General features: G+C 35.1%; 1 protein-coding gene and 1 long non-coding RNA gene across 9 annotated transcripts; one reads left to right on the forward strand and one right to left on the reverse strand.

The window, feature by feature from the left end:
• The first annotated feature begins 64,222 nt into the window (after positions 1-64,222).
• Positions 64,223-191,156, forward strand: LOC309844088 (uncharacterized protein). Of its 6 annotated transcripts, XM_082690262.1 has the most exons (8): positions 64,241-64,433; positions 93,844-93,969; positions 149,393-149,538; positions 152,918-153,092; positions 175,673-175,752; positions 187,174-187,272; positions 187,912-188,817; positions 191,028-191,156. In XM_082690262.1, exons 6-8 carry the CDS (start codon positions 187,248-187,250, stop codon positions 191,063-191,065), a joined length of 969 nt encoding a protein of 322 aa, XP_082546388.1. In that variant the 5' UTR covers positions 64,241-64,433; positions 93,844-93,969; positions 149,393-149,538; positions 152,918-153,092; positions 175,673-175,752; positions 187,174-187,247; the 3' UTR covers positions 191,066-191,156. The 6 variants fall into 6 exon arrangements, 4 of the variants coding, with proteins under 4 accessions (XP_082546387.1, XP_082546389.1, XP_082546388.1 ...); XM_082690261.1 differs by lacking the exon at positions 149,393-149,538 and having other exon boundaries at positions 64,223-64,433; XR_014300492.1 differs by lacking the exon at positions 149,393-149,538 and having other exon boundaries at positions 64,235-64,433; positions 187,943-188,101; positions 191,028-191,114.
• Positions 134,824-151,680, reverse strand: LOC309844090. 3 transcript variants are annotated; one of them, XR_014300495.1, is made up of 5 exons: positions 151,596-151,680; positions 146,312-146,510; positions 145,034-145,071; positions 143,618-143,700; positions 134,824-135,341 (listed from the first exon to the last, which is right to left on the reverse strand). It is a non-coding gene; the product is annotated as an uncharacterized lncRNA (long non-coding RNA). The 3 variants fall into 3 exon arrangements; XR_014300494.1 differs by lacking the exon at positions 145,034-145,071; XR_014300496.1 differs by lacking the exon at positions 146,312-146,510 and having other exon boundaries at positions 151,596-151,676.
• Positions 191,157-288,358: the final 97,202 nt, after the last annotated feature.

Raw genomic sequence — 288,358 nt, forward strand, 5'->3', positions numbered from 1 at the left:
GAGATACAGTAACTTTTCAATAGTGTTACTTGAATAAAAGTTTTCAAATTACTCTAGGGAGCCCTCTACTCAATTGAACAGCAAATTCACAAGTGTGAGTTTGTTTTTGATCAATCTGATCATCTGTGGTGTAATTTTTGTGAAGCTTTGTTCTTTCTACTAAGTTTAAGGCCAGGTACTTATAGTATTCTTTCACTTGAGTACAACAGATTGAGGCAATAGACTGCTTTGTGACTCTAGGATTATGGTGGGCTTTTGTTTTGCTTTTAACGAGGAAATCTTATTTGAGAAGAGTTAAAGTAAATGGCAGATGATCAAAAGTTTTATTTACTTTTATAATAAAATTTGAAAATAACAAATTTGGAAGTCGAAGCCATATACTTTAAGGTTTTATAAATATATATGAAATAGCAAGCAGACGGCATTAAGGATAAAATGAAAGAATGATAAAAAATAAAGAAGCCAGCTATGTTTTAATATCATGAAATTACTTTGAATCAAACTAGAGCTATGTAAAATGTGTATTTGGATAGGTGCACTGGAAGTCTTTTGAGGGTACATAAGGTCATGTGTAGCTAATGAGCCTGGAGAATGTTTAGTTTACATTGGAAGGGATCTCCACTATTATTTATTCTAAAGCCATTATTTTTCCATTAAGGACCTGAGACTCAGAAATGATAAGCTATTTGCCCAAGTCAAAAAGCTTTTTAAAAGCAGTATCTATGACGTGAATGCAGGCATCTGATTCCCAAGTTTGAGAAATAGTGCAATATCTAATGCACAAAAAAAAAAAAAGAAAGAAAAAGAAAAAAGGAAAAAGAAAAAGAAAAACTTTATAAGGATTTTTCTGCAAAGAAAGAGCTAATAATATATTACACGTAACCCCCAACATAAAAATTCCCTTGGAAATTTGTAGATATTTACTTTCTTAGACATAAAAAAAAAATTTGAAAACTGTGGCAGAGACCCTTTAACCTAATAACATACATAAATCTAATGCTCAGATAAAGTATTATGACTGGTAAGGACTTTGAAGAATAGAAAAGTAACCTTGAATCTTAAGAAAGAGGAAAGAAATTACTAAACATACTCAGTTACATGAACAGCTATTTTTCAAGGTGGATCAGCTCTATAAAAATTATGACCTTTTTCTGTACCTTATTTTATTTTCTAGACCTAAAAATATTGCCAGTGCCTGAGGCGTAAGTCAGAGTGAACGTTCATTATCCCTCCAGAGACTTGGCACTTTCCTCATTAGGCTCCATAGTATCTGACTGAGTGACCTTGTTTGGTGAGAAGACACAGATGGAGTCTGTCAGTAAATCTTGTTAATGTAACAAGTATTCCTACTGTTAGATGAGTGTTGCACCTGATACTGGCATTTCTTCCCTTAGTAAACAACCCCTATTCTCTTTCCAACATGGGTCTCTTCCCTCATGCCATCAGGTTTTTCAGCTTTAGCTTGTTCTAAGGATTATCTAAAAGAATGTCTCTTGCTGTGAGGGGGAGATGCTCTCTCTTTCCTACTAACAAACACTTGCTGGCTTTTGAAAGATAGAAAGATGACAATAAATGTGGCAAACATAAACTTAAACCAAGTAGACTATCTCCATGCTAGAAAGCCCTTCAGGTGAAAAATAAAGCCTACAATCAGGTAACCACTGCTCTAATTTCTCCTTATTATCTTATTTTGCAATATGAAAGAAAAGACTAGAAGAAAGTAGGTATTCTCAGTACTGGGGAAGAAAGAATGGGATATGCTTTGGTGCATATGATTATAAGGGAGTGTTACAGTGGCAGGGTGTATCACAAACTTTGGAAAAAGCACTTAACGATTTCAATATCCTTTTTTATAAAATTCATTAAAAATACTAAAAATAAGAGCTGGCTCTGTCCTTTTGGGCTGCCATAACCAACACCACAAACTGAGAAGCTTATAAAAAACAAAAATTTATTTCTCATAGTTCTGGAGGCTGGAAGTCCAAGATCAAGCTCCCAGCATGGTCAGGTGAGAGCTCTACTCCAGACTGTGGAGTTCTTATTTTCTCTTAATCCCTTTCAAGAGAGTTCTACATTCACGACTTCAATACCTCCCAAGGGCCTTACCTACTAACACTTTCATCATGGAGGGGGGGGGGTGAGAATTTAAACATACGGATTTTGGGAAGACACGAACATTTAGACCATAGCAATAATCTCTCAGGTCTAGGAAGACCCAGTGAAAGGATTTGAAATAAACGTATTTATAAAGTATAAAGCCATGTACTTAGCTATACTTATACATATAAAAATTTGAAACAAAAACACTCACAGGTGCAGTTAGGAACATACTTTGAAACTTTGTGGATATTTAATATAAAATTTTTTACTTAAAAAATTTTTAAACAAAATTAGAAGACATCTGCAAAACATTGCAGACTATAATAATTTTGCAAATAATGGTAATAACCCATAAGAGAAAAGTCTAAACTTAGCTAAACTTTTATTTGTATTTTCATTTAAGGTAACTGAAGAAAATAATTATGTTTCCCTAATTTTTAGTAAATGCCTAGTCTCCTGTAATCAATGAAAAGTACTCTACTAAAATAAACATTGAAGGTGATGAGAGACTGCATATTGATGCGTCTGGTAAGCAAAGAGAGTCAATTATCATAGGGTTTCACTTATTTGTGGAGCATAACAAATAGCATGGAGGACATGGGGAGACAGAGAGGAGAAGGGAGTTGGGGGAAATTGGAAGGGGAGGTGAACCATGAGAGACTATGGATGCTGAAAAACAATGTGAGGGGTTTGAAGGGGTGGGGGATGGGAGGTTGGGGTACCAGGTGGTGGGTGTTATAGAGGGCACGGATTGCATGGAGCACTGGGTGTGGTGCAAAAACAATGAATACTGTTATGCTGAAAATAAATAAAAAATAAATTAAAAAAAAAATAAGCACTTTTTTTTTTTGAACCCAGAATGTCCCAAACAATGAAGTCAAAGGAAGAGTTATAAAATATAAAGTTGGGATATTAAAATGTTCTTGACCATATTCTTACAATGAGGCAGAAAATAAATCAAAGGTTTTGATAAACTGTGAGAAGGTTAGCATTCTCAGTGAACTCTAAATGCCTAAAATTAAGTCTTGAACAAGGCATTTCAAATATAGAAGGATATTACAGTTGTAAGTAGCTAATACTTTGACATAAAGGGCTTTAATGAGGTCTTATTACAAATCTGACTTTTTTTCTTCAAATTCATCAACACATTAAGTGTAAAAGAAGATACATGCTGGATATTGGGAATACTTAATTTGACATCCCAGAAAAGAAACGGGCTTGCGGCAAAATTCCAAAGATTGACCTCCAGATTTATACAAATTTATGCTGAATGTATAGGGCATGTTGTTTGCTTAACTGTGTCACATACATTCAATTCCTGTGACTTTTCAGAATGGCCATATAGATGCATTTGCAATACATCCTCAGTGAAGTACTGAGAGAATTCAAGTGTCCTTGGTTATTAATTAACTTCAGTTGAATAGGTTTATTTTTTATGCTTTAATTTTCTTAAAAAATATTTTATTTATTTATTTGTGAGAGAGAGAGAGAGCAAGTGAGAGAGCAGAGGGGGAAGGAGAGGGAGTTATAAGCAGACCCCCTGCTGAGCAGGGAGCCAGTGCAGGGCTCAATCCCAGGATGCAGGGATCATGGCCCGAGCCGAACGTTAACTGACTGAGCCACCCAGGTGCCCCCCTGGTTGAATATAGTCTAAATGTGGGATATAGATTAAATACAAAGAAACGCATTATAAGAAGACGTATTTCTATGTTAATCTTCAAAATATATTATAAGCTCTGAAATCCTCTTGTTTCTCTCCAATGATAACTCAATCCTAGCCACCTTGCTGGTTTTAATTAAAATTTACATCCACCATGTCTTTCTGCTCGAACTTTCTTCATTTTTTTAATGTGTTCCCTCAAGCCATGGCTGCGTATGGCACCCCATATTTTAAAAACAGGTTTTTAGAGCTATAATTCATATACCATAAATTTTACCCATCTAAACTGTACAATTCAGTGGTTTTTAGTGTATTCTGAACTGTGCAAGCATCAACACCATCTAATTTTAGACCACTTTTGGTCATTCTCAGAGGAATGTACACGTTAGCGATCACTTATCTTTTAAATAGAAATATCCATTTATTCCAGCACCATTTCTTGAAAAGATTATTCTTTTACTATTTAATTCTGTGGGCACTCTTGCCAAAAATTTATTGAACATAAATTAAAATGTTTATTCCTGGATTCTCAATTCTGTTCTATAGATCTGTATGTCTATGTTTATGCAAGTAGTACACTACTTTGATTACTATAGTATTGAAATATTTAAATTAAGTATGAGTTCAGTTTTATTCTTGTTTTCAAGACTGTTTTGGCTAATCTTGGTAGTGGACATATTCACAGATAACTTTTTTAAGTTTTTGTTTAAATTCCAATTAGTTAACATACTGTGGTACATTGGTTTCAGGTACACAGTATAGTGAGTCCATGCTTTCATACGACATCTGGTGCTCATCCCAAGTCCCTTCTTTAATCCGCATCACCTATTTCACCCATCCTGCAGCCCACTCCCTCTGGGTAACCATCAGTTTGTTCTCTATAGTTAAGCATGTATTTCTTTGCTTGTCTCTCTCTCTTTTTATTCTCTTTGCTCATTTGCTTCATTTATTAAATTCCACATATGAGGGAAATCATATGGTACTGGTCTTTCTCTTATCATAACACTCTCTTCATCCATCCATGTTTCAAATGGTAAGATTTCATTCTTGTTTGTGGCTGAGTAATATTTTATTGTGTGTATATACACTATCTTTTTTATCCATTCATCAGTTGATGGACACTTGAGTTGTTTCCATAGTTTGGCTATTTTATATAATACTATTATAAATTGGGGTGCATGATCACCTTGAATGAGTATTTTTGTATTCTATGGGTAAATCCCCAGTGATATAATTGCTGGACCATCTGGTGATACTCTTTTTAACAGGAAACTCCATACTGTTTTCTAGAGTGGCTGAACCCAGTTTGCATTTCCACAACAGTGCAAGAGGGTTCCTTTTTCTTTACATCCTTACCAACAGGTCTTTGTTGTGGTTTTTTAATTTTTTTTTTTTTTAGGATTAGGTTGTCAATGTCTTTGACAGATATTATGTTAAATTTATAGATCATTTGGGGGATTATTGCTCTCTTGATAACATTAAGTCTTCCTATCCATGGACATGCGATATTATTTGATATATTTAAGCATTTAATTTCTTTCGATAATTTTTTGTAGTTTTGAGTACAAAATTTGTACTTTTTCTTGCTAAGTGTGTTTCTAATTATTATTGTTATTATTATTATTATTTTGTCAGTAAGGATGTGAAAAATAATACTACAAATTTGTTTATTTTACAATAATAATAGTCTACAATGTAACTGCTATTTGATATAAAACTGGTGCTTACTAATTAATTAGTGAGATTTTAATTTAATTGATTGTAACAAATCCCATGATAATGCCGTATTGATAATCAAATGCTCTGAGAATTTATGTCGAAACCACTACTGGTGTTTTTCTAAAGTGGTTAATTGTCCAGAAGAAGAGGTAGCCTTAATTAATAATTGACTTATTGTTGAAATAAAACTAACTATTGACACTAAATGCGAGGTTAAGGCATGACACTTGAGGGAGGTGAAATAATTAGCTTTTTGCATGATGACAACTAAATCTGTGTTTAATTACTTGGTAGATCAAAATATTTCCTTAAAACAGTAACTAACCCTCATGAACGTTGTTGGAATCTTATACTTATCCTCCCTTTTTTTCTGCTTAATGCAGGATATATACAATGTAAGAAGAGAAAGGATGATGAACTATCTGTGAATAAGACTTGGCCAGGGGTCAGAAAGGTCAGTAGAATGTATAAGTATAATGTTAACCTCCAAATTTTATGAAATTCACTAGGTCAGCACATGAAACTCTGTTGTTTTGGGGTTCTTTTGTTCTACATTATTCCATTGCATATATTTATCACAATTTACATTCACCCAATGTTATGTTGAAGTATGTGGAACTAGTGTCCAAATTTGTTTGTTTAAGGCAGTTTAACATGAGTTCTGAATCCAGAGAGTGAGGTTTTGGTATTTACTAGGTAAATGGTCTTGAGTAAATTAATTAATCTTCCTTAACTTAAAATGTCCTTGTCTGTTAAAAACGTACATAGAGTATCACTCCTAAGAGTATGTTGAGGATTCAAGGACAAGGAGCTCCAGCTATTTCACAGTGCTCAATAAGTCATAGCTGATATTATTGGCATTTTGTGATTAAGGGCAGTAAAACTATGTACATTCCTGTACATGTCACCTGTGGAATAGTCTAAGATACATACCTAAGAATGGAACTCCTAGATCCCAGAATATGTGAATCTATTATTTCCTGATGAGTTATTTTGTTTAAGTGTCCCTATTTTTATTCCTAACAGTAACAATGTATAAGAAAGCTAATTCCTTTATTAATACTTGACATCATTATCTTTCACAGCAGGTGTTTTAGTTTTATTGATTCAATTGAGAAACATTAACTGAATACTTACTTTACACTATGCAATAGGCAGTAGAGATGCAAGATTGAATGGGCGGGACATCTGCCCTCAAGTTACTCATGAAACGGTGTGGGAGTGGGGCACACAGATATAAACTATGTATAAAGCAAGTAATAATATAATAATGGAGAATTGCATAGTCTTAACCTTTTCCTCAGCGTCCTTGCTAAAAGTTATCCAGAATGTTAACATTTAATGACTACTAGTTCTACATTCATAGGAATTATAATAAGCTCTTTATTTGTTTTAGTAGGTTGTTAGTTTTTTATGATGGCAAATAATTTGGGGAATAATATTTGTACATAAAAGTATGATTTTAGGAAACATTTCCTCATTTATTCATTTAATTAAAATATAATAACTATTTAATATATATACCAATAAATACTAGGGTATAATTTAGGCCCTGTTGTGGGAGCACTGAATTCTGATGATAAAAAATATAGACTAGAAAGAACAAAAACAGTTAGGAACCTTAAAATATTTTGCAAATTTTATTTATTTTATATATTTTATCTAATCAAAACATATATTCATAATTAACCTGATGTTAGCTTTTTCGCTTTATAAATAAAATTATACTTGAGAAAGTTTGTGTAGTCATGGCCATGCCATCCTCTTGTGACCCTGAATAAACTGTAAATTTTCATCAAAGTGATCCTCTGGTTCCCATGGCAACTTGTCCCTCCTCTCTTATTGTCCTCCAAATTGTGGTGACATTGGGCCTTCTTACAAACATATTTTGAAAATGGAAAAGAATGAGATTTTATGTTGAGCTTTATATGATTCTTTCAACCAGAACACTAAGGTCTTCTGGGAGTTGGAAATTGAGAAGTTGATGTTAAGTAAGTGAAAATAAGCTTGACAGGGAAATAAAAAGACAAGTGAATTCATGTTTGAAATACTTCAGACAAGCAAAAATTTCAATCAACAATTTTTCTTGAGCTAGTTTCTCTGTTATAAAAGGTAATCTACATTTTATTTATTTTTAACTCACATTTAACACATGTAGATATTCTGCTTTTCTACGCTAAGCAACAGGAGAGGATGATGGTGGACCAGAGCTCCTTCAATAAAAGGAAGTCATGAATCCAGTTTTTTATTCTTTTGCAGTTCCTCTGGCAGAAGACATTCAGTTTTATAGTGTGCTATTTTAAATTAATTCCTAATTTTAGCAGAATGATATTGTTTTTTTCCGGTCACCTAGGAGTAGGAGTTATTATAGATAAACATAACATTATAAAGCAAAGTGATTTAATGTGAGAGACAAGTTTACCTTGAGATATAAAAGCTTAGTACCATGGATTATATTCGTTTGATAAGTTAAAATGTGTGAATAGTCTGATGGTCCTTTGTAAGGATTTTCATGCATCAGTTTATTGACACTCCTCTATAAAAAAATGGGGATTTCACTTTTTCAGATAAGCAAGGATCCTTCTACTTGTAAAGACAATATCCTTAAATTGCATTACACTGAATCTTCTGTCTATAGTGCTGGATAACTTTGAGATCAAGAGCATCAACCACGTAATGTGTCTCATTCAATGTTTGAAATCACTCTGCTTCTCTCCATAGCAACTTCTGCTTTTCAGTCTGCCTGTCTTCAGCCTTCTCTGATACATGCAGTGTCTCTGTGAAAGGCAACTTGTAATTTCTTTCCCTACTCTTTTCTGTATAATTCCTTTGACTAAGGCTCTGCTATGACTCTTGGGGCCTTGCTGGATGTCTCCATCTCTGGAAATATCAGATTTATGTTGAACAGATTCAGGGCACCCAAATAACAAAAAAAAAAATTTTGATAATTTAGCAAAGATGCCTCCTTTCCCTGAGTGACATAGTCCTAAAAGTGAATTGCTCTCCTACGATGACTGAGTAACCTGCAAACGTTAAATGTTTATTACCAGAACTCTGATTATGTGCTTAATTAAGTTCATTCTTATATAATTTTTCTAACCCCTATTTAATAATAACGATGATGGTCATTATGGCCACTGATATTTATTGAATGCTTTCAATGTCCTATTTAGCAATCAAAATATTTTATTTTATTTTAATTTTTAAAAAGATTTTATTTATTTATTTGACAGAGAGATAGAGAGCATAAGCAGGTGGAGCTGCAGGTAGAGGGAGACAGAGGAACAGCTTCCCCACGGAGTAGAGAGCCTGACATGGCAATACATCCCAGGACTCTGGGATCGTGACCTGAGCGGAAAGCGGATGCTTAACTGACTGAGCCACCCAGGCGCCCCAATCAAAATATTGTACATGTAGCAAAGTATGATTCCTAAACTATCCATATTTCAAATGAGGAAATTAAAATATAGTTAAATTAAGAACTTTTACAAGGTTCTTAAGTCAGGAACCAGGATGAAAACCCAAGACATCAAGTTCAGAGTACATAGTCAGAATATGCTAGATATAGCATATTTTGTAGGTCCCGAGTCCTAAGAAATACATGTTAGTTGTTTTATTGCCCCCATGGAATAGAGGACGGCACACTCATAGACTAACCAGATATGTATCAGTGTGTACACACTCATACATTTATATTTGAGTGAATGTGAGCATTGTTGTTAAGACTGTGACTTTGGAAGGCAATCGAGACAGATAATTTGGAAAGAGAAAAGTAGGTTTGTGGCAACACAATTTCTATTTAAAGCATCTATTTATGTTCTGATATAAGTGATAATGATTTTTAAATGAAATAAATTGTAGGTGTTTGTTATGCCAATGAAGATAAAGAAATAACACAAAATTGCCTAGAGATGCTTAGAAAAATGACAAGTTCATAAATTCAAATGTAAAGATATGACCTCCTAAAAACTGAAAACAGAAGATACTGGGAGTAAAAGGGGGGAAAGTTGCACAACAAAAACAGGGAAAATAATTTAAAGGACAAAATTCATAGATGTATATGGGTGTGTGTCTAGTTTTGAATGATTATATTGAAATTAGTGTCAGCCATTAGTTTTTACATTACTCATTTTGAGAGAGATTTATGAAAGAATATCAGAGTAATAGTCCAAAAAATGATTACACATAAAACCTGTTGAATGTTTCAAACTGGTAATTTTTAAAAATCAAGTTATAGAGATAAGCTAGGCAGAGTTGTTTTTTAATACCAAAATTTATTTGGGGGGGAATTATTTGTCAGATAATTAATTACCCACAGAACTAGCTGAATCATCATTATGCTGCATAGATGGGGGGAAAAGGGACAAATTTCTGTAACATTTTTATGAAGAAAAAAATGAGGTCTCCATCTTTTGTGAAAAGTAAGAATGTCAATTTCTTAACAATTCCACAATAACATATTTACCAGCCCTCTTCTTCCACTGAGAAAATCTTTTTCTTTCTTTCTTAGAGCATATAATCAAACCACTTAGCTATTACCACTGTTTCCCTGAATCTATTCTTTTTTTTCACTCTTTTTATTTTTTTTTCCCTATAAAACCATATGTCTAATAATTTTCTTTAAACAAGTTCCAAAAGTTTTTTGGGAGCATTTCATTCATAACAATAGGCCAACTACAGTTCCCATTTGAAGACAGAAAAATTCATGCATGTATGAAGCTCTATGATTACAGAGAAGAGGTGATCACTGCAGAGCAGACCAGAGGGAAATTGGTGTGTGGGCTCCAGGGGTTCTCAGCAGGGGCAGCTCAGCTCTGAGGAAGTCACTATCTTAGTCTTTTTGAAGACTTGTTTTCTAAATCACTATATTCACTGTAATTGAACTGGCATCTCTGAAATGCTGAATCAAATATTGCTTATGACTTAATGTGAGTGTCTTCTTGTGAATTTTTAACCTTTATCTATGTATTTATTTTTAGTAAACTTTATTTTTAGAGAAGTTTTTAAGTTCACAGCAAAATTGAACAGAAATACCGAGTCCTCATATATCCTTTGTCTTCAAGCATGTACTACCTCCCCCATTATCAGTAGCCCTCACCAAAGCTGTACATTTGTTACAATCAATGAGCCTATATTGACACATTTCATCACATAAAGTGCACAGTTTACCCTGGAGCTCGCTCTCGATGTTCATTCTGTAGGTTTGACAAGTGTACAGTGACGTTATCTGTCATTACAGTATGATAACAGAATAATTTCATGGTCCTAAAATCCCCTGGTTCTGCCTCGTTATCCCTTCTTCCTTCCTAACACCCGGAAACTACTGATCTTTTTACTATCTGAATAGTTATGCTTTTCCCAGAGTGTCATATAGTTGAAATCATACACTACGTACATTTTTCAGATTGTCTTCTTTTGCTTAGTAATAAGCATTTAAATTTCTTCCACATCTTTTTGTGCCTTGATAGTAAATTTCTTTTTAGGGCTGAATAATATTCCTTTGTTCAGATGCATGCACCTACTGAAAGATATCTTGGCTGTTTCTAAGTTTTGGCAATTATGAATAAAGCTGATATTACATCCATGTGAAGGTTTATTTGTGAACTTAAGTTTTCAGTGCATTTGAGTAGATACCACCGAGTGCAGTTACCAAGTCATATAGTAAGAGTGTGTTTAATTTTGTAAGAAACTGCGTGTCTTCCAGAGTAGCTATGCCATTTTGTATACTCACCAGCAACAAATGAAAGTTCCTGGGGCTCCACAGTTGAGGCAGCATTTGATGTCATCTATGTTTTGAACTTGGCAATTCCAATCTTTCTGTATTGGTATCTTGCTATTTTAATTTGAAATTGCTTAATGACATACGATGTTGAACATCTTTTCATGTTTACTCCATTTATCTTCTTTTGTGAGATAGGTGAACATTTAAATCTTTTGCATTATTTTTTAAATGGTGGGTTATGAAGGAAAGTGACATGGTAAGGTCAGGCAGCTGCCCAAAGGGAGTCTGCTGACCATTTACCAACATGGCTTACATGTTGATTTTTGTTATGAGGAATTCATAGTGGTTTGTGTGTGATTCACAGATTCTTCTTCCAAGGAACAGTATATGATAGATATGATGTGTGTGTGTGTGTGTGTGTGTGTGTGTGTGTGTGTGTGTATGTTCATGTGTATGTCTCAGAATGACAATTTCAGTGGCATATCTATCATGTATAGAAAGGATATTTTAATATTTTAACATTCTCTATATAGTAAACCAGAAATAATCCTATAAGATTAAAGATATTTTCTCTGAAAAGAAATTTTAAAAAAATTTAAAAAATTAAATGAATAGAAAAAAATAAAAATTACTTCTAAATCTGAGCAATCAAAAAAGAAATAAATATTTTCTTGATTCATTTTTTTAATTAAATTTTTTATTATTATAAACGTATAATATATTTTTATCCCCCGGGGTACAGGTATGTGAATCACCAGGTTTACATACTTCACAGCACTCACCATTGCACATACCCTCCCCAATGTCCATAACCCCACCCCCTTTCCCCCAACCCCTCTCTCCCCAGCAACCCTCAGTTTGTTTTGTGAGATTAAGAGTCACTTATGGTTTGTCTCCCTCCCAATCACATCTTGTTTCATTTATTCTTGATTCATTTTTTTAAAGTTTTATTTATTCTTTGAGTAATCTCTACACCCATGTTGGGGCTTGAACTCATGGCCCCAAGATCAGGAGTTGTGTGCTCTTCTGACTGAGAGAGCCCGGCACTCCTTGAATCACTATTTTTAAAAAGATTATTAAAAATAAATTTCGCTTTTAAAGCTATTGCTTAATATTCATTCACAGACTAAAAATTTGCACATACCAAAAGCAAAAATTAAAACTTATAGTTCACATACTGTTTCACAGGTTTTTTTAATTTAAATTCAATCAGCCAACATATAGTGCATCATTAGTTTCACATGTAGGGTTGAGTAGTTCATAAGTTGCCTGTAACATCCAGTGCCCATCACAGCGGGAGCCTTCCTTAATACCAGCCACCCGTTTCCCCTTCTCGTCCTCCTCCCTTTCAGCAATCCTCATTTGTTTTCCTGTGGTTAAGAGTCTCTCATGGTTTGTTGCCCTCCCTGATTTTCTCTTTCCCTATGATTTCCTTCCCTTTCCCTATGATTCTCTGTGCTATTTTTTATATTCCAAATAAAAAACTCAAGAGCCACATACTATAACAGCACTTAAGTAAGTCCTTTTCTTCATATTTACATTCATTGTGCTATCATTGTTTATTTGAGGTTACTTCTTAACATTGAGACTATGAAGAGCCATAAGAGCCCAGAGACCCAAATTTTTCTAAAAGTAAGCTCAACAAATCTCCACCAATTTGAACTTTAATCTTAAAATAAATGCACATACTGAGTTCGTATATGTTGGGTGTTAGCCGTTATTGACAGTTATTAGAATTAAACTCCAAGTAGAATACAATATTTATGGAAGGGAAAGTAATAAAATATGCCAGTTTGATACTTATATATGTTATAAAAACTAGCAGTAACCACAAAGATTGTTTAGAACTCAGAACAATAAAAAAATATTTTCTGAGGTAAGTATTTTATGACCGACATTGTTTAGAATTGCTGATACATACTGATAATAAAAAGCAAGCTATCGGGCGCCTGGGTGGCTCAGGGGCTTAAAGCCTCTGCCTTCAGCTCAGTTCATGATCTCAGGGTCCTGGGATCGAGCCCTGCGTCAGGCTCTCTGCTCAGCAGGGAGCCTGCTTCCTCCTCTTTCTCTGCCTGCCTCTCTGCCTACTTCTGATCTGTCAAATAAATAAATAAAAATATTTTTTTAAAAAAAGGAAGTAAACTTACTTTATTAAAAAAAAAAGCCAGCTATTTTTTAGTTAGTTTGTCATTATTTTAAAATTCTATACAGACTGTATAACCCTACTTTTCTTGCTCTCAGGACAGACTACTCCTCACCAGATCATTTAGATTGAGGGTTTTTAGTGGCTCAAAATTATTATTTCATATATTAACCTCTTGGCTTAGTCCCACTGCTGCCTAATTATATGTTTGTGGGGCACTGATTTACCATTGATACAGCAATATTGTTCCCCTCATGTCCATAGAGCACCACTGGAAATTTCATCATTTTATAATGCGGTATGTTGAGTGGATGCTTTAAAATGGTCTTTTATTTGTTGTGCTTTTTTATGGCCAGCAGTTATTACATCAGTAATAATAATGGTGAAAAGACCACAACAAGAATATAATTTTAAATAAAGAACTTTAGACTTAAGAAGAAATGTAATTTTAAATCTAGAATTTTTCATTTTTTTTTAAAGGAGTGGTGAAGTAAACACCAAGATCAATAATCTACCAATATAGAAATTAAGTGAAATAAATGCCATAGAATATTCACCATCAAGAAGTCTGCCTAGAAGTGTAAGATGCAGTTGTACCAAAAAAAAAAATACTAGACTAGTGTGCAGATTTAACTATTAATAGTATGAAATAGTAATAGTAGTAATAATTGCTACTTTCATTTTGCTTACACAGTGAATTAAAATTTTGTTTTTATTTAATTTTATTTATTTATTTTATTTTTAAAGTTATCGCTAGACCCAACATAGTGCTTGAACTCATGACCCCAAGAACAAGAGTGTCATACTCTACTGACTGAGGCAGCCAGGTGTCCTTAAAATGAATTAAAATTTTAGATAACAAAACATGAGGGGAGGAAATATTTTGGAAGATGAACATAGTGAATAGGATAGTGTTTTATAGGAAATATAAAAACTTTATATATAGATTTGATATTTAAAATGAACTAAAATACAATATAAACAAAAGCTATTAATTCAAAACTAGTGGAGAAAGATAAATGGTGAAATTTATTATCACACCAGAGGGCAAGAATGAGACAGAAAAGAGACATAGAAGCATGCTAAAAAATGGAACATTAAAAAAATTTAGAAGGAATAATTTGAATAAGTAAGAAAGCATCAAATTAGCACCCTTCATTTATTTATTTTTTATTGTGTTATGTTAGTCACCATAAATGCATAATTAGTTTTTGATGCAGTGTTCCAAGATTCATGGTTTACACACAACACCCAGTTGCACACATTTAAGCCAGAAAACAACTCTGTGATATCCATGCTTTCCTCACTTGTCTCTCATAACTTGTTGTCTTATTGTCTTCAGAATTGCTCATAGCAAACGGGTGTTTACCAGACTTCCTAACTTGCTGTCTAGGTTGCTCCAAGACATTAGGGCTGTGTATCCAATAAGACTGGCAGTATTTTGCTTTATGAAGGCAGATTTTCACTGTAAACTTTAGAGTCGGTTACTGAATCATTGCTTTGGGTCCCTGAAAATAACCTTGTAAGAGAACGATTGCCTTGTTAAAGGGCTCTGTGTCAGTTTCTTTGCTTGTTTCACCTGAGAATATCATTTAATTCCTTGTAATACGTCTGTTTGGTTGTCAAGCTCAATGCAGTGTGGTCCTAACTCCATAGTGGGAGAGAAACCAACATATATTTAGACTTATTCCCTAATATAGCACTTACATTCCCAATTTGTTCTGATCATAATGCATTTTCTTTTGCATCTGTCATGGGTTTACCCACTTCTAAGCCACAATCTCCTAAGAGAATTCCCGCCTTTCATGTGTTTCCTCACTATAATCTAAACATATGTGCCTATTTTTCTAACTGACAAAACTCTACAAAGGATGACTTAGAATTGCAATAGTCTCTATAGAGATTGTGTAATACTCCCCAGACATTGTATAATACTACAAATTTGGTGTGTTTAAGTGAGCTGTGATTGCTAATTTTACGTTTAAACTTGACAAGCATATGGTGCCCATTTGTTTGGTCATACACCAGTATAGATATTGCTGCATATTTATGTTTTAGATGAAGGGTACATGTGTGTGTGTGCTTCTATACAGTAATGACAAACTATCTGAAAGATAAATTAATAAACCAATATTATACATAATAGCATCAAAAATAATAAATACCTGGGGGGGGGTGCCTGGGTGGCTTAGTTGGTTAATTGTCTGACTCTTGATTTTAGCTCAGGTCATGGTCTCGGGGTTGTGGGATGGAGCCCCAGCCAGGCTCTGGGCTCAGCAAGGAGTCTCCTTGTCTCTCTCCCTCTGTTCGTCCTCCTGTTCTGTCTTTCTCTCACTCTCTCTCTCTCGCTCTTTCTCTACTAAATAAATAAAATCCTAAAAAAAAAACATTAAATACCTTGGAATAAATTTAACGAAAGAGGTGAAATATCTTTACAGTGAAAACTAGAAGACATTGATAAAAGAAATTGAAGAAGGGGCACTGGCTGGCTCAGTTGTTTAAGCCTCCTAATCTTGGTTTAGGCTCAGGTTGTTATCTCATGGATCATGGGACTGGGGACCAGCACCAGGCTCTACAATCAGTGGAGAGTGTTTTTGAGGATTCTCTCCCACTGGCCCTCCTCCCACTCTTGCGTACTCTCTCTCTTTCTAAAGTGAATGGATAAATCATAAGAAAAGAAAGGAAAGAAAGAAAGAAAGAAAGAAAGAAAGAAAGAAAGAAAGAAAGAAAGAAAGAGAAATTGAAGAAAATGTAAATAAATGGAAAGATATCTCGTGTTCTCGGATTGAAAGAATTAGTATTTGAAAATGTCTATATCATTCAGACCTATACTTTAGACTTAATTTAATCTCTAGAAAAATTCCAGTGGCTTTAGTAAAGCAGATTATCCTCCATAACATAGGTGGGTCTCATCCAAACTGTGGAAGGCTGTAAGAGCAAAGACTGACATTTCCTGAAGAAGGAAGTCCACCTCTAGACTAAAACATACAAATTCTACTCCAGTTTCCAACTTCTGGAGTCAAGACTGCAACATCAACTCTTACCTGAATCTCCAACCAGTTTGTTGTATGACTTTTGGAGGTAGCCCCCATAATCCCATGAACCAATTATTTTTGTCTCTTTTTCTTTTTCTTATATCTATTATCTTTCTATCTTTCTATCTATCTATATCTATCACCTATCTAGCTCTATCATCTATCATCATCTATCATCTGCCACTCTATTTCTGTTACCTCGATTTCCATGCTGTTTCTATTGGTTCTGTTTCTCTAGAGAATGCTAACTAATACAAGATCCTTACAAAATACTGGAGGACAAATTCCAAATAGTTCATGATCTGCTTCCCATGATTGATACAATGAAAACTCCAAGAAAAAAATACTTACTCAAATTTGGCCTTCTTGGGCACCTGGGTAGCTCAGTGGGTTAAGCCACTGCCTTCGGCTCAGGTCATGATCTCAGGGGCCTGGGATTGAGTCCCACATCGGGCTCTCTGCTCAGCGAAGGGCCTGCTTCCCTTCCTCTCTCTCTGCCTGCCTCTCTGCCTACTTGTGATCTCTCTATGTCAAATAAATAAATAAAAATCTTTAAAAAAATTTGGCCTTCTTAAATATCTTGACTATAGCAATAAAAAGAGAATTTCTCTTAATCCGTTTGAAGCTTTGCCTCTCCATCCTTATCTCCACATACTCCCAATACATATTCCACCACAGATATTACTTGGAATAACTATCGCTCTACTCACCCTGAGAAAGTGTTAGAATTTCTAGATGCATGAATGTCCCATGCAAGAATTGGTATAGTTTAGGACTTCCCAACACTTAAGGAACACCAGCTGGAATTCACTGAATATTTAGAAATTTATTTGAAATCAATCAAACCTCTACAAATTCATTTTCATACTGGTCAGTCCATCAGAAAATGATACATGGATAAAGGCTGCCAAAATGGAATGGCTCAATGATTCTAGGGACTCTATAATATATAATACTGAAAAAGGGCTTTGAATAGCCAAGCATGTAGGTGAGAGTAATATGCTACTCCTGAGCCAGTTTAAGATCAATGTCTATGGGCTGCCTGGGAGCTCAAGTCAGTTAAGTATTTGATCTCTGGGTCATGAGTTCAAGCCCCACTTTAGGCTCTGTGCTGGGTGTGTAGCCTATTAAAAAAAAATCAATGTCTCTACTGAGAGGTCAGTCAGATAATGTTTGCTTCCTTCTTTTGCTGCTGTACATTTTCCATTAGCTCCCTAGAAAGAGTGCACAGAGTTAAATTTTTCTTTTTCAAAATTTGCATGTCTGAAAATATCATTTTTGAACTCACACTCAATTGAAACTTTGCTTCAGTAGAGTGTTCTATTTTTGAAATATTTTTCTATGTATTTTGAAATTTGCCCCATTATATCTATTTTTTTTAAATATTGCAATTTAAAATCATTCTTTCTCTCAACTCTTTTCCTTTGGAGCTTTATAGAAACTAGTATCTTCTTTTTCTGTGTTCTGCAATTTCAAAATGTGAGGGTATCTTTTGCTATAGGGCATTGTTGGTACTTGGTATGTTTATATCTGAAAATTTATGACCTTGAGTACTGGAGAATATTCCTGGATATCTTTTTCATAATTCCCTTTGCTACATTCTCTCCTTCCTTTTACCCCTTTTCTCTCTCTTTTGTCCTTAATCTCATGCTCATTTTCTTTTTTGGAACTCTTACATTATATTTCACCTCCTGAACGAATGTTCTGATGTGCATCTTATTTCTTTCTGATTTCCGTCTCTATTCTTTTTTTTTCCCCATCAAAATCTTGGAAAAACGCCCCACCTTATAATTCCAGTAGTTAAATTGAGATTTTTATTTTAACTATCATTGTTTTAATTTTTAAAGGATATTTTTTGTTTTCTGAACATTCTTTTAACCATTTTTGTTTCATAGAGATGATGCATATTTTTATATCTTTCAGGATAGCAATAAATTATGTTTGGAAATTTGTTCTTTCCTGTTTTGTCTCTGTTTTCTCCCAATTTATTTTGTCTGTTCCCTCTCTTCATCTCTTTCTCCATCCACCACCCTCATTCCTTCTTACCTTTCTTTCTCCCTTCATTCCTTTTTGATTCTCTTTTAATTAATTATTATTATTAATTATTATTATTAATTATTATTATTAATTATTATTTTATTTTTAGAGAGAGAGTGCTCGTGGAGGGAGAGGGGCAAAAGGAGATGGAGAGAGAATTCTAAGCAGGTTCCATGCCCAGCATGGAGCCCCGTGCAGGGCTTGATCTCATGAACATGAGATCATGACCCTAAGACTATGACCTGAGCTAAAACCAAGAGTCAGATATTTAATTGACTGAAGCCACCCAGGTGCCCCTGACTCTTTTTAATTTGTTTAAAGCTTTCCTCAAATATTTGTTTGAAATATACCTTGGACCTATCCATTGTCTCTCAATTCATACATAAAGGGGTAGCACTAAAATGCCAATTGGAAGCACCATATTTAAATGTGATTATTGGCTGCTGACTTCCAGTAAGAATGACATGACATTGTCCTTTAATTGGAAAGACTCAAATTATATTCTCCTCTTAGCTTCCTGTCTTAGGCATATCAGAATCTTCAGAGAAGTTTAATGGTCTTTTATTTCCCCAATATGATATAACTTATATTTTTCAAAAATAAACAATTTTATGATTATTTATGGATCTATATGTACATATCTGTGTTCATAGTATATATGCAAATATATATTCATAAATATATTTGTCTATCGATACATAAGACACATATAAATGTCTCCATAAACTATATGCCTGTGTGTATAACTATAGATATATTCATGTATGAGACCATAAAAGCTGAAATCAGAAATTTACAACAAATATGCAGGAACCTCCTATGAAAAGGAAGTTGTACTGAGGAAGAAAACCAAATAGACCTCACATTTATCTGCAGAAATGTTTTGCTTTTAAAAAATGTTCTTATGAAAAAATCAGTTAACATTGATTACTGTAAAGTGGTAGCCGCACAGGGTTCTTTTTAATATTATTTGCTCTACTCTTCTTTAAAATAATGATCAACTCTTTACAAGAACAGCTAATGTAGTAGGAAAAGGGGACCACTGGATGTGGTTATTCAGCACACAGAGTCCTCTAAGATAGGTGGGCAGTTCTGGGCTGAAATCCAATCAACAGCACAGGATTGAATCAGCCCTGAAAAACTTATTCCCCTCCTCAAAAAAACAAAACAGAACAAAACAAAAAGGTTTTTTTTTTTGTTTTTTTTTTTTTTCACTCAGAGAAGGTAAACAGAAATTTTATTTTAAAAAGTTGTCCTACAGGTAGGCGGCAGCCCTGTCAAACAACATAGGCAAATTCAGTTCTAAATCCATACTCAACTATTCAGTATCAGAAGTGGGGAAAATGACTTAACATGTATATACTTACAGATTTTCCCCCCCTTATCTAGGTATAATAGCATATTCTTCTTAGACTGTCACAAGGTTAACCTTACTATTGCCAGGTTTTCTTTAAAACTTTGAAAATGGACACCCAGGTGGCTCAGTGGATTGTCTGACTTCAGCTCAGGTCATGCTATCAGGGTCCTGGAATCAAGACTGACCTGGGGATCCCCCTCAGCAGGGAGTGTGCTGCTCCCTCTCCCTCTGCCCCTCCTCCTGCTCATGTTTGCACTCTCTCAAATAAATAAATAAAGTCCTTAAAAAAATAAAACAATCTTTGAAAATGATTTTCTTGTTGCAAGCTAATCATCTTTCAGCACATTATGAAATATGAAAAATTGTGTTTACTTGATTGATTTTTCTGATTATACTCCACTAATGGAATTTTCATGAGAAATATGGCATAAATTAAATTTTTAACCTAGTCAAAGGAAATTAAAACTTTTAATTTCATTGGTATCAAATTAAATATAAGTCCAAAGATTTTAGAATATGTAGTAAGAAAAAATGCCACTGACAATTAATAGTGATTTCATTACTTCATTATTTTTATTTACTGTTCCTTCATATTTACCTTATTTTAAAATTGTACCTCTTTATAAGGAAACAGGTGAACTTCCTCAATTTAGCTCTCTTCAAGATCCATGTTTCCTAGCTGCTAGATGTTTCCCTAGGATAAAAAGCAGAAGGAATATTGGACCCATTTGGTCAACCAATTAACTCAGGAAGTTGGAGTCTTATAAAACCAACAATATGCTCTGATTCTTCAGTAGAACTTTGAAATACCTAAGTCATAAATCTTAAATGCATTCAGTAAATTAATGCATTGGTTTGGATGATTTTTTTAGAAATTCTGTGAAAATAGAAAAAAAAAATAATTTCTCTGTTTTTCTAAGGAATGTGATAATTGTGATAATGCCAAATTTCCCTGCATTTAAACTTTGAGATTTTTTTCTAACATATTTTATGTTACTAGTTAGGAAGCTATCTGATGTTTTGTTCAAATTTATTTTCAAGTCAGTACCATGAACTACCAAAACCAGGCACTTGGAGTAGTGCCTTCCTATTTATGTGCTGTATCACAAAATCTCTTTGAGTCCATTTTGATGTAGTTAAATGAATACATATAATTTAACACAATGACTATCTCCCAAATGACTTGCTTCAGCAGTTTTATATTTTCATAAAATATATCAGATAATTCCTATCTATTCTTTATATTTTGAATTCATGCAGCTTATTATATGTGCTTTTTGACATACATCAGGGTAAAAACAAGGCAATCTTAATTCTAAATACTTTATTTATTTATTTACTTATTTATATGAAAGAGAGAGGGAGAGGGAAAGAGAACACAGGCATGTTGCACGTTGCACATATTCAAGTGGGAGAGGGGCCCAATGGGAGGGAGAAGGTCAGGCAGACTCTGTACTGAGTGCAGAGCCTGACACGAGGCTTGATCTCAGAACCCCGAGGTCATGAACTGAGCCAAAATCAAGAGTCAGAGGCTTATCTGACTGAGCCAGCCAGGTGCCCCCCAGGACCCCAGGACAAACTTAATTAAAAGTGACAGTTTTATATGTTACATTTTTTTGCAAGCCCCACTAAGGTTTAACTTTGATGATTTTTTTTTTTAAAGATTTTATTTATTTGACAGACAGAGATCACAAGTAGGCGGAGAGGAAGGCAGAGAGGGGGAGGAAGCAGGATCTCCGCTGAGCAGAGAGCCTGATGCGGGGCTTGATCCCAGGACCTTGGGATCAAGACCTGAGCCAAAGACAGAGGCTTTAACCCACTGAGCCACCCAAGCACTCCTAACTTTGATGATTTTTTAATCAATTTTATTTCCTAAGGTTATAGACTTTCCCCAAAAAATATCTTTCTTGTTATGTATGTATGCCTTCTCTGTCTTTTAAAAGAATTATAATCAGTTACTTGTCCATCAATATGTTTTAAGTTGTTAGGTGGTCATAATCAAATAATTAAATCATATGGCAAAATGATTACTGGATCAAGAACAAACAAAAATATATAGACTTGGAAATAGTCAACGAAGAGACATAAAAAAGGTCCATTTTATAAATGTATAGGGATACATTTTACCATATTATCAATGTTCCCTCTAACCCTAAGATACTTCATTCCTATCAATAATAACATTTCTAATACAGTGAATTATTGTTTGAATTAGAAATAGCCATGTAGTGGGACACTTCTATTACATGCATGAGGAAATCCATTATTGCCTTAATGGCTAATCAAATGTTACTTCTTCTGTGGTAATCTGTATCTGTATAAACTTGTTTGAGTGAACAAGCTATTTTGGAAATAACTCGTATACTGGTTAGAATATTTGTCTAAATATTTCAAATTATTTGCATATCATTCAGATTATAGTAAAAATTCAGTTTTATTTTTTTAGTATTTTGTATTCTTGTGGTTTATGCTCACATGCTCAGACTATTCCTAATAGCCAGTTTTTTTCTAAGGTAGCTGGGATTGGGGAGGCTCCAAGCTTGAGCCACCTGCCATGTAGTATTAGTCATTGACAAAACCCTGGACCATGACTTAACTCCCATCTTCCCTCATGATGACTCACCTTTTGTTGGTCATGAGCTTTCCTGTTAGTGATTCTTTATTCCAGTACTGATCCATCAGTAAATTTCTATTAACAGTGAGTGTATCTGAAGCAAATTTCAGAAACTGGCCCATTTCCCTAAAAAGGAGCTCTTTAACTCTTATGCAGATTTACTCACCTCTACCAGAATTACTGACTCATCTTGAGTTAGTTAGGACTCTTTATCAAGCCACTGGTCTAATGACATTGGGCTCCTGGCTTAACAAAAGAAATGCATTAAAAGGATGTTGTCCCATAATAGTAAAAATTTGCTCCAAAGTGATTTATGTCCTCCAACCTTTATATAGAAGTGGCTGGAAACTTTATTTTTTATATGACTTCATGGGTACCATCTTACACACGTTGCTTAATTACAACGTTCTAATTTTTCAGAAGAAACTGAATGTGATAAGCTAATAATCATGTTCAACTTCCCTTGTGATTGTTGAGTGAATAAACAACTGGGTAAGTGATTTGATTTTCATGTGTTTTTTAACATTTCATATCTGAAACCATAGCTTCAAAATGTAGTCCTAGACCTTGACTATGTATTTATTTAAAGAAAAAATGTCCACGTTATTCAAATTTCTATGTAGTAAAAACAAACGGTCCATACATTATTATTTGACAAAATAATATGCATGTAACCTTGGCACAATCCAGGGAGACACTTGTAAAATATTTAATTCTATAAAATTACATAATTCTTATTCATAATAATGTCATTATCTTATTAAATTCATTCACCTCAGATCTGTAGACATTAAATACTATTTTTTAGGTAAATATCTTCAGAAATGAATTTAAAGGATAACCATGACACAGTATGTTTCTGAAACTTGGGTGAAAATGTATTGATTTTATTTGTGAATGCATTGTTCAGCTGTTCGTCCCAGCTTTGAAGGTTTTATTTTATTTTGCTTTAATTTTTTTAAAATTTATTCATTTGAGAGGAAGAGAGAGAATATACAAGAGCACAAGCAGCGGGGAGGGTCAGAGGAAGAAGCAGACTCCCCGCTGAGCAGGGTGCCAGACAAGGGGCTGGATCCCAGGACCACAGGATCATGACCTGGGCTGAAAGCAGAAGCTTAACTGACTGAGCCACCCAGGCACCCCGCTTTGTTTTAAACTATATTCTAACTATCGGAGTTTTAAGCACTGCTGAGTTGAGTGTATGGGAGTTCTTTAGATTTTTTTTTTTTGAGTGACAGTGTTATATTGTACCAAACTAAATAAGTAGACAGTGATGAATCAGGGAGGGCATCAACCATGGACTAGAAGTTACTGTTCTTCTTATGGTCATTGGCTGGTTTATAGTTGAAGGCTCTGGTACAAATGGTGCAGATACCCATTATAAAAAGTGGAAAATTCACTGACCAAGCCCCAGATGCAGGCGATTTGGGATCACCAAGCTTGACAGAGCTCAGATTCTACACATTTTCTGGGCACTTGATCAGTGTTCTTTTTTGTTGTATGTCTCTTGTCATAGTTTTGTTTCAGAACCATCACAATACTTTCCCAGATCAGATCTTTTGGTGTCTATATTCCTCCATCACCAACTATGTTGTTACATTTCTCTTTATATATATGCCTTTGTCATGATGACAGTGACAGAGTTGGTGTTTTGTGTGTCATTGCAGTTGCAGGACTTAACACAGAGATTGAAACCTAAAATAGTATAGAAAATTATGGCTAATAATGAGTAAATGGAGGGAGGATTTAAAGCTTCATGGTTGAAAAGTGATTGAGGAGTTAAGAAAGTGGACTTGCAGAATGTTTAATGATGATGATGATGATAGTGGTGGTAGTGATGATGTATTATTGCCTATGAACAGAATGCAAAGATTTGGGTTATTTAATGGTTGATCTTTGGAAAAAACTGAATCTGTTTGTGAATGATCAGATGCCAGTATTGTATTTGGAATCTGTTGCTTTTTTTCCGTTATATGAAAGATTAGAATCTGGCAATACAAGGGATTTGGAGATTAGTAAAAAGTTATTATTACAATTTTGATAAAATATACTAAGAAATTCAAAGGGAGTAAAAGAAGTAAGAACTGGCTGGGGAATGAGAGAGCGATGTTTCACTAGCTGAATCAAGGAACCATGATGACTGATTGAATGTGATCAGGGAGTAATCAAGTATGATTCAAGGTTTATGAAGAAAAATAAACACCATACATAAAAGTCTTCTGTGTTCCCAAAATATCCCTTGTGGAATGTGGAGGGAGATGTGAATTTTATCTCCTTTCTACATTTTTAATAGTACTTCAGGGACAAGGTAACCATGTACCAAAGTTCTTTCCATTATGGAAGATATTTTTATAAGCAGATTTCTTTTTCTTGACTCTCTTATTTAGCCCCTTAGATATTTTAATGAAGAGAGTCACTTGTTTCATTTTATTAGTACTCATTTAAGTGACTGTTTCTTTCAAGAGGTGATTTTTGCTTGATGTCTTTTTTCTAATGTTTTGAAGAAAGGGTTTAAATATAATCACCCACTTAGACCTAGCATGGAAACCAGTATTCTTCTCAACATGAAATTTCAATATCTATAGAAATACATACATGAACAAGAAAAATTAAAAATAAAAAGTAGGAAGTTAAAACATTAAAGTTAAAAGGATTTTGATTTCAGTAGATGTGTTTGTGCTACCAGTCATATTTCAAATAAAGAAAAATATCACATATAGGCATAGTAGAAGAGAAAAGTAGCCCAAACTCTCTTATTACAATTTTGTAAAAAAGAAACTTGGAAGGAGAAGTTGCATTTCAATATATTTTGAGCCATCATGTACATTTATAAATACATAATTATAAAAATATATAAATTATAATTTATATTTTTGTTCAAATGTGAGCTAGTAAAAATACCAGTTAAAATAGAAAACAAAGGTCAAGAGAGTAAATGTGTAAAATACTGAAGCTGAATATATGAATATTTAATAATAGCTGGAAATATACTGTAGAACATTTGAGGGTGTAGTTGATACCTTCAATCCACATGAAACAAATCTTCCACACTTTGAATAATTTTTATTATCCAGAAATATGCCTCATGTTACCATGTTATAACTTTGTTAAGTCTCATAAAATATTCCTTCCAATTCTAACGGAGTTTATTCAATCAGTCAGAATTTTCCTTTTTATTCAAAGGTACTTCTGTTCTGTTACCACATGGACTGCTGCCTATTTCCTCACCATCACCTACTTTCAGTTCCTGTGTCCACCATTTTCTCTTTTTGACCCACTTCACATTGTACCACATCTGTTCTTTTTATTAGCTTACAATAGAACCCCAAGAATTATTGTTCTTATTAGACGCTTATTGAAAAGGCATTAATAAAACTAATATATTACCAAAAAAGTTTGTATTTCATTATTAGATAAAACTGGTTGTTGCACAGCGTAGTTAAAATTCCACTGACTCAGTCTTCCTTGTAATTTTGTTTTCTCCCTTTCTCTTCTTTCCTCTCTTTTGATCCCCCACATCATTCATATGTGTGTGTGTGTGTGTGTGTGTATTTATAATATATTGTGTCATTCTGTATATATAATGTGTATATATATTTTTTCAAATCTGTTTTATTTTTTATTTTGTCTCAGAAACTCAATATTTATTTTATCTATTAAATAAAGTGATTCAGCTCATTTTTTGTTTCACATTTTCCTTGAAGAACATTATCTGAAGAAGGCAATAGTCTACTCACATTTATCACCCCAGATCAATTGACTCCTCCTAAATTACCATCTTCAATACTTCGAAGTTTATCGCTCTTTCATAACATTCAAGAGATGGCAGCAAGTTATTCTTTAAATGGCCTTTTTCATAAATGGATTTTATGAAGTTGAGGAATATTCCCTCTATCCCTATACTTTGAAGAGTTTTAATCAGTAAAGGATGCTGTATTTTTTCAAATGCTTTTCCTGCATCAATTCAGAGGACCATGTGGTTCTTCTCTCTTCTCTTATTCATTTGCTCCATCACATTGATTTGCATATGCTGAAAAACCTTGCATCCCAGGGATAAACTCCCTCTGATCATGGTAGAAAATCTTTTTAATGTACTATTGGATCCTATTAGCTGCAATCTTGTTGAGAATCTTGGCATTCATATTCAGCAGGGATATTGGTCTGAAACTCCTTTTTGATGGGGTCCTTGCCTGGTTTGGGGATCAAGGTAATGCTGGCTTTGTAAAAAGAGTATGGAAGTTTTCCTTCTGTTTCTATTTTTTGAAACAGCTTCAAGAGAATAGGTATTATTTCTTCTTTGAATGTTTGGTAGAAATCCCCAGGAAATCCGTCAGGTCCTGGGCTTTTTGATCACTGTTTCAATCTCGTTGTCTGTTCAGGTTGTCAATTTCTTCCTGTTTCAGTCTTGGAACTTTATAGTTTCCAGGGTTGCACCCATGTCTTCTAGGTTGCTTAACTTATTGGCATATAGCTGTTGATAATATTTTCTGATGGTTGTTTTTATTTCCTTAGTGTTAATAGTGACCTCTCCCCTTTCATTCATAATTTTATTAATTTGGGTTCTTTCTCTTTTCTTTTGGATTAGTCTGGCCAGTGGTTTATTGATCTTACTCATTCTTTCAAGAACCACCTTCTAGTTTTATTGATGTGTTCTACTGTTTCTCCGGTTTCTAATTCATTGATCTATGCTTTAATCTTAATTATTTCCCTTCTCATGTATGGGGTAGGCTCAATTCATTGTTGATTTTCTCCAGTTCTTTAAGGTGTAAAGACAGTTTATATATTTGGGATTTTTCCAATTTTTTGAGTGAAGCTTAGACAGTTATGTATTCGTCCTTAGGACCACCATTGCTGTATCCCATAGGTTCATTCTCATTGGTTTCCATGAATTGTTTAAGTTCTTCTTTGATTTCCTCATTGATTCAAACATTCTTGAGAGGATGATCTTTAGCTTCCAAGTGTTTGAATTTCTTCCAAACTTTTTCTTGTGATTGAATTGTGGTTTTAAATCATTGTGATCTAAGAATATGCAGGGAATAATCTCATCAATTCTAACCTGATTTGTGACCCAATATGTGGTCTATTCTGGAGAAAGTTTCATGTGCACTTGAGAAGAATGAGTGTTCTGTTGTTTGAAGGTAGAGTGTTCTACATATATCTGAGATACATCTGGTCCAAAGTGTCATTAAAAGCTCTTGTTTCTTTATTGATTTTCTGCTTAGATGATCTGTCCATTGCTGAAAGTGGCATGTTAAGATCCTGTACAATCATTGTGTTCTTATTAATATGTCTCTTTACTTTGATTAACAGTTGTCTTATGCAGTTGGCTTCTCCCATGCTGGTGACATGAATATGTGCAATTGTTAGATCTTCTTTTTGGATAGACCCTTTAAGAATGATGTAGTTCCATTCAGTATCTATGACTACAGTCTTTATTTTAAAATCTAATTCATCTGATATGAGAATCATTATCTCCGCTTTCTTTTGAGGTTCGTTGGCATGAAAGATGGTTCTCCATCTCTTCACTTTCAGTCTGGATGTATCTTTAGGTTCAAAATGCATGTCTTGTAGGGGCGCCTGAGTGGCTCAGTGGGTTAAGGCCTCTACCTTTGGTTCGAGTCATGATCTCAGGATCCTGGGATCGAGCCCTGCATCGGGCTTTCTGCTCAGCAGAGAGCCTGCTTCCTCCTCTCTCTCTGCCTGGCTCTCTGCATACTTGTGATCTCTGTCTGTCAAATAAATAAATAAATAAATAATCTTAAAAACAAACAAACAAACAAACAAACAAACAAAATTCATGTCTTGCAGACAGCATATGACTGGGTGCTCTCTTATTATCCATTCTGCAACCCTGTGCCATTTTATGGGAACATTGAGGCCATTCATGTTGAGAATGATTATTGAAATATATGTTTTTATTGTCATCATGTTGCCTGTGAGGACCTTGTTTCTAAGATTGTCTCTGTAAATTTATGTTCTATATCACTCTTGGGGTCTTTCTTCTTTTATAGAACCCCCCCCTTAATATTTATTGTAGAACCAGCTTGACGGTCACATAATTTTTTACTCTTTGCTAGTCTTGAAAGTTCTTTATCTCTCCATCCATTCTGAATGTCAGCCTTGCTGGATAAAGTATTCTTGGCTGCATGTTCTTCTCATTTAGTGCCCTGAATATGTCTTGCCAGCCCTTTCTGGCTTGCCAGATTTTTGTGGACAGGTCTGACATTATTCTGATGCTCCCCCCTCGGTACATAGGAATCTCTTTCCCATAGCTGCAGTGAATATCATCCCCAATGGGGAAAAGCTGAGAGCCTTCCCGTTGAGATCAGAAATATGACAAAGATGCCCACTCTTGCCACTATTGTTCAACATAATAGAAGTCCTAGCAATAACAATCAGACAACAAAAAGAAATAAAATGTATTCAAATTGGTAAAGAAGAAGTCAAGCTCTCTCTTGGCAGATGACATGATACTTAATCTGGAAACCAAAAATCTCCACCCTCAAATTACCTGAACTCATACAGCAATTCAGTAATGTGACAGGATACAAAATCAATGCACAGAAATCAATTGCTTTCTTACACACACACAATGAAATTGTAGAAAGGGATATTAGAGAATTGATTCAATTTACAATAGTACCAAAAAACATAAGATACCTTGGAATAAACCTAACAAAAGAGGTAAAGGATTTATACTCAAGGAACTATAGAGCCCTCAAGAAATAAATTGAAGAAGACACAAAAAGATGGGAAAACAGTCCATGCTCATGGATTGGAAAAATAAACATTGTTAAAATGTCTATGCTGCCCAGAGCAATCTATACTTTCAACACCATTCTGATCAAAATACCATTGATATTTTTCAAAGGGCTGGAACAAACAATCCTAAAATTTATATGGAACTAGAAAAGACCCCAAGTCACCAAAGAAATGTTGAAAAACAAAGCTAGGGACATCATGTTGCCTGATTTCAAGCTTTATTGCAAAGCTGTGATCACTGAGACAGCATGGTACTGGCACAAAAACAGAACATAAACCAATGGAACAGAGTAGAGAGCTCAGATATGGATTCTCAACTCTAAGGTTAAATAATCTTTGACAGAGCATGAAAAAAATAACCAGTGTAAAAAAGACAGTCTCTTTAATAAATGGTGCTGGGAAAATTGGACAGCTGCATACAGAAGAATGAAACTTGACCATTCTCTTACACCAAAGAAAAAGATAAACTCTAAATGGATGAAAGACCTCAGTGAGACAGGAATACATCAAAATGCTAGAGGAGAACAAATGCTTTGACATCAGTCATAGCAACTTCTTTCAAGACACGTCTCCAAAAGCAAAGGAAGCAAAAGCAAAAATGAACCTTTGGGACTTCATCAAAATCAAAAGCATCTGCACAGCAACAGAAACAGTCAACAAAACAAAAAGGCAAACCACAGAATGGGAGAGGATATTCACAAATGACACTACAGACAAAGGGCTAACAGCCAAGATCTATAAAGAACTTGTCAAACTCAACACCTAAAAAATAGGTCATCAAATCAAAAAATGGGCAGAAGATATGAATAGACACTTCCGCAAAGAAGATGTGCAAATGGCTTAAAGACACATGAAAAAATGTTCATCTTCATTAGCCATCAGGGAAATATAAATCAAAAACCACATTGAGATACCACCTTACACCAGTTAGAATGGCAAAAATTTTACAAGGCAAGAAGCAACAAATATTGGAGAGGATGTGGAGAAAGGGGAACCCTCTTACACTGTTGGTGGGAATGCAAGTTGTTGCAGTCACTTCAGAATACAGTGTGAAGATTCCTGAAAAAATTAAAAATAGAGCAACCTATAACCTGGCAATTGCACTACTGTGTATTTACCCCAAAGATACAGATGTAGCAAAAAGAAGGTCCATACTTACCCCAATGTTAATCGCAGCAGTGTCTACAAAAGCCAAACTGTGAAAAGAGCTGAGATGCCCTTCAGCGTATCCATTCATCTGGTGGTGAATCACCATATCCATAGGGTCCATAATTCCACCAGAAAGGATGAATACCCAACTTTTGCATCAACATGGATGGGACTGGAGGAGATTATGCTGAGTGAAATACGTCAAGCACAGAAAGTCAATTTCAATTATCATATGGTTTCACTTACTTGTGGAACATAAGGAATAGCATGGAGGACATTAGGAGTAGGAAAGGAAAAATGAAGTGGGGGAAATGGGAAGGGGAGATGAACCGTAAGAGACTGTGGATTTCAAGAAACAAACAGAATTTTAGAGGGGAAAGGAGTGGGAGGATGGGTGAACCCGGTGGTGGGTATTACAGAGGGCATGTGTTGCATGGAGTAGTGGCTGTGGTGCATACAATGAGTCTAGGAACACTACATCAAAAACTAATGTTGTATTATATGGTGACTGACATAACACAATCAAGATAAATAAATAAAAATAAGTGACCTTTTTCTCATTCTAAAAATATAATTGTCATAAAGTGGTTAAGATAAAACTAGCCAAAAACTCTAGAGAAACAACTTTTCTATTCATAAGAATTGTTGGCTGATCTTTGTTGTGTGATTGCTTGTGAGAAGAACTGAATGAAGGATCTGAACAGACACCTCAACAAGGAAGATATAAAGAGGGTAAATAAACGTGAAAATATGTTCAACATTACATACTATTAGGGAATTTCAAGTCAAAACAAGGTACCACTACACACCTTTAAAAATGGTAACAACTCAGAGCACCTGGGTGGCTCAGTCATTAAGCGACCGCCTTCAGCTCAGGTCATGGTCCCAGGGTCCTAGGATCTAGCCCCGCATCATCTCCCTGCTCAGCAGGAAGCCTGTTTCTCCTTCTCCCCTCCTCCTGCTTGTGTTCCCTCTTTCACTGTGTCTCTTCTATGTCAAATAAATAAATAAAATCTTTTTTTAAAAAATGGTAACAACTGAAAACATTGACAACTCCAAATGCTACTGAAGATGTGGATAAACAGCAACTCTCATTCATTGCTGATGGGAATGCAAAATGATACATGCACTTGGAAGATAGTTTGGCTTTCTTTTTCTTTTTTCTTTTTTATTTATTTTTTTAGCAAAACTAAAGAAAATTTTACCATATCACCCTGCAAGCATGCTCCTTGGTATCTACCAAAGTCAGTAGAAAACTTATATTCACACAAAACCTTCACACACAACATTGAAATCCCTCAAAATGTTACAATTAGAATTACCATATGACCCAGCAATTTTGCCTCATAATATTTATCCAAAAGAATTAAAGTCAGGATCTCAAAGAGACATGCATTCCTGTGTTCATTACAGCAGTAATCACAATAGTCAAAATGTGGATACAACCTAAATGTTTGTCATTGGATACAATGAGACATTATTTATCCATAAAAAAGAAGGAAATCCTGCCATATGTGTCAATGTAGATGGGCCTTGGAAATGCTATGTAACATGAAATAAGCCAATCTCAGGACAGATACTACAGGATTCCATTTAGATGAGGTATCTAAAATCATCTAACTCAGAAAGTATATTGGTGTTAACAAGGGCTGGTGGGAGGACTGAATGGGACTTGCTGTGCATCTGGCATAAAGTTCCAATTGTACAATATAAATATATTCTGCAGATCTGCTGTACACTGTTGTGTCTATTGTTAACTGTAGTGTATTGTACACGTAAAACTTTGTTAAGAGGGTAGATCTCATGTAATCTCTTCTTATTATAATAATGAAAACCAAAAGCAAAACAAAACAAAACAAACAACAAAAAAAGCACTGCACAAGGATGTTTATAGCAACTTTGTTTATAATTTCTAAAACTTGGAACCAAGAAGTCCTTTGATAGGTGAGTGGATAAGTAAGCTGTGGTATATAAAGATGATGGGATATGATTCAGTGTTAAGAAGAAATAAACTATCAAGCCAAAAAGGGTATGAAGGAAACTTAAATGCAGACTACCTAGGGAAAGAAGCTAATATGAAAAGGCATACTGTATGAGTCCAACTCTGATATCCTGGTAAAAGCAAGACTACGGAGACAGTAAAAGGATCAGTGGTTGCCAGAGGTTTGCGGTGAGGAAAGCACGAGTAGGTATGGTATGTAAGATAGTATGTAGGTTAGTGTAACTGTTCTGTATCATACTGTAATGGTGGGCACATGTCATTATACATTTGTCAGACTCATAGAATGTGCACCAATGTAAACAGCAGACTTTGGGTGGTAAAGATGCATTGGTATAAGTTCACTGATTGTAACAAGCATGCTGCTCTGGTGAGGAATGTGGAGTAGACTGTGCATGGGAAGGCAGAGCAGGGGGTATATGAAAATTCTCTTTAACTTTCTGCTCAATTTTATTGTGAACTTAAAACGGCTCTAAATGTCTATTTTAGGAGTGCCTGGGTGGCTCAGTCCATTAAGCATCTGCCTTCACCTCCAGTCATGAGCCCCAGGGTCCTGGGATGGAGCCCCACGCCAGGCTCCCCACTCAGCAGGGAGTCTGCTTCTCCCTCTCCCTCTCCCCGTTGCTTGTGCTCGCTCTCTCATGCTCTCTCTCTTAAATAAATAAATAAATATTTTTTAAAAGATCTATTAAAAAATTAAAAAATAAATGTCTGCTTTAGATAAGTACATTGAATGGCCTAGAGATAATATCATTAATGTAAATTTTATCAAAACGAAAGAAGGCTTTATGAAGTCATATTTTGTGAAACATGAAAAAGGGTAATGATTACTTAGATTAGACATTAAAGGAAAGATAGATACTATACAACCATCATTTCAGTATATAATCTTGGGAAATGTTCGTTTGTTCTAGTGATTGTTGAGGACGGAATGAAAACACATCTCTTTTTCTTTTGCCACAATCTACTCTTGAAGTTTTTGTCACTGTAATAGGGCCATATTGGGGGACACCCAGAAGCCTTCTATTTTAAAAAGTGATTGAAACAAGTTTGAGGAATGAGGAAACTGATACCCTAAAAAAAAAAAACCCTGAATATGCCCTAAATATACAAAAATAAAACGAGCAGAAACAGAAATATTTCAGAACTGGGTCCAATGATTTAAACTCCTGCTTTCATAGTGAGGAAAACGAAATTAAAACATTAAAACTGTTCCCATCACCACACAAAAGCACATGCACACACAGGAACATAGACACAACTTGCACACTCACACACACTTTGATTACATGTCCAGTATGATTCCAACAACATTGTTTATTCTTGAAATAAACAGAACAGAACCAAAGGGCAGATCAGTCAATCATGTTGGACAGTTTGGTATTGGTTCTCCAGGCAATCTCTTATTTCTAAGAAATGAGGTCTGGAAGCATGATGCTTTGTGAGATGCTAATATTAAGCAGAGCAACTTTGATGCCTGGTGACAAAGTGTGTCCGTAGTTATGGGAGTGATTATTTTGGCTGCTTTTTATAGAGCCGAGTTCTTTATTGTCCCCCTCATGGTTCCATGAACATCTGGATTGCAATTCTTACACGTACTTTGCATTTTTCATGATGATAGCCTTTGAAAGTTCAGTAACAATGTCTTCAAAGAGATTTATCAACAAGAATTATTAGCATATGACAGTCAGAGGAGGATAAAAAACATTATGGACTGATTGTTATAAATGACAGCCTGTTTTCTGGGGATTACACACACACATGAATAAAACCTATAGAGCAGTTGAGGGAAAAACATGTACCTGCTTGGGGCTGGAGAGAGTGGAAGAGCTAAAGTTTATTGAAATGTGGTCATTTTGTCAGAATATTTTCATAACAAAATATTTCACTTATTTTTAAGTCAAGTTGGTGAAGTTTGCCTACATACATTTTTATTGACTTTGAAATAAAAACACAGCAGGGGCGCCTGGGTGGCTCAGTGGGTTGAAGCCTCTGCCTTCAGCTTGGGTCATGACACTAGAGTCCTGGCATCCTCTGCTCTGCGGGGAGCCTGCTTCCTCCTCTCTCTCTCTCTCTCTCTCTCTCTGCCTGCCTCTCTGCCTACTTATGATCTCTCTCTGTCATATAAATAAATAAAATCTTCAAAAAAAAAAAACAAACAAACACAGCAGTACAAATCTCTGATATGATCTTTGACATAACATATGGTTTCAGCCATTTAACCTCCTTATATTTGTATTTATTCATATTTAATACAGATAATAGTACTGACCCACTTCAGATACAAATTGTAAGGAATAACTCATAACTCATATGACAATTTATTAGACTTTGTAATAGATGTATAGATCATTTTAACAAGCTCATATAAGTTTTTCATTATGATATATATTTTATCATCTTATATTTTGAATGGATAAGATATATTAAAAACAGTAGTAAATGTGTGGTAAATTGTAACTATAAATTTCAAAACAAAATGCTACTTCTTTTTCATATTTATGTAAGAGTATAATAAACCTACATTTTAGCAATGTTTTTCTAGGAAATAAAGAAATTTTAGGAATTTAGGAAATCTAGTGCCAGTAACTATATTCACAAGATGTATCTCATTCGATCCATGGACATCAGAAATAGCATGACAATATTTTTACCGTTTTATAAATGAGGAAATTAGGGCTCCATGAACATAATAGAACATTAATGGTGGAAGGTTTATTCAACATTTTCTAGTTTTATCCAACACACAAATTCTAGATTTGGTCCAGGAGGCGGTTTGTGGTATTTAAAAAGCACTCATTGCTGCCTTGTGGGAGAATGTGCGTCCTCTCGGCTTCGACACTGCCTGTTCCTCACACGTCTCCATCTGAGCTTCTTCAGGGAATTGCTTTGCCAAAGGGACTTCCTGCCAGTACCTCTGATCACTTCTGGTCAGAAATTTGCAGAAGTATTGAGTTGTTCTGCCATGTTTCCTTTTCTTTTTTTCTTTAATTTTAAAGATTTTATTTATCTATTTGACAATGACCCAGTCAGAGGTTAACACAAGCAGGGCAGTGGGAGAGGGAGAAGCAGGCTTCCCACTAAGCGGGGAGCCCAGTGCGGTCCAGATCCAGGACCCTGGGATCATGTCTCCAGCTGAAGGCAGACACTTAATGACTGAGCCACCCAGGCACCCCTACCATGTTTTATCTAATTTGCCATAGAGGCTGTCCATTCACTGGACCTAAGAATGAGGATAAGGGAACAGAACTGTAGTTCATTCATGACTGACATGTTGCTGTAAGGGAATACTGAAGGGAATTGGGGGTAGGGATAAGTTTGGGAAGGAGCACATATTTTCTTTTGAAAACCGCAAAGATTTAGGATTGTTTGATGTAGGCTAAGATGATACGTAATTGGATGGAATGCTTTTAAATAGTTCTGGAAACTTCTTACCTCATGAGAAATACCATATTTTAGATAACTCTAAAACATATCCTATTTTATCAACTAAAATCCTCCACCATCTCATTTCCATTCCTTCATCCAACTTCCTTATTTGAGAACTTTAAACAGTAATATCTTCTATATGGCTACCGTTTAAATACTTGATTATCATCGCATCCCATCTAAGGGTCACCGTCTATCACCGTCATGGTTTGCTAACCCTCATAGTGAGAGCCAATACCACCTGCATTATTGTCCATATTCATATGTTAGTCCCTTGTCTTCATCAAGAGGACTTTACTCTGCTAGGAGTCTCTTGACCCGGAAGATAAAAGTTGCAAATATAATTTTAATGTTGATTCTAGTAACTTCATGAGACCTAGCTACTCTTTAATATAAACCTCTTGAATGACTGTTTACACAGGAGACTATTACCCTCATCTCAAAATGCGAATTTCTTTCTGCTCCTAATCATAAATTATCATAATGATTTCTATCTGATTCTGATCAAATTCTGTTTAAACCATCTGAGGTTGGACTTCAACATATTGATTGATTGATTAATTAATTAATTTTTTAGGGGAAGAGAGGCAGAGGGAGAGTGAAAAAGAGAATCTTTTTTTTTTTTTTTTAATATTTTATTTATTTATTTGACAGAGAGAGATCACAAGTAGTCAGAGAGGCAGGCAGAGAGAGAGAGAGGAAAGCAGGCTCCCTGCCGAGCAGAGAGCCCGATACGGGACTCGATCCCAGGACCCTGAGATCATGACCTGAGCCGAAGGCAGCGGCTTAACCCACTGAGCCACCCAGGTGCCCATGAAAAAGAGAATCTTAACCAGGCTCCATGCCCATGTGGAGCAGAACTTGGGCTCGATCTCATGACCCTTAGATTTTGACGTGAGCCAAAATCAATAGTCAGACCCTTACCCAACTGAACAACCGAGGCACCCCTCAATGTATTTTTTGACATGGCCCTTCTCTCTGTGAGGATGCTCCTAAGACTATCATCATAGAACAACAGCCTATTTATCAACAGATTGTTTTGGTGATGTTTTGGAAACCAAACATTTGGCATTCAGATTAAAAAAAAAAAAATTTTACATTGTGGGATGTCTGGGTGGCTCAGTGAGTTAAGCAACTACCTTCAGGTCAGGTCATGATCCCCACCAATGTCCTTTGATCGAGTCCTTCATAGGCTCCTTGCTCAGCCAGGACCCCACTTCTCCCTCTGCCTGCTTCTCCTCCTGCTTGTGTTCTCTCTCTCTGTGACAAACAAATACATAAAATCTTAAAAAGAAAAAAAAAGAATATGGAAAAATTACGTTGTGTCTCTCTAGTTGTTTGTGCTCTATTTCTTGCCTATCCTGTGTCTCTCTAGTTGTTTGAGCCTTTTCCCTGTCCCTCAACTACCAAGAGAGAAGAATAATTTAGATGAAAGTTATTCAAATTATAACCCACAAATCATGTAAGTAAGAGAAAATGAAATCATATTAAAATTGTTCCTTTCAAGAACTTTGTCAATTAAAAAATAAATGAACTTAGCCTCTCCTCCCTTAAGTAGTGTGTTGGGAGACTGTAGCTGGGGTAAATGATCAAAAGTAGGATTACAAAGAAAGGAATAAAAAGAGGAATATAGACAAACAAAAGGGTAGAAACAGGGTGTCTTTAGCTTAGGTCATGATCCCAGTGTCCTGGGATCAAGCCCTGCATGGGCTCTCTGCTCAGCAGGGAGCCTGCTTCCCACCCCACCCCCAAACCCCTGCCTACCTCTCTGCCTGCTTGTGATCTCTCTGTCAAATAAATAAATTCTTTAAAAAAAAAGGGTAGAAACAAAGCGGTTATGTATCATAAATGATTTGTAAGGAATGTGAGGTTAAAAATGGGGGTATAGTGAGTACAGACTTTACCTGTATTAAAACTCAGATGTGAAGAAAATTGTTATTAAAAACAAAAGTTTTCATGGCTTATTTGGCCTTCCTCTTATATTCTCATTATGCATTCGTCTACAGGAAAAAAAATCATATTGGATTGCATGTTATGAAATATCTTTAATAATTAAGTTAGTCTTCTTTGCAAACTATCTCTAATTAGAATAAACAATTTTCAGTCATTTGGATAGGTTTTCCTTATGCTGACTTGGTGTCACCTTGGTTCTGTTAAAGAACAAATATTCAACTAAGTAAATGTAAAGATCTAATTTGTTTCATTCAGTGATTCATGAACCAAGCAGCAACCTATCCAACAAACTGGAGGGCTCCAAGGAGTTATAACAGATGGAAGGGTTTTATAGGTAGAAACAAGAGTGGGACAAGGAAGTTATTAGCAAAAAAGAAAGGATTGTTTCAGGTAAGGTCACCTTTCCTTAGTGGAAAGAGCAAGGAGTCTTATCAACATATTACCTCACTGGTACTGAACAAGAATTTCCAGACTGATTGGTTTAAGATTACACGCCTAGGAGAGTCTGAAACTGCAGTTAGGTTAGGTATTATGTCTTGGTGGGGCTTAAAACAAGAGACTAATGTTGAACCTGTTGTTTGCAGAGAACCCCTCTGACTCTCAGAGACATATGCAATCTCTCTGTATTACTGAAGAAATGAGAAGCAGTTCAGACTGCTAAACCTTAGAGTCTCTCTCTCTGCCTGACCGTACTGTGGGGCAAAACTGCTGTGACTATACCATAGGTAGCTGTTGGTTGTGAATGGGCGGGTCTCTTTGGGTCCTACTTGGAGATCAGTGGAATGGTTCTTTGCCCTCTTTTACTCATTGAAGGCATTGCTATTTTTTCAAACAAAAACAAAAAAGAGTGAAATTAGGACCTAGATAGTCATTTCTCTCTCTTCTTTTCCCTCAAAACTTTCAAGCTGAGAATGTAGTTGAATTAGCTTCCACTCTTCTGTCCTTTTTGCTTAGTTCATACAGGTGACTCCTACATCCCTGCCTCACTGGAAGAACTTCAGTATTTGAGCTGTCTGAAGTACAGCTGTTGATATGGTAAAGAGGAATAAAAGACTTTAGAAAATCTTTTCTCAAGTAAAAGCCTGACTTACAAAGACCCATTGTCTTGTGCATAATCCAATTTGAATGTAAAAAAAAAAAATTAATACTGTTGGAGCCTTTCTCCTTTCATTCCATATGTAATAAATTTTAATTTTCTTTTAAGTAGATGGATGCCTAGGGAAGTCCAGGGCAAAGGCCAGATACTTGAGAAAGCAAAAGGATGAAAAAATAAAAATTTAAAATCAATTATTCCTTTTAGAGTGGTTTATGTAAAAGCTCACCACATCTATTTACAAAATTCATCTCAATTTACTTTGATACTATACATTTTACATGTGTCTTAATCTTCTTATATAATTAAAAATAGTAAATATTAAAAAATAAAAGTAATACAAGATTTCTAATAAAAAGCATCACTTCTCTAACCCATCCCAAAAGCACTTTTCAGATTAGTACTACTTTTTCTGTTTTTAATAATTAAGGTAAATATATGGACCTTAAGTTCATTTGAGTGAGTTTTGACGACTCCACACTCATTAAACTCACTCTTCAGTCATATATAGGACATTTCCATCAAACTCAGAGAATTCTCTTATTCTTATGTCTATTCATAGCTGAAGGGGTGCAGAATTTGCCACCCCAAAATATGGCTTTTTAACATAAGGGTTATTTTAGACTGATTATTTTTAAGAAATTGCAGACCTGGGAAAAGATAAAAAGTCTGAGTAGAAATTACATTTTGGTAAAAGACTTACATTTACAAGGGAAATCTTTTGTAGGGGTATCCTTTTACCAGGAAGAGAAAGATGATCAAATGTCTAGAAACTTTTATGGAGAAGGCTAGGAACTAAATCTGCATAGTAACAACCTATCTTTCTTTATTGTGCTTTTTCTTCTAGCCTCCCATTACTGTTTAACTTGCCTTTCAACAACTGCTTTTGTCTTCAGCAGAAGGTGGGGTTTAAGGTGGTGGCTTAGGCCATTTTGAGGAGTAACTCAGTTTTTCAGTCTATTTCCTATGTATAAGAAGGTATACTTGTTATTAAAGTTATATTTCTTTTTCTCCTATTAATCTGTCTTTCATTATAGAGGGATCCGAACCAAGAACCTAGAAAGGTAAAGGGAAAATCATTTTTCCTCCCCTACACAATCACCTACATTCCAGAAGGGAGACACTACTCATTTATATCACAACATATTACTTCTGCCTGTGTTCTTAAATTATTCACAATACAATCATAAATTATGTTTATGCCTGATTCCTTTCACCCAATGTAATTCTTTTGAGATTAATCCATGTTGCTATATGTGTTAACGTTTCACTTCTTTTTAATGTTGTGTAATATTTTATTTATTGTAATTATGTAATTTGCCTAGTTTCTAATATGTGACTGCTATGAACATTTTTTACCTCATTTTGAGGAACATATATTTATGAGGCAAATACCTTGGTATGGAATTGTTGGTTGTACGGTAGGTATCGCATTACAGTTCAAAAGTTGTGGGTTTTTTGGCTATTGTTCTTAAATAATACTGAAAATATTATCATGTATACATGTTGACCATTATACATCTTCTTATACTATTCATTTTTTATTGGTTTGTTTGTAATTTCTATTATTGAGTTATAGGAGTATTTTTATGCTCTGAACAGTAATTTATTATTTTGCATGTTTGGAAGTCAGAAGGACTAATTTAGAGGCAGATATGTTTACATAATGGAGGCTCTAGGGGGAGATCCTAGCCCTTAACTTTGTCAGCTTCCTCTAGAGGTTACTGGCATTAGATGAGGCACGGTTCCTTCCTTGAATCACTCTGGCCTCTCCTTTGTCACATCTACTCTGGCTCAGACCATCCTTGTGATTACTTTGGGTCCAGCCAGATAATCCAGCATAATTTTCTCATTTTGAGATTCTTAATCACATTTCCAAAATCCCTTTTTCCATAAAGGTAACATATTAACAGATTCCAGAGATTAGGGCATGTATATCTTTGAGGGGCCATTATTCCATCTACCAGAATACTTATTCTGTCATAAGAAATAATTGCTTTCCCCCATGGTCATGATGATAATATACTTTATTTTTATCCTATAAATTATATATATATATATATATATATATATATATATATATATATATATAATATCCAACCATCTTGTCAAATTCATTTATTAGAATTAGTTGGTTTTTTCATTTGTTTTAATTTTTTTGAATTTCACAAATGATGTCATTCATAAGAAGAGTGAAGTTTCTGAATTTTTATCCATCTATTTTTCTTATCATACTATACAAATGCTTCAGTAAAACATTGACTCTTAGATGTGAAAGTGGGTATCTTTGCCTATTTTCTGATGTGAGGTGAAAAGGATACCTCATTTAGCTTTAGATTTATGTTAGCTATAGATTTTTCAAATAATCTTTTCAAATATCATTTTATTTTATGACTTTTATTACAATATACTCTATTACTAAATCATCTTTCACATTTTTATGATTTTATTTTTTGTTCTTTTAATTGATAAATTACATTTGTTCTTAACAATTTTTAGAAGTTTTGGGGTCTTTTTTTTTTTGTCCCCATAAATGATATGAAGATAATACAGAGTTTCCCTGCACTCTTTTGGGAAGAAAACAAATTTATTCTTCCAAGTTCCTTCTGTGATCTAAGAATTAAATTGACATGAGACAGATTAACAGGAGAAAATCAAATTTAATTTCCCCAGATACATGAGAGATTAAAAGACAGAAAGGTAAAATGAGGTATATATACATCCTGAGCTAAGGAAAGGGAGAGGGGTCTGGGGCTTCAGAAGGGAGGAGGGTAGTTCACAGGGCAGTAAGTTCAGATATTTGGTAATTAGATATTTGCCCCACTATATAGAACCCATATATGGGATACTCAGGTAAAATTTATATCTGGTAATAACTCTAAGTGTTGGAAAGTTCCAAATTTACATTTTTCTAGATAGATAAGGGAGGGACAAAAGTCTCTCTCGAGCCTGCAGGGTCTTCTGTACCTTCAGCTCAAAATGGTCCACATGCCAAGTGGTGTATTTTGGGAAGACTTGCTGTGAACTCCTTCAAGCCCCTGATCAGTTTCCCATATTATTGATATCTTAAACTATTACTTTGCAATTTTTTTATAATTAGTAAGCATGTTGATACAATATTTTTAGTTAAAAAACATACTTCATTCAGATTTCCTTAGTTTATACCTAACATTGCTTTCTTTTCCAGAATTCCTTCCAAGACATCACAGTACATTTAGTTGTCATATCTTCTCTTCTTTCCTTGAGTGTTTTCTCAGACTTCCTTTGTTTATGACCTTGAACAATTTTGAGGCCTAATTGCAAGGTATTTTGTAAAATGATGCTAATTGGAATTTGTCCTATGTTTTTCCCATCATTAGACAAGGTTTGGGTTTTGGGGAGGAGGAGTACACAGGTAAAGTGCCATTTACATTGCCTATTGCCAGAAGAACATAGTGTCTACATGGCATATTACTTTGGATGTTGACTTTGATCACCTGGCTAAGGTAGTTTTCATATTTCTCCACTGAAAAGTTACCTATTTGTCCCCTTTCCATATTGCATTCCTGGAAAGAAACTACTATGTGCGACAACACTTAAGGAGTGAGGCATTTGCTCCGCTTGAGGACAGATCTACTTGGAACCTTTTCTGCAAAGGAGACTTTTCTTTTATCACTGTTCTTGAATATTAAAGCAACCTTGTATTGTCAGGATAAACCACATTTGTTTATGTATTACTGGTTTTGCTTTGTTTTTATTTTGTTAAAGAATTTTGAGACACTCTTAATGAGAGATATTGCTTAATTCTTTTTTTTTTTTCTTGTGTTGTTTTTATCTGGTTTAGTATCAGGGATATGCTATATTAAAAATGATAAGTTGAAAGAATATATGTACAATTTGTGTCATTTCATCTTTAGATGTTTGATACAGTTCACCAATTAAGCCAACTAAGACTGGCATTTCTTTGGGGGAAATTTTGATTGTATTTTTAATCTATTGAATTCATAAAGGAGGTTTTTTTGTTTGTTTTTTGTTTTAATGTTGTCTGTTCTAATTTGTTAAATATATTGGCCTGAAAGTCCTAAATACATTCTCATTGAATGGAATCTCCATGGCGTCCTGCAAAGATATCCTCTTCCTGGTGTTTATGCTTTTGTGTAAATGCCTCCCTTTGTTTGCAGGATCAATTTGGTGACTCTTCTAGCATGTGAAGCATAGCTGTTGGTTCTTTATGCTTAATAAAAATTCCACATTTCTCTAACTTCAACCTCTAAATTTTACTATTGAATTTCTAACCAATTTTTGAATAATCCTACTTTCAACCAGAATGTTACATAGCAAAAAATTGAGAGCCTCAAATTTTAGGATATAAAATAAATTGAGAAAGAATATTATATAATTATAGTTATATAATTTTATATATAAATGATTTAATTCAGTTTTATGCATGTTATTTTAAAAAACAATTCTTTTCTTTTTTTTTAATCTTTTTTTTCCTTCGTTTTTGGTAGCAAATTCATTTGCGAAGAACAAATGTGTGACCTTCTGTAGCATTCTCAATTTAGCCTTAATGAAAAGCACTGTCAGATAACAAAACACTTTGATTATGTTATTAAATAAAACCTCATGTTTTTCTTGATGTTTTAACACACTTAGTTATCTTGTATCTCCAAAGTTATACTCCACTTTCTAAGATAGGAAGGCAAGTAGCAGCCTCACCTGTTGCCAGTATAGTTAAATAAATATCATTAAGCAAAACTTTTTATATCAAATATTATTTATTTTAAAATAAAATTCTGAAGTTATTTCGAGGAAATTTTTATTTGAGATATTTAATTCTTTTAAAATTATAGATTCTATAAATGCAAGCTATAAAAGGAAATAAAATAAATGTCTACAAAATAACTTAATAGGATAGGACACTAGTATATTTGAACTCCACCATCAGATAAGTACTTTACCACTACCATTCCCCCCGCCCCAAAACTCCATGGTTTTACACATAAGAATTCTATCCTAGACATTTTACTTTTCGATATTGGAAATCTTTGGAATGTATTTAAACTCTAATATGTTCTATGTATTTATTTATTTTTTTACACATCGCTTTTTGTTTTGTTTTATTTGGCACAGTATATATTTTGAAGGAACTCACCCATGTCAATGCATGCAGCTATAGTTTCTTAATTTCAGTTCTGCAGAGTATTTTATTATATGATTATACCATAAGATTTTAAAACAGTCGGGATTTCTAGTTCTTACTCTTACAAATAATGCTGCTATGAACATAGGTGAACTTGTCCATGGAGCTAATGTATAAGAGGTTTCTGGGGTAAATACCTAGGAATAAGATTGCTGCATTATTGTAGTAGTTTAAACTCCATCTAGACTTTTGTAAAAACAAAAACAAAAGCAAAAACTTTTACTTTATGTCTTCATCAACACCTAACAATATGACTTTCAAAACTTTTGGAAAATTCATTAAGATTAAATAATATATTTTTATTTTCTCTTTTGGTGATTATTAATAAGGCTGGTTACCTTTATGGAGAGTTTATTGCTGGGTTTTCCTTCTTTCCCAGAAATTCTTGGATATGCTTTTTACTTTGTCACATGGATTTGTATATATTTTAATTATTTTTTAGGAGTTCTTTATAATTTCAAGATATTAACCATTAATTAACTATAAGCATTCTATGTTTTCCCAAGTTGCAGCTTTTCTATTTACTTCATTTTGGTGTTTTTGATTCACTAACATTCTGACATTTAGTTTGGGTAAAAATTTGTTTATTAAAAAAATGGGGTTATGGGTTTTGCATTGTGTTGAGAAACCCTTCATCACTCCAAGAGTTTGATGTCAATATTCAAGCCTTTCTGTCAACTAGAAAAGATTTTCTATAGGGTATAAAATAATGACTGAATATTACCTTTGAGTTATTAATAGAACCAAAATTTTTCTAAATTTATTAAGTGTATCTTCATTTACCTAGTGTTCTAACTCCATTTTTCTCATATGTCTAATTTTCACTGCTCTGTATGTTTGTATTTTTTTTTTTTCTCAAGGTGGTAGAATATGCAATCCCCAAATATACCATTTTGACAGAAGGGTTATTTTGAGCTAAACGCTATTGAAAAATAGCACTTGCAAGAGGGGGATTTCATACATCTTTTTCTCTAACTTATCACACACACATTTCTTAATTGTTCCTTGATGTGATAAGTGGTTTCTACCTTAGGTATTTTACATATGCTGTTCCCTCTGTCTGGGAGACCTTTCACAGTTATCCTCATGTATCCTTCCTTCATTTGTTTCAATTGTTTGCTCACATGCCATTTACCTAGTGAGTAATTCATTGATAAAATTGTATTAGATTTTATGTTTATCTCATTGATTACCTTGGAGAATATAGCATTAGTACAGTGAAAAGCATGGAAGTTATATTATTTATCTCTTCTTAGGTAATTTTCTTTTCAAATTTAATTTGGCTCTTCCATTTAACATTTTATAGCAAAAGACTAGATGCCATCTAGAATTAATTAAGAACATTTAATTTTATCATACATTTTTTTATGTTTACCAAACATTGGGTCTGATATTACATAAATACAGATCTGGAGTATATAAAAATTTTAAGCAAATAAAATCATGCTTAAGTGGTGAAAAAAATTGGCATGCACATACAGGAGCAATATTAACAGGAAAATTACATTACATGTGGTACATTCAATTTGATTTGTAATTTTTCATTTACATTCTATCCACGACTCCAATTGAAAGTAATTCAGAACCAAATTGGGAAATTAGTAACTTTAATAACTAAATGTAGCTGAGATTCTGTGGTCGAATCATTACTACCACACTCTTATAAAGCCCCTCAGCTCCCTGACTGGGTACCTGTGCCTTCCTTTCCAAAATTTCTTTGTGTGGCTTCTCAAGCCTGACATATTCTGACCCATGTCTTATCGCGGTCATTTCTTCCACTGTCTTCTCTCCCTCCTCATCTGTCTAGACTTCTTCAGATTCTGAGGAGGGTCTGTGGGTGTTGGCGTTACTGAGTCCATAGACAATGAACGTTCTTCCATATGAATCAGTCATTGTTGACACTATATAATCATCTAGAGAAGAGTTAAACTATCTCTTACCCTAAGAGGGCTTTTCTCATTATCCAGTCAGTTTCTAACATTTTACAATATTTTCTTTCTCTGAGCACAAAACACTTTTCGACAGCACTGTTTGAGAAGGTGAATTTACGTTGAAAGTAATTAACTTAATTTTTATTTACCTTCTTTTACTTATTTTTGTGTTCCACACCAGTCCTTTCAATGACTTGGGACCTAAAAATGTTTCCACGTCTTCATGTATTTTTTCTAAGTTTTTATTGAAATTCCAGTTAGTGAACATAGTGTAATATTAGTTTCAGGTGTACAGTATCGTGATTCAATGTCCCGTATCACACCCAGTGCTCATTAAGTGCCCTCCTTATCCCCACCACCTATTGAATCCAACCCTCACCCCTCTTCCTTCTGGTAACTGTCAGAATTTTCTCTATAGTTAAGAGTCTGTTTCTTGATTTGGTTCTTGCTCTCTCTTTCTCCCCTTTGTTCATTCATTCCACATCTGCTGTGGGAGCTAAAGAGTATAATGCTAAGCAAAACAAGTCAGAGAAAGATATGTTCATGTATTTTTGTAAAATTAACCAAGTGTTTTGGTTAGACTATTATCCTGTCACTTTCTGACTTCTGTCACAGTTACTTTTTGTGTCAGGTATGATTGAAGTGGCGCCTTCACTTGGTATTGGGATTAAGTGGAATTGGGATTTTGCATATGTATGGTTTGATTCAATGAGAGATATTAGTGTGGTTCCCAATACTTTGCATGTATATTTGGTTTACTTGTAGGCATCCTGATATATGAATAACTTCTACAAATACTTTACACGCAATACAGACTCACCCAGACTCCTGGCAAAAATATGCAGGGCAGGTTAGGCTGTTTTCCTAATATTACTTGTCTTATGAGATAAAATATGGAAAAGATGTGGGTGGTGGAGGAGAAAAAAAATCCTACTTTGTGGAAAGTCCTTTTTGTCATCAGACATATAAAACTGTAAGCAGAAGTTACAAGTTTAGTTAAAATGGAGTTTTTCTTCTCATAGGAATGTATTTATTAATATAATATATAGCATAATGTCAAAAAAATCTCTAAAATTTTGGTGGAATCATGCAGAAGAAAACACCAATATTCTGGTGCTTATAATAGAATAATGCACAGCAGTATACAACTAGGTATACAACTAATAGAATAATGCACAGAAGTATACAACTAGGTATACAACTAATAGAATAATGCACAGCAGTATACAACTAGGTATACAACTAATAGAATAATGCACAGCAGTATACAACTAGGTATACAACTAATAGAATAATGCACAGCAGTATACAACTAGGTATACAACTAATAGAATAATGCACAGCAGTATACAACTAGGCATTAAGTCTGTCATTGAAAATTCATGGTTTATGTATCTTAGCATACTTAATTGGTCTTTAATATCTGATGAATTATTTTAAAATTATCTAGGGTTCTACATGGAGCAACTAACAAAATTATTATTCTTTTTAAGATTTTATTTATTTATTTATTTATTTATTCGAGAGCATGAGTGGGGCTGAGGCAAAGGGAGAAGCAGACTCCCTGCTGAGTACGGTGCCAGACACGGAGCTACATCCCAGGACCCAAGGATCATAACCAAAGCCAACGGCAGATGCTTAACTGACTGAGCCACCCAGGCACCCAACACACAAAATTATAATAAACATAGTAAAAATCACTTGAAGGAGCAATTCTCACAGTTTAAAAAAATCCTACACATATTAATTAGTAAGCTGTTGTACATACATTCTTAGTGTCAACTTTTTATTCATTTTTAAAAAGTTTTTAAAGGGTTTTATTTTTTTATTTGACATAGAGAGAAAGAGAGTACAAGTAGGCAGAGGCGGAGGGAGAAGCAGGCTCCCCGCTGAGCAGAGAGCCGGATGTGGAGCTGGATCCCTGGACCCTGAGATCATGACCTGAGCCCAAGGCAGACATTTAACCAACTGAGCCACCCAGACACCCTGACTTTTTATTCACTTGATTGCTTATATGTATCACTGAAATTTAATCTAATTTTATTTATTTTATTTTATTTGAGAGAGAGAATATACAAGCAAAGGATTATGAGCAGAGGGAGAGAAAGAGGGGGAATCTTAGGCAGCCTCCTTGCCTAGTGCAGAGCCTAATGCAAGGCTTGATCTCAGGATCCTAAGACCATGATCTGAGCAAAACCAAGAGTCAGAAGCTTCGCTGACTGCCTCACCCAGGCTACTTTTTAATATGAAAGAAGAACGGATTCAATAGATGACATAGAATATAACCTTGAGGAAAGAAGACTGACGGGCCCTGAAAGTGGCAAAAATTCCTATTTAACACAAGTGACTATAAAGACTAAATACATGAGAATGAAAAAAACACAAAGAAATATACACACTGTACACAATAATAGAATATTTTTTAAAATTTTGTATGCAGATACTAAGACTAAACAAAAAAAATAAAAAGCTCACTTTATAATTAATAGAGAATGTAAAAATGTTAGCAGTAGCTTCATTTTGAAAAATGTATTGACTTTGAAAAGTAGCATATTCTTTCATTATGGCCTGTTATGAAGAATAATAATTTATATCAACAGTATATCTAATGAAAGATCCCTTGTTTGTTAAAATCAGTGATTATAATTTGACCTCCAACAGGATATACAGTGAATGAGAGATGTATCTCAAAAACATAAATAATAATAAAATAAACATATACTTCCAAAATGAGTTTGTAAACGCCTTCTTTAAAAATTTTTTGAATAATTTAAAATTTTTTGGAATAAATTTTGTTCCTTTTCTTTTTCAAATTTTTATTTAAATTCTAGTTAATTAATTTATCCTGTAATATTAGTTTTAGGACTAGAATTTAGTGATTCATCAACACCAAAATTCCCTCCTTAATAGCCATCACCCATTTATTCCATCACCTGGCCACCTCCCCTCTAGTGACCCTGTTTGTTCTCTACAGTTAAGAGTCTCTTATGGTTTGCTTCTCCCTCTCTCTCTTTTTTTTTTCTTTTTCCCCTCTTCCCCTGTGTTCATGTTTTGTTTCTTAGATTCCACATATGAGTGAAATCCTATATTTGTCTTTCCTTGACTGACATATTTCACTTAGGCTTATACACTCTAGCTCCATCCATGTCATTGCAAATGGCAAGATTTCATTCTTTTGATGCCTGTGAAATATTGTATTTATATATATATATACATGTATATATATGTGTATATATGTTTGTACATATATGTATGTATGTATATATGTATACATATACATGTATATATATATGTATATATATATATATATAATTATATCTGTATCCATTTCTCAGTGGATGAACACTTGGGCTCTTTCCATAATTTGGTTATTGTTGATAATGCTGCTATAAACATCAAGGTACATGTGTCCCTTCAAATTCATATTTTTGTATTCTTTGGGTAAATATCTAATAAAGAAATTCCCGGATCATAGGGTAGTTCTATTTTTAACTTTTTGAGGAATCTTCATACTGTTTTCTAGAGTGGCTGCTCTATATTTTGTTTTCCCACTAACAGTATACGAGGCTCCCCCTTTCTCCACATCCTTGCCAACATCTGTTGTCTTCTCTGTTGTTAATTTTAGCCGTTCTGACAAATGTGAGATTATATCTCACTGTAGTTTGGGTTTGTATGACCCTGAAGATGAGTGATGTTGAGAATCTTGTCTTGTTAACCATCTTTTCATACATCTCTTTGGAAAAATTTCTATTCATGTTTTCTGCCCATTTCTTAGTTGGATTATTTGTTTTTTGGGTATTGAGTTTGATATGGTCTTTATAGATTTCAGATATTAACCCTTTATTATATATGTCATTTGCAAATATCTTCTCCCATTCGGTAGTTTGCCTTTTAGTTTTGTTCCCTTCACTGTGTAGAAGCTTTTTATCTTGGTGAAATCTGATATTTTATTTTTGCTTTTGTTTCCCTTGCCTCTAGCAACATGTCTAGTAAGATGTTACTACAGCCAAGGTTAAAGAGGTTGCTGCCTCTTTTCCCTTCTAGGATTTTTATGGTTTTCTGTCACACATTTAGGACTTTCCTCCGTTTTGAATTTATTTTTTGTCTATGGTGTAAGAGAGTAGTCCATTTTCATTCTTCTGCATGTTCTGTCCAGTTTTCCCAAAGCCTCTTCCCATTGAAGAGGCTGTCTTTTTACCATTGGAAATTGTAAACTGATTTTAACAAGGCAGGCAGTATTTCAGGTGATTTTTCAGACCAAATGAGTATAGAAAGAACTGTCAAAAGATAGGAAGACTCCTTAGAGTATGGAAGATTGTACTTATTTGGATTATACATTAATCAAGCATAATTCACTAGACCAAAATCTTTAAGAATGAATAAAAGAAAGCATTCAATATTATTTTGAAAGTCTAAAAAATAGTTACTGCTGTAATTACTGTTATTTTGATAGCAAAATAACAGTATTTATTTTTTTCCAAAAAAGTGATTTTTCCAAAAGTGATAGTTTTCAGATAACAAAAATTTAAATAAATGCTGAATCTGATAAATTGTTGCATGAACATTTGGAAAACTATTAAATTAGAAAAAGGGATTTATTTGTCCCTAAGAATTAATAAAAAATATGTAAAAATGCAAAATTAATTTATATAGCAAAAAAAAATCAGCAATAAAATGACTTTGTGCACAAAATTCTGACCAGTTGGAGACCTATTATCTAACAGAAGACTCTATGAGTGGTTTTTAAAATTTCATTAAAGAAAACTATCTGTGACCGATTCACCCAAGTTCTGGTGCTTTTGAACAATATTCTCTGCCAATCAAGTGTCAAAAAAACTGTTTTGAAAGGTGATTAGAAAGGGCTGATGCACTTTTTAAAACTTTAATAATCATGCATAATATGTGTTGTGCACAGCTCATTGCTTAAATCTTGTTGAAGAAAATGCACAGCTCCTAAAGTTGTTGACTACTTTGGTATTTTGAAATAATTATGTATAATTTTCAGTTCAGCGATAGAAGAAGTATTTTAAACACACTTGAAGTTGAATTTTTAATGGGTAAATGTAATGATACAGTTTGCATGTTATAAAGTTCTTCAAATCTTGCAATATGCATAAGGCAGCATTTTAGAGACTTAAAGTTATATTTTTAAAGATTTGGAAGAGAAACACATATTCAAATGAGATGCAAAATGTTTATTCAAGTTGTGGATAAAGCTAAAATATTTTTAAGATCAACTTGGCAAGAATTTGGTATTTTGATAAAATAAATGAGAAATTGAAGAATTATAATTTATATATACATAAATGGTAGCGTTTTGTTTCATTGTTTCATTTATTTGTCATAGAACTGACAGAAATTTTCATATAAAAATATAATGGGAAAATATAAAGCAGAAGTGATAAAATCAACAATAAAAGAAATGGGAATTATTTTGAAGTTGAGAAGCAAACCACTTTTATATTATAAAAAAACTCAATAATTCATTGAAGACAAGAGATACATTTGAATAATGAATGTTGGATCATATGTAAACAATAGAAAATATTTAAATTTGTTACTGATTTGACACAAAACACATCAATGAACATGATATACAGTCATAATAATCCACTCTATAATGAATCATCAAAAACAAACTGGTGTAAGAGAATCGTCAATTCCAAGAAGATTTAAGTTTTTAGGCACAAAAATTTTGAGACAAGAGTGTAATTAATCTATGAAAAATAACTAGATCATCCCTACAGACTGCTGTAACAAAATATCACAGACTATGTGGCTTTTGAACAACACAAATTTTTTTCACACAGTTCTGGGCACTGAGAAACCCAAGAGCGAGGTGCCAGCATGGTTGGGTTCTGTTGAGAGCCCTCTTTTTTTGCGGTGCCACAGCTTCACTGTGTCCTTACGTGGTGGAAGGGGTGAGAGAGATAGATATCTCTCAGGCTTTTATAAGGGCATGGAATTAATTCATGAGGCCTCTGCCCTCATGACCTATGCACCTCCCAAAGACTCTGCCCCTTAATGCATTACATGGGGCCTTAGAATTTTAACATAGAAATTTTGAGAAATACAAATATTGAGATTATAACACCTATTCTAAAATTTTCCCACAATCATACCCTAACATTTACAATAATAAGTTCTAAAATTGAAATAAACTTTTCTAAAGTATAAGTACTACTGCTATTATTATTACTACTAATAATAATACTTTTTAATTGGGTATACAAGGAAAAGGCTGATTATTTTGTGCCCTCTATTTTGAAAATAATATTGGAAAAATTTTGGCATAGACAGAGACATTCCAAGAATATATGAAGCCTCTCTCCACATCTTTGCTAACACCTGTTGTTTCTTGTGTTGTTGATTTTAACCATTCTGACAGGTGTAAGGTGATATCTCACTTTAGTTTTGATTTGTATTTCCCTGATGATCAGTGATGTTGAGCATCTTTTCATGTTCTCTTTGCTATCTACATGTTTTCTTTTTAAAAATGTCTATTCATGTCTTCTCATTTTAAAATTGGATTATTCATTTTTTTGGTGTTGAGCTTTATAACTTCTTTCCTTATATATTTGGGATACTAACCCTTTATTAGATATGTCCATTTGTAAGTATCTTCTCCCATTCCAAAGGTTCCCTTTTAGTTTCATTGATTGTTTCCTCTGCTGTGTAGAAGTTTTAATTTTGAATAAGGGGAACCCTCTTGCACTGTTGGTTGGAACTGGTGCAGACACTAGAAAACAATATGGAGGTTCCTCAGAAAGTTAAAAGTAGAGGTACCTGGGTAGCTCAGTTGGTTAAATGTCAGGCTCTTGATTCCACCTCAGGTCTGACCTGATGACATCTGTGACCCCCACGCTGGGCTCTGTACTGTGAATGGAGCCTGCGTGGGATTCCCTCTCTCCCTCTCCCTTTGCCTTTCCCTCATCTAAAAAAAAAAAAAAAAAAAAAAAAAAAAAAAAAGTTAAAGAGAACACTGCTATGATCAGCAATTGCACTACTAGGTATTTACCCAAAGAATACAAAGATACTAATTTGAAGGGACACATTGACCCTGATGTTTATAATAGCATTATCAACAATGGACAATTTATGGAAAGAACCCAGATGTCCATCAACTGATGAATAGATCACTTCATATGATGGAATTATAATCGGCCATCAAAAAAATGAAATCCTGTCATTTGCAATTACATGAATGGAGCTGGAGAGTATAATGCTAAGCAAAATAAGTCAGAGAAAGACAAATGCCATGTGATTTCAGTCATGTGTGGAATGCAAGAAACAGAACAAATGAACAAAGGGGAAAACAAAGAGAAAGGCAGAGGCAAACCAAGATACAGACTCTTAACTACAGAGAACAAACTGTTAGTCACCATCAGAGAATGGATGGGGGGATGGGTGAAATAGGTGATGGGGATTAAGGACTGCACTTGCTGGGATGAGCACTGGGTGATGTATGGAATTGTGGAATCAGTATATTGTACCCTGAAACTAATATAACACTGTTAACTATCTAGAATTTAAATAAAAACTTAAAAAAATAAATATGACTAATAGGAATAAGAAATATAAAAACATGGTTGTTACAGTTAATGATGATGCTAATGATGTTGATGTTATTTATCTTGCATTTTCTGTGGCCAAAAAATTGAAACTGACTAACTCATCTGAAATAGATTAGAAATAATTTTTGATTTCAGAACTGTGTATCCTTTTAATACTTTCAATAATACTTCTTTTAATCCTTTTAATACTTTCAAGTACTTTTCTTTTTAAGATTTTATTTATTTATTTGAGAGGGACAAAGTGAGAGAAAAAGCACGATCAGGGGGAGGGACAGGGGGAGAAGCAGACTCCCCTCTGAGCAGGGAGAACGATGTGGAGCTGGATCACTGGACTCCAGGACCATGACCTGAGATGAAGGCAGACACTTAACCAACTGAGCCACCCAGGTGCCCCTCAAGTAATATTCTGAAATGAAGTATTCTCTAACAGAAGAAGAAGAAGAAGAAGAAGAAGAAGAAGAAGAAGAAGGAGAAGGAGAAGGAGAAGGAGAAGGAGAAGGAGAAGGAGAAGGAGAAGGAGAAGGAGAAGGAGAAGGAGAAGGAGAAGAAGAGGAAGAAGAAGGAGAAGAAGAAGGAGGAGGAGGAGGAGGGGAAGAAGAAGAAGAGGAGCAAGAAGAAGAGGAAGAAGAAGAGGAAGAAGAAGAGGAAGAAGAAGGAGAAGAAGAAGGAGAATATGTCCACCTGGATAAATATCTATATTCTTTATCTTAAATCACAAACATGTTAGAATAAAAAGCACTGTGATAGAAATGGTCAGACAGATCGGTAGAAAAGTGGTCACCTGGGTGGCCTAGTCAGATAAGCATCCAATTCTTGATCTCAGCTCAGGTTATGATCTCAGGGTTGTGAGATGGAACCCTGGGTCTGGCTCCACACTGGATATGGAGCTTGCTTAAGATTTTCTCTCTCACTCTCCCTTTGCCCCTCCTCCTGCCCCTCTCTTAAAAAAAAAAACAAATGGTAGAGAAATAAAGAGGTTTAATGAATAAAGAACATTTTACTTTGAGTGGATATGTGAAAAATTATTTGGTGATTGAACATTTGAACCTAGATGATAAGTAAAACCTTAACAAAACAAAATGAAATTGGAATCATTGTTTAATTCCTCAATGAAACTAATATTACAATCTAGTTTAATTCATAAAATGGCAAAACTTTTATTTTCATTTTTGATAAATGTTATGGATTTAATTGTGTCCCCCTATAGTTCATATATTGATGTCCTGATCCCAGTGTGACGGTATCTAGAGGTCAGCTATCTGCAAGCCAAGGTAAGTGATCTCGAGAAAAACCAGACCTGTTGACACCTCCATTTTGGATTTCTCTAGAATGGTGAGAAAATAAATTTCTGTTGTGTAAGCTACCCAGTTTGTGATATTTTGTTATGACAGCTTTAGAAAACTAATACAATAGTGATAAATTTTGTTAATTAAATTTTGTTCTGCTCTCTGTGATATCTTCTGTTGTAAATGAAATGTGCACACTGAAATGTGTTATTTGTGCCTTGAGAACTAAAAGTTGCTTCTGTTAGCCTCCATGAAGCTAGTTGAATAATTGCAGAATGCTAATAACTATCTGGAAAGTGTCCTGATTGCTCATAAAATGTATTATGGTGTGTTTTAGAAAGAAGATATGCCCTATGGATTTTATATGCAAGTGAAACAAACAAAAAAATCATACTATATTTGTACCTTTGGATAAAAGCACTTTATACCTTTACATTATATGTGGAAGGACTGAAAATTATTTTTAGCTATTTTTAAAGCCTCCTTCTTTATTCTTTCTGCAAATCATATTTTAATTACAGATCGTAACTTTAACATAGTATTAAATAAAATTTTATTGTTAATTTCTTTTTAATTAACTTTCAGTAACAGCTCTGAATGCTAAGCTTGCCTGCAACGCTGATTAATGTTTTAGTCTAATAATTATACAGGCTTGTGGGGTAAAGGTGATTAGATATAGAATGTGAAATACATACCAATTCCTTAAGAATTAACCATATTAGTAGTAACCAACCAATGGAAAAAAAAAAAACAAACCTTGATAAATATTTCAGTCTGTTAAATAAAAAGGCTTTTTAATATCTAATACATGCATCATTTTAAAAAAGATTTATTTATTTAAATGAGAGAGAGAGTGAGAGAAGGAGAGAGTGAGCATGTGGGGGAAGGAGCATAGGAAGAGAATCTCCAAGCAGACTCCCCACTGAGCATGATTCCTACAGGGGGCTTCATCTCAAGACCCTGAGATCATGAGCTGAGCCAAACCAAAAGTCAGATGCTTAACTGACTAAGCCACCCAGGTGCCCCTACATGTATCATTTTTAAAAAAATTAATTTATTTTATTGTTTTTTCAGTGTTCCAAAATTCATTGTTTATGCACCACACCCAGTGCTCCATGCAATACGTGTCCTCCTTAATACCCACCACCAGGCCCACCCAACCCCTAAACCCCCCAGCTCCCTCCCCTTTAAAACCCTCAGTTTATTTCTCAGAGGCCACAGTCTCTCATGGTTTGTTTCCCCCTCCGAATTTCCCCCATCTCACTTCTCCTCTCCATCTCCCCATGTCCTCCATGTTATTCCTATGCTCCACAAATAAGTGAAACCATATGATAATTGACTTTCTCTACTTGACTTATTTCACTCAGCGTAATCTCTTCCAGTCCCGTCCATGTTGCTACAAAAGTTGGGTATTCATCCTTTCTGATGGAGGCATAATACTCCATAGTGTATATGGACCACATCTCCTTATCCATTCGTCCGTTGAAGGGCATCTTGGTTCTGGCGACCGTGGCCATTGCTGCTATAAACATCGGGGAAGAGATGGCCCTTCTTTTCACGACATCTGTATCTTTGGGGTAAATACCCAGGAGTGCAGTTGCAGGGTCATAGAGTAGCTCTATTTCTAATTTCTTAAGGAATCTCCACACTGTTTTCCAAAGTGGCTGCACCAACTTGCACTCCCACCGACAGTGTACGAGGGGTCCCCTTTCTCCACATTCTCTCCAACACTTGTTATTTACTGCCTTGTGAATTTGGGCCATTCTAACTGGTGTAAAGTGATATCTCAATGTGGTTTTGATTTGAATCTCCCTGATGGTTAATGATGATGAACATTTTTTCATGTGTCTATTAGCCATTTGTATGTCTTCTTTGGAGAAGTGTCTCAGGTATCATGTATCATTTTAAAATTCACTAGTTTTTTTATGTTGATTATGTTGATTCAATATTACTTAAAAGTAACCAGTTAATCCCATGCTGTTTTTATTATTAGAAAAACTGAGCAGATAGTTCAGTAATTCCCATTATGCCTGCAATCATTGTGCCCTATTATTAACATTATGTATTTTAGTGTGGTATACTTACTACAACTAATGAAGCCAACTAATATATTATTACAGAAAGTCCATAGCTTATTCATATTGCCTTAGTTTTGTTCTATTCCAGCATCTCACTCAGGATGCCATGTTATATTTAGTTATCATGTCTTTTTTAGGCTCCATATGGCTGCAATAGTTTCTCGGACTTTTCTGATTTATGATGACTTTGACAGTTTGGAGGAGTGGTAGTCTGGTATATCGTAGGACTACTTTTTATTGGAATTATCTGGTGTTTTTCTCACAGATAGACTCAGGTATGGATTTTAAGGAGGAAATCACACATTTTAAAGTTCTGTTTCCTTACATTGTACCAGGGGTGCATATTATGAAGATGACTTTTGATTGTTAATTTTGGTTCTGAATATTGGCTGAAATAGTGTTTGTCAGATTTCTCTACCTGAAGGTACTCTTGTTTGTTCCCCTTTTCATACTGTACTCTTTAAGAGGAAGTCACTACATTTCTACACTTGAAACACAGGGAGTTATACCCTCACTCTTCAGCATGGAGTATCTGCATGATTTATTTGGAATTCTTTATTTGGAAAATTTGTCTCTTACCCCGTTTATTAATTTATTCAATTATTTAATTATATAAATAATCATTCACAAGTATTTATTTTATAATTTGGGTTATAATCTAATACTGTTTATTTTGTTTGCTCTAATCTTTCTACCTCTGGGTCTTGGAAACTCTTTTAATTGGCTCTAGTGTCCCACCACATAGCCAACAATATTTGTTTGTTTGATTTTTAGTATTTCCTTTTTTTCTGTCAGTAAAAGATGCTCTATGCTCTATATATTTCTTGCCACATACCTACAATCATCAATTTCTCCAAGGATCCCTAATTCCTTTTAGTGGATAATGGAATTAGGAACAAAGATCTGGGAACCAGTTGTACTTTTTTGGTAATGGAGTATCATTTTTTAACCCTCTAGAGGAAAGAAATACATGTGAATACACTAATCTTGGTGTATTTTATACACACACACACACACACACACACATAACTATTTGTGTATGTAGTCATCAATAAAGATGTTAAGATAAACATGAGTTCTTACTAATGTTTCCAGTTCAGGTCTGTTACCACGTGGATTGTTCTAGACTTCTCCCCTTGCTGAACTGTAAATTTCCACTCCAACAGTGAGAAACAGTAAAAAAGCTGATCTACTTTCCATTTGGTCCATGATTCAATTCCAGTATACATGTATAGCAGCATCAGAATGGCTGGCACAAAACCCTGTACACTATTTATACAGAGTTCCTTTTAACTTCAGTTTTAAAACTCCAGACTCCACTCATTTCCTAAGTTATTTAGGTCAGTACATTTTCTCCTAGCACCTTGAGTGAGATTATTCTTCCACCCCTTTTAGTGAGATTATTTCATACAGTTTTGGTACAGTTAGATTGTCTTGATACACTCTGCATTCTTTCCTGGACACCAGGGATCTGAAGTGACTTCTTTGTTAATGATTTTATTTATTTATTTGACGCAGAGAGAGAGAGAGAGAGATCACAAGTAGGCAGAGAGGCAGGCAGAGAGAGAGAGGGAAGCAGGCTCCCCACGGATCAGAGAGCCCGATGCGGGGCTCCATCCCAGGACCCTGAGATCATGACCTAAGCCGAAGGCAGAGGCTTAACCCTCTGAGCCACCCAGATGCCCCCAATTTTTTTTTTTTAAGTTGCAAACTTAGTTGTAATTTCTGTCAGTTTTGACAAAGATATGATGTCGGAAAGAGAAAACACCAGGTCCACATGTTTTCCCTGGTGAAATCTACCAGATTGTATTGTTAAAGGGGGAACAATACAAATTTTGCACAGTCTTTTCCACAAAAGAGAAACACCTCCTAACTCATTTTATGACAGTACTACCCTAATACTAAAACCAGTGGCATCTGGGTGGCTTAGTCGGTTAAGCACTGACTTGATTTCGGCTCAGGTTATGATCTCAGGGTTTTGAGATGAAGCCCTGCATAGGGCTCTGCCCTCAGCATGGAGTCGGCTTGGGAGTTTCTCCCCTTCATTCTCTCTCGGCCTTTCTCTCTTTCTAATGCATAAATAAATCTTTAAAAGTTTAAAAAAATAATAAAACCAGATTAAGGTATTATAAGAAAACCAACAAAGTAATATTCTTTATGAACACAGATGGAAACCCTCAACACAATATTAGCAAATAGAGCACCAGCACATATAAACAGAATTATACATGAGACCAAGTAGGATTTATTTGAAACTCACATTAAGAAATGAATCACTGTAATCCAACATCTGAACCAGCCAATCAAATATGATCACATCACTTGATGCAGAAAAACAATTTGACCAAATCCAATGCTCATTCATGATTAAAAACTCTCACAAAACTCCTCAAGTTGGTAAAGAACATCTATAAAATACTTACCACATATGTCATATGATGAAAGACAGAATGCGTTTCTCCTAAGATTATGAGAAGGCAAGCATGTTTTCTTCCTCATGTCTCTTCATCATTGTCCTGGAAGTTTTAGCAAGAAAAGGAAATGTGGAACATCAGAGTGCTTATACTAAACATCAAAAGCACATCTATAACATTAAAATAAATTTAAAAAAGAGAAATTCAAGTTTACTAAATTAAAAATTAAAATCTCTGAAAAATAGACAATTATATGCAGAATATGAAAAGAGATCTTATATCTCAACATTAGGTTGGCAAAATAATTTAAAAGACAATTCACAAAGATGATGTATGAACTTATAACAATTCAATTAAGCTTGACATTATTAGTCATCAGTGATTGCAGGTTAAAGACACTGTAGGATACCACGACCCACTCACTCGAAAGGCGAAATTAAAAAGACTGCTGGTCACAAATATGGAGTGAGATGCGAAACAACTGGGATTCTCACATATTTCTAGTCAGCAGGTTAAATGATAAAATCACTTTGGAAAACAGTGTCAGCTTTTATAATGTTAAATGTATCTCTGAGTGGTATTGATCTACCAGTTCCAGTCCTAGCTATTGACCCAAAATAAATGAAAATATATATATATCTACACTAAGACTTGGAAAGAGATCATAACCGCTTCACTCTAGTTGGCTATTTTGTCATTTAACAGATGAATGGATGAACACGTTAGAGTATACACACGCAACGGAGTACTTCTCCATGTTGAAAGGAAAGGATGCTGATGCACGTATCTACATATATGGCTTTCGAAAACACACTGAACAAAACACAAAGGTACCCAACAGTGCATATTATATGAGTCCATTTAAATGAAATTTTAAATAAGGAAAACAATATATAGTAACAAATAATTTCAGTGTTTTTCTGGTGTCAGAGGATTGGGAGTATATGCATACGTGACTCTTGGTGTGATAGAAATACATTAAATCTTATGTATGGTGATGGTCACACACTCATTTATATATATTTGTCAAAACGCATAGAACTCTACTCTTAAAATTGGTCTTCATATTCCATGAAAATTATGACTCAATAAAGGTAAGTTAAAAAAAAAAAAACAAAACTGTATTACATGGCTGTTCTAAAGAAAAGACTCACAACTGCTGTGTTTTTGGTTTTGAAGGGGGAAAAGCACTTTATTGGTATGATAGAGTAAAAACCTAGTGGAAACAGAAAGAATAGAAGGGAAATCTGCACACAGCTGAGGGCAATGGTAAGCACTAAAAAGGAGAAAAAGACAGAGTTATGTCAAATCGGGCACTTTCAACATCAGCCTCATTAGCCGGGAAAGCCCCGTGGACAGAGCCAGGCTGGGGTCCTGACTGAGGGGCCTGGGCAGAGCACCCTCTCCTCTCCTCTGGTGAGACTTCCAGCTGACCATTTCCCATAAGGGCCATATTTTTTTTTTTAAGGTTTTATTTATTTATTTGACAGACACAGCTTAGAGAAGGAACACAAACAAGGGTGGGGGAGGGAGAAGCAGCTTCTTACAGAGCAGGAAGCCCAGTGCTGGGCTCCATCCCAGAACCCTGGGATCATGACCTGAGCTACAGGTAAACACTAAACGGCTGAGCCACCTAGTCAACACCCCCCCCCCCCCCCGAAGGGCTATATTTATTGGGCAAATGATGGGGTCTGAAATTAAACATTGATTTTCCTGGATGTGAGCTGTGTTCCTATGTTACCTTGACTTTACATCTTCAAGGAGCCTGGGATAGGTGTGCTCGTCTCCCCTCCCAGATTCCACCCTGGGGGGCCGGCTCAGCCTCGAACCAGAGGGGATGTGAGGCAAAATTTAGAGCTCTTAGCATAGAAGGGCAGTTCGGACCTGGAGGCCAGCCAATGTCGACGAAGCAGGCTCCTGAGGTCACTCATACGGCACAACATTCTTTAGGTCAGGGATGGTCAGTTACGTAGGACGAATCACTGAGACCTCCATCCTTATAGCACAATGGTTTAAGATACCACGGCTTTAAAAACAATGGAGTTAAAAAGATAAAAGCTTAGCTCAATTCTGGACACTATCATCTATGAATTTCTGATAGATGTGTCCTGCAGAGAGTTAGGACTTCTTATCTCTACCACATAGGAAATGATTAGGGTATGAATATAGATTTGGTAGAGTTCAAAATGGTATGTTATTTGAGCCCAAGGGAAAATATAATACTGTTTATAGAGAATGATTTTAATGTGATGCCTGGCCCTCCTACGGTCCTCTGACAACAGTGTGTTCACGATTGAGCAGCCTAATTCCCAGAGCTACCCCCTACTCAGGAGAGGCACCTGAGTGCCATAATTTCAAAATAGTCACAACATGTGCACAGCTGACCACCTCCAACAAGCACAGCGCCTATTTAACTGTCAAACTTGGGTTTCACCAGCTAATAAACCACGTTCAGGGTAATTCCAGGTCTTTAGGTTTAAAGGGACTATCCCATTTTTTCTCCTTTGAAATTTATACCGGAGCCTCCTTGGACTTTTTTCACTCTGTATTGGAGCTCTAGCCTCTAGGAGTGTGTTTGTAGGTATATGTGTATATATGTATATACATGTATTTAGACAACGAAACGAGGGTGGGACTCGAGCACATTTAAGGGGTAAAGCACAGAGTATAAAGGAACAAGGAAATCAGACATATGGATAAGAAAATGAGAACCATGGCAAAAATCGTTTTCAGGGATGGAGTAGTTCCATATTAAATATGAAAATCCTGAAAATCTTTCAGTGTATTTGGTACTTAGATGCTAATTACTGAAGCTGTTTAATATTGAATTGGATTAAATAATGAGCATGAAGCCATGAAATAATGACAATTGGTGTCAGTAATTATTTGAGAATATTAGAAAACGTAGATAACTAGAAGAGCTTGAGAAAGAAAGATTGCTTGAAAACAAGTGAAGGACAGCCCGAGAAGGACTGTAAGGGCATGTGTCAGAAGCATGTCATGGTGACAATAGGAAGTGAAATCCCAGCACTAAGGGCTGAGCGACTCAGTGCTGGCTGACTGGGTGACCAGCGTCTGACTATGATAGGTATCTCTGATATCCTTGAAAAATAGGAATTTCTCATAGGATCTTCAGTTTTCAGTTGGAAAATGTTACTTTACATGAGGTATTTAATTAAAGGGAAGATACTAGTTTAACATCATTGATTCTAATCCCTACGTTGTTCTAAAAGTGACTTTACTCATCTTTTTTTTTTAATAAATTCAAATTCAGTTAATTAACAGATAGTGAATTATTAGTTTCAGAGGTAAAGGTCAGTGATTCATCAGCTCATATAATGCCCAGTGCTAATGTGACATCATGTGCCCACCTTAATGTCCGTCCCTCAGTTACCCCATCCACCTACCCTTCCAGCAACCCTCATTTTGTTTCCTATGCTTAAGAGCCTCTTATGGTTTGCCTCTTTCTCTGACTTCATATTGTTTTATTTTTTCCTCTCCTCTTTATATCTGGTTTTTTCCTAAACGTGGACAAAAACAAAAACGAGCAAGCAGGCAAAAAGATACACATGAACCTTACTTTTCTTCGGAGAGTAGTCCCATCTGATTTTATTGTTTTTCAGAAGGAAAATATTTTTTCTCTCTCAATCTTAGCTCTGCATTTTTAGAATTCATGTGTTTGTTTTTATTCAAAGTTTGCTACGAATGTCCTCCAAATATCTATAATGCCCAAGGCCTTCAAAAACAGTTTTGCTTCTGACCAAGTCTGAAGTTTTGCAAAATCTTAGCTCCAGAAATGAAACTTTAAAGAGCAATCAATAAATATAAAAAATAAATACAAATCATTTATATGGTGCAGAGTAAAAAAATTTTTTTTTGGTATGTAAAGTGATTTTGTCCTAAAGTTAATGGCATAAACAAGAGGGGAATTATTCAGATAAATGTGTAAGAAAGCCCCCCTCTGACCAAAAATAATTCCAAGCAAGACCAGTCAGATTCATCAAAGAGGAGTTTCTTATAGGTTGCAATTCCTACCAGATAGAACCTGCACTTGGGGAAAATGATGAATGTTATTTTTCTTTTCTCTGCTGAGCTACAGGGAACTACATGTTTGCTGTTGAACGGATGAGGAAGGATTTACGGTTGAACACTGTGACTGTCCTAAGATAAAGTGCTCTGTTAGACGACGTGTACACCATCTTGCCATTTTCCCTCTTAGTAAAGACAAGTCTGACAGTCCAGTCAGGACTTTCTGAGGTTTGGAGCACTGAAAAATGCCCCTCACCTTGTCTTCCCTTGCAGAGGGCATAGACATTCAGGCAGCACGTTAACATCAGTCCAAATACAGCCTCAGGAGTGCCAACTTTCTATAGCAAAAACTGGCAGCTACTTTCTTAATATGCAATTGAGGTTTTTCAGAGAGTTAAAGTGTGTGGGCTTTTCATGTGCACATATATTAAAATTTAAATCAATGTGTGTTCAGAGAGATTCCTTAAATGGTCTCTTTTAGTTATCATTTAGGATCAAAACAAGCATGCAATGAGCATTTATATCAGTCACCGTGCTAAGCATTTGACATACATTATCTCACCTAATGCAGCAACCATATAAGGAATTAATTCAGAATTACAGATGAAAACATGCCAAATTATGTAGTTTATCTGTTGGAATCATTATTTAGAATTGAGACCAAACATACTTCAAAACACCAAAGCAATACACATTTCAGGCGAGTGTAATCATGAGAAGTTTAAAAATCTTTAGTTTTGAATATCCTATTGAGTTCAGAAAACAGATTTTTAAAATGGTCATTATAGGTTTTCAGTCTTTGGTTTGTTACTAGTAAGGTAATATAAAGCAGTCGTGATCCAAAATCTTCCCTTGCTTAAAGTGAGTCAGGCTTCTGTCTAAAAACACTGGTCAAGAGTGAGTCAGTGTTTCCTCCCTTTCCTGCCCGAGATAATCTGAAAGAAGGCCATTTCTGAGGGTAGAAGGTTAGACAGTCTAGGCAGAAAAGCAGGGACCACAATTACATTCTTCTTATCCAATAATGTCGTGAGACCTCATTCAGCTTGCTTTCCTCTTGAAATGAGCTGTAGAGACGGAGTCCAAGAAAAGCCCGAGCTTGAACTGAGACCTGCCACTCACATCGCTACTCCAGCCAGCCACCAACCCCCTCCTGAGGATCTCCAGAATGTGAGTGCCTCTCTAAGACCAACATGGTCTTTGTTCCTAGAAGGATGTAGATAATTAGCGCCACTACCTCCTGTCACATCCCTACTAATAGCTTCCTGCTTTCAAGGCTGACTGGGTGGTTGTTTAATTTGTGTATTCTCCTTTGTTTTATTTTTGTTTGTTTTAATTAATTTGTATTTTCTGGGCTGCATGACTGAAGGTACCCATGCCAGTTAGGGGAGAACATGCTGCTAACAATTGGGCACAACACTTCCCACAAGCTTACTGGGTCAGGCAGGAAAGGTGTGGGCCAGTGCCCTACCTGTAGAAACCAAGGTCAGAGTCTTGAAACCACTGTGAGAACTCTTGAGATCCTAGGCTTCACGTCGGTGCTTAAGACTGAGAACAGAGCAGGCTATGTCTCGGAGAAGAGGAGAAGACAGCCCTGGTTGCTTAGGGTCCCATGTGACTAGTCTCCAGATTTGGGATGTGTCATAGGTCAAAAACAATCTTTTTTTTTTTTTTTTTAAAGATTTTATTCATTTATTTGACAGAGGTCACAAGTAGGCAGAGAGGCAGGAAGAGAGAGAGGGGAGGAAGCAGGCTCCCTGCTGAGCAGAGAGCCCGATGCGGGCCTCGATCCCAGAACCCTGAGATCATGACCTGAGCTGAAGGCAGAGGCCTCAACCCACTGAGCCACCCAGGTGCCCCAGTCAAAAATAATCTTGATTGGCTCCTTATGTCAAACACTAAGCCTGCAAACACTTTTATTCTTCCAGTCAGTTTCAGACAACACAGAATGAAAGGAAGCACTTGCTAAATGCTGCTGGGTAACTGCAAATTGCTGAATGAATAAGTCAACCAGGGTATTTTTATCACGTCTCTTCTGATCCAATTTTTAAAGTATTCAAATAACAGGAAGCATGTCGTACTCATGAAACAACTGAAAATATGCAATATTTTATAAATTCTGCTTTATAAGTTTCTCTTTTCATCTTACATTGCTATTTCTTGTCTTCCTAAATTATTGCATTATGTCTGATAAAGTTTCAGAAAGAGAAAGAAAATGTTTCTGTGTATGGTTACGTTATATATAAAAATTTTATCTTCTAAAATGTCATCTACTTACTTGCTTTCTTATATTAGTAACTGAAATATGCAACTTAAACCTCAAACTAGGGAAAAAAGACTATTCTCAAGTTGAGTACTTTATCAAAAACTATATAAAGGACACACTCCCAAGAAATAGACCCAATACTAATAATTTTCAGATACACAGATAATTTATACAGTGCTGAGGTCTGGGCAAAATTTGCTGAATAAGGGCCTTATCTCTGAATATACTGTCAGCCTGTGTGATATATGAGTCGTAATAGTAGCACATGATGGTTTCTTCATGGAAGACACATATTTGAAAGCTTTTGCCAAAAAGAGAAGTAATTTTGTTATGTAGGAAGTGCATAGCCCTGGTAGAAGTAACGTGATTTTTAAGCCAGCCACATCGATACCTGAGAGCCATTAATAAATTGTCTCCGGCCTCATTTTTCTTCTCTATTTCAAGTTTACCTCTTGACCTTATAGTCCTTCTATTCCCTGATTACTGCAACATGTAGAATATCGTCGGCATGCTAACCTTATATAAGACTACATCTATTAGAATTCTAAATGCAGTTAGAATTCTCTTTCAGGGCCATGAATGTGTGCAAACCTTGTAAACTTCAAAGTCTGTATTGAATATTATGTTTCCCTACGGATATTTAAAACATGTTAATTCTAATGATGTGCTATGGGTAATTAGATAGGAAGAGAATAAATTGTGAAATAGTTTCCATGAGAAATGACTAAAGATTTGGGAGTTTTGAGTTTTATAAGAAAATACATACTTGTGAGAATTTTGCTTTTTGTATAAAATAAAATGTTTTTGTATAAAAACATTAAGTTAAAAAATGGAAAAATCAACATGTGAAATTCAGAAAATAAAATTTCTCTCACAGAAATAGAGTTAGATGCTTTCTGAAAGGGGCATTTAAAAATCAATGTTAGAATCAACCATTATTTCAGGGTATATTTTTGGATAAAACACAACTTTAAAATGGGATGGAGGTTGTTTCATAAATAACATTTTTGCAATCTTGCTCTCAAGAACTTCACATTCTTCTTCATTTGAAGGTAACTGTGCCTAAAACTAAGCATAAAATCCTTTCTAATTCCAATGATTACTTTTGTGCAATCATAGACAAAATAATATTTTCCCTATCCATGACTTTAGTCAGTATATTTTCACCATCTCAAAAGTAATTTTTAACTAATATTTAGATTTCTGGTTTAGAGCATATTTTCTCCTTTAAAAAACGTTTCTGTTTTTAATATAAAAATTCCCCAGAAAGTTACATCAATTTCTTTGTCAATTAAACTGAAAAACTATAAAAATTATCAAACTGCTTCTTCACATAATCAGTCAACAAACAGTATTACACCCACTTATTTTTTCATGACTTTATATACTTTGTTGTCAAATTGACTGACAGTAACAATAATAAAACAACAAAGCATAGATAAATATGAGAGTAGAGAAATTGAAACAGGAAACCCGTATTTTCCTGGGGCTCTCACAGGCCGTTGACTAACAATAAGAATGATGAATATGATAACATGCATATCAATGAATTTTCAACAACACTTTACGTTTTGTTCACACTCATATTTATCCAGTTGATTAAGGCAATTTGCATAATTTAGAGGTAATTTCTTTCTGAAAGCCATGATAAAACGCTCTGATTGCACTATGTCGCACTCTTCACACGTGCAGATTTTTTCAAGGAAGCCTAGAAATGAGCAGGAAAAAAAAAGGTAAAAATATTTCTAGACCCCCAAAGCAGTTTTTTTCTTCAAAAATCCATATTTGTTGTTCACTTCCTTTAGTCTTTAAGACATAAAAGCCCATGGAACAAAGGTATGATTATGATTTTAATGATAAAGCGCCTGGATGGCTTAGCCTGTTAAGTCTCTAACTCTTGATTCCAGCTCAGGTCATGATTTCAGGGTCCTGAAATCAAGCCCTGTGTTGGCCGCAATGCTCAGTAGAGAGTCCGCTTGGGATTCTCTCTCTCCCTCTCCTTCTGCACCGCCCCCCCTGCAAAATAAATAAATGAATCTTTTAAAAAAAATGAATTTGCATATGTGTGTGTGTGTGTTCTAAAATACATTGCTTATGCACCACACCCTGTGCTCCGTGCAATACGTGCCCTCCTTAATACCCACCACCAGGCTCACCCAACCCCCCACACTCTTCCCCTCCAAAACCCACAATTTGTTTCTCAGAGGCCACAGTCTCTCATGGTTCATCTTCCCCTCTGATTTCCCCCAATTCACTTCTCCTCTCCATCTCCCCATGTCCTCCATGCTATTTGTTATGCTCCACAAGGAAGTGAAACCATATGATAATTTACTCTCTCTGCTTGACTTATTTCACTCAACATAATGTCTTCCAGTCCCATCCATGTTGATACAAAAGTTGGGTATTCATCCTTTCTGATGGAGGCATCATACTCCATTGTATATATGGACTGTATCTTCCTCATCCATTTGTCCATTGAAGGGCATCTTGGTTCTTTCCACAGTTGGTGACCATGACCATTGCTGCTATGAACATTGGGGTACAGGTGGCCCTTCTTTTCACTACGTGTGTATCTTTGGGGTAAATACCCAGTGCAATTGCAGGGTCATAGGGTATCTCTTTTTCTAATTTCTTAAGGAATCTCCACACTGTTTTCCAAAGTGGCTGTACCAACTTGCATTCCCACCGACAGTGTAAGAGGGTTCCCCTTTCTCCACATCCCCTCCAACACTTGTTGTTTCCTGTCTTATTGATTTTGGCCATTCTAACTGATATAAGTTGGTATCTCAGCGTGGTTTTGATTTGAATTTCCCTGATGGCTAATGATGATGAACCTTTTTTCAAGTTTCTGTTAGCCAATTAAATGACCCTTTTAAAAAATAAAATAAATAATAGTCCAATAGTTCATTTTATGCTATTATGTGTGAATATGGCAAGGAGTATCTCCATTTCCTGATATTTATGCCCTTGTATTAGCCCTTTCTTTTGACCATGGGCTGCATGTGGTTTTATTAACTCATTTCTAAAGAACAGAATATTGTAGATGCTATGGAATGTTAATTCTCAGATTAGGTAATACAAAAGACTCTTGTTTCTGCCTTGAGAGACTCATTTCTCAATCTTTCCTGAATTCCAAATTCTTGGGGAAGTAAACTGCCAGGTTACATGCAACCCTACAGAGAGACCAGTATGGCAAAGAATTGATGTCTACAGCCAGTAGCCAGAGAGGACCTAAGAACCACCAGTTGTCATGTGTGTGAGTTTATTGCTGGGTGGTAAGGAGACCTCAAACCCTGAGGCCTTCACCCAGCCCATGTAAAAGATGTTTCTTTTTATGAGAAATAATTCAAAGACAGATACAACACAGCAGATAGGCAGTATAAGCAAGAAAGTTTATGAAAGTGAAAGTACACTCTTGAGATGTGAGAGAGGATCACTCAAGAGAGAGCTCCATGTTTGGGTCTGGGTTTTTATCTTTTATTGAGAGTTTTTCACTAAGAGGTAGTATCACTTGAGACAGGGATCTCTTGGAAGCAGTGTTTCATGCCTTTTCTTTCTTTTATTTGGTCAGGGGTTTCCTGTCATCGTATTCACCATTTTAGGCTTGTCCGGTTTGATTTGGCTTCTTGCGGTTTTGAAAGTCAGGACAGGCCTCTGACTTTCCCAGGAGCTGGCTATGACTTCCCCTTTGCTGTCCTCCAGGCATTCGAACTAACTGCCTCTAACAAATTTAGAAGTGGACCCTCCCGGATTGAGCTTTCACATAAGACTGCAGCTTGTCTGTCAGTTTTATGGGTTCTTGAACTAGAAGTACTTGTTTAATTTGTGCCTTGTGAGAATTCTTGACTCATAGAAATTGTGATATAATAAATGCTTATTGTTTTCAACTGCTAAGTTTGGGGGTAGTTTGTTGCTCAGCAATAGGTAGTTAGATTATGTGTTATCTATACAGATATAGATAAATGGATGATAGATACAGTGATTTTATTGTTTTTTTTAAAAAAAATCCTTTATTCTTTTATTTTTTGCCTTATTTTTATTGCCATTTGCGAGGCTGTAAAGTGATAAGGCCAATAGATTACCTCAAAATCTTTTATGGCTAACTTTGGAGAAGGCACTTCAAATAGTTGTGCCTATAAGGTATACAGAATACCCTTGAACTTCCACTCTGGGCCTACATATATTCCTTACCTTAGAAATTACCAGAAATGATTATTCCAGACATATTTCGTTAGATAGAATATATGCAGAGGCCTGCCTTGCAGTGGTACTCCTCAAATCCTCCATTTTCACAATCTGTCAAATTACTTTTCTATGAATTTGCCTGAAATTTAGGTACTGAGCTGGAATTGGGGGATTTTTTTTTTAATAGAATGCAGTCTACAAACACTTATGGATGGCAAATATTAATTTAAGTTAAAATTTTGAATTTATCTTCGTACTAATCTATTGGTTTTTAAACCCCTTTCTTGACTTTTGAAAATATGAACCTTTTCATTGATGCTGCAGGTTTGACAACTCCCTGGTCCCTTCAAGATTTTGGTGTTTCAGTCTCTTTAATCTACTTGCCTCCACCCAGACATTCGTGATCGTCTGATATACACTTTCTTCTCATAGGTACCTGATGAAAACTCTTGAATTGAGCTAATAATCGAGAGTATAGAAATGTTTTACCTTGTGTAATATTTGCTTAATTCATTCACCTAATACTTGATGACAAGCCACTAGACATCTGTGCTAGTTATGAATCTAAATAAATCCTTATGAATTTCAGGGATAGAAAAACCTTCAGGAGAAATCTTTTGTGGGATATGGAAATATTCCTTAAATTACTCAAATTGTATGTCCTGGCCTCAGTAACTGCTGGGACTAAGGCAAGAACACCATCATGGGCATTGTAAAAAGCTTCAGTAGATAGACTCAACTGACATACTTTCACATATTGAAATTTTTCCTTAAATAGCCTGCCCTATGAAAAGTTACATTTCTGTAATTCTTGTTACTATAATAAATGAAACAGCATAGAGAAAGTTATCTAAATTGAGATAAAAGATCATAACATATTTTAGAGTACATTATTATTCTAAGTCAAAACTGTAGTTTCGTAGGTGAACTTCCTTAATCTGGTTTTTAGAGAGGTATTTGTTTATGCATTTTTTATGTAGCTGCTTTTATCCAAGAGAATCTTGTTTAGAGAAAAAATTGATAAATGCAGCCCATGAATCTGAATGAATGTTGTTCCAGAGTCTTTAATTTAATGGCCTAAAATCCTCACTTCTAGTTCATAGTGGATTAAGGAGAACTTGAGCTTCTTGGAGTTTAACTAGTACTCTCGATTGAGCCATTTGTATCTATAATCACTGTAGCTGCAAATACCAAACGGGCACAAGGAAATAACTTGCATGTCAAAGAAAATTAAAGAAAACAACCCAGTCTGATGGACTGCAATTTTGTCTGAGTTCTCTTGATATGGCTCCTTATTTTTTTTCAAAACCTCACATTTCCTTAAAAGATTCAGTGGTCTAATAACACACCCTTTTCTATCACACGTCTTCACCCTGTGCCTGGTCTTGAATAACTCTGGTAGAAGTGAAACTGAATTTGAAATTCTTTTGTATGTCTTCTTTTTTATTCCTGGTATAAGTTTGGAGTTTAAACTTAACAAAGAAAAAACTTCAGCTGCATTATATAAGAAATTAAATTTCAGGAACATATTTTGATAAAAAGGACAAGTGTAATGTGAAAACTGATATTAATAAGAATAAAATAGCTGATAGTTTTTCTCATCTGAACTACACTTTGCATCATTTTAAAGAGTGATATAATAGTCAAACAGATATTACATTAGACACTCATAGACAATAGACACTAGAATATCTATAACTCCTGACCTAACTAGAGGCAGTGTGCACTGTTATCAAGAATTAAAACATACACCAAATTCATTGGCCCTTTGTAAGTAAAAGTTAAAAACCCTAAAGCCCTATTATAGATTTATAGTCTGGTAGCAGTTAAACCATTAATTAAGAAGGTAGTGTGTCACTGAAGGAGATACTTAAGTCACTGTGGAAATACAAAATAATGACACCTAGTTAAATCTACTGTAAACTCTTTCAAGAACAGTAAAAATTTATTCTGGCCCTTGAATGTTAATTTTTTCCTCCTCATAATGTAGTTATACAATTCTTAAAGACAGTGTAGAATCTCATCTAATAATGTTATATATTAACTCTTTAGTATATATCATATATTAGTTCTCTAATGTTTCTATAGGCAGAAAAGGGAACTGCTTCATAATAAAAAGAATACTTCTTGCTAAATAAATCAAAATTGAATTTCTTTTAGATTCTGTTCTTTTAAAAAAGGAGTTCAGATTTTACCTTGTGTCTTAATAGTTTTTCATCACTGCAGCACTTCTTCAAATTATCAATGATATTGTCTTAATATTCAGAAAAAGTTTATTTTGAGTTTCATGTTTTTTGTATCTAAAGGTTAATTGGAAATTTCTTTGACCCCTGCTCCTTAAGAAATCTCTCCCATGAAGAAGAGTAGTGTGTGCATACAAATCAGTTTTTTGCATACAAATGGGTACTTGAGATTGTATTATTTCATTTATAGTGTCCATTTAATACAAACAGAAAGAGAACATTGACTGATCTCCTTTATTTCAAAAGACCTTTTATTATTTCCTTTTAAATTTTATATTTTAAGTACTAACAAGTAATTATTGTGTGTGACATTATATGTAATTTGAATTTGTTATTTAGAAGTAGAAATAACTTAAGTGTGCTCATAATTCAACTCTGTTACCAAGAAATAACAACCATATCTGAGACATTTGACTGAGAAAGATTCAATAATATGTTTTACTCAGAATGGATAGATATAATTAGACTTTCTGCATATAGACATTAAAACAGAATTCACAGGGCATGTTTTCCTACTTCAAAATATTTCTAAGACTTATATGGAAAAATATCTTAGCTGGAAAAGAATCATTATAGAAATATGAAGGAAAATAAAAAAAAAGAACCAAATCAGGAAAGAAAAAATAATCAGGTACAGAAAAAAAAAATCATGAGTTCCAATATAAAGACATTTGCTTTCTAAAGCATGGTGGTGTTTAAATTTTTTAATATATTATTATATAGATATGCAAGTAAATATCTGAGTTACCTATACTTCTATATTTACTCCTAACTTCCATAAAATATAGCCTTTAAAAAAAAATGATCTACTTATTTATTTGAGAGAGAGAGTGCACATGCATGCAAGGTGGGGAGAAGGGGAGGGTGAGGAAGAGGGAGAGAATCTCAAGCAGACTTTCTGCTGAACATGGGGGACCATGTGGGGCTCCATCCCATGACCAGATCATGACCTGAGTGGAAATCAAGAGTCGGCCATTTAACCAACTGAACCACCTAGACATCCCACATGCTTGTGTTTTGAGTGACTTTAACCTCATCTTTTCCCCTGGACTCCAAATACTGTATTATCTAACTGAAGTTTATGTTTCCTAAATTTAGAAACTTTATCAGAGGAGAACTAGGAAGAAAGGAGTGTGGGAAGACATAAGTAATAGTTTTGTGGGAGGCATAGCTTTTGAAATTTAATTGCCAGGTATTGAAACAAAGATAAGAGGTAGAGATACCAGCAATTTCCTCTGTGATTTGGCCAAGTTGCTCTACAGGAAGGCATGGTAATAATAGAAATTAGGTTGGAAAATATAAATAACCTCTAATCATTCAGATATGGGAGATTTTACCAGCACAAATTAGACTTAATGTGGGGACAGGTTAAATGCAGAAATTAAGTCTTAACAATGATGAAAAATGACTATGTCTTAGTTTGAATTAACATTCAAAATGTTAATGTTAGGTGAACTAATTTTATTAGATCTAGATGAAAAAAAATAGGCAGCACAAAATAAACATGAATATGATTCTTAAAGATAAATAGCATTTCTAAAATACATATTTGCTACAGAACCTAAAGACATGGACAAAATTAAATTTTACATTGAGACTCTGAGAAAGAATTAAAAGGATAAAAGAGAGGAGGCACAGATGAGATAGAATAACATGAAGAATATGCAAGGCAATAGCATGATGCAAAGAGAATAGGCTGAGAAAGGAAACAGTTAAGAAAAATGTTTAGGAATTGGGTGAGTCTGGTGGTGGGTATTATAGAGGGCACATATTACATGGAGGACTGAGTGTGGTGCATAAAGAATGAATTCTGGAACACTGAAAAGAAATAAAATAAAATAAAGAAAAATGTTTATGAAAATTCAAATGGCAGCAGTATGTTGGTCAAGAAAAGCCAGATACAATACAGAACTAACTGCATGAATTGTTGTGTGAGGTTCCAGAGTAGGCAGAACTAATTCATAGTGACAGAAACATAGAAATGACCACTATGGCCTCGGTTAGCAGGCATCTATTGCAAATAAGTATGAGGGAACTTTTGGGTGGAGAAAAATATCCTGTGTTTTGACTGTGTAATGTTTACACAGGTATACCCATTTGGCATAACTCTTTGAACTCTTTGAAGAAATATTTTAAATTGTATATAAATTATTTATTAATAAATTTGTTGAAAAGTGACAAGATAAAACATATGTACAGATAAATGTAAAATGTGTAGGGAAATAAAACAGAAATAAAGACATGGTTAAAGTGGAGGGAAATATTTAGGTGCTAAAATAATGTGGATATATGTCAGTTAGATTTTACCACATTTTAAAATGAGATCAATCTTATGCAAAATTTCATCCTAGTTAAATGGTAAAAATAAAAACATAAAATATTAAAATTTAAGCATCAGGGAGGAGTGTTTAATATCTTATTACTTCAAAAGAAACCACTCTGACTTCCTGTAGTCAATGCATAATGACAATAGAATAATATTTTTGTTTTGAATAGAAGCAACTAAGGTCTCATCTGATTACCACAAAAACAGATTTTTTTTTGTCTAGTAAGGAATCAGAAAATAACCAGTTTTAATGTCTTCTGAAAACATTTTTTGAGTATATAAAAATGGATTGTAATTTATGAATCATGAAATTGCAGAAGAGAAAATCTGATGGTGAATATTAAAATCAGTTAAGTTTATATGTAATTACAAAAATCAATGCAAATATTGAAATTAATTCTTAAAATTAAAAGTTTGAAATACTATATAAATTACTATAATCTGGTTTAAATTCCAGATTGAAATAAACTATAATTTTTATCAGATGATCATATTCATGATTTAATACTTAAAACCACAGCTACAAGCCAAATATATGTTATTGTTAAGATACAACTAAGAAAAAGTTCTAATTACAAATATGGCAGATATAGCTGAAAAATCAGGAAAGTTGGTAGGTGAAAGGAACCTGTTTGACTGCTTTCTATCAACCATAAAAAGGAGCAATCAGAAGTAATCAGTAACTAGTTGTTAAACAATGGCAAAATCTCAGTCTGTTTTGATGCATGGCCAGAAGTAACAATAGAGTCAATAGCCGGGGTGGGCAACTTTTCTTTGTGGAACAGTATGTGAGGAATGATCAAATTCATAGCTGCTTTAGGGGGGGGTGATGGAATGAGATGGATTGAATCCCACAAAGCATGAGGAAGATTCTCCCATAACCTTGCAACACACTAATCCTGATGACATTGGAAAATAATTGTATTCCCCTTTGGGGAAGCTGACAGAGCATGGCCTTTCTCAATTATACATAGAGTCCATAGACAAGGAACTCATTATTCTGTAATTTCCAGCACATATACATGTTAAATTCTAGTCAGAGGGGAAAGAAAGATCACCTTTCTCACTTCCTGCTGAACTACAACTACCTAGAAAAATCCAGTAGCTTGAATCGATCACCATTTTATGTGATGATAGTTTTCAGTATGATTGAATACATAGACATGTAGTCAAAGAAAGGTTATTTATTATTTAGAACAGGAGCTCTCTATTGAGCAATGGATCATCTGGTGGAATTAAAGAAATATCAGTGCCAGGACCCACACCCAGAGATTCTAATTTAATTGCTTATAGCATAGCAAGTCTGTGAATTGTTAAAAATCCTTCGCTTGATTCCAATAAACAATTAATGCTGCAAACTGCACTGGTTTAAAGTGACAGAAAGATACTAAAGCAAATTATGAAACTGTATCATATGAAGGTAAATTTCATGGAAAAATAAACAGCACCCATATATAATGATTTTCAATGCTTTTTGAGATGTTACTCATATGAAATGTATGGAATACAGGATCAAGTTCTTCGAAAAAAAAGATATTTTGAAATTAAAAATACAATTAAGAAAATAAGGAATAGAATGGACACTATTTAAAATGGGGATTGTGGTCTTGAAAAATCCCATAACGCCACAAAGCCAAAGTGGAAACTACGGAATACTAGACACTGATGTTAGATTAGCAGATCAAATTCTTAGATGGCACTGATCCCATTTGAGTAAAAAAGAGAAAAAAATATCAAAGAAATATCAAAGAGATATTAACATACTAAATTCTAAATTTTCTGTTGATTTCAAGATAACTATAGCAGCAATACCCTTTATACCTCCAGATTTATGTCATGTGATTAGAATATACATTTCCAAATAGCTTTTTTAAAAGTATAAAATTGGGATTACTTTGCTTTTCATGACTAATCAGATATTCTCTGACAAATCATTGTGTCTAGAAAAATAATACAAGCTGAGTATCTTCCACTGGATTACATGATCATGCGTTGTGCTGTTTTACCAAAGTAGATAGTATCGGTATGAGAAATCGGTGGTTCCTAAAAGCAAAACCATGGTACAATAAATTTTCATCATTGAGAACCCAAAGTTGTTAATGGAGATGTTATGTAACAGACAGCATGGTATTAAACTATACAGAGAAAAAGAACATAAGCAATTTTTGTAGATATGGATAGAAACGGCCTATGGAAAACATACTTGTCTCCTGAAATTGTGGTGGGTTGTGGAAAAGAGTCATATTAGTCTGTACCCCAAAGGAGGGTATTTAAATTAGTTAAGGGAAGGTTGGAAAATGCAGAGGGAACTGGTTGTTAGGATGACTGTGAAGAGGACAAGGATGAACTGTGCATCCTTGTGAACATGAAAGATATTTAGAGAGACATAGTATCACCTTGTTGCTGGAAATAAGTATCTTAGGATGGACATTGAAAGTTGGCTCATCTAACAAAACTGGATGGACCCGATATCCAGGCTCATTTCATCTACCAAATTTCAGCTAATTACACCTGCAGAGAACCTATTTCCAAAGAAGAATCACATTTTCAGTTTCTGGGTGGATGTGGATTTTGGGAGGGTCAATATTATTTAACCCACAACAGTAATAGGTTGTTAAAAACTTTAAAACTGGTATCTTCTCTGACAACAACAACAAAAACCCATTTTTTTTAATTTTTAAAATTTTAATATTTTAAAGTTTTAATACTTACATTCAGAACATGTCATAAGTAAAAATCTTTTTATGTTTTGGGTATTTTAGTAAACATTTATTTAGGTGATATTGCAAAAATAAGTAGATATTGCAAAAATGAGTAGAAGGATCTAAATGTTTTGCAGAAATGAGTAGAAGAATCTAATTTTTTTTTTTTACTATAAAGACAGGAGTCCATGAATATTTGAGTTATATTTTTGAAATATAACTTACTTCTAAAATATTGAATGATTTTCTTTTTCTTGTCAATGCTTGTAAATTCTAAGTTTAGCAACACTTGAAATAAAAATGATATAAAAGGTTATTTTTTTCTCAATATGTATCTCCTGAAGATTAAAATTACTGATTAAATCATATATATTTATAATAAATTAATCAAAGTCAGTATAACCAGTTGAGTTCACATATTTTCAAAACACAGCATTACTAATTAGCAAATTAATGTGAAATGCATTGTCGCTTAAACTTTAAATTATCCCATTGCATTGATTCTCAAATTTAGATGACTGTTTGTATAATTTACATTTTGTCCTTAAAATATAGGAGCACACTATATATGATTAGACTGAATGGACTGTAAATCTCCAAATGTATAAAGTTTTGGGGAGTGCCTGGATGGCTCAGTTGATTAAGCAATCTGCCTTTAGCTCAGGTCATGATTCCAGGTTCCTGAGACTGAGCCCCATGTCCGGCTCCCTAGTCAATGATGAGCTTGTTTATCCCTCTCTTCCCCACTGGTGTGCTCTGTTACTATCCTTGTCTCTCTCTCAAATAAATAAATAAAAATTGTTAAAAAATAAAAGCAAAAATTAACTTTTGGGATGCCATCAATATAAAAAGCTTTTGTGCAATGAAGGAAACAGTCAACAAAACTAAGAGGCAACCCATGGAATGGGAGAAGATATTTGCAAATGACAAGCCTGGTATCCAAGATCTATAAAGAATGTCTCAAACTCAACACCCAAAAAACAAGTAATCCAGTCAATAAATGGGCAGAAGATATGAGCACACACTTCTCCAAAGAAGACATATAAGTGGCTAACAGATACATGAAAAAATGTTCAACATCACTGGCCATCAGGGAAATACAAATCAAAACTGTAATGAGGTGTCACCTTATACCAGTGAGAATGGCAAAAACTAACAAGACAGGAAACAACAATTGTTGGTGAGGATGTGGAGAAAGGGGAACCCTCTTATACTGTTGGTGGGAATGCAACTGGCTGTAGCCACTCTAGAAAACAGTATGGAGTTTCCTCAGGACATTAAAAATAGAACTACCGTACAACCCAGCAGTTGCACTACTAGGTATTTACCCCAAAGATATAGATGTAGTGAAAAGAAGGGGCACCTGCACCCCAGTGTTCACAGCAACAATGTCCACAATAGCTAAACTGTGGAAGAGTCGAGATGTCCTTCAACAGATGAATTGATACAAAAGATGTGGTTCACATATACAGTGTAATAAGTATTCTGTTGTTTTAGGATGGAGTGTTCTGTATAGATCTGTGAGGTCCATCTAGTTCAATGTGTCATTCAAAGCTCTTGTTTCTTTACGATTTTCTGCTTAGATGATCTATTACTGAGAGTGGCATGTTAGGATTCCCTACAATTAATGTATTCTTGTCAATATGACTCTTTATTTTGATTAACATTTGGCTTATGTGGTTGGGTGCTCCCATATTGGGGGCATAAGTATTTATAATTGTTAGATCTTCTTGGTGGATAGACACTTTAAGAATGATGTAGTGTCCTTCTGTATCTCTGACTACAGTCTTTAGCTTAAAATCTAATTTGTCTGATATGAGACTCGATACCCCAGCTTTCTTTTGAGGCCCATTGGCATGAAAGATAGTTCTCCATTCCTTCACTTTCAATCTGGATGTATCTTTAGGTTCCAAATGTTTCTCTTGAACACAGCATATGGATGGGTCCTGTCATTTTATCCAATCTGCAACCCGTTGCCATTTTATGGGAGCATTTAGGCTGTTCATGTTGAGAGTGATTATTGAAAGATATATTTTTATTGACATCCTGTTGGTTGTGAAGTCATTATTTCTATAGATTGTCTCTGTAAATTTCTGTTCTGTGTCACTCTTGGGTTCTTTCTTCTTTTATAGAACCTGCCTTAATATTTTGTGTAGTATCGGCTTGGTGATAACATACTCATTTAAACCTTGCTGGTCTTGGAAGCTCTTTATCTCTCCATCCATTTTGAATGTCAACCTTACTGGATTAAGTATTCTTGGCTACGTGTTCATCTCATTAATGCCTTGAATATGTCTTTCCAGCTCTTTCGGGCTTGCCAGGTTTCTGTGGACAGGTCTGAAGTTATACTGATGGACCTTCCTCTGTACATAAGGAATCTCTTCCTCCTAACTGCCTCTAAGACCTATCTGAAATTTGTGATTTTTCACAATTTCACAATCACTGATTTGTGATTTTCACAATTAAGTGTCTGGAATTCTTTCTAGACTTGTTGATCTTGGGGAGTATCCTTTCTGCCTCTAGGACAGGAACACTTGTTCTATTCCCCAGATTAGGGGAATTTTCATCGAGTATTTGTTCAGCTATATCTTCTAGTCTTCTCACTTTTTCCACCCCCTCAGGGATCCCAATAATTCTGATGTTAGAACATTTCATGGTGTCATTTATTTTCCTAATTCTGTTTTCATGGCTTCTAAACTGTTTGTTCCAAGTGTCCTCCTAATCCTTCTTTTCTATCACTTTGTGTTCTAGATCACTAATCCAGTCTTGGTTATTCTAGCTGTTAGAGAATTTAGATTGGATTGGATCTTCTTAATAGCATTTTTTAGGACTGCCAAGTAAGCCCTCACTTCTGCCCTCAAAGATTCTATGTTGTCACAAATGGTCTTCTCCAACCTAGCCATTGCCTGGATAATTATTACCCTGGATTTCCTTTCTGACATACTGTTTATGTCCATATCCAATAATTCTGTGGCAAAGGGCACAGTCTCTGAATTATTCCTCTGTTGGGCATTCCTCCTCCTAGTCATTTTGATGAAAGGTGGTTGAGGGGATGTATAGCTGAATATATCAACCACGATCCAGGCAAGGTGTGCCCGCAGTAGTGACTCTGGCAGAAACCACCGCTGAAGGGGAAGTAGGGTAGGAAAATCTGAAGTGTCGTTGCTGAGTTCCTAGAGGCTCAGCCCAAACAACTCTGAGAGTTAAAAACTTTTGGGGAGGAACACCAGCTTGAGCATCCAGGCTGTCTCCCTGGCTGACAAGATGAACAGTGCCACGGAGGAGTGGGATAGTGCCAAATGCTGCGCTCGAACCCGGGGATGTCAAGAGCAATACCGGCAGTTAATTTCCGTTTATTCTGTTATGTACACCCATGCACGGCCTCACCAATACTACCAAAGTTTGGTTTGCTTTTACTGACCAAACTAGTGATCTCCAAAAATTTTATTATTCATGTACAAGTAAAATAAAGTGTTAGCACACATGTGTAGTATAAATGCATTTATACATGAATTACATGTGATTATCTACTAAGATAAAGGCATTATAAGACATTCAAATACTTATTTAATACATTCAAAAGAGAACATGTAATGAGAAACACACACACACACACAAACACAAGAAAAGTTTTATTATCCTCTCCTGCCTTTTAGAGCACGGCATTCAATATATGTACCTCATTGCTCACTGTTAGAGTGATGTTTATAATTACTGATGAGGTTGCTTTTCTGCATTGCATATAGCTGTTAAGTTTCAAAAGTTATGAACAAATCATATAAAGATGTGAACAATCGGTTACTGGAAAACGTAGGCCAAGAAAGAAAGTGAAGTAAAGACCTCTCATGTGTCAATCATATAATTGTGGGCTCACATCATTTAATCCTTACAAATTTCTATCAAGATACTGTATTTATTCATATTTTACAGATAAAAAAAAGAACCTTAGAAATTTTCCCAAAGAAATAGAAGAGTTATAAAGCTAGGTTCTTGATGATAAAGCCTACTACCTTAACCTTCGCTGTTTGAAACGTCAGGTAAATGAAGCCTTCATCCCATATGGAAAAAATGTTCATACATGGACTGCTGAGGATATTTTCCAAATGGCCATCTACATATGTGCCTCTTCCTGATGTTCCTCCACAGCTCTGCTGTTGGATACTTTGTACTTTGAATAAGAGAAGGGGATACATGATTAACCCAGGTTAAACTCTTAAGACAACGCTACGTTCATTTATGTGTACTTGGATGACTTTAACTGTCATCTCTTTCTGGGTGATGAAATGCTGGTCCCTTCATAGTGTTTTCCAATCTCCCTTAGGCAAGAGAGAGCTGTCTCAGAAAGAGGTGAATTAAAATTGATAGTTCGATGTTGGCATTCGTCAGCCTTCCCTTTCAGGGGCACAAATTGACTGATTTACTAGGATCAGATCACAGCTGTTTAATTGAAGTAATAATCACTTGTTGGGAATTAACAAATGTTCAAATTGTACGAACACTTAAATGAGTGCTATTCCTCATTTTTCTCCAAAATAATTTTCCAGGAAAAAAATACCCCAAAAACTCAATTGTTAATTTTCTTTAAATAAAAATGGATTATGTATAGGGGCACCTGGGTGGCTCAGTGGGTTAAAGCCTCTGCCTTTGGCTTGGGTCATTGTCCTGGGGTCCTGGGATCGAGCCCTGTGTTGGACTTTTTGCTCAGTGGGGAGCCTGCTTCCTCCTCTCTCTCTCTCTCTCTCTCTGCCTGCCTCTCTGCCTACTTGTGATCTCTGTCAAATAGATTTAAAAAAAAAATCTTTAAAAAAATGGATTATGTATATTTTTAGAAAGTTTTAAATTAATGAAAGATAAAGATTAATCTAGGATATCAGTCTTTAACAACTTCCAATCATCAATTTGGGTATTTTTCTTCCTACTTGAAATTTTTTTTCTTAAAAACAATATTAAGTACTTTATAAAGGAAATATATTCAGTTTATCATATGACTTCCTCAAAGCCATGTTCCAAATTGGACAGCAGAGGAAAAACATTTTTAGGAAGCCTAAAAGTGTAAACCAAATATTTATTTTCAGCCAATCTGACTTTCAAGGATCAGGCTTTTAGAAAAACTGTTTTAAACATGCAAGATCTACAGAAATAATTTCCTTATCAATCTTTTCTTAGAACATATTAGGGAACAAACTTTATCAAATAAAGATTGCCTAGTAAAAATATGGCAAATGCTGATGATTATTAGATAATGATTGATTATTAGCCTATAAGAGTAAAAAATGTAGATTCTATATGCACTGGTAAAGTATAATAACCTAATATTAAAAAAGTGAAGAGAAATTACTTTTTAATATTAATAGATGGAGGTCAAAGTAAAGCAAAAAGTAGTACAAATATATTAAAAAAGACAAAGGAAAGAAAACAAGGCAACCAAACTACGTACCCTAAATTCAAATTAAAAAAGAGCAAGTGAACAAAACTATAATAACCAGTTATCCTGCTAATGGCATACATTTGTAATAATGTAACCATATTGAATATCTATTCACCGTCTAATCCCAAAGAGCCTTTGTAAATTATAAACTACATGATATGGAAGATAAACAAAAAACGAATTAATATTAATAGATTTTGGATTTCATTCGCATTCTAAAGCAGATCAGTGAATAGCCATCAAAGAGACAGAAAATTTACAGAACATGAAAATTATGGTAACTCTAGAAAGATAGGCTTGGATGTCAGTAATCCACTCGTGAAAATTTTAATGCTCACTGAAATCCTAATTCCCACTATTCTTGATATAAATGAATAATTTATTAATTTATCCTCAAAATTATCTTTTGATTCTTTTTCTAAACTTTTTTATTGCATATTTCATTAACTGGCCTATTTATACTAAGATTGTACATTTTCATTATAGTAGTTTTAAGAAATGCCATAATGGGGGTTCCTGGATGACTCAGTCAGTTAAGCCTCTGACTTTTGGTTTCTGCTCTGGTCCTGATCCCAGGGTAATCAAATGCAGCCCCTTGTCTGGTCTGTGCTCAGCAGGGAGTCTGCTTGAGATTCTCTTCTCCCTTTCCCTCTGTTCCTCCCCTGGCTTCCATATATGTGCATACTGTCTCTCTCTCAAATAAGTAAATATTCATTTAAAAAAAAAAAAAAAGAAAAAAGAAAGAAAGGCCATAATTGTATTTCAATTCTCCCTTTGAAACAAAGTTTGCTTAATAGAATTGATTGTTTTTAAGTCCCCATTAGAAGGGTTTACTCTATTCCTGTTATTTTTAAGGTGGGATGAACAAACAATATTAACAAATTTTCTGTGATTTTTTTCCCTCCTATGTCAGGGAAGCCAGCAGTGCTGACCTCAATCAGATCTTTTGAACAATTTTATGGGATTTACTAGCCAGGACTTAATGGAGAGACTGTTTAGTTAGAAGAGTTTTAGTAGTTTATGCCTAATCTTCAAAGGGCTTTTTGTAAATAAACTTAAACTGTATGGATTTGTAGATTTGGCTGGCTGGAAAATGAAGATTAGTCATGTCGCTCTTTACCTACATGAATAACAAAGTATAAACTCTAAGAAAGCTGACATGTTTTACAAGTTTGTGTTCCCCCCAAAATTTCTATGTTGAACTACTAATCCCAGTGTGATGGTTTTGGGAGGCGAGGCATTTGGAAAATAAGAAGTCATGAGGATGGCAACCTCATGAGTCAAACAAATGATGATCCCTATGAAAAGAGGTTAAGGTAGCTAGCTCTCTTTCCACAATATGACGATAGAATGAGAAGGCTTCCCTCTGGAACCGGAAAGAGAGCTCCTGTAGAACCCAGCCATGATCTCAGACTTTTGGCATCCTGAGCTATAAGAAATAAATCTCTTTTGTTTAAAAGCTACCTAGTCTATTGCTTTGTAGCATACTAGACGGACAAAGACAAGGACCAAATTCAATCTTTTTCTCTGAGTTAACATATTTATTATACAATATAGAGGTTTTTAATATTTGAACTTCATAGACTATTTACTGTATCTATTTTCAATACTTATAAGTGAAAATTGTTAAGCTTTTTAATTAAAATTGTTGGAAAGAATAGAATAGTATGTTGATGTTTTAAAACTTGCAAATATTATGGGACACCTGGGTGCCTCAGTGGGTTAAGCCTCTGCCTTTGGGTCCGGTCGTGATCTCAGGGTCCTGGGATCGAGTCCCACATCAGGCTCTCTGCTCAGCGGGGAAACTGCTTCCCCCATCCTGCCTCCCTCTCTGCCCACTTGTGCTCTCTCTCTGTGAAGTGAATAAATAAAAAATTCTTTTAAAAATTTGCAAATATTGATCACCAAGGGAATGCATATTTTGGATGTTGTTAAAGGAGATATCAGAGCATTATAGCATACCACTATGTTCTAACTAACATGAGAGTTTGGTGAAAGAAAGCTGTATTGTGTTATACTTCCTAAAATGAACATTTGTGAAACACACATTTATTTAAATATCTATGTTTATCTATCTATCATCTGTCATCTATCTATCTATCATCTATCTATCATCTGTCTGTGTGTGTTTGTGTGACTACTTCATTTTGTTTATATTTTAGGTAATTAACTGGAAGATTTATATTGATGTAAAATAAATTTTAATTTTATTAAATTAATGATCTAATTATTCTTAAAACTACTATAATGAAAATGTACAATATTAGTATAAATAGGTCAATTAAATCCAAAAACTAAGGGAACATGTAGTTTTAAATAACTAGAAAAATGATAATGAAAGTGCAAAATAAGTACATACATGAAATATGCAATAAAAAAAAGTTTAGAAAAAGAACCAAAAGATAATTTTAAGGAACATATAAGACAGGAAATGATAACCTTAAAATATAACTTAGTAATTTAAAAAACAAAACAGATGTAGATCTAATGAATATGCAACATAGAAAAATCATTAGTTCTCCTAAGGGGGTGGGAAGGAGAAATTTACAAAACGAACAATGAAAGGGGGAAAAGCTAGGAAAATAGAAGGTATTTTGAATAAAATAAAAGAGATTCTTCATACAAGTCTAGAAAAAAAAAGCAAAACAGAATATAGGTTAAGTGGGGACATCTGAGTGGCTCAGGTGGCTAAGCAGTAGACTCTTGATTTAGGCTCAGTTCATGATTTCAGGGTCCTGAGATTAAGCCCCACATCGGGCTCTGTGCTCGGCGGGGAGTCGGCCTGAGATTCTCTCTCTCTCCTGTTTTCCTCCCCTTGGATCTCTCTCTCTCTCTCTTTCTCCCTCTCTAAAATGAATAAATTTTGAATAAAAAGGAATATAGGTTAAATGGATATTTTCTAGCAAAATGCAATTTATCAAACCAGACCCCAGTAGAAATAGAAAGTTTAAACCTATCATTTGTGTAGAAGACATAGAAAAAGTTTTAAGAAACTGGGCTTTGAAAATTTTGTAGGAATCATCTATCAAACCTTCAAATACCATGTAATTCCATTGCCACTTAGCCTATACCAATGTATAAAAAAAAATAAGAAAACTAACCACTTTTTATATAGAGTACACCATTAATACTAAGATTTAAGAAAGACTATTTAGGGCACCTGGGTGGCTCAGTGGGTTAAGCCGCTGCCTTCGGCTCAGGTCATGATCCCAGTGTCCTGGGATCGAGTCCCACATTGGGCTCCTTGCTCAGCAGGGGCCTGCTTCTCTCTCTGCCTCTCCCTGCCACGTCACCTGCTTATGCACTCTCTCTCTCTCTGACAAATAATTAAATAAAATCTTTAAAAAAAGAAATTAAAAAAAAGAAAGACTATTTGAATGAAAAATTAAAAAAAGAAAGAATAAGAAATAAAAGTACAGTTAAATCTAAGTTATAAATAATAATTCATAACTTAAAGTAAAAAAATCACAATTATCTTTGTAGATGATAAAAAGACTGTTAACTAAATTTAAAACACATTTTTGATAAAATTATGTAATGACTTTTATAACATGATAAACCACCTAAACATCAAATCAATACCCAGAACTATAAAACAAAACAAAACATTAAAGAATCCCTGTTAATGTCAAGAATAAGGTGAGAATGTCCATTCTCACCACAAAGACCAGGACTGAGAAAAAAAAAAAATCTCGTATCTTCTCTATCACTCAACATGGGCTTATTTCTAGGTTTTCTTTTTCTTTTCTTTACTTTTGTTTCTTTTCTTTTTCTTTTTTCTTCTTTTTGCTATTCTTCTCCCTTTTTTTTTTCCTAGCACATTCTTATATTTACCTTTAGTTTATCAATCATGCTATTACAGTAGTACAATACCTAGTTAATATATGATAATTCAGCACATTAATGTCAAGTGTATCAGCTCAGTTAACAAAACGGATCTTGCAGAGAGCAGAACATCTCATGTGCTGACCCCAATAATGACGACAGTACGAACAGCTCACATGATTATGGACATTTCCTTACCAGATGCCAAGTGCTTTATACATTGCAATTATTCCTCCCAACATTCCTGTTAATATTATGTGGCTTTTATCACAATATTACATTATTATCATATTGTTATAGAAGAGTACATTGAAGTTTTGAGAAGTAATTTGCCAAAAGTCGCACAGCATCTTAATAATGGCTAATAATTTTTGAATATTTACTGTTGACTTAACACCATTCTAAGCACTAAGTGTATTTTTTAATTGTTATGAAAAAATTTATTTAAATTCAGTTAATTAACATATAATGTATTATTAGTTACAGAGGTAGAGGCCAGTGATTCATCAGTGGTTATATAATACCCAGTGCTCATTATATCACATCCTCCTTAGTGTCTCATACCCAGTTACCCCATCCCCCTTCCCTCCTCCCCTCCAGCAACCCTCAGTTTGTTTCCAATGATTAAGTCTCTTATGGTTTTTCTCTATCTCTGATTTCATCTTGTTTTATTTTTTCTCTCTTCCCCTATGATTCTCTGTATTGTTTCTTAAATTCCACATATGAGTGAGATCATAAAATTATCTTTCTCTGATTGACTTATTTCACTTAGCATAATACCTTCTACTTCCATCTACATTGTTACAAATAGCAAAATTCCTTTTCTTTTCTTTCTTTCTTTCTTTCTTTCTTTCTTTCTTTCTTTTTTTCTTTCTTCTTTTCATCACTGAGCCATATCTATCTATCATCTCTCTCTATATGTACAGATTATATATATACAGATAGATATCGATATAAATATCGATATCTATCTATCTTTCTCTCTATATATGTCTCACATCTTTTTTATCCATTCATCTATAAATGGACATCTGGGCTTTTTCCATAGTTTGGCTTCTGTGGACATTGTTGTTATAAACATTGGGGTGCAGGTGCCCCTTTGAATCACTACATTTGTATCTTTGGGGTAAATACCTAGTAGGGCAATTGCTGGGACATAGAGTAGCTCTATTTTCAACTTTTTGAGCAACCTCCATACTGTTTTCCAGATTGGCTACACCAGTTTGCATTCCCACCAATAGTGTAAGAGTGTTCTTTGAATCCTCGCCAGCATCTTTCATTTCCTGACTTGTTAATTTTAACTATTCTGACTGGTGTGAGATGGTATGTCTTTGTTGTTTTAATTTGTTTTTCCCTGATGCCAAGTGATGTTGAGCATTTTTCTTGTGTCTGTTAGCCATCCGTATGTCTTTGGAAAAGTATCTATTCATGTCTTCTGCCCATTACTTAACTGGTTTGTTTGATTTTTTTTAACTGATGATTGGATTTGGTTTGCTAATTTGTTGACAATATTTTTGCACTTATATTCTATAGAGATATTGGCCTGTAGTTCTCCTTTTTAAGATTGTCTTTATCTGATTTTGGCATCAGGTTAATGTTAGCCTCATAATATGAATGTGGGAGATGGCCTTCCTCTCTTATTTTCTTAAATAGTTTGAGAAAAATAGGTATTTACTCTTGTTTAAATTTTTGGTAAATTCACTATGAAACCAGCTGGCCCTGGACTTTAGTTTGTTAGTTTTTTTTATTGCTGATTTAATTTCACTGCTAGTGACTGGTCTGTTCAAATTTCTTTTCTTCCTGATTCAGTTTTGGAAGCTTATATGTTTCTAAGAATTTATTGACTTGTTCTAGATTGTAGAATTTCTTGGAACATAATTTTTCATAATATTCATTTATAGTCTTTTGTATTTCTGTGATGTCAGTTATTTCTCTCCTTTCATTTATTTTTTTAAAGATTTTATTTTTTAAGTAATCTATACACTGAACATAAGCTTGAACTTACAACCACAAGACCAAGAGTCACATGCTTTACCACCAAGATACTCCCAGTTTTATCCATCTTTTCTATTGTGTTTTGTTTGTTTAGTTTCCATTTTGTTTATCTTTGCCCTAATCTTTATTTTTTTTTCCCCTTCTATTTGTTTTCAGTTTTGTTTTTTCTTCCTTTTCTAGTGCTTGTATTTGTAAGGTTCTGGAGATATGTCAACTTAAATTGTCCAAAAAAGTGTATAGTATTTGTTAAAGTAAAAATTATTCCTCTGTATAATATAGTTGTTTCTGGACTTCAACATCATAACTTGTATAAAATTTCTTGCTGTATTTTAAGATAAATATTTAATAAAACCTTAAATGCTAGAAATATTTAAACAGGAAGTTAAACTACTCATTCCGGCAGATATGGTGTATTGGTCAGCTTGAGCTGTTATAGCAAAACACCACAGACTGGGTGGCTGAAACAACACATATTTATTTCTCAGAGACTGGAAACTGACAAGTTTAAGATCAATGTACCAGCAAAGTACATTTCTTAGGCATTTTTTGTGGCTTGCAGGTGGCTGCAAGCTTGCTTTATTTTCCCATGACTTCTTTGTGCACATTGGAGAAAGAGCTTTCTGATGCATCTTCTTATAAGGACACTAATCCTATGGGATTGGGGACCCACCCATACAAACTCAGTTAAACTTAATTATTTCTTATTTTTTTTCCTTTAAAGATTTAATTAATTTATTTGAGGAAGAGAGAGAGGATGAGCAGTCGTAGGGGCAGAGAGAGAGATAGAGAGAGAAGCAGACTTTCCACGGAGCAGGAAGCCTGATGTGGGGCTTGATCCTAGGACCCTAAGATTATGACCTGAGCTGGAGTCCAAGGTGGATGCTCAATCAGCCAAGCCACCTACGTACCCCTAACCTTAATTACTTCTTTAGTTTAAATGCAACCACTCTGGGATTAGGAGTTCCATATATGAATTAGGGGAAGAGGACATAAAATTCTGGTTCATGACATACAGCAGTACTTTATACTATCCTTCCACAAGAAAATATGTTTATCTTATTATGACATTTGATTCTTATAAAAAATTTTAGTCTGGTAAGAGATAGAATTTTATAATGAATGTCAACAGCAAGATTATAATATGTTCTTGGGAATCTGAATTGTAGCCAAATATAATTGGTTCATGAAACTAGTAGCTTATTTTTATCCCAGTATTTTAACATTATATTAGCATTATTATTATACATTATTAACATTATTATTCTCAATATAATAACATTATTATTTTTCCAAATACTAAATCTTGCCACAATGCAGTTTTAAGAACTTTATTCTACTTTTTAAAAAATTTTCTGAAATTTTACTTTTCTTCATTGACCCTGTAACTATCAACACTCATCTGAGTATACAACAGCAGAAATAGCCAAAGCCAAACACTTAAATATTAACAAATGAAATTGTAACAAATGAAATTGTAACTACATTAGCATAGTGCAGACTGAAACTCCATAGAATTCAAATAATATCCCAGGATTAGCTTTGAGATGCTGAATAAAAGATAAATGTGTCCTTATATTTTTTACTAAGTTATTGTACATTTGTTTCATCTGCTGAGAAGTTGAATTTTATGCAGGTTTGTTGAATAAACCCTGAAGTCTTTTAGGTAAGAGCTTTAAGGATTGATATATTTCTATTTCTTACTTGTATCAAAAGTACAATAAAGACACATCTCCATAGTATGGCAGATACACACTGGACAGATAATGGCTACTGGGAATCTTTATTTTTACAGTGAGTACATAAAAGATTTATACTTAAGCTGTGGATCATTCATAGTGTATTTTAAAATATATATATAAAATGGCTAGACGTGTAATACTTGATATTGAAAATATATACTTGCCAGCCAGTTATTTATTGGGTATGTTTAGATATTTCTTCCCATAAGATAAAAGAGAATGGTAGTTAAATCATTACTAGTGAAATTTAACAATCTTGGGTATGATTATTTTAGAACTCAGCTAATCTTTCAAAATTATACCAGTATACTATAGTTATAAACATATAGAAGTAGATATAGATTGAACTTAAGATATAAATTTAGGCATAGATACATCTTATATAGACATAGTATTTTATGATTATGTATTCTATTAGTGCATTCTGATTATATTTCTAAATACATACATTATAATAGTGTAACATGTACACATATGAGAGAGAAGAGTTTGCACAGGTTTTATGAGCATAATAGGAATATTAAAAGAGATAATGCTTGTAGAGTTCTTATCCCTGAACTTCTAGGTATTAATGATCAACATAGGACAAGTACTCTCAGAAATTTTTTTCACAAATGCCTCATTTTATATAAAAATATATGTATTAACAACTTTTAATCTAGACAATGGTTATTGCTTACTTTCTTGGAGATGTAGAAAAAAGGAGTAAATGAATATTACAAAATAACTGGGCATGTCTGCACTGAGGATCAGCATGCAGCACTAGGAGCTCTGCTGTGCCCTTAAGGGCCATCCTGCTTCTGCAGTTACGAATGTTCCTCTGTAGAGATTGTTATAGCCAGAATTGCTATTTGGACAATCTTTATTTTGACCTTCCCATCACCATATTCAAAATGGAGAGTGAATTTAGGCATAACTTCATTTGTAAGCAGTCTACACCTGGTCTTATTTTCTTTAAGCAGCAGTGTCACTTTGTATCTACGTCCTACCTGGAGATGTATACCCATACCTCTCACTGCCATCCTCTCTTCTTTCCAATAGGAAAAAGAAAAAAATAAAAGCATTTTGAAGCATTATACTATGTATATTCTCAAGCCTAAGAATCACTGCTCAGTCTTTCTGAAATGTACAGGGGTTAACTTGTGAGATTATGGACAGCCACACAAAATCTTGGGTCTGTGACACAGCTAAGTAAATATGCCAATAGTTTAGTATTAAAATCCTAATCTCTCAAATTCCAGTATACAGCCTCAAAGAAATTGTTCTACATTTCTGCAGAAAATTTTGATTGATATTAATATATATTTAATAAAGGTATAAAATTATTTTTCATAGGCCTTATTTTAAATACAGCATTAATCCACAATTTTTTATACAAAATTTGGGCCATGGGATTTTAATGAAACGTTGGTGTAATTCATGCACTTTAGAGTAAATTTCTCAAATAATTTTTGGTTTAGGAATTTTTTTGTGTGTATTTCTAATGTACTGTGATCTGATATTTTTGCAAAACAATAAAATTATTAGGCAAAGTGAAGTGAAAAATACAATTCGGTTTTAATTTTTCGACAACAGATATATGAGTATATACATATAGACATGTACATATAATTTCACATTATAGAAATATCATTAGAGAAACATAATATAGGTAAATAAAAAACCTAAACCTTGTTCATAATGTGCACATAAGCACTTAGTAAAAAGTATTGTCATTACACTCATAAATGTCATTTTGCAATTAGAACTAAACAAAATATTATGAGAGAAGTAGAAATTCCCCACGTAAGTACCTACATGTAAACGTTATACAAATATTGAGGATATCTGAATATAAAGTATTGATTGTGACAAATGTGCTTATTGCTTTCTTGTTAACTATCCAATTTACCTTGGATTGGTAACATTAATTATAAGAAATAATATGTATCTATATTCTTTGTAAGTATTGTTCTAATAATATTCATGTAAGATATTTAAAGAATTTCAGCAATCACTGGTTTATTATCCTTTTTCCAAATTAAAAAAAGTACTAATTTTTGTAATGCATCTTTAATCATTTACTGGTAATATATTCCAAAAAATCATTCTGTGAAATTATAGTTAGACAACTTTAAGGGAGAGAAATAAATAAATATTGGAACCATTACAGTTCTGTATGTTGATCTTCCCTTGAAGAAAATTAAAATTCAATGTGTTTAAGGAGTTCAGTAATAATTATTTTATAAGTGTGGAAGATCAAGAATATTCATGGGGGCACTATGGTGGCTCAGTATGGAATCAAGTCCCGAGTTGAGCTCTGCATTCAACGTGGCATCTGCTCGTCCTTCTCCTACATCTCCTCCCCCTACTTGGGCTCACTCTTTCTCTCTTTCTCTCTCTCTATATATATTTATCTATCTCTAAAATAAATAAAGAAAATCTTAAAAAAAAGAATATACACTACTTCACTGATAAACTTTGTTTAATTATGGAACATGACAATATTCTGCAGAAACTCTGTTCTTTACATAGAAGTTTCCCAACAAAATCATCAATGATCAAACAGGATACTCCCATTCAAAGAGAGGGTCTGTGATTTTTCAATGGTAGATAAAAAGAAACGTTAGAATATTAGAAGAACAGAGTTTCTATAGATGAAAATAATGAATCAGTTGTGTTCCAAGACTTAAGGTGCATCTGTAGATTCAATAAACTGCAAGGAAACACACTTTGTTAGCTATATTTCTTCCATGGATTGGACTCTCATATTGTTAGTTCTTGTATATTTTGGGCATCGGTGTCCTTGGGAAAACAGTTGAGTTTCATATTTTGTCACAGTATTACCAAACATTTCAAGTAAACATTTGGGTACAGCCTTCCACTAATATTTTCACAAGCCAGTAGAGTACTTTGGATGTATGCTACTGTAGCATTTAAAAATTTTATGTATTTATTTGGGAGAAAAAGAGAGAGCATGAGGAGGAGGAGAGGCAGAAGGAGTAGAAGACTCCCCACAGAGCAGGGAGCCTATTGGAATCATGACCTGAGCCAAAGACAGATGTTTAACTGACTGTGCCACCTGGGCACCGCTTATTATAGCATTTAATTCAAAAAGGATTTCAAAGTTTTTTTTTTAATTGTTTTGAGCTTAATTCTTTATGATTTGTCTCAAAATGCTGCTAAAGTTTGATGTTTTTGCTACTTCATTGGCTAGTCTGTAAGAAGACATATGGTATTGATTTTAGTACTTCATTTATGGTTACAAACCCAAACAATATATAGGGGAATCACATTCTGGATAAGAACAGTGCATTTTGATCTTTAAATTTTCAAAATTACTCCCATCATCATCCTCTGGTTTACTACAATATCACACTCAGAAATGCATGTCTTTCTTTTTTCTTTTTTTCTGACAATACCAGTGGATTGCAGTTTGCTTTATTAAAGACAGAATTTAAATTAAATTGTAATTATTTTGCTTACCGGGTTATCTCTAAAAATCTTTGAAAAATTTTAAAATTTTAACTAAATTTACTTTATTTTTTTTCTTTTTCTTTTTTCTCCCAACTCCAGTGTAGTTAACATATAGTGCTATATAGTGTTGTATTAGTTTCCAGCATACAATATAGTGCTTCAGCCGGGCCAGATATTACTCTGTGCTCATTAAGATAAATATACTCAATCCTCTTCCCCTTTCACCAGTTCCACCCCCAGTCTCTTCTTTGGTAACCATCTGCTTGTTCTTTACACTTAAAAGTCTGCTTTTTGGTTTATCTTTCTTTTTTTCCCCCTTTGTTCATTTGTTTTTTTTCTTAAATTTCACATATGAATGAAATCATATGGTATTTTACTTTTTCCGACTTATTTTGCTTACCCTTGTACTTTCCAGCTCCACCGTGTCATTGCAAATGGCCAGATTTCGTTCTGAATAATATTCCGTTATGTATATACACACCACTTCTACTTGATCCATTCTGTTGATGGGCGCTTGGACTGTTTCCATAACTCAGCTATCGTAAGTAATGCTGCAATAAACATAAAGGTGCATGTATATCTTTTCAAATTAATGTTGTCATATTCTCTGGGTAAATATCCAATAGTGTGATTACTGAATCATAGGGTAGTTCTATTTTTAATTTTTGAGGAACCTCTGTACTGTTTTCCACAGTGGCTGCACCAGTTTGCATTCTCATCAGCAGAGCACAAGGATTCCTTTTTCTCTACATCCTCATCAACTCTTGTTGTTTCTTGTGTGGGTTTTTTTGTTTTTGTTTTTTGTTTTTTTTTTTTTTGCTGATCTGACAGGTATGAGGGGATATCTCATTATGGTTTTGATTTGCATTTTCCCCAAGGATCAGTGATGTTGAGCATCTTTTCATATGTCTGTTGGCTGTCTGAATATTTTCATTGGAGAAATGTATTTTAATATCTTCTGCCCATTTTTAACAGAATTATTTTTCTTTTTTTGGTGTTAAGTTTTTTAAGTTCTTTATGTCTTTTAGATTCTAGCCCCGTATTGGATATATCATTTGCAAATATCTTCTCTTATTCAGTTGTCTGTTCTTTGATTTTGTTGATTGTTTCCTTTGCTGCACAGAAGATTTTTATTTTGATGTCCCAATAGATTATTTTTGGTTTTGTTTCCCTTGCCTCAAGAGACATATCTAGGAAGATGTTGTTAAGACCAATGTCAGAGAAACTGCTGCCTGTGCTCTACTCCAGGACTTATATGTTTTCAAGTCTCAGATTTAGATATTTAATCCATTTTGAATTGGCTTTTGTGTATGGTGTGAGAACGTGGTCTAGTTTCCTTTTGCGTATTATTGTCCTGTTTTTCAGCACCATTATTGAAGAAACTTTTTCCCATTACATATTCTTGCCTCCTTCATCAAAGATTAATTGTCCACATAATTATGGGCTTATTTCTGGGCTTTCTGTTCTGTTCTGTTAATCAGTATGTCTGTTTTTTGTTAGCATCAGGGTTTTTTGTGGTTCCATACAAATTTTAGAGTGTTCTAGTTCTGTGAAAATTCTGTTGATATTTTGATAGGGATTGCATTAAAGCTCTGGATTGTTTTGGGTTGTATGGACTTTTTCACAATATTTATCTTTTTTATATATGAAGAATCCATATCTAACATCATACTCAATGGTGAAAATCAGTTTTCCCCTAAGATCAGGAATAAGACAAGGGTGTTTAATCACTTTAAATCAACATAGTACTAGAAATCCTAGCCATAGCAATTAGACTAGAAAAAGAAGGAATAGAAGGCATCCAAATTGTTAAGAAAGAAATAAAGTTTCACTATTTGCAGATGACATTATACTATATAGAGACTCCTAAAGATTACATCAAAAAACTTCTAGAACTGATAAGTGAATTCAGGAAGGTCACAGGATACAAAATCAATGCACAGAAATATGTTACATTTCTATGCACTATTTATGAAGTGGCAGAAAAAGAAATTAAGAAAACAATTGTATTTACAATCAAGCTGAAAAAAATACCAAAGAGCTGAAATACTTGTACCCTGAACTATAAAACATTGATAAAATAAATTAAAGACAACAAAATGGAAAGATATTCCACATCGTCGATTCTAAACAAATATTATACCTTAATTTTCATCGATAAATAAAGTTTCTGAAGTTAGAATGATTATAAAATGACCATTTTATCACTTTTCACATACTTTTGGGATACAAGTAATGGACTATCCTCAAAGTAACCAATGTTGTAATGTAAAATTAAATTACTGCTTTGAATTAGTATGCTGGTTGTCCCCCATTTTACTCCCCATCCATATTCAAAACCTGACCTTGTCTGTGCATCAGTCAATGTCCTGGCAATGCCAAGTTGCTGTCAATTTATAACATTTACTTTCAATGTCTAGGGTTATATTGTCATGAAGAAGTTAAAAAAAAAAGTTAATTAATCAGCACCAATCCCTAGGTTGATTGATTGATTGATTGATTATTTATTTTATTTATTTATTTTAGTACTGTTTTAGAAGATTCTGGGATAATTTCCTGGCAACACCCAGGAAAGTCTTCAAGGAGAATCTTGGATGATATCCTGACAATGTCATATTGCTATAGAAATTTCAGTACACTTATTCTTACTTTTTGTACTTATTTTGTCATAGATATTAAAGCAGTTTATAAAAGAGTGCCAGTACACAGTTATATTTTAGTAGCTCTAGAAAATCTTTGATTAATTTTAACTTTATAAGCCTTAATTCCTTAATACTATATGCTCAATGAAATATTGTATACCTTTTATCTTTCTTTTTTTTTCCCTTTTCTTTATATTCTGTATGAATGTATCTTGCAAGTTTAGATCTATGATCCACTTTAAATTAATTTTTTGAATATGGTATGAGATAAAATCAAGGTTATTTTTTTCCTATGGTTATCTAGTTATTCCAGAAAACCTTTGGAAAAAGTTTCCTTCCTCTATTAGATACTTTTGACATCATTATCCAAATATCAAGGGCCTTATAAATGTGGGTTTATTTCTAGTCCTTCTTTATACTTGTATAAAGTATATAAAGTATACTTTACACTCTGACATGACTATGTCAGAGTCATGCTATCTTGATTATTATAGTTTTATTATAGTCCTTAAAATAAGACAATATAAGCAGCACAGTATTCTTCTTCATTTTTGAGATTGTTCTAGATGTTAAAATATTTTCATTTTCATATAATCATTTAAGGAATACATTGAGCTCTAGTCATTTGGTGAAGAATTAACATTTTAACAATATTGAATATTTCAGAACACAAACATGAGGTATCTCTCTGGTAACACAGGTATTTTCACATTTTCATAGCAATACACCTCAGGTAAATGTTTAGTGTTGAGCTCTTGTCAGAATGTTTCTACTTATTTGTAAGCATAGCTTTATGGATGCTTTAAAATTTAAATCAAAAGTCAGGCACCCCTTTTTGGACACTTAACCAACTGAGTCACCCCTTTTGGGTGCCTGGGTGGCTCAGTAGGTTAAGTATCCGACTTTTGGTTTTGGATCAGGCATGAACTCGGTATGTTGAGACGGAGTCCACCTCTGGCTCCACACACAGCACAGAGTTTGCTTCAGATTCTCTCCCTCTGCCCCACCCCCACCGCGACCCCACTCGTGCTCTCTTTCTCTCTCCCTTTCTCTAAAATAAATAAATAAATCTTAAAAACCTGTTTTGTTTATTCATTAAAGCATATGTGTCATCTTGAGACTCATTGTCTCTTTGAGAATTGAAACATGTAAAGAAATTTTTGTGGGACTACTTCTGGATTTTATCAGGGATATCTGAAGAGTTTTATTGGGGAGACTATGGATTTGTTATGCACTATTTTTTGGAGTGTTGATTATTTATTTTTAAATAGACAATTAATTTGACTCAAACTGCAAATTCTGTGCCTTAGTGGGTAGCTAAAATCTCAGTTAACTTTTTGCATATTTAGCTGGATTCTGTCCCACACACGCATGGGTTGATGATGATCAAAGTTTTGGGCAGAATTTAAATACAAAATATAAGCCTCCTTTTCTTAGTATCCCCTCTCTGTCCATCAGGTATGATGCCCAACTCTGTGCACTACTTCTTCAGAGCAGGGAGAATTCAGATTTTCTATTAAAATTTTAATTTCCTTATGTATTACTAACTTGGCCTTCCTTCAAGAAGTGTTTTTTTCTGTTCTAATTAATAATTCTCAAAAAAATTTATGCTCCTCCATATCTTTTTTAAATTTTTTTTATTTTATTTTTTAAAGATTTTATTTATTTATTTGACAGAGAGAGATCACAAGCAGGCAGAGAGACAGGTAGAGAGAGAGGAGGAAGCAGGCTCCCAGCTGAGCAGAGAGCCCAATGTAGGGCTGGATCCCAGGACCCTGGGATCATGACCTGAGCCGAAGGCAGAGGCTTAACCCACTGAGCCACCCAGGCGCCCCAATGCTCCTCCATATCTTTCTCCTATTTTTGTTCATTCTCCAATGACTTCAAGTGTTTTATTGTTGTTGTTTGTTTTTCTTTAAAAATAATACTGTGCAGAATTTGGAGTTGTTAGCTAAGGAAAGGTAATATCAATAAAAAACGTACTTAGACATGCTGAAAATTAACAGTTAGATTAAAATCAACCTAAAAGTTAATGTGACAAAAATAATTACTCATATACTTAATTTTGTGGTAATATATAGGAAGGTCTTGAAGACTTTTTGAATACTTTTAATATTTTCCCCTCTATTAAATTAGTAGAACAGATACTGAGAAAACAAAAATCAGTTGTAGAAAGAACAAATACAATTTTATATAAAATAAAATTTAATTTTTCAGGTTTTATCTTGTGAGATACTTGCATATAAAATGTACACCTATCCTCAGTTTATAATCTTTTGGAGAATACAAATTAATTTTTCCCCTCATCTATGGTGCTTTTAGTTGCCACAGAATTTAATGTTAATGACAATTTGTTTTCAAAGTATGTGTAACCCAGTTTTTAGTTCAGTTTTTGTTTTTTCTGTAAATTCTACAAAAACAGTTAGGAAATTCAGTCAATTATTTTTATTGGAAATAATGTGACTCAGAGCTCCATTGACAGATAAGAAAAATGGGGAATGCAAATGATGATGAACATCTTTAATTTTTTTTTCAAAATATCTCCTATTAGGGTAGAATTTATTAGACATTTGGAAGTAATTAAATGGGTTACAAAGATTTTAATATCCAATGTATAAATATATACAAGGTATAAGCAAAAGTATGTGTTTGTCTCCCATAAAAGCAAAGTAAACTATTCCTCTCTCTTTTCCTAAAACCAAAAATATTGAAGGTTCTAGAAGGAAAACTTATTAAATTAAAGTTTAAGAAATGCTTAAAGTATCTTTTTATAAAACAGTATTTTGGGGTTTATGGATGTTGGTATTATAAATATGCAAGAAACTATCTATATACAGAGATAAAAATTTATGTTCAGAGTTTATCTAAAATGAAGCATTTATCCCTCTTGGACTTATATTTTAGTTGTCTTGAAATAACAGTTTATTGTGGATAGCATATCAGACTTTTAACTATAATACAGCATGTTAACAAGTATTGTGGGTAATGAAAACCAAATTAGTGTAAGTAGTTTTATTAAATTGTCATGTGTTTGTTTTCCTTAAATATTTAGACTTCAGAGAAACTAGTCTATTTATTCGCTTGAGGTAGTGTAAGTAGTTTTATTAAATTGTCATGTATTTGTTTTCCTTAAATATTTAGACTTCAGAGAAACTAGTCTATTTAGTTGCTTGAGGTAATAATGCCAAATATAATTAAAACTACTCTCTAATAAGTGTACTGATGCCTACTGTTTGGAGTTTAATTTAACCAATTATGCCTTTGGTTAGCAGCCTCCTACTCATTTAGCTAAAAAACACATTATGCTGTAATACTTGTAATGTAGATCAAGTGCTACAATGAATGGCTGTTTTTGTTGGGTTAGCAGAATCGAAAGCTTTTGCCTTCTAAACAATTAAGAAAATATAAAAAGTGACTAATGAAAATTTATCCAGAGGTCCGCAACAAAATGGCAACGAATTTTTACACAATTTTTATTTTTCTTTCAGACAATACAATATTATTATTTCTGTGTAAAATTATCTTCACAGAACATTAAATAATTAAATGAAAGGAAAACACTAAGAAACAGGGAGTAAAGACTTGGTGCTATGATTAGCATTCATAAATACCAACAAAGGTCCAGCAACCACATGCCAGTATGTTAGAATATTACATACTGTGTTCATTAACACATAGGTTTGTCTAATATTTTTGGCCACTGAATAAAGGTAGATACTTTTTAAGTAAATGTAAAAATTATTATAAATGAGTTCTGAAAAATTCATTACACATTTTCACAATAAGTCAATAATAAAGGATATAACATACTAATTTATATTTATGAAAAACAGCTCAAACATCAGCCAGATGGTTCTGTGAGTTACTGTGTTTCCAGATCACTATCTAGTATTTTTTCCTTCCATATTGCTTTGCAAAATAAAAAGTATACTTCCCATTAGTTATATCATGCATCTATGTAGAAGCTACATTAAAGATCAAGCCATACAATTTGGAATATTGAGAATTAATTAGATTTGAATTTTTAATAGTGTTGTATTTGAAGAGAAGAAATTTGATGTTTTTTCTAATTCTCCCATAAATACCATGACCAAGTCATGAAAAATTACATAAAATAAGACATTGTTCCACAAGAATATAATTTTTTACATTTATTTTTCTAACTGATAATTATTATATATTAGGTGCCACATCCTGGGCTAAACATTTGAGATAAAAATCTGAATAAATAATTGTTCCTATCTAAATATTTCAATAGTCAAAAAACAGAGACAAACCTGTAATCAAACCATGTAATTAAGGATGGACTATAAGAGCGGTTTCAGAAAGGCATCATGAATACCTTTTAAAGAATCAGGTCCTTGATCAAGACCCAGTAATTGCATGATTAATTTTATAAAAAATTGTCAGAGTGTTTTCAACCAACAATGTATAAGTGATCTCATTGTCTACATCATTTTTTATTACTATTTCTTGTTTTTTTGTTTTGTTTTGTTTTCTTAAGGTTTAATTTATTATTCAACTGAGAAAGACAGAGAGAGGGAACACAAACAGCAGGAGTGGGAAAGGGAGAAGCAGGCTTCCCGCTGAGCAGGGAGACCAGTGTGATGTGGGGTTCCATTCCAGGCCCTGGGGTCACGACCTGAGCTGAAGGCAGACGCTTCATGACTGAGCCACCCAGGCGCCCTGGTTTCTTGTTTTAAATTTTAGACATACTGATAAGTTTGTAGTGTTATCTTACGGTGGTTTTAATTTGTATTTCCCTAATGGCTAGTGATCTTGAACAACTTTTCATGTGCTTATCTCCCTATATACATCCTTTTAGGTAAAATGTTTATTCATAACTTTTGCCTTTTTTTAATTAGATTTTTTTTTTGTTGTTGGTTTGATGGTTATATTCTGGGACTTCTTTATATATTCTAGATACTAATCCTTTGTCATATGTGTGGTTTATAAACAATTTGTTCCCAATCTGCATCTTGTGTTCATTCTCTTCACATGGCTCTTTACAGAGCAAATGTTTTTAATTTTCATGAGGTCCAACTTATCAATGTTTTCTTTTATTGATCATGATTTTGGTGTTAAATCTAATAGCTATCTGTCTTAAAATTTCTTTTTCTAAAGTTTGTGTTTTTTTTTTTTTAGGGTAAATACCCAGTAGTGCAATTGCTGGGTCATAGGGCAGTTCTATTTTCAACATTTTGAGGAACCTCCATGCTGTTTTCCAGAGTGGCTGTACCAGCTTGCATTCCCACCAGCAGTGTAGGAGGGTTCCCCTTTCTCCGCATCCTCGCCAGCATCTGTCATTTCCTGACTTGTTGATTTTAGCCATTCTGACTGGTGTGAGGTGATATCTCATTGTGGTTTTGATTTGTATTTCCCTGATGCTGAGTGATATGGAGCACTTTTTCATGTGTCTGTTGGCCATCTGGATGTCTTCTTTGCAGAAATGTCTGTTCATGTCCTCTGCCCATTTCTTGATTGGATTATTTGTTCTTTGGGTGTTGAGTTTGCTAAGTTCTTTATAGATTTTGGACACTAGTCCTTTATCTGATTATGTCGTTTGCAAATATCTTCTCCCATTCTGTCAGTTGTCTTTTGGTTTTGTTAACTGTTTCCTTTGCTGTGCAAAAGCTGGCGATTCACAGACCTGTACCCCGGGGGATAAAAATATATGTTTATAAAAAATAAAAAATTAAAGTTTTGTGTTTTTTTTGCCTAAGGTTTATATTTCTACATTTCCCATTTATTTAATTCCATAACTAACAATTGAGTCCATTTTGTATAAGAGGGGAGGGTTATGTGTCCCTGCTTTTGTTTGCTATTGTTATTTACCCATGAATGCCCATCTGTTCGAGTGCCGTTTATTGAAAACAAAAAGCAAAAAATACCCCATTCTATCTCCATTGAATTATTTATATAACTTTGTTAAAAATCAGTTGAGCATATTTATAAGGTTCTGTTTTTATGTCCTCCCTGTGGTTATATTTTTCTGTGTTTCTATCACTCTGCCAATACCACACTGTTACATGACTATAGCTATATAGGAAGCCCTAATATTCAATACAGTGATATTTTTCACATTTGTTGTTACTAAGACTGTTTTAGATATTATAGGGCCCATTTTCCCCCATATAAGTTTTAGACTAAACTTGACTATGTTGACAGAAACATAAAACTTTCAGGAATTTTGATAGCAGGTGCTTTAAACTTATAGATCATTTTATGATAATTAATATCTTTCTTATATGGAGACTTCCAGGACATAAATAAAACACATTTTTAAAAATTACTTAGATATTCTTTGTTATCTTTCATCAGCATTTTATAGTTTCCAATACACAAAACCTGTACATGTTTTGCTAAATTTATAACTAAGTATTTTGTGATCATAAGAGTCCCTATAAGAGGGAGCAACATATTTCCTTCTCTTCTATCTTCTGGAATAGACTATATAAAATTCATGTTAGTTGTTCTTTAAACATTTTGTAGAATTACTAGAAAACTATCTGGAACTGGAGATTTCTTTTTTGAGAGCTTTCGTTTTTGAGAGCTTTTGAAATTTTAAAATAAATTATTTTAGTAATTGTAGATGTATCCATTGGTCCCTTTAGAATTGTTTGAGTTTTACTTGTTTGTGGTTTTTTCAGGAATTTGTCCATTTTATGTGTTGTTTAACTTATAAGATTGCTTATATATTCCTTTGTCTTCTTTTTTGACTGTTGTCATTTTTGCTAGAGACTCAATGTTATTGGTTTTTCAAATAATCATTTTTTATTTCATTGATTTCCTCTATTTTTTCCCCCTAGTTTCAATCAAAGTGGTTTTTGCTAGTGTCTTTATTATTTTCCTACTTCCAATTGCTTTGACTATATTTTAGTCTTTGGTTTCTAATTTCTTGAGGTAGGATACGGCAGTATTTTGAAAGAAACTTCTTTTTGAGAGTTTACTTAGATTGTGTTATTCATGGAGTTCAATTAAGAAATAACAACTTATAACATAAGAGTAAAATGGCCAATGGAATGAAAAGATGTACACCTAATTTTTAAACACTAATGCTAGATTAATAATTGTCTAGCGGATACGTGGGTGCCTCAGTCAGTTAAACATCTGCCTTTCGTTCAGGTCATGATCTGGGCTTCTGGGATCCAGCCCCACGTCTGGCTCCCTGGTCAGCAGGGGGTCTGCTCTCCCCTTCCCTCTGCCTGCCCCCTCTGCACTCCCTCTCCCCCCGCCCCTGCACTACTTACTCTAGCTTGTTCGCTCTCTGAAATAAATAAATAAAATATTTAAAAAATTGTTGTCTAGAGTTGTGAATTTAGAAATTAGTATGTGTAAGTATTTACATGGATTTAATTATGCAAGTATCAGAACACGTTGAGCTTATAAAATATTTCATTTATTTTACATTAAGTTTTTAAACCAGTGACAAATTCAAAGTGAAGTATTAGTTTGTAAACTATCTGTATAGAATAAAATGTGCTGAAAATGATTTTCATATAAACATAGGTAAGTATGATCACCCTAAAGTCAGTGAGAAAATGGCATGGAGTTGAAATAAGTCTAGGTAGTCTAAAATGGAATCAAATATAAATGATACCATCATTTGTCAGGTAGATGGTAAAATTTGAAGAATGGGGGATTAGATGGATAACATCAAGAAATATGTCAGAATCAAATTATTTACCAAAACACAGTAGTGTGTTTAAACACCAGGAACCTGATGGTAACATTTAAATGTATATATTCAGGATAGACATAGAACATAAAATCCAGATTTATTTAACTATTTTTAAAAAATATTTTACTAATTTATTTGACAGACAGAGATCACAAGCAGGCAGAGAGATAGGCAGAGAGAGAGAGAGAGAGAGGAGGAGCAGGCCCCCTGCTTGAGCAGAGAGCCCGATGCAGAGCTTGATCCCAGGACCCCAGGATCGTGACCTGAGCCGAAAGCCTAGGCTTTAACTCACTGAGCCACCCAGGTGCCCCTTATTTAACTATTTTATCTGTACTTTTAAAAAACTTCCTTTCTCTCTGTACAGAGGGTTGAAGACAGACAATAAATAGTCCTTATTTTTATTTTATTGTTTTTTAAAGAATTTTGCCCCATACCAGTATTAATGATTTAGACCTACAGAAACAAGACTAACTCTGCAAAGCAAGGAAGACAATCAAGATGAATATTTTTCCTGTTGTCAGTTATACAAATCCAAGGAAACATTAATTTCTAAACTTGAACCTTCTCATTCTCTGGTGACATATGAACAGATTATCAATTCAATCAATATGACAGCTGCCTTCTTAATTGGAGGATGTGCTATGGAAGTGTCAGGCAGAATTTGCTGCCTTAGCAATAACACACAAATTTTTCTTCTGTTGTGTACATCCTTAACCATTAATTACCCCAAAATAAGATTCTAACAAGCATACTTGTTGCGTTTCATAAACCAATATGTACCTTTTTATGTGAAGACCAAAAAAAGCTTTTTTAATTTCTTATTAAAAGAAAAAATGTAGTAAATTAAACATAAATTACTATTGCTTGTATTTACAATTTTTCTCAAATTCCAGTGGCGTCATTATGTATTTGCTGTTGGAAATGTGATCTAAATCTTATATAAACATACAAGGCAGGTTTCTTCACTCCCTCATTTTTTCTTTGTTGGGTAACATGCCAGCTCATGGAGTAATGACTTAAAATGTGTTTGGTTTTTTTTTGGACAAAGCAGAATTTTGCAATTTTTCAAAAATGTTAATCATGATTTAAGCAAATAATTTTCTGTAAAATGATTCATTTTTATCATGGGAAGTAGACATCTTGGGTGAGAATGAAAATATTAACTTTTGTTATTATTATTGTGGACATAAGATCAGTTTGTTAATCTAAGAAATTATGTATGGAATATTAGGAAGGAACAAACTAAAGTAGAAATAATTGTCATCATGACACCCCCAAAATGTTGGGCTCCAATATTCTTTTAAATAGTAGAAAGTAAAATAATAGAAAATAAAACATAATTGGTTTAATTATATTTATGAATGTGACATAAGTAAAAACAATTGACAGTAAGAAGAGACAGCAAGGTCTTACTTTTTCCATTAAAGGATGGTTTCAATATTTATAAGATTATTTCACTTTTTACAATTTATAAGATTATTTCATGGCTTTAGGCATGTTTCTATATTTGTAAAATAGTTTCCTTTATCATCTCTATATGCAAAGGCTGAGAATAATCCCCATAGAGTAAACTTTTTGGCTTACTTTAACATCTTTGCAGCCTCTACACTTCTCCGGTATGCTGAATAGCACCGTACATTGTGTCATTTTAGACAGCCTGGCTGTATATTCCAGTGGCGGTCAAATCTGCAAAGATGGCTGGAATTTGAGGATCTTTTTCATGATGAATTAAATACATATTTCTCAAGATTCTACAAGCTTTACCCTTTGTTCAACCGATCAGCAAAAGTCTGAGACAAAGCTAACAATTCTAACCCCTAAATCCCATTTTTAAAAGTATATTTTAAGAAAATTACATGATCAGATTTCATTAAGGTTGAAATACGATGCAGCCCTAAGGCGGGGTTTTGTCTCCTGCTGAGAATGTTATCCCTACCTGGGCTCTCTTTTTCTCTTTCTGTCAAATAAATAAATAAAATCTTAAAAAAAATAAATCTCAAATACATAGTTTGTTCTCATTCGCTGCTATATTGTTAAATGTTGTATCATTATATTACTCAATGTGTAATTGAGTAACATTACTCAATATTGAAGTAAGTAAAGAAATTTATTTACTTGAAGAAATAAGAAATTTAAATCCGGAAAACAACAAAACAAAACATAATTTCCTATTGATTTTGAAAGATCACTAGAATAGATAAATGTTGTTATACATTTGTCAAACCTATAGAATATACAGTACCGATGAGTAACTCTAATGTAAACTAGGGACTTTGGGTGCTGATGATATGTAGTTGTATCGAAAGTTTACTCTGGTGGGGGTGTTGATAATGAAAGCGATTGTGTATGTGGGGGTAGGGAGTATAGGGACTGTCTTTATATCTTCCCCTCAATTTGCTGCTAAAACTACTCTAAAAAAAGTTAACAATAAAGGCCACCAAGTTATTTGGTCCTGTTTCCAATTTTAAATTTCAGATAAAAATTTTGTCCTCCTTTGATACAGTTTTACTCAACCAGTATTTTAAAATATTTTATTGTGAAATATCTCAAATATATAGAAAACTTTAGAAGCATATTGTAAGTATCCACATACCAATGACCAAGTATTTTAAAATTAATATTTGACTTTTAAGCTCAAGCCTTACTCATTTTAGAAAAAAAATTACACATTTAGTTCATCCCCTATATTATGCCTCTGTAGAGACATCTTTGTCACACAGGAGTGACTATTTGTCTGAAATGATACTGTATATTAACATATCTGATAGAACTGTAGAATTTTTTGCATTTCTAGATTAATTTCTAGGTAAATTTATTTATAGACGTAGATTGAAAAAATTCTCATAATTTAAAGTTTGAATATTAGTATTCATGCATATCCATTCATGTATGTCTCATTTTTATTCCTCAAAATAGTTTATGATTTTCTCCAGGGAGATTTTGTGTATCTTTTTTATGGATTCATTCCTAGATAATTTACACATTACACTAGGAATGGTATGTATGTTTTTTCCCTATTGTGTTTTCTAAATGTGTAATTCTGTGTCGTTCATAGGATCACTGACACATAGCTAACTCCACAGAGTTTAAATGTAAAATAAGCTTTATTACATAAATTTCCAGGCAGAGGGGCTGCCTGGGTGGCTCAGTGGGTTAAAGCCGCTGCCTTCGGCTCAGGTCATGATCCTGGCGTCCTGGGATCGAGCCCTGCTTGGCAGGGAGCCTGCTTCCCGCCCTCTCTCTGCCTGCTTCTTTGCCTCTTGTGATCTCTGTCTGTAAAATAAATAAATAAAATCTTAAAAAAAAAAAAAAATTCCAGGCAGAGAACTAGCAAAGCACTCACCATTTCACAAGTTCTCATTTCCGCAAAAGAATTGTGCTTAGGCCATCATATCAGGATGTCCCATAAAGAAAAACTCCAGGAAAGGACTCACCTGAACAGTTCTACCAAGAGGAGCAGGTAGAAACTTCTCACACAGAATACAAAACGCTTAGGAAGAAAGACCTACAAAGCTAGGTACTGACATGGCCTCTGGGTGACAGACAACTGGAAACTAACGAGGTAGTTTAAAAGGGAGAGGAAAGAAGCCTTCTTTTCCATCTGGAGTTATCTTCCCTTATTAGGAATAAAACTGGTATCACTTATTGTTATTATGTTCATATTGCATCCATGAACCTTACTACAAGCTTAGTAAATCATTTTGTCTCTATATTTTTGGTGTTGTACTTCAACAGTCATGTCATCTGCAGATGTGCATGGTTTCCCTTTCACTCTTAGCTGTCTCGCTTGTCGTGTCCTTGCCTCTATGAGCATGTGTCTGGACTTAATGTTTAAGTGTGCTGCTTGTTGTAGCTTTGTGCTGAAGATCATTATCACTTTCTTTCTTTCTTTTTTTTTTTTTTTAAAGAAAGAGACCACATGTCCAGGGAGGAGTTGAGAGGGGGGTAGGGAGAGGTGAGCGAGAACCTCAGGCCGGCTCCTCGCCAAGCAGGGACCCTGACATAGAGCTCAGTCTCACAACCCTGAGATCATGCCTGAGCCCCAATCAGAGCTGGTTGCTTAACCAACTGAGCTACCCAGGTACCCTGATATTTTTCACTGTAATGAAGTTTCTTTTCATGTCTAGATTGCTAAAGGTTACTTTATTTTAAATACATTGATTAAGGTATACTTTTATCAAATACTTTTCTATGTGTACCAGTGTTATCTTTACCATCATATAGATACTAAGCTGATTCCTCATTCTGACATAAACCATCTCGTTCATTATTATTTTTTTACAGTGTTCTATTTGATTGGCTAATGCGTTTTGTAAAATGTTTACACCTCTGTTTATTTGTGAGATGAGCCTGAAATTTAAATCTCTGGTACTTCCATTCTACATTGTGTTTTCATATCAAAATGTACTCATCCTCAAAAGAAATTAGTATTTTTATTGGTATGAGATTTTACTTCACATTTAATGCTCATTGATAGACTCAGATTTTGTCTTTATCTTTCAGTCTGTCTTTTTAAGTTATATTTTTAAAGGCATACCTGGGTGGCTCAGTCAGTGAAGCATCTGCCTACGGCTCAGGTCATGATCCCAGGGTCCTGGGATTGGGTTCTGCATTGGGCTCCTTGCTCAGCAGGGAGCCTGCTTCTCCCTCTGCTAGCTGCTCTCCCTGCCTCTGCTCTCTCTCTCTCTCCCTGACAAATTAAATTTTAAAAATCTTTAATTTATATTTTCCAAAATGTGTTTTATCTTAGAAAATAAGTGGCCTGAAGTTTTTCAGTGTATGATTTAATGATCACCCTTGCCTATCTTAGGATTCTCTAAGCATTTTTAAATAAGATCAGTTAAGAGCTTGAAAGGATACACGAGAATGATGGTGAGGGGTGAAAGAAAGACTGAAAGTGACTCTTTTGTAGATCGAGGATGCAATCACTTGACCGTTCGAAGGACAGTCAGAGGACGTCACAACAATTTCTGCGTCAGAGAAACAAACTCATCTTGACAAAATCCCCAGGAATACTGCCAGCAGCTTCATCATGATGTGGATCGAATGCGCCTTGTATCCTCTTCTTGAGGCTTCTCTTATCCTTGAGATCCATCCAATCACTTCCGAAGTTTTGGCCTATGTCTGTATTGCCAAGTGCAGACAAGAAACCCAACACATTCCTGAGTGCCTAGGTAGAGATGTTGGGACCAGAGGGTGGGTAGGGGGAGACAGTCAGTTTTCCATGATCACACCCTTACATCAGTCTCAAGTTCACACCTGCCTACGATGTATTTCAGAGTTTGTCACTCTTAATGATCTTCTTGAGAATAGCTTATCTGGGGGCGCCTGGGTGCCTCAGTGAGTTAAAGCCTCTGCCTTTGGCTCAGGTCATGATCCCAGGGTCCTGGGATCAAGACCCGCATTGGGCTCTCTGCTCAGCGGGAAGCCTGTTTCCTTTCCTCTCTCTCTGCCTGTGTCTCTGCCTACTTTGTGATCTTTCTCTCTCTGTGTTTCAAATAAATAAATAAATAATCTTAAAAAAAAGGAAAAAAGAAAATAGCTTATCTGTTACTAATCTCTTCCATTGTTTTCCTATTTATTAATTTCTTTTTAATTTCAATATTTCTTTTCCTCTTTAATCTATCACTTTATGTCTAACTTCTTAAATTTAACTATAAACACAATTATGTTCAGTATTTTGTTTTCAAAATATATAATCTGCAGAGATTATTTAAATTTTCCTTTTTAGTTTTCATGCTCATAATTGCTTTATCTGATTAATTGAATTGGTTAACATTACCCATAGAGTGTTAAGTAGTCATGGAGCTAGTAGCATTCTTACCCTTTTTCTAAGCTTTCTGAATATGTCAAAGGGAAACAGAGTCTGACCTGAAGGGGATCCACTGGCCAAATCTGTCATAGTTTGAGCATCAACATTGTGCTGATGATAATGAATTATATTGTATAGTAAAAAATACTTTGGGGATATATAATGAACTGAAAAAAGAGAAAGTGGGGAAAACTCTTCTTTACAGAAGAAGGTCAAACATAATAAATATAGAAATAATGAAAAAAATTAGAAAGAACTCATTTTTCAACTCTTAAGAGAATCATTGATTCAAACTTGTCATCAGTGGGTACCAAAACAATTGGATGAAGGCTATTAGTGTACAGGGTATCGTATTTTCAAATTATAGTCTTCAGTGTGGCCTGCTTGGTGGATATTTAAAAAAAACATTCCTCAAACAATTCTAATGTCTTTCAGGTTGAGAAACACAGATGAGGCTTTTGGGAAAGTTAATGTGCACATTGTTAAAACAAGAGTAGAATGCAAGAGAAAGGGATCTTAGGTAGACATCTCAGTTCTGTTGCTGTTGCTTAAAGAAGAAATTTTCCTTCTGAATCTTTCCTTCAGTGCTCTTTTCTTTGAGTTCATTTTTTGTTTGTTTGTTTGTTTTTTGGCTCTTTTTATGAGAAAAGTGGTGATATTTAGAGAGTTAACAGAAGGTCTTAGGAGAGGAGAGAGAGGGAGGAGAGGTTCATTTGCTTGCAGTTGAAGTGTAGTTAGCCTTATACATGCTTTAGTGAAGGTAGAAGGAATTGTCAAATCCAGCCTAGGTCACCAGCAGCCAAAAATGAGGACACAAGCAACACCAAAGCAGTACTTTTATTGGCCTTGTCCTCTAATGTTTTCTCTAGAACTTGTAGACATATGCTGTCAGTGAGTGATTAGATGTGTGTATCAATCTAATGTTGAACACAGATATCCACATCGTATTTGCTGTTACTGTTGTTACCGTCTTGTGATGCCCTTCCATTCAAATTGCAGCTGACGCATTCTGTAGTCAGTCTCCATGTTGCCTTCTTTAAAAGTACAGAAACAAAGAGGATCCTGACCTCTTTGTAGAGTCAATAAAGGAAATCTATATAAAGCTTTTTACATTGTTTTGTAAAAAGCAATTATGCTTTTAAATTTCACCTATTTTGTAGTTGATAAATTATATATTAGGAGTGTTAAGATTACTAATATATGTAATGATTTGTAGTAGAAAAAGCATTTTCATAGGAATTGACAAAGAATCTTATTTTCAGATGGTATCATGAGTTAACCAATGGAAAATACAATACTCCTTCTCCTAACTTTTTGTTCTGAAAAATGTATATATATATCTTGTCCTCATTGAACGGCACCAAACTTTTTCATTATCTGCTCTAAGATGTTTTAACTACACAATGTTCTTATATCTGCTTTGATATATGAAGAAATCATGTAAAAGAATCTAAACAAATACTATAAAATCACAAGTTGTAAAAAATAAAGTCAATATGTAGTTCAGATTAATTATACAGTAAATCTCAAAAGCAGCAGAAAAGAGTTGCACCATTTAGATTTCTTTCAAGAGAAACTACTGCAGGGGAATTAGATTAGACATCGGACAGCCTTCAACTGCTACTCCTAGGCATACTGAAGCCATGCTTTCCCTGGGTGATTAACTCGTAGCCAGTGACTGGGCAAGATGAGGGTGCCATTGCAGGATTATTTCTTCAGTAGGAAAGTTTCGCTTGAGATCTGTCCCTTGGCCTAGCCAAGTCTTTATAACTGAGCAGTGGTCTGAGGCTCTTCCTACTCAAACTTCCTTTCCTTGTTCCTTTCACAGGTGTCAGAACAGCATTTCAGCTGGAGGCTCTCTCTCTGCCTAGTATTGCTCCCTCCTTTTTTATCCTTTATCACTAATAACTTCCTGTACATCTATACTTGTCCAGGTGTGCAATTCCTGGAGGATTCTAACTGAACTATAATATTGGTAGTTATTAAAGAAAACAGGTGGTATTATGAGACTTGGAGACTGGCTTATTTATTGCTTAGCTGGAAAGGAAGATCCCATTCTGGAAAAATATGCACCAGGGATAGTCCCTGGAAAAAATGGTAATGGAACTTTTACAACTGGTTACCCCAGTAAATGTCTTCGTGGGAGGGAATACCCTTGTCAGCATAATAATATGGAAGAGGACAAAAAAGTGAAGATTTTTGTATCATATATTAATACGCATCAGAAAATATGCACAATGAAGGAAGCATTGAAAAACCAATTTGGCAAACTGACTCAGCCATTGACATGAACCAGTCTTCATCACTGGCTATCAGGAGCTATCATGGTAGGCACAGGAACAGAGTGGTCCTGTAACAGAGACTGTGAAAACACACAGGCCGAATCATGGACTCATGAAAACCAATCTAGCCATCGTTGTCTCTGAATGTCTATCCTACTTTACACAAAGATCCCAAGATGATAGTAGTCCTTGTGAGGAGCATTGTCCCCTTGGTTACAAATAGATTGTGTTGAACCTCTTATGTCCTGTAATATCGAGCTGTTCATCTTCACACAGAGAGATAGCTATTTTCAGTGATGATTTTGTTTTCCATGTTACTAAGTCTTCAGCCATTATCATTAGTCTGGGGGTTGCAGAATCTTATCTTCAGGTATGGCAACTCACGTATTATTCCTCCTGGGGCCCACCATAGATTGAAGGTAAGGTGGGAGTTCGCCTATAATCTGGACACGTGCTCTATCCGGAGATAGGCGGCCTCATAAAGTGTTAGAATGAACTGCTGAAGAAATAGCAGAAGCCTTGGATCAGAGGTGATACTCTACAAGGATGGCATATCAATCTTCAGACACAATACAGGCACTGAATAATATACATCTTTATGTGCTTTGTCCCTCATAGGGAGAATGCATGAGGTGGGAATCAAGGATGAAAGTAGGAATAAACCCACTTACTTTATTTTCTGATGACCCAGTAGAGACCTTGCCCTCTACCTCTGCAATTATAGACTCTGCATGATTGGAGGTCATGATCCACAAAGGTGGTACCCTCTTGCCAAGAAATACAGTGACTGTCTTATGGAACTAGAAGTTACATCTACCAGCAGGGCATGCTGGGCCTCTTGTGTCCAGAGACCACCATGCCCTGAATATTATTACTAAGGTCTCTGAGCCTTCAGGAATATCATTTTGGTTTATGCCATTAGGACCTGCCAGGTTGAGAGCTAAGGATGAGGGGAGTTTCAAATGGATTATGCAGGAGGGGGAAAATATGTAGTATCAGTTGAAACCCTGAGGCTGATTTCAGCCATGGGAGTTGTGGTTTGTCCTACCAAAATATCCTGAATTTGGGTCTGTTTTTCTACTAATTGTCCTTTATTGTTTTCTACGTTCACTCTAATATTGATTTAGTAATGTAATTATTGCATTAATCTAGAGGTTCAGTTATTACAGGGTATTGTCTCAGCCCCATTTTCTGATACACAGGGTCACTTGATTTTGAGGTTTATTTTACATTCTAACCAGCCTAACATTTAACATCATTCTGAACTCTCTGTCTTTTCCAAATGCACTAGGGACTCTTATGCTTTCACGACTTTGTTCATTTTGTTTTCTCTACCTGCAGTTCAACAAAAATGGCGGGCAATATTCTCTCTGTCAGAGTTTTGGCAAATGCTGCCCCGCTTTTATTTTATTTTATCTTTTTTTAAATTTTTATAGATTTTATGTATGTATGTATGTATGTATGTATGTATGCATGTGTTTGAGAGAGAGAGAGAGCAGTGGGAGGAGAAGAGGAAGGGACTTTCAAGCAGACTCCATGCTAGACCTGGAGCCAGAGCAGGGCTCCATCTCATGACCTTAATAAGATCATGACCTGAGCTGAAATTAAGAGCTGGATGCTTAACCAACTGAGCCACTGAGGTGCCCCAAATGCTGCCCCCTTTAATGGCCACTGCCATGGATTATGGAGGACTTCCCTGGTGATGGATTGTGAGATAATAGGGGAAATAAGAGGAGAAATTGAAGAGAAGAGTAGATTTACACACTTTTTTTTTTTTAAAGATTTTATTTATTTGTCAGAGAGAGGGAGAGCGAGTGAGCACAGGCAGAGTGGCAGGCAGAGGCAGAGGGAGAAGCAGGCTCCCTGCCGAGCAAGGAGCTCGATGTGGGACTTGATCCCAGGACGCTGGGATCGTGACCTGAACCGAAGGCAGCTGCTTAACCAACTGAGCCACCCAGGCATCCCAGATTTCCACACTTTTGTCTGAACTTTAGGAGTTCCCTTTTCTACTCCTCAATACAGAACGAAAAGCCCTGTCGTTGAGCTCTTCCTGTCAGATGCACAGTGCATACTTCAGGGTTTCCCCCAATAAGCTCTGCTTTTATGGTTTTTTGTATGTGTGTGTCCATTCTTTCCTTTCTTTTTACTTTTTCCAATGGGGAAAACAGGTCAAATATGCTTGTTGTTACTTAGAGGAATTGGAATGCTATCCTCTACCTTGTGAATAGTTGTTTTGAGACTCAGTCCTGTTAAAGTCCTCTGGGAAATGTTCCTTGTTTTATTTGAGCAGGAAGTCAGCCTGGTTAGGTTGTGGATGCAAGTTTCATCATTCTGTTGTGGTGACTGATTCAATGAGGATTTCTGTCTTAAAAAGTTGAACACACTGGGGCACCTGAGTGGCTCAGTTGTTAAGCATCTCGCTTTGGGTCAGGTCATGATCCCAGGGTCCTCGGATTGAGCCCAGCATTGGGCTCCCTGCTCAGCAGGAAGCCTGCTTATTCCTCTACCACTCCCCCTGCTTGTGTTCCCTCTCTGGCTGTCTTTCTCTCTTTCAAATAAATAAACAAAATCTTAAAAAAAAAAAAAAAGATGAACACAGCTGATTTAAAAAAGGGTTGGAGAGAAGAAACAAATCACAACATGAGGAATAAAAAACAGAGCATACTACTACACTTGCAGACATTAAACAGATATTAGTATATATGAACAACATTATGCCAAAACATTTTTAAAAATTACATAATATTGAAAAATTCCTTAAAAACACCTAACATAATAGGGACAAAAGAAAAAGAGGAACAGATGTTTATCTATTGAAGAAATAAAATAAGCAATTTAAAAGTCTCGCAACAAAGATACATACCTGCGATAACTTTGTTGATGACATCATTAGATAGTTAGGAGGAAATAATAGGAAACTTACAAAAACATTGGCAGAAAGTAGGAAAAGATGGAAGATGAGGCAGTTTGCATCATGGGACCAAAGCAACCTTGGAACCAACCAGGACATTCTAACAAAATAAAACTTTAAGGCAATTACTCTCAAAAGTAGAAATGAATATCTGAAATAAAATACTAACCAGTCAAATCCATTGGTATGTGAAATAGATTATATCTCGTGATCCAGTTGCCACTATCCCAGAAATACAGTGTTGTTTAATTGTACATGTATCCTGAATATTTATTTTAAATTTCAATGTAACACTAATTTTTAAAGTATATATTTAATAAAATGATGAATATTAATAAACTATATTTATTTGATAGAGAAGCTTACTATTTTCTAGACAATTCAACTAGAGGATTTATTTTTCCTCATAAATACAAAATATTGAGTCTTAGCCTCAATTTTCTCTTATTTCATAGGCTTACAAAGGGACAGCATCCAATAGCTTGTTATAATTATATATATAGTTGATAGGAGTGTACATGGTATTATTTATAACTTAATATTAATTTTTAGTTTTTAATCAATTTTAATTTTCTATAAATAACACATGCATTTATATTCATTGTGGAAAGGAATACAGAAATATATATTATATAATGTGAAATTCCTCTGGAACTCTTTTTATTCCAAACACATACAATTATATGTGTTTAATTAACAGAATGAGGGAGATTTTTATCCTGTATTTGTTTCTAAATGAAGTTCTGCATTTTTTAAAACTCAAATGAACCTCTAAACTTAATTTAAATTGCTTTTAGCACATCATCATTTTTCTTGAAAATTTTCCATGTCAATTCATGTAGTTCTGTCTTCCCATGGTGAATCGCTGTATGCTTAGTTTTCCAAAGTATACTTATAATTATTCACCTACTAATGGCTATATAGAATTTATCAATTTATTTTATCAACATTATATGATGATTCAATGACCATATATATGTATGCATATATATATATATACACAAAAAAAAACATATACATACATATACATGCCTATTTTAGGTTATAGTCTTGCATTTGTCTATTTAAATTGGATGTGTGCTGCCAAACTCTTCAAAAAATATTTTAATACTTCGTATCCTCACAAATTAGTATACCCATTTCACCATATGCTTCTTGATATAATCGTTAGCAAACTTTTGGGCAAAAACCATAATATTTTTGCATTTGTACATCTCTTATTACTTTTGTGATTGACTGTATTTCCATGAATGCACTAGTTTTTTGTAATTGTTTTGGGATTTTTTCATGCCATATTTTCTAAACTTCAAAGAAGAATCATGTTTGGACCCTCCACCTCCTTCATCCTTTGCAAGGAAGAAGAAAGGTTACTTTCTTACTTAGTTGTAAATAGTTTTGAATCTGTTTTAATGTGGTATCAATATCTAATATTACAGTCAGAGTATAATCTGTTATTTATGTGGACAGATAAGGAAGGAAAGTTACAGATAAGGAAGTTACTATTTCCTAGGTAATTTACCCTAGAGGATTTATGTCCCCTCATAAATGCAAACCACTGAGTATTAGCAATTGTTTACCTCAGTATTCTCTTATTTTCATAGACTCACAAAGTGACATGGCATCCCATACCTTGCTATAATTCTATATAGTTATGTGTGTATGTGGCATTAATTTTAATATTTTTGCTTTTTAATTAGTTTTAACAGTCTATAAATAACACGTGCATTTGTATATGGGATGTAGTCAGGATTTAGATGCATGATTGAAAAGTGGATTCCTAAAACATGGATTAATATAACATTGAAGGATGATTCTGTTAGAAGCGTGCCACCAGCATTAGGTGTGGGGACATCTTTCACTTGGTTCCAGGGCCTCTTGGCTCTACACGGCACTCAAGATAAAAACTGTTGACTGTTTCCTAGGAGGCCTGTAGAGAAATAGGTGGCATTCCTTTTCCCACCCCGGTATTCTTGGAGGGCTGTATCCTAGTACGTGGTAATCAGTCATCACCACCACAGACGCACACATGCCACTTGCTTTGTGGCTTTGGGGTGTTTTTCTCACTGCAGTGGAGCCAAGCCTGAGTTGCCGCACCTGCCTACTGCCCATTGACTTCCCTGGCTGCTACCCAGAGACTCAACACGATGCAATCTAAAAGTTTGGGGAATGAATGTCCATAGGGCAGATTTGAACCCACAAGAGGCAAGGAAAGGTAGGACACTGGTGGATTTTCTCCCTTTTTACCTCCAAATGGACTTCACAGCAGTTCCTAGAATATCTTTATCCACTCCCCCAAGACTGAACGATTATCTGTACGTACAGCAGGAACAGTCATGTACTCTCCATCACATCTGCTCTCCTGCTTTCCCTGCCTCAGAGCCTACTTCTTTTAGTTCTGCTTCCTTGAGACTGGACTACAACAGATGTGGTGGAGGCAGGACTACAACAGATGTGGTGGAGGCGTCCTGTAATTTATCTGTGCTCTGAACCCAAGCTGAAGCAGTGCTTGAATATGGTCTCCATCATTATCTATCTTTAGTCTGTGTATGTTAATATCCATTTCACTATTTCTTTTTAATTTAGATTTAAAATGGACTACTTCCATTAATCTTAGTAATAAGACACATCCCAGGAGATAAGGAGACTATTTTCATTTGAGAAAAAGTGCAATTTCCTTGTACTATATATTATATGCTGTCTTCAGAATTCTAACAGATTAAAAGCCTGCCCCTCCCACAGATATGTTGAAAATCTAAAGGACGTAGTCACTGAAGAGGTTAGATGAAGCAAGTAGCAGATAGCAGGAGAGAGGAACAATCAGACATTCAGTAGGCGCGGGAGATGACTCCCGCACCACATTTTGTACTGCTAAATTCAGTCATAGATCCTTCCATCTAAACGTTCTCCTCCCCAGTTCTGAGCCTGTGACTCATGCGTACAAAAGTCAGTGTGTCAAACACACTTGGGCATTTCATTTGGAACATATAAACCACCTTTTAACTTTTCACATGCCTCATGGAAATTGATTTATTTCACAAAAGCCACAGATTTTATGATTGTCAAGGCTGCAATGAAAGTTATAGTCTCCATCGAGAAGCGGGAAGGCTGAAAATGAGAGAGAGGAGGGGGGGATTACTCGTTCTACCAGGTCTTACACTGGCATTTTAACGCAATTTCTAAATGTCCAGTGTTTCTAATATTTAAACATTGAGGAGAGATTATTCTGCACTGGGACTTTGTAATTAGAATCTCACTTAGACTGAGTAAATGTGTGTCATAGGGTTATGACTAATTTCTGCGTACCTCAGTTTCCTCATTTGTAAGATGAGCACAATAGATGTGAGGTGGCAATGAAGATGAGATAATAGGGAAACGTTAGAACTCTGCCTGGTGAAAACTAAGGAATATTTAATATTAATATTTAATACTGATACTATTATCAGTATTTGTTATAATTAATATTATAAGGCTCTATGACAGTAGGACTAATCACAGACATCCAAAGAGTTGTTTAAGTCTAAATAAAACTATTTATTACATCATAACTTAAAACTACAGCAAAAAGATATTCAGTTTTCTCAGATTCTGGCACTAATTTTAATACAAAATTAAATGAAAACACAGACCAAGACCACTACTGCTCTCATTATCATACCCTTACTCTTGAAAAATTAGTTCTATGATGGCTATTAAATACAATTATTAGAACAGCTGTAGAGAATTGAAATGGTCTAAAAATAAATTATAATGATTATTAAGATAAATACATAATACAGATAATTATAGCATATCCAAAATTTACCATATATGGGTAAACATAATTATTTTGGGTTGAGGTTTCATTGATGTACCTTTAAAACCAGATAGAAGAAAACACTTACTAAAAAAAAAAATCTCAATCAGTTGCATGTTGGTGACTTCATTTATAAATCATGTCAAGACTGAAAAAAATGCCAAGTAAAGTTATTTATCATTTTCCATTTTTGAAATGGTGAAGTGACTTTAAATCCTATAAAAAGTATAACAGAGAATATGATATTAAGTAATTTCAACAATCCTTCAAGTTATTTTCAAATGGATTACATATGAAGTTAAATTCTGTTAATGAAAGGAATTAGATATTCTAAAATAAAAAGAATGAAATGCAAGTAGGATTCTGTAAATTCAAAACCAAAGTAGCTAATATGCATGAATGAAAATAAATATAATAAGGAAAATTAATCATTTTGCAATTTTTGAAGCATAAAATACATTAGGAAAATTGTATAATTTGAGAATAAACTGCAGATTATTTCAAGATGGAGTAATCCATTTTACTCCTACAGCTGACCCAATCACTGTCCCCCACTTCACCACTAAGGTAACAACCAACCTGTGGATTATTTATATGAATGGAATCACACATATGTATTATTTTGTAGTTTATTTTTATTACTTATTATCATTAACTGTGGCTTATGTATATTTTTGAATGATACTATTATATGAATATAGTAAAATATGTATATTCCTTCTACTGTTGATAAATATCTGAATTGCTTTCAGTTGACTGCAAATAATGGTACTTTGAACATTATAAAATATGACTATATCAAAATTTGACATATCAAAAGAAAAACACGACATATCAAATACTGTACAGGTTAAGCTGTTCTTAGAACAGTGTATGATTATCTCTCTTTTTATTAGCATAATGATTTTTGATGGCCAATGCATAGGTCCATTATTCTATTAGGGATCAAAAAAGTTGATTTTCTCATTCTCCCATGACTTCATTTATTAGCTGAAATTATTTTATAAAGAGATACTTACTATCATTTACTTTTTCATTACACAGTACTATTTTTCATATAAAAAAATCCAAAAATATTTAACTCATTTTCTTGTTTTCAAAATATTGATCTAGTTCAATAATTCAGTAATATTCTCCAATGTCTAATTAGTATGTTTAATGTCAGAGATTTTTAAAATACATTTGAAGTATTTTAATCCATTACAGCTATGATTCTAATGATCATTATTTCTTATTGGTTTGTTTTTAAGAAGATAATTTCTTAGATGCTCTTTAATTAAATCATTTTTCCTTTTGTTCAGTATTTTTTGTTTCCTGTGTAAGTAATCTTTGTCTATACAAAATTCTTGAAGTTATTGTCTTTTTTGTCTTCTAGAAGGACCAAGGATTATTGTTTCTACATATTCAGGGGGTTTTAGTTATCTTCTACGCTATGAATGTTAATTACGTGGTGAGAAAAATAATACTTTTATAATCACCTGAAGTTGGTGAAACATGCTCTGTGGCCCAGCATATAGTCATTTTGTATGTTTTATATGAATAAAAAATATAGGTTCTTTAAATTTTGAATGCATCATTTTATGTATGTATACACACACACACATATATCCTATTATATAAATAAATGTTTTATTTTATTACATAACCACGTGTTAAATCTTGCCTTATGATTGTCTCTTTAACTTTTGCTTCATGTGAATTAGACTATTATATGTACAATATTTAGAATTATTATATACTTCTGGTGGGCTGATTCCTTTACAGTTTTGAAATACTCCTTTTTTGGACCAAAATTTAGCTTAAATCTTCCTATACATATGAACATTTCTCAGTATATTACATTTAGCCTTTGTTTATATATAAGCTTATTTTTAAGTCAGTCTGAAAGTCTTCATTTTTCATTTGGAGCATCCAATCTTGTTATATAACATATATTGGAACTTCAGTCTTTCATATTAGTATTTGCTTTCCGTAAATCCCCACAACTTTTTTTTTAGCTGTATTTTCCCCTTAATTTGATTTATTTGTTCTTTTCTATTTAAATCTTCCTTCTTAATGTGTGTGTGTGTGTTCACTATTCTTGTATTTCTACCTACTCTTGCTATTTTTAGATACAGAATAATTTATATACTGTATTCTAACTAATGTAAATAACTCTTTCACAAATTCCCATAGGGTGAAATACCTTAGAACACATAATTCTATTTATACTACTCTGGTTTATGTACAAATCACACATTATTTCAACTCTCCATCGAAAGGTATGATTATGCTATATATAATTAATATACGTTTAAATTTCTCACACATTTTGCCTTTCCACTACGATTATTTTCTTAATTATCTTGCTTTCTTCTGGTATCTTTTCCTCTATCCAAGATGACTTTTTAGTATTTTACTTAATATGGTTCTAATGGGGATAAATTAATTTAGTTTTGTTTGCCAGAAAAAGTTCTTTTTTCCTACACTGGCAATTACATTTGTTGTTGGATAAAACATGCTATTTTTTCCCCTAGACTTGATTGTTTCTATTGACAAGTCATCTGTCATGATTTTATATATATATGTATGTATACATACATATATACACACACATATGTATACACACACATATATATACATATATATATATGTATGTATGTATGTATATATATATTCTCCTCTAGGAGCTCCTTATAAACTTTAGAGTTCCAATTAGAGTTTTTAAATTTGTAGTTTAATGACTTATTTACGTTGTAAAACCTGTAGCCATTATCTCCTTATATTCTCTGTCCATTCTCTCCATTTTTTTTTCTTGTACTCCTGGAAATCTACATAAATGTATATTGTGATGTTTAACCATATTGCAAAGGATTTTTTTTAAAGATTTTATTTATTTATTTGAGAGAGAGACAGTGAGAGAGAGCATGAGCAAGGAGAAGGTCAGAGAGAGAAGCAGACTCCCCATGGAGCTAGGAGCCCGATGCGGGACTCGGTCCCGGGACTCCAGGATCATGAGCTAAAGGCAGTCATCCAACCAACTGAGCCACCCAGGCGTCCCCTGCAAAGGATTTTTTATGATCTTTTCTATACCATTTTTTTCTCCGCCCATTTTCTTTTACTATCATCCAGATCACTAATTTTCTCATAAGCTGTAACTAAAATACTTTTAAAGTCATCCACTGAGTTTAACACATGACTTCTACAATTTAATTATTTTTCTTATTTTATGGTGTACCACTTTCATGCTAAGAGTGTTTATTTTGTCTAAGAGGGTTTATTTTGTCTTTTAGTTAAGTGAATATGTGGAGGATAATTATTTCAAAGTCCCTGTTTAATAACTACAATGTCTGGATGTGTTTCAACTGTTTGTCGTGTGTGTGCCTTTTTTTTTTTTTTTTTAAATCAGTTCACTCTATATAACAAATCACATCCAATTTAATGTTCTGAATGCTGAAATCTCACTCCAAAGAAGATTTAAATTTTCTCTGCATGACAAACTGGCTAAGATCATAGGACTCCAAAATCTTTTTAATCTTACCAAGGATTAACATGATTTGAACAAGAATTTCAGTCCTGTGCGACAGTGCAGCTTTACAACTATGGTATAGCCATATGATCTCAAACCAAACTGAGGAATGTTTACTTTTCTCCGTTAGCTTTGCAGGCCATGGCATGCATTTTCTTTTCATAATCATAAGGTAATTAAAAGCTTAGCTTCTTAGTCTCAAGTAATGGACTCAGCTCTCTAGGGTTTTGTTTTGGTTTTTTTGGTTTTGTTTTTTTTTTCCCCCTCTTACACCAATAATTTTTCACTGATTCGGAGAAAATAAAGTTATGGCAATATCTGAAACATGAGTGGAAGGTTATTGCCTTTTTAAACTTTTGAACCAAACTTTAACAAATATTCTTGTATTTTTAACTACTTTATTGAGATAGACTTCTGGTAACATACAAGTTTCCCTTTTAAAGTATCCTATTCAATGTTGTGTGTGTGCTAATTCACAGAATTTTACAAAAATCACCATTTAATTTTAGAATATACTCATCACATTCCCCTTTAAAAAAATCCTGTATCTATTCACATTCATTTTTCATTCTCAGCCACCATTTATTTTATCTCTACACAATTGGTAATTTCAGTCACTATAGATTACCCTATTCTAGAAATTACATAAAAATGTATACTACATGTGCTATTTTATCAGTGGCTTCTTTCATTTATTATAATGTTTTTCAAGATTCATCCATGTCATTGAATGTGTCAGTACTTCATTAATTTTATTTCTAAATAATTTTCCATAATATAAATGTACCATATTTTGTTTTCTCACTTATCAATCGATGAATACTTTGGTCATTTCTACTTTCGACTATTGTGAACAAAATTATTAGGATCATCAGTATACATGTTTGTATGTGGACATCTGTTTCACTTCTTTGGGGCATATATCTAGCAGTGGAATTGGGATCAGATGATAACACATACTTAATGATTTGAAGAATTCTAGGATGCTTTTCAAACTAACTTTTCCATAACTACATTCACTCCAGCAGTAGAAGAGAGTTCTCTATGCCTTTGCTAATTATAATACTTTGTCAAGGTTCACATTAACAAAATGTGCCATAGACTGGATGGGTTAAGCAGCCAAAGTTAAGTTTCTCACCGTCTTGAAGCTGTCCAGACCGTGGTGTCCTGACAGTTGGTTTCTTCGAGGCCCGTCTTCTTCACCTGCTCATGGCCACCTTCTTGGCTCCTCGTCACGTGGCTGTCCCTTTCTACACACATGCTTCTGTGATTTCACTCTGTGCTCTCTATAACCTAACTTATTTATAAGAAAAGCAGTCATATTGGATTAGGGGCCACCCTAACAGCCACATTTTAATGTAAACTTTTAAAGGCCCTATCTCCAAATAATTCACAGTTTGAGACACTCCCAGTTAGGGCTCCAATATGTGAATTTGGTCATTTGTAGGGAAATATTCATCTATAACACCAACGTTGGTTACCATCTATCTCATCAGAAAATCTTAGTGAGTGTGACTTGTTATTTCATTGTGGTTTTGATATGAATTTCTTAATAACTAGTGACATGCAACTTTTCATGTGGTTATTGGACATTTGTATAGTTTCTCTGAGAAATGTTTATTTGCATCCTTTGCATATTTATTAATTGACTTATTTGTCCTTTTATTTTGTAATTATAGGAGGTTTTTTTTCTATATCCTCTATACAATTCAGTACATACTGAATTATAAATGTAAATATAAAAATGTCCAATAAACACATGAAAAGTTGTACATCATTAGTTATTACATACTGAATTGTATAAAATATATAGAAACTATGTATATATTTATAGATATATATGAAATTTGGTAATGTTTTCTTATATTCTGTGTTATGCAATTTTACTTTCTTGATTATATTATTTCCAGCGCATTTTAGAAATTTTGGGGAAGTCTAATTTAACTATGTCTTTTTTTGTTTTGTTTTTTAATCCTTTGTGCTTTTGGTATTGTATCTCAGAAACCATTGCCTAACCTCGAGTTACCAAGACTTATTTCCATCTCTTCTCCTAAGGGTTTTATAGTTTTAGCTTTTGATCTAGGATCCATTAGGAGCTGATTATTGTGTGTGGTATGAAAGAGGGGCCCAGTCTTTTGCTTGTTGTTTGTTTGTATGCTTGTTTGCGTGTGGATATTCCTGGATCCCTGAGTCATTTGTTGAAGATGATATTCTTTCCCCTGTAACTGTGGAAGACAGAATATGCCCCTGTTCAATGACTGATGAGTCCATCAGAATGTCTCTTCCACTTCAGGGAGCTGGAGAGGAAGGAGTCATCACTTACCTGAGGCCTCTGGAACAGTGTTACAAGGCTGAGGGAGAGGGATTGTGTGCAACCTCTAGTGTGAATGCTATAGTTTTCCTCTGTTTTTATCAAGTTTCAGTAGTTTTGCTAAATAAATATTTCTGAATTTGATGTAAGATTTTTTATTGATCTCCAGAGACTTTTAATGATTATCTCTGTTGATTCTGACCTGCATAGAATTTTTACACAGTTCTGTTTTTATATGTTAATTATTTGCATCTATCAACAAATATCTGAATATCCAAACATTAAATCTATTGAAATCCAAAAGCAACCCTAATTATTCATAATAACCAGGCAACTCACATAACTCACTAACCTGACTAATTTAAAATGTTCCCTTTGGCAATGTATGTTGTTCCTCAGGCTACCATAAAAATAATAAGTTGATTAGCCAGTAGCAATGCCATGATTATAAATCAGTTATATGGTAATTTAAATAAGTAAAAAATGCATGTAGAAAAGTATACCTAATTTAAATTCTGAGGATTTGCTCTGACAGAGGCAGCTCTCATTAGAAATGGCAAAGTCAGTTGGTAGACAGTGCCAAAATGACACAGACCGTGCATTCAAATACAGACAGTATGCTTGTATTTAATAAGCACAGCAGGTGAACAATTGGATTTGAAAGGGAAATTAAATGGGCTGACCCCAGTGCTAAGACATTTATTGTGTAGCTCTGCACTTTCTATTCTATGATTACTGCAAAGCTCTTTTGTAAACCAATATGAAGGAACACCATTAGAGCAATTGGGCATCAATTAAGTATTGTAACCACAGGAGAAAACACAAATACATTTTTAAAGGAAGTCAAATTCAATCTTCTTTTATGTTCAGGCTATTGTCCTCTCTAATTTTTTATTCTTTATGCTGTGAATATCTATGGTGAACTGAGTATTTTCTTGCACTCTGGCCACTTCTTGATGGTTGATAATACTATGGAGTGAAAAATTGCCTGGACTCGATATAATACTTTTCAACAGAACATACTTTCCCAAAGAAACATCTTGACCCTTTTGGTGTCATTTTCATTATTAAGTATTCATTTGTTTTATTCTTTCATATATAGCTTAACATAGTTAAAACTTCCAAAAAAAATCTTTTTGTCACTACCTTGAATAAAACATTATTTTTTTTTTGAATGGTTCTCTTTTCAAATATGAAAGCCATTATCTTAGGATAAACATGATGAAAAGATCAAATGCAGAATCAAAGGAAAGACTGTTATTTGGTGGAGAAGGAAGAACAAAATTTTGTGAAAAGATGGTAGGTTCCTCTGTGGCATTTTATTATTGGGTGTTTGACCCTTATATCTAGATATACTGTGAATGCTAATGAAATGGTCAGGGAGTTACCCTAAAAGCATTCTGTCCCTAACCCCACATTTTAAATGGAATGGAAAGCAGAGTAATTCATGTTTGAAGCAGGATAAGCTAGTTGATCTAAGAGCACAGTGGAAAGTATGAAAGCAGGATACAGGATGCTTCAGGTAATTATAAAGATGCATTTAGTCTCTAGTTACTTTGGACAAAGCTGTTTTTGTGATTTATGGCAGGTGCTTGTTTATAAACCCATTTCTGCACAGACACAGTGAAAAGCATTTATCATTCTGCTTGGCCTTCCTTATTAGATAAATGTCACATAAACATAACCTAAATCTGGAATCTTGCTAGTCCAGCACATACGCTGGTGGCATGCCTTTGACTACCTTCATTTTTCTGTTGACCTCCAGCAACCAGGGAGCATTTGACAGTGAGTATCCGTGGTCCCTGTGCTTTATTTACCAAACAGGGGGAAAAAAAAAATCATTCATAACACCTTAGGTCAGCAAAGAATTATTTATCAACAACAGGCAACTCAATATTGATTTTGGTTTAAACATTTTATCCTGTAGCTGTTTTTGGCTAGTAATTCAGAATAACCAATATGAAGACTTTGATAGCTTCAGGACTTAGGTATTTTGACAAGATGAAATTAATCAATAAAGGTGTCAGCGACTTGAATCCAGTTATCAAACAAACGGTCCACTCAAGAGATTAGAACATTAATTAATGTAATTTGTAAAATCTTGAGAAACTTTATTTCATATTTTTTCATATTTTCTATGGATTTCCCCACTCCTCCAAGATTATCTTACTTTTAAAAATTGTCATTGTCTTCTTTGAAATATTATATTTATAATTCTTAATTGATATATGGAAATTTAGGAGTTTCAATGTGGACTTTACTTAATGATTTATAATTTAATGTTAAATATGAAAAAGTATGAAATATTTTCATATTTGTGGCTAAGGATATAATGCAAAATTAGTAATGAAAAGACAACTAGTAAATCCGTATAATGCATGACAAATAATGAAGATGAGTAATATATTAGAAACTTGAGATTGCATTAATTGTACAAATGACACTGATGTATTAGTATGTCGATTATCCTGTCTGCAAAAGGAAACCATTTAAAACAGGTTGAGGTAGTTGTTAAATGAGAAATTCTCATGTTCACTTAAGTTTTATGGCTACCCATATGATTTAATACATTAAACATGATGTATAAATATTTTCTTATACAATTTTTAAATCTAAAATAGGATATAAACTATGGTTTTCCTTTTCTTAAACTGTTTAAAAAGTGAAGAATCTCCAACTTACAAGCCCCATCATAACTCCCTAAAATTATTTTAGGCTTATAGTCAGGAGATATATTTAGCCATCTAATATAGGCAGAAACTGCTAGTGAAAGCTGGACAAAGACACTAAAGAAAATAAGTCTGAGAAGAAATACAAAAGCTTTGAAATGGAAGGACATTTGAATTTTACATTTGAATCACTACATAAAATTATTTATTGAAAGAGTGATATAGATTATATATATGATATATACTATTTGTGCAATAGATAATATATATTATTGAAGACATAAACACAATAAAACTTTTATATATAATTCTTTGTTTTTGTAAAGATTTTATTTATTTGACAAAGAGAGCCAGAGAGCACAGGCAGAGGGAGAAGAAGAAGCAGGCTCCATGCTGACTAGGGAGTGGGAAATGGGGCGTAATCCCAGGACCCTGGGATCAGGACCTGAGCTGAAGGCCAACGCTTAACCAAAGGAGCCACCTGGGTGCCCCTTCTATATACATTCTTAATGCATTTATTATACAATAACTACTCATTTCAAAATCTATTACCTTTTGTCATTATTGCCATAGGAAATATATTACTTTTGTTTATTTTTCTATTTCCTTTTAGGATTTATGCTACTAAAAAATCATTTTGAGGGACGCCTGGGTGGCTCAGGTTAAGTGGCTGCCATTGGCTCCGGTCATGATCTCCTGGAATTGAGCCCTGCATGGGGCTCTCTGCTTAGCAGGGAGCTAAGCCTCTCTGCTTAGCCTTCTCCCTCTCCCTCTCCCTCTGCCTGTTGCTTCCTCTTCTTGTGCTTGTGCACTTGCTCGCTCTCTCTCTCTCTCTCTGTCAAATAAATAAATAAATAAAATCTTAAAGAAATCATTTTGAGACCCCAAAAACCCATACAAAGGGCACTAAACAAAGAAACAATTAAACAGTATTACAATCATCAGCATCTATAAATTTAGTTACTCTTCACTCTTTTTACTTTTATTTCTGTATTTTTATTTAGGAAATTACATTAATGAGCCCCAAAAGAACACTGAGATCATGCCCGGTCAAGTACTTAGAAGTAAGATCCTCCTCACACCAGTAGTAAATTACAAATTTGCTCGTCATGCACGAGAGCTCAGTTATGCAAAAATCATTTTCATTTGTGTAATATCTACTAGTCCACCAAGATTTGACTATAATCAGATGTAAGTTCTTAGCATTCCAAATATCACTCAGTTCAGAGAGGGGTTGCTAAATCAGAGACCTACGGAAAGACTCACTGAGACAAATACCTTCAGACACTGACTAGTTTGAGAAGAAAATGACCTGCGTCAAGGATTCTAATTCTTGGTCATTTCCCTATCAAATGGTCCACTATAATAATGAATGTTAGATTAACTTGATTTCATTAGTAACTTGATGAACATCTTCTCACAGGCAAGAGGAGTTTTTTCACACAGTTTTATGTCCACATTATCTAACATAAAACTTGGCATATTACAGATATTTAATAAAATTTTGGAGTTCTTAGGTCAAGAAGGGATTGGTAGATTATCATCACCGCTTACACACAGACTTGCAATTCATTGCTTTACAACAGCAAACATTTATTTTTTGCTCACCTATCTTTAAATTAGATTGGAGTCACTTAATCTAATTGGGCATAGCGGGACTTGGCTCTACACTGCAGAGAAATTTGGATTTTCTCCCCACGTCTCTTATTTTCCTTGGAACAAAAGCTCCCAAGTTGCCTTCTTGCGACAAAACCCAGGAGTGTGAGTGTGCATCGTCGGGGTGAGTTCCATGTCCCAGAGCCACACGCACACACAGATGTATATATTTAAGAGACGGTTCTTTATCTCTAGACTTAATTACAGGTGATAGTGTACATTCAACTTCTGTGGCATAATGCCTGTGAACTTTTGAGTAGCTTTTTTCTAGAGGCTAGGAAGATTCATAAGACACCTTCAGGGTCTTAGAAAAGAGTTAGAGCCACAATCTTGATTTTATCTTCCTAGAAAGTTCTTCCTTAATGGCCCTGATTTGATTATTTGCCACTTCTGAAATTTTTAGGCTATTCATCCTTCCTCTAAATTGTGTTTGCAAGCTGGACATTCCTTTTGGTGCCTTTTATTTCCTATTTTCCTGTATATAAACAAGTTGCTTTTCTAATATTTGGCCACAAAACTTATCCAATGCTACAGGCTTGTTAAATAATGTTCCCTATTTAAAACAAAACAAAACAAACAAAAAACCCTTATATTTAGTTCTAGAATCACAGCCAAAACTGAGGGAAGATACAGGGATTTTCTATTACCCCTTGCTCCACAAAAGTGGCCTCTCCCATTATCAAATCCCTCACTGGAATAGGACATTTGTTAAAATTCATGAACCTACACTGATGCTGATGTATATTCTATGGGTTTGCACAAATGTATAATAACGGGTATCCATCATTGTGGTATTATATAGAGTATCTTCACGGCCCTAAGAATCCTCTGTGATCTGCTTATTTATCCTTCCCCACCTCCAAACTCTAGTAACCACAGATCTTTTTACTGTCCCTCTAGTTTTGACTTATCCACAATGTCATATAATTGTAAATGTATACTATATCGCCTTTTCAAATTGACTTCTTTCACTTAGTATTATGCATTTAAGTTTTCTCCCTGTCTTTTCATAACTTTATAGTTCATTTCTTCTGCTGCTGAATAACATTCCATTGTTTTGATGTACTAGTTTATTTATCCGCTCACCTGATGAAGAACATCCTTGCTTCCAAGTTTTAGCAGCTATGAATAAAACAGTTCTAAACATTCATGGACCAGTTTTTGTGTGGACACACATTTATAATTCCTTGGGGTAAATACCAAAGGCAGGCATTGCTGGGTCATATAGTAAGAGTATGTTTAGTTTTGTAAGAAAATGCCAAACTGTATATCCAAAGTAGCTGTATCATTTTACATGGTCTGCAGTGAATGAGAGCTTTTGGTGTTCCACATTCTTGTCAGCATTCGATGTGGTCAGTATTCCTGATTTTGGTCATTCTGGTAGTTATATAGGAGTATATCATAGCTGTTTTAATTTGCATTTCCCCGATGGTTGTAATGTGATCATCTTTCATATGCTTATTTACCAACTGTATAACTTCTCTGATGAAATGTCTGTTAAAATATTTGGCTCATTTTAAAATTGGTTTGTTTGTTTTGTGTGTGTGAATTTTAAGAGTTTTATATATATTTTAGATAACAGCACTTTATCATATGTCTTTTGCAAATATTTTCACCCCCTCTGTGGCTTTTTTCCTTATTCTCTTGAGATTGTCTTTAGCAGAGGAGAAGTTTTTAATTTGAATGAACTCTAGCCTATCAGTTATTTCTTTCATGCATTTGTGCTTTGGGCATGGTATGTAAATAGTCATTAGCACACAAGGTCACCTGTGTCCTCAATATTATCTTCTAGGAATTTTATAGTTCATGTTTTTACATTCATGCCTGTGATTCATTTTGGGAAGGTCTGTGTCTAAATTCTTGTTCTCTCATTTTTTAAAAATGTTTTTCTTTATTACTATTTTTCTAATGTGGATATTTAGCTGTTTCAGCAACATTTGTAAAGCTCTCTTTGTCCCACTGCATTTCAAAAATCAGTTGCCTGTATTTATGTGGATATATTTTTGGAGTCTTTATTTAGTTCTATTGATCTGTTTATTTATTTTGTCACTAATACATTGTGGTCTCTCTACATTTATAGTTAGTCTTTTGAAATCAAATAGCATCAGTCCTCCAACTTTGTTGTTCTCCTTCTATAGTTTTGGCTATTCTGGGTATTTGGCCTCTGTATATAAACTTTAAGATCAGTTTATTGACACCTACAAAATAACTTTCTGGGATTTTGATTGGGATTGATTGAATAGGTCAAGTTGGGGAGAATAGATATCTTGTCACTATGGAGTCGTCTTTTCCATGAACATTGAATATGTCTCCATTTGTTTAGTTGTTTTTTTTTCCCCCTTTCAGCAGTTTTGTACATTTCCTCATGTAAATCTTACACAAACTTTGTTAAAATTTTTCCTAAGGGTTTCATTTTGGGTGTTTCATATATGAATGGTATTAATGCTTTTAATTTCAAATTCCAGTGTGTTCATTGCTATTATATAGGAAAATGAATTATATACTATTTCATATTGTTTTAATTTTTTCAAAATATTTAAAAATTTCTCCTGAGATTTCTTCTTGACCAATATATTCTTAGAAGTATGTTGTTTAATATCACATATTTTTGGATTTTCCAGTTATCTTTTTGCTTTTGATTTTTAGTTTATTTTTTTATGATCTGAGAATAGACATTGTATAATTTCTATTATTTTAAATTTCATAAGGTGTGTTTTATAGGCCAAAATGTAGTTCGTCTTAGTGAATATTCCATTTGAATTTGAGAGACATGTGTTGTTGAATGAAGAATTCTGTACATTTCCAGTATATCCAGTTGAATGATGGTGTTATCTTTATGCCTAGTGGTGATAAGGCAAGGGAACACACTCTTCTTATAGGACTGAGGGAGTAGTGGTAGTGAATATTTTGTAACTTACATTGCATCTATAGACATGGAATCAATTTTTCACTTCCTGGTAGCCAGCTATGAAACTGAATTATGTAAATTTATTTTCCTTCCCTTACCACCCCCCACAGTGAAACAATGTGGAAATCTGAGGTTATTTATATTGTTTTCCATTAGCAATTATATTCCTCACTATAAATGTGAGAGACCTAAACTTGGAAATAACTGAGATTGCTTTTTAAGTGTACTTAGGTACTAAATTTTCTCTGATAGTCCCAGCAGGTTAGACAACGATATATTTGATATATAGTCCATGTTTTCTGAACAAAAGATGGATACAATGTTGCTTGCAGAAAGTAAGATCAAAAGGATTGCTGAGTGTTTTATCGAATTTGAAAAATGCTCAATCATTATTTCCCCAAATATTTTAAGTCCTTTTCTCTCTTTCTTCTCCTTGAAGGTAACAATTACACATATATTAGTCCTGTTGAAGTTGTTCCATATCTCAAATGATTTATAAATATTCCAATCTACATTAGCCAGTGAAATGTATAAATTTGCTATATCCCACTAAATATGATAATTTCCATAATTAGAGATAATGAATACTAAGAGAAAACAAACACATATGCAGGCAGAATTTGAAAATATTAACAATGCCTAGACAACATCACATTTATTTTCACACCGTACAATTTGTTTTGATGCATTTGGCATGTAGATTACATTATTTTGATGTTCTTCTTTAATAAAAAGAAAGAATAAATAGCCATTTTAATTAAATGTTGTTGATTTGAAGTAATTTAAACTATGGATCCAAAAAAGCAACTTCAAGTTATGTTAATCCCTGAAAACTGAGAACTTGCATTTAAAAGTTTTCCAGAGGGGCGCCAGGGTGGCTCAGTGGGTTAAGCCGCTGCCTTCAGCTCAGGTCATGATCTCAGGGTCCTGGGATCGAGTCCCACATCTGGCTCTCTGCTCAGCAGGGAGCCTGCTTCCCCCTCTCTCTCTGCCTGCCTCTCTACCTACTTGTGATCTCTCTCTGTCGAATAAATAAATAAAATCTTTTAAAAATAAATAAATAAATAAATAAATAAATAAATAAAAGTTTTCCAGAGAAAATAAAATGTAACCTCTGACCTTCTCCCCACTCATGCTCTCTCTCACTCTATCTTTCTCTCAAATAAATAAATAAAATCTTTTTTAAAAAAGAAAAAAAATGTAACCTATCAGATTTTTGGCCTTAGATACTAATACAAAAATCTCAAAGAAAGTAATCAGATAGCTAGCCTTGTCTCACAATGGCATTACATAAACAAAAGTAATTGAGAACACAATGGTAACTGTTTTAACTTTTTAAAGAATCTGTGAGTAATTTCAAGATAATTACCACAAATTGTTATTTAATTTTTAAATTAAAAAAATTAGAAGTTCTTTTAGTTCAGACGTCTGAAGTCTAAGGTTTAAGGCTGTTAAGACTTCTCATTTTAATTGCCCCTCACTATGTTTCTTTCTTTCTTTCTTTTTTTTTTTTTTAGATTTTATTTATTTGTTTAACAGAGAGAGATCACAAGTAGTCAGCGAGGCAGACAGAGAGAGATGGGGAAGCAGGCTCCCTGCTGAGCAGAGAGCCAGATGTGGGGCTTGATCCCAGGACCCTGAGATCATGACCTGAGCCAAAGGCAGAGGCTTTAAGCCATGAGCCACCCAGAAGCCCCACCCCGCACTATGTTTCTACATCAAAAAAATGCTACTTTATCTCAACTATGGTTTGAAATAACAGTAATTCATCCTCTGTAACTGGTATGAATAATACTTATTCCTTTATCATACAGAAAAATTCATAATCTATATCTGCCCATCTTTTAGAAGCAATATGAATTGAAAGTGTGAACTCATCACCTATTGTTTCTAAATTATCTGGAATGAAAATCCAGTTCCTTAAAAGAACTTTCATATGTTTTTTTAAAAATGCTCATTATGTAGTATAAAAAGCAGCATCCTCAGGTAACCATTATAACATTAAGGAATGCAGAGCTTGTAATACAGTGTGAAATCTAGCTTGTCCCACCACTGTTCCAACTGTCATTAAACCCACATTTGCCAAGTGGTCCTTGAGTCTGTATCAGAACATACCCAGTTAGGGGTAACGACCCATCATTGTCCAAGGCAGGCAATTCAATCATTAGACAACTCAGTATAATTCAAGAAACTTTATGAAAACATTAAATGTGACATAATTTTTATTGGTAAATCTGTTATTCTTCCATTATTGAGATAATAATTACGTTTGGATATTCAACACTCTGTCCTCATTTTTATCACTGGTCCACAGAGATTTAAAAATTTACAAATGAGACTCTTTGAGGATAGCTCTTTCACTTTCTTCAAAACACCTCTTGCCCAAACCAAAACCAAAACCCAAACAAAGAACAGAACAGAAAGGAAGAAATAGAGGAAAGAAAGAAAAAAGAAAAATAAAGGAAAGGAATTCTTCCTCACATTTTTAAGCAACACTGATTTCATTAGCTGTTCTTTATTGTGGTTTAATATTTAGTTTAGTAACGGTCTTGAGCTTGAGTACATAAATTGCATTCTAGACTCTCAACATATTTCTCAAAGCCCAGGGGCTGGTAAAACTATTCAGTTAGTGATTTGTATTATATGTCTTAGCCATCTTCTACACTGAACATTGTTCTATCTAGAAAGTGTGTGATTATCTGACATTTGATCATACACTTAAATGTGACCCACTAGATACATTAGCCTGAATTCTATGAGATGATAAGTAAGGAAAAGTATTTGATTCAGAAGTACGAATGACAGTTTTTTTTCACAAGAATGTTTGTATTTGCTGAATGAGCAAAATCAGGGTTGTTTGTTTCACTGTTGGGTGGAGAGCCTGAGTTGCTTTTGGCCTATTACATACTGATGGTTCTCAAATAATTTATTTTTTAAAGGTTTTATTTCTTTCACAGAGAGAGAGAGAGAGAGAGTGTGAGAGAGAGCACAAGCAAGGGGAGCATCAGGCAGAGGGAGAGGGAGAAGCAGGGAGCCAAGCAAGGAGCCTGACACGGGGCTCCGTCCCAGTTCCCCAGTATCAGGACCTACACCTAAGGCAGCTGCCAGAGGCAACGGCTTAAATGACTGAGCCACCCAGGTGACCCGTTCCCAAATAATTTAGAAAATATTAAAATTATAATTGTGTTATCAATTTCTATTTTTTATCCTAAGAATTGCAGTTACTATGCAGTTAGTTTGGACAGTTTAAAATTACAAAGTAAAAAATGTGATATAGATGATATATATATAAAAATTTCACCAGAACAAAAAGTAATACAACATCACTTCATTTTTACCCCTCCTTGATATGTATTGGAAATAATACATAAATGAAAAGGGAGGAGTTTGGGGAAAAATGGTTGATTAATTCTAACTGCCATACGTGCATATTACTTTTCTATGTCTTGGACAAAATTTACCATTATACAGAGCTCTCTGGTGTCCTCATGGGCATTTTGAACACTATTTATGTAGATTCTGGCATTAGATTTCATAAACTTGGATAAACATAGCAGGATGAAAGTTGCTTGTAAAACACAATAGATAAACATCAAATCTTTTGCTTGCTCTCTCCTACATTTGGATAGATAGTTGTTAGAACAAGCGCCAGTTCCCTTGAAGCATGTTACAACTCAATCATTCTTCACAGTTTCACTCCAGGAATTAATGACTCCACAGTTATATCCTTTCCAAGTGACCTAAAATTGACAAGTAAAGTCACAATCATTTCTGGCATTTGAAACAAAGTTAAAAAAAAAAAAAAAAAAAGATTGATTCAAGTTTTCATGGCTCTTTCTCTTGAAATTCCTTTTCAGAAACCTCTAGATAGCTTTATTCGCCTTTTACTATATTTTGTAGTTGATAAATTTAGAAGTTCAATATTTTTATGTATTTCAAGATAGTACACTCACCATTCTTTCCCCTAAAATGTATTCTAACTAATAGAGATTTTTTTCAAAATATTTCTCTCTATAAAACTATTTGACACACGAAAAAATGTTCATCATCACTAGCCCTCAGGGAGATTCAAATTAAAACCACATTGAGATATCACCTTACACCAGTTTTGGCCAAAATTAACAAAACAGGAAACAACATGTGTTGGAGAGGATGTGGAGAAAGGGGAATCCTCTTACATTGTCGGTGGGAATGCAAAGGTGAAGCCTCTTTGGAGAACAGTGTGGAGATTCCACAAGAAATTAAAAATAGAACTTCCCTATGACTCTGTAATTGCACTCCTGGTTATTTACCCCAAAGATACAGATGTAGTGATAAGAAGGGCCACCTGTACCCCAATGTTTATAGCAGCAATGGCCACGATTGCCAAACTATGGAAAGAACCAAGATGCCCTTCAACGGACGAATGGATAAGGAAGATGTGGTCCATATACACTATGGAGTATTATGCCTCCATCGGAAAGGATGAATACCCAACTTCTGTAGCAACATGGACAGGACAGGAGGAGATTATCCTGAGTGAAATAAGTCAAGCAGAGAGAATCAATTATCATATGGTTTCACTTATTTGTGGAGCATAACAAATATCATGGAGGACAACGGGTGTTAGAGAGGAGAAGGGAGTTGGGGTAAATTGGAAGGGGAGGTGAATCATGAGAGACTATGGACTCTGAAAAACAATCTGAGGGGTTTGAAGTGGCAGGGGGGTGGGAGGTTGGGGTATCGGGTGGTGGGTATTATAGAGGGCACGGATTGCATGGAGCACTGGGTGTGGTGAAAAAAAAAAGATAAAAGAAAAAAAAACTATTTGGATAACATATTTGTGGTAACATTATAGAAATTTATTTTAGTTTTGAATATAGCTATTATAAAAAGATTTATAATATTTACCTTAGATGTGATTTTAAAAACCTTTAAGAATATATTTTTACTTTACCTATGGGAAAATTGATTATACTAATATATATATATTGTATAATTCTCTAAATATTATTAAAATATAGTAATTATTAAATATATGCTATTATTAAAATCAATCATTGATTCAGTTATTGAATTTATGTAATATAATAGTTCTAAGAATAATAAAGTTTATTTATTTTAGGGACGCCTGGGTGGCTCAGTTGATTAAGCGGCTGCCTTAGGCTCGGGTCATGATCCAAGGGTCCTAGTATTGAGTCCCACACCAGGCTCCATGCTCAGCGGGGAACCTGCTTCTTCCTCTGCCTGCCTCTCCTCCTGTTTGTGCTCTCTCTATCTCTCTCTCTAACAAATAATAAAGAGAATCTTCAAAAATATATTTATTTTAATAGTTTTCCAAAAAAAGATATCCAAGGGAAAATATCTGATATGAAACTAGTGATTTTGATGATGAACAATGGCAAAGTAGAGAAGTTGATTTTCAAATTTGTATTTTTGAAAGCCAAGATGATGATTCTTACCAGTGTTATTGATTGGAATAATAACCAAAGAGATAGAGAATGTCAATTAAATACCTACTATGTATCAGGAGTTCTTCTAGGTGGTGGGTATGAATATGTTTGAGAGCGAAGTAATTAAGGCCTCAGCACTCATGAATTTCACCCTCTAATTGAAAAGATGCACACACACACACACACACACACACACACACAAAGTTAATAAATTCCCAAGCAAATTGTTTCTTAAATTCCATGTATCAATGAAATCATATGGTATTTGTCTTTCTCTGACTTCTTTCACTCAGCATAACACACTCTAGCTCCATCCACGTCATTGCAAATGGCAAGATACTCTTTTTGATGGCTGAGTAGTATTCTATTACACACACTACATCTTTTTTATCCATTCATCAGCCGATGGACATTTGGGCTTTAACATAATTGGGTTATTGTTGCTAATGGTGCTATAAACACTGGGTACAAGAATTAGTATTTAATCAATATTTTTGTATCTTTTGGGTAAATACCTAGACATGCAATTGCTGGACTAGGGTAGTTTTTACTTTTAACTTTTTGAGGAATCTCCATAATGCTTTCCAGAGTGGCTGCACCAATTTGCATTCTTATCAATAGGAATGGGAGAAGATATTTGCAAATGACATATCTGATGAAAGGTTAGTATCCAAAATACATAAGAACTTATTAAACTCAACACCCCAAAACCAAATAATCCAGTAAACAAATGGGCAAAAGACATGAATAGACATTTTTGTCAAGAAGACATATAGATGGTCGGGGTGCCTCGGTGGAACAGAGGGTTAAAGCCTCTGCCTTCGGCTCAGATCATAATCTCAGGGTCCTGGGATCGAGCCCCACTTCAGACTCTCTACTCTGAATGGAGTCTGCTTCCTCCCTCTCTCTCTCTGCCTGCCTTTCTGCCTATTTGAGAAGACATATAGATGGCTAACAGACACATGAAAAGATGCTCAACATCACTCAGCATCAGGGAAATACAAATAAAAACTACAATGAGATATCACCTTACACTGGTATGCTATTTTTAGTTTTGGGAAATTCACCTTGATTTTTTATCCATAATATATTTTTTTATTTTTTAAAGATTTTTATTTATTTATTTGACAGAGAGAGATCACAGGAGACAGAGAGGCAGGCAGAAAGAGAGAGGGAGGGAAGCAGGTTCCCTGCTGAGCAGAGAGCCCGATGCGGGACTCGATACCAAGACCCTGAGATCATGACCTGAGCTGAAGGCAGTGGCCCCACCCACTAAGCCACCCAGGTACCCCATAATATATTTTAAAAATTATTTACTTTTTAAAATTTCTCTCACATCCTTAGACTCCTTTAAAGTTGGTAATAGCACTTCTAATTCTATTTCCCAAATAATTTAACTTTTATTTTTATACTTTCTATTTACTTCTCTTTTCATTCATTCTCTACTACATATTTATATATGTATACATATATATGAAATAAACCTTACAATATAAAAAAAATTGCTCAGAGTATGAAGAAGTGCAATTGTGAGAAAGTATGGGTGATAGTGGTGAGGTAGCTTTTGATAGTGTCAGTATATATATCGCTAATGAATATGAGGCATAAACTGAGAAATTAATGACAAACTATGGACAGCCAGGAGCAGATCTTAAATTTAAAAATTTAGAATGATTTAGAATGAGAAGACTGATGTTAGAAATTGTAGAAGAACAGGAAGGGGGACATAAAGGTGTGAAAAATATTGCTCAGGTTTTCAAGGAATGAAAAACCTTTTTTTTCCAAATTAGAATACATTACAATAAACCCTAAAGAAGAGCCTGTTGTATTTTTAAGGGTTTGAATTAAGAATAATTCAAAAGAGAGAAAAGAGACAGTGGTCATGAAGTTGGAGGATAGATCCATACATGGCAGTTCATGTTGCATGATCTTTAGTTGTTTGATAAGGTCATTAGACTGTTTAAATAGATTGTGTATGCACTGGATGATCTTTGTTGTACCCTATGGTAATGAAAAATTATTCAAAGTTAGCGGATGAAGGCAAGGAAACTTATGTGGATTAATGGAGTAATGGATTATTGTCATTTAGAGTGTGATTTACAGTAGAATGCCTAAGAGATATGTGCAGATTATTGCTAATACAGCTTAATATAGCTTAAGATACAAGTTTGATTCCCCAAATCAGAGTAGACTATTATGTAAAAAGAACTTAAGATGTATAAATATAAAGTGCTATACATATTTGTCCTCTTCAAAGCAACTATTAAAATACAAAAAGGTAAGATTTCAAACACAAATTTAAAAAAAAATCTACTTTTAATTAACTACATATGTTATAAATATACCAATTTATAGAAATTTGAATTGTAATTTTAAATAAGCATATCAATATTTTGCATGTTTCTATACAACTTCTCAGGACTCTCTCTAAGGCAATACTTAATGAGTATACTCCCCAATACTAAATTGTCTAAGATATTAAAATAAATTGACCTTAACATATATTGTAATTCAGGCATTTTAGTCAGTCTAAATATGCATAATTACTAAAATACTGTACATGAATTTGGACAGAATTTAAAAGAACTTTATCTTAAAAAATAAAGTGCTTATTTCAGCTATATCCTTAAATAATTTCCACAGTAATATTCTGAGTAAATATAATCTGTTTCTACAGAATTAAATGCCTGGATAAAGTATAGATTTTTAAAGGATATAAGTATCTGGTTCTCAAACAATATTGGTGTCCTCTGAGGATGAGACTTAAGAGATTGATTGAAGGAAACCCATCTTTTAAAAAGTTTAAAAGTTAAAGGAAAGGCAGCAAGCATAATCAGTGAGAGAAGGACCTCAGGATACTAATTAATATTACAAAAACTTATGAATGTGTAAACTCACTGTTAATTGTAAATGCATCAAGGTCAGCTTCTCTAGCATTTTTTCTTTAAGGTATAAATTTTCTGTATGCTATTGAAGTACAGTTTTTTGCTTAAAGCAGTATGTTACAAGTGTAAGACATTTTATATAAGCCTCATATGATAATCACAGAAGAAAAACCTGTAATAGATATGCAAAAGATTATGATAATGGAGTCAGAGCATTTTGCTGTAAAAACCCTTCAAATCATAATGGGAGAAAGCAAGAGAGGAAAGAAGGAACAAAGTATCTACAAAATGTCAGAAAATAACAGAATGGCAATAGTGTTATCTCTCAATAATTATTTTAAATGTAAATGGATTAAATTCTCCAATCAAAAGATAAAATAGATGAATGAATTTTTTTAAAAAGATCCAATGATATGCTGCTTACAAGAAATTCTCTTCACTTTTAAGGACATACACAAACTGAGCGTGAAGGGATAGAAAAAAAGGTATTTGAAACAAATGGTCATAAAAAGAAAGAAGGGGTTTCTATACCTATATGAGACAAAAGGATTTTAAGCAATATATAGTAACAAAAAAGAAAGAAGATCATTATATAATAATAGAGAGAGAGAATCAATAAGGAAAGAGCAGATTTGAACTGTACAGATAAATGTTTCAAACATATAAAGAACATTCCATCCAACGGTATCAGAAATTCCATTCTACTCAAGTGCACACAAAATATTTTCTAGTATAGATCATATGTTAAGCCATAAGTTAAGTCTCAATAAATTCAAGAAGATAAATATTTTATTAAGTATCTTTTCTGACCACAATGGAATAAAACTAGAAATCCATAACAGATAACTAGAAAATTAACAAAACATGAAAATTAAACACATATTAACAATCCAGTGGATCAAATAAATCTAAAGGAAAATAGAAACTACCTTGAGACAAACAAAAGTGAAAATGCAGCTTTCCAAAACTTATGGGATATAGCAAAAACAGTTCTATGAAAAAAATGTATAGCAGTAAAAAGAGAGATCTCAATCAAGAAAAAAAAAAAAGAACCAAATTAAACTATAAACCAAAGAGAAGATCTTACAACTGATAATACAGAAATATGAAGTCTCATAAAACTGCAAGACTGCATAAGACTACACTAACAAATTGGATAACCTAGAAGAAATAGACATATTTGTGGACAGATACAACCTATCAAGATTTAATCACGAAGAAACAGAAAATTTGAGCAGGCCAATAATGTTAATGAGACTGAATCAATCACTAATCAAAAACATCCAAACAAAGAAATGCCAGGGACCAAATTGTTTCATTGTGAACGCTGCCAGACATTCAGAATTATCACCAGTCCTTTTCGAACTCTTCTAAAAAATAAAAGAGGAAGGAACACTCCCAAAATCATTTTATCAGGACAGCAAAACCCTGATGCCAAAACTAGATAAGAACACAGGATAAGAAACCACAGGCCAGTATCCCTATTGCCTATAGATACGAAAATTATCAACAAAAAACGGACCAACTAAATTAAACAGAGCATTCAGAAGAGCAAGTGAATAGTTAACAATAGTGTATCATATAATTAAAAGTTGTTAAGAGAGTAGATTATAAAATTTTTCACCACATACAAAAAGTTGCAACTATGGGAGGCAAAGGATGTGCTTACTGTGGTAATCGTTTTGTAATATATACATACATATATAAAATCATACATTGTATACCTTAAACTTATAGATTGTAACATTTCAAATATATTTCAATAAAGCTATAAAAATAATATACTGTATTTCCTTACATATTTTATTGTAAAGGCTTAATATAAAATGTACTTATAAGTAATAGGATAGGAAGAACCAAAATAACAAAAAATACTGGTAGAGGAAATGCTGAAGCAAGTCAGAAGTATGATTGTCTGTACACGTATAGTAATGCAAAGTTTTGCTAGAAATCAACAAAATTCATAATAAAGCCGGTGGATATTTTTTACTTATCCAATCCACAAATATTCAACCATGCCAATATTGGAAGTTGGCAGTGCATTGGGAAACAGCCACTTTTGGGTACTGCTCCTAGAAGTGTGCATCTGTTCAAACTTTCTGGAGGACAATTTGGCAACACTTAAAGCTCTCTTGTCTGACATGATCTGGATCAGTAATCAGTAGGTTAATTTGACATCCCTACCTTTAACAAATAATATAATTATTCACTAACTCCTAGGTGTAGGACCAAGGCCTTTTCTTTGCATACAAATTCTTTGTGTATGAAGCTCTAAAGTCTACCCCTGTTGTCTTTTCTCTTTTTCTTAGAAAAATGATGCTTATATATACTACAAAATCTCATGCCAAACATTTGAAAGTGTCCTAATGCTACTTTCACTGAAAACTTGGGACACTTTAAATTCTTATCAATCTTCTACAGATTCTTATCTACCAGTAATTACATAGAAGTTTTCTATTGATTTAATTTACTTAATTTCCACATATTCAACAACATTATCATAGATACATCTTTCAAACTTATTTATCATTTTTGTTAATTTTAATTATAATCTGAAATTATATAGGTATAAAAATATATATAACTGGAATAATGAATGAGATGTAAATGTAATTAACTCAGTTCCTTTAAATAAAAATACACCTGCATACTAGTTTGTGGCCAGTTCACCACATACATTCAGTTTATGTGTACTTACTTCCAGATAATTGAAAGAATTAAGCTGTCCAGATAGGTAAAAGTTAATTAGAAGACTTTCTACTGTATGTATCACAATCCTTAAAATGTTTTTTTTTGTTTTTTTTAAAGATTTTATTTATTTATTTGACACAGAGATAGAGAGATCACAAGTAGGCAGAGAGGCAGGCAGAGGGAGAAGGGGAAGCAGGCTCCCTGCTGAGCAGAGAGCCCAATGCGGGGCTCGATCCCAGGACCCTGAGACCATGACCTGAGCCAAAGGCAGAGGCTTAACCCACTGAGCCACCCAGGTGCCCCCCAATTTTTTTTTTTTAATTTTTAAGTTAGAATTATAAAATGGAAGTTAATTTCTAAGGTTACATAGAAGGATAATAAATATAATAAATAAGATTATGTAATTAGTTTTATTTTCCTTCTCAAATATAATGCCATCATGTTAACATTACACATATTATAAGAAATAGTTATATATCACAGTCCTTATCTATAAAAATAGAATTATTAGTGTTGGAGGCTACAGCATGGTTGGAGTCGAGGACCAAACCAGTCCCTGACTTGTGTCTCCTTCAAAGTCCGGACACCTTGACAAGGTTAAGGACAGGAAAGTTGAGTAACAATGAGAAAAGGGTCTGTGCTATGTGTCGCGCGCTGGCCCACGTGTCTTCCCACACGCTCTCCCTACAGAAGGGAACAATGTGGTCAGGGTCATGAATTCTTAGTTGGTCCTTGTTGTTCTGTACCTCCCATAACCCACTCCCTGGTTGATTGTCTTGGCTTTAGCCTAGACTACCTGGCATCACAAGGTTTGCTTGTAGTTAATGTAAACTTGTTATAGGAACTTGCGGTCATCTGACTAGGTACTGCTATAATGCTCCTCCTATTCTGGTCTGCCTTATAAATGCTTGTAAGATGTGGAATAAAATCGGCCCTGTTGGACATCCTCCTCAGTGTCCCTCCTGCCCCATCTCTTTGTCTCTTAATTTCTTTTCACCATCCTCTTACCGTCACGTTTCCTGGCCCATTTGTCGCGCTGGCCGTGACATATTAGTGATTGCTTCTTCATGGTTTCCTTATTTGTACCTGCTCTAAAAGATATAAACATAAACATGTATTACTATGACTCTCTGATAATAAAAAATGAACCAATTTGTGGTTTCTATAAAATGATAAGTAAAAGAAAATTAAATTAGAAGACTAGATTATGTTGCCTTTCCTCTTTTGTATAACTCTTTTTGTCTTTTTTTTCTTTCTATGGAATCAACATAAATTTGAAACTCCAAAAATTTGTCTTTTTTCTCTTATATGAGGAAAATTAATGAGAAAATAATGATCATTTATTATTATTATTATTATTATTTTAAATGCAAGAGCTACTCAGAGAATTGTCAAGGATATGTTTGGCTTCTGTGAAAATGTCAGGGAATTTAAAGAGTGGTGTTGCTGACATATATTCACCAAAGGGGCTTTAAAACTAGCTAGTTTTAATTTGCAACAATGTGGATGGAACTTGAGGGTATTATGCTGAGTGAAATAAGTCAATCAGAGAAAGACAATTAATCACATGAACTCTGTGATACGAGGAAGTTGAGAGGCAGTGTGGGGGATTGTAGGGGTAGGGAAGGAAAAAATGAAACAAGATGGGATTGGGAGGGAGACAAACCATAGGAGACTCTTAATCTCAGGCAACACATGGAGGGTTGCTGGGGGGTGGGAAGTTAGGGGTAGGGTGGCTGGGTTATGGACATTGGGGTGGGTATGTGCAATGGTGAATATGTGAAATGTGTAAGCCTGATGATTCACAGACCTGTACTCCTGGGGCAAATAATACATTATATGTTAATAATAATAATAATAATAATAATAAAAGCTCTGCTAATTAAAATAAAAATGAGACCATTATTCCATAGAAGAATTACTTTAAACGAACTCACAGAGTTTGGGATATACACCAAAATGCCAACTTCTTATTTTTCAGTAAGAAATACTGCTACCAATTACTGGAATAATGAGATTAGTTTGACTTATTCTTTCTCTGAGTGGACATTCCTGGGAGGTCAGGTTAAACCAGAAGGTTGATTGTTAGTTTAAAAATCAAACAAATAAAAAAACTATAGAATGCAGTACTTGTCTTTTTCTGGGACTATAAATGCAATTATACTGAAATGTACTGATATATCAATGTTCACAAGAATATGTCTTGCAAATGAGACTGCAGTTCTTGAATATGGTTGTACTGTATTATGTTCTTCCTGAAGAATTGTTTGGTTCTACCAATACCGGTTTTGAAAATTTTACTATTCTATGGCTCCATAGTTAATCAAACACAATTCTAAATACTATGTTACTTCTATTAGTTTATTATCACCTTTACTGAAATTTTATCTGAACTTAAAAAATATTCAATGCAAGTTTGCATACCTTGTTTTTTGTTTGTTCAATTGATGTCCTATCTTGTACTGGAAAAAATTAAATTAAAAAATATTGGCATAGGTTTTTGCATATTTATATTGTGGTTTAACATTCAGAGTTACTTTTTTTTTTTCCATTATTGCCAAGCTCCTGGAGAGGGTATGCTTACCAAATAATTTTTTACCACCAAAAATGAAGTACCAACAAAAAAGTAAGGATTTTTAAAAAATGTTATAACCTTAGAACATTGTACAAAATAGTTATTTTTAGTGAACATCATGGTTCAAAATCTCCTGGAAAGTTACTCCTTTTTAGTTTAATTGTTTTATTTAGTAGAATAAAAACTATAGAGCTTCCATCATTTGCATGTGGATCTGGGGATTTGTATTCTTCAAGCTTCTTTCATATGCAGCCAATTATATGTCTGTTTGGTTTTTTAACACCACCTCACAGCATGATGTTCCAGTGCTCTGTATGTGGTCCCCCAGAATCAGAATTATCCTTCTTATTTACCAAATCAAAATTCCTACTGAAGTTGAAGGATATAGTACCTACTCACATGCTATAACTAAAGATCTTTAGCATGTGAGAGCCACGACCCTATTATACAATTATCATAGGAATGGTGTATATAGGACTTCCAAAAATTAGGATCACTATAAAATAATTTATTTATTTACTTTAAATATTTTATTTATTTATAAATAAATATTTATATAAATATTTATCTCTAACAGACAGAGATCCCAAGTAGGCAGAGAGGCAGGTAGAGAGAGAGGAGGAAGCAGGCTCCCTGCTGAGCAGAGAGCCCGATGCGGAGCTTGATCCCAGGACCCCAGCACCATGACCTGAGCTGAAGGCAGAGGCTTTAACCCACTGAACCACACCGGCACCCCAGTACAAAATAATTTAAAAGCAAGTCACATACATGACAGGAAAGTGAGGAATATTCACTGTCATACCAGGTCTTTTCAATCGAATATCACTTTATTTCCCTGCCTAATATGAGGTAACTGGTATACGCTATCTTATCTTGTTTTCTAGCTGCTTTGAAAACACTCAGCTATCTGCAGTAACACACATGAGCTTCTATTTCCTTTACATAGTTCCTATAACAATAAGACATGAACATTGTGAATGATGCCATTAAGTATACTAATCAAAGCAGATAGTAACTAGAGGCAGTTAGATGTTTGAAGTATATTAGGCAATATCTTTCCAATGACCCTAAAAGGTCATGTTGTATAGTTCTTTATATAGACACTTTATAAAATTGTATAAAAATACCTTTGAATTGTCAATAATTCTTCCATATGTGTATTGTTTCTAAAACATGTGTTTCATCTTAGTAGAACCTTCATGCTCTATTTCTTCTTTCATTTTAATAGAGTCTTTGATGATCTTCAAAACCAATGTGTGCTTATTTGCCAGACATGGCCAGCAATTTCCTGTACCGACCTATGAAAGATGACTGTACCGAACTTTGCTGTGAAAGAGGAGAAGGCAGGGAGGTCAGGCTCAGAGATGAAGACCCTTTGTCCTTTGCTCCCACTTTTATAGGTCCTTCAGGATGATCACAAATCTTTATCAGTATTTCTCCAGCACATGATGTGACAAGGGGTGTTACTGGAACTAGAAGATCTATTTACAGGAAAGATACAATATGCTAACCTGCGCGTCCTATGAGATCAGCTAAGCATAGCCTAAGGGACAGTGCATACATCTCTTAGATCACAGGGCAGCTGTTTTGGCTAAGAAAGCTTCCGGGAAGGCGACGCCATGTGGCATTCTGCATTCCTACCCAGAGTGGTCACACAGGCCTCGGTGTTCCAAAGGCCTCGCCCTTCTCCCAAACCTTTCCTGCCCTCAGCTGCCTCCGTGTTTCATTTTAGCAAGCCAGGTACTAGGGATGATTTCACGGTCTACATTAACCCAGCACTTATTTTCCTGTTCCAGCTTATAATTTCATAGTTCAATTGTAGGCAAAGATTTTCACCCTAACATAAGACAAAGAATATAAAAACATTGTTTCTGTAAATACCATTATTTAAATGAGCAATGAGAAGCATAACAAAGACTTTGTTATGCTTAAGTCATACTTCCCCAAACTTAAGTTATACTTAAGCCATATTATCTTCCATTTCCCCCAAATCTTCCTATATACTCCTTCCTACATGGATTAAAGAATTTACTTTGATATTTTGAGGCACTTGTAAGTCATACAAATAACTTGCTATTACAGTATTCCTTAGAACATACACAACACAACTTAATTTGTAAATACCCGTACAATAAACGGGTATTGTTTATTGTTTCTAAACAATAAAGATGGTGCCTTAGTCAGTTTGACTTGTATAACAAAATGCCATGGGACTGGATGGCTTAAACAAAACCATTTATTTCTCATAGTTATTGAGGTTGGAAGTCTGACCTTAGGATGTCAGCCTTCTCAGTATGTGCTCACATGGCCTTTGCTTGGTGCATGCAGTGGAGGGCAGGCAGGAGAGAGAGAGAGAGAGAGAGCGAGAGAGAGCGCATGCTCAAGTGTCTGTTCTTATAAGGACACTAATGCTACTATAAGGATCTACTTTCATCATCTTATCTAATCCTAATCCTATAAGGATCTACTTTCATTATTTTATCTTATCCCTGTCATCTTCCAAAGGCCCTGTATCCAAATACCATTTCACTGAGGTCAGGACTTTAACACATGAATTTTTGAGGGATACAAACTTCTCTATAATAGCACCCCTCAAATATATCTAAATAAATTTTCTGTTTAGACATTAGATAGTACTATTGGGCCCTAATCATTTTATAATGAATATGGTAGAGACAGGAAGAAAACTAATGAAATGTGTTGTATATATTATGCAGAATGAACAAATAGTGTCAGCATCTTATTCATCATTCTATGGGTTAGGGAAAAAAAAAAAAAGGAAAAAATATTTTAAAGAAGAAAATACCAAAGATCAGAAGTTAGTTTTGTTTATCATACCTGGTCTAATACACATTCTTATCTTTTACACATTGTTATGTGCTGTTATTGCAATGATACCCCTAGACTAACTCATCTGACTTTATTCTGTAGAGAATTCTAGCCATTCTAGACAATCTGAAAACTGCATCTGTCAGAGAATCCATAAATCAATTCTTGGGAATATGTCTAAGACAAATGGAATCATAGTTGAGTCAGTGATCATGTGGTGTGGTTTGGGAATCAGGTTATCGGTGATTTATTACTAGAAATATGAAGTAACAAAAACCTAAGGCAATATGGCACTGACTTTGGGGTAAGATGGTAAGGAGAAACTGGATGACCTTGAGGAGACTTTAAAAAGGCAAGGAGGACCATGAGGAGACAAAGCAACACATTGTTCATGGAAAATTTAGGAGACATTTGATGTGTATTGACAGACAGTTTGTAACCACTGACTTTTTCAGCAACATAAGGAATAGGAAGAGCAGGTAAAGAGTTCATGGATTGTTTGGGGAAATTCCCACACAGAATGTACAAAGTGCCAACGGTCTTCTTCTAACTTCCTGTGATAAAATAGGAGAAACAAGACAAGCACGAAGGAAGAAATACTCAGTTTTTTAGAAGAAACCAGAGGAAATAAAAAGGAGGCAAGATTTGCTAGATTTTTTAAAATTAAAGTTTTTAAGTCCTAATCCTTCTAGATATCAAGTTACTTGCAAAGTAAGAAATAAACCCAAGATAATGATAAAATTCAAGACACTTACCATATAATAGAGCATCAGGTTGAGTATCTCAAGGGCATGTACCCAAGGCACTTTGTTGACAGTTTGTAAAAAATTAAGGAAATACCCATTAGGATTATGAAGGTTCTTATGGTCATTGTCCCACAATGTCTGACACATATTAAAGGAGATATGGGCCTGTATTGAAGATTTTTGTGCATTTAGCTTTTGTCTAATGTAGTAACCCTCAATACCACAGGGAATCCATAGGTTCTGAAGAGAATTTTTCTTGCAGAAACATTATTTTGGCTTGAAAGACCGATTGCTCAAGACAACCCTACAGGGCTCAAGCTGTCCACAGGCAGGAAATAGGCTGAGAAAGAATTCAAACCATATCAACACACAGACCATCTTTAGGAGAAAGAAAAGGTGATTCAGAGATTGGAGCCAAGATCCCAGATTGGAGCTGAAAGCAATAAAGAGCCACTCCCAAAATAAAATGGGGCCCGAATCAAGAAACTAGCATCATGTGTTCTGCTGAGTTTCAGAATTGATATAGACCAATGAATGCAATGTTCCTCCTGTATTCCTCCTTTTTAAACAGTAGAGCCTGTATCTGTCTATTGTGTGTTGGGTGTGATGGGGAAAAATATTCTGTCTCTTCAGATCACAAGTTTTCTGAAAGGGGGAAAATGTACTTGAGAAACCCCCTGAAGGAGATTCAGCTGCACCTGGCCCTGATTTAGAAGATGAGACCTTGAGATTTCTATCAACCCCCCAATGAGATGCATCTTTGGGAATCTTTGGAGAGGGTGAGCATATTTTGCATGTGGAAGAATGTGAATATTTTGTGCCTGGATGGCAGACTGTAGGATATTTTAAAAGTCCCCAAATTCTCTTATATCCTTTCCATTAAAAATTAAGGATCTAATTTCCCTCCCTGTGCACCTAAGCTTGTTCAGAGACTATTTTGAATAAATCTGTTCCAGATCTAGCCCTTTAGAGGATTAGAAACCTTTCGTCTTTCACTCTGGAATCCATGTAAGAAGTCAGACGATCCTGCTGCATAGAGCATTTGGAGAGGCAATGATACGACAAGGAGATGGAAAGGTGCGGGGCCGAGCCTTCCAGACTTCCCATGATGGCGTCAGGGATGTGAATGATGTTACCTTAGACCTTTTACACTAACCCACTGTTAGTTGACATCTACTGAGTGATCCCTGTACATACTCCCTGCAGGAGAATAGACCTGGCGAGATCTGCCCAAATCAGTCACTTACAGAAATATAGCTATGACAAAATTTATTTTCAACTACATTCGGGGTATTTTGTCATAAAATGAAAGATAACCAAAACAAACATCAGCTACTACATTTCTTATATTACCCTTGTCTACAGCAAGCGTATTTTCCTTAAAGATTGGGGTAGGATGGACCCCCCCCAAAAGTATGTATTGACTTAATTATCAAGATTAGTAAATACATAGGAAAGGAGTTACATTTTTTCCCCACAGTTGAGCCAGATTTTAATAAAGAGCCTAAAGAACCACCCCGTCTTTTATTGTATTTTATTTTACTGTTTTCCTTTATCTGGTCTGCGTTACATTAACTACATTTCTAAATTCACACATATAGTTCTCTCTAGGAATCTATCTGTTCCTCTCATCTGGTTGTTTAGTGTTGATTTTCATTTCTTCTGAAACTGAAAGTGTGGCTGATTTAACAACCTGCTCATATAAAAGAAACCATTATTCAATATGATGGGACCTGCTGGGAACAATTTCTTAGATCACATCACAAATGTTATCAATGGTAAAATGTGGAGACTGTGACAGATGGAACACACAATTCACTGAAAGACATTCTTGCTATTTAAAATTGCTTGTGCGCATCCCAATCTTCCTGTTACATGAGAAAGTGAAGATTTTTGCCTCTGGATCTTAAGAAAAAACATATCACGTAACTCCATGCTATTGATGATTCTTTGTAAAAATCTATGTTCACACTAGACAATTGTATTCAAAATATTGAAAAAAAATTGGTAGTATTGCTTATCTTATTACTCCATCTGGTTTAATTTGAACTATAATGGCAATACCTGTAGAGAACATTCTAGGAAGTGAAAATATCAGCCTGCATTCCAGCGTTTCCCAGGGATATGTCATGTAAAGCAGATGGCCTGAAATCACTTGATATTATTTATTATCCTTATTAAAACTTGTATCAAATTTCAATTAGGAATTGAATCTACTGTGCTAAAAATAATTTCTATGAAAAAATTTGTTTGATTATTAGTGAAACAAATTATTCATTGCAGTATTTTCTAACTTCTTCCATGCAGTACTTATCGATGTCAAACGGGCCATTGAATTTAAGAAATCCTGATTGGGGAAAAAAAAAAAAAAACTTAACTGAAAATTTAATCTTAGATTGTATCATAGCTTTTGTTATGCTAATAGCTATGGTGCATTTTTCAAAAAGAGCTATAATCATGCAAGACATTTGCAACTAGAAACTTAGTTGATACACTCATTTATAGCTTTCTGGAATTATTTGAAGTAACTTAGGATAATCAGACCTATAAAAAGACAGGATAAATCAGAGTTAAGAGAGTAGTAAGTTCTAGACCAAATTACAACTTACAGTGACTGAGAAACATTTGGCAGTTCTCCCTACCCCATGCCATTTGAAGCGAAATGCCCTTTATGACATATGTTCCTCTCGAGCAAGGGAAAAACGAAGTCAGGACGGCTGCTTTGGGGAGCTCCCTCACCTTGCCGTCAGTTTGTGCTTGGTTTTTCTTTTCTACCTCAGAACAATTTATACTATGGACGCAGCCAGTTGCTGCACAGGGAGAATGTTACACTAACCTAAAAATGAGCAAAGAATTGCCCTCAAGTGGAGAGTCCCAGCAGCGAAACTGCCAGATGTCAGGCTCACTGCAGTTAAACTGTGGGAACTACTATATTTCCACAGTTGTAATTTGTGGTTCCAATACATGTGGAGTTCTTTTTCTACATTCTAAACAAGAAATCATTGGCAGGAAGCATAAAAGCATGAGTGCAGATGATTTTCCTACTCTATTAGTACTCTGTTAGGATTACTTTGATAATGACTTGATAATGGAATTTTCAATATGAAAAGGAAGTTTAAAAAAATTTATCATGGAACTTTGTATTACATCTGAGTCCTTGACTTCACAGTTGGATGCTGTTTAATGTTGTTAGAAATAGCTTTTTAGCCTTTCCTGTTTAGTGTTATTTAAAATACACCTTACTTAAAGAACAATTGATTTGTAATAAAAAAAGAGATATTTTTGAGAGATATTTTTAAATAGTATTTGCAGAATCTCTTTTACTAGAAGGAGTGTAAGTGGACAATCATCATTAATATAATTTCTGAAAATATCACAGGGATATTTGAGGGTAGTAAAATTTGATGGGATTGAGTCTGTTTATTCGATAAATAAATTCTAAAACATAAGGAAAACATTTTGTTCTCAGAGGCTTTGCATTCATTAGTTAAAAAGACAATGAATGATAACTAAATTCAAAAAGTAATATTTACTTGGAATATGCATCATCAATAATGCAATGAAAATAGTTTTAGACTCTAGAAATATAATAAAAATAGTGTATTCTGAAAGTTAGCTAAGATTTTTATCACATACTTTTCAAAAAGCTTATGGTTTTCATAATTAAATAGAATAGCTTAAATATGAAAAATGAGAGATGTGTATCTCTGGTTATTTTGATTTTACTTTTTATAGTATTTGCTTCCATGGCAGTGATAAAGGGTTGGAAAGTAATCTAACTTTGGAGGGGGTCTATAAGTAGCACACAGTATCTCCTTTCATTAAAATAAGTTGAATTTCTGTCTAAAGTTGGAAGTTTACCACAATCTAATTTATCTGTTTGTGCTATGAGACCACCTGTTTTACAATGAAAAGCTCTCAATCCACAGACTAAGCCATCCTGGATGTAATTATAGGAGAATAGATCATTCATTTATTTTGGAAAATAACATACAATGCCTCTAACTATTCTGGATAATCAAGAATGATTTTCTTCTCAAGTCTCAACAACAATAAGTAAGGCATGATTAAGCCAGGAAGCGTTAGAAGAATTATATGTAAGTAGTTTACCTACATTTTGGGGTTATTATTAAGACCACGTTGTGTCTTTTATTCCAGGAAATGAGAAAGACAGTTCACATGTGAGGCTCTGCTAAGCTGAAGACTGGTGAGAGTGTGTTGCTCTCTGCCTTCGAGATTGCCCAGCCAGTCTCAGAAGCAACCCAACCACACAAGGGACCTTGCATCGCCAACTGCCACCACCGCCTCTTTCTAGGTTTTAAACTGGGATAAAGTGAGTAAAGCAGATTTTCTGTTTTATTTCACATTCCACTTTGCGCACCAGTGAATAATGATTTCATGATAATTAAATATTATACCCTAAAACATAGACTTTAATCGTTAATTTTACTAAAAAATGATGTTAACCTACAAAATAATATTTAAAATTACCTTGTTTCACTGTAAATATATGACACAAATCATTTCAGCCTTTTTTTAAAAAGGAAGCAATTAGTCACCATAAGTAATCTAATAAAAACACTGCATAGATATTGAGAAGAAAGGAAAATATCTTTAGAATTGGTCACGCACTTACAAGACATGAAAAATAAAAGTGAGGACCAAAGATGCAGTGGTTCTGTAAACCAGGAATGCCAGTGCCCACAGTCCAAATACTTGGACAAACATACTAATTATAGCACTGGCAAGACTGGATTCAAAGAAGACCAGACTCCTCTCTTGTCCACAAAATAGTAGGCTTCTTGGGAGTCGGCAAAATCTTACATTTTCCTTAAGAAGAAAATGAGCTGAATGGGATATTGATTTTTTGGGTGGGGTATTGATATAGATGTTAGGGAAAATATATTCTTGTTACCCATCTATGAGCAAGCTTCCCTGCTTTCTGAAGTGACCAAGGAATTGGGGTTCTTAATCAAAATTCATAGAGGTATTAAGGAATAAATACTGAGCAACTCTCCTCTATCCGAGCATATAGCAATGATCAGGTAGAGACGATCTCTGCTTTCATGAAGGATACTGGCGGGGATAACTGATAGCTAATGCAATAATCAATAACAGACATAAATGAAAACTGCAGTGTCAAGTCCATGTTGCACCTGATAATGGGATGAGGGAGGCGAGGATAAAGCAGAGCATTAAATCGGGCGGCATCCTGCACACGCCTATATTCCCCATGCATTGCACTATGAGGCTCAAAACATGTTCCCACTGACATCTTTGCTAAATGAGAAGGACACACTTTTGTAACACATTTGGAAGGCAGACGGGAAGGAGAAGCCATCTTCTTGCTGTGGCAGGAACACTTTCTGGCAGATTTTACGTATGTAGTGGCTGGACTGCCCACTCCGACAGTCTCACCGCGGTCTTCGCATGATGTTTTCCATAGTGGATGCAACAACTTGCATTCCCTCTAACAGGACCTAATGGTTCCCTTTTTTCCACATTCTCACCAACACTTGTTCTCCCTTGTCCTTTGATGAAAACCATTCTAACAGGAATGAAGTAGCATCTCATTGCACTTTTGATTTGCACTCATTTCTTTGATAGTAAGTGATGTTAAGCATCTTTTTGTGTACCTCAAGACCATTTAGATGGCTTCATTGGAAAAAATGTCTATTCAGTTCCTCTACCCATTTTTAAAAAATCAGATTGTTTTGTTTGTTTTTTTATATATATATTTTTACTATTGTGTGATTTCTTTGTATATTTTAGATATAAATGCATTAGTAGATATATAATTTGCAAATATGTTCTTACTCAGTAGGTTGTATCATTATTTTGTTGATGGTTTCCATTAATGTGCAGAAGCTTTTTAGAGTGATGATGTCCCACTCGATTTGTTTTTGCTTTTGTTGTCTGTACTTCGAGTATCATATTCACAAATCATTGCCAACATCAATACCAAGGATCTTTCTCCTGTTTTCTTTTAAAACTTTTGTGGTTCAGGTGTTAAATTTAATTGTTTAATCCTTTTCTTTTTTTCTTAGTTGATGTGTGTATGGTGTAAAATTTGTTCTTTTGAATGTGGCTGTCTAGTCTTTTAAACACAGTTTAGTGAAGACCTATCTTCCCTCCATTGTATATTCTTAGTCCCTTTATTGTAAATTAATTGACCATATGTGTGTGATGGTTTATTTCTGGGCTCTCTATTCTGTTCTATTGACATATGTGTTTGTTTTTATGCCAGTAGTATTCTGTTTGATTACTGTAGCTTTTTCATATATTTTGAAATCAGAAAGCATGACGCCTCCAGCTTTGTTCTTTCTTGAGTTTATTTTGTCTATTTGGGCTCTTTTGTGATTCTAAACAAATTTTAAGGACTGCTTTTTCTATTTCCTTTTTTTTAAGATTTTATTTATTTATTTGACAGAGAGAGATCACAAGTAGGCAGAGAGACAGGCAGAGAGAAAGGAGGAAGCAGGCTCCCTGCTGAGCAGAGAGCCCAATGTGGGGCTTGATCCCAGGACCCTGAGATCATGACCTGAGCTGAAGGCAAAGGCTTTAACTCACTGAGCCACCCAGACGCCCTAGGACTGCTTTTCCTATTTCTGATAAAAATGCCTTTTGAGCTTTGACAGGGATTACATTAAATCGTTACAATGCTTTGGGTAGTATGGACATTTTCTTTTTTAAAAGACTTTATTTATTTATTTGAGAGAGAGAGATAACAAGAGAGAACATTAAGGAAGAGGGGAGGGAGAAGCAGGCTCCCCACTGAGCAGGGAATTTGACATGGGGCGTGGTCCCAGGACCCCGGGGATCTTGGTCTGAAAGGAAGGAAGACACTCAACCAACTGGTCCACCTGGGTGCCTTGGGTAGTATGGACATTTTAGCAATATTAATTCTTCCAGTCGATGAGTAAAATTACTGTATTCCAGTATTTCTTTCAATTTACTTGTGTCTTCTATTACTTTCATTCGTGTCTTGTAGTTTTTGGTGTACACATCTTTCACTCCTTGATTAAATTTATTTTTAGGTATTTTGTTCTTTTTGATGCAATTATAAATTAGATAGTCTTCTTGATTTCTCTTTCTGAGAGTTCACTCTTAATTTATACACAGTGAAACACAACTTTCAGTTTTTGTCTGTCTGGAACTCTTCTCCTTTAATATCTGGAAAATACTTTTGCAGTGTATTGACTTACAGATTGTCAAATTTATATTTTAGTGCTTTACAAATTGCTCAAATTTTTTTCTTACTTGCATTGTTTCTTGCAGGAAATCTGTCTTTATCTTTTTCTTTGTTTCTTTTTATATAACATTCCTTTTAAAATATAACTAGTATTGAAAATTTTCTGTCTTGAGATAACTATATATCCAACTCTATCTTCAGTTGTAAGGTATGCTACAGAACAAGAGGCTTTGTCCTCCTGGACCGGTTTCCCCTGATGATAACATCTTGCAAAACTGTTGTGAAATACTGCAAACAGAATACTGACATTGACAGAGTCAAGCAAAGGAATGACGGCCACATCATCCCTCAGGATATTCTTTATAACCATATCCATCTTCTGCCACCAAACAATTCCTAAACTCTGACAGCCACCACTTTGTTCGCCATTTCAAAATTTTGTCATTTCAAAATTGACATGTAAATAGAATTACACAGTGTGTGGCCTTTTGGACTGTATTTTATGCTCACCATAAATTTTCTGGAGATTCATATATATTATGTATATCATTAAATCTTCTGTTTAATAGTTGTGTGGTATTTCATGGTATATATATAACTTGTTCAAAAATTCAATGTTTAAACAATGAAAGGCATAGACTGTTTTCAGTTGTTAGCTATTATAAACTAAGTTGCAAAGAATATTTGTATGCTATTATAAATTAAGTTGCTAAAATATTTTTATGTGAACATTAGTGTTCATTTCTCAGATAAATACTCAAAATTGTGTTTTATGGCTTATAAGCTAGTCAACATACCTCATTTATAAGGAACTGTGTAATCTTTTCCAGAATGCTTGTCCCACTTAAATTCACACTAACAATGGACAATTGGTCTAATTGCTTTTCATTCTAGACAGCATATAGTATTGCACAATTTTTGTTTTAGTCATTCTGTTTGTTATGTCATAATATCACATGCTGTTTCAATTTGCATTTACCTAATAGGAAATGTACTTAGTTACCATCTGTATGCATTCTTTTTCATTATTATTAACTTATTTTAAATTCCAGTATAATCAACATACAGTGTTCTTTAATTTTATGTGTAAAATATAGTACTTCAACAATTCTATGTATTAGTATATATCACAATAAGTTTACTCCTAGTCTCTTCACCTATTTCACCCATCCCTCCACATACTTTCCCTCTAGTAACCACCAGTTCTTTATATTTGAATATATAAATATAGCTATACAGAGATATATTTATATCTATACATAGATATATCTATACATAGATAAATATATCTATACATAGATATATTTATATCGATGGTCTAATTGCTATCTATAGATAGCAATTAGATAGATATTTATGTATCCACTGCTGGAAACAGTATGGAGGTTCCCCAAAATATTGAAAAAAGTACAATTACCTAATGATCCAGTATTCCACTACTGGATATTTATACAAATAATATGAAAACGTTAATCTGGAAAGATATATGCATCCCTATGTTTATTTATTATATGCTATCTATCTATACATAGATATATTTATATCTTAATATATATATCTGTTTCTTTTAATTTTTAATTTGTTTTGTTTCTTAAATTCCACATATGAGACAAATCACATGTTTGTCTTTCTCTGACTGACTTACTTCACTGAGCATTATATACTCTAGATCGACTCATGTTGCATATGGCAAGATTTCATTCTTATTAATGGCTGTGTTTTATACATATATATATATCACATTCCAATATATATTTATCCTACATCTTTTGTATTCATCTATCACTGGACACAGATTGCTTATATATTTTGGCTCTTATAAATAATGCTACAATAAATATAGGGATGCATATATCTTTTCAGATTAACGTTTTCTTATTATTTGTATAAATATCCAGTAGTGGAATACTGGATCATTAGGTAATTGTACTTTTTTCAATATTTTGTGGAACCTCCACACTGTTTCCAGCAGTGGATACAGAAGTTTGCATTCCCACCAACAGTGTACAAGGGTTCCTCTTAACATCCTAACCAATATTTGTTGTTTTTTATATTTTGCATTTTAGCCATTCTGACAGATTTTAGTTGATATCTCATTGTGGTTTTGATTTGCATTTACCTGATGATGAATCTGCTGAGCATCTTTTTATGTTTCTATTGGCCATCTGTATGTTTTCTTTGGAGAAATATCTGATCATGGCTTCTGCCCATTTTTAATTGCATTTTGGGGGGGTTGGTATTGAGTCTTATAAGTTCTTTATATATTTTATATACCAATCCTTTATCTGATAAGTCATGTGTAAATATATTATCCAATTCAGTAGGTTATCTTTTCATTTTGTTGCTTTTTTCCTTCGCTATACAAAAGATTTTTATTTTAATATAGTTCCAATAGTTTATTTTTCATTATGTTTTCCCTGCCTCAGGAGACAGGGCTAGAAAAATGTTGCTATGATTGATATCTACGGGTCTCTTCTAGTACTTTTGTGGTTTCAGGTCTCTCATTTAGGTCCACAATCCATTTTGAGTTTATTTTTGTGCATGGTGTAAGAAAGCATGTAGCTGCTCAGTTTTCCCAACTCTGCTTCTTGAAGCTACTTATTCCAATTGCATATTCTTACCTCGTTTGTAGAATATTAATTGACCATATAATTGTGGGTTTGTTTCTCAGTTTTCTGTTCTGTTCTATTGATCCTGTGTGTATTTTTGTGCCAGTATCATACTGTTATGATTACTACAGCTTTCTAATATAATTTGAATTCTGGAATGTGATACCTCCATTTTGCTCTTCTTTTTCAAGTTTGCTTTGGCTATTTGGGATTTTTTTTGGTCTCCATACAAATTTTAGGATTATTTGTTCTAGTTCTATAGAAAAGCTATTAGTGTATTGAAAGGAATTGCATTAGATCTGCGGATTTCTTTGGATAGTATGGACATTTTAACAATATTTTTCTTCTAATCCATGAAGATTGGAACATCTTTCCATTTGTGCCATCTTCAATTTCCTTGATCAGTGTTTTATAGTTTTTAGAGTATAAGTCTTTCACCTTGTTGGATAAGTTTATTCCTAGGTATTTTATAATTTTTGGAGCAATTTTAAGTGGATTTTTTTCTTAATTTCTCTTTCTGCTACCTAATTGTTAGTATATAGAAATGCAACAGATTTCTCTATATTGATTTTATATACTGTGAACTTCCTTAATTCATTTATCAATTCTAGTAGTTATTTGCTTGACTCCTTAGGGTTTTCTATATATAATATCATGTTATATGCATGTTATCTTTCTTACCCAATTGGATGTTTTTTATTTCTTTTTCATGTCTGATACCTTTGGCTAGGACTTCTGGAACTATGTTGAATATAAGTGATGAATATCCTTGTCTTATCCCTGAACTTATGGGAACAGCTTCAGTTTTTCTCCATTGAATATGATGTTCACTATGAGTTTTTCTTTTGCTTTCTTTTTTAAGATTATATATTTGAAAGAGAGAGAAAACAGAAGGATAGGCAGTGGGAGAGGGATATAGTCTCAGGTAGACTCCCCAATGAGTATGGAGCCTAATGTGGGGCTCGGTTTCACAACGCCAAGATCATGACATGAGCTGAAATTAAGAGTTGAATAATTAACCTACAGAGCCATCCAAACATCCCCACTACGGGCTTTTCATCTAAGGCCTTTATTATGTTGAGGTTTGTTCCCTCTGAACTTACTTTATTGGGGATTTTTATCATGAGTGGATGTTGTACTTTGTGAAATTCATATTCTGTATCTACTGAGATAATCATATGGTTTTTATCCTTCCTCTCATTGATGAGATGTATAACTTATTAATTTGTGAATTATGAACACTTGCTTACACTGTGGAAATAAATTCCACTTGATCGTGGTGAATGGTTTTTTCTTTTTTTTAAATGTATTGCTGAACTTGATTTGCTGGCATTTTGTTGAGGATTTCAGACATATTGACCTATAGTTCTCTCTCTCTCTTTCTTGCTTTTTTGTTTGTTTGTTTTGTTTGTTTCTTTGTTTGTAATGTCTTCATCTGACTTTGGTATCAGAGTATTGCTAACCTCATTGAATGAATTTGAAAGCTTCTCTTTCTTTTCTATTTTTGGACTAGTTTGAGAAGAATATGTATTAACTCTTCTTTAAATGTTTGGTAGAATTCACATGTGAAGATGTCTGGTCCTGGACTTTTGGTTGTTGGGAATTTTTTTTATTACTGATGCAATTTCATTGCTGATAACTCATCTATTTAAATTTCCTATTTCTTCCTGATTCAATTTTGGGAAATTACATTTCTTAAGAATTTATCCATTTCTTCTAGGTTGTCCAATTTGTTGACATATAATTTTTCATAATTGCTTATAACCCTTTGTATTTCTGTGGTATTTTTATTTCTCCTCTTCCATTTCTGGTTCTGTGTATTTGAGACTGCTCCCTGCTCTCTCTCTTTCTTTTATTTCTGATGCATCTGGCTAGCTGTTAAGCAATTTTATTGGTCTTTCCAAGAATCAGCTACTGATTTAATTGATTTTTTTAATGTTTTTGTTTTTCTTTTCTTTTTTTTTTTTTTAATTCTGCTTTACTATTTATTCTTTCCTTTCTTCTGCTGGTTTTGGGTTTTGTTTGTTCTTCTATTTCTAGCTCCTTTTAGTGAAAGGTTAGGTTGTTTATTTGAATATTTTCCTGCTTCTTGAGGTATGCCTGTATTGTCATAAGCTTCCTTTTTAGAGCAGTTTTTACTACAGCCCAAAGAATTTGGATTGTTGTATTATCATTTTTATATGTCTCTGTGTAATTTATTATTTCCTCTTTGATTTCTTGTTTGGTCCATTCATTGCTTAATAGCATGTTATCTAACCTCTATGTATTTCCAGATGTTCTATGTTCTTTCCAGATCGTGTGTCTGTGTGTGTGTGTATGTGTGGTTGATTTCTAGTTTCACAGTATTGTGTTTAGAAAAGGTCCATGGTATTACTTCATCCATTTTGAATTTGTTGAGACTTGCTTTGTAGGCTAACCTGTGACTTATTCTCGAGAATGCTCATGTGTACTTGCCAGTAATGCATATTCCACTGTTTTAGGATGGAATGCTCTGAGTATATCTGTGACATTCTTCTGGTCTAGTATGTCATTGAAATACATGTTTCCTTTTTGATTTTCTATTTTGATGATATTCATTGAGGTAAGTGAGGTGTTAAATTTCCCTACTATTATTGTGTTACTATCAATCACTTACTTTATGTTTGTTAATAGGTGCTTTATTTATTTGAGGGCTCCCATAATGAGGCACAAATAATTACCACTGTTATATCGTCTTGTTGGACTTTTCCCTTTATGATTATGTAGTGTCCTTTTTTGACTGTTACAGTCTTTGTTTTAAAGTCTATTTTGTCTGATAGTATTGCTAGTCTGGCTTTCTTTTCACTTATATTTGCATGATAAATGGTTTTCTATCTCTCCACTTTCTTTCCTTTTTTTTTTTTTCCTCCACTTTCAATCTAAAGACCTAAAATGAGTTTCTTGTAGGCAGTAAATGCAGTCTTGCTTTTTATCCATTCCATCACCCTGTATCATTTGATTGGAGTATTTAGTCCATTTACATTCAAAGTAATTATTGATAGGTATGTACGTATTACAGTTTTGGTATTTGTTTAATAGTTATTTTTGTCATTCTTCTCTGTTGCTTTCTTCACTCTCTCTCTCTCTCTTTTTATTTTTCCCTCCAGGGTTTTTCTTGCTTTCTTTAGTGATGTATTTGGGTCTCTTTTCTTTATATTTTACATATCTACTACTGGTTTTTGATTTATGGTTACCATTAGGTTTATATGCAATATCTTGTGCATATACCAGTCTGTACTAAGTTGATAGTTGCTTAAGTTTGAACCCATTCTAAAAGCACATTTTTACTCCCACCCCACATTTTAGGTATATAGGCTCATTCTTTATATTCTTATATTTTGATAATCCCTTGACTGATTTTTATAGATAAAGGTGATTTTTACTGCTGTTGAGCTTCCTAATTTTCCTTACTCCTTCTTATGGTCTTTCCTTTCCACTAATAGGATCCTCTTTATTATTTCTTTGTAAGGCTGATTTAGTGGTGATGAATTCATTTAATTTTTGTTTGTCTGAGAAACTTTTTATTTTTCCATCTATTTTGAATGATAGTCTTGCTGGATAGAGTATCCTTGGTTGCAGGGTTTTTTGTTTGTTTGTTTGTTTGTGTTTGTTTGTTTTTCTTTCTTTCAGCACTTTGAATATATCATGCCACTTTCTTCTGATCTGCAAGTTTCTCCTGAAAAATCAGCTGATAGCTTTGTAGGGTTTCCTTTATAAGTTAATGATTTCTTCTCTCTTGCTCTTTTATTTTTTATTTTATTTTTATTTTTTAAAGATTTTATTTATTTATTTGACAGAGAGATCACAAGTAGGCAGAGAGGTATGCAGAAACAGAGAGTGGGGAAACAGGCTTCCTGCTGAGCAGAGAGCCTGATGCGGGGCTTGATCCCAGGACCCTGAAATCATGACCTGAGCTGAAGGCAGAGGCTTTAACCCACTGAGCCACCCAGGCACCCCTGTCTTCTTGTCTTTCTTTTCTTCTTTTGGGATCCATTTAAGGCAACTATTGTTACATTTTTGTGGTGGTGTTGAGTTCTCTTAGTCTGTTTTCACTTTTTATTATTATTTTTTTTCTCTCTCCCATTCAGTTTGATTGCTATTACTCTGTCCTCCAGTTTGCTAATCTGTTCTGCTTCCCCTAGACTACTATTTATTCCTTATAGTATATGGGATTTTTAAAATAATTTTTATTGTGAGGAGGGGAAGAGGGGAAGGGGGAGAGAGAATCTGGATGTAGAGCCTGATTTGGTGTTTGATCTCATGACCCTGAGATTATGACCTGAGCAGAAATCAAGAGTCAGACACTTAACAACTTGAGCCACCCAGGCACACCCATTTAGTATATTTTTCATTTCAGTTGAGTTCTTCATCTCTGATTGGTTCTTTTTTGTTTTCTCTCTGAAGGGTATCATGGAGACCCTTCATTTTTTTCTCAAGTCCAGTGACTATCTTTTTGGCAATTACTGTAAATTTTCCATGAGGCTTATTATCTCCATTTTATTTTGTTCTCTTGCTGTAATTTTGTCCTGTTCTTTATTTTGGGACATAATCCTCTGTCTTCTCATTTTGTCTAACTCTCTGGGTCTCTTCCTATGTGGAAGAAAATTATTTATATCTCAAGGTCTTGGAAGTGGTGGCCTTATGAAGAAGCCCTATGTTGCCCTTTAGTGTCATGTTCCTTGTTCACCAGAACCTGGTGCTTCATGGGTATCTCCTATGTATGTTATAAGCATCATACTATTGTCACTGAGCCACCTTCTCCTTTAGTCCAGTCATCTGCAATGACTCTTTTTTGCCTATTTTGGGCAGGACTAAGTCCCTGTGTTGTTAGTGGGCCAGTCCGGGACTGCTTTGTTCTTGAGTTGGGTCAGAACAGGTTTTTGCCAGAGCTACAGTTGCAGGGAACTACAGTTGCAGGTTCCTGTGTTGTACCTTCACAGGCTTTCATTCTTGAGCAGGGCCTTCAGTCAGACCATTTGTGTGTGCCTGTTGTGGGGTCTGCTCATCTCCCTTCTCTGTGCCTGTTGTCCTTCCTTCCCTGGGAGTGACTCACAAGTCTGACCATGCCTTTGCTCTTTCAAATCCTTTTTTTTTTTTTTTTTATGGCCTCTTCTCTGTGATCAGCCATGGAGAGTCTGTTCTGCCAGGCTTTGGGTCATTTTCTGGGTTACTAACAGTGATGTGGGTGTTATCTAAGTATATCTCTGGAAGGAGGTGAGCTTACAGGTCTATTGTCTTTTGTTCATTTTACAATTTGATTATTTGCATTATTTTTTACATTTAATTTGAGCTATTTCTATATTTTAAATACTACTTTAATCCTTTTTGAATTATATGGTTTGCATATTTTTTATCCCAACCTATTGCATGCTATTTCAACTTCTTCACATGCTCTTTTTGCAGAGTAAAAGCTTTTATTTTAATGAGATCCAATTTATCAATTTTGTTTTCATAAATTATGCTTTTGCTGTCAAATAAGAGTTATTTGCTTATCCCAGGATCCCAAATATATTCTCCGATTATTTTCAAAAAACAATTATAGTTTAACATTTTACATTTAAGTCTAAATCTAAAAAATACACATTTTTGTATGAGGTTTGAGATTTAGGTTGAGATACATATTTCTGCCTACAGGTTCTGGTACTATATGTCAAAATGTCTTACTTCCTCCACTGAATTATTTTAATATCTGAGTGTCAAAATTATTTGCACATATTTGTCTGGGTCTATTTTAGAGTTCTTCCTCCTGCTCCGTTGATCTATGAGTTTATCCTCTCATTAGTACCATACTATCTTGAGTAGTGTAGCTACAGATTATACATGCACATAGACAGATTCTCCTAGTGTGGTTCAATAAGGGGAGGAATAATCTTTTGTTGCCTTTTGTTGCTAGGTTGTGGGGAAAGGAGATGCTAAATCAGGGTTTCTTTCTTGTGTTGAGCAGGGGAATGTGAGGACATTCTGACACTATTGTTCTTTCAGTCCTGGGGTTCTTTGCCTTACCACCTTTCAGAATTCTCTTTGATTGTCTTTTGTATTATTTCCTTGGTTTATAGTTGTACTTCATACTATACATCATTTTGTTCATGCCAGAAATAAACATACTTTTTGTTAGCTCAGTTGGCATTTTAAAATCTGTCCATCAATTGTTTAGCTTTAGTCAACCTTCTTTCTCAGAAAGAACAATGATTGGAGTAAAAAGAAAATGTAGGACTTGTCATTAATAGTCTTTACTTTTGAATATTTGCTGAATAGACTGTTTTCCTCAGAAGAACCAAATTATTTACATTTGACTATTATTGCATGAGCTTACATCATTTCTTTTTTTTTCCTGTATTTTTAAATTTAGGGATTCATACTTAATTTTAAATGCAAATTGTCCTTGGTTTTGGTCTACAAACAAAATTAATTTCTTATTTCCTCTATCCAAACTGAGTATATTAATAACATTAAAATAGTTGTACTTTCTGAAGCAAAGTCTAAATTTCAAAGACTAGAATTATTTACTAATTATTTAATAGTGGAGTAAAACATATAACTTGAATGAGCAAAGAAATTTTTTTTCTGCCCTGTAATGATAGTATTATGAACCTGCTGCTTTTAGATGAAGCAATAAAAGTATTTCATAACCTGACTTAGACCAAATGAAAGAGGGTTGTAAAGTGAATTTCATTAAAAGCATTTATTACTTCAAGTCCATAACTGGAGAAATGACGAAGTTCTATTTAAGTTGGAGACATTGCAGGTATGGAAATAACACTCTTTATTTCAGTAAATTATTACCATAAATATGGCTATTTAGTATATAAGGTCTCTTATTTTATAACACTTGTGTCCTGCCTCTCTCTGCCTGAATGCAAATAGCTATGGTTAGAGAGTTAGTCAAAATTTCATCAAGAATAGGAGACAGGGGTGTCTGGGTGTCTCAGTCATTAAACATCTGCCTTCAGTTCAGGTCATGATCCCAGAGTCCTGGGATCAAGCGCGCCCGCCCCCGCCCCCCGCAATCAGGCTCCTTGCTCCTTGGGAAGCCTGCTTTTCCTTCTCCCACTCCCCCTGTTTTTGTTCCCTCTCTAGCTGTGTCTCTCTCTGTCAAATGAACCAACCAATTAATAATTAATAATTGTAAACTAACAGCATTTATTATTTTCTTACAAATGTTTTATATACATCAGTTAACACATAGATTAGTACAAATAATCACAAGTGATTTCAGCTTGACTACAATATTTTTGTGATTCAATATGATTTGATAATATTGTCAGTTAACAGTAACAGTTAACTGTTACATTTTCTTTTATATTTTTGTGATTCAATATGATTTGATAATATTGTCAGTTAACAGTAACAGTTAACTGTTACATTTTCTTTTATTACAGTACAAGTAGAGAAGCCAGTTTCATGATAAAAAGATGATGTGAAGTAAGAGAAAGTGAACTGATGAAGATAAACCAACTTCAAACATAACCGTACTCGGGTTAGTAATTTAAAACTTTGATCTAAAATGATGTGAATAATGGGGCACATGGGTGGCTCAGTTGGTTAAAGCATCCAATTCTTGGTTTCTGCTCAGGTCACGATCCCAGGGTCATGAGATCGAGCCCTGTGTTGTGCTCCATGATCAGCATGAAGTCTGCCTGTCCCTCTCCCTCTGCTCCTCCCCTGCTCTCCCTCTTTCTTTTTCTCTCATTCTCTCTCTCTAGCTCTCTCTCAAATAAAGTCTTTAAAAATTTAAAATAAGTAAAATTAGGTAAATGATGTTATATTTAGATTTTTTTAAATTAATGTTATATCCTTTCTCAGCAGACAGTTCAAGTCATCCTGTAAACTTGCAATTAAAATTATCTTTGAATGATTGAATTGCTTTTCTATGTAAGAAACATATTCTAGTCCCATGCATAGAACCTCTTTTGATGGTAAATAAAATAAAAAAATTATCAAAATTTTAAGTTGCTTGGTAATCATTTTACACAGATATCAGTATCAACCTCATTAAGTTGTTAAATTATGGAATGTGTCATTATAAATTGTAGAAACTTTCTTTTTTTCAAGGATCTTTTAGACCTTTGAAAATATCTTCTGTATCATCCTTTCAAAGAAGTATTACAGTCATTAAAATCAATATCAGAAAAATTCAATAGGTCTTTCTGACCAATTTACATTACTAAATATTTACACTAAATTGTTTTCTTGTCCTGCATATTTAGTAAGAATTAATAGTACCAATAAGTAAACTATTCTTTTTTTTTTAAGATTTTATTTATTGATTTTAAATAGAGAGAAAAGGTACAGAGGGAGAGGGACAAGGAGACTTGGCACAGAGCATGAGCCAGAGGGAGAGCTCAGTCTCATGACCTGAGACCATGACATGAGCTGAAATCAAGACTCCACTGTTCGACCCACTGAACCACCCAGCCGCCCCATCATTTACATCGTTATAGATAAAAGTTTAAAATTACTAACCCAAGTATGGCTATGTTATGCTTAAAAATGTAGTATTAAAATAAGTAAACTATTCTTAACAAAACTTTTCTCAACAGAACTTAATAATAGTTTCTATATAAATATGTCATGAATAGAATAATCAGAAAATACATTAGATTTTTATAATGAACCACTTTTACTATATAACTCAATACATTATAGAGGTCAACTGATACTTTATTTTTCTTAATGTGACATTCTCAGTGACAAAAGTGATTCATTGATTTATATCTTGGTACAATCATCTCAATTTGGATAACGGCTTAGATGGTTTTTCTGTCATTGAACTGCACTGTTACAATATACTCATACACAAAATTTAAACTCTGTATTACATTTGTTGACAGTATAGTCATTCAAATTTGTAATTATTTTAAAATAGGTTTAAGAGGTAATATCTTTTCTCTCATACTTTGCTGCAAATTCAACTTTTTAAAGCAAATATGCTGCTGTATTGATTCTTTGGGTTTGAAATTATTGGTTTTACATGTAAATACTCCTCACATTTGATGGTTAAATTGCTTTCAGTATGACTCTGAGAATAACAGACTAATTTTAGCACTACACACTGATGGCTACAAAACTGAACGTAGAGCTAACACTCTCTTATGATTTTTTGGAAAGTCATTTAGAGAGTATATCCTAAGGGTTTTCATCAAAAGATTTTTCCCCCCTTTTTTTTTCTCTTTTCTTTTCCTTTTATTGTCTCTGTATGAGAAGATGGATGCTAGTTGAGCCTATTGTGGCAATCTTATCACAATATATGTAGATCACACTATAATGATGAGGGCCTTTGACTTACAGAGTGGTGTATGCCAATTATTTTTTAATAATTAAAAATAACCAAATCGTTCTTAGAATTGATACCAAAAGCAAGATCTATAAAACAAGGAGCACTTGGGGGCACCTGGGTGGCCTAGTGGCTCAGGACATGATCCCTGGGTCCTGGGATTAAGCCCCGCATTGGGCTCTCTGCTCAGTGGGGAGCCTGCTTCCTCCTCTCTCTCTGCCTGCCTCTCTGCCTACTTGTGATCTTTCTCTGTCAAATAAAAAAAAAAAAAAAAAAAAAAAAAAGGAGCACCCGGGTAGCTCAATCAGTTGAGCATCTGCCTTTGGCTCAGTTCCTGATCCTGGGGTCCTAGGATTTAACCCCATGTCCAGCTGTCTGCTCAATGGGGACCCTGCTTCTCCCTCTCCCCTTGTCTCATGCACACTCTCTCTATCTCTCTCTCTCATAAATAAATAAAAATCTAAAAAAAGAAAAAAAGATCTACAAAAGAAAATTCATGGCATGCCTGGGTGGCTTTGTTAGTTAAGTATCTATCTTCCGCTCAAGTCATGATCCTGGGGTCCTGGGATTGAGCCCTACATCGGGCTCCCTGCTCAGTGGGGAGCCTGCTTCTCCCTCCCTCTGCGGCTCCCCCTGCTTGTGCACTCTCACTCTCTCTGTCAAATAAATAAGTGAAATCTTTAAAAAAATTATATATTGGATCCAAAATAAACAACTTTTTCTCTGGAATAAGAACAAGTAAAGGTGGTAACAATATAAGCAACAGACCGGGATAAAATGTAGGCAAATCACATATCCAACAAAAACAAGTATCTAGAATCAATTATAAAATTCTCGAAAATCAACTGAAAAGACAAGCAGTCCAATTACAAAATAGGCAAAAGACATGAACAGATATTTCATCAATGAAGTTTTACAGATATCATATAAGTAGATAAAAAGATAGTCAACATCAATAGCCATCAAATAAGACTATTTAACTATTTTAGCAAAAATAAAACAAAATAAAATAGGCACGGGTGCTGGCAAGAATATGGAGAAACTGAATTACTAATTCATTATTGGTGGAGATGTGAAATGGCACAGATACTCTGGAAAACAGTTTGGAATTTTCTTATAAGAGTAAAAAAAAAAGTTCCGTATGGTCCAGCATGCATTCATGGACATTTATCCTTGGGAAATGAAAATTTATGTTCAGCCAGATATCTACACAAATGTTCACAGAAGCTTTATTCATAGTAGCCAAAAACTAGGGGAAACCTACAGATGTCATTCAATGAGTGAATGGATAAACAAACTATTGTACAGTCATGCTGTGAATATACTGCTCAACAACAAAAAGGAACAAACTATTGATACACAATTACTTGTATAAATTCCCAGGGAATTATGCTGTATAGAAAAAAAAGCTAATTATAAGGTTGCATGCTGTAATCACTTTCTAAATGACAAAATTATAGAACTAGTGAGCAAAATAGTGATTGTCAGAGGTATAGGGACCAGGTTTAGGAGGCAGATTGGTGTGATTATAACCAAGCAGTAAGTTTTCTGTGGCCTGTTGTATTCTGAGTTTGGATACAATGTAGAGTAAGGCAAGAACAATAACAATTTTTGCTGAACTATCTCACTTCCTTTACCTATTAAGTATTTCAGAGAATTTATTATTACCCAAGAAGATCTCCAGAGGAGAGGAGTCAATAGAATGTCATTAATCCTGAAAGGGAAGGAACTTTATTTCATCCAGGTGTCAAACTCAGGGCAAGTCTACATGTCTCCTCTATCTAAATTTGCATCTAGTTCTATTTCTGCTTCTGGGTGTGTCTCCTACGGCTGTTATAAAGTACCCAAAACTGGGTGGTTTAAAATAACAGAAATTTATTTTCTCACAGTTCTAGAGTCTAGAAGTCCAAAATCAAGGTGGAAGCACGGCCATGCTTACTCTGAAGGCACTAGGGAAAATTCCTTAATTCCTCTTCTTAGTTTCTGGCGGTTGTGGGCAATCGGTGTTCCTTGCGTATAGCTGCGTCCCTTCCATCCGTTCCCATCTTCATGGGTCTTCTCCCTGTATTCATGTCCGTCTTCACATGTCATTCTCCTCTTTGTACGTCTGTGTCTAAATTTCCCTCTTTTTATAATGGCACCAGTCATAGGGTTAGAGTCCCCTCCAATCCAATATGACCTCATCTTAACTTGATTAAATCTACAAAATCCTTATTTCAAATAAGGTTACATGTACAATGACTAAGGATTAGGACTTGAATGTACCCTTTGCGAAATACCATTCAAGTGACAACTCTATCATCTAACTGTCATCTCTCTGTATCTTTTGTCCATCCGTCCACCTGTCTCACTACCTATCTTTATCTAATCTACCTGGGATAAGAGTTAGATTAAAAAAAAAAAAAAAGATGTGTGTCTCAGGGATACATATTAGCATGTTTATTGAAATTGAAAAATGAAGTCAGTTATTTTCTTACCATAAATCTGATATGAATGATTAGTTTGACAATGAAAATTGGCTTTTCAATTAAGACGAATGTGGTCATGTACTATAAGATTCGATTAGTTTAAATCTCTTGATAAAATATCTTTAAAGCATGTGAGAAGATGAAAGTGTCCTGCTGTGCCCTCTGTTACTGTTAATCCTTCATTTGTCCTGAGTGACCTCTACCACCTGGATTCTTTGTCTCTATATTTTAAATCTGCACAGTTTGAGCCCCATAGTTCTCATTTTACTTTATGTTCACCCATTTATCTTGATCCTTGGCATCTTTAAAGACAGCATTACTCACATAACATTATGAGGTTTGCCACAGAAAATGTCTTTCTTTAATTGTGCTTTTCCATTGGGGCTAACATCCTTTTTCTAACCACTGCAAAATTATTTATGGGATCCATGCTTATCTTTTTATATTTGTGTTCCTTTGACTAAGGATAATCCACTCCCTTTATTTATTGTTTTATCCAGTGTTGGAGGGTGCCTTGATCTCTTCTCTGGCCTCCCATTCTTTTCTGTCTAGTTACGTCTGAAAGCATGTTCTTTATATTCATAACCTAACGTGTTAAAAATGTTAGAGACCTCCATCAACTAAATCTCTGTGTCTGAAAGTCGTTCAGTTAGGGTGGGACAAACAAGAGCAGACTCTTCTCCTGTTGTGGTTGTTCTAGAATCAAGTGCTGTTGACATGTTTTTGTTCACATCATTAACATATAACACATTAACACATTAACATATAACATTCCAAATACGCAGAAGTCTTTGTTCCTCCTTTCAAATTATAAAATTCCTTTCATGATACAAACTAAAATTTTTTTTATTAAATACACTGAGACCTATTCTCTTCTAGGTCCAAACATATTATCATCTCAATAGACTAGACAGCTATAAAAAAGAGACCTCTTGGTAGGTTCTATTCATGCTCGCTTTTGTGTTACACACTTGACATCTGATTTTTTGATCAGTGCTTTGCCAGCCTTCCCCACTTAGGGGAGCTAGTGGCAAGAATTGAAGCATTGTGAATAAGGCTGAACTTCCTTGGTTTAGTGGACAGAGTGCACATAAATTAGCTATATTGAAACACTGATGATGTCATCAGTGGGCATTATTTTGGATACTTCCCTGAAAAGAAATTTAAAAGAACAATAATGTTATCAACAATTGTCTGCGGAATGATAATAGTGAAAGGTGTGTTGAGATCCTACTACAACTTAGAGGTACCTATCATATTTATGCTGATTTCATGAAGACATAAAGCTATGTGCAATAAATAAATAAAAGTGAATAAAATTAAAATTAAAAATAAAAAACGTACTTATAATATTTTGAAGCTATTCACATTGAAATAGAAGATCTGGACACAAAGAAAATCCAGACAAGAAGCAATGTAAATCTTCACACGAGAAAGTGAAGACCATGTACATGAGAATAAAAGTATGCAGGTTAGAACAGCCAGTATATTTCACAGGCCAAATTAAATCAACTAACTAAATAATAATCATAATCATAAAAAAGTAAACCTGTCTAGTTTTAAGGAAAAAATGTTTTCTAATATTGATTTCTAAATAAAATATTTCATATGTGACATTTTTAGGAAGGGTACTGGGTGAAACAACTTCTGCTTGCTACAAAACCATCTTTAAACAGCTCCACTATGAGAACTAACGTGGTTATTTCCTCTATCTTGAAATAGAAATCAGAGAAAGCAGCATTAACATGAAACTCTGTAAAGGATATTCTGGAAAGTATATAACAATATTGCCCCAAAACCTATGACAGATGTGGAGGTAACTCATCTATGGCTTCAAATGTTTACATAAAAATCGGTAGAAAACCATCGTTTCCTGGCTCACTCCTACTTGCTAGGTCCATGTGGCGATCTTCCGCACTGACCTCGTTTTCAGCACCGAGAGACGGAGGAAGACGTTTTTACATTCATGCATTCAGGGACCCTATGTCCAGAGTGCCTGGGATGGTCCTAAATGAAGCCTGCAGTTTCGGGATAATTATGAATAGCCCCTTTTTTATCCTCAAAAGTGCCCCAGTTTAGATGATAAATTGTATTTTCATCCTCTTTACTCATAGCTTTGCATTGCAGCCCTCGGTATCTTAAGCCTGGTCGGTACCATCTCAAGTATTTTTTGTCTGATCACTGCTGCACCACATGCAGGTGTCTCCTTCTGATTGAAAAGCAGAGGCAAGTTGAGGGCACAGCACAAGCTAACACCCTGCAAAGACCCTCCCAACCCATCCCCATCCCCTGTGGGATGTATGGGACATTCCTCAGGCACTCTGGCTGCCCTAGAACAAAGGAAAGGGAAAAATGAGTGCTTAACTGACAGAGATCAGTCATGCAGGCCTGAGTCTCCATCAGTTTGCAGCTATGTTAATGATTTTAAAAAGAAAAAAAAAAAAAACAGTCTTGGGGCACCTGGGTGGCTCAGTAAGTTAAGCGTCTGCCTTCTGCTCAGGTCATCCTCTCAGGGTTCTGGGATCGAGCCCCACATCGGCTTTCTGCTCAGCAGAGAGCCTGCTTCTCCCCTGCCTGCTGTCCACCCTGGTTGCACTTGCTCTCTGTCTCACTCGCTCTCTCTGTGTCAAATAAATAAATAAAAATCTTGAAAGAAAGAAAGAAAGAAAGAAAGAAAGAAAGAAAGAAAGAAAGCAATCTTATGGATCCCAAACTTCCAGAAAACTATAGATTCAATTTTCTATCCCCCTAACATCACCGTCCCCTCCACAGGATAGAAAAATCTATAATTCGTCACTCCTCACAACCCTAGTGCAGCTCTTCCTGTCCGCGGGTGCTGTCCCCGTGCTTTAATTAAGCCACCTTTTCGCACCAAAGACGTCTCAAGAATTCTTTCTTGGCCTTCGGCTCTGAACCCCGCCACTTCAAACCACGTCACTTCCTATTCGTTTATCACTTGGGAGCACAAAAAGGCACATTGTACTTTGATCACCTATTAGCTGTGTGAACTTAAACCAGTCACCCATCCTCTCTGTGACTTGGTTTGCTTCCCTATAAAATGAGGAGAGCAACAGTACCCACCCCAGCTATGAGGAGCGGGAGGGGTGCGGGGGAAGGTCCCACCCGGACAAGGCCTGGAAGCTGAGCTCCAGCAGCCACGGGCCACAGCGAGCCCTCCTGGTTACTGTTTTCGTTTCTCTCTCGGCATCAACCGCCTGAATCCGTTTCCAGGTTTTGGTTTTCTTGAAATGTTTCTGAACGGATAGCCCCTATTTCCAGTGTCCTCTGGCGTCACATCCTGAGCCTGCAGCTCTAACGTGGTCATCTCACGACTTAGGGGGAGGTTCTCTCGGGGAAACTAGAGGGACTCAAGACTCAAGAAAGTCCTCAAGGGCACCGTGCCACCAAACAAGAGAGGTTGCACTTTTCTTCCCTTGAGTACTGAAGTTTATGGGAAAGTTATGGTTTTAGAGAGGAATTATCTTGATAAGGAACAGAAAAATGAAGCAGAAATATAAGGTGACACCCCGAGTCAGTATAACAAAAAGGGTAAACAGGGAGGGGTATCACAGGCCAAGAATCTGCAATATGGTTTAAACTTGACCCACAAAATAAGGACTCCACAGCCTGCAAAGTGTATCCAGATCTTCATAAACAGGTGAGACTAAAGCTGTCAGGAAACTTGGTGCCTACTGGTACTTGAGTTATACGTCAGATGGGGGGCCTGCCTGTGTCAAAATAGGAGACAGTGCTGGCTGAAATCATAGCTCTTGGATTTCTAGCAAATTTACTTACTGATTATTTCTTATTAATGATAATGTCATTATTTGTTAAGACATATTCAAAAATAAAATGAAAATCACACGTGGGAATTATTTATAACAAAAAATAGACAAGGGGGTAAGAATTCGATCAGCTTAACATGGATTTTGCAGATTGATTACGTTTGTATTGGGCTGGACGAAAACTGTATACTGATAGTTAAAAGTTAAACGAACAAAAGATGACACATATGGATGAGTAAAAATAAAATCTTGGGAGGTATAAAGAGGATGAGTGTTATGTAAATTTTGTACCAGGACATCTCTGAAATCACACTCTGGATATGTCCTGCAGTGACTGGCTGAAACCCAGACAAGGGTCTTTTGTGTCAGTCAGCCAAGGGACAAATATTAGCAGAGGCAGACGTAACAAGATGAGTTAAGATGAAGACGTAATTCAGCTGTATAAAAACAGAACAGAACTTCTGTGTGTGAGCATCAAGATACTTTGTCCCTCTTGACCAGCTGTGAGAATTCTAAGCACTTTGCTGCCATGAAATTAACACATCCAAGAGGGCAGGTGACGTTGGGGTGACATTGCTATTGGGCAGAGGTGACTAGCTGATAGCAGCCGCAGGGTCTGGGCACTGATGTTGAAAACCTTTCATTGCAAGTCTCTAAGTACTTAGCCCAATAAACTGTTACATTTGTCAATTAGACAGAAATAGCTCATTCCATCTGGCATTGTATGAAGAATTAAAGAAAAAGAAAAGAATACGCATATCATATAATGATTCTCATACTTGTCACTGCTTAGTGATGGTGGCTCAAGCCGGTATGTAAAACACAAGTTAGGATGTTAAGCTGCCTGATGTTCTCAGATGCAGATTATTTGAGAGTAATTTCAGCAATAATTTTAGATCTAAGAAATAAGTGATAGCCTTTATTTTAAGTTAGTAAAATTGACTGATCAGCCCTGTATAACTGTCATGTTTAAATTTTTCTCTAAGGTACGATATTAAAGTGATCCTAAAACTTGTCTCCTATTAACAATGAATACCGTTTTAGTGCTGTCCATAAATGGGTCATGTGCTGAGTGTTTTATGACTTGGCAAGCAGTATACTAAGCGCATTCAAGCAGGAGACTAAATACAGCACGTGGCACGTCTAATTACGTACTAGCAAAACCCAGTGATATAGGTAATACTATCCCTCTTTTTATAGAGTAGAAACCAAGCTTAAAGAGTCATCAAGACTATTTAAAGGTCCAGAGATTGTTAATAACTGGCAGAGACTCTATTTAAACCTAACTACAAGGTGAAAAATAAAATAAAATCCATCATACCAACCTCACAGACACGGAAAGTAAGCCAACCAGCCGGCCTTAAGCCTTTCCTCACACAGTTGGGAATATTCCATATGAGAAAACAAATACGTTAAAGAAGTATGTTTACTCCCTCTTCGCTAACTTAGTGGTAAGAGAAGTGAATCAGTCCCGATATTTTGAAGACTAAATTGTGAAAAAATAATGCATGTCCACAGTAGGGTCATACATCAGTTCACGTTTTACCTTATGTCCGTTTATTGGCAGGATCACTGCTGAGATATGGCGGGAAGGAAAGAGCGATTTGTGTGAGGATCTACACAGAAAGGAAGGGCAGGAGAAACCAAGTGAGTCCACCGTCTCTCATGGCTCATCACCCCCTCCGGTTTCTCCCCCTTCATTTTCCCCCTGGTGATGGGTATTAAGGAGGGCATCTACTGCATGGAGCACGTAAACAGTGAATCATGGAGCGCTACATCAAAAACTAATAACATACTGTATGGTAACTAACGCAACATAATTTAATGAACAAGAAATATAGGTGAGGTCATGTAAAAATTTTCTAGCATTCTTATGTTCTTATTTTTAATCGTTGTAATAGATATCTGTTCAAAATAATAATAGCAGTGATGTATTGGGTGTTTATGACTGTCGCCTATGGTGACTAATGCAACATAATTTAATGAACAAGAAATATAGGTGAGGTCATGTAAAAATTTTCTAGCATTCTTATGTTCTTATTTTTAATCGTTGTAATAGATATCTGTTCAAAATAATAATAGCAGTGATGTATTGGGTGTTTATGACTGTCGCCTACGGATAAGAGAAATGAATGACAGCAACGTTGCATGGAATGAGCGGGAGGACTGGGGACAATCTGCCATTATGTGGTACTTGCACTAGCTGTGACGTGGCTTAGTATTCCTTGAAAGCTGACCTGAATTAGTTGTAAATGTAGATCGCAAACTCTAGGGCATCCACCAAATAAAGTAGGAAAGTAAGGATAGTTCTTATGCTAAGAAAAGAGAGAAAATGGAATCGTACACAATGCTCAGTGGGAAAGATTGCAAATTAAATGGAAAATGGAAAAAGAAATGTGAAAATGCTAGAAATAAACAGTATCTGTACTGAATTTAAGTATTGCATTTAAACAGTACATAACAGGAGAAAAAAAGATGTTTGAGTCTGAAAACAAGTCAATAGGAAATATTTCTTTTAAACCACAGTGGAAAAACGATAGTATGTAGAAAATACTGAGAGATATGGGAACCAGGAAAAGACCAAACAGATGCATTACTGGAGGACCAGAAGCTGAGGAGATGGTATATGTGGCAGCAGAACACTTGAGGTTATACTGGCCAAGATTTTCTAAAGATGAAAAAGGATATAAAGCCAGAGATACAACAAGTTCTGTGAACCCAAGCAAGATAAATACAGAAAGAAAGAAACCACCCCTCTCCATGTGCATTGCAACATTTTCAAGAGCCAAAGAAAAAAAGTTATATTTAAAAAACTCAATTTCTTTTTTTTTAAAGATTTTATTTATTTGACAGACAGATCACAAGAAGGCAGAGAGGCAGGCAGAGAGAGAGAGAGGAGGAAGCAGGCTCCCTGCTGAGCAGAGAGCCCGATGTGGGGCTCGATCCCAGAACCCTGGGATCATGACCTGAGCCAAAATCAGAGGCTTTAATCCACTGGGCCACCCAGGTGCCCCCAAAACTCGATTTCTTAATCTGCCCCCTCCTCTCATGCTCAGGTATTACAGAAATAACATTGAACATACAAATCAATTTGGAAGTAGATAATGACTTAACAGTGTGGGCTCTCCTGGCCCAGCAATAGAGTAGACATTACTATGTACGTAGCTTCCTTTATTTTCCATGCAAAGCTCTTTAGACTTATTCGGTACAATATATACAATATGATACAGAGAAAAGACCTCCTTTGCCTATTAGAACACAGATACTTTGAACATAAAAGGATGAGAAAAGCTATACAATACAACCATGAACCTAAGAAAATCTGGTATATAGATCCTAGCCTAATTAGACTTTCAGTTATATAGTCCAGGTAGATATGAGGGAATATATTCTGAAACTAAAAAAGGATAAATGAGGCAGGAATATATTTTAATTCTCAGTGCATATGCAACTAGTGATAAAATTTTAAAGTACAAATGCAGAGAACATGGCATTAGTGAAAATGCAGAGTAGACAGTTTCAGGGACCTGCTCCTCCATAGAACCATCTAAATATTGAGCAAAATCTGTCAGAATCAATTTTGTAATAACTCAAAAAAATAGGCAAATGTTGATAGCAATCCCGCAACTGCTGAACCAAGAAAAAACACAACTTAGAAAAGTAGGCTTGCTCCTAATCCCATTAATGTTGGAATAAGTGACTTTTTTTCCCCCCAAGGTTGCAGTATCCTTAGCATCAAGGTAACCAGCACTAGACTCAGTTCCACAGAGAGAGCAATCTCCAATTTCTGAGCCTTCATTGTGTTCCTGAGAGCCTGACTGGCTCAGCACAAGGTGGACAGGGAGGGAGGGCTCCAACGCTGGCCTAATTGAGTACTTTAGAAGTGAACCTCTTCATAGAAATAAGCCTATTAAGGGAAGGAGATATTCGTGTGTTGGATGTCTCTGTGGACATTTCAGAGAAATCTAGCTGGGTAGATTTCCCACTGAGTATCCAACTTCACAAGGAAAATGAATTCAAGTTTTATTCCTTTTATGTCAATAGAACAAATTGATTAAAAAAAAGGTGAAAAATGAATATATTTCAGTTACAAGACAAATTATTTCATGCTAGTCTTTTTCAAAGTTGTTTTAATAGGAACAATTAATATGAACTATAGTGGAGAGAAAATTTCTGTTAGAGAAACTCAAGTTTTGTTAAAATGATATTCAATCCCACCTTCATATATTTGAAAAGGTGTGCTAGTACAAGTCTAATACTATTTTGCCCTTATTAGAAAGCCAGGCTAAATTGTTTCTAAGACATTCTATTGATTTATGTTTCGGATTCCCTTTGTTAGAAAAAAAGAACAAACTCAATAAGGTATACAATGTTTCATTAGAAAACACTTGCTTAAGCCTTCTAACTATAGCAGAATGAATAAGGCTCATAACTGGAAACTCTGACAGCCCCCTGTGAAAAAATACAAAGGTCTGGAAATTAATATTTACTTTGGATCCAAGAAAACCATGTTGAATAACATTATTTCAGCAAGATTATCTCCATTTGACAATATCAAATGTCAAAGGAAAAAGAAAGTGTACTTTCAATATTTTCTGAAGGAAAAAAAAAATACCTCATTGAAAGAAGAAAAGAGATAGGCATACATTGTTATCGCTTCCACGGGTTTCTTTCCTTCAAATAATGTCATGTTACTGTTTACCCTTAAACTGGAAGGCCCATCCCTTCTACCCAACCCTAAAACTTAGCCTCCTGTATATTTCATGCAGACAATAAGGCTGATTTCATTCAGCTCCCATAGACCATATGCAACCATCCAGAAGTCATCAAGAATTCCACAGTTCACAAACATTTTTCGTAAATTTATACAGAAAAAAAATCTGAAAAAAATACCTCCTGTAGTGCTTTGTTATAGATCTAATCTAACAATTAACATAAATATGTCTAAATAAAACTTCCCTTTATTATAAATGTCCACCAAAACCTATCTTTACAGGTTAGAAAAGTTAAAACATTCACACAGAAACTTATAAATGGCAATTGAAGTTTGGGGTTTTTTAAATAAATACAACTCATGTATTTCATCACATTAGTAATATTTCCCAAGCCAAAGAAAGCAACCCTAAATCAGTCATCACCACTATTAACACTGGGTCAACACCAGCATAAAATTGAACCATTGCTTAAATATGTGATTGCTTGTTGTTCTATTTGAATGTTGGCTTTTCAATTAAATTTAAAGAATAGCCTTAGTGACTTGACCAAATTCAATTCATGCGATGTGAATTAACACCCTATTAGCAGTATTTGAAATAGAAAGCCACAAAAATTAAACTGAATATTATTGAAATATGTCCCACTTCCATGGCTATAAAAGATGTTGATGGGATTTTGAACAATTGTAACCATCTCAACATGCATAAATAGTATGTTTTTCAACAACTGACATATTTTTAAATGATTCAAAAGGCCGGTATGCAGTACGACAAAATACACTTCTAGGTTTGTTAACATTTGAACCAATTACTCCCATTTTTAGTCCATTAGCTTTTGAGTCCAAGCCCAAGGCCTCTAGGTGATGACGGCCATTAATCTAACAGGGTGACAGAAATCCTTCCGAAGCCCTCGCACCGCCTCCCACACCTCTCCCCGGCTTTCCCCAAAGGGAGTATCCTTTCCATGAAAGCTAAGTGGTTCCTAACTTCCTGACTGTGGCTGTATTTCCCTAAATGACTGAAATGATAATCAAAGTGATGTGAAGGAAGTAGGATATCACAGTAGCCTTCTAGTTATCTCATGAGTGATATCTAGTTTCTACCACTTATCTATTCAAAATGCAATAAACACATCAATCCGCACTAACACACATGCCTTTGTCTAGCTCTGTTCTCTGTCGTCAACCTTCAGGGAATGGACTCCACCGACCCAAAGAAATCGAGCGCAGGGAGGTTTTGCTCTTTATGGTATTCCATAGGACAATCAGGGATCTTCACTGAATTTATCTCTTGATAGCTTTAGTTTCGTCTATTATTTTTAATAATCATTTTTCTTATAATGCTGACCATATAAAGCCTTTAAATGCTATTGTTACACAAAGTCAATGGAGTAATTGGTTTCATTACTTACTATCTGCTAATTACTGTGCTTGTCACTGGAGATGCAGAGATAAACGTAACTGATACACGAGGAACTTTGTGCTGAAGGCTCGGCATCACCTGGGTTCCATGGAAAGCTATTCCACAATCTAGGTAATGCTTTGTTATGTGCTCACTAAATCCACTTTTATTCAGAGCAGTCTATCAGCTGACAACTAAAAATTTGTCAATATGATGTTACTTATTAGTAGCAATTAGATTATTAAGAGTAATGATAATTACTATCAGTTTTGATCCATACATTTCATTAGCACAAGCCCTCACTCTTGTTCTCCACTTTTTTCAGAAGTACACGAAATAAACAATACTTGAAAATACAGATTGACTATTCATTGAATTAACTAATTAATATAGATACATGTAGAATCTCTAAGAATACATATGAGGGCACAAATGTCTGATCAAATCTATCTCTAGTTAGTAGGTGACATAAGTGTTATAATCAGCAAAGATGCTATAAAAGTTCAATGTGGATCTATTTCATTATACTTATTATTATTAAATAAGTATGAAAAGTAAAAATAAAATGGAGTTAGCAATGTACTTTGAAATTCAATATACAGCATTATTAGCATTAAAACCATTAAAAACTATTTTCAAACCCATTTTTTTCAGTAAGGATTTTATTCCACTTTTTTCAGATCAGATAAAGGAATATCATTTTCCTTATTTTATTTGTAACTGGTTATTCCACTTAAGGTAAATATGCGATGAAATATGTCATATGAATTTATTTTCCTGATAACTGAAATCACCTCATTAAAACAAACATTAAAATTAACTAAAAATATTTATAAATATATATTAATTCTAAATAATTCAATTCAATATTTTTAATAAATGTTCTGGGTAGGTATTGTGAATAATTATTGTTATATCATGAACGCTAACAGAGCTTTTTGTCTTCCAACTTATATGTTTTTGTACAAAGATTTTATTTACTTATTTGACAGAGACAGAGAGATCACAAGTAGGCAGAGAGGCAGGCAGAGAGAGGGGGGGAAGCAGGCTCCCCGCTGAGCAGAGAGCCCAATGCAGGGCTCGATCCCAGGACCCTGAGATCATGACCCGAGCCAAAGGCAAAGGCTTAACCCACTGAGCCACCCAGGTGCCCCAAACTTTTATGGTTTTAATTGCTCATGTTTTCCAAATAACATTTTTAAGATAGATATTTTAAGTAATTTAAAGATAGAAAAAATAAAGATAGGTAGAGATAAGATTTTTAGGTATATTTTTAGTTATAAATATGGGATTAAACAAGAGATTGTAATATATATTATATATTATTATATATACAATATATTTTTTGGTCTACTATTATTTGTTTTATCATCTGCATGTGACTTTTTTGACACATTATTTTTAAAAGCAATTATGCTATAATTGATACATATATAAAATTGAGACATTAAACTGGGAACAAGTGTGAGATATGTCTGATCATAATATATGAAATAAAAGACTTCTCAAGATCAATAAATAATAGACACCAAAATTAAAATATGGGCAAAGTAGATGCACAAGCAATTCACAAATAAAATAACTAATAAAAGTAAAGGAATAAAAATTATTGATTTTAATATTAGGAAAGCAAGAAATATCTTTTTTCTCCATACTGGCAAAGATATAAGTTAAGTATATTATTTAGTGTTGTTTATGGTGTATTCTTGTACATAAGTATGTTAATACACTTTATATTAAAAATAAAAAAACATAGATTATTCAGTTTTACTATTCTATTCATTATGTAATCAACATGTACAGTCAATATATAATGTACTTATCCCTGAACAATTTATAAGGATGAATTAACAAAAAACATCAATTTACTAGTAATATGGAATGCTTTAGAGCCACATTGGATGAAATAGTGTTATTAATTATATAAAGTTTTTAAGAGCCATGTAATATTAAATAAATATTAAAAATCATAACATTGGATGATATTAAATGGACATATGCCAACATAAATACTGTTATCTAGGAGTTTATACAGGGATGTGCAGATGTTTTAATTAGAAAGTTCCTATATAGGCTTATAAAAGTTATTCAATTGGTAACTCCAGCTGAGGTTATCACAGCTGGTTGAATTGCGAATCAGTTATAGTTTTCTTATAGTTTCTTTCTGCTTTCTAAATATTTTATAATAAGCAGATATCACTTTCATAATAAGAAAAATATGGTATTTTAAAATAAAGCATGTGGGGCCTGGGAAGCAGATCTCTAGCTTCATTTTATTAATACATCATCCTGGGTTTATGTATAACTTAGGTATTTGATATCTCACAGAGTTAAGTGATATGGAACAAATTTATTAAGTTTTAATGGGGGGAAATGCCTGGAGGAGGTAAAGTACCACAAGGGGAGTAAATGTCGTCTACTTTCTAGTTGGTCTACATCCTGAGCTATCATCCTATCAGAGCCCGGTACTGCTTTTGAATGGATATTTCCAAGTTGAACTCAAAATTAGCAGGGATTTAATTTTGGGAAAACACCCCATGTAATTTCCTTAGTTGGAGTGCAATTAAGGTCTTCAAAGACTTATTTTTGGACGCCTATTTTAAACAATTATTACAAATTTACCTAAACTTATTCTGAATTTTCCGACGTGTAAAATATTCTAAATTTTTTTAAGCAAGTCTCCGAAAAAGTTTCGAAACACAAGAAATAAGTTCACTGTTAACTTTACAAAACTAGAAATAAATAGTCTTATATTTTTAGAAGGCATAGAAAAGAACACATTTAAATGAGCTTGGGAATTAGCCTGCCTTTCACCTCGAGATTAAATCAGGTCTTTTCCTGTGACAAGTGGAGTTGATAAGAAGATCACAGTCAACAATGTACTAAGGCAGGCAATATTTTAAGAGAAAAATGGAAGAAAATTCCAGGAGTTGACATTTAGATTAGTCCAGGAGAAACAGGGAACTATTTTACAAAGTTTGAAATTATATTCAGTATAATGCTTTTCTATACTTAATGTACATGCTACTGGCATGTACATTATTTTTTCAGAGAATCAATATCATTTATTTTCTCTAAGAGAAGATTGCTTCCAATTGGTCTGCTTTGTTTGTGAGGAAAATTTTCATGTATGCTACAGGAGTTCAATAAATAATGACAAATAATGACTGCCTCTGACCTCTTCCCCAGACAAGCTCTGTGCACCCCCCCTCCAGTATACTCGCAGACATTACACACCTGTTCATACACAAATTTGTTTCATATTTTTTCAGTTTTGAGCAATATTGTCTTTCATGTGCAGGTTTGCACATATTTTCATTCTACTTATTATTATAATAATCAGTAATTTACTTCCTATTTTGCTTCTTTATTTTTTAAGAACTTTCCACTAGTGAAAGTTATATGTGGGCATGGACCTTGTTTGTTTTACTGAACTGGTAAAAACTCATTAAAGACGTCACAGCGGTGGCCTTATGGTGTATGTATTATTTGATGTAACAAAGTAAACATTGTTCAGGTTAAAATGTATTTAAAATACAACAAGATTTTTATAAATATTACACGAAAGCTTAACTTCCAAAATTTAAAAAGAACAAAAATGTCTTACTGTCCTGAATATACTCAAAGTAAATTATCATGTCGTGGCAGAATCAGGATAATAGTAAAATAAAACCATAAGCATGTGTCCCACCAAACCTGTCAGTTGTTGCAGAAAACAAAAGAAGGACACGATACACGGACACCTGATGGGCCCCGTCAGTTAAGCGTCTAACTCTCGGTTTCACCTCAGGTCAGGATCTCAGGTTGCGAGATTGAGCCTGAGTAGGCTCTGTGCTCAGGGAGGAGTCTCCTAGAGCCCCCCTCTGCCACCCTGCCCCGCTGCTCCTTCCCCTGCTCTTGCTTTCTCTCTTTCTTAAGTAAATAAATAAATAGATGAAATCCAAAAGAACAATGCACATTTTTTTGCCCTCTGCTTTTTTTTTTTTTTTTTTTTTTTTTTTGCAATAGTATATATTATAAGTGCTGTTAATGTCACGATGGCCTTTTCTAACTTGCCTTTAATGGCCAGTAAGAAGGGAACTTGAACTGAAAAACTGAGAGATGAAAAAAATTTTAAAAAGACAAAATGGACCCATCTGTCAGCCTGCTAGGAAATCACCAACCAGCAGTTCGAGCTGACCGATTCACTCTTCAGAGGCACAATCCTCCTTGAGACTGGCTACCAGTCGTGACAATAAAACTGTATATGCTGATGACATGGCCGGCGATAGCAGGGCTGCAGTGAAGTGTGGGAGTCAGGAGCGTTAGCCTGTAATTGTCCCCCAGGAGTGAGATGGGGGGAGGAGAAGACAGACGAGATGAGGCAATACTTTGAGCAGATTAAAGCAAATGCACATTTCAAAAATTTCCATTTAGCAAAGTCTAAACTATTAATTGAAATGTTCTATTTTATTTATAAGAAGTATCTTCAAAAATAATGTCAAGGAATATTAAAATGGGAAGGATAATGCAATGGGATATATCTCTTTCTACCTCTCCCCTTGTATGTATATATATAATTTTTTATATATATTTCAGTTACTTCCTATAGTTACCAAGACCAAGTATAGTTATATATATATAAAATATATATATATATATATATATATATATATATATATATATATGACTACAAATAATATATATCTAAAATATGTGTGACTGCAAATAATATGTATATGTATATACTTATATTTCATATTCTGGGCATACATTATAATTTGAATTATGGGACCTGTGATCTGTTGAGCTGGCTTCTTTTTTTAAACAATGTTTTCAAGGTTCATCCATATTGTAGCCATTATCAGTCTAAATTACCTTTAATAGCAGAATAATATGCCATTCTATGGCTATAATCCATTTTTTTTCCATTCATCAGCTGATGGGCATTAGTGTTGCTACTACTTTTTGTCTGTTATGAATAATGCCGTTATGAATGTTCATGCATGAGTTTTTGTGTGGATATATATTTTCATTTCTCTTGGATAAATACATAAGGAGTCAAATTGTTCTGTCATTTTGTAACTATATTTAACTTTTTGAGGAACTGGCAAAATATTTTCCGAAGCACCTCTATCATTTTACGTTCCCAAGTAAATGTAGTAGGATTCCAATCCTCTTACTTCTTATTGTCTGTCTTTTCAAAGAAAACCATCTTAATAGGTATGAAGTGATATCACATTGTCATTTGATGTATAGCTTCAAAATGGCTACAAAGGTTGAATATCCTTCCATGTGCTTGCTTCCCTTGTGTATTTTCTTTGGAAAATATGCATTCTAATCCTCTGATCATTCTTTTTTTTTTTTTTTTTTTTAAAGATTTTATTTATTTATTTGACAGAGAGAAATCACAAGTAGGTAGAGAGGCAGGCAGAGAGAGAGAGGAGGAAGCAGGCTCCCTGCCGAGCAGAGAGCCCGATGCGGGACTCGATCCCAGGACCCTGAGATCATGACCTGAGCCGAAGGCAGCGGCTTAACCACTGAGCCACCCAGGCGCCCCTCCTCTGATCATTCTTAAGTATTTGTTTTTATTACTAATGAGTTGCAAGAGTGCTTTACCTATTCATGATATAAATCTTTTATCATGTATGTAATTTACAAATATTTTCTCCTATTATGTGAGTTATCATTTCAGTTTCTTGATATTTATCCTTTGAAGCACAATAATTTTTAATTTTGATGCAATACAATTTGGCATTATTTTTCTTTTATTGATGGGGGTTTGGTTTCAGGTCTAAGAAAATATTACCTGACCCAAGGTTATGAGATTTATTCCAAGGTTTTCTTTTGATTTAAGTTTGTGTTAAGTTTTTTAAAGATTTCTTAAAATGTATTTATTTGTCGGGGAGAGAGAGAGGGAGAAAGAGAAGGTGCTTAAACAGGGGGAATGGCAGGCAGAGGGAGCAGCAGAGGCTTCCACTGAGCAAGGAGACTGGTTGATGCTTCACTGACTGAGCCACCCAGGCAACCCTTGAGTTAATTTTTTATGAGTGATATTAAAAAATGGACCCAATAGCATTATTTTGCACGTGGATATCCACTCATCCAGGTACCATTTATTGAAAAGATTATTCTCTATCTCCTGAGCTGTCTCAGCATCCTTGTTGAGTATCAAATGACAATAAGTGTAAGATTAGAATAGAATGGAAGAAATCAATGCAATTATCTGCGAAGGGTTTTGAAACATTCATTTTCTGGCCTTTGGCATACAGAATATCAGTATCCTTAAAAATTAGTGAAACGCAGTAAAGTATATTCCAACCAAGATAGGAAGTTGAAGATTTGGTATTTATGTATTTTAGGATCTTTTAATCAAGTCAAGCCGGAGCTTAAACAACCTATTGGCATACAATACTTGACCTTTCTGAAAAGCATTGAAAACACTAATTTATTGCTCATCTCTAGTCAAAAATGTATTTCTTGGAATTCCCAGACTGGATATTCATATCCCTAGAGAAAAGAACACTACATCAAAAACTAATGATGTGCTGTATGGTGACTAAATTCACATAATTTAAAAACAATAATAAAAATATATACCTCAAAAGGTTTTTAAATCCATCGGTCCTATCTGATCTTTTCTCTGACAAAATTTGTCATTCTGGGGAGCATTGCAAATATTAGCTTATCAATTAAGCGTTTAGTAAAGTAATGTGATACAATGCTATAACTTATATTCCTATCTCTGTCTTCCTTTTAAGATAGTTAATAGTTTTAATAGGATTAGTAGTACAGGCCTTGTGAGCAGGGGCAAAGTCAAATTTGTTAGGCAAAATGATTGTCATTCACGATGGCCACGGAGTAGAAAATTATTTTTATACTTAATTTTCATGGGAGGCAAAGTAACACAAAAAAGGTATAGTTCTCCTAAAGATCCAGTTTTCCTATTGCTGAGTTGCTGTTGTCATTTCAGAGTTAACGGTGACCTTCCTGGAATAGAAGATAGCACCAAAAGCTAAAGTATAGGAAGTGAGCATCTTTGAATAGATGAACAGTTACTTCCAACTTTTAGGTAGGTGAAATTTATGATATTTCATCCTGCTTTTCTCTCTTTCACATACATTTTATCTTAATTTCTTTTCATTTACATTAGCCTATTTTCATTTACATGACTCAGATATCTGTAAGCAAGTTTCCCTTACAATGTAGAAATGAAGCAACATCATATGATTCATGACTGAATAAACGCAACTAACCCACTTAGGGATGATTAAAGCAAGCGAGCAGCAGTGTTCTGCATCGGAACACTTGTATAACCAATTTCATCTGGGCAGGACTATCCAATTACTTTCAAATATATATTAGTGAAGCATTATAAACATTACAGTGTGCTGGTTGAAACAGAACAATAAAATGTGTGCCCATTTATGTAAATCACCAAGCAGTTTTTTCTCATTGTTTTCTAGGTGGCATTTTTAGTAGCAAAGTCAGCTAAAGGTCAAATTAAAAACCCTATAATTTATAGAACAGAGAAAAGGAAAAACGGTCTAATTATCCTAGACCAACCCTGAAGATAAAATTTTACTTTGGAGAAGTTTATTTCGTTCCTGAAAGCTGGGGATTTGCAAATTAAGACAGAATCTATTTTCTAAAGGCTGTTTTCTTAATTATAATTTAGTATAAATAATTATACTTGATTTTCCTTTTTGAGCCAATGCATGGCTTTGCCCACCGTTTCGCAGCCCACCTTTGCAGGCGCTGCCTGAGGACTGCCCACGCGCGTCGCCCGCAGGCCACGGTCCCGCGCCCCGTCGGATTCCGGCCCGGCTGCCCCTTCCCTGCGCGGCCGTGCGGCTGGAGCGGGCGGCGTGGCTGTCCCGGGGGGAACACGTGCAGAGCAGGTGGGTGAAGGCGTGTCTAGGAGGAGCCTTCGCAGAGTCCCTCCGCGATCCCCCGGGAAACACTGCGGCTTCCCCGAAGGCGGCGACTCGCCCCAGAGCTCTTGTCCATCCCGGTCCCGCCCTCGACGCCGCGTCTTCCTTCCTCCGCGGGCTCCTGCGTTTCCCTCCGCCCTTCCCGCGCGGCTCTTCGTCCTCCTCCTTCCTCCTCTCCTCCGCCGCAGCGACGCGACCCGACGGCGCCCGGGAGGATGCGTCCGAGCGCTGCGCCCACGGGGTCCGCGGGGTCCGCGGGGTCCACCGGGTCCGCCGGGTCCACCGGGTCCGCGGGGTCCGCGGGGTCCGCGGGGTCCACCGGGTCCACCGGGTCCACCGGGTCCGCGGGGTCCGCGGGGTCCACCGGGTCCGCCGGGTCCACCGGGTCCGCGGGGTCCACCGGGTCCGCCGGGTCCACCGGGTCCGCGGGGTCCGCGGGGTCCGCCGGGTCCACCGGGTCCACCGGGTCCACTGGGTCCACCGGGTCTGCGGGGTCCACCGGGTCCACCGGGTCCACCGGGTCCACTGGGTCCACCGGGTCCACTGGGTCCACCGGGTCTGCGGGGTCCACCGGGTCCGCGGGGTCCACCGGGTCCACCGGGGACGCCGGGTCCGCGGGGTCCGCCGGGTCCGCGGGGTCCGTCGCGCCAGGATGGAGCTGTCACCACCCCCAGACGGGGCGGGTAAGTGTTTCTTATCAGAGCCACCCCCTGTACGATCCCAAATTGAACAAATGGAAGCTTTGAAAAACCCTCAGGAACAAGAGGACTTTCTCCCCGGGAAGTTTTGCGGTATCAGTTGTCCACGAAGTAGGAGGAGGTAGAGGGAGGAGCAGCAGGTGCAGGTGCAGGAGCAGGAGACCGCGCTGGCCTGCGGCGGGGCCGGGCCCGTCGGCCGCGGTGGCCTGTGCCGGTGGCCGGGCCGTGTTCCTCGTGTGCAAACAAAGAAGTGTTGGTCACAAGAAATGATTTTAGTTGTCCACTCAATAAGGGGATCCTCGCCCCTGGCTGTTATTTAGATTTCAGATAATCATGTTTTTCACATGCTGTATGGACTCGGTTGGTTTTATTGGTGCCAAGAGCTTAAGTCAAGTCGACTGCTGTTTGGAATTATTCACAAAAAATAGGAATTGATGCTTAACATCACACAGCGCTAAGAACTTTTGAAGATCAAGAAATCTCTCTCTTTTTTTTTTTTTTTTTTTTTTTTTAGATTTTATTTATTTATTTGACACAGAGAGAGAGACAGTGAGAGAGGGAACACAAGCAGGGGGAGAGGGGGAGAGGGAAGCAGCCTCCCCGCTGAACAGGGAGCCCTACATGGGGCTCCGTCCGGGGACCCAGGGATCATGAGCTCAGCGGAAGGCAGACTCAACAACTGAGTCACCCCCGCATCCCAGGAAATCTTAATGAGGCAGCGGTGTAGCACCCTTGATGAAAGATTCCTCTAGTCTTTCTAATAAGATTCCTCCAATTGTCAAAAGATAGATGTTGTTGGATATATTTTTCTTTCCTGTCGTTTTATTTTTGTTTAAAGGACCAAGAAAAGTAGATTACATCTCAGAGATGATTAAAATGTTACTAGAAGAGAATGTCAATTATTTCCTCACTGATCCCCAAAACAAATAAGCAAAAAAGCTTATCACATCAATTAATATTTCTTAAATGAAAGGAATGAGTAAGAAAACCACTAAACAACTTCTCAAATATATTAATCTCTTTTAATATTCTGAAAACAATATGGACGTTGCCTTTACTTCCTACCTGGCAACTCTAAGGACCTTAAGTGATATATATAATATAATATTTTAATATGTATTGAAATAATACATATTGTTATTGAAATAATAAAAATGTATTTTAGAAGGACGAATACAATTTTAAATTAGTTATTGGAAGGTTTTAGAAAATAAATCAAAAATTAAATAACCAATATTGCTACATTTTTAAATAGCCTGTATATAAGCATGACTCATGTTTTCAAAACATAAAATAAATTACACACCTTAGAGAAAGGACAATTGAAGCACAGCTTATTTTTGTTAATTGGAAATATGTTCATATTCTATTTTTTATTGGATCTGATCACATTTACTTTTAAACCATTTAAATTTGGAAAGTGCTTCACTTCTAACAGTGTATATGGTTATTACGCATGATACATTATGGGATGAGTCATTGAGTGGAAGGTTTCAAGCAAAATTTTATTACCATATGAAAAAAATGGCACAATATGAAAAGTGCAACCTGTATAGATTATTAAAAAATTCAAAGTATAAACTGCCTGTAGTTTGTGGTTTAACGTTTTCCTTACCACATCACTTCTACCTTTAATAGTATGGAAATGTCTGCTAAGATGAAAGTATGATTTTTTTTAAGATCTTATTTATCTATTTGAGAGAGAGAGAGAGGGAGAGAGAGAAAGCAAGTGAGCAGGAATGGGGGAAGGGGCAGAGGGAGAAGTAGGTTCTCTGCTGAGCAGGGAGCCTGATGTGGGGGGCTCTACCCGAGCACCCTGAGATCATGACTTGAACTGAAATCAGACCCTTAACCGACTGAGCCAACCAGGCACCCCTGAAAATATGATTATGTTTTATTTCTCCATTCTCCAGCAGACTAGCCAATAGCCACAGGTCGTCACTGAGCCCTTGGAATATGACTTGTGTACTTGAAGCACTCAATTTTTAATTTGATTTACTTTTAATCAGTTTCACTGTAATAGTCACGTGTGGCTAGCATATCTTACTAAAGGCGTAGGTCTAGAATGTCAAGTAGCAGGTAGCTTGGAAGAATAAAAAACGCGAGAAAGCGCTTTCTGTGCATTAGAGCCGGCCCAGTGTGTTAATGGGAGCTTCTTCTGGGACCTCACTGGATACTTCCCTTTGCTTTCCCAGCCAGCAAAAAAGTCAACCTTGAAAATGCACACATTTGAGTGCCTTGAAGATTGCGAGGTATACTCCGCCATCTTGACATTTGCGACAACATGGATGGAACTAGAGCGTATCATGCTTAGCGAAATAAGTCAAGCAGAGAAAGACAACTATCATATGATCTCCCTGATATGAGGAAGTGGTGATGCAACATGGGGGCTTAAGTGGGTAGGAGAAGAATCAATGAAACAAGATGGGAATGAAAGGGAGACAAACCGTAAGTGACTCTTAATCTCACAAAACTAACTGAGGGTTGCTGGGGGCAGGGGGTTCGGGAGAAGAGGGGTGGGGTTATGGACACTGGGGAGGGTATGTGCTTTGGTGAGTGCTGTGAAGTGTGTAAACCTGGTGATTCACAGACCTGTACCCCTGGGGATAAAAATATATGTTTATAAAAAATAAAAAATTAAAAAAAAAAAGATTGCGAGGTATTTCTCAGCATGATAAGCAAGTCCCACATTCTTATCATGATTGTGAAAATAATAGAACTTATTTTAAAAATAAAATCTCAAATCAGTGTCTCAAAACAAGTAAAGATAGTCTGGAAAATAAATGGAAATATAGATAGTCTACTGACCCCAATGTCCTTAAGGACTTCACTGTTTAGTACAGAGGCAGTCATCACAAATGAAAATCAAAGGCACAAAAAATATGATTACAGGACTGTGGAGACACTATATTACACTGGTAGGAAATCATAAATATATGTTATTTATTTAAAAATACAAAATGGTTAAATGTAAAAATGCTTACATGTAAATGAGGTAGTTTTTTAAAATAAAAGTTTATTTATATATATTTACCTCCTTTAGATGCTGGCTAAATGTTCCATTATAACATTCCATTTATTTAATTTATACATTGATCTTTTCGAAAACTATTTGGAGTTGGCCTGCTGCTTACCGGTGCCTGTGCTAGACGACTTTCATTACTACAATGTATCTCAGGGTCTATGGAGAGTCTAACAAGTACATGAATATTATAATTAAGGAATTCACTATGTCCATTAGAATATGCAAAGGTTATTCTGAGAAAACAAAAGAAGGGCATCTGGCAGTCACAGACTGAAGTGTAAAGAAAAAGAGTTTTACCAATAGGTGGCCACTTGAGGACAGAAACTATTTTTATTCATTGCCACATCGCTCGTGCTATGCAATTATTCCTATGAAACTCTATTATTACTGTCTTATAATATACTCACTTTTGTGTGGACACTTGAAAGAATGGCAAAAATTATCCAAGTGAAATAAAAGTTGGAAGAAACACATCAGGCAGAGGGAAAGACTGTGCAAAGCACAGACACATGGATTTCCATGAATTTGGATTAACAGAGAATTTGGATTAAGCCTGGACAAAAGGGAAGGCGAGGGAAGGAGATGAGTTGGGGAGACGAGGTTGGAATCCTGAGGGGCTTCTGTAAAGGGTCTGGATTTTATTATGAATGCTGTCTGTAACTACTGAAGGACTTGAAATTGCTGACTAATTTTCTTAAGACTCAGATTTATTTCCCTGCGGCCTTGAGTACATAATGATTTGCACGGCTGCTGTAATGATATTCGGGGGCACTGTATAAATTCAAGTTCACAGATGTCAATGAGTAATATTCCTATTAATGATGACACTATCAGAAGCATGTGTATCTGATTTACAGCGACATTCAAAAGACTTATTGTTGGATAATGAAATGTTATTTAATGTGGAATAGAAGTGGAGAGAAAAGTTAATATAAGTCAGCGCAGGATTTAGAGATCCAAGAGGAGGCGTATTGAGGTCTCTTCACACTAACTAGCGTACAACTCTTTGATATTAGGATTGAAAGACTTTGTAATATATGAAAAGGAGGTTGCTTTTTCTTCTAAAAAGCATATATTATACTATACAATAAGAAAATCCTGATTTCTCAAGAAAAAACAACAAAGAAAATCCTGATTTTATAAGAGTAGTTCATTACATGCAAGAGGGTATCATTCTCACAATATCGTCACACTGATTAAGATACACAAATGTATAATGATCCCTTAATATATTAATTAATTAATTATGATATAATTAATTATAAATATAATATAATTAATTTATCATTATCCCTTCATTATGTATTAAGGGATACACATATATATGTATGCACAGATAGATAAAGACCAAAGGAGATTGAAGAGAGACAAAAACAGGTATTCCGTTGGAGAGCTGGTTTCAGGGCAAACCACCCTGAAATCTGGAGACAAGCTCCTTCAGAGAGAGTGCACTGAGATCTGCTGACAGGAGGGTGACCCTACCAGAGCCATACGCTGGTAGGAACATGTAAATGGTCACTGACACGATTGCCAGTGTTGAGTTTCTTCTAGCATGAGAGGGAAACACTTCTGGAGGGCCACAATCCGAAAACAACACAGTAAGCCGTACTTTTCCCTGCAGGGGGAAAAAAAAAAAAAGTATACTGATGTGTTTCAGTACAGTAATGTCATAAGAAACTTCTTTGTCATGTCAGTCCAAGAAATTTTCTAGATGTGATATAATGTTCCCTTACAGATGAGTAAACGGAGACCACCGGATAGCTACGGTTTTCTCTCATTCCCCTCTAAGGGACTAGAATAAGGCTGGCTTTGGAATCTGTAAGGAATAGATAGCAGACTATTAACTAGATAAAAATTGTTTTATGCATGAATGACAGTTTAAGCCACTTAGAAGTAGAAATGTTTCGTACACTGGAGCATGCCTGAAAATTGCCCAACATTTGTGTGATACTCCATGCTTTGGGCCAGTGAGTCTCCTTCCCAAAACATTCAAAATCACAGGGGAAAAAAAAGACATTAAAGTACATTATTTTTATTGCTCTTTTTTTTTTAAGATTTTATTTATTTATTTGACAGACAGAGATCACAAGTAGGCAGAGAGGCAGACAGAGAGAGAGGGAAGCAGACCCTCCGCTGAGCAGAGAGCCCGATGCGGGGACTCGATCCCAGGACCCCGAGACCATGACCCGAGCCGAAGGCAGTGGCCCAAGCCACTGAGCCACCCCGGCGCCCCTATTCTTACTGCTCTTGAGCCTATGATATTGCCCTGTAAATAACAATAGGTACATAACAAAGACCACCCTTTTTTCTAAGTTTTGTGATGAACAAAGAGGTTGTCAGCTACAAATGTTCTAAAAAAAAAATCAATATAAGCTAACTAAGTTTAAGTTGATGAGTTTATTCAAACACTTTTTAAATATTTATTTTTTTATGTAATCTCGAACTCCCCAATGTGGCGCTCAAACTCACAACCCCAATATCAAGAGTCCTATGGTCTTTGGACCGAGATAGCTCATTACCCCTATTCAAACATGTTTTAATGAAATATATTAATAACTACTTAATATTGAAATTCAATATAATTAAATATCAGACTCATAAAAGAAGACATAAAATAGCATTATATAGTTCCGAGGCAACATATAGCACTGATGGCATTTTGACTCCAATGCCTGTGGAGACCACAGCAATCTTTATTGTTCCAAAGACATGTACCCAGTCACATGCAACCTTGGAAATTTCATGGTCTCTGTTATGCTGCACTTAACTTTTTTTACTTATATATGAATAATAAACAAGAAAAATTGGTTACTATAATAATAAACTAGCAAAATATTAATTACTGTTTATGATTTCGAGTTTAATGCTTTTGTGCTTGTAAGTGTGACGAATCACACTTATACATTACAAAGTTCAGTAATGTTCCAGGGCTTCCAAGTCATGGCTTTCAAAAGCAGAATCATATAATTTATTTTTATAAAAAATACAATTCACAACACCTGCAAATGATAATGAAGTAATTAAGGTCTCTGTCAACCCAATTTTGAGACTGAAATTGAAATTGAAATTGAAATACATGTACCTTGTAGGGAAAACAAGGATTTTTTTTTTTTAAACAAGAATTTTTGTTGGCATTTTAATCATTATTTTTCTAATTTCAACATGTTAGCCTATGTACAAATGGATCAATACTGTCCTCAATGCATTCACACTTTTGTGAACAGCCCATGGGATCATCAGCTTCATCATAGAAGGACAATTTGGTCACTGTAACGGTTGGCGTGTAGCAAACATTATTCCCTCCCATCGCAATGGCAAGTATTTCTGTTTCCTCACTGGAACATGTTATGCTTTATTGATTTGATATTAAAATTATCACCACTATTAAGACTTGTCAGACTTGCCTTCAATATCAATGCTGTTTGATAATGTTTCATTGCCTCAAGATATTACCCTGGTGAAAATTTTAAAGATATAAAAATGTATTTTCATTTGTTTTTCAGGAATTAAAAATATACATAAAATAATTGTCTTTAGGTTGAAGTTTATATCTGTACTTTTATTTAGTAATTTAATCTGTAGTTCAATGTACTTTAAAAATGTTCACTTTACTAAAATACATATCTTGTGCCTCACCAATACCGTAAAACTTAGGATCTTGTATCATAGAATTTTGAAATCCATATTTACATTTCTGACCCAATTTATTGCCTGTTGATATGTATTTATTATAGAATATTTTTAAAGCAACTTTGTAGTATATGCCTTATTTCTTTTATTAAAATATTACTGAGAAATATTTTTCAAGATACTATTAAGACATAACATGTAGGGCATCTGGGTGGCTCAGTGGGTTAAGCCCCTGCCTTTGGCTAAGGTCAAGGTCCTCAGATCCAGTCCTGCATCCGGCTCTCTGCTTGGCAGGGACCCTGCCTCCATCTCTTTCTCTGCCTGCCTCTCTGCCTACTTGTGATTTCTGCAAATAAATAAGTAAAATCTTAAAAAAAAAAAAAAAAGACATAACATGTAATTGTTTACCTTATAATTGTTTAAGTGAGATTTTAAGCATTGTGGAAATATTAACCAGCTTGTATGTTACTTAAAGAACCATAAATCAATGACTGTTATATATGCTAAAATATTTTTCAAGGAAAACCTCATAAAATTCGCCAACAGTTTTAACAGGCATTGGGATGGGGTGAAGAAGCTTCCACAGGGAGATAAATTCAGCATAATTTTGGTCTTTCTCAACTGTACTCTGTCATCAAATACATTAATATTTGGGCGTTTATTTTTAGAAAAAATATATAAAAGTTAGGGGTTTAATACATTCTCCTCATTTCAGAAAAGAAAATCAGTCAAAATACTTCCATTTTTTCTTCCCTCATAAAGATGATTTTATTTTTTATTTATTTATTTTTTTAAGATTTTATTTATTTATTTGACAGACAGAGATCACAAGTAGGCAGAGAGGCAGGCAGAGAGAGAGGAAGGGAAGCAGGCTCCTGCTGAGCAGAGAGCCCGACGCGGGACTCGATCCCAGGACCCTGAGATCATGACCTGATCTGAAGGCAGTGGCTTAACCCACTGAGCCACCCAGGTGCCCCATAAAGATGATTTTAGAATGGAAACTGGGTACCTACATAAATACACACATACACTCACACACACACACACGGATTTTTTTTTTTTTTTACATTCATCCAAGTTGCCTCTTATCTACTAGCTACATTCTATCAATATTTTCCCATGAAGTTTGAATAAGTTTGAAGTCCATGTGGGAAGTAGAAATTTAGAAGGGAACCATTGACAACCTTAACCTATCATATTTGTTTTGGGGTTTGGAAAGTTGAAAATACCTCAGTTTGCCTAAGAAATTGATAACAACTGTTCATACTTTCAATTTATCATGAAGAGACAGTGATTTTGATTTATTTATAATATCATAAAACTATAATATTATTTTTACTTAAATAGTAAGTTAAAAAAATGAAGAAATTTCTTTTTGAAAAGCTTTTTGTTTTTTACCATCTCAAGGGCAGTCAAAATAGATATTTTAGGGAAAAATGCCTAACTTTAATAATGAAAAAGATCATAATCCATGGCATTGAGATTGTAATCAGTCAGATTCCATTTGTGCAGTGTGATTAGGTTCTCAGAAATAAAGAAAATACTGAAGCACCTGGGTGGCTCAGTGGGTTAAGCCTCTGCCTTCTGCTCAGACCATGATCCCAAGGTCCTGGGATTGAGCCCTGAATCAGGCTCCCTGCTCAGTGGGGAGTCTGCTTCTCTCTCTCCCTCTGCTACCCCTCCTGCTTGTTCTCTCTCTGACAAATATATATATATATATATATATATATATATATATATATATATATATATATTTTTTTTTTTTTAAATAAAAAGAATTAGAGCAAGTAGAGTCATCAGTTCCTATCATCAAGGCAACTTCAATGGGTTTGGATGAATGATGCTGATGTTATCGGTTTGTCACTTCCCTTAGCAATGACAATGAAAAGTGTCCACCATAATTTATTCTAAGTCTTTCTATTGTCACCTCCTCAAATTTTGGCACTGTTAAACACTCTAAAATAGTGCTCCCTACACTCTTTCCCTCTTCTTTATTTTTCTTCCAAGTGTCTTTACTTCTCTCTGACAAGAGCTATTGTCCACGGGGGCAAGGACTTGTGTCTGTTTCACTCAATATTGTATTCCCACTACAAAGAGCAGTGCATGCTCTGAGTAAGCATGTGAGAACTTAAAATGTATTTGTCAGTGAATAAATGAAGAGTAATAAATCCATAAAATTGATTTGGTAAACAGAAACATAGAGATATATATTCAATAATATCTACTATCTTCTTCATTTTTGTAGAAACTGGTGAGATTTGTGACTTAAAAAAATTACTAACATAACAAGATAGTTTTTGTTATTTGAAGATCCTAAACAAAATATAAACTGAAAACATTATATTCTGTGTTCTTTTTGGATTCAGTGTTACTCTGTCTGAAATTATAACCAAGTCCTTTTTATATTTTCAAGTTATTACTTGTGTCCGGGAATATAATTTCTAAGTCTTCAATATCTATTATCAGTAGTTCACACAATATATAAATGATGTGTTTTCTTTAAACCTAATTATGGATGATTAATAATGTAATTTCCAATTTATAAAATGAAAAGTAAAATCAGCTTAAATTTCAACTATCCTCTCAAAGGAGGCAAACAGGTAAGATCCAACGTCCTAAAAGCATAATGTACTAAAATCTAAAACCTTGTTTTGTCTTGCTATGCTAAATTTTTAGGCTCATGTGTCATTCAGTTTCCCGGTATATACGTTTTTTCTGGTTGTATCATAGGGACTTCAGAATCAATATCAACATTATAAAATCAGTCAGTCCAGATATTTAATCTCATCTGTTTGAAAACAGTACCTTCTTTCCTTTCTTTTGGGGAATATCAGAGTCCGTCGAAAAGGGAAAAAAATACAAGTTGGAGTGAAGTAGCTGAACAAATGATTTTTTTTTCTTTTGGTTATTTTATTCATTATTTTATTAAAACAGCACATCTAAAGATTGTGAATCGGATCATAGTCAATACATCAGGATAATAATTTCTTATGTGATGTCTTAAGGAATGCCTACCTTTAATATTTCTAATTACATTACATCGGCTACAAGAGCCTACATGTTAGAACCTGAAACAATAGAGTTGCTAATATCTTCTAGGTATTACCGTATTAGCTAGACCTGCCTTTTTATGTTTACCTTTCTCCTTCCTTTCTTCTTCTTCTTTTTCTTTCCTCTTTTTCTTGGAGAAGAATTTGGGAAGTAGTAAATCTGGGAAAAGAAACATTGTACACCCTTAGGGCAAAGGCACACACAAGTATGCAGCTACTCTAATTTGGGGCTTTTGCACTGGCCATCACTTCGTACCCTTTACCAGCCTATGTTCGTTCACTTGAAGCTGTGCTGACAGAGGATTTAATGTGGGAGCAGGTGAGGAGCCAAACTGTTTCTGAATATCCACTAAATTCTCGACTCTATTTCCTTGAATAGAAATAGAAATAATTTTCTCCAATGTAATTATGACACAATTACCTTGAAGCGCCGATCTCATCTTCAGCTCAGATCTGAAAAGGGATTGAATGCACCTTAACTTTTTTATTGCATCTTGTTTAATTTGTATGTTATTTAAATCAATGAATCAAACATAAGGTTATGGAGCATGTAAGAGATGTTTAAGGTGTAAGTATAAAACTGGTATAAAATGGGTAATAATATCTGTGTATAACTGGTCTACACCATATGGGTTCCCATACCTCAGGGACAGTAGCTGTGCAAGTACCACGTTAAAGAATGGGCATCCAAATGTAAACTCACTTGTAACACTGAGATCTTACCTCTATGTCCTGAGAAACTATTACTACTCAAATCATAAAAGCAAGTTTGTAGGAGACCAGTGAGTATCTACGAATAATCCCGTTACTCCTCACCCATTTGATGCAGATGAACTCTTTTCAACGTAATTCATTCATTTCAAGTGTCATTTACCCTTTTCAATCCTCTGTTTTTTTCATAATTTTATTTGTTTCCTTATGTTAAGAAAGGAAAACACATCAACATAAGTCAGTCACAGTTCTTCCATAGAGCAGACACAAATATAGAAATTTATAATTAGTAGCTAAATAAAGCTTTACTTTAATCATATACTTACCAACCCTCTTCACTAAATATAATGGTAACTTTTATAATAATATCCCCCAAATATCAATATAATTTATATTATTATAATATACAATATATGTAATTTTGCATAATCTCCATGTATAATTCCAAATGTAATTTTTAAATTTACATTTGTATCATTTCTGTGAGCTGTCAGAGTGGTCCTCAGCCCCAAAATGGTGTTGGTCGGAGAGTTAAATCCCTTATTCAAGCCTCTGTCTCTGCTACTTCTTGAGCGATAGTCAATACCTGTTCTAATACCTTGTCCACTATTTTTCCCTGTTCAAAAATACTGTAACTACAATGATGAAGAAATATTTATAGGTTATAATGTCTACATTTTCATGGTTCAATAATCACTGTTAAAGAATCCCTGAATACAAAATTACAACCTCCGTTAATGGTTCTGACAGAACTCTTGGTTATAGAGTCAGTACACTCCCTCTGAATAAACTTCATTATACATAGGATGTAATTTTGTTGGGGGGGAAAATGACTGTACGTGCCCTTGCTCTGGTCCTCACTTCCAGCCAAGTTTTTCTATAACAAATTTAACGAAAGCCAATGAAATCTCCAAATATTCAAAGTTTATATAGCCATTAATTTTAAATTTCAATAGTATACACAGGGCTGTGACTTTTTAGGTCATCTTTTTTGTTTATTTAATCAATGCCATTTTAGAAATATGAAAATTGAGATCTTAATTTTCCCTCAAACTACGGCACCCAAAAATGAAACTTCTTTGTGAACAACTTTTCACCAATATTAACTTTACTCTCATCCCCACCCCTAGGAATGAAGTTGTCTTTTGAGAAATGACCTCCTAAATGCTTGGATTCTACTACTACGCAATCAATATACCTCAAATAAAGAAAAATTATCTCGTTGACAGATGGCAAAGATTTATCCTACAATTGCAAATAGAACTCCAATTTACCTCAGTTTCATCGTTTGTAAAATAAGCAGATTGGATATTTAGTGTTCAAGCTTCAGTTCTACCAGTCTGTCAGATTTGTGGTGGCTCTTTATAAGAATTAACGGGTGTTTTCTCATGACAGGTGGCATAGCCCTTGCTGAAAATAGTTTGTCATTCTGGAAAATTTTCAGAAACCACCCAGCCTATTTTTAACAGAAGTCATTTAATAGAGGAAATTGGCTACACAGTTGATAAGAGAGCCAAGCAAGGTCTTTGTGATCAGCAGCGATGAGATCTCTACCAACCCTCGGACAGGCAGAGCAACTGATGGGACAGTGTGACTAGAGCCCAGGACCTGAGCATCTGTGATGAGTGGGAACCAGGCCAGGTCTGCTCTGATGAGATCGAGGTTGACGTGAGTGAAAGAGTGGAGCCAAGGAGGCAAAGCGACCGCCAGAGTTCATTTCAGAAGTGAGCAAGCTTCTATGAAGAATGATTTTTTTTTTCTGAATCTTACTGTGACCATCAAATACCTCAGATTTCATAAGCATCCAATATATGTGCATTAAATAGACTTTTGTTAAATGTTTGAGGTCCATTTTCTCCCTTGCTTGATATGAAGAAGAGGTACAATATTCGTATGAAACACATAGAAAATTCAGGTATAAATAATGTCTTACAAATTGAGTCAAATATGACACTGAAAGTACACAATTTCATGGATATGTTTGTCTTCATTTCTCAATTGACAAAGAATGCTAAAATTTCAGTGTAAAGTTTTCTGCTTCAAACTCTCTGTCAAGTGTTTAGTAGTCTGTAAACAAGCAGCCATATTAATTCTGGATAATTCTACACATATGTAATTGCAAATATTTAATGTATTTACATTTGTCAAGTGGCAACTATATAAGTCTAAGTAACCATTTTCTCATAAATATTTTGTATACTTCCTGAGTTTTCCAAAACATACAGTGTGACCATATCCTAAATCTAAGTGTACTTTAAAAATACGTAAGAGAAGCAATTATCTTTTTCCTAAATCTCATTGACAACCATTCCACAATTGATTTTATAGCTTAAAATTGATTACAGAGACACTACTTGTAGACTCTGTAAGTACCGTCTGTGGAGTTCAGAGAGTTCCCACACAAACTCCCTTTGCTTGATAAACTTATACAGAGAGAGCAGGCCAATGTCATTTTATATGTGAATGCCACTTTGTGTACAATGATGAGCCAGTGAATTTTGGAGAAAACATAGTTTGTGGTACAATTGAATTTTGTGGAAGTTTACTAGTAAACATCACCTGAACACTTCAGTGTTCCTCTAACACATAAAGTTCTTAAAAATTTTTTCTTGGACTATAAAAATACAACAAAACTACTTGTAGGGAGATTATGCAATCGGTGGATGTAAACCGAGCATCACCTCCTTTGGGAATTTCAAAAGTACCTTATTATATTTCACAGAACGCTATCTCTTACTCCTAGAAATCATGAGAAGAACTGTCAGTGCTACTGTTGTGTGTGCTGTTACGACTGATTTGTTACCTGAGGTTCCTTCGGCCGGTGTGCGTGTGTGGCCTGTACCAGCCCTGGTAGCCACTGCGGCAAGGCCATGATCAAGGGCTGAAGCAGCTTCTTTGCCTCACATGCTGAATGATTCATGCGCTCCGAGGGAACCGTCCCGTTTAAGATGACCAGATGACAGCACGCCGTGCCGGCGGCTGCCGGGTCCCAGAGTTGATGCCTGTGGCTGTAAATCTATGTTTTGTTTCGGTGTTTATCTGCAGGATGCTTTCTCCCTTGCCTGACGGTGCCCCGATTCTCCATGCAGGCTTTACCTCGTCTGCTCCCCAGCCTCCAACTCATTGAAGCCGAGTTGCCAGGAGTCTGCATTTGGAATTAATACGTGGTATGGCACAGACTCCTTCCCAAAAGAAACCTTTTTAATTTTCTATGCCTGTGATTTATTCCAATGTAATTTTGTAGTTCTTAAAATAACATTAATCTTTAGCAAATACCTCCAAGACATCATGCAGATAAAACGTGCCCTATGGCGAAATCTCGGTAGTCTGGGTTCATGAATGTGTAATTTAAAACAGCTACACCAGGAGAATAGCGGAAGTTTATACCGTATACATGTATGTTTTTTACTGCTGAAAAACTACTAGGAAGAAGGCAATCCTTACTCTATTTAGAAAAAAAAAAATATTTTGAAAGCTACCCTAATTGCAGGGAGAAGATGATACATTTAATAGAAATAGATAGGTTGCCAGAATATGTAGTCAAAGATCCTATTTCATAATACTATATTGGTGTTGCATATGGCACCAAAATATTTTTGTTTACTATTTTTTTAATTTAACCTTTTTTAAAAATTCTAGTTACTTGACATATGCTTTAATATTGGTTTCAAGAGTAGTGTTTGTGATTCATCAGTTCCATATGACATCCAGCGGTCATCACAAGAGTACGCCTCAACCCCCATCACCCATTTAGACCACCCTCACCCACCTCCCCTCCAGCAACCCTCAGTGTGTTCCTCATCGTTGAGAGTTTCTTATGGTTTGCGTCCCTCTCTCTTTATTTCTCCCCTCCCCCAAGTTCATCTGTTTTATTTCTTAAATTCCACAAATGAGTGAAATCATATGGTATTTGTCTTTCTCTGACTTTTTTCGCTTAGCACAATATACTCTATCTCCATCCAAGTCATTGAAAATGGTTAAGATTTCGTTCTTTTTCATGGACTGAGTAATATTGTCTTGCAGATATATACACATCTTTCTCCATTTATCTGCTGATGAACATTTGGGCTCTTTCTAATATTTGGTTATTGATAATGCTGCTCTATGATAAAGGGTTCATGTGCCCCTTTGAATCAGTATTTTTTTATTCTTTCGGTAAATACCTAGTGGTGAAGTTGCTGGGCCGTAGGGTAGCTCTGGTGTTAACATTTTGGGGGACCTCCACACTGTTTTCCATAGTGGCTGCACCAGCTTGGATTCTCACCAACGGTACAAGAGGGTTCCCCTTTCTCTGTATCCTCACCAATGTTCATTGTTTCCTGCCATTAACTGTAGCCATTCTGACAAGGGTAAGGTGGTATCTCATTGTGGCTTTGACTTCTATTTCCCTGATGATGAGTGATGTTGAGCATCTTTTCATGTGTCCATTAGCCATCGGGAGGTCTTCTTTGGAATCATGTCTCTTCGTGTATTCTGCCCATATCTTAGCTGGATTATTTGTTTTTTGGTTGTTGAGTTTGATAAGTTCTTTATAGATTTTGGATCTTAACCCCTATCAGATGATGTCATCTGTAAATATATTCTCCCATTACCTTAGTTTCCTTTTAGTTTTGTTGATTGTTTCCTTTGCTATGCAGAGTTTTCTTTCTTTCTTTTTAATATTTAATTTATTTATTTGAGAGAGATGAAACAAGAAAGGTCACAGGAGGGAGAAGCAGACTCCCTGCAGAGTGGAGAGCCGGATGCAGAGCTCAATCCCAGGACTCCAAGGTCATGACTTGAACCAAAGGCAGACATTTGACTGAGCCACCCAGGAGCCCCCACAGCTTTCTTGATGAAGTCCCAATAGTTCATTTTTGCTTTTGTTTCCCTTGTCTCCAGAGACTTGTCTATCAAGAAGTTGCTACAGCCAATGTCTTCCCTGGGAGAATTTATTTTGAATTTATTTTTATGTATGGTGTAAGAATGTGGTCCGGTTTCATTCTTTTGAATGTAACTGTCCAATTTTCCCAACACTATTTGTTGAAGAGACTGTCTTTTTTCCACTGGATATTCTTTCCTGCTTTGTCGTAGATTAGTTGGCCATAGGGTTGTGGGTCCATTTCTGGGCTCTCTACTCTGTTTCATTGGTCTATGTGTCTGTTTTTGTGGCAGTACCATACTGTTTTGATGATCACACCTTTGTAATAGAGCTTTAAGTCCAGAATTGTGATGTCTCTAGCTTTACTGTTGGTTCAATATTTGCAAATCAGTCAACGTGATATACTACATTAATAAATGGCTATGAAATCAAAATATTTTAAAATAAAAAATACCTTTTCAAATTTTTAGTAATTGTTAATTTTATAAGATTCAACTTTACTATTACTCTAAATGTATTGTCTAAGTTATTAACTTATTTCTAAATGGTGTGTGAATAAGGTGAAATGATTAAATGATACTGATAAATGATAAGTGATAAAAGTAATAAAAAATAACCACATAACTGAGGGGAAAAACTTCATTGAAGAAGAAGTCAGGGGATATAAAGAAAGAATCACTCCTTTCAAAAGTTTAATAAATTTTAAATGAGTACTTTCCAAATATCAGGTACTGGTGCGCACACGTAAATAAGCATAGTATAAGGAATCCATAGCCCAGTGAAATCTGAAGCTGTCCATGTGTAGGGCAGGAACAGTAACACATATGCACAAGTACAGATATAGTTACGTTTTTGAGAATTAGAGAAGAGAAGGGAGAGAATCTTGCAACAGGAACAATAACATCTGGAACAGGTTTTATTTTTATTTTGTATCTATGGTGCAGTAGAGTGAACAAGTACAAAAACAAGCAATTGAAATGCATAAAAGCTTGGAGGCACAAGCCAGGATTGTGTACTGGAAACTCTTAGAGGTTTATAATTCTGAGTCTGAAATACGAGGTACATCAGAGCTGGAGAGACAGAAGTTTGGTTGGTCATGCAACATCACAAATCATTTTAAGAAAATATGCTGTAGCAAAGGGAAGTCATTGAAGAGGAAAGCAGTTAATGACATTTCCATCATTGTTTCAAAGTAAGAAAACTAAAAATGTCAACTTTTAGGTAATCGAGCACTGGGGAACTTTTTATAGTTCAATTTTTTTGCAATTTGTGTGGTCAGAAAAAGACTATTAAACCCAAAGTAGCCTGACCTCTACATGACAGTCCTTCAAAAGAATCAATAATTGTGTTTAAGTTTAAATAGCTTCCACTTTAAATGCTGCTCAGCTTGAAAACTTCTCCTTAAAAATCATCTATTCACCAGATGTGAATTTCTTTTTCTTTTCTAAAATGCATCCCCTGTTACGTAAAGTTCACTTTTACCATTGTTTTCAGGATAATCGATCTCTCTGAACTACAGACTTCATTATGGTTGACTGGAACAACATGAGATGCATTAAATGTGCTACTACAGGACAACATGGATAAGAATTAACTGAGTAGGCTACCTCCTCAATTTATAGAACTAAAATCTTTCCAATTGTTTGAAGAATACAAACTCATAATTGAATCTAAAAGATAAAAAAGTAAGAATGTGTTAAGTAAAACATATCTAAGGTCTAAATAACAGTATGGAACATACCAATTACAATGTAACAAAACTCTTCAAAGATAATAACTATGAGTATTTAACTAGACCCTTAGGAGACTATCTGTTTATTGCAGGGACTGAACTTTTTTTTTTAATTCTTTTCCACACTGTTTGCCTTTATAAACAACATCACTGCATATTTATTGGTCTTTGTATTATTTCAATCTGCATTCTCAACAAAATATCTAATTTTGTGCATTTCACCCAGTTCTATTTGGAATTTGCACCAAGTAAAAATGATAATAGACAAGAATAGACAAGACAATTATTCGTAATCTCATTGTATTACTTGTTTCATATATATTGAGAATTGAATATTGAAAGTCAAATACTTATTTACCACAATGTCTTATCTCGGCATTGATGGCTTGTTAGATATTGTTTCTGGAAGCTTCCTAACCCACTGAATGATTAAATTGCAGCTTACTTTGAGTTGTAATATATTTAAATCCTTAGGGTACAGCTTCTTAGAGCTTCTGATCGGAAAACATTTCCTGGACACACTTTATATCCATTATGTATAGATTACAATGGATTTCCAATAAAGGAAGATTAGCCAACCATTAAACTCATGTATGACAAATATAAAACAACTTTGCTTATTCTAGCTGCAAACCATCACCATTTGTCAAATGTGGGTGATGGGCCAGTGCAAATCCCTGTGTGGTGCACACTAATTATAACTGCACTCAACATTTTTGAGAATAAGTTTGTTTAAATCCTGTATACATGACAAAAATTTCTGTGCATATTACATCGCCTTTTTTTATGCTGGAGTATTTGTCATTAAGATATATTTTCCTATAAGCCATACTTTACTTCACTTTGTGGGTCTTACTTTTTATTATGAATATCAAAATTATATATAAGTGGGTAATAAAATGAAGGCCATAAATCATATATATATTATAATACATAATGTATAACATAATATAATATATGACTTATAATCTTCCCAGCAACTTTTCAAAAGATTATTTATTTATCTATTGACAGACAGACAGACGGAGAGAGAGAGCATGAATAGGCAGAGCGGCAGGCAGAGGGAGAAGCAGGCTCCTTGCTGAGCAGAGAGTCAGATCCAGGACTGCATCCCAGGACCCTGGGATCATGCCCTGAGCCAAAGGCAGACATTTAACTGACTGAGCCACCCAGGTGCCCCTCTTCCCAGCAAATTTAATATTTGCCCTAAAATTGTGGTATCTATAAAAGTTATTTATATCAGCAGATCCTTTGTCTTTTGAGAATTAGTCCTAGAGAATGTAGTGGTCCCATACGCAGTATTTTTAATTCCCGTAGTGCTATCCCATTGTGTTATAGATGCATAGTTTGAGAGCTAGAAGATTAAGCAGCTTACTCAAACTCAGAAAATTAGTGGATGACAGAGCTAGGTTTCAAATCAAGGTCTTCTAGTTTCTAAATTTTTTTTTTAATCTTCCTAAGGAATCTGCCTCTCAGAACTTAAAATGAGATCTGAAATTCATTCACATCAGTATTGAAGTATCTTCAAGGTAAGCTTACGAACAAATTGCCAACACTAGTGCTCTGGGTATATTTAAAGAATCTTTCCACTGGCATTCTAGTTTATTGCTGGATTTTTCTTCTATAAACACAAAGATCTATTCTCCTTGTCTGTGAGAGATTTTATTACAAAACAATCAGTAAAGACATCTTGATGTACCATCTGGAATTAGAGAGAATTGAAGGGAAGAAATGAGGAAAGGTTGAAAAACAACTAAATCGATGCAGTGTACGAAAAAAAATTGCTTGAGGTGGGATGTAATTGAATAAAGACATACATGGTGTATAATGTCAATGCAAGTTATTGCTTTTTGCACAATGTGTGTGATAGTTGAGAAGCTACATACATAGAGTAAAATATAAGTTTGAGTTGGGCAAATTCTACACAAGGTAGCTTTTAGTCATTCTGGGTTAATCTATTTTTTAAACTAGCCTCCCAAGTGGAATTAGGATTTTAACTTGCCTAAATAATAAAGTCTAATCTTTTGCAAAACTGAAGCCACCAGATTGCATAACTATAATCATTTCACAGATTGTTTGTTTGTTTGTTTAAAGATTTTATTTATTTATTTGAGAGAGAGTGAAAGAGAGAGAGATCACAGAGCTCTGGAGAGAGAGAAGCAGGCTCCCCACCGAGCACGGAGCCCCACGCGGGGCTCGATCCCAGGACCCGGGATCATGAGCTGAACAGAGGAAGTCTTTTAACGGACTGAGCCACCCAGGCACCGCACAGAATTTTTTGATGTCAGTCTAGGAGTTGTTAAATGGAAAATTGTAGAAACTTATTTATTTATTTATGATTTTTTTTTATTTGAGAGAGAGCGAGTACAAGCAGGGGGAGCAGCAGAGGGAGAGGGAGAAGCAGGCTCCTCGCTGATTAGGGGGCCCTACACAGGGCTCCATTCTAGGACCCAGGGATCATGACCTGAACAAAGGCAGACACTTAATTGACTGAACCACCCAGGTGCCCCCAGAAATGTATTTAATGTAAAATTTGTTATCTTTGTATTAAAAAACCTTCATTTTCAGGTTGTGAATATATCAGAATGGAACAATGTAATAATCACATTTCTTCCTCCCTTTCTTCCTCCTCTCTCCACCTTCTTCTTCCTTTTCTTTCTTTTCTTTTTCTTTCTTTCTTTCTTTCTTTCTTTCTTTCTTTCTTTCTTTCTTTCGTCTGTCTGTCTTTCTTTCTTTCTTTCTTTCTTTCTTTTTTTCTTGCATCTTCTTTCTCCCTCTCACTTTCTTTTTCTTTCTTCCTTTCTTTCATTACTCAAGGGAGTACCTAGGAAGTCTTAGCTTTATCAACTTTGCTGCTTTTAATCTCACAATGACTTGAAAAGTTGGTATTATTATCTCCATTGTAAGATGACAAAACAGACTCAGGGAACTTAGTAATTTTTCCAAGGTTACATAAATATATGACCTCTTTAATTATTTCAGGCTCAGATAAATAGGTCAATGGTGCAATTTGAATTCAAGTTTATCTGGCTTCAAAGCCCATCTCTGTTCTTTGCACTCTTATTTCAGTTACATAATTGCTTTAAAAGTATTCAAATGATATGCAAATTCTAAATTAAACCATCGCTAATGCTTTATCAGATGGGCAATGCATGTGCAGTACACATGTGCATGTGTTGTCTTCTGGAGAATGTAGGGAAATATGCAATATTATTCTCATTTTTGAAGCTCTCAAGTCCAGATTGGATAATATGGTAAACAAATAATTAATCGAATACAAAGAAGCATGTAAAAAACTCATATATGTCAGGCTTGCAGTAAATTCCGTAAATAAGTGAGAGTACCAGGAAAACTGTAATGGAGAGAGGCCTTAAAGAATGGCTGTAATTACATAGTCACAAAGGAGGAACTAGTGCTTTCAAAGGAGCCTGGTAGCGGGTTATGATGGATAAACGGAGAACACGGCTGAAAAGTGGTAGAAGTGAAAGTATGGAAGACGCATATGCTACCTAGCAATTTGAATTCTGTTTTGTTGTGATGCATATTCATTAACATAGTATGTTTATAGACAATTGATAATGATTAATGAATTTCATAAGCAGTATTCAAGAGAGATTGGGCTAAGAGAATCTCAATAGATTAGTTAGAAAGCATAACATAATATGGATTAGAGTGAAGTTATAGATAGGAATGGATGTATGTAGTACAGTGAATTCAGTATCCTGTTTTTGTCTTTCATAATGATTATGGTGTAATATTAGGAAGAGAATACTGAGACAGCCATTCTAAAGGGTGATTCTAGGGGACCATATGTGTATTTCAGGAAGAATTGGCAATGGAGTAGACATTGACAAGGAAGAGGAACTAAATAAAGATCATCCAAGGTTTTGAAGCTATCTGGGACAAGTATTACATAGCAAAAATTCTATTCGCTATTCTGAGTTTGACCATTTTAAATACTTCACATAAGGATGCAAGAATTGTAGATAGACACTATACAATATTGTGCCTATATTTAACAACACTGTAGTGCATACTTAAATGTTTGTAAAAAGGGTTAGTCTCAAGCTCAGTGTTCTTACCACAATAAAAGAAAAGAAAAGAAAAAGAAAAAGAAAAAGTCTATCCTGATATGTTAAAAATTGTGAATTATTAGTTTCTTCATGAATTTTAGATAACATTGGGTTTTATTTGAAAATATCGTGGATAAATGATAAAAGTTGGGCTTTATTGTTGTAGCAACTAATTCATAAACAATAATTCTAGAATGAAATATTTATCAAAGATTAGACTGGTTTTACTTTTTATATTTTATGGAAAATATTAGAGAAGCAAACATCTTTTGTTTCTGATGTTCTAAGTTGTGTTTTAATATTTAAAGATGACTTTTTATTTATTTTTTACAAGATTTTATTTATTTATTTAAGACACAGAGAGAGAAGGAGAGAGAAGCATGTGCGGGGGAGAAGGAGCAGTGGACACCCCACTGAGCAGGGAGCCTGATGCAGGGCTCATCCCAGGTCCCTGGGATCATGAGCTGAGATGAAGGCAGCTGTTTAACTGAATGAGCCGCCCAGGGGCCTTTTAAAACTATATATTTGTTCTGTTCTTTTTTTTTTTTTTTTTTACCATATGTTATTACGTATTATATAATAGGTACCATGTTAGAATTTAGGGATGTGATACATAAGACATCTCTTGCTCTCAGGAAGCACAGAGTTCATTGTTGGGGAGACATGTAAAATTATGCATTTACAGAGTAATAGAATGTCTGCTATAATAGGTCTGAGCACAGAGCTACGGAGCGTCACGAAAAAGGATACTTTGCTGGGTGGAAGTGGAAACATGGTGACAGATTTTCTTTAAAATTCAGTCTACAAATAAAATGTACCAAATAGTTTTATATACACATATGTATATATTTGCAATTTATAAGATATATATTTAAACAACTGCTATAGTACAGAAAGCATGAGGAGAATAAGACTCAAATGGTGATAAAGACAAAACTTTACCTACTTCATTATTTTCTCTTAAGCCAGTCCTGTTCTCATGCTTTTAAAATAACAGCACAACTGTAGTCTCTGAGATTATGTATTTAATTTATCTCTACCCTTGTTATTTTCATTGGTCTCACAGAAAGAATAAATTGTTAAGCAGAAGCAGAACAATTATAATATTTTATGGAACCTATTGAAAAGATTTCATAAGCTATGACCTTGTTACTTAACCACAAGTGAATTATGCTTGAACCCATTCTCTATGCTAAAAAGACCATATTTTATTCATTATTCTAACTAGAATAAAGAGTTAATTTTTAAGAGTCGCAGCTCATCACCTAAGGGGACAATGCTCATAAATTTCTCAGTACGTATATGGAATCCTCACCATGCTCTCATACATTATTTTATTGGAGACACTCATGAGTGAGAAAAGGCTACTGAGCTCTCCACATGTGTAGATGTGTGTGGGCATCTGTGCATGTACGTGTGCATCTGTGGTGTGGTGTGAGTGTGTGTACAGTGGGTTTGGATGAAAAAGCTTAGACTCCATTAATGGCTCCTAAGGAAAAATATGTTGTTAAAATATTATGTGCAAAGATCATTTATCTCCGGATGTCATTTACGATCCGCTTGATGGGAGTTTTAGCCACTGTTTATTCACTGATCAGTTATTCCGAGTTGAATGATCACACCTGTGAAGTATCTCACTTTGCCTTCTTTCTAAGCAAGCCTCCACTTACTCTCTGCTGCTTATTTGTACCTACACCAAAAAGTGGTAAGAAATAGGAGATGAAAATTACATTTGACAGTTTGCTACTTACCATCGTTTGTAGTAAATTATGTAAGTGATTGGTTAAATCAATATTAGTATGTTATCATTGGATTTAGGTTTTCTTTTTTTTTTTTTAAAGATTTTATTTATTTATTTGATAGACAGAGATCACAAATAGGCAGAGAGGCAGGCAGAGAGAGAGAAGGGGAAGCAAGCTCCCTGCTGAGCAGAGAGCCCGACATGGGGCTCGATCCTGGGATCATGACCTGAGCCAAAGGCAGAGGCTTAAACTCACTGAGCCACCCAGGTTCCCATGGATTTAGGTTTTCTTTATGGTTCTTCTCACTGTGGCCGGAGCTACACTAGTGGAAACATACACAGTTCATACCTGGGAAGTTTTCAAGTGAACATTCCTTTTTTTTTTTTTTTAACCTTATACATTACAGTTTGTCAGTTAGGTATCGATAAAACAGGAAAAAAATATCACTTTTTAAAGACTGTCCTATGACAGGTGGAACAAGTTAGAAAGAAGAGGATTAGGAAGAAAAGAAAAGAAAAACAATTAAAAAAATCGATGCAGTTTACATAATAGACACGTGAGTGATAGTGTCATGCTAAGTCATAGATCTCGTGCTCTATTTCAGAGAGCTAAGCTTAATGAAAAGCATAGGAAAAAATCAGGAATAACAGTATCAAATGAGATATTACCAATTCAATGTAGGGTGAAGTAGAAGTTAGCTTAGCACATATTTATAGTAGACTTTGTTGAAATAAGAATTTTGAGCTTATTTAATTGGTGTCGTTTGGTGCATTTTGGAACATTTATGGGCACTGTTTATTTTCACTGAAGTTTTGAGCAGTTATTTATTTTATCTCTGAAGCCTAATAACAATAATGTCTATATTTAATAGACACAATTAAGACAGTCTCTAACATTCAGCAAATGTTCAGTAAACATTAGCAATAATTATTAGTTGAGAAAGAAAGGGCCTCTAGTGAGATAGAAAAATGAAGAGGAAAGAAAGGAGCCCAAATAACGTATATTTTGTCAATATAACCTGAACATTATCGATTGGTTAGATTTGCAGAAGATAAATAAAGAAGAAAAAAGTGCGTTTTGAGCAAAGTCTGATCGCTTCTCGGCCTTTTGGCTAAGATCAAGTGAGTGTATTCTGGTATTTTGTGTCCAGGTTCTGGAAAGTAATACAAAGAGGACTATCAAGAAGAATTACATGAGGAGAAAAATGTTTGTATTTGTTAGAAGAGACTAAATTTCAGTAGTTTAGCTCAGTAAAGATTTAATTAACACGATGGGTTCCATCAAGTCTCCAAGGCAGCGGTCTTCTCTACACAGCAATTTAGTCTGTTTCAGTCTTGTGCCGCCATTATAGCAACATGTAACACGGTATGAAGGATTTTATTATTTTATACATGCTCTCCTTCCCTCCAGTGTTATTGATGATTTGGCCCCACCAATACTGAACTTGGCCTACGTGACTTGCTAGAGCCAAAAGAACATTGGCAGAAGTCAATAAAGGATGCCCCTTACGTGTGCTTGGGCAGTTTGGTAGGGCCCCTCCTCTCCTGCCATTTTTATTAAAGGCAAGACCCAGGAGCTGCTGTCCTCTCATTACGTGTTCCCAGACTGAAAACAAAGAAAATGCAAGCCTAGCTGGTCTCACACTGGCTCCTAGTTTCAGTGAGAAGCACAGGTCTTTACATGAAAACTTAGAGGTTGGGTTATGCATAGAATTATTGTTGATCAGTTCATTGATGAAGACCTAAATAAGAGCACATAGTTGGGTTTTGCACTGGCATCAAATGTTTCAGCCTAAAGTGACACAATAATGTACAGTCTATGGATAAGAAATATTTTTGTAGTTTTATAGATAATACATTTATTGAGACATAACTCACGAACCAAAAAATTCACCTATTTAAGTTAGACAATTCAGTAGCCTTAGTATTTTCACAGAGTTGGACAGTTACGACAACATTCAATTTTAAAATATTTGTCTTTCTCCAAAGTATGCTATATGCATTATCAGTCGCTCCCGTGTTTCCCCCAACTCTTTTAGCTATCGGCACCCACTAATCTACTTTCAGTCTCTGTAATTTGCCTATGTGAAAATCTCAAATAAATGGAACCAAAAAACTGTGGTAATTTGTGACTGGCTACTTTTACTTAACATTAGATTTTCAGGGTTCATTCAACTTATACTCGTGTTTTATTCTTTCTTACCACTGAGTAGTATTCCCTGCGTGGATATACCACATTTTGTTTATCCGTTGAACAGGTGAGAGACATTTAGGTTGTCTCCACCATTTAGCTGTTGTGAATATTGCAACTACGAACATTTCTTGCAAGCCTTTATGTGAGCATATGTTTCTATTTCTCTTGAGTATATACACAGTGATAGAAGTGCTGGGACATATGGTAACTCTATGTCCAACCTTTTGAAAACAGCTAGACTGTTTTTCAAAACAGCTACATCATTTTACATTCCCTCAGCAGTATATGAGGATTCCCTTTACTACATATCCTTGTCAGTACTTATTAGGATTTGCTTTTTTGACTGCAATCATCCTTGAGGGACTGAAGTGGTATTTCATTGTGTTTTAGATTTATATTTCTCTGATAGTTAATGATATTTAGCTCTGGGTCATGTGTTGGTTGGCCATTTGAATATTCTTTTAGGAGAAATGTCTTTTCATGCTTCTTACTCTTTTTTTTTTTTTTTTTTTTTAATTGAGAAGGAGAGAGTGTGCAGGTCAGGGGAGCAGCAGGGACAGAGGGAGAGACAGGTTCTTAAGCAGGCTTCTTGCCCAGCACAAAACCCAACACAGGGATCCATCTCATAACTCTAAGATCATGACCTGAGCTGAAATCAAGAGCCTGATACTTAACCAGCTAAGCCACCAAGGCACCCTGCCCCTTACCTGTTTTTAATTGCATTATTTATGTTTATGTATTTTGGGTTCTATTGTTTATATATTATTGATGCAAGTCTCTTATTAAATAAATGATTTGCAAACGTTTCTATTTCCAATTTTATGGCTTGTCCGTACTTTCTTAATGATGTCTTTTGCAGTTAAAAAAAATGTTATTTTGATTAACTCTAATTGATCTATGTTTCTTTTGTTGCCTGTGGTTTTGGTGTCATTGCCAAAAAGGATTTTCCTAAGCCAAAGTGACAAAGATTTCCTCTTATATTTTCTCTTAAGTGTTTTATAGTTTTAGTTCTTACATTTATGCCTGGATCCAGCTTGAGTTAATACGAGTCCATGGAGTAACAAAGGGATGCAATTTCATTCATTTGCATGCAGGTATGTAATTTTCAAATCATCACGCTTTTTTTCGATAAGAAAACATTCTTTTTTCCCTATTGAACAGCCATGGAATCCTTGTCAAACTCTATTTTTTTGTAAACGTGATAGTTTATTTCTGGATTGTTGGGTTTGGCCAGCAAACCTCGAGACGGCAAATGAAAAGATTACTCCAGACACCTCAGTGGGAGAAAGGAGAAACTGGGGACCAGAAGTTCTAAGACAAAAGGCCTCAAGCCAAGCTTCATCTCCACTTTTATTAGGGTCTTATCAATACACCAAGTGCAGCGCAAAACAAGGTGGCAAGCAGTTCGTGAGGTACGTGATAAACACAAGTGCCTGTTTTCCCTTAAAACTTAAATATTTAGTCCCTAGATGATAACCTTGAGCTGCAGTAGAAATTTGGCTGTTTTCAACCAAGAAACTTCAAAGGAGGCCCAGTGTTTGGGCTCTCCTCCTTGGCTTCCCAATTAGTCTCATCAGGGTTATTAGTGTCTCAGAGGTTACTCTGTAACCTCACTGAATTTATTTTCCCCAATAGTATTTTAGTAGATTCCTTAGAATTTTCTCTATGTAAGATCATTTCATCTGCAAATAGAGATAATTTTATTCCTTCTTTCCAATCTGGCTGCCTTTTATTTCATTTCCTTGCCTAACCAACCCGGCTAAAACCTCCCGTACAATGTTTGATAGAAGCGGCAAGAGAACACACCTTAGTTTTGCTGTGGTACTATGTGAACTCATGCAGTCTTTTGTCATCTAGGATAAGGTCAGCTGTGGAAACTCCATAGATCCATTTATCAGGTCAATAGGTTCTTTTGAATTTCTAGTTTATTTGATGTTTTTAATTATGAAGGGGCATGGCATTTGGGAAATCCTTCGACATTTACTAATAAGCATGAGGTTTTTGGTCTTTACTCTGTTGATAGATCACATTAATTGATCTTCAAATGGTACATCCACTTTTTTTGGAATAAATAAGTTATGGCACATATTTCTTTAATTTGTTGCTGGATCAGTTTCATAGTCTGTTGGGAAATTTTGTGTCTTTATTCGTAAGAGATACTGGTCTGTACTTTTCTGATTTTGTATATGATGAATCTTTCTGGCTTGGTACCAATATAACAGTGGCCACATGGATTGAGTTGGGCTGTGTTCCTCCTTCCTTAAATGTCTGTCAGCGTTCGTGAGCGAAGCCATTTGAGTCTGAGCGCTTCCTTTCAGGTAGTTTTAAAATTACTAACCCTTCTCTCTTGAATCAGTATTGGTAGTTAGTGTCTTTTTAGTAGTTTTTCCATTTCATCCAAAACAACACACATTAGTAAGTTATACAGGAATCAAGTTGTTTGGTGTAAGTTGTTCATAGTATTCCCTTATAATGGTTGTATTTCTGTAGATTGAGGATTTTCCTCTTGAATTCCTGATTTTAATAATTTGTCTTTCATTTTTTCTTGGTCAATCTAAATAGTTTCAACATTTTGTTGACTATTACAAAGACTTAACTTTTGACTTTGTTGACTTTCATGACCTTAATTTCATGAAATCTGCTGTATTCCATATTATATATTTCTGCTTGCTCTGTGTACTTGTCCGGATTTACACGTCAGGTATGGTAGGCAGAATAGCGGGCCCTCAGTGGTGTCTTATCCCTGATCCTAGACTCTGTGAGTCTGGTGGGTCACCGAGACAAGGGGAACCCTGTCTATGAGTCAGCTGTAAGGTATCCGCTTCCTGACCAAAAACACCTGTGTGTGATTCTTCACTCAGCGGGGGCTGATTCCAGAACTGACTCACAGCCCTTACACTGGACTTTCTGAAAAGAACTGCAATCAAGAACTTTGACCCCTTTGGCTGACCATGCTGCTTTTTTTTTAATTTCAATTTTTTTTTTTTCATTCCTATGCCAGGGGCCTGTATTCAGTGGTGTCTTGGGGAAAGGACTTCCTCAGGTGCTTCTGACAGGGCCTCCTTCTGGAAGGAGGAGGAGGACTCTATGAAGAGACACTTTGCAACTCTGCCTCAACACGTTCCCTTCCTCAGGCCTCAAGGTGGAAAACTAGGGCATACAATTGCCAGAACCTTCTGTTTGGGGCTTCCTTGGCAGTCGGACAAGCCTCGCAGCGGTGCTAACCCACCTTACCGTTCCGCAGGTGGGCCATCCCACGGAGGGAAATGGGCGGGGGAGAAGTCTGCACTTTCTCCCGGGTGAGACCCTTGCTTATCCCATCACAGTGAAAGATTAGAGGCTGCATGCTTACTTTGGCTCATGGTTTTTAATTGAATTCTCTGCACCCGGCAGGTCAGCTCTCACTCCAGCTCCGCTGAGCTCCTGACAAGCCAACTCTAAAATATGGAGATTAGCCTGGATTATCTAGGTGGACTCTATGTAATCACAGAGGTTCTTAAAAATGGAAGAAGGCGGATGCAGAGATCAGAGAAAATATGGAGACATGGGACCGTGAGCTAACGTCGGCGGTTTTTCGAGGCTGCTGGGCAGTGGAGATGAGAGCGCTGTCCTAGGGCTTTCCGAAAGGAATGCAGCCTGGCTGACTCCTTGATTTTAACCCAGTGAGACCTGTATCCGATTTCTGACCTACAAAAAGGTAAGTTTAAATATTTTGTGTTGTTAAGCAACTAAGTTTGTGGTAGTTTTTTACAGCAACAGGAAACTAATACATGAGCTAAGTCATTTACACAGTTCACTTGTGGGCAAGAGAGCCATCTCATCGGGACCTCTGTTTCACCCTCCGTGCGTTTCACATGTTGTGTGATATTTTCCAAAGAGCTCTGAGCCATAAATCCGTGTATCCCAGGGTTTTCTTTCTTTCTATAAGAAATTTTAGGCAACGTTTGGTGGTGGGGTGGCGGGATGGTGCACAATGAACGGGAGGTGGTCTAGAAGTACAAACTTCCACGTGTAAAATGAGCTCCGGGGTTATGATGTACATGCTAACTAGAGCTAACAATACTAGATTGACTATTTGGAAGTTAGGAGAGTAGGTCTTAAAAGTTCTCATCACAAGAAAACCATTGCAACGATGTGATGACTGTTACTAGAATTATTGTGATGATCATTTTGTAATATACATGTATATCAAATCTATTGTATACCTGAAAGTAATACAGTGCTATCTGTCGAGGATACTCAATTAAAAAAAAAAAAAAAAAAAAGAAAGAAAGAAAGAAAAAAAAAAAAAAAAAAAAAAGAAATTCTAGGCAACCAAGTGTGTCCTATTGAAGAATTTCCCCTGAAATGTCCCTTGCTTGTTCAATCTGTCATTAGCACGTTCATGCAGAGATGGGACTGCCTGCAGCTGCCTTCTCTCTTCCATCGAGACAGAGTGTAGAACTGCCTATTCTGCTAACTTTACCTTTTGGACCCTTGTTTTTTTTCCTTTGTAGGCTATGTCTCCAGATGCTTTTCTCTAAAAAACTTGAAAAAAATTATCTTTATAGTGATCCTCTAAAACTCTATTGTACAAAGTCCGCTTCCTACCTGATTCCAATCTTGACACAAGCCGTCCAGATGGAACTGGGATTCTCAAGATAGGCTGAGTGGTTTAAAAAGGAAAGAAATCAGGATAAAGCAACTCTGGGATCTCCTTTAAGCTGACTATATCTGGCGACCAAATGGGAAAAGTTTCTCCAATATCTCCAAAGTATATATCTCCAATAGATATCCAATATATATTCCAATTAGATATCTCCAATATCTCCAAAGAATCTCGAATGCACTCTGGGCAGTGCAAAGAGATTTCAGCATGCACTGGACGGAGAAGACACCCTGATGTAACAGTGACATCTTTGTGGGACTACAAGTGGGATTACAGTATGTTGCCCGAGAGACGTTATCTCAAAAAAGAAAGCAGTAAAACAGGGTAAAGGTGACAAATTTCAGGACATGCATTGATTTTAATGAATACCTCAAAGTTTTCATTTGCTCTTAACATAGGCAAGAGAATATGAAATAAAATTTATAATTTATACATACTGAAGTTTCTAAAGTTTTCCCTCCCTTCTGCCATTTATCTTAATGGTCCCAGGAAAGGAAACACAAAGATATATTAAGGTCCAACAAAGATTTTAAAAACTCACTTAATGAATATTGTGCTTTCTTTTTTGTAAGTATAATTTAAAAAATAAATCACTGCCAAAGAGGAAATAATATGTGCCAAAACAATAAATGGCCATGAAGAAAACAAATTTTGTAGGGGTTAGGGGTGACTTATAAGAAAACATAGTGGGTGAATGTATCTCAAAAATGTTTTCTAGGTTTGCTACACCATTGGGAACATTGTGTTTATCAAAGTTTGAACAGAGAAAACCAATTGCTATTCCTTCAGATTACACATACCGATGATAAAATATAGCATAATTTAAATTATTAATATTTAGATCACATTTGAATGAGGCATTAATATGCAAGGTACATTCTGTCTGTATATCACAAGTGTCATTGGTTAGGTTAAAAATCATAGTTTTTATTGAACTCAGACATTTTAGGACTTATAAAATGCTCTGAAACATATGTTTGAAAGGCACAAAATGCTTAAGTCCTTGAATTTAAAACATATGTCATTTTTTGCTTCCTTGTTCTGTAGTTCTCAAGACCAGTTGAGCTTAGGAAAGTTTTTAATGTAATTGCCGAATTTTCAAATCACAACTCACTGTTTAGTAAACTTGCTTCCCTTCTTGAAACACTCGCTTCCGAAATAGTTGGTATTTATCTAAAACACAAAAACTAGACATAAAAATATTCCTCCTCTAGAATTAGGCAAGCGTGAGTTTGTGGTGTACTGTGTACACGGGCTTGCTCACCCGCCCACACCTTCTTGTCAAGAGACTATTTTTCTGCTCTCATCAGCAAGACTCTGAAATGTGGGAATTTGGCTGAAACGGATTTCCTCTTTCTTGCCAGCATGTCTCGGAGATGGCACTGTCGGAAGTGCGATGCAAAAGAACAGACAGCTGTCCCCAGTCTTGAAAATTCATCTGGTGTATTAGCTTAGAAAACCATCTTAACATCAATTTAACCTTTAAAGAGCATATTTAAAAATAAATTTCTTATGCAGTTGTCTATTAAAAGAATGTGAATTATTTTCCCACTAGGAAAAGAAAACAAAACAAAAAAAAAAATGAAATCTGTGTTTCCACATTTGCCCTGCACAGAGTACATGTCCTAAGGGAGAACTAGTTGTTTCAGTAGTTAGGTTATCCGCACCACTGGGCTTCAACTAATTAATTTTATTTTCTAATAGTATACCTCAAGGAGGTCACATTATTAAACTTTGATTGAATGAAGTAGCAAGGCCAGAAAGCTTTGACAAGCAGTAAAAATTACGTACTATTCATAAAAATCTCAGAAAGTCAAATATTACTTATTCATTATTAAAAACGGGAGGCAGATGTGCTGTGCCAGAAGCACACTGAACTTAAAGGTAGAAAAAAAAAATGGCTATGCCAGTTGCTACCTTTTCAGTTTAAACAAGTTAGCTGATTTCTTTGAACCACACTCCTCTATAAAATGGAGGTATTGAGGATACATAGTATTGAGATTATTCAGAATACATACATTGAGAATATTCTTAAAATATTTTTGAGAATTCAGAGTGATAATAAATGTGACAATATTATATATACTGAGATCCACAGAAATATAATACACTGCCATCATTATATATATTTTAAATAAAAAGGCTGAAATAGTTCCCTTAAAATTCTCTGCCTTTGGGCATTACCTAGGGGGCTATATCCCAGCAAGGGAAAAATCTCATAATGAAATGCAATTATTGTACCAAGAGGTTTCAGTAATGCTCGAGAGGACTCCGTATGAAGAGTTTTCCCTTCCTGTCATTATTTGCTTTGCTCATAGACTCACTTGCTTTTCAAACAGATTTATCCACTCATACCCACCTGCTCCAATGCAGAAACATCGTCCCAACACGCTCCCTGAGCAGGAGGAGCTTTGAACCCTAGAGCATCTGGGAGGTCTCTAAGCCAGTGTAAAGCGGGGAGTGTATCAAAGTACCGTCCATCACTATGGGGGGGCGCTGCCGGACTGGGATTTCTCCTTGACAATAAGGACCTGGAACTGACCCCGGTGAAGATCTGCCATTCCTGTCCTCATCTGTGGTAGATCTTAACCAAACTGAGACGTGCCACCTCCCACATACTGTCTTTCTGCTACTGCTCTCTCACTTTGTCTCCTGACATGGGCCAAACCACGGCCCATGTACTCGGTGTTAATGATGCTGGCTAACTGAAACTCTTAAAAGTTACACTGTTTCTGAAGCACAGTTTGGAAATTGTAGAAATTAATGATTCCTTTTGTTGTCTTCATATTAACAATATGATACTTTGTGACATTATGACATTAACTGAGATCCTGATACACACTGAGTGTGCTACCTTCCCAGATACAGATCCGGAGGATTTAGCTTGGCTGGTGTGACTGACTAATAAGAAAAAAAAAAAAAAAAAAGGGACTTCCTTTCACAGAGCAGTGGGCTCCAGGGCAGAACTAGAAGGGCTGCACAAAGAAGGAAAAACCTGGCCTTAAACGCTGTCACACCTCCGTGTCACCTTCAGTACCTCCAGTGTGTGTGTATGTGTGTGTGTGTGTGTATTTTACAGGAGATGGGATGACATTTTTAAGAGTTAACATGTACATACATAGTCCATAAGATGTTGAAACTCTATTTTATAGAGAAGTCAAGGCTGTAGATCAGAAACAGAAATGGAGCTTTAACATACAGATGCTGGGCTTTCCCTAGGCATCCTGAACCAGAGTTTACAGAGAAGAAGCTGATGGATATCTCTCTCTTAAATGTTCTACTGATATTTCTAAACTTTTTTTTAAAAAGATTTTATTTATTTATTTGACAGAGAGAGATCACAAGTAGGCAGAGGCAGGCAGAGAGAGAGGAGGAAGCAGGCTCCCTGCTGAGCAGAGAGCCCAATGCGGGACTCGATTCGGCTCAGGTTAACCCACTGAGCCACCCAGGTGCCCATCTACTCATATTTCTAATATGGACCTATAGTTAAGTATGAATCTGTAGATTTTGGTCTTAGTTTTCCAGTAACCATGACTTTAAGAGAACTTTTTGTTAATCTCCTGATTCCTACATACAGGCCCTCAGTAGAGAACATCATCGTGTTGAGCCGGGGAGAAAGAACGTGGGTCGTGGGATCAGAGACGGATCAGTGTTGTGGGGCCACAGTGTTCTGCGGGGTACAGACTGTACGGTCTGAGGGGACGAAATCCTAGGACATGACTGCGAGAGCTGACTGCAAGAATTCCGTTTCGTAATAAAATAGTCTTACTAAAAATAATAAAAAACATGATCAAAATAAAACAATGGAAGTATTGTTTTTCCTACCTACCAACCACACTCTTGCTCCCCAGAGTCAACTAGTAAGTTAGTTTCTAGAGAAAATGAAAGGGAGAAAGCGGAAAAGGGAAGGGAGAGAAGGAAAGGGAAAGAAAAAAGAAAAAGAAAAGAAGGGATTCGTTGCCTACGTCCCCTTTTATTTAAAAGGGAAAGACTGTTAATTTATCTTTTTCTTTATAATGTATTTTAATGATCTCATAAAAGTAGCATAATATAGTCCTCATTTAATACAATGCTATGGTGTGGTGATATAATGATGGGTCTCAGTGTATTAAAACATTCTGATATTGGTTGATTAACATTGATTTTTTTTATTTTTAAAAAATTTTATTAACAGATAATATGTTATTTGTTTCAGGGGTACAGGTCTGTGATTCATCAGTCTTACACAGTTCACGGCACTCACCATAGCACATACCCTCCCCAGTGTCCATCACCCAGCCACCCCAGCCCTCAGACACCCCTCCCCTTCAGCAACCCTCAGTTTGTTTCCAGAGATGGAGAGTCCCTTGTGGTCCCTTGTGGTTTGTCTCCCTCCCTGGTCCCATCTTGTTTTCTTGTTTCATTGTACTCTCCCTCCCCCTACGAACCCCCAACCTGTTTCTCAAATTCCTCATTTCAGAGAGATCAGGTTGATTTTGATCAATTTAAGAACTTCTGAGTTAGGAGTTAATTTTCTTTTTTCCCTTTTTTTTTTTTCCGAAGATTTTATTTATTTATTTGATAGAGAGAGAGAGAGAGTCAGAGACAGCAGGAACACAAGAAGGGGGAGTGGGAAAAGGAAAGCAGGTCTCCCCACTGAGCAGGGAGCCCGATGTGGGATGTGGGCTTGATCCCAAGAACCTGAGATCATGAACTGAGCCAGAGGCACCCCAGGAGTTAATTTTCTATCAAGCGTGCACTGTGGTAGTTGTCAGCCTATTTCTGAGCTTTGCTATTATAGGAAATGCTGCAATAATTTCTCTTTATACTTGTGTTAATATAGCTTCATAAATTTCTGGAAGAGAAATTTCTGGGTCAAAGAGTATTTCTATTGTTTATTCTAACTTTATAAATATTATCTACCCTTGGCCCCCAAATTGTATCAGTTGAAATTCCCATCAAGAGTATAATAGTGGGGCACCTGGGTGGCTCAGTGGTTAACCTCTGCCTTTGGTTCAGGTCATGATCTCAGGGTCTTGGGATCGAGCCCCACATCAGGCTCTCTGCTCAGCAGGGAGCCTGCTTACCTCCTCTCTCTGTCTCTGGCTCTCTGCCTACTTGTGATCTCTCTCTCTCTGTCAAATAATAAATAAAACCTAAAAAAAAAAAAAAGAGTATAATAGTGCTTGTTTTTTCATACTCTTATCAACATAATTTTTTATCATCTCTTCAACTATTTTTAAAAGAATTTAGATTTTCTCTATTTTATTGACATTACCCTCAGCAGTCCTGTATTAAGCAGCACAGTGTTACCCCCAAATTCCCACTTAATCACTCTTTCACCCATTTTTTTACACAACAGGGACATCGTATGGGATCCACACAGCCATTAAAAAGGCATCAATTCCATTAAATTTGCTTTCTCTCCTATGAGTCATGCATGTATAATGGGAAATGATATATTCTGGATACTTGCCAATAGGAAAAAAAAACATATCAAGTCCAGTTGAAAATATGTTCATTTTTGAAACTCATAAAATCTGCAGCTTGGATGAGAAGATTTTTGATTCATTGGGGATTTCAAATTTACAATTTAATTAAACTTAGGATATACTTCTGAGAGATTGAATTTTGGAGTGTAAGAAAGGAGATAGGAACATGTAATTTCTTTATTATGTGAATAGCTTCATATATAGAGTTTTTATTAGCTGCCTGTGTAATCTATGACTTTGTCTACATATGAAATAGAAGATTTAAAAATTGATGGAGAATGTAAGAATCACAAAGCTTAAAATGGATTATTTTAGTTCTTCCACCAGTGGCTGCTTTTCTTTATAATGTCCCCAACCATAGTTAATGAATAGTAAAAATCTAAATCAAAATGGGTTTTGATAAAGAGAAGTTCTAATTTGGAGCACAGTTAACAAACCCATAATTAACCTTATTTAAGAGTTAAGGAGGTGGTAGCAATAACTATCTTTTCTGATAATTGATAAGCCAATGATAAAATTGATTTCTTGCATTATGGACAATATGTTTAATTGCTTCAGTTTAAGTTGATAACTTGAAATTTGATTCGATCATTGCATATTCTGGGCAAAAAGAGAAGTTTGTCATTTTCTTATGGAAAGCTTAGAGAGGCACCCAGTTACTGGTAGTTGAGATACCTGTACAAAACTATTCAAAAATGGTAGCATAAAAACTGAGACTTATCTCATTTTTTAATTTAAATTCAGTTAGCTAACATATAGTACAAAATCAGTTTCAGAGGTAGAGTTCAGTAATTCATCAGTTGCATATAACACCCAGTGTTCATCATATCACGTGTCCTCCTTAATTTCTGCCACCCAGTTAGTTACCCTGGTCCCCCAAATATCTAGCTTAATTTTCTAAGAATTAAAAAAAAAAAAAAATCAATGTGGTATATATAATGGAATACTATGCAGCCATCAAAAGAAATGAAATCTTGCCATTTGCAATGACGTGGATGGAACTAGAGGGTATTATGCTGAGCGAAGTAAGTCAGTCAGACAAAGAAAATTATCATGTGATCTCCCTGATATGAGGAAATTGAGAGGCAAAGTGGGGAGCTTGAGGGGGTAGGGAAGGAAAAAATTAAACAAGATGGGATTGGGAGGGAGACAAACCATAAGAGACTCTTAATCTCACAAAACAAACTGAGGGTTGCTGGGGGCAGGGGGTTGTGGAGAGGGTGGTTGGGTTATGGACATTAGGGAGGGTATGTGCTATGATGAATGTTGTGAAGTGTGTAAGCATGATGATTCATAAACCATACCCCTGGGGCAAATAATACACTATGTGTTATTAAAAATAATTAATTTAAAAAATCAACTTCTCAAAGAGATCTAGATGGGAGAAAACACACAGATTATTTGATCTTTAAGTATCCATAGTATGTGGATGCATAGGTAGTACCTAGATAGATGGAGGTCTGAAATGATTAATGTCAAACTTTTAGCAAAACTTCCAACTGAAAGTTGGAAATAAGGTGGAAGAAACAAACTCGGAGTGCAGTGTCTATGATAGCATTATTTATGGTTCGCTTGTTTTTGGCCACACGGTTTATAAACTTAGTCCTCTATTTTGCAAGTTGTCTGAAAACTTAGTCTTTCTGTCTTACAACTTTATATATCACAAGTAAATATTAATGAATAATTCTGTACCATTCCATACCATAACATATGGATCTAGAGTTAGACTAAGGGTAACTGTGGAAGGAGTACGTTGATTCTCTTGATTCTGTTCTCCCAAGGCAAAACATTCACTTAAAGAACAACATTTATATTAACTAGTGGTTCAGGAACAAATTTTCCCCCCTGGAAATTCACATGAATTAAATACAAATACATGATATCCCCAACTGATATAAGGTAGACTGTGAGCTAAGAAATATAATTTTTTTATTATGATAAACTTCTATAGTCAATCAGACAACAAGCCTAACTTAGAAGGGTTTGGTCAAATATACCTTGTAGGGCTGATCATTTTACAAATAATCTATATCTTAATTTTCCATCACAATGCAGCCTTATTTTTGCCATGTGATTAAAAAAATTGGGTTTTAGTATATGTTTTAAGCATCATGATTTTAAAAATCAAAAGATTTAGATGCAGATTTTACAATTTAGTTTATGTAGATGCATAGATACATAGGGATAAATAGCACACAGATAAGAGTTCAATTTAAATTAGCTTTTGACCCCTAAAGCATTAAATGAATCCATAAAGTTAAAATCATACACAAAGACTTTTTTCTTTTGTTTTAATTCATGAAAGATAAAATGAGGACATATATTCCATTTCTGGTTTATTGGTATAGCTACTTTTAACTGATACTGTATGTTTAGGATTTTTTCCTTGCTGGTTTAATCTCGCAAACTTAGAATGGATGGGAACCTTTCCATTGCCTTCATGCATTCTGTTTGTGGTTCATACTGATATATTTTACATTAAAATTCCAAGGGAAAAATGTTCTGAAAATACCTCAATCAATTAAATGGAAAAATAGGAAATTAACCTAACAATGTTCTGTATTGATCTGATGCATTTAAACTAATTACTTGAAAGCATATCCATCTCTCTGAAGAACAATATCCTGTATACCAAGATTGTATCATTTAACATATAAATAACCAAGGCTAGCACAAATATATATTTAATTTTCCTTTCAGAATTGCCACTGCAGGGTGTTAAATTGTTATTACTGTAACAGAAGTGTTCCAGTAATGAATTAAACAGTTTAATGTTTTCTGCAGTGCATTAAAACAATTCAGTGTGGAACTGAATCTTTAGAAATGCGGAAAATACTGAAAATGTGCAACCCTCTCAGAACCATCCACGAACCTACTTTAAACATGCTGTTTGGAATTAACAGCGTGTTTATACATGAGTTGAAGAGTTTAATGGTAACAGTAGGATGATTTTACCTTTAAGATGAAAAATCAAAGAAAGAAGGTTTACTTTACTGATAAGTATTTCCGTACTGCAATATTCCCAACTGAGCAAATAGTAAAGATAAAAAATAAGCAACTGTGTCAAGGATATATTGAGTTGTTCAGATATTTGCTATAAAATTATATCTTTAGGCCCCTAGGAATATCTAAACAAATAAGAGATAAGACAAGTATCAGAGAAAAGGAGAGAAAAGCAGGATAAAATGTGCATTATGTAAACATACAGATGTGAGTGGGAGACATTTGGGAATACCATTATGCATAACATAAGTTGCAAAATTACAGGTTGTATTTGGGAATGTGGAGAGAGAAGAAGCAAGAGCATACAGATCAAGACTTGTCAGTGAGTAACCTCATAATCGAAGGATTTTTACTCATTTATTATTTTTAAATTGGAAATATTAAACTAAGGGACGGCAGATCTTCAGTTTAGAGGAGTCCAAGGGGCAATGCGTTCACAAATGCCCTGGGAGGAAAACGTAATGAGATCTTAGAAGATGGCAATGGACATAAAGAACAGTTAGCCTTTTGCTCATCTGGGGAGATAGGATATTAAAAAGAAAAGATGGTTAAATGTGAGAAGTAATTGGGACAAAACATTCCCAATAACTTTTTTTTTATTATGTGCAATTAGCCAGCATATCCTACACCATTAGTTTTCAACGTAGTGTTTGGCGATTCACTAGTTGAGTATGGCATCCAGCGCTCAGCACAACACTGTCTTCCTTCACACCCATCGCCTGGTGACACATCTCCTCACCCCCTTCTGTAACCCTTAGTTAGGTTGGTTTCCAGAGTCCAGAGTTTCTCATGGTTTTTATCTCTTTCTGACTTATTCTTTCTCAGTTTTCCCTCTCTTCCCCTATGGTCCTCTGCACTATTCCGTATGTTCCACATATGAGTGAAACCATATGATAACTGTCTTTCTCCGCTTGATTTATTTCACTTTAGAATAATACCTTCCAGTTCTATCCATGTTGATGCAAATGGTAGGTACTCATCCTTCTGATGGCTGAGTAATATTCCACCATATATGCAAACCACATCTTTATCCATTCGTCTGTTGAAGGACATCCCAGCTCCTTCTACAGTTTGGCTATTGTGGACATTGTTGCTCTGAACATTGGGGCACATGTGCCCCTTCTTTTCACTACATCTGTATCTTCACTACATCTAGTAGTGTAATTCCTGGGTTGTAGGATAGCTCTATTTTTAATATCTTGAGGAACCTTCATAATGTTTTCCAGAGTGGCTGTACCAGCTTGTAATCCCACCAAAGTATAAGAGGGCTCTCCTTTCCCCACATCCTTGCAAACATTTGTTGTTTCCTATCTTATTAAATTTTGTCATTCTAACTGGTGTAAGGTGATATCTCACTGTGGTTTTGATTTGTATTTCTCTGATGGCTAGTGATGTTGAGCATTTTTTCATATTTCTGTTAGCTATTTGTATGTTTTCTTTGGAGAAGTGTCTAATCATGTTTTCTGTCCATTTATTGACTAGAGTATTTGTTTTTCCGGTGTTGACTTTGAGAAGTTTTTTATAAATCCTGGATACCAGCCCTTTATCTGTAATGTCATTTACAAATAACTTTCGAGTTTCCAACTAGGAGTATGGGTATTGGCATTTTGCTTTTGAGGGGTTTCAATAGTATAGAATAAACATGTGTTTTAGATAACAGTTACCAAAAGAAACCACCTCTGAAAAAAGTGAATGAGACCCACCACTTAAAACATGCTCTTAAATTTGCTCCCAACTATTAATGAATTAATCAAAGGGGTATAGCCTGCCGTCAGCCCTTAGATCTGAAGCTTTTTCACATGCACATTGTCTAGTATGAATAGAACCACATTAGAGACAACCAATAAAATGTTTGGTTAAGACCAAACATTTTAGACCAACCATTTGTTAGACCAAAATGTTAGACCAAACATTTTGTCCAACCAAACCACTAGATAGTGGTGTTATGGCTTTTAATTATCAGATAGACACACCAACTTGCTTTCTTATTTTCCTAAACTTTTAGAGAGGTGTTTATTAGTATAAATTGAACATTTGTTCTGCTTAAATTTTCAATTCATAAGGACTACTTCTGTTCTTAACTAAAACTTGGGAACTGACATTATGCCCATGTTCCTAGCATACATGTTACTATGTTGTAGTAGTATTATCAGTATTTTGGGGGAATTAAACTCTGTCATAATGACTTCTTTTCACTGCACCCATTTGGTTTAGTTACACTTGACTGCTACTCCACTACCTGTAGCCTCAGAAATTTCACAAAAGCATATGACTCTTGGGGGCAAGGGAGCACTGAGAAAAATAAAATTGAGAACCCAAAGGAAGTTTACTTGATTCACAGAGGAATGATGTCTTGCAATATATGAATTTACCAGGTTGTTTTAGTACCAGAATGCTTAAAGCTCTTTATGCTCAATGAACTCTAATCCTATTAAACTTTAACTTTTCTGATGATGATAGTAGCTTTAGCCATCTTATTAAAGATACTAATATTAATGCAGCCAATTACAAGACAAGATCACACAAAAACATTTTATATTGTCTGAACTTTGATTCCACTATAACTAAAACTGAAGGTATGTGGAGACAGAGAAGAGAGAGTGACGGGTCAGCCTTGGTCAACCTCTGGTTATTTTTCGTTTGTTTGTTTTATTTGTTTAATTTGTTTTGTTCTGAGGTCTTTGAAAGGGATAAGTGAACTAACATAAAGTATGGTACGTCTAAATGACTCGGGTATATCCCTTTTGAATCCCTATTTTTCATATATATTTTAGCAAAAGTGAATAGTCCAATTAAGTATTGCTAATAAGCAGGATGAGCAGGAAATCCTAATTTTGGAAAAAATGGAGAATGTAAGGTAAATTGAACAGTTCTCATGAATTAGTGCTTTTCTGTAGCAACAGAATTAGTTTATAGTGAATATATGATCATTTTCATCCAGATGGTTTTGTCATCACTTGTAATTTTTAGAGCTTTTAGAAACTTTCCCTTGGGTTCTGTGAAATACTTCTACAATACTTGGTAACATGTGTCATCACATCACTTTTATTTATGACTGTGAATTTCCCCATCACAACTAGTTCCTCTTTGTGAAAACAGAAGAAAATGTAAAGGTGATGGTAATACAAACCATGAAGACGTTTATTTTGTGTAACTCTGATGTGCAGCACATAAATTCATCTTGTCAGGAGCAGAAATATATTTTTGTCCAATTTTGAAGCAATATATTTTTTTTGAGGAACCTGGCAGGCATGTCTAAATATGTTCCAGAGAGCTGTCAGTAGTGATAGTATGAGGGAAAAAACTGTAAATAAAGTGATAATTACTTTCAAAGATTTGTAGACATTTATGTTCTTTTCATAGTAGTTTAATGATTAAACACTTTAAAATGTAGAGGATATTGATGCTATATGGTCATTCAAAATCATTCTAAATAAAACAACAACAACAAGGAAAATGGTCAGCATAGCCTGGGATGGATTCAAGATTTGAAAAATAAAGCATTTAAAAAAAAATCTGAAACCATGACAACTTAAGTCTATAAAATTTTAGGAAACTGTTGGACTTTTAAGGCCAATGGATATAAATCTATTATCACTTTCATTTCAATAAATATTTGTGGTACTTGTGAACATCATTTGCTAGAGTATTGGCTACATATTTTAGCATGATGCATTTAACAAAATTATTTCTGTCCTCTGAAATGCCAGAAAATGCTTGGGAAAATTTTAAATCCAAGTATGAGAGATTAAAAAAAAAATCAGTGTCATAAAAAATATTGGAAACAAGAGGTAGATAAAAACACTACAAAGGGGCTTATAAACATTGAATTTTACCCAAAGACGGCAGCAGCATCAGGACAGCAGATGGCAAAGTGCTAAGAGCACAGGAAGACATCCAAAACCACTGGAAAGTAGAACTCAAGAAGCTGTATGAGGTACCAAGGGACTCTGTCGAAGGTACCAAGTGGGAGGCAATCATCTGCACAACCATGGAGTGATGTCACCCTTGCTGGCGAGAAGGAAACTGTGGAAAACAAGCGCAAATGGGGAAAGGCACGTGATACAAAGTTAGAGATGGGCTCATGAACGAGGTGGCAGCTGTGCACTTCTGTCCTTCCTAAAACCTGTCAGCGGGCACATAGGAAACAAGGGGCCGCCGAGGACCAGCACGGATGCATCTACATAAGACGTCCCTGACCAGCTCCACGAGAGAGAGAGAAGAGCTACTTATCATCCTTGTTCGGATGGTGGAAATGTGAGGCTGCCCACATGGAAAGGCAGCCTGGGGGTCAGAGAAGAATAAATTGAGAGAGAGAGAGAGAGGGAATATTTCTGTTTTATCTGATGAGATAACCCAATCAGACCTGCTCCTTGGATTTCACTGATTACCAAGGCCACTGAGTGTAAACGGAAAGAGTTTATAATGATTTATAACGATAACTTGATTGGCAAAGTGTGGGTAATCACATTTCTACACTCTGAATACACTGGATACGTATCTAATAGTGATCCAGGATGTGTGAAGAATAAATACCTTGCATTATTATGAATTTGATTAATATCTGAAGCCCCAAGCTTAAAAAAAAAAAAAAAAAAAAAGTGCAGCTATGGCTTGAACGAGTTTTGAAAAGATCCAGACTTCTCATTTTCATTTTCAACGGATGAAACCCAAATTCTATTATGACATGTTCCCTTGGACATTGCCATGCCCTTGGACGTGTGGTATACTCAGTAGGTGTGATGTGTGTTTAAAGATGCAATACAGAGGGAATTCTATTTCTCGTCGCCAGCATCCTCTTTCAGTGTTTCTTATTTTGTTACATTTCTGAGCTGAAACCGTAGGAGGAACATTCCGCTTCTTGTCACCTTTTTCTTGTATGTTCAAATTGTTACCCAGTCTTGCTGATTCTAACCAAGAAAAACCTCTTGGATGTATCCCGAACTCTCCGCTGGAACTCTTGCCTAGCTGGGCTTTGACCTGCTTCTGGTCTTCCTCTACCCCAGCCACGTCCTTGCACACAGGCTACTCGCCCCTTTCTTGAGTCCTTCTCAAAAGCGTCGGGCCCACCCCTTCCCCCTTCTTGAAAGTGACCTTCCACTTACGCCACCGATTTTTCTTTTGTTATTCCTTTTACTTCAACAGTTAGTGGTTCTCATTCTTTGAGTCCTTTGTCAGTTTTTAGATAGGAGTGTTCTGTGTGGTTCTGTTCCCCACCTGGGAATTACCAGGTCGCTTCCTACTGAGGGTGTCCACTGTCCTCTGTCCTGCTCTCGCCCGCTGCGCTGACCTGCCCGCCTGGTCTGCACCACCCAGGCTCCCTGGCAGCGGCCCCTTCCCTCTATTCACTGCCAGGCCGGGCGGGCGGGTCCTGCACTGGTTTCTATGGCCCTCGCACTACTACCTGCTCACCTGTAACCCTCCGACTTCTAGGACTACAACAGGAAGAGCTTAGCAGTACTGCGATTCAACTAGTGCCCCAACATTTCCTGCCTGTTCCCTTAACATCAAACTGTCTTCAGGTTTATGGGATGGAGACAGTGTGAGATGGACAACACTCTGAGTAACACGTAACTATTGATTCTTTACCCTCTGTCTTAGATTTGCATCTCATTACATACATCTTGAACATCCTTGATTTTTATCTATATCTTCACTGAATTTTTAACAACATTTCTAACTACGACCTCTGTATCTCCACCTACGTGCTCCATAGACATTTTAAATGCAATGCTTTATTTTTATTTGGTGTAAAGATTGTATTTGAGGCAGAGAAAGAGAGAGAGTGAGCATGAGTTGGAGGGAGGGGCAGAGAGAGAGGGAGAAGCAGATTCCCTGTTGAGTAGGGAGCCTAAAGCTGGGCTCCTTCCCAGGACCCTGGGATCATGACCTAAATCAAAGGCTATTTTATATCCTTTTATTTTTCTTAAAGCTTTTATTTGTCAGAGAGAGCATGAGCAAAAAAGCAGGGAGAGCAGCAGCAGAGGGAGAAGCAGACTCCCCACTGAGCACTGGGGCCCTCAGTCCGTACCCTGGGATCATGACCCCAGCGGAAGGGAGCCACTTCACTAACCGAGGCACCCGGGCATCCCATCATATGCAGTTTTTTTTTTTTTTTTTAAAGATTGTATTTATTTATTTGACAGAGAGAGATCACAAGTAGGCAGAGAGAGAGGAGGAGTCAGGCTCCCTGCTGAGCAGAGAGCCCGACGCGGGGCTTGATCACAGGACCCTGAGATCATGACCTGAGCCGAAGGCAGAGGCTTCACCCACTGAGCCACCCAGGCGCCCCTCAATGCGCATTTCTTTAAGAGGGCCTGGGTGGCTCAGTCAGGTAAGCTTTTGCCTCTTAATCTCCGCTCAGGTTATGATCTCAAGGGTCCTGAGGTCAGCCCCGCTCCTGGCTCTGTGTTTCAGCAGAGACTGCTGGTCCCTCCCCCTCTGCTCCCTTGCCCTCTCTCTCAAATAAGCAAGTGAATAAACACTTAGAAAAAATAAATGCGTGTTTCTTCAAACTCACACCTTCTCCTACCTCTGCATCTTTCTCAGTAACACGACCTGATAGAGCGGGAGCCTGTGCGTACTTCTAAGTCCTCTGATTCCCTCCCACGGCGATCAAATTTCATTTCCATCCCTAACAACTTGCTAACTTGCCACACTGTTTTTATTAAATGCTGGTACAAAAGAATGTTTTATATGTATGTAAATGTGTATAAAATACATTATATATATCTACATATATAGATATGTAGATATGGAAAATGATAAACACCACTCTTTTAACCTGGAAAAAATAATTGTCGACTCTCCCTACCTAATCTCATTCTCTTTCCCTCAGAAATAGCCACTCTCCTAATATTTGTATTTATCAATTAGAGAAATCTAATAGTTTTTTTGATTGATTATATTTTATATTTATAGTTGTGTCTTTTCTAAATAGCTTAGTCCTTTTATTTATTTTTTTTCTCACAATATCTATTTGTTTAAATCTTACTGGATATATTTTTATCGTACATTTCATAGGGGCTGATTCCAGTATCTGAAGTCTTTGCAAGTTCTGCTCTTTATTGTATATGGGATAATTTTATTTATTGTTTTCTGATAATTTACCTAAAACTTGCTGAAATTTACCAGTAAAAATGCTTTGAGGCCTGCTTTAAGGTTAGTTTCTTGTACAGAGGATTTGCATTGACCTCTGTCACATATCTGTGCGGAAGGAATCATTTTAACCGCACATTTGGCTTGGGTTCTTTCACAACATGAACTGGTATGATTTCAGACAGCACACCTATGTAAGGTCAGCTCTGGGTTCAATTATCTGGGGAGACTTTTTTTTTCTATTTTTGTAATCCATGAACTGTAGAGGTGGAGGGGATGGTATTATATATAATTTATGTTTGTTTACGATGCTCAGGTTCATATGCTTGGTAGTTCCAAAACTAGGCAGGTGTCCACCCTTAGGTGGTTTTCTGACTTTCTTGAGCTTTCACCTTTGTTTTCCTTGACTTAAAAAAAAAAAAAAATCGTAAAATGCTTAAGTTCAATCTGCATGTCAAATGCTTTGAAGTCAGTGACCTGCTTATCTCTTTAGCTTCCCTCTTTTATATACTTACTATACTCTTAGACTACTTATTCAAACATACACACACAGATTACATATAAAATATATATATTTACTCTAAATGTTTTAAGAAAATGTTATTTTAACATGATCATCAATCTATTTAAAAACAATAGTTTCATACCCTTAATATATTTTAAATATCTTCTGTTTTCTGTTTAATATTGCCCCTGATTATACTTCAACTGGAGTATATATTTTTTAAGGATTTTATCCATTTAACCGAGAGAGAGATTGTGCATGTGTGTGCACGAGAGAGAGAGAGAGAGCGGGGGATCCCAAGCAGGACGGAAGGGTAGAGGGGAAAGGAAGCCTTCTGCTGAGGCTGGGGTTGTGGCCGAAGCCGAAGACTTAACCGACGGAGCCACCCAGGCGTCCGTTCATCGGGACTGACTGAAATGTAATTAATCATGTGGCTATCAGAGTGATCTTTCTGTATTCTCGTTATTTTTACAGTCTTGCCTATGTTAGTCACAATTATGTTCTGTGATCTAGCATAGCATCTGTGACATAAGCACCCAAGGAAAATACTGAGTAAAACGTAGTGAAGGTTTGACTGACTCACAGTTTTGATTCACTCTGTAGTTTCCTTTTCCTTTGTGAATAAACCTCAAACCCCTTATCCTCCTATACAAAACCCTTTCTAATTTGCCTGCTTAGCCTCAGCAAACAACAGTCCTGTCTTCACTCATTACTATTCCTTCAGTTTCCTCATCTATAAATGAGACCTGCAATAAGACAAAAGTTTGTAACAGAGTTTGGGGTGGGAAGGAATACACAAACTTCTGCACAACTGGGATTGTCTCCTTCTGACATTTTAAAACTATTCTTGCTACAGTGGTATTTTAACACTAAGTTGATTATTTCATGTGTAAACCTGGTGACTCACAGACCTGTACCCCTGGGGCTAATAATACATTATATATTTATTAAAAACATATAAATAACTAAAAAATAAAAAATTGATCATTTCACATCTCTCAACATAAAATAAGTAACGACTTCCCATTACATTAGAATAAAGCTGAAGCTTTCTTAAATGGCTTTTAAGGACTTAAGTTCTCTAGCAGCAGCAATGCCCCCCCCCGCCCCGCCCCCACCGTCAGACCTCTCTTCATGCAGTTTTCTCTTGGAGGTCAGTATTTCCATCATACTGAATTTCTTTCATTTTTTGCTTTTTCATGCTTCCTATTACGTTAGGGCTTCTACAGATTTTGTCTGAAAGGTATAATGCCTCTTCCCCTTCCTAACTTACTAGCCTCCTGTCTCAGTCTGCCATAACTAAATACCGCAGATTGGGTGACTTAAACAACAAACATTTATTTCTCACGGTCCTGGAGACTAGGTAGTCCAAGTTCAAGGTGCCAGCAGATTCCAGGTCAGATGAGAGCTGTCCTGCATGTTTGAAGATAAAGATCTTCTCATTATGTCCTCACAGGGTAGAGATTAAGAGATTATTTCTCTCTTGTCTCCACAAAGACATTAATCCCATTCATGAGGATTTCCATTATTATCACCTAATTATCTCCCAAAGGTTTTACCTCCAAGTACTTCTATTTGGTACTTCAAGCATGGCTTTTGGGAGGGCACAGACATAAATCCCCCTCTGCCTGGATTTTCACAAAATTACTCAGGTATTAACATTGCACTGGACAGATTTAACAGACATTGAAGCTTCTTGCAATGTTTAGTTGAGAGTAGTTATCTGTTTGTAAAATTACATGTGTGCGATTATTTGATTAACATCATTCTTCCTCACAGATTATAAATTTCACTAGGAAAGTTTGTATCTGTTTGTTCACCGGCACCTAACAGAGACCCTTGTATATTATATGAGTTAATTAATGCCAGCTATAGAATGTCCATATTTGCTTTGCTTCATAGAGTGGGTCCAGAAGATTAACCAGATTCATAAAGGAGTATATTAGCCAAAAAAATTCAAGGACTATGGGACTTGGTGCTCCAAGTTTTCCTCAGAATCTAAAATCTTACAATTTTCTTCTAGTTCATGCATAATCAGGATATTTGCTATCAAATGTTGCTTGTGATATTGCTGTTTATTATGTTGGGGGAGAGCAGGAGCCATATAAAGAGGACTGGGGGCGCCTGGGTGGCTCAGTGGGTTAAGCCGCTGCCTTCGGCTCAGGTCATGATCTCAGGGTCCTGGGATCGAGTCCCACATCGGGCTCTCTGCTCAGCAGGGAGCCTGCTTCCTTCTCTCTCTCTGCCTGCCTCTCAGTGTACTTGTAATTTCTCTCTGTCAAATAAATAAATAAAATCTTTAAAAAAATAAATAAATAAAGAGGACTGAGTCTGTGCAGTCATCTTCAACAGAGAGAAATCACAAGTGGATGGAGAGGCAGGCAGAGAGAGGGGGGGGAAGCAGGCTCCCTGCAGAGCAGAGAGCCCGATGCCGATGTGGGGCTCGATCCCAGGACCCTGAGATCATGACCTGAGCCGAAGGCAGCGGCTTAACCCACTGAGCCACCCAGGCGTCCTGTGCAGTCATCTTTAAATAAAACCTTTAAATATGCCAGGTATAGTAATGTATTATTGTCATATAGGGATAAAAACTTAGAACTTCGTTGTATAATTTTCCTTTCGGTTTGTTTAAAACTTGATGTTTTCTACTCTAAATGGAAAAATTCAGTACAAGCAGACTGATTCATAGTCATATTGGCGTATAAGCTGGAAGGCTACTAGACACTTCCCTAAGGAAAAAAGAAATGTTAAGAATATAATTATTTTAAACATCTGCCCACATCCATATTAGTAATAAAAGCACAATTTTGGGGGGTGCCTGGTGGCTTAGTGAAGTATCCAACTCTTGATTTCAGCTTAGATAATGATCGCCCCTCCTCTGCGACTCTGCTCTGGGTGTGGAGCCAGTTCTCTCTCCTGCTCTCTCTCCTGCTCTCCCTCCCCCCCAAACCAAACCAAAACAAAACAAAACAAAACAAAACAAAACAAAACAATTTTTGTGTGATGTTTGTAAATATTAAAAATAGGCTAATAGTAACCATTACTGTCATCAGTAAGTAGGTCAAAACTAGTTTGTTAGTAAAAAAGGTACTTGGTGAGTGGAAGAAAGCATTCATAAATAGGTCTGAGATATTTAAGGTTCATTGCTCTGTAATTGTGGAGTTTTTCTTTGCTTTTCACTACTTGGCATGAAGGCAAAAGAAAGAATAACTTCAACAAGAACAAGAAGATCTTATACAAAGACAAGAAACCATAAATAATTTCTTCCTTTTTAACAAAATAAGTAATATGTCCATGAAAGACACACTTTGACAAACTAGTGTGAAAAATCTCTATTTTTTTTCTTGTTTTATATTTTTAGCTAAAACATGTGGACCTTCTGATAGATAAAAGAACAAAGTCACATGATAATTTTGATAGAAATGTAACTCTCAAGACTAGGTAAAATCAGAGAAAAATATGACAGTGACAAGACATGTCTCAAAAGTAGTGAATTTAAAGTCTAGTGCATCCTTCCAATAGGCAGGGTTTGCAGGAGCTGGTGTTAGCACTGAGTTTTGTTCTTGGTTATAACCAGTTGGTCAGAAAATAGGAAAATGTAACACTTACCAGCCACGGACACTAAAAAGGGTCAACAGGGCAGTTGCTAATACTTTTGGTGGGTTGACACCACTGACAACCTTTATAATTATCTGGGGGGGGGGGAACATATATAATACTATCTGCCTCTTATAAAGGTAGAAACAACCCAAATATCCTCTAAAACATTTGAATGAACTTTGATCGCTATCATACTAATTATGGATGTATTGATTGTATCTATAATCTTATGACTGGTGGCTAATTAGTTTATAATATTTAAATTTAGATTTTAATACTTTTAATAAAGTTATTTACTTTAATAGAAAGCAGCAAAACTAAATATAAAATTATTATTTCTTCTTTGGTTTAATTAAACATGTCTAGCTGCTCAAATAATGAAATTTTTACTAAGTATCTATTTCTTATAGGCATCATACCCTAACTGAAGATTTAAAAAGAAAATGAGAAAATAAATAGAGTTCTGAGCATTGGCATTATGAGCCCAATGTGATAAATGACAACAAATCTCTATTTATTCTCAATCCACATTCAAAGCATTTCAGTTGAAATGGGAAGGGGGAAATATTTGCCTGCTAGTCAAGAGGGATATGCTTCCTGGTTTTTAAATAAAACAAAGCTTTGTCTTTAAAAAGGCAAGAAGATAGCTTTGAATAAGGAGAGGCATTTATTCATTCACAACGTACTGTGTGAAATTTGAATTTTTTTCTCTCGATAAGGCAATACTGTAAGTTGGAGTTTTAGTGACGATTATACTATTTTGTTACTGTAATCTAAGTGCATTTGCAATGTAGCAATATGGTCATTTTATTCTGCATCTACAGTTTCCACTTCCACTTAAAAACACAAACATAAAAAATAGAATTAAATTTATGAGTACAGGAATAACAATACTAACTTTTACTTTCAGAGGGTTTTAGTTTATGAAGTCCTCTCATCAAGGTTATTTTTGTTTTATTTATTTTTTGGGTGAAATTAAAAAAAATCTTTTGGCATAATATGAAACAGAGTGGACTAAAATCCCTTCTTTGCTCACACTGATACTTATTTTGAATCCCTTTTCTCCTGTGTATTTCCAGTTCTACCTACTATTACACTTTTAACTATTTTGGAAAATCTTTTTATGTTGTTTCTAATATCTAAATGTTTTACATACAGGTACTAGTCAGCACACTTTATTTTCCTTTGATTAGGTAGCAATAGCTTATATATTTACATGCACGACCATTTCCCTTCCTTCCTGTTTAGTTCTGTTGGTCCTATATGAGTATCCAAAGGACAGCTAAGAACAGATAAGAGTGAAGGAAAAATAGACTGTTTTCTTCCTATAAATACAATATTTAAATATAGTTTCAATTTTCAAGTTGTTTTCTTAAGTGGATATATTACTCTTCTCTCCATTTAGGTACTACTTTCATGCAATGAAGAAGCATAACATTACTCTGATAGGTTTGGATTTTTCTTAAAAAAAAGAAAAAAATTCTGACTTTTGTTTGTTTGCCCTGCATTTCCTGCCTGGATGGTCATGTCAATGTGAATTACTTTCAGTGATATTTTTTACTATACAAAGGTAAGAGTATCTCTAATATAAACCATATATATAATTATCAATTTTGTTTTATTTAAAGGTTTTATTTATTTATTTGACAGACAGAGATCACAAGTAGGCAGAGAGGCAGGCAGAGAGAGAGAGAGGAGGAAGCAGGCTCCCTGCTGAGCAGAGAGCCCAATGCAGGGCTCGATCCCAGGACCCTGAGATCATGACCTGAGCCAAAGGCAGAGGCTTAACCCACTGAGCCAGCCACCGAGGCACCCAGTAATCATCAATTTTAAAAAGATGTCAGTTGAGTAGGTCTTCCTTCATTTTAGATGTTCCAAATTCCTTTCTATCACTTTGTTTACTTGAAGAACTTCTTTTGGCATTAAAAAAAAAAAAAAGTCACATGCCCTTAATGTTCCTTCATTCATTTCTGAAGATATTTTTGTTAAATAAAGAATTCTAAAAGGACAGTTATTTTCTTTTAATTTGAAACTTTCATTTGGCCTCTCGTCATTTTCGTCATTTCTTTCTTTTTTTTTTTTTTTTAAGATTTTATTTATTTATTTGACAGAAAGAGATCACAAGTAGGCAGAGACACAGGCAGAGAGGAGGAAGAGAGGAGGAAGCAGGCCCCCTTCAGAGCAGAGAGCCTGATGTGGGGCTTGATCCCAGGACCCTGAGATCATGACCCAAGCTGAAGGCAGAGGCTTAACCCACTGAGCCATCCAGGCGCCCCTGAAGGCAGTTTTATTTGATTTATATGTTTAAGGCTCATCATACTTCTGAGATAATATTTATATCTCATTAAATTTGGACAGTTGTCACTATATTTTCAAATATTTTCCTGCACCAATCATATTTTCCTAAACTTCTGATACTCTGAGGACATGAATATTGAACTTTCAATATTTCCCTGGGATCATTGAGGTTCTGTTCCTTTAATTTAATTTTTTGTTTCCTGTTGTTCAGAAAGAGAAGTTTCTATTGATCAATCTTCCAAGTTCTCTGATTTTTTTCCTCTTTCCTCTCTCTATTCTTCTACTGAACCATTCTTTCATTCCAATTTACTTTTATTTCTTTTATTATGTTTTCAGGTCTAGAATTTCCATTTGGTTGTTCTTTCTGACTTCTATTTCTTTGCTGAGAACATCTATCATTTCATTCTTTACCAGGTTGTGTCCTTACTTCTTGGACCATGGTAATTATAACTGTTTTATAAACTTTGTTTGATAATCCAAACATTTGGGTCATTTGGTATTGGTGTCTGTTTTTTTGTTTTGTTTTGTTTTTTGGGTTTTTTTTTTTACATTTTCCATTAGATTTATTTAGATTTTTCCTTGTTCAGTGTATGTCGGGTGATCTTGGATTGTATCATGTGTATTCTGATTACTATTTGATGAGACTAGGGGGTCTGTAGGATCTTCCAGGAAGTGTTTATATAATTTTGTTTTGTTCAGAAGACAATCCACCTGGTAATGTTTACACTTGAAGTTCCGGTCTGGATTCTGTGGACACAAGAGCTACTCTGGGCAGTGGTATACACCATAATTCAGTTCTCAAAATCTTTGATATACTTATTCCAGCCATTTTTATGTACAGGCAGCTTGGAGATGTACTGCAATATCACATGATGATTATATGGGTTCCTGTCTCTGTCTCTATGTACTACAATATCATCTGATGATTACATGGGTTCCTGTCTCCGTCTCTATGTACTACGATATCATCTGATGATTACATGGGCTCCTGTCTCCGTCTCTATGTACTACGATATCATCTGATGATTACATGGGTTTCTGTCTCCGTCTCTATGTACTACGATATCATCTGATGATTACATGGGTTCCTGTCTCCGTCTCTATGTACTACAATATCACATGATGATTACATGGGTTCCTGTCTCCGTCTCTATGTACTACAGTATCATCTGATGATTACATGGGTTCCTGTCTCCGTCTCTATGTACTACAATATCACATGATGATTACATGGGTTCCTGTCTCCGTCTCTATGTACTACAATATCACATGATGATTACATGGGTTCCTGTCTCCGTCTCTATGTACTACAGTATCATCTGATGATTACATGGGTTCCTGTCTCCGTCTCTATGTACTACAATATCATATGATGATTACATGGGTTCCTGTCTCCGTCTCTATGTACTACAATATCATATGATGATTACATGGGTTCCTGTCTCCGTCTCTATGTACTACAATATCATATGATGATTACATGGGTTCCTGTCTCCGTCTCTATCCCCTTTGATGTCTTTTCTCCACTTTCAGATTTCCAAGGGTGTCCATTTCTGCTATTCTGGCCAAACTGTCAGGACTGTAGCCACTCCTCTCATGTACTTCCTGCAATTTGTAATTCTTCTTATAAAGGAGCACACAAAAAAGAACGCACATGGCTAGTGCAGCCTCTACTCAACATAGAGTAAAGAGAATTTAAAAAACAAAACAAGGGTATGTGCTTTGGTGAGTGCTGTGAAGTGTGTAAACCTGGTGATTGTACCCCTGGGGATAAAAATATATGTTTATAAAAAATAAAAAAAATTAAAAACAAAAACAAAAACAAACAAAAAAAACAAAACAAGGGGCGCCTGGGTGGCTCAGTGGGTTAAGCCGCTGCCTTCGGCTCAGGTCATGATCTCAGGGTCCTGGGATCGAGCCCCGCATTGGGCTTTCTGCTCAGCGGGGAGCCTGCTTCTCCCTCTCTCTCTGCCTGCCTCTCTGTCTACTTGTGATCTCTGTCTATCAAATAAATAAATGAAATCTTTAAACAAACAAACAAACTCCTCTGTGGGGTCTGCCTTTGAGAGATGCTAAGATCATTGTCTAATCAGAAAATGGTGTTATTAATCTGATCTCTGTGAAAAAAATATTGTCCCATGTTTTCTGTGACACACAATTCAAAAGGAGGGAAAAATAGAACAACTGTGAAAAATAAAACCAAGAAATTTTCTAAAATAAGAAGAAAAATAAGATTGTCTTTGTGAAGCTAGGATATATAAGTATTTAAAAATATACAAAAACTCTAACCATAAAACTGAAGAAGACAGTACTTCATTAAAAATAAGACCTTCTGATTAAAAAAAAAAAAACACATAGACTTAAAGGACAGGCCATTTGGAAAGAACACATCTGTAACGCATATGTATATAATAAAAAAACAGGTATCTAAAATGTACAATAAATTCCTGGAAATGAAAATGAAACCAGTAAGACAACCAAATATGAAAAAGTGATTGAAGGGCTTTTCAAGCACTCCACAAATGAGAAAATCCAAATGACCCAATGAAAAGGTGCCCAATGCTGTTGTCACCATGGAAATGCAAATTCACACCATAAAAAGATAAAAGCTACATTCATACCAGAAAAACTAAAATTAAAACAACTGACAATTCAAGGATTGATGAGAATATAGAAACACTGGGTCCTTCGATGCTGTTGGTGAGAGGCTAAATTTATTATAATTACCTGAAAATATTTCAGGCATTTTCTATTAAAGCTAAATGTATTTATCCAATGATCCAGAAGTTCCACTCTTGGGTATATATGTAACAGAAATGAGTGCTATGCCTACCAGAAACATATATAAAAATAGTAGCAGCTCTATTCATAATGGGGGAAGAAACTGGAAACAGCACAAATGGTCATCTGCTGCACAACAATCTAGTAGGTAGTTGTAGCAACAGTGGCTCTAATTTGTTCCTGACATTATGAGGTCCCTGAATGCACAGACCCTAGGCTGGCTTTGGCTGATACAGTAATGGAAGACAGCAAACATGGCTTATGCAGTGGCTCAAAAGTGCTTCAACATTGGGGCTTGCCTTCTCCTTTTCTTCTCTGCAATCCTTGTTTCATTACGTGGTAAAGCTTGAGGTGATTTTTTGGACAGTTAGTAAGAATGTTATGTCCCAGTTTCCAATTTTTTATTTATTTGTCTTTATTTATTTATTTTTAAGATTTTATTTATTTATTTGACAGCAAGAGGGATGCCTGTGTGGCTCAGTGGGTTAAGCCTCTGCCTTCGGCTCAGGTCATGATCTCAGGGTCCTGGGGTCAAGTCCCACATCGGGCTCTCTGCTCAGCGGGGAGCCTGCTTTCCCCTCTATCTTTGTCTGCTGCTCTGCCTACTTGTGATCTTTCTCTCTGTCAAATAAATAAGTAGATAAAATCTTAAAAAAAAATATTTATTTGACAGCAGGAGAGGGAACACACACAGTGGGAGTAGGAGAGGGAGAAGCAGGCTTCTTGCTGAGCACGGTACCCAATACAGGGCTCGATATCAGGACCCTGGGATCATGACCTGAGCTGAAGGCAGACACTTGGTGCCTGAGCCACCCAGGTGCCCCTTCAATTTTTTAAAACTCTCCCTTCAAATACCCCTCTTTTTTGCCTTGATTTGTAATCCTTGAACTGGATTCCAACAACATTCCTCAGCTGGTGCAAACATAGGTCTTGTCAGTAAAGGCGCTGTGTGTATACTGAAAGAGAAAAATGGGTCTCTTTAATTCTGGTGCTTTTTTCTGTTATTGTGACTGTTTACCATGGCTGGGTCACTACCAGGTAACTTCTGTGCCATTCGTGCAGTAGTGTGGAGATAGAGACGCAGTGATAGACATCTTGTAGTGAGGGCCAGTATCATGTTGACAGGCAGCAGCCTTGCAAGTCCACACCCACTGCTCCCTCGCACTACCCTGCACCTCCATTGAGTGGTGTCTTCTGTTGCCAGCCCCAAACTGCTGCCTTCACATGTTTCCTGCCCTCCGGTGGGCCATCGCCATTACAGCTCCAATGGGCTCTTATTCTGAGGCAGAGTTACTCTAGGATGATGACATGTCAGGAGGATGAAAGCAACTGCAAGAGAGAAAGAAAGAAACTTGTGTGCAGGCATGGACATGTTCTCTATCTGAATATGAATGGTCAGTGAATAAATAGGAACATATAAAAAGTTCATCGAGCTCTGCACTTAAGTTTAGGTACTGTACTGTATGTAAATTATGTTTTAATGAAAGAATACGTGTGTAGATGGTCAGATAGGCAGACAGACAGGCCTCTGCACAAATCGCCAGTTATAGTTCTTATCATGATACCGAATGCAAAACTACATTTCGTTTCTTTTAATCTGTTTCAGCATCTCAGCTTTTCTTTATCTCTCTTGACCGTGATATTTTGAAATATGTAGAGTAATTTGTAGTGTATCTCAACTTGAGATTGCCCATTGGTTTCTCATAAACAAATTCAATTTATGCATTTTGGGCAGGAATACCACTTAGCAAAATACATTTTGGTGGATTAAAGTGAATTTGGAGGACATAGCACCAGCATAGACTGAAGCAGTGTTAATAAAATAAAACCTACAATTCACTCAAGAAGTCGTTTTACAAATTATAGTTTCCTTATACGTACTTGAAGTGATAAATTGTTTTAAGATGAACACTTCACCTTTTGTTGTGACTTTTTGGCAAGAACAGTCTCAATATATCAAATATATACTGTCCCTGTGTCGCTTTTGGAACAATGGTGCAAACTCTTAAAGGATTATAATAATTCCTTCTACTTAGAATCACGGTGATTTATAAGTTGTCATTATAAAAGGCAAATGTATAAATGAAAGAAATTAATCTTGGAGAAAGCCAAGTATGTAGGGTCAGAAACTTCAACCTCCATAGTCCGTCAGTGTGAAAAATAAAGTCCCGGATTACTGTGAGGCTAGGCAATGCCCAGTTAAGATGATAGATCTACTTTCTCATCATCATTTTGTATTCACAAATATTTAAAACTTAATTTTTAATATTTTTGACTCACGATAGGAGCCCAGAGCCATCTCTAACAAAGCTATGTGGTACATCAAGGATGTTCACTGGGAATAAGAAAAAGTCTGCCTCTTTATTGCTGGATTTCAAAGTTCAACACTAAGCTGCTTAAAATAGTTATTTTCTTCACAATTTCCATTCTAATTTTTAAGAAGTGCTTGGCTGTGGCTTTCCTCTTTCGTCCGTGTGGGACGGCTGGGGTCTGCTCGGAAGGCGCCATCCTCTTTCCCATGTCTCGTGCTGAGGTTCTTGGTGGCCTCTTTCTCTGTCCCTCTGGTACCTCATCCTCCAGGGACTCGCGACATGGCTTGAATTTCTCACGGCGGGCAGGTTTCAGTAGAGTCACTCTTCTTACCTCGGAACTGGCTTCCTGAAACAGAAAGTAAAAGCTGCTGTGCCAGTTAAAAGCTAAGCAATGAAAAGGTGCCCCCAGCCTCAAGGTCTGAGAGTAGGAAGGCAGGCAAGGTCACATGGGAAAGCCTGGGTATAACTGGAAATACTGTTGTGGCCGTCTTTGGAACACGGTTTCCTACGAGGTACATTCAGAAAAGAAACCACTGTGGGCTTTGTGGAGGAAGAGATTGGTTACAGGGATTAGACCTTACAGAGTTTGGTGAGGAGCTAGTATAGTGGAGACCCAATAGTTGAGCAATTCAGTGAAGCCCGCTAACCTTCCCTGGGGGAGGTGAGTTGGAACTTGCAAGAAAATCTGGGAGTTAAGTGTATCCAAATGCAGGAAGAGGCCTACAAATAAATAAACACAGAAAATTAAAATAAAAGCTGATATAGAAGACTCTGGAAGGTTGTTGGGTCTCCAGAGACTACACACCTCTATGAGTTTACAGGGGAACATCTGATGATTAACATAGGGTCTCTTCTGGTCAGCAAAACTGGCCGTTAGGAAAGAGAACTAAACAGAAATTTGCCATGAGTGCAAACAAACAGGAATTTGATGACACGCTGTCTTATGTGTCTCACCCACTTTAATCAAAAGATAATTTTCGGAGTATAATGGGGGCTACTTCACTTCCAATTCAAAAAATTATACAAACTTTTACTTTTTGACCAATATTAACCCAGAAACATACAATGAAGGCAATGCTAAGTTAATGCATGGGCGGGGGGGGGGTCGTTGCCAGCCCCAACCTCCCAATACCTCCCTCGTCACAAACACCATGTCTATGTGTATGCCTATACGTACAGTCTGTTCAGCCACAACATGCATGTGTGCAATATGGGTTAGATAATAAAAATTTTAGAATGAAGACCATGATAGCAGTATAATTGAGATTTCAGTTTATTGCAATTTTTCCTAACACAAGAGGAAACAGAATAGTAGAAAGAAAATTAGATCTTCTTGCCAGGAAAATACCTGTTCCATTAATTATTATGCTGAAACAGGAGCCCTTTTAGCTATTATCTTAAAAAAAAAAAAAAAAAAGTAAATATAAGCACTTGTTTCTGGGGTTGCCTTACTTAACTTGCTCCCAGGAGCTGAGAAGTGCACCCCCAGCTTTGTACAGCCATTAGGTTTTTTTTTTTTTTTTTTAAAGATTTTATTTATTTATCAGAGAGAGAGAGGAGGAGAGAGCGAGCACAGGCAGACAGAATGGCAGGCAGCGGCAGAGGGAGAAGCAGGCTCCCTGCTGAGCAAGGAGCCCGATGTGGGACTCCATCCCAGGACGCTGGGATCATGACCTGAGCTGAAGGCAGCTGCTTAACCAACTGAGCCACCCAGGCGTCCCAGCCATTAGGTTTTGACATGTTGCACTGCCTGTTCTTTCTTACTCAACACCTTCACTGACTCAGAGCTCTAAGCCCAACATTGCCTCACTATCAACCAACGCTCCTTCATTTAAAGTGCTTCTAAAACACTCTATTGGTTTTGCTGCCTTGAATTTTTGCATCTTTAATATCTGCTGTGGGAGCATTCAGCCATTGTGAATTGCCTCCCTAGATGATCCAAGATGTTTCCTCCCTACCAACTATTGTTAATGTACTTTAGAAACACTGTAGCACACGTTTTGGTATCAACTTTATTTTTCACACGAATTTCAATGCAATTTTATAGAATGGGATTTTCTTTTCCAGGAGAACATGAATCATGTTAGTGCTGAAATACATACATATGCATATACATAAATATCCAAGTTGTGCATATGTGGCAATGCCATCTGGCTTTCCTCTTTCTTCCTGGGGTAATGATAGTTTAAAAAGACTAGAGAGTTTATATGGGACACGATAGCTTACAGAAAAATATTCACCTTACTTGATCTCTAAGCTGTTCTGTGAATAAAGGTTTTTATAATCATCCAATTATAAAACAGCAACAACAACAAGGTTTTCAGTTTGGAGAATCAAGTATAGGAGTTAAACTCAAATATTTCAATTCCATGGGGGAGAAGATCAATGAGAAGAGAGATTCGAATGGGGATTGTGGTGAACAGACCTTAGAACTTTTCTGTTACTCAGTTATTACCTATTTGCTTGGAGGTATTTCATAGAAACCATAAATTTTTTCCAAATGTGAAATATCTCAAATTTAAGGATGTCAGTATTTTTAATATTATTAGTCTAACAAAAAACATCTTTGTTGATATCTGTCTTCTGGAAAGTGAATTTTTACCTTTGGTACATATATTGATCAAAGTCCTCCTGCCAGAAGTTCCATGGGTAGAAACTGCATATCAAACCCTGGAACGTGCCACCCCACATCATTGAAACTAGACTATATGTTACTTTCAGTATTAATTTTATATTAAAATCAAACAAAAATCTTGATAAGACATTCTATAAATGCTCTATTTTATATAGCATGGCCAGATCATTGAGTCCTCTGGCTAATATAAATATTTTTTTTTAAAGATTTTATTTATTTATTTGACAGAGAGAAATCACAAGTAGATGGAGAGGCAGGCAGAGAGAGAGAGGGAAGCAGGCTCTCTGCTCAGCAGAGAGCCCGATGTGGGACTCGATCCCAGGACTCTGAGATCATGACCTGAGCCGAAGGCAGCAGCTTAACCCACTGAGCCACCCAGGCGCCCCTAATATAAATATTATTAAATAAGCTAGATGCATAACATTATTTTAATACACAGAAAAATATTCTATCCTTGGTAGCACTATGGATTAAAGTCATAAAATCAAAATCTTCTATTTAGATTAAATCTTAGAAATCATTTTAAGTGTGTGTTATTCCTCATCATTGTGATTATCAGTTGTACCAAAGCTCCATTTTGGACTCTGTTTGTAGGGCTTTCCAGTTAATAATGTCAGTTATGTAATTTTATTTGTGAGACTATTAAGAGCTATAATTACATTTCATCATTAAAGAAAATTATTTAAGTTGATGAAAGTAGTTATAGCATCCTCTAATTATATAAGAATTTACATCGAGTTTCAAGCATAGAAGTGTGTCGTTTTCGTTTCTAATAATCATGTGGAACTGTCTCAACATTTAATGTTTGCTGTGTTTGCTCAATTTGGTACTTCCATTTGATGCCAACTTATTCAAAGCATTTGGAGAAATAATGTGTTGATTTTCCCTCATTTTACTGCTACAACAATAAGCATAATAAATGAGATTAAATAACATCAATTTTTATAATGAATTAAATATTCATTAAGATACTGAAAAGTAATTAGGAGGTAGATTTATTTCTTTAAACTCCCTCTGGTCTGTATATTTATTCAATTATTTGTAGGTTGTAAATAGTAAACTATTTAGAATTAAGAATATTTTCACTGGGTACTATACTATTTTTACATTTCAGTGGAATTCTCTCACTCATAAAATTCAAATTGCTGATTAAGTTCAAAATTCTGGAATATTTGTTCTCTGGAAAGAGGCAATGACCTCTCCAATACCAGATTCCTTAAATTACCACTAAAATTAGTAGGGCCTGGCGGTAATCAAAAGCAATAAAAAAAACTGCAGTTGTGTACCCAAACTCAGATGCGTTATCCCAATGGAGAACACTTTAGAGCCTGCTACAACGACAAGGCAGAAGTATTACAATTAGAGTACAAAAGTTTAACAGAAATGTGAGGTAACTCCTCTTTAGATAATGTTTCAACTTAGATTATGATAAGGATGAACTGAGTTTTGATTCGTTAATGAAATGAGGTCAACACATGTTTACCAAATGGTTTTCCAAAGAAAGATGTGTAACACATTTTGAAAAATTATCCACTGACTAAACACAGCTAAAATAATACTACTGCTTAAAGATTTAGCCTTTGAATATTGAGCATAGTCAGTTATTTAGAATAGCACATTTCATTTGAAATCAGAACAAATGAGATATTAAAGTGTTAACAATAATTAAAAAGGTTAAGCCTTGTATACTTTAAAAAGCAAAGCATACGATGGCATTGTCCATAAAGGAAAAATATTCATTTGGAGTCCCACAAGTTTTATATCCTAGATAAAAGGATCCAAATCTTTGAAAGACAATACAGGAAAACTCAGATAAGAAATGCATAATATGACTGTGCCTGTATCTATTAAAGATATTAAATCAATAATTATTAGGCTTCCAAGACAGAAAGAATCAAGCCCACATGGGTTCGCTGGTGAATTCTTGCAAACATTTATGGAAGAAATTACATCAATTTTTATAATCTCTTCCAGAAAATGGAAGGAATTTTTTTTAATTCTTTCTGTGAGAAAAGCATTATCCTGATACTAAAACCAAAGACATTATTAAAAAAGCAACCTGCAGACCAATCTCTCATGATCATAGGTACAAATTTCTTAACAAAATATTAGTAAATTAAGAACAGCAATGTATAAAAAGTCACAGTGAAGTAATATTTACTCCAGAAATGCAAGGCTGACTTACTATTGGAAAATTAATGTAGCACATCATCTGAACAGGCCAAATCTTTAAAAATCCTATGATAATATCAGCAAGTGTAGGAAAAAAAAAAAACTGACAAAGTTCAACCCTCATGAAAAAAAATTCTCAACAAACTAGGAACAGAGAGGAACTTTTTCAACTTAAAAAAGAACATCTACAAAAATACCTAGAGCCAACCTCATATTTAATGACAATTAGAAGCTTTCATGCTAAGATAAAAATCAAAGCTGTCTGCTCTCACCAGTAATACAATTTCAATATTTTACTTAAGTTCTAGCTAATGTAATAAGATGAGATAAAATTATCTTTGCAGATGACATGATTGTCTACACAGAAAATGACAAGACTTAATCAGGAAAATATACTTCCTGGAACTAACAGGTGGTTATAACAAGGTAGAAGAGATAAAGGGTTAATATACAAAACTCAGCTGCTTTCTTAGATACCGTTAATGGACAATTAGAATTTCAAATTAAGAACACTTTAATTAGCACCAAAAAATGTTTACGTGTAGAGATCTATATGAAGAAAACTGTAAAATTCTGATGAAAGAAATCAAAGAAGATCCAAAAAGTGGAGAGATATTCCATGTCCATGAACAGAAAGACTCAATATTGCTAAGATGTTGGTTCATTCCAACTCAATGAAAATGCCATCAAGTTGCATTTTATGGATATAAACAAACTGATTCTAACGCTTATATGGAAAATCAAAAGACCTAGAATAGACACCATAGTATTGCAGGAGAGAAAAAAAGATAGAGGACTAATACTTCCTCACTTCAAAGCTTATTATAAAGCTTCAGTAAACAAGACAACCTGATATTGGCAAGAGCACAGATAAATTTGTTGATGGAACAGAATAGAGAAGCCAGAAATACACCCACACAGATATAGTTAACTGGTCTCTGACAAACTGAACAGAGAAAAGGTAACCTCTTCAACAAAGGGTTCTGGAACAACTAGGAATCCACATGCACAAAAATGAATCTACACACTAACTTTATACCATTCACAAAAATCAAGTCCAAATCACAGACCTTAATGTAGACTACAAAACTCTTAGAAGATAGCATAAAACAGGTGACTTTGTGTTTGATGATTTTTTTGATACAGCTCCAAAACCTGATTCATAAAAGAAAAAATATTAAATTGGACTTTATTAAAAATACAAGCTTCTATGTAAAAAACTAATGGCAATAGAATAAAAAGCAAGTGACAGACTGGAAGAAAATGTTTTCAAAATGTGTATCTCATAAAGGACTAGTGTCCAAAATATACAAAGAAACCTTAAGTCAGCAGAAGAGAGAAAACAAGGCAATTAAGAAGTAGACAATAAAGGTGAACAGACACCTGAGCAATGAAGATCTATAGATTACAAATAAGCATATGAGATGACACTCAACAGGACACATTAGGAAAAAATTGTGAATATAAACAACAATGAAATACTATACACCTGTCAGAATGGCTAAAATCCAAAATACCAACACCAAATGCTGGTAAGGATGTGAGGCAGCAGAATCTCTCATTAAGTGCTAGCAGGAATGCAAAATGGAGAAATCACTTATAAAGACAATTTCGCAGTTTCTTACACAACGAAACACACTCTTACCTACCAAGGAATCCAACAATTTCGCTCTTCGTTGCTTACTCAAATTAAGAACTTAAGTCCACACGAAAACTTGCATACAAATGTTTAACATATCTTTATTCTTAATTGCCAAAAGGTGGAAAGGGCCAAGATAGGTGTATGGATTAATGAACTGTGACATACAATGAGATATTATTCGGCAATAAAAAAAAAAAAGGGCTATCAAGCCATGAAAAGACATGGGATACTGAAATACATATTGCCAACATATGGGCTTGTAAAAGACTCATACCATATGTTCCAACTATATAGTGCTCTGCAAAAGGCAAACCTGTGGAGACAGTAAAACGATCAGTGGCTATAAGGGGTGTGAGGGGAGGAAAGGAAAAATGAAGAAGTTTAGCCCAGGGTGTATTTTGGGCAGTGAAACTATTCTGTATGATACTATAATGGAGAATAAATGTTATTCTGCATTTGCCAAAATGTAGAATGTACAACACAAAAAGGGAATAGTAATGTTAACCGTGGACTTTAGCTAATAATAAAGTATCAGTATTGACTCATCATTTATAACAAATGTGCTACACTAATGCAAGATGTTACAATTAGGAGAATTTGTTTATGTTGAAGGGGGAAGGAAATTCATTTGGATGATGTTATTTTGCCGTGAAGTGGGATGTATTATAGCAGTGTAGAAAAGTTAAATATGAATCCATATTAAGCAAACACACACATATTTTGCTTTTATTGCAACGTGTTCTTGTTAAAAATCTGTTGAAGTACTATTTGGAGTTACTTTTCTATGTTATTAAAACACACATTAACACGTCTATAAATAATTTTATGTGAATCCCAGAAGAGTTGTTCAATTTTCTATTTAAGCTTGATTCATTACCTTCTTTATAATACTTCTTACTTAATTAAATCATTAGAAATGCTCTCGAGAATATTTTCCCTTCTTTCATGATGACAGTATAATTGATAAACATTTCATAATTAATTTACAACACAAATGAGAATATGTAAAGAACAGTAGCATAATTATATTGTTATTACAGATTATAAACAGATTGCTACCTAGAATATCACCTTACATTTAGCATGTAGTATTTCTAAAAATATTTAATCCCCTGGAAATGTTATGATCATTCTTTTAAAGACTTTGAGGGGAGGGACATTATTTCATGCTACATTATCAAAGGAGAAATAGAAATATTTTCATATAATTCTTACCACAATATAAGTGTGAGAAAAAGATAAAGTGTTAATTTTAATGTAAGCCTTTAACATCCATATTAAATAGCACAATTTTATTGAAATATATTTGTATTAGTTTTAGATGTACAATATGATTCAGCAATTCTATACATTTTTCTGTGTTCATCAAGGTAAATATACTCTTAATTCCCTTCCTCTATCTTTGGTACATATATTTTTTTCTTAGTCTATTTTTGCCGCTAGATGGCATAGGTCATACTACTCAAAGTTCTAGGGTTTTTTTCTTACCGTGCCAGATATCAATTTAATCATAAAGATTTTTAGATTCTTGGTGTCTAGGAATCTTACAACTTTTGAGTTTCCAGGGGCATTCTTAATATTTTGTACCGAATTTTGGTCATCATCTTAAGTTTGTAATAGTATGGGGATGGAAGAAGAGGCCTTCTTCCTATGAGATAGGCCTTCCCTATGAGATAATATGCTTTGCAGATAAATTCCAGGGGCTCCTGAAAAAGCAATCTAGATTTATCAGAAGGTTCAGATAAAAGTCAACCAACAATCTAGTCTCTTCAGAATCTTCTGTTTATCCATAGTTAACATGACTTGATGACGTTCTAAGGAGCCATAGAAAACAAAAATCAAAATAGAATACAGAACCAACTCCATATACGATTCTCAGAATACCTTGAGTAAACTCTATGGTTCATAGTAAAAGCTTTTGAAACAGAACTTATTTAGTGTATCAATCATAAACTTTGTCCATCTATTTGTAGATATATCTATACATATACACATTGCAAAAATACATTATATTTAAAGAAACATGAATATGCCTCACAAGTAAAACATGCTGGTTATATAAAACTCAAGAGAATATTGGCATGGAAAGCTTGATCTCCTGTCCCAATGCTAGGACTCCTCCAGAATGAGTCAACTCCTCCGTGGCACTGTTTATAGTTTTGTTATGTGAAGAAAATGCTAAATTTTGTAAAACCTCTTGTATAGAAAAGATAAAGAATAACTAGCCCTATTCTAATTTCAATCTTATTTAGGAAACATACTGAAAAAATATATTTTATTAAGCCAATCTCGTTGGTGTTACCCTGCAAACAAATATCTTTTGCTTATATTGGCAATTATATCATGAATTTTGAATCAAATTATTGTTGTTTCTTTATTCACTTTACTAAGTATTCATTAGTCAAAGCAGGGTGAAAAGGCAAATCATCACAATTCGAGAAACTGAGATATAAGTTAACACTGTCTTACAGTTCTATAAAACAATACCTTTTTTAGTAAATAGCAATAAAATTATTCCATAATTTTGACCAAGAAAGGAATAATCAACCACAAATAAATATTCAGCAGCTAAATGCAATGTAGTTTTGTTTAAATTAACCATAAATAAAATTTGGTATCAATACTTGATTCTATAGGATGTCTGATGTCCCTGTATAGTTTACTATTATTATATCTTGCTATTGTAAAATAATAATTGTCAAAACATGCCCATCCTACTTTGTGCTAAAGCAGAAATACTCACCAGGCTTCTGCAAACTACAACTTTTGGCAATGAAGGTGGATCAGTCAGGTTCTAGTCAGGAGATACATTTTCCTACTCAAAGAGGAAAATTTCATTATAAGGAATCTTTAGTAAAAAAGTGGTTAGCTACTTAAAAAGAAAAAAAAAAAAAAAAAGCAGGGGATGGGGAGGGGAGCTTCTGAGAAATAAAGAAACAGCAAACAAAGGGAGTATGCATGCCCACAGGGATAAGCAAGGGTAAACAGGAGAGAAAAAAGGAACTGAAAATAGCACCCTGCTCCCTGGCTAAAATGCGCCTGTTGCTGGAGGGCGTAGCTGCCCCCTGAAAAGCCAGGCGAAGAAGCTTGCCCTTTGGGTGGCCTGGAGCTGGTTTGCAGCCGTGGCCCCTGTACGGCTGGGACTCTTGCCCAAGAGGGCAGGTGGGCTACACTGGTCCATAGAAACTGCGTGCACTGTGGGCAAGACGTCCCCACAGAAGGGCCACGGGGTCAGGTCTGCTCCTTCGGAAATGCTCTGCTGGGCCACGGGAACGCCGCCCGGAGAGGGAGCCCCACGAGGCCTCCACACCCCCATCCACCGGTAGCCGCCGTGTTGGCGGGAAGAACACCACCGCCGCGCACGTTGAGTGACCGTCAGTGTCTTACTAGCTCCCTCTATTGACAAAATCTAATACCGCACCACATGGCAAAGGGAAAAAAAAAAATGTTTTTGTATCCAGCTCAGGTGTTAGGAAGTAGAACAAAGAAGGGTGCATTTGGTTCTGAGCTGGAACAAACTGAGAGCGCTCCCAGCCGTCCCTTTGGCAACTCAGCTGTCATGGTCACCCTTTAACACACATTAGGACTTCAATGCGGAGTAAAACAATTCTGTGTCCACCGAACAAGATGCAGCTTTCTGAAGTTATAAAAACAAAACAAAAACAATTTCCAAAACTTCTCTGAAAATGAGCAAATACAGAATTCCAACATTTTACCAATACCGAGCTATATTTATCACTTCTCACCCCCCCCCCCACTAAATACTAGGTTATCTAAATACTAAATTGGGAAACTACCAACAACTTGAATATAAGATATTATTGGGGAGAAGGAGAAGGAAGGGGATATTTATGAAATGCAGAGAAACATATAAACATAACAAGAAAGACGATATGCGACTTTTCTATAACCCTAGCTTCTGTAATTGGTCTCCAGACTGTAGTTTTTAGAAGGATGTGATATCCTTCTTCCCACCCAGAAGGTCCTCCAGACAAGACTTGTTTGGGAGGTTTTCTAACTCACCTGGGAGTTGATCCAAACTTTCATTCTTGAATATTCTGAGTCCTCCGTTGTCCCACAAAAAATATGACCTTGAGCAAAGCTGCAGTATTTTTTGAACAATTAATTTATAACTTAGGTCTGATATTATCACATCTATTTGAAAGTCATTTATTAGAAATAACTGATGAAACAAGTACACGTTTCTGCCTCTTGAGCTTCATGCATTTCCAGTGAAAGCAACCAACACTTAAAAAATCATCTTCTATGTAACCATTTTCAAAAATTGAAAACATACATCAAGACAGATAGTAGAAGAGACAGGACTTGACTTTGCTTTTTTCTCCTTGCCATTTAAGAAAAGAACACCTAATAAAAAAATAAGAACTTATAATTTGGCAGTGTTATTTTCAAGTTAGCATTCAGTTGGTCTTTCTCCCTCTGCCTACTCCTCACTACCCACTCTTCCTCAGACACACACTCACTGTGGACTATAACATCTTCCTAATTATTTCAAAGAATTATGCAGAAAAAAAGAAGAATATCTTATTTTGTTTTCCGGGAATATGATCCCATTTACAAATAGATGTGTATATACTTGTATATGTGTTTATGTACAATTTTTATATAAATGCATATATTCCAGACATTTCATTATATTATAATTTTTAATGATAGGACTGGTTTATGTACAAAGGAATTATAAACAACATTAGTATCCAAAGGATTGATCCATAAATTGTGGTACACAGGTACAATGAATAGTGTGCAGCTGAGGGGGTGTGTTGAATCTATGCCATCCAATGTGGAAAAAGCTGAAGGAATATTCTTATATGAAGAAACATTTTGACCAACAATCTACATCTAGAATTCTGTTTGGAAAAACCACATATTTACCATATCAACATGTACATATACATATATGTAAAGGAATTTGTGTGTGAGAGATCGAATGAGAGAGAGCCTGACGTTCATGTAGCAAACCATTCAATGACCCACTATGATGGGTGGAAGTTTCGAAATCTTCTTTCTTCTTTAGATTATGTTTAAACTTTTTATAAAGTGTGTTAGTTTTATGATCCTAAAAAGGATGAAAATCTATTAAAATATAAAATATATCAAAATTAATAAAAACAAAAAATAGGCAGAGGATCAATATAGACCCTTCCTCACAGAGGATGTACCACTGGACACATGAAAAGATGCCCCGTCATTACCCATTAGGGAAATACAAATCAAATCATGATTAGACACACATCACACTTCCTAGCTTGACTGTAACTAAAAAGCCAATAGCAAGTTTCAGCGAGGCAGAGAAGTTGGAAGTCTCATACAGCGCTGGTGGGTGCATACAATGATACAACCACTTTGGAAAATAGTCTGGAAGTTACTCAAATGGTGAAACATCAATGTTTTATATGACTCAGTAATTCTACTCCTAGGTATATACTGAAGAAATGAAAGCATATGCCCACACAAAATCTTATATATGCATGTTCATAGCGGAATTATTTATTTATAATTCTCAAAAAGTATAAACAACACAAATATCCATGAGCATGAATGAATAAACAAAATCGGCATATCCACACAATGCAATATTGTTCAACTATATAAAGGCATTAAGTGCCATTACCTGCTACAACACGGATGAAGTTTAAAATACCATGCTAAGTAAAAGAAGCCCATCACAGGAGACCACGTAATATATAATCATATTTATTTATTTATTTATTTATTTATTTATTTTTAAAGATTTTATTTATTTATTTGAAAGACGGAGATCACAAGTAGGCAGAGAGGCAGGCAGAGAGAGAGAGAGAGGGAAGCAGGCTTCCTGCGGAGCACGGAGCCCGATGCGGGGCTCGATCCCAGGACCCTGAGATCATGACCCGAGCCAAAGGCAGCAGCCCAAACCACTGAGCCACCCAGGCGCCCCATATAATTATATTTAAATGAAATATCAGAACAGGCCTGTCTACAGACACAAACAGGTCATGGTTTATAGGACTGGCAGGGGTAAGAGGACAAGGAAGTGATACAGCAGACAGTTTCTTTTGGAAGTGGTAGCAGTGTACTATAACTGACTGTGGTGGTAGTTGAACATGTCTGTGAACATATAAAAACCATTGATTTGTACACTTTAAATGGATAAATTATATGGTATGTGGCTTATATCTCAATAAAGATGTTCTATATCCTTAGAAAAGAACAAAGGATCCATCCTACCATCATAGAGAAGGATCTGTTGCCTCTTGATCTGTGACGTCTGGGGAGGTGGCTGCCGTGGAGATGGAGAGCTAGGACAGAGAGGGGCCATGCAGTCACAGAGAAGCTGGAAGATACAAGTTAGATACTGGCAGCAACTACAAAGTAACATGGTAACAAGCCTGGAGCTAAAAGAGCAGAGTAGGAATGACTGAACAGCTTTCTGTGGGATCCAGTGTCTAAGCACCAAAGTGTCCAAGGATTGTTCAACTGATGCCTGTTTAAAAAAGATAATTAGGGAATCAGATGCTCCATTGACCAATGACTTGACATAGAATAAATGCATAAAACTTAGAAATGAACTCTGAGAAGAATTGGAAGCACCAAATTTATCATGTCAATTTGCGGTCTCTCTATTGGAATTAGACCCGCCATGAGAAAGTAAAATTATATTTCTCATCCAAATATGTGGAGAATGATTTATACCCATTATACTTAAAAACATAACTTTTGGAAAAAAGAGGAAGTTATAAATTTAAGGCAGCTGTGAGAAGTTTTGGTTTCAGTTTTAATATCCAATATGGAAATGTTTCGTTCAGGAGACACAGTGATGGTTACACTGAACTGGGCTTAAGACAGACTTCTGACCGTTCGTTTTCATCCCATTAGGCAACAGATCACAGATCACTAAGAAGACTGACCTTACTTATCAAGAGAAAATAGAGCTGTGAGAGATCATGGAACTCTCATGAAACCCAGAATATCCTGTAATACTGCTGTGTTAGTTGTCTAATACTGTGTAACAAATTACTTCAAAATTTAGTGGCTTAAAAAATTATCTCAGGGATTTATGAGTCAGGCATCCAAATGTGACTTAGAAGAGTCTTCTGGCTCTGGCTCCTTTATAAGGCTGCAGTCAAGGTCCCCGGCGGGGATGGAGTAATCTCAAACACCATCTGGGAGTAAATCCACTTCCAAATCTCCACATGTGGCTGCTTATTGGTAAAATGGCAGGTTCTCACCGAATGTTGACTGGAGATATCACTTCCCCACCATGTGGGCTTTTCTATAGGGCTACTCCCAATATGACAGTTGAATTCTCCCAGGAAAAGTGGAAGAAAGAGTTAGAGCAAGGTAGAAGTCACAGTCTTTTGGGGAGTCTGGGTGTCTCAGTCTGTTGGGAAGTCTACTCTTGATTTGGGCTCAAGTCATGATCTCAGGGTCCGTGGGATCAAGCCCTACACCAGACTCTGTGCTCAGTAGGGAGTCTGCTTGAGGAGTCTTTCTCTCCAGGTCCTTCTGTCCCTCCCCCTACTCATGCTTTTTCCTTCTCTCAAATAAATCTTAAAAAAAAAATAAAATCACTGTCTTTTGGTAGCATAATCTCAGATGTGACATCTCCTACATTTTGCTATATTCTATTCACAAAGGGATTCACTAAAGCCAGCCAGCATTCAAGGGTAGAGGACTACAGGATGCCATAGATAATAGGACGAGTGTTTCTGGCAATCATTTTTGAGACTGTCCGCAACTGCCATGTTGTGAGCCAGAGCCAGAAGACTCTTCTAAGTCACATTTGGATAATTTTTTAAGCCACTACATTTTGAAGCAATTTGTTACACAGTATGACAAAAGTTAATATAATGGGAACCTCAAAGAAACAGAATTACTCAGGGCTTCCCATGAATGATGTTTTAGTCAATGCACCAGCTGAAGTACTGGTTAAGGGTAAAGAAAACATGGAAAAAATTGAAAAATACAATTATGAATACCAGCCGTAGTCTCTTGATTCTCGTGACTCGCCGCAGAAATAATTGTAGTATCAATTCACATGACAATGGATATGAAATAAAACAAAGATCATAATTTTAGTGCTTCTGTATTTCTACTAGAAATTATAGTCATGGAGAACCTGGCTTTCTGTATAAAATTGCCTAATAATCATCCACTACTTGGGTTTTGAGATGCGGGTGTGAGCTACCGTATTTCAGTAGTAAAAATGTATCAGAAATAGCATGTTTTTCTAGAGCCAACAGGTGTAGCAATGGCCACTTCCAACGTTCTGGATCGAAGGTAAAGAAATATGCCCTTTCAGTCAACAGTCCCTGCAGTTTTCTGTTGAGTTTCAGCTTCTTAATTTTGGTAGGAGTAGGAGATGTCCACATGGGCAAAGTCCGTAGGGTTGTTTTCGTTTTATTTCTTAGAGGTTTAAATTGGAGGCTACTCTTCCATCTCCCCCAACATCATTGTATATATTCATTTCCCTTCATTAAATCTTTCTTTTAAAATAGCCGGTAATTTCTGTTAGTTATAACCAAATTCCAACTAGTGCCATGAGTCTTAAAGGACTGAGAAGTATGAAGTCAAAAAGAGACTACAATGTGAAAATAAAATCAGATTATATTGATAGATTATAAATAAGTATTCTAATTAAATGCCAATCTGCTTTACAATTTTTTTAAAAAATTTTTTAAAAATATTTATGCACCATTCCTGTTAGAACAGTTATGGTCAATTTTAAAACATACTGTCAATGTGTTAATGCCTTATTTTCATACTGACAAAGCAAAACCTAATCAAAAAGAGCTGTTGAGTCTGATAAACCTTTCATGCAGCTCCCCTGAATGGTGACACCTTACAAAGCTATAGATTAATATCAAAGCCAGAAAAACGACATTGATACAATTCCATTTACTAGACTGACAGAACTTTTCCAGCTTTCATTAGTTTTTACATGTACTCCTTTGTGTGTGTACATGTGTGAATAGTTCTAATTTGACTGTGTGTGTGTGTGTGTATTCATGTGCCCACCATGGTCAAAATACACCAAACTCTCTATACTACTTCTTAGTAGCTATACTCATCTGCCCACCACTGTCCTTGTCCTATGGCAATTGGCAATATATTTTCTATTTATTCTTTTATTACTTCATGAGTATTATGTATATAGACTTATACAAAATGTAAGTTTTTGAGATAGGATGCTTTTTTCACTAAGCTTAGTGCTCTTCAAATACATCCAAGTGGTTATGTGTATCATTAATGTCTTCCTTTTTATTGCTGAGTAGCATTTTCTTTTATGGATATACCAGTGTTGGCTTCACCACTCATCTTTTGAAGGATACTTGGGATGTTTGCAGTTTTAAGTTATAAAAAATAAAGCTGTTAGGAACCTTTGTGTTCAAATTTTTGTGCAAACACAAGTTCCATTTTTTTTTTTTTTTTCTGAGATAAATGCCCAATAATGGGATTCTAGGTCTTATGTTAAGTATAACATAAGATTAAGTATATAAATTGATGAGTTTGGGGACTTCATCAAGATAAGAAGCTTCTGCACAGCAAAGGAAACAGTCATCAAAACAAAGAGGCAACCCACGGCATTGGAGAAGATATTTGCAAAGGACACTACAGACAGGGCTGATATCCAGGATCTATACAGAAAACCAGGTTCTGCATGACTATGACTCTGGGAAACAAACTGAGGGTTTTAGAAAGGGGGGGAATAGGTGAGCCTGGCGATAGGTATTAAAGAGGGCACAGATTATAGGGAGCACTGGATGTTATACACAAACAATGAATCATGGACATTACTTCAAAAACTAATGATGTACCGTATGGTGACAAACATAACACAGCAAAAAATATAAATTAATAAATTGATAAGGAACTGCAGAACTGTTTTCCATAGTGCCTGTGTTACTTTACTTTTGCCCCCAGCAACATCCATGAGATAGTTTTTCTGCATTCTTTCTAGCATTTAGTGTTATCATTATTACTATTATTTTTTAATTTAGCCACTCTAATGTGAATGTGGTGATAACTCATTGCGGTTTTAATTTACATTTCCCTAGTGGGTAATGATGTTTAACATCTTTTGATGTATCTCTAAGATTTTGAGGACAACCTTACTTCATAATTCAATGAATATTGGATATAACTATGTAGTCTTAGTAATTCTGATTACAAGTCAAAATAAATCTCTTGTACTGTTCCCTTGTGATTTATGTGCATTTATGAGGTTTATTAAATACAAATCACATAAAAGAAGATACAGTTAGAACAAAACCTCATGAATCTGTTTTCCTCTATTTCATAGTATATGATAATTCAGACAAATTCTGCTGTAATTTTTCTCTCCTAAGTGAACTATTATTTTTAGAAGCTAAAGAGTGGGAAAATAAGTGAAAAAGAATACAGATTTTTCTTTATTTTGTTTACATTTTCAATTAGCACAGAATAATATTTATTGGGATAAATAGTCATATATATCATGTATATATATAAGGATATATATATATATATATATATATATATATATATATCAAAAAAAATGTAAAAGACACACAAGCATTATATACACCAACTTCAGGAATAGGAGCCAGTCCAGATTAGGGAGGCAGTGGAAAGGCTGATGGGAGAAAATGTTTTTAGTATAGTATTCTGTTATTATTTGTTAAAATAGGTAAGTGTTACATTATAGCAAAATGGTAACATCTATTAATACTGGGTGGTAAAATAGCAGTGGTTGCTATACATTTTTGGACATTTATACTTGACATTTTTATAAGAAACAAAAAATTAAAATGCAATGTAAAGTAATATTAGATATATACATCTAAAATGTATAACAATGGCTTATATTTGTTGAAATTAATATTTTAATATATTTTATACTTCAAAATGTTCACCAATTTGAATAACCCATCTTAACTTGACTAAATTAAGTGGAATAAGTAATACACTCAAAGAATAGGCTTTGCAAACATATTTAACTATAATCTTTAATTAAGCAATTTGAAGACAGGGGCACCTGGGTGGTTCAGTCAGTTAAGCTCCTGACTCTTGATTTCAGCTCAGGTAATGATCTCAGGGTAGTAAGACCAAATCCTGTGTGGGGTTCCAAGCTATGGGTGATGCCTGCTTAAGATTCTTTCTTTCTCTTTCTCCCCCTCCCCCACTTACCACCCTGCTTGTGCTCTCAAAAGGAAGAAAAAAAGAAAAGAAAAAAGTAATTTGAAGATTTTTAACATCTTCTGCAAAAATTTAACAATAGAAACAAATGGATATTTGACTTGTACAAGATAAAATATTCAAATACACACACACAGACATGAAATGATTATGACATAACAGTAGTGTTCTCTGGTTAGAACAAAATTCCTAATAATTGATTAATACCTACCTAGTGCTTATGATGTACTGAAACTACTCCAAGCAGCTTATTTTTCTAAACTAATCTGTGGTCCCATCTAGTCTGGTTTTAGAGTCTATGCCCTCAGCAACTATACTAGATATCAACATAACATTGCATGAGACAAATCAGGATAAAACAAAAACCTTCCCACTAAGATTTTTTAAGAATATATTAACTTTGAAAATGTCTTACTTGCTCAAAGTATTTTTTGAAAAGTTAGACTAAAAGGCAAATCATCAATAGCTCTAACATCACAAATATTTACATTGTTTTTTTTATCATATTCAAACAAAGCTTCATAAAAATAACAAATGGGTTGCCTTATAGAATCATGAAGAAATAAAATGGCAAGAGGTACATTATTCAAACTAACAGCCCCATCTGTGAGGACAAATAAAGGTTACCTGTCTGTCCCTTAGAAATACTTGTTATAAATGAGTAAAACTGAAGGGCATAATTGACTTTATTTTCTGAGCTTTCTAATATAGAGTTTGCTTTCTACCAAGGAGAGCAAGTTACTTTTCAGGTTAAGAACTTTAAGAATAACTTGAAAGAGAATATCCATTGAATTGAGCTCATTTTTAAAAGTTCTGCTTTCAATAGACTCTAAATGTTGAATGGTCATGCACTGAAGCTTGAAGAAATATTGATGCTCAGTGTATTAGTAATGAGAAAATAAAGGAAAAGTCCATTTTCTCTCCTGTAAATCTGGATTAAACCGAGCTAATTTTGTTTACCAGCATGCATTGAATGGCCTTTGTTATTATGACTTATAGGTAGACATTTATGTTTAGGTTATAAAAGCAACATTATAGTAATTCATGGTCTTTGAATTAAAGTAGGGCCTGGTGAGGAATGGTAAACAGGTATTACCAGAGTACCTACAGTTTTATTCAAGAACATACAGAACACTTGAGCATACTTTTGGAATATATCTGTTAACAAGAATTAATGTTTCAAAAATTAAACTAAGAATATAGAATAGCATGAATGTGTTGTTTCCTGAAGTAAGTCCTGGGAATGGTTGATGATGACATTACACAGAGTGGAAGGAGAATTGGGGTAATGGAGAAAGGCTTGAATCAAGTACTGGAGAAGAAAAACCACTTATCATGGCATCCATTGTCCATCCTGTACCTGACCTGGAGTGAACGCTATTGTTAGAAACACGACATCCCCAGATATCAAAATTACTGAATAACAGGTATTTTGAGGTTTGGGACACACTCAATATTTGAGTTCCACTCAGAAAATTATGGAGTATATAAACCATTTCCCTTCTCTGCTTCAAATCTTTCTCAGGTTTTGGAACCCCAGAGCTTGGAGATTATAAAAATTTATTATTTAATCAGAAATTTGAATGGGTTTTAGGATTGCCAAGAGTCACTGACACTGTTGTGGCTCTACCATGTGCTCTTTTGAGATAAGAGTTCATACAGAGTTCTGTACTTTTTGGGTACTGCACAAAGATACTAAACTTCAGAATTATTTAGTTTTGTTGGTTATTTGTTAATTTTTAATATAGGAAATTGAACATGTTTCAGTGTTAGTCGGAAGACATAATTTAAGAATTTGATTTTGAAAATATAGGCTAGAGTAGAATAAATTAGTACAATCTTCTTAACCAAGATAATGTTTGTTTGTTTTCCTAAACAAAACAATGGGAGGCAGAATCTTTGTAAAGGGACTAATTTTATTTTTTATCATGAGAGAAGAACCAAAGGACATGGACAAATTTTGTGGAAATCACTAAGAGGAAATGGAGATTTTCTGTGTGGTTCCTACTCTATATAAACTTCCTTTGGCCTTTGAAAACTCCAGCTTCTTTTCTCTAAAACGGGAATACTAATGTCTTCCTCATTTGGCTTACAGTGGTGGTCAAATGAGATAATGGATGTAAAGGCCTTTTTTGAAAACTGAAAAGACTGATAAAAATGTTAGACATTAAAATACTGACCAAAATCAAAATGCTTTAAAGAAGAAGTTTAATCGCTTTACCTTAATCTTTTCTTTTTCTTTTTTTTTTTCTGATGAAGAAATTGAAGTATCAAAGCTTTTATAAGTTCAATAACTGAGAATAAGGACAATCCTATGATTTAAGTAGTATTTTTCTGTAATGTGGTGAATATTTTTTAGTTACTCATCAAGTTTAAAGCGTGTTTGATTATGTAGGACTTAGATTTCCACTTGATTGAATGCCTACTAAAGGGAAGATTTTCTTAAATTTAATCCAAATTCATCTGCCAGTTTTTAAAATGTGATTAGAGAACCTCTAAAATGCCCTTATTATGCATGGTTTTCATGTCACAAAAAGGATAACATTTTCAAAGAGCAGGTTTCACTATTTGAATTTACTTTTTCTTCTAAACTGATTTCTTGTACAGACTTCATAATTTATTGTTCTTTCTCGGTCCTAAAAGGCTTCAACTGACATGAACTTTTCAAGAGTGTAAATCAGTATTGGATAAAATTGATCACCGGTGTGATTTTGTTTTAATCACCATCTTTCCTGGATAATTAAATTATTATATTTGAAGAAATTGTATCCTCATTTGATAAGAAAAATATATATTTGCCATTCAGAGGCCAACACAGTAAAGGAGTTTTCATGGTGAAATTTTTTAAAAAATTGGAGAGGAATGACTTCGACTTATTTTAGACAGTGTGTACATTTGGTTATGCAGAATGAGTATACTAAACTTACTCAAAAATTATATCACTTAGCTTTCATCTGTTTATTTAATGTTCACATTAACATATATGAGGAACATACAGAAAATAACAAGAGCACTTCAAAAAGAGTGGTACAAATTCAAGAATCCCATTGAGATTTACTCTATGTAAACTCATATATGTTTACATGCTACGCAATATAATCTGCCAGATAGATGGCCTAAACACAATAAAATAATACTTAGGATGATACCATCACCACAGTTAGGATCATAACCTCCCCAGTCACACTGAAGCGGTGGAGTCACTTTCTTTGACTCTCCTGATCAGCCCCATCTTTTAAATAAATCTCTTTTGTCTAACCCATTGCAAGCATAGCCATCCCCCAGCAGCCGTTGTATTGATTTCCATGTAATTATTATAACGTCAATTTGTTTCTATTACCATTGCATGTGGTAATAACACTTTATTTATCTTCAAAAAAGGAGAAATGATTTCTTGGCTTCAGAGATAAGCACAAGAGTGATGAAAAAGATTCTCAACTGTACGAGAAAATGAAGAGGATCTCCCATGAGCTATGGGACGCCTACAGCACACACCTGCACGGCTCAAGACCGTTAGCCTTGGAAGATCCTTCAAGCGCTGTGTCGGATCTCTAGAACGTAAGTGATTAGAAATGCAGCGCCCGTGCCACTGGGCGATTGTTCATGTTTAGCAACTTTAAAGTAAGTATTAGGAAAAAGAAATATCTGATTCCTTTAAACCTTAGGTTAAATGGCAAGCAATCAACATAACCAATTATTTAAATACTGTAGAAATACGCTTCTTTCACTCGATGGCCCATAATCTCTTTGTAGCTTACAGCGAAGATTTAAAAGGAAATAAACCCCAGATTGTCATTAGGCTTTAAACAAAAACTGAATTAATTACAGAAGCCAGTTCCAAAAGACTCCTGTGCAGGAACAGGCTTGAAACTGTTATTCTTAAAAAAAAAAAAAAAGGATTGCTGGCAAACTTGCCTTTGGTCTGATGCCTGGGAACTTGGATTTGGGGAGTGTCCCCATCATTTTAAGATGTGTCTTAAAGGATACCTCACGGTTGGTGCAAACACTGCAGCTCTGCGTACCTGTTTCCCTTCTGGGAATCTGGAATTTTGGTGTGTGCTAGGCAGACAGTGCCAATTCACCAGACCCCGGTAAAAGACCTTGGCCCTGAGTCCCTAATGAGGTAGATTCTTTCACATGTGTTGTCACCATTGCTTGTTGGAAGAAATGAAGCACCTTCTGTATGTCTCCACGGGGAGAGGACTCTTGAAAATTTGCATCCAGTTCTTTCCAGACTTTGCCCCATGTGCCTTTTTCTTCTTTTTCAGTTCTGCTGTGTACCCTCCTCTTTAATAAATCGTGGTCATAAATAGAACTTTGTACTAAGTCCTGTGAGTTCTTTTAGGCAGACATTGAACCAGGGAGTAGCTAGAAACCCCCAATACACTTCTTCTTCCTTATCTGCACAAACTAAAAAGAATTTTCATAAAACTGAAATTGTGTTCAATTTTCTTTTTTTTCTTTCTTTTTTTTTTTTTTAAAGATTTATTTATTTATTTGACAGAGAGAGATCACAAGTAGGCAGAGAGGCAGGCAGAGAGAGACAGGAGGAAGCAGGCTCCCTGCCGAGCAGAGAGCACGATGCGGGACTCGATCCCAGGACCCTGAGATCATGACCTGAGCCGAAGGCAGCGGCTTAACCCACTGAGCCACCCAGGCGCCCCTGTGTTCAATTTTCTAACCAGGCTGAGAATAATACTTATCTTGAGGTTATTTTAACTCTAGATATTTTATTTATTTATGAAATATACTTTTGTATTTTCTGCTTTCAAATTTGGAAGTTGAAAATATTATTTTGGGACAGTAGTACAGAGTATGTCTTATTTGAAAAATTGATTCTTTGAAATATGTTGAAGAATGTTTATTCCAAAAAATTAGATTACAAAAATTAAGTATGACCACATCTTCATGCACAAAATCATATTTATTCCATAATAAGGTGATTCTCCAACTGAAGAAAATTTCAGTATTTCTTGATTTCTTGAGTATCTTGATTACATTTTTTCTTCAGAATTTTGTCCATGATTAACATATTTACATTAAATTTGCACAGATGATGATTTTAACACTCGATTGCTTACCTTTCCACCCACCTGCTACCCACAGAAAGCTTATCTTTAAAATATTTTAGTCCTAGTAAAAACAGTGAATTCTATTTTTCATAAAAGGAATTACATGTCATGAAAGTGGATAAATAAAAACCATAAATGCACAATTTTGTTCCAAGCATTAATGAAAAAACAAAATGAAATAAGAAAGTTCTAAACAAACTACTAAATAAACAATATAAGGAGATGAGTGCTTTTTGATAAATGAAAGTGATTGGAATTCTTGACATGGTAAACGTAAAATGTTATGAAAATGAATTTTATGATAAAACCAAAGCCACAAACTCAAAATAGAGACTTGGCAAGTAAATTAAATGAATGAAGCAGGCTGGGTGGTGATTTTGCCCAAGAAAGGACAACAACTCTGCTCTGGCAAAAGATGGTTCTTTGTGTTACATCATCATCTCCTTTGTGAGACAAAAATATGCATATTTATTTGTAATATCTCTGATATATCTAATTTTAGCAACCAATACAGCATGTTTGCTTGCCACATTAGGCTATGTAACTAATAACTTACTTTTGTTGAAAGACATGGACATTTTAAACAAGATTTTTGTGCAAAATTCCAGATATAGAAAAAAGAGATACATATTCACACACACACTCAAAAGGTTGCATTGAGATTTGAGATTTTTTAGTTTGTTGTTTTTTAATATTTATTTTTAGATAAGAAATATGACATTTAAAAACTTTCACTTATACATTCCTATTTGACATTAATGGACTAATAATGAATATCACGGTTTTAGAAGCCTTAATAAAAGGGGCTGTGTATATATCACTCCTTACCTCTAAAGTCATGCGTGTGTGTGTGTTATACATAACATATATGTTATATAACATATAATATGTTCAATATATAATATGTTTTGTATATTTTTATAATATATATAGATAAGCTTGTATACAAGCTTGCTTATCCATGGCTTATTTAAATTCCACTCAACCTTCTGCACTGCAGAGAACTTAACTTGCTCATAAAGTCTGCCAAGACACTTCCAATCAGTATGATTTCAGTTCTTTCTGAATTACAGTAGATGAAACTACAGAAAATACTTAGGGTTTTCTCTTTACTCTCTTGAATTATTATTTATTTTCTAGCTGTCAATTTCTCATCTCCCAAATAAGGTAAAAGCTCTCATTTCATGATTTTTCTATTTGAGTATAGTTGACAAATGATGCTACATTAGTTTCAGGTGAATAACTTAGTGATATTAGAATTTTATAAGTATGTTGTGTTCGCCACAAGTACAGCTACTGTCTTCCCCATTATATCACTATTATAATATCATTGAGTCTATTCTTTGTGATGTATCCTTATTCCTGGGAACTAGTCATCCCATATCTGTCTCCCTCTTTCTTTGAACCACTTTGCCCAACTCCCACTTATGGCCCCTTTGGCAACCCTCAGTTTATTCTCTGTATTTATAGATCCGATAGATCTGATTTCTATTTTTGTTTGTTTATTCATTTTTTACAGATTTCTTTTACAAGTGGGATCTTATGGTGTATTTCTTTCTCAATCTGACTTATTTCACATAGTATAACATCCTCGAGGTCTATCCACGTTTTCTCAAATGGCACAATATCCTTTCTTACAGCCATATAATATTTGATGCACATGCGTGTGTATGTGTGTGTGTGTGTGTGCAAACTGTATCTTCCATATCCATTCATCTATGTTATTGATGGATACTTAAGCTTCCTGCATAATTTGACTATTGTAAATAATGCTGCAATAAACATAGGGATGCACATACATTTGAATTAGTTTTTTAAATATTTTTTGAGTAGATACTCACTAATGTGATTAGTGGATTATAGGGTAGTTCTATTTTTAATTTTTTGAGGAGCCTCCATACTGTTTTCCACAGTGGCTGCACCAATTTTCCATTCCCAACAACAATGGAAGAAAATTTCTATTTCTCCACATCCTCACCAAAACCTGTGATTTTTAATGTTTTTTATTTTAGCTATTCAAACAAATTTGGGGTGTTTTCTCATTGTAACTTTGATTTAGATTACTCTAATGATGAGTAATGTTGAGAATCTTTTCATGTATCTGCTGGCCGTCTGTATGTCTGCTCATGTCTTCTGTGCATTTTAAATCAGATTATTTGTTTTTTGGGTGTTGATTTGTATCGGTTCTCTGTATATTTTGGATCCTAACCCTTTATTGGAAAAGTTATTTGTAAATATCTTCTCCCATTCCATGGATTGTCTTTTAGTTTTGTTGTTTGTTTCCTTTGCTGTGCAGAAGCTTTTTATTTCAATGTAGTACCGATAATTTATTCTCACTTTTATTTCCTTTGCCTCAGGAGACATATCTAGAAAAATGTTGCTATGGCCAATGTCAGAGAAATTACTGCTTGTCCTCTCTTCTAGGATTTTTGTGGTTTCAAGTCTTATATTTGGGTCTTTAATTGACTTCTGAGTTTATTTTTGTGTACGGTGTAAACAAGTGATCTAGTTTCATTGTTTTACATAAGCTGTTCAGTTTTCTTAGCAAAGTTTATTGAAAAAAAAAACCCTCTTTCCCCATTTGATATTCTTGCTACCTTTATTGAGGATCAATATTTCCAAGAAAATAACTAAGAAGCTATAAGTTCAGTTGTATATAATTCATTAACTAATAAATTAATTACAATGTAAAGAGAACAGTTACCATTGTTAAATATTTATGTTTGATGGAGTCTCACATTTTATTATAATTAATATAGTAGTCACATATATTTCAAAGTCAAATTTAAAAATAGGCTTTCACAAAACAATTCTGGAGGTGTTATTATTTATTTTCATTGGACTTTAATTCAAGGAAATGCTTTAAGATTCTCTTTCTCTCTCCTACTGTGGCTAACCTTCCTTTTGTTAAAATCTACTGTTACCTCAAGAAATATGGAGATATGCAAGTATTATCTAACACTTTTCTGGGATGTTTTTATCCTCCTCGAAAAGGGTGGATTTTAATCACCACTTGCAAATCCATCGCATTTTCTTAACTGCTGTGGAGCTCTATGCCACAAGTCGTGCAGAAAGAAGCACCACTGATCACTTTCTTGACTAGAAACTATAGAGATATCAGTGTATTTCTGACAATGTAAAAAGCCCTCGGTAACATTTTTTTTTTCCCCCTCAGATGTTCCTTATACTTATGATTTCCAGTTTTAAACCTAAAAAAGACAAGCCATGATCTTTCTTGCCTCCAAGTACTAAGAAAAAATGTGTTAAATGCTAACAACTGTGTATGTCAAAGAGTGACATTAGTTATCCTTTTTGCTTTTAAAATGAAAAGCTGAGATTTGTTGAGGCTTTGAGTCACACGGTGGGCTGAAGTCTTATGGGGGACGGAGGCTAACGTCTACATTCAAGTTCGCAACTGCAAACATGTAGAGAAAATGCTAGGTGCTAATGACTATTCTGGCAAGAAGCAAAGGAAACTACAGCAAAAAAGGGAAGTGCTTTCTTTCTTTCTTTCTTTTTTTTTTTTTTTTTTAATTATATGTTCCCAGTTACCACACTGTATACCTTTAATAGCCTGCTTCATTGTCAAGTCTTCTTTTTCTTTCTGGTTTTTTTTTTTTTTTTTTTTTTTTACTTTGCTATCCAACTCGGTGTCCATGTTTGAATATTCAACTTAAGTAAGACAGGCATTTGGAAGAGAACAGTCTTTCCTATTTCTTTGCTCACTGTCTTTTCTGTTGTTTCCTAAAATGTATTATTTTTGTATCTTAATTCTCAGAACAATCCTCTTCACTGATCTGCATTTTGTTTGTTTTGTTGACTGTGTTACCATTAAACTTTTCTTACTTTCAAACTAGCAGTATTCTTATACCATTGAAATGACATCCAACAAGCCTTAAAAATTCAGTGTCCTTTATTTTTTTAATGAGCTTATTAGTTTTAAACTTTTTTTTAAAAAAAGATTCTATTTGTCAGAGAGAGAGAGAAAGCTAGCACAAGCAAGGGGAGAAACAGGCAGAGGGAGAAGCAGAATCCGCACTGAGCAAGGATCCCATCCGGGGCTGGATCCCGGGCCCCGGGGATCATGAGCTGAGCTGAAGTCAGACACTTAACGACTGTGCCACCCAGGCGTCCCAAATTCAGTGTCCTTTAGTGGCCGGCTATATTTCCTTGGACAAGTGAAGTTAAAAAATGGTTTGCTGTTTAAATATGTGAGGCGCTTGTGTTGTGTAGACACTGGCCCCTTGACAAAATCTTTATTTCAAGAATGTTAACTAGGGAAGCACCCTGGTGGCACGTCAGTTAAGTGGCTGCCTCCTGCTCAGTTCATGACCCCGGGGTCCTGAGATCAAGCCCCCTACCCTCCCGCATAGGGGCTCCGTCTCCCTGCTCTGGGGGAGTCTGCTGCTCCCTTTGACCCTCCCCCTCTCATGTGCTCTCCCTCTTTCTCACAAATCAATAAATAAATACGAAAATAAATAACATCTTTTTTTGAAAAGAAGAATGTTAAGTAGGGGCAGCCTTAACATTGAAAATTGCCCAACATTGAAATGTTGGGCAATTTCACTCAATACGCAATGTCCATAGCCAAGGAAGACAGAGCGATGTTTCATATGACCCAGGCTCCACCACAGTGAGGCAGGTACCGAGCGAAGCAGGATGACACACTCCAGCGAGGCCTTGCTGTCGCTGATGCTGAGAAAGCACGGAACAGTCTGGATTCGAGATTTATGCACAGACTACGTGTAAGTGAAAATATTTTTAAAAATCCACATAATGTTTATTTTCTAGTGAAACAGAACTTTATTTTCAAATCTACCAGTTTCAAGAACAGGATTTTTTCAGGACTTTATCTCATTTTCAAAAGAAAAGTTTCCATCACTGTTTTTCCTCTAATGGTTTTTAACTTAAGAACTTAGTTAATACTTAAAAAAAAGCAGGTTGCTTAATTTAATATATGTGTTCACTGCAAAAGACAAACATCTCGCCTAGCATAAATCACTTTTACTTTCCCAATGTAAGTCCTGCACAATTATTTGTTTACAGATAAATGAATTTAATGCATAAACGAATACATAATAGTCATAAGGGCTTTCCTTCACCCTTAATATTAAGCTTTGTTCCTGAATACAGTTCAGTGCTTTCCTCCTTATGCTTTTCACCATGAGCTACAATAATTAACTGAAATCCCTCACATGCAGTAGAATGCGAAAGATAACTAATATTCTCAAATCTAACATCGATACTATTATTTTATTATTTTCCAGCTGTGTAGGGAGGAGAGTATTAAGAAGCATACAATCACGATGGGCCTTGATGCTAAAAAAAAAAAAAAATTTTTTTTGATTTTTTTTTTTTCAAATTGGTGATTTCATTAATTTAAACTCCTTTTTGGTCCTTGAAACAATAGGATTAGACATTTTATTTTTTTTTTAATCAGCTGCTCTCTTATCAGGTAGACATTTCTCAGGAAATGTACTTACCAGTTTTAAAGCCCACTTTCTAACATTTTTAAACCAAAACTGAATACCCAGTGAAACAGCACTCTCCAGTATTCAATGGCCTAGTCTGTCAAAGGTCACCTTCGAAACAAGGGCGTAGAAATACATGGCTTTCTTGCCAATTCTGGAACTAATTTGTATCTCCTGAGAAGCACGGCAATTTACTGTAATCACCAAAACAAAGGGTCAGTGTGTCGTAAGGAGATTTTAGTCCTTAAAACGATCTCAAGCCAACTGCACAAAGGTAAACATCAACCTGAATCAACCCCCCCCCCATCCTGTATGAGTTATGTCTGCGCCTCACCCGGGTTTGGGCTCCCCAAGCGGACTCTGCCCTTCTTAGCGTCCTTCAGTTTGTTGGTTTGTCTCTTCGTTTGCTTTCTGTCAGACCACTAAAAAGGAGGCTTTAGTGATAGTAAGATACTAATGTAATTGTCCTTGCTTTTCTTTCTTTCCTACTAAAGATAATGCTTTTAGCCAAACAGGAAGTGTAAAGGTAGAAATTTTAGACTCTAAGAATGGACAATGGGTAACAGCACATTGAGGGTATCGGATACTCTGTAAGTGGTACCCTCTGTTGTGTTCCAAATTCCTGTCACCTGGTCGCGACCTGCTGCTGGCAGACTTCCGTTTCAGATCCGGAGCATCACAGCAGGATGCAGTTCTACACAGCTTTGTGGAGTTCTCTTTCCTTTCGTTCAGCTCTAATGAAATAGAATTAAAACAACCCTCCTCCCCAATGAAACAAAACAAAGCAAAAAACACACAGTGTGGGACTGGATTAAAAGTCTTTAAACTTTAATTTAGCAAAGCAGGCTGTTCCAATACAGAAGAGCATAAAATCCTTATGGCATTCTTTTATTGGCAACAAATCTGTTTTCTCAAATACCAATAGCCTAATCATAAGGACTGGCCTCAATTTCTTTCACCACGGGGTAGCTGCTCTCTCTGTGTCGGATTAAGTAGAAGATAACCGGAAAGTGGAAGAACCACACATGATATTTTTCCCCTCCAGAAAGAAACAAATAAGAATCGATCAAGTGAGTGTGTGTGTGTGTGTGTGTGTGTGTGTGTGTGTGTGGTTTACTATTTAAGATGTAACCTTTCTCACTATTTAGAGAAAAGAAAATAAATATTTTACTATCTGAAACTTGTTATATTGTTTTTGATTGATACGTATTTTGGGAGATTATAGTAATCTTAAAGGCAATTTTTGAAAGTATACTTAGAAAACAAAGTACTCCTTCTAGTTCCAAAATTTTCAATCAACATAAGAAGCCCAATTTACCCCTTACTGGTACCTTAATATGATTTCCAAAATGCAAATCTAACTCAGATTGAGAAAACCAGCTGTGAAAGTGTGTTGTGTTGACAGACACTGTGATTCTAGCAATGTAATTTAGTGTTTCTCAGCTTTAGTGACCTTTTAAATACTAAAATAAAAGCTTTTTTCTCCGTGGTTAGAATCATTTTGGCTGCTTCAGATCTTATACTTTACAATACAAACACTTCAAAACAAAGAAAGCCAGTGGGAATACAAGGTGAAAGAAAATTTTAATAGTTGTTGGACATATTGCCATAACCTATTGTTATAATAGCTAAGTCGAAGAAATAGTCAAGCCATTTATTTTTCCCATATCAGCCATTACCTGATTATTGAATTTTTGTTTTTTTTTTTTTTAAATTTAAGTTTTCAAGGCCTAATTGTTAAAGCTTACATTAAAGGTGCCTCTATATTGTTCTTAAAGAGGTTGTAGTATATAGAGGTTAAAAGCTGGGATCTTAACTCAGATTACCTGGGTTTCTGACTATATGCCTTTCAGGTTTATCATCCTTGGTCAGATAAGGAGTTATGTAATTTAGTTTTGTCTCAGTTTCTTCATTTGTAATATATAATAAGAGAGTCGAGAGAATTAAATTTTCAAAAACATCTGCACATTTCTTAGAACATTACCAGACACCAAGTAAGTATTCCAATATATATTATTGAATTATTTTTTTCTCATTATTAATCAGGAAATTGGATCCTAAACACATAGTTTAAGAACTCAGTACACTACCCCTCCTTGCCTAGTTTTACCAATCTCAAGTGTCATAGGTTCCTTACTTTGTTGAATTTTGCTTATGAACTTGGCAATTTAGTTGTTTTGAAACTAAAGATTTTTAGGGGTGCCCAGGTGGTTCAGTTGGTTAAAGCAACTGCCTTTGGCTTAGGTCATGATCCTGGAGTCCCGGAATCAAGTCCCACATCAGGGTCCCTGCTAGGCAGGGAGTCTACTTCTCCCTCTGATCTCTCCCCCCTCATGCTCTCTCTCTCATTCTCTCTCTCTCTCTCAAATAAATAAATAAAATCTTTTAAAAAATAAAAAAAAGATTTTTGATATTATGAAGTTATATTGATATCTGCATATTTGTATGCTTGTGGTAAGGACTTCAGTATATGGGAGGTAGTATCAAGAAAAAATTATCGAAACATTAATTAAAAAAACCCAACAGTGATAATATTGTTTCTTGTAACATTAAGTTCTGTCAGTAAATTTATTTTATGCTTCTTCCTGTCATAAGCACCTAAAGCTTTTTCTCTCCTGTGACTCACACTGTTAGTTCAGTGCAAGATAAAAAGTCACAGTTTTGGTTTATCACTTGAAAAAACATTGAGACGAAAAAACAACAGTGTCTCATGAGATGACTGCCTTTTACATTATGCTGAGAAGATAAAGGGTTGCATGTTTATAATAAGTTAGCATAGGTTTTGGGGATCTATTTTAGCACAGAATATGTATGGTGGAAGAGCCAATTAAAAATGCTGCAAAAACTCACATTTTTCCATAGTTTCCTAAGCGGAAAGACTTCACTATTGATTAAAAGCAAATGTGAACAGAACGCTACTTCTTTTAAAATGTCTTTTAAATGAAACTGCCCTTTTGACAACAGGGAAATAATAGAAAATAAACAGCAACTTACATATAGGGGAAAAATATTTTGAAGAACAGTGACACTAATCTGATACATGGGACCAGAGGAGACTCTAATCTGATACGAAGCACTCCATGTTTCAAGTGCTCAAAGAGTAGAGCTCCCCTAAATGAGTCATTAAAGGAGAATCGTTTGGCAGCTTCATTTAAAAATATACTTACCATATGGCCTGGAAATTGTACTTCTAGGCATTGTTCCCAGAGAAATAAAAATTTATGTCCACACAAAACCTTTGCACAATTGTTTGGTTGTTCATAGCAACTTACTTATTATAGTCCACCACCAATATTTTTCCCTCAGTAGATGAATGGCGAAACTGTGGTTCATCCATACCGTGATATATTTATTCAGCAAAAAAAAAGAAGTGGAATGTTGATATACATAAGTTGGATGAATGTCAAGGGGATTTGGTTGAGTGAAAAAAGCAATCTCAAAAGATCATAGATTATGTGGTTCTATTTATGTGGCATATCAAAATGATCAAATTACATGTAAAGATGGAAAATAGTTGAGTGATGACGTGAGTATGGATATTGGAGAGCAGCAGGGGACATGTGACTGTACAAGGGTAACACATCTTCAGGGTGATGGAATGGTTTTGTATTTTAATTATAATGGTGGCAACACAAATCTACACTGTGCTAAAATGACATAAATCTATATACACTCAAAAAAAACCTTTGAGAGCTGACTAATAAGAATTGTAGTGGATTATTTATTAGGTGATCTTTTGAATTTAATTCCTGTTTTTGAACTGCAAATCAGATATTTGATAATCATGCCATCTTGCATATTTTTTTCATTGTATCATGAGAAGCTTGTTCTGATAACAGGTGGAGGCAGAGATGACTCTGGTGAATTGATGGCAGGACTATTTCACAGTTGAGGGATTTTGTTTGCAGAATTAAAAAAAAAATAGAGCATTTTAATCAAGAAGCACTGAAGATTTGAGTCTACATTTGCTCTAATTGTATTATACAAATTTAATAATATTAATAAAACTAAATAATGAAATTGATTCTACATATTAAATGTTTTCTACCAGTTCTTAAAACAATGATATGTTATAAATAAATCTTCAAAAGTACTAACCTTTATCCCATCATCAAGTGACACTGTTTCAGGCACCTGGGGCAGAGTGGTGACCAAAGCATAGATTATATTCCTTTCCAACATCTCACACTCACGCAGACTAGAACAGGAAATCTAAAATCAATCGGGTGAATAATAGGAGTTGGAAAAATTTTGCTTTTAAAATGTCAAGTGAGGGGCGCCTGGGTGGCTCAGTGGGTTAAAGCCTCTGCTTTCGGCTCAGGTCATGATCCCAGGGTCCTGGGATCGAGCCCCACATCGGGCTCTCTGCTCAGCGGGGAGCCTGCTTCCTCTTCTCTCTCTGCCTGCCTCTCTGCCTACTTGTGATCTCTGTCTGTCAAATAAATAAATAAAATCTTTAAAAAAAAAAATAAAATAAAATGTCAAGTGAAAACTCCTTCCTCCTTGGATTACTCACTTGCCTCAGCTTTTATGAAATTATTCATGCCTGGGTTTCCACTGACCTCTTTTTTCTTAGACTTCCTCTTCAGGCTGGCTGTGATAACTTTTGTTCCACAGTATCCTGTCCTGGTTTCTTTTCCTCTTCCACACAATGCCCTTGGGGAAGGTACTGCATTTCCGTGGCTTTGATTATGAGCCACATTTTGATGACTCCCAAATATATTTTATAGCTTACAACCTTTGCTGGGGTTTTAGTTGAATCGATTTGGTATTTTATGTAGATTATCTTGAAACACTGAAAGTCCAGCACTCTTTAACCCAAATCATCCTTTTCTCCTGGCCCTGCCCACACACCAAATACGCTCTGTCCATTTCTGTCTTGTCAACAGCATCATAGTTCCCCTGGGTGCCTGTGTCAGCAACTATGAAATCATCCTGCACCCTTTCTCTGCCTTCCCCGAAGCCCAATCTCATCAGATAAAACCTGTGCACTCTCGAGTCTTCCTTCTAGAAGCGATCCCTCTACTTCCATTGTTGCTCTGCAAGCTCAGGCTACAATCAGTCTCAGTAGGATTTCTGAAAAAAACAAAAACAAAACAAAACAAAACAAAACTCTAGTTGGTCTCAATACTGTCCTTTAATTTATGATTCAGATCACATCCAGACTTTTTAAAGTGTTTGTAGGAAAGTCACTATCCTGTTATATGTTGTTTCAATGTCTCCCCACTCACAATAGTAATGGTCTCTGATGCTTGTAAAGATCTGCTTCTGCTTTCCTCTTTCCTATGATGTCTTCCGTTTCCTCATTTGATGTTCTGTGATCGAACCATACGATATTTTTTTTTTTTTTTAGTTTCACAAGTGAATCATACCCTCTCCAGCTTCTGTGTAAGAAGTATTGCCTCTGCAACACTTTCTCTGCCTTCAAAATTCTCACTTGGCAAACTGCTAGCCCTCATTCAGTTCTCATCATGTAGCTCAGAAACGTGGCTTCCTCCGGGAACCCCACCCTGTGCCTCTAGTTGACTAGGTGCTCCCTATATTTGTGTCCAATATTTCCTTTCTCATGTTTTTGTGTCCTTGCATCATGTGGATTTAAGAATATCGGTGCATGATGAGGATGATTATAATGAAAGATCATCATCATCTCATGATTTATATTTTGTATGGGTGAGACATGGGTCAAAGTCATTTGTCATTTCATTTTATGTATTATAACTTGATTAAAGCCTATGTGCAGGTATTTTAGAGTTTCAAATAGTTATGCTGGGTTCCCTGATTCTGCCTATATTTCCTCTTCCCCCCAAGCAATGTCTTTTACCTCATTAGCCACTTGAACTTCTGATCCTCAGGTCAAGTCCTGAGCTAAAATCAAGAGTCAGATGCTTAACTGACTGAGCCACCCAGGCACCCTTCTATATACATCTTCATTTTAAAGAATTTAAATCACTAGGCTTATACTGCTGCTTTCTTTTCTTTTCTTTCTTTCTTTCTTTCTTCTTTTTTTTTTTTTTTTTAATTTATTTGAGAGAGAGAGAGCTCCTTAAACGGGAAGCAGTGAAGGGAGAGGGAGAAGCAGACTCCTTGTGTGGGGCTGGATCCCAGGACTCCGGGATCATGACCTGCGCTGAAGGCAGACTGGGCTACCCAGGGACCCCTAGACTGACTGCTGCTGCTTGATTTTTCAGTGTTTAGCTTTAGCTCTGAAACACCAGGATATGTAAATGTATCTCTCTTGATCTCTCACTTCTACAAATATAAGAAAACTTTCCATCTTCCCAAATTCCTGATATGATTATATCATCATTTTTTTCATATCCATGCCCCATAGTGCCTAATTATGACCAGGGAGTTGTTATTTATGGGTAAAGCATATATTGCATTTTTTTACTGCAAATAAAAATTTGCTTCACTTTTCTGTAAAATCATCATTAATAAGATTAAAACCTTCACAATTTATTTTATTTTGTGCTTGGTAAACTCTTTTAATCTGACTACTATATCTTTAACTTCTGGGGAATTTTCTTGAGTTATTTCTTTGATAATTTCTTTCTCTTAGATTTTTTTTTCTTTTTGTATTTTTTAATATAGATTATCTAGGTTAGACTTTCATTTTACTCCCCTTAATTTTTATGCCACACTTTTTTTTTTCTTTCTTAATGTTCTATTTTACAGGATTATTTTTAAAAGTTTTTAAACTTTATCGAAAGTTTTTTGTTGTTTGGTATAATTTTTTTTGCTATGGTCTTTTTTTTTTTTTTTCCTTTTGGTCTTTTTCTTAACATTTAAAGGCAAATTTGTTCTCTGAGTGATTTATTTTTGTAATTCTCAGTTTAATTCCATTTGTAGTTTTTTTCTTTTTGAGGATATTTATGACAGTTCTGAATTCTTCTACCTGCAAAAATCTGTCTTTTCTATCTATGATATTTTTAAGATATCTTTCATGATGGGTGCTTTCACTGAAAGTCTGGTGATCGTTAGCTTTGTGTTTGTGTTTCAGAGTTAACCATTAAAAAGCTCATTAAAAACTGAGTAAATTGGTTTTTGTACTCTTCGCAGAGACTAGACTAGACCTTTTCTCAGGGAAACCCCAAAATCAGATGCAGAGAACCGCCACTCTTTCTCCTTCCAGAAGACTACAGCTCTGTGAGGATCTGGAAGCCAAATAGGGGAAGAGTTCTGAAGGTGTCAGCACTTAGGATATGTGTATTCACTTAGCTTCCTCATTTTTCACACATGTCTCCTGCCACCACCTAACCTCAGCATCCTCTGTCCAGCCAGTCCTTACTTTACACCCTCTAATGCTCCCTTCTTCTGAAGTCGCACCTTCAAAACCTTGCTAATAATTTTTTTAAAAAATTACATCTATGCTCTATTGTTTTGTTTTCATGTACATCAACTAGCAGAGCAATCTAAAAATATCTTAGCTTTTCAAAGGGAAGCCAGTAAGTAAACGTGGATGTTGCTGTTGTCTTTCCTTAGATTTTCAAATGCACCACCCACAGATTCAGTATTCAAGATTTTGAATTATTCACAAACCAGCCTCTGACCTTCAAGCTGACAAAACTTTGGGTAGGGTCCCTTTCTGCTACTTACTTTGTGCTTTCCAGTTTGTGCTTCCGTGTGATGGATTTTTACTGCAGTTTGGGACATAGTAAAATGTGTGTGTTCAACCTGTAGCTTTATGTCTGTCATCTCATTTCACTTTCATGACAATTCTCTGTAATTGGTACTATTTTCATCTCTTTTTACACATGAATGAAAAAGGATCACAGAAAAGTTATAATTTTCTCAAGGTCCCAAATCTAGGAGAAGCAAATTTAAGGCACTATTGACACAATAAGAAATTGAGTTTATATCCATTTATCTTAGAATTTAATAGTGGAATGAAAAAAATCTCCCCTTACCTCTGATCACAGAGAACATCAATACTTTATCAGGACATTCTTGTCTGTACAGAGGGCTTAACTGGTCATCTCAGCAACTACTAATTATAGAGGTTAGCACTCAAGATGAAATCCATTTACCATCTGTGATTGTAGCTTAGCATCCAAAGGAAAAAAATGGGTAAAATTTACTGGACACTCTATTTTGCCAGATAATTTGCATATAATTTCAAAATTTCAAAAGAATTTTGCAATATTAATACATTTCCCCTTCCCAATTTATGGTTCAGGAAACTTAAGTTAGCGAAGGTTAAATGATTCCTGACTAGTTTGTGATATAATATAGCAGTTCATTGTCAGGTTCTAGAGTCAAATATAACTGTAAATCACTGTTCTGCCAGTTACCATCTGGTCTGGTTCTAGTTCCTCACTGTCTTTATGAGCAAATGCTCTCAAATATAAAATGAGGATTATTATATTGAGAATGAAAATGACAGCTATTCTAATAAAAATTAAGTCACTATTTTTTTCATAAAATTCACTGATGTATCAGAGACCTCAGAAATAGGTCTGCCAAATTGTATGTGTGTGTATGTGTGCGTAATGAAGGTATATATGATGTATACATATTATTTTAATACTATATACAAATGATTGCTATAACCCATAGAGAAATGTGTCTCCCCTCTGTTACACAAGAACTGAGAAATGGCAGTTTCTAAAACTGTTAAATTCTCAGAATAAGCATTCATGAATCTGAAATGCCATCTCCTTAAATATTGTACCACATCCAAGGCTTCAGTCTTTCTGTGAATGGTGATCAGTGAGTGAAGAAAGCATTAACTTTATTGCTAGCCATATATTACAGTGAGGCAGGTGGCAAAGCACCTGCCGCCAGCGCGTTCCAGCCTGTCCCCCTCACTCTTGTGAGGCTTATGAAAATTAACAAAAGCACAAATGTTTCAGCAAAAATGCACTCATACTCTATTTAAAGGCACACATTTAGCAACATGCTTCAGGGGAATTTTTCCACATAATTATAATGAAAATGTAAAATAAAGATACTTGAACCTTGTCTCATATTCTTTCATGTTTAAGTCTATTATCTCAATCTTGATATATACATTTTCAGAAGATCTGCGTTAACAAAAATACATATATACATAAAAATGTGTATCTGTACGTGTGTGTGTGTGTGTGTGTGTGTGTGTGTGTCTATATATATAGTTTTCCCTTTGGGGTTAAATAAGAAAATAATTTATTTAGAAACTTGGAGTCACTATTTTTCATTATCCTGTGACTCATGCAGAAAATTATAGATTTGGCCAATTCTATCTCCATTAGCAGATGATTCTTTTGAAGAAAGAATTTAACAGTGAAGGATCAAACCATCATAAAGGAAAAACATTAGGGTAGAGAGAACATCTTCACTGTGCAGATTTTTTTTTTCCCCTCCTTGAGGGATACATAGAGCTACAAGTTTCCTCCAGTGGAGTAGTACAGTGTAGAAAGGATTCACAGACATTTGAAGACCTGTGACCATAACAGTTTCAAATAGAAAGGATGTCAGTGCAGGATATCTTTCTGGATCCTGAAGCCTGAACAGAATCAAGCCGCGTGACTGAGAGCATTCTGGCCTAAACATTAGACAGTGCCATCAGCCTGGGAAAAAGAAATGGACAAGCTGATGAAGGACACAGTCTAGAAGAGAGGAGAGCTTTGATTGCTCTCAGGACTCCTCAGCTTCTCCTGCATATCATTTTGCCATTTTTCTCATGATAAAGGAGAAAAAAAAATATAGCATACCAACTCTCTTGTATAAGTCATGATGTATTACCATTCCCATTTCATAATTGAGGAAATGAGACCGATACCTACTTCCAAACTAAGATTTTAATCTTGTCTCGAAAGTCCCTGCTTTTTACAAATATTGTTCTGCTTTTCTATCTCACAAGTGGTGAGTCATCCAGAGTCATTTTTGGATCATATTTAAATGGAAAATTTTATTTTACTTTTTTTTTTAGAAGAGAGAACATGGGAATGGGTGGGTTGGGGTAAAGGGAAAAGGAGAGAAAATCGCAAGCAGGCTCCACACCCACAGGCAGATCTCACAACCCTGAGATCATGATCGGAGCCGAAATCGAGAGTTAGATGCCTCACCAACTGAGACACTTATGTGCCCCTAAAAGGGAAAATTTAGGTCCTCAATAGTATATCTCAATTCAAAGTTTGAGAAAAATTAAGAAATGATCTTTTCACCAAGTCAGGTCTTATTTATAAATTACATAAACATGTTTCCATTTTATGTTTCATTTTGAAAACAAATGACATAAAATCAAAATTAGGTATATTCATATGTGATTATGAGTATGCCGTATATGTGTATATATATGGATGTGTACACACATATGTATTTTACATAATTCTTAAAGCATTAAGAATATAACCATAGATCCAGTTTGGAGTCTCTGCACTCTACTGTGGTACCATATATTTTTCTGTTAATATTGGAACCAACTTGTAATGATAACTGATAATAACTAAATCATAGTTTATATTAACCTTAGAAAATTTTAAGTTGTCTATTCAAATTCACGGAGTATGTTAACTATCTGGAATTTAATTAAAAACTTAAAACATAAAATCATAGATTATCTTCCTATAACAAATAATAATTTCAACCTCTCTGAAATCCAAAATTTAAAGAATTCTTGAAAAGAATTTTTAAAGACAATTTTACAAAATGGGTGACATGAACTAACACTATTTCCTTTTTTTTTTCTTTTCTTTTGAATGGTGTTATAATTGACATAACATTACTTTTCGGTGTACAACATAATGGTTTGGTATTACATGATCACTACAGCAAGTCTAGTTAATACCCACCAGCACACATTTACAATTTTTTTCTTGTGATGAAGACTTTTCAGTTCTACCACCTTAGCACCTTCCACATATATCATACAGTATTATTAACTGTAGTCACCATGCTGCATGTTACATCCCCAAGGCTTATTTATTTTATAATTGGAAGTTCGTACCTTTTGACCCCTTCAACCATTTTGTCCATCACTACCCCGTACCTCTGGCAACCACCAATCAATTCTATCTCTGTGAGTTTTGTTTTGGGGGGTTATTTTAGGGTCCACATACATGTGAGATCTTAGAATACTTGTCTTTCTCTATTTCACTTAGCATAATGCCCTCAAGGTCTATGACCAATACTATTTCTTGACTTTGACCTAGCCCTAGGGAAATAAACTCTTTGTGTGTTATTAACGGGTAGCCATTAAGTTGGTATTTAATCAGCTTTCGATGAAGAAAGGCCATTTTACATTTAGAAAATCTGTGTACAGCTCATCACACGAATTTGGCTGCAAAAGATTTCTGATTACAATATATTTCAATAACTGGTCAATTTATATTAATAGCATATGCTTGGGAGGAAAATAACGTTTTCTAGACGAGGGAGAAAGGACTGCTCAGAGAATATTGCTACGGTGCAAAGGTGCTAAAGTGATGTTTATTGCCGGATCTCTGACTAGTATGTACACCGGATGCCAGAAACACCATCATAAAGCTTCTAGCTCATGACATTACATCTAAATACTTTTGATTTTATTCTTATTTCCTTTTATCAGATTCCTGCTTTTTATTTTATTTTTAAAAGATGTTTTTCTTATTCTTTTGCACTTCTAGTTTTATACCTTTTACATTTCCTATTTCTAGTAAGAGATAAAAAAAGACCTCTTCATAATATAATGTAAAAATAGTCACCACTAGATAAAATTTTAAAAGAAAGCTTACGGTACATACTAAATTCTGTGCTCTAAAGTTCATTGTATAGACAGATAATTACGTAAGCACTTTCATCATCTACTTTCACATGAATTTGAAAAGTGGAGTTCCTGGAGGGAGGAAGCTTCACTAAGCTCAATAGCATAATGAAAAGAACACAGTTAGGCTCCTTTTTTATATATAAAAATTTTTAGCTTTTAAAAACAGTTTTTAAAATGTAAAAATTAGGTAATTTCCTACACAGAGGAAAATGGGTTACAGAGTCATGCCATACTTAGGTGTGTACAGATTCTTTGGTTTAACTTGAAGCATCTAATTAGCATTGGCTTTAATTATTTATTCAATTACTGTTGCTTCCAGTGTAGGACTTTTTTTTTTTTTCTCCTTTCAGTTCTCTTCTTTATTCTCCCCAAAACAGAGACTGGCTCAATTTAACTAGGTGAAGTTTATCTCCTGTGTGTTACTGGATGTCCCCTAAATAACACTTTTCTCATTACGTTCTGATGGTCCAACGAATCTGTTCACTTTCTCATCAGCACCTCAAGAGTCTGACTAATTCACTTAAAATGACTAGCAAACGGGTCATGATCCCAGGGTCCTGGGATGGAGCCCCGCGTCGGGCCTTCTACTCGGCGGGGAGTCTGCTTCCTCCTCTCTCTGCCTGCCTCTCTGTCTACTTGTGATCTCTCTCTGTCAAAAAAATAAATAAAAATTCATAAATAAATAAATTCCAACCCCATTACCTAATTTACCAGATTATCTAAAAAAAAAAAAAAAAAAGACTAGCAAACAAATATCTCTTCCCTCTCTCTAAGAATGTATCAAATCACTAATAGAAAAGGTTTACTCTTTATGAAAGCTTGGGAATTGCTGATTTTGCTCAAACAGTAGCTTGTAGGCAAGCCTTCCTAAGGATGGAGCCTCTTTAAATGGATTCCTGGCAAGTTCACAAAATATATACAATTAAAGCATATTGAATAATTAGGATTAATTTTATAGGTCTCAAGGCATTCTGTATTTGATCAGCTTTGTTCATCAGGCTAATTCCTTCATCAGGAACTGTAATTCTTATGTTCATTTTATATGAAATGTGTACTTCAAGAAAATTTTTATAATAAGCAGAAAGAGATTTCTTTTAAAATATATACTTTCTGAACCTTTAAAAGAGATCATTAGCATCATTTGCATTATGAGACTATTAATTATAATTTTAGTATTAATCTAAATGTGTGTGTTCACATCTGCAGTTAAATATGCATTTTTTCTAACTAAAACTCACTAGTTGAGCTGATCAGAGATCATCATAATTATAAACCAAGCTATATTTTTGATACTTCAATGATAATCACTTTAATTAGTCATTATCCAGTGCAAATATTATATTTTGTATATTTTCAATAATACATACCTATAAAAGTACTGTATATTTTTTGCTCAAACAAAAAATGCAGCTATTTCTACAATTATGAATTCTAATGTTTCTTTTGAAATATTAAACTATAACATTACAAATCATTCATATTTTGTGACAATTTCAGTTACTTAATATTGAGAGTATAAAGATGCCATAAAAATATGTATTTCTCCTCTATACGATATGTGTCTGAGTGAGCATTCTTCCTTTGCCGTTCAGCAGTTCCGTGATGCATAATTCATTCTCTATGTCCCATCAATTCCCATATAGATTTGCTATGACCAGATTTATGATACGGGTTTAATGGTTTCTAGAAGCTAGTTTGCCAACGCCGTGATTATAGAATTGGCTTCATGGGAATTTTATGCTCCCTGGCCATCTAGTAATACGTTGGAGAATGCCGTCAAGACTAAGTTCGTTTCTTCACAAGTGGGAAGGAACAACACAGAATAATGGAAAAACATATATGAAAAATATATCCCTTGCCCACTCTGGAAAATATCTCAGTTGTATCAATATTAATGTAGAGACTGAGGAAAACCTTTGAATTCTGAAGTTCACTCATGATAGTGGCAAGAAGTAAAGTTGATGAATAGGCACAAATAATTTTTTGAAATATTGTCCACGGGAGTTTGCAGAATGTACTTCTTTTTCATTATTTTTCTTTTATGTTTATATACTAGGCAGTACAGTGAGAACCAGGCTTGGTTTTCTTTTAGTGTGTGTGTGTGTGTGCGTGTGTGTGTGTGTATGCACATGTGTGCCTGTATGTATGTGCTTTGTAGATACATCCGGAAACTGAGGATACAAGAATATGAAATCAGAATATGATTCCCCCAATTCCTCTTAACTTCCTCAAAAGGCATGGTCACCTGTGGACTTAAGATATGAATAGGAAAGACAACAGAGAAACCTAATTACTAATGTACACATCATTACAACTCTGTTCTCCAACTCATATATACCATTCCTTCTGGAGCAAATTCTTAAAGTTTACTATTGAATAAATAAATATGTATCACTCACTGAATACTCCTTATGAATACTCCATTTGAGGAGTATGCTAAGCCCTTGAAATACACGACCTCATTAACCACCATAAACCCTAAGAATTAGGATGACAATCTTTAAGGTTACCAAAGCAAAAATTAAAACTCAGGCTAAACTACTTGTCAGATCATTTGTTCATATAATCATATGACAGGTAGGAAGGAAAGCAGAAGTTAGAAGTCAAGCAGGCAGCCTCTTTCATTCTATCCAAAACATTTTCTCATCCAATACACACTTATTCCTGGCTTCCTACTTACGATGCCATGTTCTTGACATTGATGCCTTTCAAAATAGGAGCTGTAGAAAGAATAATTAAGCCCACAGTGACTTCTGTTTAAAAAAATCAAGTTATAGCATTAATGTTGATTTCAAAGTACCCTTTAATCTACAGTGGGGTTCAAAAAATGCCTGAGGTTCTGGACACTTACTGTGTCCTCAGGTACCTGGATCTTGAAACTGATTATTTCTTTTTATT

The sequence above is a fragment of the Mustela nivalis genome (assembly GCF_964662115.1).
Source record: "Mustela nivalis genome assembly, chromosome: 11".
NCBI classification, from domain to species: domain Eukaryota; kingdom Metazoa; phylum Chordata; class Mammalia; order Carnivora; family Mustelidae; genus Mustela; species Mustela nivalis.

What these genes read in the sequence shown, in the direction of transcription:
- LOC309844088 (XM_082690261.1), top strand. Translation starts at nt 187,248, where the DNA reads ATGAACAGTTACTTCCAACTTTTAG. An exon ending in CAGTTACTTCCAACTTTTAG is followed by an intron (nt 187,273 to 187,911) that starts GTAGGTGAAATT and finishes TTCCTTTTTGAG; the next exon opens with CCAATGCATGGCTTTGCCCA. An exon ending in ACCACCCCCAGACGGGGCGG is followed by an intron (nt 188,818 to 191,027) that starts GTAAGTGTTTCT and finishes TTGCTTTCCCAG; the next exon opens with CCAGCAAAAAAGTCAACCTT.